The following is a 215,183-nucleotide window of genomic DNA, read 5'->3' as shown; positions in this document are numbered from 1 at the left end:
GTGTGCATTGCTGAGGTCCTGAGTGTCTCCTTGTGTGCTCTTTCCCTTCACCTGGTCACAAGTCTGTTTCCTTCATGAGCCCGGAGCCTTTTTTGGTAAAAACAGGTGGTATTTCCATCTCTGGGCCCTGTGCCAGGCTCAGGATCAGCCCCATAGTGCAAGCTTAGAGGATGTCACTGGATGGAGACAGACTAATGCTAATGACAACTCTGAACCAAGCATCAGGGGAAATGCCCAGGAACTCGTTCTACTGAGTTGTGTAAAGAGGTTGGATCTGGGGTGTGCAAAGGTTCGAACACTCGCCCAAGGCCACGCACAGCTCATGTGTCCACAGCAGGACTGAAGTAAACAAACCCACCAAGACCTGCACACTACACAGCACAGTTATCCAAGCCTACAGGAAAGAGATTATTCTATGGAGGGTCAGAAAAGGCCCCAAGGAGGCCTCAGAGGACAAGCAGGTATGAAGCAAGACAAGAGCTCAGCCTGAGGGAGCAGCATGAGCAGCAGTCCAGCACTGGGTGGCTCTGGGGGCTGTTTGGCTTCTCTGTCCTTCCATTGACAGGAAGTAATGACAATGTCCAGGGAGGTGGGAAGGACAGAAGAATGAAGACAAAGGTGTGTGTGTGCACAGATCAGAGATGTTGGGATGTAAAAATTTCTCCAAAAAAAGAGGGCTAGGGCTGAGGTTGTGGCTCAGTGGTAGAGCGCTCGCTTAGCACATGTGAGGCACTGGGTTCAATCCTCAGCACCACACAAAAATAAATTAATGAAATAAAGGTATCTACAACTAAAAAAATTTTTAAAAAGAGGGCTAGCCCAGCATGATGGCACACGCCTGTAATCGCAGCAGCTCAGGAGGCTGAGGCAGGAGGATTTTAAGATCAAAGCCAGCCTCAGCAAAAGCGAGGTGCTAAGCAACTCAGTGAGACCCTGTCTCTAAATAAAACACAAGGGGCTGGGGATGTGGCTCAAGTGATAGCACATTCGCCAGGCATGTGTGAGGCACTGGGTTCGATTCTCAGCACCACATAAAAATAAAATAAAGATTAAAAAAATAAATAAATAAAACACAAAATAGGGCTGGGGATGTGGCTCAGTGGTCAAGAGTGCCCCTAGGTTCAATCCAGTGCCAAAAAAAATTAAATTAAATTAAAATATAAAAGGGCTGTGGGTGTGGCTCAGTGATTAAGCATCCCTGGGTTCAATCCCCAGTACCCCAAAAATAAATAAATAAAGAGGGCTCCTCTGACCAAGCCCCGCAGCAGCTCCCTGTACATTCAGGATTGCTAAAGCAGGGTTCCTTTGGTCCCCCTGGCTGTGGCCAGACTGGGTGCTCATGAACAATCCCAAAGGTAACAGCCTGGCCTAGGGCAAATGCTGGCCATGGGCAGCTCAGGATCCATGGTGCTGGTGTGGATGCCAGAAAGGCCTGCTGCCTGCTCCTGTGCAGGGTCCACCCACAGGAAGCCCTTCTGATCTGAGCTTCCTGCTCCCTCTGCCCACTGGATCCCCCTTGCCTGCCAGCCCAGGCACGCAAGGCTACACTGAAGGCCCCCAATCCCAATTCCTCAAGCACTTCCTAGCCTGGTGGGGGCCTGGACAAGACTGGCCTCTACATCCCATGGCTATGTGGTCACACTGAGCAGCCCCTAGGCTGTGAGCTCCTTGCAGTAGTTTGTTCTTGCAGCATCCCCTGAGGTTAGTCTGCATACTGCACGTAGTAGGTCTGTAGGCAGCTTTGATGGGGACACAGTCTCACAGCTGTGCAGCTGCAGGGTGAAGCCAGGGCCTTGTCCCCAGCCTATGGAGCTGCATATCAGTGTGGGCAGGGGTGGCTCTTCCCAGGAAAGGTGTGAAATGGACCAAGGCTTCCAGGGACAGCATAGGCCCCTTGGGGGAGATGGCCCTGCCTTCAGCCTGGCCACTCCCAGCAGAGCAGACACTTTCACAGGGGTACCCAGGACACTCCCCACTGGCACACTCCTCCTTGAAGCCCCCAGCTGCCCAACAGAGGTCCCCAGATGAGGGGAAGAGGCCCCATCTGAAACAGGAGGATCCCAGAGCTTCTGGCACCCCGCCGAGAGCCTGAGATGACTAGGTCCAGGGTGCTGGTAGTGGCACCCCTCTGGGGGAGTATGAAAGAAACTCTCTCTCACCAGTTCCCTTTTTTGTTATCACAAATTGATATCTTGCCGACTAGATTTCCAAGGTCCTCAAAGCAAAAATTGTTATCAGCCACCAAGAAACTTCTCTCTGGTCCCTGGAATCCCCATTCTGCAAGCTATTTGATACCAGCAGCTTTGCAGCATGATAATGAGGCTTGATTTATCTTCAGTGGCTCAGATGCTTCCGGAAGCACAGGCAGCTCAGTCTGCAACACCCCCCCCCCTTCCTATGTACCTCCCGTGAGATGGGCTGGGAGTTGGCAGGATGCAGGCCTTATCATCAGAGTCCCTCTCTGAACAGCAGCTGCTGGAGGGACACCCACCTTACCAGGGAGGAAGATAGCTGGGCTGACCCACGGCTCCGGCCAGGTGGAGAAACCAAGGCTGTTGAGGGAGGAGAAGATGGAACTAGGGGGCAGGGAATGCCATGGACGTCTTCCTTTCAGGAAAGTGAGGTTTGCCCTGGGGCAGGAGAGCCAGGCTGGGTGCCAGAAGCAGAGAGCAAGGAAGGACCCGCTGATGTGCCTAGTACTGGAGGTGGTCCAGAATCCACGTGTGCATGAACAGAGTGGCCCTGGCACTGCTGGTGCAATCCACAGAGGTTTCCAGCACATGCCAACTCATGCCACAGGCTGAACTGTGTCCCCCAGAGATGTGCTGGAATTCTGACCTGTGGGTCTTTGCCGGTGACATCAAGCTAAGATGAAGACAAAGTAGATTGGGGTGGCCCTAATCCAGTATGATGATGTCCTCATAAACAAGGGGAAATTTGGAGACAGAAACAGGAAAGTACTATGTGAGACAGATACCAGTGATGGGTGTGTGAGCTGAGGCCACCCAAGATTGCCAGCAACCATCAGAAACCCAGCAAGGCTTGGAACAGACTTTCACACAGGCCCCAGAGGTGGCTCCCTACGGAAGCTTTGACCCCATCTCCAGCCCCTGAACTGAGATCCGTGTCTGCCACTGGAGCCCACCTTGATGCTTGCTGCAGCAGCTGAGCAGCCACAATTTGACCTTGACTTTTTTGCAGTTGCACAAAATAGATCCAGAAACCTGCAGCCAGATGGGGACCGAGCAGTGGGGCCGTTGGGCATCTATTGTACCCATGTTTTCTCATAGTCACCTGGGCCTGGCCTCACCCCCTTCTGGCCCCCCAGGTCTGGATTTTCCACAAATTCTGCTGGAGACATGGGGTCCAGGTGGTCTAAATCAATGTAATATGGGGGAAAAGAAGGCAGAGGGGGTCCAGCCACTCTGGAAAACTCACAACCCAGGTCAGGTGTCCTTCTCTTGAAGCCAGAGGAGCCCTGGACATGCACCTTGAAAAGCTGGACTAACTTTGAAAAGCTGTCCCTAACTTTCCTGCCACTATTCCAGCTCAGAGCACAGCCATTGCTACCCACTCCAGGGGTCTCACCTCTTGGGCTGGGGCCCAAGTGGCTGCAAGCAGGGGCAGAGCCTAGGGGAGATATCTGGGTGCAGGGAACGGACCATCATGGAGAGAGAGCAGATATAAGACACATCTCACCCAGTGCGGTGACGCATACTTGTAATCCCCGTGGCTCTAGAGGCTGAGGCAAGAGGATTGCTAGTTCAAAGCCAGCCTCAGCAATTTAGGGAGGCCCTCGGCAACTCAGCAAGACCCTGTCTCTAAATAAAATACAAAAAAAGGGCTGGGGATGTAGCTCTGTGGTTAAGAGGCCCTGAGTTCAATCCTCGGTACAAAAAAAAAAAAAAAGATATATCTCGAGGTGGAAGTGACCCTGGCTTTGTGGCATCTGCAGGGGAGAGATAGAGACCAGAGTAAGCCCCAGTGTTTCTGCTCAGGGATCCAAGGAGGTGTGGAGCCACCAGCATAGAGGAGGTCCAGGAAGGAGTCCTTTCGGGGGTTGAGGGTATGGGACAGAGATAACTGGAGTCAGCTGGCCAGCAGGAGCCATGTGGGTCCCCAGGAGAGGGCTGGGCAGGCCCAGGCTGTTGCAGGGAGGTCCCATGGCCTGGGGTGCACAGAGCCAGGAGCTGGCCGCCCCATCAGGTGAGGCCTCCCTGGCCTCTCCTGAGCGCTGCAGGGTAGCCATCTAAGGTCATAATCCTCACCACTGACTCCATGTCTCAGGGCAAATGATTTAAATTAGCCTCAACCCCATACCGGGAAGGGAAGAGAACAAGGTCCACCTCCTAAAACTAGATTTACCTTTGTCCCCCTTCCTTGCAGGGCGGGGTGGCTGTGGCCACAACCCTCTGCCTGGTCTGCTTCTAGACACACCCCAGAGAGGGGGTTCCCACAGGTCTTCCCAAAGGGAGGGAGCAGGGGTTTTGGAGCTAGCCTTCCATAGGTACCCCAGAGTTCCTGTTGGCAAGGCTCCCCCGGAGGAACAAGCAGAGCAAGGCTCCACTCCCAAGGGACCAGCTGCTCAGAAGGGTCAAACCCAAATGAAAAAAGCACAGAAATGCAAGACAGGGACATGCAATGAGCAACAGCTTCAGGGTGGGGCTGGGGGCATCAGGAAGAGTCCCTGCCTGCCACTGGCTCTCACCCAGCCAACTCCTCTGCCAACCCCCACAAAAAAAAAAGAAATTTTTTTTTCTACCAAGAAAAACAGAAAAATCAAAAGGGAAGATGCTCGGCAGCACAGGAGTGTTTCCAAGGAGCTTTGCTCAAGAGAGGCTTCGTGGAGACAGGCAAGTACATTCAGCAAGCGGATAGACTGGAACAGTGACCAGGGAGCCACCCCAGCACAGTCCCAAGACCGGAGCCAGCATACCCCACACTACAGTGTAGGGAGCAGGAGGGCAACACCTCTCCCAGGACCAAGATGGCTTCGGCACACCTTTCTGGGTGTGGTACTGGGCCCCAAAGCCCCCTGGAAGCAGGGAATCCTCTGGCATCTTCTCAAAGATGACAGCTAGGTCTCAGGCCTCTGGGGGGCTGTGGCTGCTAGGGTCTACTGGGTGCACTCAGGGCATTTAAAAATATTTTCTGGAGGTGGCAGCAGTGTGGTGGTGCACTCCTGTAATCCCAGCAACTCAGGAGACTGAGGCAGGGGATTGCAATTCGAGGCCAGCCCGGGCAACTCAGTGAGACCTTGTCTCTAAATAAAAAATAAAAAGGACTGGGGGGGTGTGGCACAGTGGTGAAGCACCCTGGATTCAATCCTTAGTACTGGGAAAAAAAAATTCTGCTTAGTTTTCCAATGGGCAGAGGCAAATGGTGTTGGGGGAGGGGTGTATCATGGAGATCAGCCCTAGGACCCACCAGAAGGTGGTGAAGCTAGCATTGCACCTGGGCCGGATAGGTGTTCTTGGACACACTGTCCTTCCTTCTCCAACCTGCCTCTAATGACAAGCTGCCTCTCTGGACACAGCCCAGGCCCCCCCACAGGGAAAGGTCATCTGGGGCTGCATCCATAAGCTGAACTTGGAACTTCTGGCTCAAAACACAGTGCTGGAAGCTCCCCTCCTTTTCCTGGACCCGGCTCCTTTTTTTTCTTTAATATTTATGTTTTAGTTGTAGTTGGACAAGATAACTTTATTTTTTTATTTATATGTGGTGCTGAGGATGGAACCCAGGGCCTCGCACATGCTAGGCGAGCGCTCTACTGCTGAGCCACAACCTCAGCCCCAACCCAGCTCCTTTTTAGTGGCCCCAATTGAGCAGTAGATTTTAAGGACACAAGAAATATTTACTTACAAAGGACTCTTACAACTCCATAATATAAAGAATCAGGTAACCCTTCCAGGGACTGCAGTACCAACATCATCCAGCAGGGGGCGACAGACCACAGTGTTTCCGATGCTCCAGGCGAGGACTTTCCTGCAGGTGAATGGGAGGCTGTCCTGAGTGGAGCTCCCTCCCTTCCTGCCAAAAATGGCCAGGCTTCTGTGAAGTCCTCAGGCAGGCACCCTGCAGACTCTGTGCCCCCAAAGTCATCAACCGCTCCCCAGCACCTTTCAGAGAGAATCGATTCCCTGCCAGCCATGCAATGAAGCCTGGAGAAGAGATGATGCCTGGTTCTTGTCCCTCCTCTGCCGGGAATGTCTCCTCCCCAGCACCTGCCCCCCTGCTCCCACCTAGGGAACCGTTGTCCACAGTCTAGGGGACTCTTGCTGCCACACACCTGGTTGGCTCCACCTCCACCCCTGGCCCGGTTGTGATGGAGACAAGCCATCAGAAAGAGCCCCTCCTGGGCTGGGGATATGGCTCAAGCGGTGGCGCGCTCGCCTCGCATGCGTGCGGCCCGGGTTCGATCCTCAGCACCACATACCAACAAAGATGTTGTGTCCGCCAAGAACTAGAAAATAAATATTAAAAATTCTAAAAAAAAAAAAAAAAAGAAAGAAAGAGCCCCTCCTGAGCAGGCATGTTTTCATTTGCTAACTTGGGTACACCCAAGATTGGGTGCTATTGGAAGTCAAGGTTCTCTTGCTGAGCCCTGAAGAGGGGCTGTGGGAAACGACAACAGGGCTGTGTTATCCTTGTCTCAAAATTGGCGTTTCCTCTCCGAGGATCTGGAATGAACACCTCTTGCCCCAGAAACACAGGGCCTGCCCTGTCTCTCACCCACACAGATGGCCAGTGAGAGCACCAGCCGGCGCATTTCTCTGCTCTCTGTCCCCAGCCTCCACTCTGTGCAGGTGCTGGAGATCCCTGGTAACTATTCTGGAGTGGCTCTTGATTGACCTGAGCTGAGAGGCTGGTGCTCCTGACTTAGCACTGTGAGTGCAGGCAGGTGGGTGTCACTGTGACTACAGGCTCCAGATGTGTGCTCAGTTCCTCCTGGCCAGAGCAGCCACTGTGCCCAGGCCAGGCCTGATGGTTTGCAGGCATGGAGTGCTCCAGCTCAGCCTTGGCTGATGCCCTGTGCCTGCCTGGTGGGTGGTCGAGGGCAGAGTGTGGACACTTCCTGCCTGAGCCTGGCCTCTGCAGTCGCTCCTGGGGTATTGCTACTTTCCAGTTTCACTCTTATCTCAGAGCCACCTTCGCCACACCACTCTGGTCTGCCAGATGGGCCCCTGCTCTTTCGTCCTTTGTACCAGGAGGTAGGCTCCCCTCTGCCCCAGAAGAGGGTGTGGTGCAGCACATAGAGGGAGAGGCACACGAGGCCTGTCGGCCGCCCAACAACAGGAAGGGTCACCATTCAGGGACTTGGAAAGAGGAACCTATTCTATAAAGTTGACCCTGGTGGGGTATAAAGAAAGAGCCCAGACAGCCTCCTCCCTGCCACCCATCTGGGAGAGGAGCACATGCCTCCCAGCTCAGGGATGGCCTCACAAAGAACAGGTGCACGGTGCCCAGGGCACAGTGGGAACCTCCTGCCCAGAGACAGTGATTTTTTCTCATTTTGGTGTCCCTGTCTCCCTTCCCTGAGTTCACAGGTTTTCTCCTAGGGGGTCTGAATTTTGCCTTGGCTCTTCGTGTGTTTGGGGTCTGAATGAACAGATGCCAGGCCTCCCTCAGCTGCTGAATCAGCCCAAGGAAACCTGCTGCTCTGACTCAGAAATCCTTAGGACTTTCTGGCAGTTTGAGACACATGCTGAACTCACCTGCGGGAGCCAGGGGTGAAGCATGTCCTCCGCACGGTGCTACTTTCCATTCCAAACTCTGCAGGTCCAGTCTCAGGGGCTGAGCCCTTGGAGGGCAGCCGTGATGACTGCCACCATGCTGCCTTGCACCTGAATAGCATAGGATCTTCTCCATCCACACGGGCCAGCAGGGGGCAGTCGAAAGCCAGATCAAGATGCAGGAGCACACACTGCCCTGGCCTCCAGCCCTCACCTCCCATCAGCTCCAGCAAGCAAGCTTCCCAGGCCCCCGGCATCCATCGGTACCCAGAACTCCCTCACAGAGGTGCCCACTTGGGTTTCTGAGCCCCTGGGCCCATCTCACAGGGCATCCTGGGTGCAGTTGTGGGATATATGTTTTCCCTAATGATATTAAAGTGGGGCTGATATTTGCTCTGGCTGCCAGCAGAACAGGAGCCTTCCTGACGCCTGCACCAGAGCCCAGCCCTTCCGCTCCGGGAGGCACCTCTCCGCACTCCAGCGCTCTCTTCACTTTACAGTGTGCAGTGAGCATGGACCCGAGATGTGATTTCACTCCTCCAGAAGGCTGGAGACTCGTGATCTTGTTCACAGTATTATGACAAAGTCACTTGTCTTGTGGCTCGATGGGAAGTTCTTCAGTGTTTCTGGCAGTAATAAAATCCCTGCTTTCTCACCCACAAAGATATTAAATTACTGAACAGTTTAATTTGAGCAAAAATTGGGTGCGATCATACACCAAAGGTGGGAGCATGGGCTCCCCAAGCAGACCGCATGAGGAGGCCATGCGCACAAAGGGGTCCGTGTGCGGGTTGTCGTCTGCAGGCTCCTGCGTTAGTGTGAAGGCCACGCACACCTGGGCTCCTCTGTGTCTCCCCCAGGGGAAACGAGCTGACAGACAGGATCCCACCCCACAGCACCCATGATGCCATCAGGGAGACAAGCTGGGCCCCTCCTGTCCCCACGCAGCAAAGAGCCTCCGGCCGGCTCCATGTGCCTCGTGGAAGAGCAGCAGGTACCAACTGCATCCCGACTCCTAAGCCAGCACAATGTCTGCCAGGAGAACCAGCCGACTGGCATACTCACAGGCGATGGGAAATTAACACAGGCATATAATTTATAGAGGATGTAGAATGATAACTCAACACAAGGGGTTTCTTTAAACTAATGATTTTATTGTTTCTATAAAAATGATACATGCTTGTTATAAAACATAGTCATAAAAATACAAGGAAGAAAAAGCCAACAACTGCATCCCGATATTGCCAATGTTCCCTGTGTGGTGTCCAGGCCCCTCCCTGCTGCACAGATTAGAACTAGTCTAACAGACAAATGCTTCCCCAGCGGGGCCCATGCCACATGCATGGGGGCTGCTTCCACTTCCCATTCCTGTCTGTTAAGTATATAACTGATCTTTGTGTCACTTGCCAGGAAGGAGTGCCAAAGGTCTCAGAAAAACATAGGATTTAAACTTAGTCCTGAGAAAACTCCATTATGATGTGACTGCTGCCAACAAATAAGAGAAACCAACTGCTTGCTGGGCACAGTGATGCACATGTCTCTAACCCCAGCTCGGGAGGCTGAAACAGGAGGATCGCAAGTTCAAGGCCAACCTAATCAACTTAGTGAGGCCCTGAGCAACTTGGCAAGACCCTGTCTCAAAACAAAAAATAAAAAGGACTGAGGAAGGGGTTGAGGATGTAGCTCAGTTGGTAGAGTGCTTGCCTCGAATGCACAAGGCTCTGGGTTCAAACCCCAGCACCACCAAAAAACAAACAACAACAACAACAAAAAAAAAACCCTGGGATGTGGCTCAGTGATTAAGCATCCCTGGGTTCAATTCCTGGTACTAAAAAAGAGAGAGGGAGAGAAAGAGAAACTAGTCACAGTTACTCAAGAGATCCAGGTTGTTCCTAGAAACAGCAGGATAGGACAGGGCTAGGGCCCCTTACACAGGGCTGCCTTTGGGACTCAGGTGAGAATCACTGCTGATGTTTTTCACATTTGGGGAAGTGTGATGGGCAGAATAATGTCCCCAAGACAGCAAGGTTCCAATCCTTGGAACCTGTGAACTTGGTACTTCTCATGGTGGAAGGGACTTACCAAAGCGATTTAATTAAGGGTATTGTGACGGGGAGATTACTGGGGCTACCTGTGGGGCACACAGGCACGAGGGTCAGAGTTAGAAATGTGAGCACAGAGGCAGGGTGAGATTGACGATTCAGGAAGGGCCACCACTGGGGAGTGTGTGGCTCCAGCATCTGGCACAGGCTGGGAAACAGACTTTCCCAGAGCTACCTGCAGGAGCACAGGCCTTAGACTGCTTTAGAGCCTGACTTCACAACGCAGTACTTTTGTTTTGCTTTAAGCCAGTGGGTCTGAGGAATTAGTGCAGCAATTAAAAATGAACATGGGAGACCCCCCACCCCCCACTGCCCCAGGAAGAATCTGACTTGCTCTTTAGGCAGGGTGGGTGGGGCCAGCAGAGGGGGTGCCAACAACCCAGGCTGCGGAGCCCTGAGGTATGTGCAGCACCCCCTCCTGGGGGTCATGAGCCAGACGAAGGAGGGGCCCTGCTGGCCTCTGGTCAGTCCTCATCCTTCTGGGAAGGAGATCATGGGCCCACATCTGAGACCAGGGCTGCCTCAAATTCACCCATTATGTCACATCGAAGGAGAGCTCTTGAAAGATTTTCCAAGCAATTGTTTGTTCTGCAGTGCTGGGGATGGCACCCAGGGCTTCTCACATGCTCGTCAGGTACCATGCCACCAAGCTGCACCTCTGGCTATCTGGGCATCTTTTAATGATGGTACAGGTGCACAGGATAAATAAAAAACACATTCTCTATATGGCAAAAGACTCTTGTCATATGACTACCAAAAATATTTTCTGGGAACCTTTGGTGGGAGACTGGCTGGGTTCCCCCTGAGCACCCCATGTTTGCAAACCAGACCTAGAAATTCAGGGTCAGGCAGCTCCTGCTTCTATGTAAGGAATGCGAGTCACCGTGCAATGGTGGCTATGTCAGGGTGCTCTGTTTTTTTTCCTATGATCCCCTGTTGCTGCATTATCTGTGACTGAAATTTATTTCAAAATGAGAATTGAATCGTATATACAGAAAGCTCAACTACAAAGACTTTCATACAAAAAAACTTAAACTTTATATTTCAAATTAATTTCAGACTTCCTAAGGTGGTACCAATAAGAAGGCCATACACCCAGCTCCCCCAAAACACTGAACAGCCTCAGTCCAGAATCAAAGCAGGAAATCCATGCTGGTACCACTCCACTGGCTTACCTGCTGCTAGGAGCCACAAGCAAAATATATGATGTATGGCACCTTTGGTTGTAAAGCCAGCTAGCCACTGAGGTATTATTATGCTAAGATTTACATTCATATGCAAATTGGGCTCCTGCTGTTCACCTTGGCCTACTACTGGACTCATGTTACGGGGACTCATGGAGAGTTCCCATTGGTTGGGGAAGGATAGTAGGAGGAAATTCCGGGGGAGGTCCGGGGGACCCCGGGTCCCGGGAGACGGCGGTTCCGGTTAGACGCCCGCGTGGGAGGACCGGTTTTTTTGCTTGCTGGCGCTGAGAGTGTTGGCGGCTTTTTCAAAATAAAGTTTTGTTCCTGCTTGAGTGGCTCGTGATTCTGTGCCCAGCCAAGACTGCGGCAACCTGCAAGTTCTCAGCACTTAAGAATGTCCCAATGTCCCTTCCCAGAAGCCAGGATCCACATGGCACCGAGTCCCCACATCTCTTTTTTTTTTTTTTTTCTATGAGCATTATTATTTATTGTCCTATTTATTTTTCATAAAACCATATGATACAGGTATTACAGATTAATTAGAATACAGTTGGATATAGGCAAGATAATTTCCACATGGGATGCAGAAGATGCAATCTAATATTACTATCCCCACATCTCTTGTGTGCTCAGCGTATGATAGTTACTGAGCTACATCCCCAGCCCTTTTTGAGACACAGCTTTGCTAAATTCCTGACGCTAGCTTAGAACTCACAATCTTCCTGCCACACCCTCCTGGGCCACTAGGATTACAAGCACATGCCACGGTGCCTGGCTCCATGACCTTGACAGTGTTGATGGGCAACTGTCTGGTGCAAGGTCCCAGGGTGGGTCTGCCTGTTTCTCATGATTAGGTTCAGACTGTGTATTGGGGGCAAGCCTCAGAAGCAAAGCTGTGTCCTCTGTGCATGATACGGGGCATGAGCTGAAGTCAGTCTCATTCCTGGCAATGACCACATGGCCAAGGGGATCACCCCTGTAATGTCACTGTCATTCCCTTTGTAATCACTAAGCATCTGGAGTGGAAGCGTCTCAAGACGTGTTTTGCCTCACATTTTGCTACTAACTTCACTGTCTACTGACGGTTCCTGTCTGCAGCCATTATCACTGTAGTGTTTGTCACACATGATACCTTGTCCCCATCAATTCTTCCATACTAGTCAGAATTCACAAGGAAGAGCTGTCCCTCCTACCACTGACATATTTATTCAATTATTTCCTCCGTTGTGGCTGTAGCCCAGCACCATCATTATTTATTTTCTTCCTCAGTTCATCTCAGGTTTGGCCAGTGGGAGCTCCATTACTGCCTCCTGCCTCCTCTCAGCAAGCTGGGCACTTGTTCAGTAATTCCTTACTTCCTGGCAGATACACTGGGCTCATCTTGACTTCCCCCGCCCTGGCCTTAGCCTCCACCAAGATCCTGGTTCCTCTTGTGAGAGAATGGTAGAACCCAGACCTGGGGCTGGGTGTCATGGCCCTAGGCCTTCCATATACAAGGGCTAGGACACTCGCTTGCTCACGCCGCCTGTGCACCACCCCCCCTCGATTTCTACATCTAGCTGTCCTTACATTAGAAAGCTAGGAGTTCAACAGAGCGGGCTCTCATAATCTACAGTGCTGTTCTAATTTTCCATCTTAGAATAAATGGGGGGCTGGGGATGTGGCTCAAGCGGTAGCGCATTCGCCTGGCATGCGTGCGGCCCGGGTTCAATCCTCAGCACCACATACAAAACAAAGATGTTGTGTCTGCCGAAAACTAAAAAATAAATATCAAGACTCTCTCTCTCTTTTAAAAAAAAAAAAGAATAAATGGGGCCAGAATCATGGTCCATGTGGAAAATGAGCTCACTACCTAAAGATCTTTCGTTAGTTAGCTTTGGTTAAAATGTCTTCCAAAGTAACCCAGCCTAGAGCCATCTCTGCCATCAGTGGCTCCCCACATCCTGGTTCGTGTGTTTTGAGCACAGTTCAGGCAGAACATAGGTGCTGAGAGGCCTCATTCCCAAGGCTTCTCTGCCTAGTGGGTGCCATTTAGTTTCTGGTTTATCCTTCTTGATTTTTTTTTTTTTTTTGTACAAATAAGTGAATAATCCTATGGCTTCCCGTGTCCCTTCTCTGTAATGTTCAACAGGTGCTCTTGTGGCTCTGCGTTTCCCTGTTTATTAGGATGTGGCGCCACTCATCACATCAGCTCAGCCTGTCCTCCGTTGCTGGTGCAGTGCTCTGCCGCATGGAGGTCGCAGTTCATACAGTATCTGGCACAGGAGGGAGTTTGGGTTGTTTAATGCTTTGCAATTGCAAAATGTGCTGCGATGTGCACACTGTACACATAGACTTAGAGCTGGGCATGGTGGTGCACTCCTGTAATCCCAGAGGATGAGGCAGGAGGCTTGCAAGTTCGAGGCCAGTTTAAGTACTTGATAAGGCCCTAAGCAACTTAATGAGACCCTCTCTCCGAATAAAAAATAAAAAGGGCTGGAGATGTGGCTCAGTGGTTAAGCACCCCTGGGTTCAATCCTCACTACCCCAAAAATTAATAATAATAATAATAATAAAATAAAATACTTAGGAATGGCTCAATTTGGCTTAAGACTTTTAAAATAAAATAATAAGCCCCAACTCTGCAGCACACTGAATATGACAGAGATCAAATGCTAAACAGGCTGCAGACAGGAGCAGTTGCACGTGATAACCATGCTCAGTGGGCATGTGGAAATGAACTCAGCCCAAGAAACATCTCCTCCCGCAGGGTTGTTTGGGATGTCTAACAGAGAAAGGGCTCACCATGGCACAGAAAACTCAAGGCCTTAAACGCAGAGAACTGGGGATGAGCTGAAAGCCTCCACCCCTCACAGACCCACGGTGCAGAGGGGCCCATTCTCAGGGCTTACAACTGGCAGGCTTGTCTGCCCTTCCTGGCAGGCCTGGGGAAGGTTTGCCACCAGAGGGTCATGCCCTGGTTCTCTTCCCCCCAAACCTCCTCTCACTGTCCTCCACACACTTCCCAGGAGCCAAGGAAGGTAGTCTGCAGGGCCAGCCCTTCCCAACCGTGCTGCGAAGAGGGGCAGGTCTGAGCGCAAACAGGCCCAGATGCACATGAGCATTTGTTGGTGGCCTTGAACCCTGGCATACAGCAGAATACCTGTGATGTTAAGCAACCCACAGGCAATTCTGAAAAAGACCCAAGCTCAGGGCGTGGTGGCACACACCTGTAATTTCAGGACTCAGGAGGCTGAGGCAGGACAATCATGAGTTCAAAGCCAGCTTCAGCAACTCAGCAAGGCCCTAAGGAACTCAGTAAGACCCCATCTCTAAATAAAATATAAAAAGGGGGCTGGGGATGTGGCTCAAGCGGTAGCGCGCTCGCCTGGAATGCGTGCGGCCCGGGTTTGATCCTCAGCACCACATACCAACAAAGATGTTGTGTCCGCCGAGAACTAAAAAATAAATATTAAAAATTCTCTCTCTCTCTCTCTCACTCTCTCTCCTCTCTCACTCTCTCTTTAAAAAAAAATTAAATAAATAAATAAAATATAAAAAGGGCTGGGGATGTGGCTCAGTGGTTAAGCACCAACAAGTTCAATACTCAGTACTAAAAAAAGAAAAAGAAAGACACCTGGGCCGAGAGCCACCATTGTAAGCACTACTTAAAGAACTCAGTTGACACCAGGGCACCACTACTGGGATGCACCCAGGGATTCTGAGCAAGCATTGGCAGTGAAAGAAGTGGGGTGTAATAATAGGATAAAAAAATAGAAAACAACCCAGTCTAACTACAAATGAAATGAGATATTTTATTATTTATAGTCTCACTACAAATGAATTGATATTTTATCCTTCAGCAGTACAATAAGTTACTGAAATTAAATGTCTAGTTTGTAATATACCCTAATACTAACTAGAAAACAAAACTTTGGTTATGAAGGTACTTGGTGCAAGGCATAAACAAAAAAATCAAGAAGCCAAATATGTCAAAAAGCCAAATTATTTCTCACTTCCTATTTTATATTCTAGTTTTATTGGGGGAAAAAAAGGAGATGCACTGGCATGCCTGTGCAGGAGCACAAAACAGGGCAATGCCTTGCCAAGGAAGTCATTTCCGGACAGAATGTGTGTGTCAGGGACTGGAATCTGCACACTTGGCGCATCAGTAAGGAGCGCTACCCAGAGCACTGCAGCGTGAGGGTGGCATTCCGCAGGTCGTCTCTACCAGGAGCCTCCTGGGACGCTGTGATGCACAAGATTTAAAGATAAAAGCATCTTATAAAAGGTAAATGAAGCTCTAAAAGAAACAGAAATTTTTGAACATGATTTGGGGTGCTCCAGGAGATAGGTGAGTCCTCCACAAGTCATCCCCACAAGCAAGGCACCTCCACCTGGCTGCAGGTGGTACGCTGCAAAGCATCCTGAAGGCCTGCTGCTGAGGACCACGCGGGCAGGTGAGGGCCGCGAGCAGAAGGGCCTGTGCTCACCTCAGAGCACCTCTTGGACGCAGCCCACTGGTCATCTTCTCATTAAGATTTATTTTTTGCCTCTGATTTTCCATCTATCAAGTCACCAAATCCCAGTTTTTCCAATGGTTCCTGTGCCATCAGCTGCCTAAAAGAAAAAACGGGAAGCAGTCAGGTGCAAGAGCAAGGTCCACCCAGGCCCACCACACACTTCTCTGTCACAACAGCCATTCCTGGGGGGTTCCTGGGACCTCATTCTATGTCTTAGAGACAGAGCAGTATTGTTTGATGGGCCCCCCTGCCTGTGCTCTCCCCAGAGGGTGGTGCCCACCCAAAGCCTCCATGTCTCCTTTCAGACACTTTGAGGGCCTCTGTGGCCTGCCTTCCTGGGGGAAGCATGCACCACCTCACAATTCAGAGGAGGAAGCTGTTGAGGGTGTGGACAGAGGTTGGCCATCAACAGGTGTCCACACAGGTGTGTGAAGCCCCCGAGGGAGGGGGTGAACCAGGGCTGAGGAGCCCAGCTCCAGAGCCACGGCACTCTGGGACAGACATGTGCAGGTGCAGGACCTCTTCACACCTGGCCTCCAGGTCACCATGAAGGCGTATCTGATGAGGCAGGAGGATGGAACACACTACTTAATAATTTATTAGCTTTAAAATATTTAATATGTGAAGTGTGGGCTCTATTTTGCTCCTCTCAGTCCTACACAGTCAGGGCCTGGCCCCACCAGCAAGAGACCAAGGCCAGCTACTAGACCCATCTGTCAGACCCCAGGCAGCCAGCATCCCCCCTATAACCACTGGGTGTCAGCCTCCTCCTGTGCTGGTAGAAGCCCAAACCATTAAAGTCAACGCCCAACACTGAGCACTGTGCAGCCCTTGCTGGGCCTCCCACCTCCCCTGCCTTGGGCAGGTTCAGAGGGCAGGGGAGAAGGGCTCAGAATCGGGTGGAGGGAGGGCTCAGAGAGCAGGGAGAAGGGAGGGGCTCAGAGCACAGGGGGAGAAAACACCTCAAGGACTGTGTAAGTCTCTCCTGGTGCCCCACCTGTGCTTTTCATGTTTGAAAAATCAAAGGTGTTTTTGCCCCTCAAAGGATTAAAGTGTTGAAACTTGCCCATTGAGCAGGACAGCAAGAAGTAAAGCCAGGTGTCTGTTCCCATCAGAGCCTCGCCCCATGAACCAGCAATGGCGCCAGGCCAACAAAACCTGGGCCCACCCCTTTCATTCAAGATGTCCTCAGAACTGCATGTTCCCATTTAGTACAATTCTATAACATGGAATCCACAAGCTATTTCTAGACTCCATGTTAGGCAAACAATAACAAAGTTTCACTACATCTTGGTAAAGAACACATCTGGCCAACAGCTCTTCACACCCACCTATTAGACTTTGCCTGGCCAATAGAATAATGACCCCCAAAGATGTGCACATGTCAATTATTGGAGCCTGGAGAATGCTATCTCACCTGGGGAAGGGGAATCCGGCTGCTAATCATCAGGTTTTGAGATGAGAGTATCTTGTGTTATGTAGGTGGATGCATCGAATCACCTGAATCCTTAGAACTGGAGAACCATTCCTGGCTTTGCCCAGAAAGGAAATGGCAAAAGGATCAGAGATGCACCACAGCTGGCTATGAGGATGGAGGAAGGGGCTCCAAGCCCAGGAATACAGGTGATTCTAGCAGCTGGACAGGGCAGGAGCCTCCAGCAGGAACCAGGCCTGCTGGCACCTTGACTCCAGAACCAGAGACTCACGCCAGACTTCAACCTATACTACTCGGGACCACAGGTGGTTCCGGCCGCCTGCCCATGGTGTCTGTTACAGGGACCACCCAAAGCAAGTGTAGCGGTGCTTGCCCTGTTGCTGCCACTGATGTTCAAGAGGAAGAAGGAGCAAGAAGGAAAGACCACGAGCCAGATGGGACGCAGTTCAAGAGATGCCCACAGTCCTCGTGGAAGCCAGCCCCATGGCTTTCAGCAAGTCCTATGGCTAGAAGAACGGTTTCAGAGCTCTCTTTAGCCTAAGTGAATCAGCCACAAATTTTTCCCATTTCCTAGTCATTGTTTAAGGACTGAGCCACTCAGATACCCGCCAAGAATCACTCTGGAATCTTCATAAAAAGCAAAATTAGTCCTGTTTATAACAGTGCCATCATTTCACAGGTATTTAACTTCATGCTTCAGTGCAGTGGGATATTTATAGATTTCTTGTTATTTTTAAAGCTGTTTTAGTTGTAGATGGACACATAACTTTATTTATTTAATTTTATGTAATGCTGAGGATCAAAACCAGTGCCTCACATGTGCAAGGCAAGCACTCCACCACTGAGCCACAACTACAGCCCCATACTTCTTGTTCTTGAGGGTAATAATGGCAGCAACGCTGATGGTCCCCAAGTCATACCAAGTGCTCCTTCACTTTCCAGGCCAGAGGCCCCATGGTCCCATCACAGGGTGGATGGTAAGAGCGAAGATGCTCCATCAGGTCATGTATATGACCCTGATGTCCCTAAGACAGGACCTGAACTTTTAAATTACTACAGAGGTTTGAGATCTTAGATTATTATGTATTAGTCTTCGCCAATGTAACCCCAATTTTGACTTTTTTTCTAGGAGAAAATATGGTCCTCCAAGACAGATACCTACTTTTCCCTCGTGCTGAAACAGCCCAAGCATGAGAACTTTAAAAACTCTACTGAGGACCATTTTCTGAAAAGATGCATGTGAAAGTAAGTAGAGATAAAAGAGGGTTTGGGATTTTAGCACAGAAAAAAGGAAGGAAGAAAATAAATGGTTAAAAGTGTGGGTGTGTATGTACGTGCACACAGGCATGCTCATGTTTTACATGAGCCAGCAGCAGGTGTGTGATATCCTGACCTGAGTCTGGGTAGGCCAACCTTGACTATCTTTTATGATGTTTGATGATTTTCATGAACAACCAACCAGCCACAATTATCCAGTCGAAATAACTCAGCAAAACAAAACATACACAGCTGCACACTTGCCTCAATGTCACCTGGCCAGTCAGTGAAACCACTGAACGATGTGGCACCATGTCCTTTCTCCTGCTATCCTCACTGGCTGCATCCAAGCAGCACTGAGTGCAGCACAGGTGCAGATGCGGGCAGCTGCCTGCAGCTCAGCCCAGGACACACAGGGAAAGTGAGACTTCCTCTTCCCAGACCTGCCTGGTAGCCTTCATCAGGGAGGCCAGACACCTTTCCGGCTCCCACATCCACCATATCCTCTGAAGAAACTCCAGGTAGGAGCAGCTGTGGCCTGGGCCCAGCTCTGTGGACAGCCCATGGAATGCTCATCTTATTTGCTAACTTTCTCCAGCATATCTAGACCTACTTATACCCCAGGCACAGGCAGAGATCACTCTTCTCGAAAGCTTGGCAGCACCAAGAAGAAATTCTCAGTTCTAGCCTCCTAAAGATCTATCAGCTTAAGATATTCAAAGATGTGGTTCCAACCCATGTGCAATTTAGAGGTGACAGGAGCTGGATTTAGTGTGGCCCTTGGACATTCAAGTCCCTGTGAGCCCAAGAAACACCTATGAAGGCAGGACAAGGGCCTCACAGGAGGTCCACACTGCCAAAGCCCATCACCCTTACAGTCCCAAAGGTCCACACTGAAGGCACACATCTGAACCTTGAGGAAGTGTTCAAAGTTTGTTGCTCAAACTGAAAAGAGGGCTTAAGTAGACCACTGATGTCAAACTGTGAAGCCAGAATTAGACAGCAGTCAGTATAGACAGGTAAATCAAGTCAGATCAAGGAAGACAATTTTAAGTGAAACTGGGAAGTAGGAGACTGTCCCCTAAGGGATTGAAATGTTAATTTCTTGACAGCCCTTTCTCCACCCTTATCAAGAACCTGCCCCTGCTCTAACCAAGGTAACCTGTCCCAGGAATTGCCCCTCCCTACAGAGAACTATAAGGTTATTAATTAATGTGTCCAGGGCTGCTCCATCCTGTCCTTCCCCCTTCAGTCCACCTGTTTCCCACCTTTGGGCCATCCCACCCAGCATTCCAGGGGCTAGTCACACATGCAGGAAGGAGAGATAAAGGAAAGAGCAGGAGAACAAAGGGAGCCTAAGACCTTAAAAAGGCAGAACACCCTCACTTCTGGGGATACCAGGATGCCAGCTGTGGCCCCCTTCTCTGTCCTGGGAGAAGTCTATGTTACCCCTTTTTAAATAAACTTTGCTTTATATGCTTGCCTCAGTGTGCTTCTCTAATGTTCAAACTTCAACATGTGAGGGAGCAGAACTCGTCACCCATAACTGGTGGTATCACCTGTCTGAACATTGAATTCCTTAGGGAGCTTACTGTGGCCTCAAAAAAGCAAAAATGAAAACTCCCACCATGATCATATAATTATATGTTACATGTTTTGTCACATTAAGGATTAAAATAGCTCTTATTTTAAGTAAAAGCTTCACAGGTCACAGTTAGAAATGTTTTGTTTTTGTTTAAAAGTGAACGCTGGTGAATTCTGGTTAAGATAGAAGAATCATCCATCTTTCATCGTTTTTTCAATAGTCTATTGTCTTCCTGTCACATTCCAAACAGCTTTAAGTGGAACAAAATGACACAGTGCATATTTTTATAGTCTGAGAATGTGAAAGAAATAAACTGTGTACCCGCACAATCTTCAAATCTTTTGACTCAGCATTTTATGATGTACGACTCTAAAACCTTAATGACAGGTCAGTAGCACCCAAGTTTGGAAAGAAAATGCTCTGAGGAATGCAATCATGGGTAATGCTGTCACTCAAGAAACGGTTCCCAGGATTGCCAAACAGCTTCTAGTACAATCTCATCTGATAAGCTTCAATTACACTAGCAAACGCCCTACAGTTCTGAAATACACAAGTTGAACTCCCGGGCTGAATAATGGCTTTTTAGGGAGGAAAACAGCTTTGGCTGGAGAAGTGGGAGTAGAAGTCATAATAGTGAGCTTGTACTTGCCTTTCCATCCTGCACTCTAAATATTCTTTTGATTCATTTCTGCACAAAGCATTTTCAAAATGATTGTCACGGAGACACTTCATGAATTTCTCTTTAAAGCTTTTACATTCACCTAGAAGGATAAGGAAAATGTCTTCTTTTCACAGTGAAAACATGAGTTGCCAACACAGCAGCCTTAGAGTGGCATCACTGTCCTTTTCAAAACTTGTTTCCCTCATAGGGACCAGCGGATGTGAGGCCCCAGGCTACATCCCCAGCACAGGGAAAACAAAAACAAACCTTGATTTCTTCAGAAACATGGAAAATGACACTCAAAAGACAAAACCAAGTGCAGTAAAATGTTAAGGGCAGAATCAAGATAGTAGGACAGGGGAGTTTATGGTAAGAGTTCTTTTAACTTCACTGTGTTTTGGAAAAATTCACAACAAAATATTTGGGAAGAAACAATAATCTAGGGCTGAGGCTACGGCTCAGTGGTAGCGCACTTGCCTGGCTTGTGGGAGGCACTGGGTTCGATTCGCAGTACTACATACAAATAAATAAAATAAAGGTCTATCAACAGCATATATATATATATATATATATATATATATATATATATATATATTTTTTTTTTTTTTTTAAAAAGAAAGAAACAAGAATCTAGGCTGGGCTTGGTGGCACACGCCTATAGTTCCAGTAGCTCTGGAGGCTAAGACAAAAGGATCACAACTTCAAAGCCAACTCAGCAAAAGTGAGGCACTAAGCAACTCAGTGAGACCTTGTCTCTAAATAAAATACAAAATAGGGCTGGGGATGTAGCTCAGTGGTTGGGTGCCCCTCAGTTCAAGCCCCAGTAACCCCCCCCCAAAAAAATAACTGGCACTTTTACCACTAATAACAATTGCTCATGTTCTGGCACCACACTTTTGAGTAAAAGCAAGAGGAAGATCAAAACTGAATCCTGTTTGGGGGCTGGGGCTGTAGCTCAGTGGCAGAGCACTTGCCTTGCAAGTGTGAGGCACTGGGTTCGATCCTCAGCACCACATAAAAATAAAGGCATTGTGTTGTGTCCATTTACACCAAAAAAAAATATTTAAAAAAGCTAAATATATATATATATATATATATATATATATGAAAGAACTGAATCCTGTTTCGCGGAGTCGGTGTACTATCCCTGTCACATTAGAGCCATAGTCCCAGTAAGCTCTCACCAGGAGAGTCCAGGCCCCCACGGGGACCTTCAGTTCACGGGGTCCCTCAGCCTGTTTCTCTGTCAGCCCCCAAAGAGGATCAGGGCAGGTCCAGTCCAGCAGCCTGGGACGGGCCTGGAGCACTGCTGGCTATGGGAATCATACCCAGGATCCCAGACACTGAAGCCCGGAACACAGCCCTGAGCTGACCAGCACTAGCTGACCAGGACTCCGGACCACCCTCTGGCCCAGCCTCTCCCCTCGACCTGCCCCTAGGACCCGCCCCTCCCTCAGGACCCGCCCCAAGACCCTCCCCTTCTAGTACCCGCCCCCTCCTCAGACCCTCCCCCTGGGACACCGGTCCCAGATAGGATCCTCCCAGGGTCCTCCCCTCGGACCCACCCCGCTCCTAGGACCTCCCCTTCCTCGGACCCTCCCCTCCCCTAGGCTCCGCCCCTACACTCTCGAGCCAGGGTGATGCCGCCCGCCGACTCCCACCCTCACCAAAGTGATCCAGAGGGAAGCTTCCCTTGTCCGGTGGCCGCGGCTGGAAGCTCTTGGCCCCGAAGTTCATGGCGGTCGACATGACGGCTGTGCCGGGTTTCAGCGAGCGGGATGGGCGGCGTGCGCAGGGCTGCCAGCCGAGGACCGAGCAAGCCTCTGGGAGCGCCGAGCGCATCGAGCCCCGGGTCTGCCCCGCCCCGCGGCAAGGCCCCGCCCCCACCACGCCCCGGGGCAAGGGCCCGCCCCGCGGCAAGGGCCTGGCCACGCCCCAGGGACAAGGCCCCAGGTCCAGCTTCTCGTTCCAGCCTCCTTCCCTCAACTCCGGAAGCTCCAGCCAACCCTGGGCGGCTGCCTGTCGCGTTCCAGTCCTTTTTCCCATCTGAGCAGAGGGCCTAATCATGGCAAGAAATGCATCACATGAGGGAGTGTGCACTAGCTTCCTGCCATAACACGGTACCACACACAGAGGCTTAAAAGTCAGAGAAGTCTTCTGTGGTTCAGGAGGCCAGAAGTCTGAGATCAAATGTGGGCTGGGCTGTCCTTTCTGCTGGCTCCAGGGAGACTCAGACCCAGGCACTGGGATGTGCTGCCAACTTTTGGTGTTCCTTGGCTGGTAGAAGTAGCACCCTCCCCTGCCCCCACTTCATTTGGCCTTCTCCCTGGGTGTCTCTGTGTCCAGATTGCCTCTTTATAAGGATACCTGCTAATGTTGAGTTAGGGATCATCCTAATGACTTCATCTTAACTGAATATATCTGCAACAACCCAATTTAAAAAAAAAAGAAAATTGACATTCTTAGGTATTGGGGGCTAGAAATATTGGGGGAATATTCTGTTGGAACAAAAGTGAAGCCTCTGGCATTTGCATAGAACTGTTGTTATAGAAACAATAACAAGAGGAAAAAGGGCTTTTGAGGCCTTGGTGCTCAACTGCAGAGCCTTTGCCCAGCTCTGAACCTGGGGACCACCTATCCTCTGCATGTCAACGTTCCTCAGCTGCATGATGAAGGAGATAGATTACTGGCCATTCCAGATTCTGCCTGAACTTCGATTTCCATCTCTTCTCCCATCCACCCATTAACAATGACTGCACACCAACCACATGCCAGGCCTGGCAGGAAGCAACACAGAGCTCACAGCTGGACCCTCTGGATGAGCTTTCTTACCCCAGTGCTCTGAAGGGACACAACATCACAGCTGCTTCTACTGTTGGATGGAGAAGCTGACTTCAGCAGCTTCCCAGAGGGGTTTCAGAGAGGTGCCCGGCCAGCAAACCCTGAGCTTGCCCCTCTTTTAGCTTGACTGGGGCACCTCTCTGGAGCCTTCCAGCATTCCGCTTGCTGTTCCCTGCACACCTGCCCCCAACACAACACACCACTGGACTCCTGTGTTCCAGTCTGGATTCACCTCTTTGCCCAGAGACAACCCTGAATGTTCGTGAACACCCAGCAGAGGAAACCTCATTGCAAGGACCCAGGGAAGTCCCACGCTTTAGGAAGCCCATTTCAGTTGCCAGAGGCTCTGGGGCTCTGGGCCCACTTAAAACTACAAAAGGAAAAATTGCACCTTGTTCTTGTCACATAAACAACCATTTTACATGGCTGAAACCAGGGACTGCACACTGGGTTATTCATTAATAAGGTTCCAGGGCTGCGAACAATAGAAGCTTTTATTACCCAGCAAATAGCCCTTTCCACTTGACTAGATCACACCACTTAGCAGTAAAGGACAGCCCCCTCCCCTGAGGTTGCCACAGCCTCTGTCTGGCAGCACTGAGGAACTAGGGACGTAGCAGAGGCCAGCTTTTAATTGACTGTCTCCTCGCAAATGATTATTGCTTTATATGAGATCTTTAACTGGTAGAGATTTTTATTTGCAGTTCACTGAGAGGAAAAGTGGGGAAAGAGCTAACCTTTCTGAACTCTATTGTGTTATTTTCACACAAGGCACTTTTCACACGAGATCCCCAGTAACTAGACCAATACCTGGCACAGATAGGTGCTCAATCGATCGTTTTGAGTGAATATAGTTAGGATGATGTTACCCTTGTCACCTCATACACAGAGAGAGAATGAACTCAAAGGGGTCAAATCCCTCCTTTAACATTATAGAGTCGAGGGAGGCTGAGGCAGGAGGATTGCAAGTTTGAGGCCAGACTGGGAACTTAGGGAGACTCTATCCCAAACTTAAATTTGGAAAAGGTCTGGGGGTGTAGCTTGGTGGTACAGTGCTCCTGGGTTCGACCCCCATCCCTGCAAAACAAACAAAAAGATTATGGAGCCAGCATGTGGGTTACTTACTTCTTTGTAACACGTGGCCCCAAATTTAATGATAGGAAATAGCAACGATTTGCTTTGCTCAGGAACTTGCAGTCTGGACAGGTCTTGGTGGAGACAGCACCACATGGTATCAGCTGGAATGGGCTACTGCAGAAGGTGCATTCTGGCTGCTGATGAGTGGGCACAGGTCATTGGGTGGGAGTGTGACCATGCAGGGACTGCATACTGGGTTATTCATTAATAAGGTTCCAGGGCTTTGAACAATAGAAGCTTTTATTACCCAGCAAATAGCCCTTTCCACTTGACTAAATCACACCAGTCGGCTGCCTCCACCTGAGCTACTCTGCTTGGGCCCCCTCACAGCATGGCGGCTGGGCCTGAGAGCAAGCAGTCCAGAGAAACAGGTGGAAACTGCATCTCTTTTGTGATCTAGCTTTGGCAGCCCTGCAGGTCTGCTTCCATCATGGTCAGGAGTGCCCTCCAGATTCAAGGGAAGGGAAACCCAGGCCCCTTCTCTTAATGGGAGGAAGGAAAACTTGTATTATATGGAGGCTGTGTGGTTGGGAGCACCTGTGTGGCTCTTTGGACGCTGCCGTCGCCATGGCTAGCAAGTGGAGGGAATGAGCTTGGAACCCATTCTGTCTGACTCCTGACCCCTGTGGTAAACCCACCAGCCCCACCTCTGGTGGCAGGGCCAGGTGTGGCCTGAGCCTTCATTCAACCAGGCCACGGCACAACTCAAGATTGGGATCTGATGGTCCTGATCAAGTCTGATCAGAACAATCCGCAGTCAGTGTGGGGAATGTCCACTGGAATCAAAAAGGAAAATCCCTCTGGCCCAGTGATGCCACTGCAAGCTGACACTGCAGCATCCTAGCAGGTGTACACAGAGGAGCTGCACCCATGTTCTACCAGGACGTTCTCTGATGGCCCAAGGCTGAACTTAGAATGCTGGCACCTGCCGTGCCCTGGACCAGGCAACTGTGAGAGGAAGCCCTGTCTTGTCAGGGTACACAGTCATGCTAAAAATACAAAATGGCAAGCAAGAAATGGAGGGAGGCAGGGGACACACACGGCTTGAAGGGTTTGGGGGATGATGGGATGTTCACTGTCTTGGCAGTGGTGATGGCTTCATGGGTGTGGACATGTGTCACTCAGACTGTATGCTTTAAACACACGGTCCTTGTTTGTTAATAAAGCTAATTTTTTTTTAAAAGAGAGAGTGAGAGAGGAGGGAGAGAGAGAATTTTTAATATTTATTTATTTTTTTTAGTTCTCGGCGGACACAACATCTTTGTTGGTATGTGGTGCTGAGGATCGAACCCGGGCCGCACGCACGCCAGGAGAGCGCGCTACCGCTTGAGCCACATCCTCAGCCCCCAATAAAGCTAATTTTTAAAAGAGGCACAAATGAGACCAGGTGCCACTGTGTCTCTGGAAGGGTACATGGGAGACGAGGTGCAAGTGGGGCAGAAGCAAGTGGCCCAGGGGGAGGGGCTTTCTTTCACGAAGTCCCTCCTATGATCCTGACTGCCTGGGGTGTGCGTACTGCAGATTAAATGGACAAGAGATACACGGATATGTGCATACCTAGGGGAGCCATGTTCCAGCAGGTTGAATTGTGGCCTCTCCCTACGAAACATGTTTCCCTTATCTGGAAACAGGGTCTTTGCAGAGGTAACTGAGGTGAGGATCCCTTGGTATTAGGGTGGACCCTAAACCCAAAGTGTCAGACAGAAAAAGAGAAGTCACAGGGAGGAGGCATGGGAGAGGAGGCGGAGCTGAGGGAGGCATGCGTGAGCCCGTCAACCACACCAGAAGCTGGGGACAAAGAACAGATTGTCGCCAGGCACAGTGGCACAAGCCTGAAATCCCAGTGGCTTGGGAGGCTGAGATAGGAGGATTGCAAGTTCAAAACCAGCCTCAGCAAAAGTGAGGTACTTAGCAATTCAGTGAGACTCTGTCTCTAAATAAAATATAAAATAGGGCTGGGGATGAGGCTCAGTGGTCGAGTGCCCCTGAGTTCAATCCCAAGTACCAAAACAACAACAACAACAACAACAACAACAAAAAAAAAAACAGGTTGTCCCTTAGAACCTCCACAAGGAGCCACCCTGCAGTTCCTGGCCCTGGAACTTCAGAGTAAACTGCTCTGATTCTTTGCTGCGGTGGCTACAGGAGGTTTCCCAGCCGTGAGTGTGGGGCTTGTGCTTTCCTGGGGGTCCCTGGCACTGAGCTCCCTGAAAGTCTTTTCCTGACCTGCTCTGGACCTTCCCAGCTCTCTTCACCCCACCTCAAGCTCAGGTCCGAGGTGTCTGCAAGTTGGGCCATCCCAGTTCGGCAGCTGCAGCCCAGACGCCACATCCTCTCCAAAGCATCCCCTGGCCTTCTTGCCTTCACGGTGTCCCCACCAGCCCTAGAGGCATTTTTGGCGGCAAACTCTTACATGACCATAGTCCACAGGGCTGTGAGAGCCTAGTGGAACTTTTGGGTCCCTATGCCAATTTCTGTAGCCCTAGCTCCTGGTAGAAACTGGCACATAACAGGCACTCAATAAGTATTTCTTAGCTTGGCTTGGTGGTGCATGCCTGTAATCCCAGCAGCTTGGGAGGCTGAGGCAGGAGGATTGCAAGTTCAAATTCAGCCTCAGCAACTTAGCAAGACCCTGTCTCAAAATAAAAAATAAAAAGTGCTGGGGATGTGGCTCAGTGTTTGAGGGCTCTGGGTTCCATTCCTGGTACCAAAAAAAAAGTGCTTCTTGAATTAAATGGACTTCCCTGGGCAGATAGGACTCCCCAGTCTGGACACCCTGTAGTGACCTTGGTACCAGGGGCTCAGCAGAATGCCCCAGAGCTCCAGAGGGTGGGACAAACATGCTTCCCTCCGTATCTCTCACTGTGCAGGGGATGGAGGTGGTGAGTGCCCCGTCTCAGGAGGTGTGCCACCAAGGCTGGGACTTTCCTTTCACAGCCTATCAAAGGGGGACAATACCTGAGAGGGTAAGGGCCTTGGCTGCCATGGCTCTGTGGTTTGTGCAGGGCGTGGATGACACTCTGGGAGATGGGCCTCATGGAGGGGCCCCTGCCTCGTGTCAGGGCAGGCGGTGTGAAGCAGGCCCAGCCACTTCTGGTGCCAAGAGCCACCCGCCCCTCACAGCTCATTCCCAAAGCAGCGCCTCCTCTCCAGGCTCTGCCATCAGGGTTTAGCGGAAAACATTGGGGCACCTATCACAGTGCTGCCTGCAGGGTGGCCCTCTGGGTGAACTGCATCCCCTGCCCCATCCCTCAGTGTCACCCCTGCAGAATCCCCACAGGAACAGGCTGCGGTGGGAGGAGCAGCCCCCGGCATGAATCTGAAGCTCCGAAGGCACTGGCATTTGAGGCCCCTCGTGGGTGGTCCCCAGGGGCTGCACACTGTCAGCCCTCCCTGGACATTGATAGGAGACAGATGGTGTCAGAAGACACCCAGGAACCTGCCTCTCCCCAGGGTCCTGCTGAGGGAAACTCAGAGCTGGGGGCAGTTGGGGGTGGATCCTCTCCTCAGAGGCAGGGCCCAGGCCCTGGAGCCCTGAGAGCCCCATTCTGATGGGGAGACCAAGGCAGGCTGGCAGCCCCAGAGGCAGGGATACAACAGCCCGAGTGCCTGGACCCTGGGGCAAGTTCTTGGGGTGTAGAGATCTTGGATGCCTGATCCCAGACAGTCCCATGGCCTCCTGGGCTCCCAGCCACCCCTGGGCCCCTGTCACACACTCAACTCGCATTCCACGCAGCTGTAGCTTTAAGCCTCCTGCTGGGGCTGTCCCCTGCAAACTGCTTGTTCCACATTCTCGGGGTGGTGGGGCGGGTGGGGTGCTGGCACGCCCTCTGGGAGGGAGGCTATAAGGCACGGGCAGATGGGGCCCAGAGGGGAACTGGGGCCCTGCCTCCCGCTGTCCGCATGGCCCTGCTGCTCTTGGGGCTCCTGGTCCTCCTGGGCCTCTGGGGGCTGCTCCGTGCCTCTGCCCGCAGCCCCTCCCCAGCCCTGCGATGGCCCCCCGGGCCTCGCCCGCTGCCGCTCCTGGGGAACCTGCACTTGCTGAGTGTTTCGCAACAGGACCGGTCACTGATGGAGGTAGGCCTGGGTAGCCCTGCTCAACTCCCTCGGCCAGATGGTGGCCGTGTCCCAGGCCTGTCCCTGAGGAAGCCAAACCCAGTTTACACCATCCATTCAGCATGGTGCTGGGCCCACTGGGAGGCAAACGGAGTGCCCCTACCCTGATCTTGGGAAGAGAGAGCCACCCACCCCACAGGGACGCTGCCCAGGGTTAGCGGGCAGGGAGAGCTCCTGCAGGAGGCAGCCTTTGGGAAGCACTTTCAGGAAGGTCAAGGTTGGTGCGGGTGGGATGCCCACTAGGTGTGGCTCCTCCTTGAAGAGCTAGCGATGGAAGTTTCTCAGCCAAGTTGAAGGCTGGCTGTCCTGCCTTGCAGCTGTGGGCAGGCTGACTCAGGGAGACACAGAGCCTGGATCTGCCCTGTGAGGGCTGACCAGCCCTGTCCCCTGCATGGGCTGGCACCTTGTCCCCACAACCCCAAAGCAGCCCCTTCCATTTAGTTCCCAAAGCCCTCACCAGAGACCAGCCCCCATCCCCTGCCCCATTGCAGTTCCTAAGAGTTCTCCTTACAAGGGGCTTCTGTCTCCAGAGTCCCCCAGATAGCCTCTCCAGGACTGCAGGTGGGCAGGCAGCAGAGGGCTGCAGCCCTGGGCTGAACTGGCCTTGTCACACCTTCCCTAGGGCAGGACACCAGGCTCAGGGGCTCAGGCCCTAGATTGGTGCTGGGCAGGACAGCAGGCTCAGCTCCATCCTCAGACATGAGTGGCCAAAGGCAGATCACCTCCTGCTCCTGAACCTCAGTGTTTTGTGCTTAAAAAGGGGAGATGACACCTTCCTGGGCAGATATGCCATAAGGACAGAGGGGAGGAGCATGACGGAAAAGGCTCGGGGGCAGCCCGGATGTGAGCTGTTCTCTGTCCTTGTTCAGCCTAGTGAAGGTCAGAGTCAGAACTGACCAGCCGTGGCCTGGATGCTGCTTCTGTCCCTCCTTTGGTGCAGGTTGGGGGATGCCACTGACCAAGCTAAAGTCCAAAGAGGGCCACAGCCTGGAGGGACTGTCCAGCCTGCTGCCTGTGCAGTCCCAGGCCACCTGCAGCCTGGTCGTGGGTCTTGAGGGCCTCTGGGATTCCTGCTGAAAAGAAAACCCATGAAAGTCATTCCCAGCACCAAAAGGCAGCACCCCAGTAGACTGGGGATGGTTCTATGGGTCCCCTGAAATGGCCCTGCATGCCCGCTACGCCCTGCAGAGTCTTCCCCAGTTCCTCCACCCAGCAGTGCTCTGCCCAAGTGGACCCCAGAGGGCCTGGTAGGTAGGGGCTGCCCACCTGACCCCTGCTGCCCCCACCAGCTCTCCAAGCGCTATGGGCCAATGTTCACCGTCCACCTGGGCTGCCAGAAGACTGTGGTGCTGTCCGGCTATGAGGCTGTGAGGGAGGCCCTGGTGGGCACAGGGCAGGAGCTGGCGGATCGGCCCCCCATCCCCATCTTTCAGCTCATCCAGCAAGGCGGGGGTAGGTGTGTGGTCCTCTGTCGTAGAAGGTGGGGACTGACCTTTGGGCTGGTGCTGGGCCAGGGGAACAGGAGCCCTTAGGGTCTTCCCATCACAAGCCAAGAGGGGGCCTGCTAACCCTGGCCAACCCCCAGAGAACAGGAGGGTGGAACCGAGACCCCTCTGCCAGACCCTGCTGACCCAGGTGGCCCCACCTGCTCCTGCCTGCCATGTAGGGCAGGGTGATGGCCACACAGCATCTCCGCGTCCGCCCACAGGCATCTTCTTCTCCTCTGGGGCGCGCTGGAGGGCTGCCCGCCAATTCACAGTGCGTGTGCTGCATAGCCTGGGCGTGGGGCAGGCGCCCATGGCCGACAAGGTGCTGCAGGAGCTGGCGTGTCTCATGGGACAGCTGGATAGCTATGGAGGTGAGCAGGGGCTGGGACACCTCTCCCTGGGGTCCCCTGCCTGTCTGAGGCCCGTCTCCCCTGCAGGCCGGCCTTTCCCTCTGGCCCTGCTGGGCTGGGCTCCCTCCAACATCACCTTCGCATTCCTCTTCGGCCAGCGGTTTGACTACCAGGACACCATGTTTGTGTCCCTGCTGGGTCTCATTGATGAGGTCATGGTTCTCCTGGGGTCCCCCAGCCTGCAGGTGAGAGGTCGCTGCCTTATGGGAGCTGAGCCCTTGGAGGAAGGGTAGACCCTGGGGAGAGTAGGACTGGGGGTGTCCAGCATCATCCTTCACCCCAACCGTCAGCGAAAGGAGCCTGGACTTGGGTCGAGAGCTTGAGTCTACACCCCCTTGGTGACCCCCCCTGGCTGCACGCCTGCCGACCAGCCTCTGTGCTCTGTGGGAAATAGTAGGTCTGGAGCAGGGGATCCTCATTTTCTCCCAGTGCCCCATCAGTCACAGTCACACCTGCTCCAAGGTGAGGAGTGGGGCCAGACACTCCTCCCTCAGGTGGGTAGGACCCAGAGACGTGGGTGCAGCCCAGGTCCTTCACCACATTACAGAAACCACAAAATCCGTTCTCTGACATCATGGGGATACGCGTCATTCTTTTCCAAAGTCTACAGATTCCACACGTCCTTCTTTGGCGTCTCTAACTGTGAGTTAGCTGAAGCCTAGACACCAGGTGTGCTGCTTGTGGGATTGACAGCAGGACTTGGCAGCAGGTGTGCTTTGTCACTCTGCTGTCCCTGGCATGAGGTCCCAGGAGGTGAGGTGGGACAGCACGGCAATGCCCAGGGCTGGTCCTCAAACTTTGCAGCCTGTGACCCACTGTAGTCAGAGTGAGGCTGTCCTGCTCTTAGGGGCACCAGGCCAACCCACCCAACTCCACAGCCCTCCCCTGGAGTCCCTCCCAATGGGGCTCTGTGGGGCAGTCCCATGGCCCTTCCTACCCGTGCCTGATTCTCACCTTGGAGCGCCTTGAGGAGTTTCTGCCCACGATTGCTGGTGTCCTGGGAAAGCAAGTGTCCGAGGGTAAGCTGGACGGCAGCTGGCATCCACCTGCTGGTGGGGGACACCCTGGCTCCTCAGATTCCACCTCTGTGCAACTCCCAGAGTGGGTGATAATCTGCAGCAGCAAATGCCCCCTCTTCCTTTCTCCTCACTTTAGCAGGTGGAAGGGGGCATGGTCACAGGCAGCCTGTTTGCATAAAGCCACCAGGTGTGTTACTATCAGATGGCTCCATGCTTGCGACTGAGGTTTCCTGAGTCCCCGGACCCCCAGTAGGGCGGCGGGCCTCCAGCCAGACGCCCTCTTGTGGCCATGGGCGGCACATACCCCAGCACCTTTGAAGCCCTGGATGGGGACACCCTTGCTGCTGGATGGACGGGCTCCCTCCGTGGGGACCAGGTGGCTGTGCCTGGCCCCACCCCACCACCCTGCCCTCTGTCCCAGTTGTTCAACATCTACCCCTGGTTGGGGACCCTGCTCCAGCTGCACCGGCCTGTCCTGCGCAAGATCGAGGAAGTGCGTGTCATCCTGAGGACTCTCCTGCAGGCACGGGCCTCCCCCACGCCCCAGGGTGGCCCTGTGCAGAGCTACATGGATGCTCTGATCCAGCAGGGCCAGGTAGGGGAAAACCAGGAGGCCTGTGGGGAGTCCCAGTGGACCCCAGGACTGGGGCTGGGGAGGTATGAAATGGGACATTCCTAGTGCCTGGTTTGGGGCACTGGAGGTGGTGAGTGGGCTTGGGGCTGGGGTGGACAGACCTCAAGACCTCAAGCTCTGCCCATACTGCCTCACAGGGGGATGACCAAGAGGGGCTCTTTGCAGAGGACAACGCTGTGGCCTGTGTGCTGGACATGGTCATGGCTGGCACAGAGACCACCTCCGCCACACTGCAGTGGGCCATCCTGCTGATGGCCAAATACCCAGGCGTGCAAGGTGAGGCCTCGCATGTGGCTGGGTACCCCCAGGGCAAGGTGATGGGGTCTTCCTCAGACATGGTACCACTTTCCGGTACAGGCCGTGTGCAGGAGGAGCTGGGCCATGTACTGGGCCCTGGGAGGCTGCCCCGGCCTGAGGACCAGAGGGTACTGCCCTACACCAATGCAGTGCTTCATGAGGTCCAGCGGTACATCACGCTCCTGCCCCACGTGCCTCGCTGCACAGCAGCTGACACTCAGCTGGGTGGCTACCTGCTCCCCAAGGTGGGGGCCCAGCTGGGCCTCATTCTCTCCTTCCCTCTTGCTCAGGATCGCTGGACTCTGAGATGCCAAGTCTTGGGGCTGGTGCCTGACAGCACAGGGATTCCCCCATTGAAACAAGGAAAGGGTCACCCCAACCACACAGCACCTCCTGCCTAAGACACCAGAGCCTGGGGATCAGGGTCCTCCTCTGTGTCCCGAGGGTCAGGCTAGGTGGGGTCAGTAGGAGCCTCATTCCTCAGGGAAACCTCCTCAGAGGCCCCTCATCCCATCTTCCTGCTTCTGGGGTCCTCCTCTTGGCCCCCACAGGGCACACCTGTGATTCCCTTGCTGACTTCAGTGCTCCTGGACAAGACACAGTGGGAGACCCCGGACCAGTTCAACCCGGGCCACTTCCTGGATGCGGATGGGCACTTCGTGAAGCGGGCCGCCTTCCTGCCCTTCTCTACAGGTACCAGGGCTGGGGCCAGAGGCCAACAGGCGACAAGCCCCTCTGAGATGCCTGGTCTCTGGCCCACAGGGCACGCTCCCCAGCACCCCCACAGGGACGCCCCCTCTGGGAGCAGGCCTGGCACCCACTTGGTGTCTCCCTTACCCTCACAGGCCGCCGAGTCTGCGTGGGGGAGAGCCTGGCTAGGATGGAGCTCTTCCTGTTGTTCGCTGGCCTCCTCCAACGCTACCGCCTGCTGCCTCCACCTGGCATCAGCCCCACTGCCCTGGACGCCACTCCTGCCCCAGCCTTCACCATGCGGCCCCGTGCCCACACCCTGCGGGCAGTGCCCTGGCCCTAGGAGCTTCCACTGGGAAACTCCCAGGGGCTGCCCCTCCCGGGCCTCTAATGTGGATGGCAGGGGTAGGGGGCAGCGTTTCTGAGGGTGAGTGGCAGGCACAGTGCCAAGCCCCACTCCCACTCCATGGTGGTCTCTGTGCCAGCCATGACAATGTCCAGCACACAGTGCCAGGCATCTCTCTGGGCCCCACCTTGACCGCAGCCACCACATGGCTTCCATGCCACAGACCTGTCCATGGTGGGTGGGGCTGTCCTGTCCAGTATGGGCTGGTAACAACCTCATCTGAATACCACGGGGACAGAAGCACCCCTCCATAGCCAAACAGCCTGACCCCGCCCGAGTCTGTGCCTCTGAGGCCCTGGGCTCCCTCCCAGGATTGCACACAAACATGGATCCCTCCTCCACTCTTGCTCCCAGGGCAGCAGGACACCCCTCCCTGCCTTTCTTCCTCATTCCTTACCTCCACTACCCGTAGGGGGCTCATGTCCTCTGGTGCCTTTTCTGCAGTCACCCCCAGCGTGTCCCTCTGATCTATTCCCTACCTATCCAGTTCTCTACCGGGACCAGTGTCCACCAGGCATGTACAGTTTTGGAGTACAGGGCAATACAGGGTGATGCCTAGGCTCAGGGGTGACGTCTACCCAGAGATTGGTCTTAGTCCAGGAGTCCCATGACCTACCTCATTCTTGGTGCACCTGAGACCCATGCCCAGAGTCCTCTGAATGTCACTAGTTGCTGCCTCTAGCCCCCAGCCCAAGCCAAGTGCATACTCCTTAGAGGCCAGCTCACACTTAGCCTGAGATGGGCACTGGGGCCAAGGCTTCATGTCTGTCCCAACGCCTGGGGTTCTGGAACAAATTCCTCCCACCCTGTGCCTGTTTACTCACTGGTGAAATGGGTCACCACAACTGCAGGACCATTGAGCTTTGAGGGAGGTGGGTGGAGATGCTGAGAGTCCAGGGGCCAACCCCAAACCAGGGTGTCCACAGGGAATGGAGAGGCTGCTGAGGAGGGGAGGCCCCTAACCCCAAGAGGGTCACTCTGCTGATCTCCCCCAGGGCTGGGCATAGGCAGCACGTGGAGGAATGGAGGTCCCAGGCAAGCCCTTGAGCACTCCCACAGCCATGCTCTGGACAGGGAGGGGCAGCCCTGAGACGCCTCAGGGGAGGTGGGCCACTCAGGGCAGCCACCATCCAGGTCAGGCTGTGTTGGCAGGTGTGGTTCAAGGCCGTTTCAGGAGGCTGCTGACCCTGACCTGCTGTCTGCCAACCTCACGGGATCCTGGTGCAGAAAGGGAGACCCACACCCTGACATGCCCGAAGCACAAGAAGCTTCCCTTCTCTCATGATGCACCCAGGTCACGGGGCAGGGCCTCAGGTTGGGTGTTACCACACTGCCCACGGGGCTACCTGTCTCTCAGGTCTCCAGGCTACATGGGCTGGACTGGAGGCTCCGGTGCTTCTGCCTGATTCTCAGCTCATTTGTGGGATCGTTGGGGGAGCCTCCCTTCACCATTGAAGCGGCCGGCTCGGGGGTACACAACTGGGGTGCAGGAAAGCCGAGATTGCCCCCCACCTGGCCTCGATGGCTCCCAGGCCTTCCAGAGGTGGGGCTTCTCCACAGAGGCCACTATGGACACTCGCATGTGGTGCACCGTCCTGGAGTCCAGCCTTAGCTGGGTCCTGCTTTGTACCTGGCAAGCCTTCTTCAAACCCACCTCGGTTCAGGCCATTGTCCTGGGAGCCTGGTGGGCTGCAGGTGGGGACACTCAAGGCTCGCTGTGACAAGAGGAAGGGGGTTAGTCTTCCTGTCAGCATGGTGGTTCCAGAGTCAGAGGGCTAGCAAGGGAAGGGGGGCAGCTCCCAAGCTAATTGCTACCTCCAGGAACCTTTCTTAGGGTCCTTCTGATCCCCACTCATCTGCCAAATCTCTCTGCCCCACGCCTTGACCATGACCTTGGTAGAGGACAGAGGAACCAGCTGCTGAGTGAGTGGAGGCCCAGTTGGGGATGTGGATGACACACAAATAGCAAAGGGGTACCTTCTGAGCAAGGGAGGCACCCAGCCACAAGGATTGGGGGAGCACTGCTTACTCAGGGTTGTGACAATGCGGGCCAGTCAGTTGAGTGGGATAGGGTCCCTGGTCCAGGGACTTCACATGCACGAGAGGTGGCCCCTCCTGGAGAAAGAAAAGGAACTGTAGCCTTCCTGCCGTGGAGCAGCGCCCCGAGATTGGGAGAGCGGCTGGCCCACACGAGCAGCATGACACATCTCCAGTCCCCAGAGTGGGCGCAGCAAGTTCCCAATAACTGTGGGAAGGTCACTGCAACAGAGGCTTGCAGGGACAAGGTGCGGACACTGTGGTCACATGAAGGAATGGGTCAAGGAGGTGAGGGGAGCTTGGCTGCATCCAGTCACGTGTTTCTGGGGAAGAGCTAGGCGATAGGCATATGAGTATCTGCTCCTCTGTTCTCACGTTTGGAACCTGTCATTTAAAGGTTGAGGGCAGAAAGAATGGCCATCGGGGTGGGCACCCCACCTGTCCCAGCACCAAGGGGGAGCTTTTCCACAGAGCAAACTAATCTCACCTGGCCTCAACTTCAGCTGGCGCAAGGACTATCTGGGGTAATGCTGGCCCCTTCTTCCCAGCATTGGGGAGATTCAGCCCACACTCAAGACACAGGTGATGGGGTCGTGAGATCATCACCCAGAGTCCGAGGGCCAGTTGCAGCCTGGAGAAGCCCATCTCCAGCGTGAGGCAAAATTACAGCATGTGCTGGATTCTGGGCAGGAGTGCTGTCCACTATTGCCCATTGCTGCACCCTGGGGTGATGCTGCTCACACCTGCCCCAGGAGGCCGGGAACTGGGCAAGTGGCTTGGAAGCAGGTGGGTGAATCCCTGCTCTGCTGGGCAAGACGCCATGTGGGAGCATTCCAGAGGAATCTAACCTTAATTACTACTCAGTGTGAAGGTTCTTTACTTTATCATCTGTGACCCCCCCCCCCACAAAAATGAGGAGGGTATGAGAGGTTATGAGGTCCCTGCAGACAGATACGGAAACCGAGGTTGGGGTGTGACTTGCGCTCAGCTGGGAGGCAGGGGATGGTGACCAGGCAATGCCTGTGCCCAGGAGCTGCCAGAAAACTTGTGCCACCAGGAGGAGGGTGTGGGGGCCAGCACCAGCGCAGAGCAGGAGGACAGCAGAAGCCCAGCCTGCCACATCAGACAAGTCAGAGAGGGACAATCAGGAAAAGAGAAAGACACAGCAGGCAACTGCTCCAGGAAGAAGAGCGCAAGACAGACCCAACACGGCCTCAGAACCGTGCCTAAACACAGATCCTTCAAGAAACAGCGGACAGAAGCTACCTCCTCAGGGGCTGGTCTCCAGGTGCCCCAGTGGATCCATGAAGGTCCCACCACCCCAGTCAGCGCCTGCCCCTCACCCAGAGTTCCTGTGCCAGCCCACCTGCGCGCCATGGCTCCCAACACCATTCTGACTTTTGAACAGTGGTTTCTGGTTGGTCAAGCCATGCACACACGGCTAAAGGATAAAGAGGAACCTTAGGAGGAAACAAACACTGTCACCTCATGCTGCCAGCAGGCTTTGTCCTGCAGATGTGTCTTTGTGACCTTTCTCCTCAAGGCGTGTCTGTCCTAGAGGTGTTCTGGGGAACACTAGTTTATTAAAATCAACTTTAGTGAGGAATTATGCATGTAAGGCGTAAGGTCTGCCCACAGGCATGTGAGGCCATCTCCGTCAGGACACAGTGCTCCACCTGGAGCCCCATCGGCCCGCTGGATCAGCTCCATCAGTACATTTTGCTCTGTTAGTGAGCAGCTCCTGGGACCTCATGAGTGGACTCTGGTGGCACTTCCTTGTTTGTGTCCACAGTTCTTCCTTTGTGATGTTAAGTGTCACTTTGTCCAGTTCCTGTGCAATGGACACTGGGAATACTTCCAGTTTGCAGGGGCAGAGGGGGAGATAGCTATCACTTGAGGTTTCCAGATGCAACTTATCCCCGTGAGCTGTAGGCAAGGCAAGGACTCACAGCCCATCTATTTTTTTTTAATATAAAAAAATATTTTTATGTGGTGCTGAGGATTGAACCCAGTGCCTCACATGTGCTCTACCACTGAGCTACAGCCCCAGCCCATCGCAGCTCAATCTTGACATTCTGGTCCCCCCCTGGGGTCTCATCAGAGAGTGGCACCTCTGAGTGGCATCAAGGGACCCCCCAAGGAGCTGCTTGGTCCTAGGTGATCTCTTGATCATCTCCTCTGCATATTCTGCCAGAGATGCTGTGGAGACAGGCACAGAGCCCTTCTCCAGCAGGTGACAGGGGAATGCTGGTGTTGAAGTCAAGTGGGCCCAGGTCTCCAACACCGGTTTCCACAGACAGTGAGTCTTCTTCACATTTCCCTTTCTAACTTGGCTTGCCAGAAAACCAAGAGCTGTTCTTGATCTATCAACCCTGATTTTTAAAACCACCTGTCCTTCTTTGTACCTTGTGGGTCTTTATTGCTGCCTACCTACTTCTTGGTGTACTAACCTAAGACGCCTCAAAGTTCGGCAACAGTAGAGCTGCACCCAACGGCACATGTGTCGTTACCCTGGGCTGCAGGCAGCTGCTCTGCAGGGCTGAGGTGCCAGCAGGCGGATCATAGATCCATGGGGGGTGGGGGTGGGGGAGGGAGAACGGTCCGTTTGTGACTCCATCCAATGGCATAAGGCCCAGGACTCCTCACATGCTCCCAAGGGCCACCGTGGGTCAGGATCTGTGGGCATGCTGTATGATGAGCATCTCCACTGTGGAGGAGCAGAGCCAGGGCCACACACTGCCTGGGGAGCAGCAAGGAGCCCCAGACTGCAAGCAGGTGAGACCCTGGGGTCTCTTCTAATCCAAGAGTCTAGGGGATCTGTGGTGACAGGTGTTTAAGAACACCCTCTTGGGTGGCAGCTAAGGCCTGAGAATCTTGCTTTGTAAAGGTGACTGAGGCAAGGGCTGTGCCACTCCCATTGGCTGAGGAGGCTGGGAACCACTGGGGCCACTCTTGGGCCCTGAGGTCTTCTGCAGGTAGCCTGGATTCAGCCCCAGCCCTCCTGGACCTGGCGGCTCTCCTCCCCAACAGCAGCTTCTCCCTGGCTGCCCAGCTCCTGCACATCCCATGTGACTAGACAGTCAGGGGTGGGAACCCCTGTTCTGCTGTGCAGGGGTATGTCCTGGCCAGGATGGTCACTACGATACTTGGAAAAGGCAACCTGAGAGCAGGGATGCTGTCCTGGGAGGCTCCTGCTGAAGACGGGAGTGGCGGCTGAAGCATGCCTACCCAGACAGCCCTCCACAACCTCCACCAGAGAGTGAGGACAGGCTGATTTTTATTGAAAATGGGGCAGCACAGGCATAGGCTCCGGACAGCTGCCCCCAAGGGTTTCCCTGAAGCCAGACTGGAGGCCACACAAGGAGGCGAGGCCCACGCTGGAAGGGCTGTCAGATGGAAGGTGCAGGGACCGACTTGGGGACCCATACCCCAAACACTGAGGAAGCACAGCTGGTGGGGAGGGCCAGTTCTTAAGATACCCCTGGTAGAAAAATAGATATCTGGGGTTTTGGGGCCACTTGGGGCTGGAGCTGGTGTCCCAGGGTTTTTTCAGGGAGATCATGCTGTTCTGAAGGTACATAGACCTGGTCACCCATGAAACCAGTCCTTGGTCAAGGCAGGTCAGGAGTTCAGAAGGAGGGTCCCGGGGTCCTTCCAAGGGTCTGGTGCCCAGAAGCCCAGCTCTAAGTGGCTTGACCTACTCATGACCCTCTTTTCTCCTTTTGGACCAATGAAGACCCTCAATGTGTCTTGAAGAGCCCAGGGCAGCCGAATGCCACTCCATCCCTGCACTAGGACAGCAGCTGCAGCACCTGTCGGAGGCGCTGGGCCTTCTCCAGCAGGGCGGCCTCCGAGCCCGCCTCCTCCAGCTCCTGAATCAGGGCTTCCGCCTTCTGGACCGTCAGCTCCCGGGCCCTGCCCTTCAGCCCCTCCAGGTAGGCCAGGAGGGTGGAGAAGTGCTCCTCGGGAACCTGGCGGGGGGAGAAGAGGAGAGGGTCAGGGCCAGAGCAAGGCGACACAGAGACCTGAGCAGCAGAAGATGGGCACACAGTGTTTTTCTACCTGGGCCCCCACAGGGCCATGTGAAGGGCCCTCAAGCTATGGTGTTCCTGCCCTGCCGGGGACAAGAGTCCAGGCACACAGGAAGAGAGGGTCACCTTCCCTGCCTCAGCCATTTCCTTCACCAGCCTCAGGTGCTCCTAGATTTAGAGGCTAGCACCACCATGCCCTCTTGAATGCCACCAAATCAGCAAGTTTTAAAGAAATAGATTTGCTAGGATAAAGAATGGGTGAGGCAGTGACATTCACAGTAGTCTGGGGGATGGAAGACAGGCCTGACAGAGCTCAGCAGACTCAAGAAGAAAAGCTCAAACAGTCTGGGGTCTGAGGACACAGAAGGCAGGGTGCACTGCAGGCCTGGCTGGGCCCTGGCTCCAGGGTACTGTGTTGTCATCTCTAAAGGAGCAGCTGTCACCAATATGCGTGGATTTCCGATCTTCCAGACAGCAAGGTACTAGCATAAGTACAGGCACATAGATCAACAGAATAGAACAGAGCACAGAAACCAACCTCCCACCAATTTATTTTCAACAGGTGCCAATTCATGGAGGGGAAATAGTCTTCCAGTGGTGGCAGAGGATGCTAGGCACCCACCCACAAGCAAAGGCACGAAGTTGGAGACCTTCTTTATGACAGACAGATGCAATCTAAGCAACTGGTGCTATAGCTGGAACTATAACACTCTTGGGAGAGAGCGTGGATATTTATCTCTGTGACCTGCCACTTTGTGGGGGAAATGAATGTCTTCTGAATTTGTTCCATTTCAAGATCAGTGAAACCAATGCACACCCACCATGGCAGCCACAGATCTGTGCCTGGATGTCCTGGCTGGGACGGGGACATAGGTGAAACAGGCATGGCCCTCACCTGGTCTGTCTGCAGACACAGGTGTCCCCTGCACCCTAACACATACAGCGCTCCTGAGATGCCTGGAACGGTGTACAGGAAACTCAAGGGTGCTGGTGTAGAAGGTACGCCTCTGGGTGCCTGCGGGAGTGTGGAGGCTACATGACTGTGGCCTGTAGGGGCTGGGCCGGGCTCAGACCCCTTCACGGCTCGGGGTTGTGTGTCTAGATCCCATCTCCCCCCAGGAAATCAAATCGGCTCTGAAAAGAAGTGTGCACTTATGCCCTGCACACACGGCAGGGGCCTCCACAGGGTGCAGGTTTGCCTGGGCCCTCAAAGCTGGAGCCAGGGTTCTGGCAGGGGCACGAGTCACTCTGCTTTAAATGTAGGTGGGGGGAAGGCTGGGCTCCCCATGGGACCATCAGGACAGTCTTGCAGCTTGTGACCTCTGCACAGGCCTGCCACCTGGGAGACCCTTCCCCTGGGGTGTGCACAGACCTTGTCGCTGTCGTACATGTGCAGCAGGAGCCACGTCTGCCTCGTCTTCTGGAATTTCCAATTCTTATGCTTTTGGGCCCACCTGAGGAAATTGAGACAAGCATCTCGGAGTACGGACTGGCCAAGCCCCTCCTGTGCTAAGGGCTGAAGCTGTGGTGTCCCGGGGCCTTGTACAGCCCCTCTCTGAGGTGAGGGGGGCAGCATGGTGGCGAGAGTCCTGGTCAGGAAGATGTGCCAGCTCAGCAGGCTGTGGGGCCCCTTGGAAAACCTGGGGTTCCCACACTGTAACAGGATATAAAGGCTGATGGCTTGCAGCCATTTCTTTCAGTCCCACTCATCTGTGACCTCTCAACCATAAAGTGAGCATTCTGAACTTCCTGAGCTCAGGCTTCTTCAAAAAGCTCCTCTTGCAGGCTGTGGCTGGGGCTCAGTGGCAGAGCACTTGCCTAGCATGTGTGAGGCACTGGGTTCGAGTCTCAACACCGTGTATCAATAAATAAAATAAAGGTCCATTGACAACTAAAAAAATATTTAGGAAAAAAGCTTCTCTTGCACGGGATTGCCAAGCCCTGGCGGCCCTTCCTCCTCTGATGAGTGGGACAGCTAGGTTTCCCTGTGTCTAGGCAGGTCAGTGGAGGCTGGGCCAGGACAGGTGGGGCTGGGAGAGTCCATGAGAAAGTGTGCCACTCTGCCTCCTGCTCATGGGGGCAGGGACAGCCTGTGGGCCTCACAATGTGCAGACAGCGAGGGAGAAGGAGGGCTGCCATGCCAGTCTGGCATGCTCAGTTGTCAGGACAGGCACAGAGATGTCCTATCCCAGGGCTTCGCAGTGCTTGGTCTTTGTGACAGCAGCTTGGTGGTGCCTGAACTGACCTGGCCCCTAAGTGCTGTCAGGGCTGTGGGGGCAGAAGAGGACAAAGAGCACTTGGGCCAGGACGGCAGGCCAGGCTCTCAGAAGTGAGACCCGCACGCTGGGAAGGGACTGCAGAGTGAATCCTGGGTAAGGCAAGGCAAAGCCACTGCCATGGACAGCAGTCTTCAGGCCTGAGGCCAAGACACAGGAATACAGGTGGCTGTGACAGAAAGATGGAGGGGAAGAAGACGACAGGACTGCAGTACTCCAGCTGGAGGGCACAGTGGGGAGGGCTTGGGCCTCGAGCCTCACTGGCCTGAAGGCTGGCAGATCCTGCCGGCTGCTGGGGCTCTGGGTGGGAACACCACAGCTCTGTCCTGCTTCACACATGGTCCCTGGGGCAAAGCTTGCCACATCAGCTTACCTTCTTGGAACCTAGGGACTCCGTGCAGAGTCAAGAGAAGGCTGGGTCTCGGATGCTACCTGCGTGGTGAAGGCCCCAGCTCGCATGTCCCCATAGGAAGCTGACTTGCCCTCTTGGAAAGGGGACATTTAAGAGTGAGGGTTGGAGACGGACCCCTCAGGCTCTGTGCCAGGCGCCTTTGCTGTCTATCAGCCCCAAGCCCCTCCCTCTACCACCTGCTCTGTGGAAACGGGGTGGGCCCTTTGGAAACATCTCCTTTGTCAGACACAGTAGGAAGTAGGAGGGGGAGAGACATCAGGGTGCATTTCTCTCTGGGTCCTCTGAGGGGGAGCTCAGGGTTCTCAGCACCATGTCCCCAGGGAGACCTCCCTGGAACAGCACCCATGAACCCCATCCCACGAGGTCTGGGCCTCAGCCCTGGGTCTGGTACCGGCTGTTCTGAGTTCTCTGGAGTCCTTGCTCGTCTCACCAGCCGAGGCCCATTGCAGGTGTCTTCCCATACAATAACCCCTTCCTGATTCAAGCCACTGTGTGGTGCTTTCAGTCCCTCGACTGCCCGCAGACCAGGGGTTGGTTCCCACGTAAGCCCCTCACACATACTCAGTCATTGAGCAGATTCCCAGAACACGTTACCACCTCCCCCGGTTTGTTCTAGCCTGGGACTTCCCTGTGGTGAAGGCCTGGATCCAAATGCAGCCAAAGCTCCTTGTGTCCTCTAGACCAGGAACCTAACCAGTGGCCCTAGGCCTGCCCCCCACCCCATGATGGCCTTTTGAGTGGCTGCTGACTGCTGGCAGGTATGGGGACATTGGGAGCAAAAAGACCAAGCAGCTGGAGGGCACAGTGGGCCCCACACCCACGCCCCAGAGTTGCAGATCCTGCATTCCTGAGGTCCCACCCCAACAGGGCAGCCGGATCCCACAAGAGGAGACCACAGGGGAGGGAACACTGCCTCTGTGGCCCTGCCAATGTTAGTGTGACTGCATCCATGCTCACAGGGAGATGGGGTCTGAGAGGGGCCCCTGGTTACCAGCACTCCACAGGTGCCACAGTGACTGCCATCTTACCCTGTCTCCTTTCTACCACCGAGACAGTGCAGTCAGGGACTGTCTTCCCACCCATTCAGGGACAGGTCCACCCCACAAGGTGCCCCCACCCACTCTGGGTGATGTTGTAGGAATCCAGGTCTGATCTGAGAGGATATGCTTGCATGGATGCCACTGGCACCCAACCCTGTCACTCTATATAGCACTAGCAATAGGGGAAGCTTGAAAAATGAAAAAGGACCCTGCTAGTGACCGTGGGGAAGCAGTTGCTCTTCACAGGATGGTGAGCAGCGCAGGCATCAGGACTGGGCACGTCCACCCCAGAAGTACGTGCTTAGATACCCACTCTGACTTCTGTCAGGCTGGCACCCGGCTACCTGTCACCTGGGTTTCCCCCATGTCAAACCAGCTGTGGGGTGACGCAGGGCATAGTTCAGAGGCACTAAGTACCTTTATACTGTTGTGCGGCCACCACTGTCCACCACCTACCGGCTTTCATCTTCCCAGCTGGCACCTGCACCCACCAAATGGTAGCATCCTTGCTCTCTGTCCCTGCTGCCACCGTCACACTCCTGTCTGTGCCTGGGTCTGCCCCGAATGCTCCACTGGGGAAGAACGGCAACCTGTGTCTGCACTGTGACGCAGCATCACCCACATCATATCACATGTCAGTGCTTCTTCCCCTACCGCCCAGAGCAGGAAGTAGGGGCACACGTGCACAGGTGGTTGCAGTAGGGTCAGGAGGAGCCCAGTTACTGGGGATGAGATGGAGGGACCATGGCCATGGGCAGCACCCCCAATGTGGACATGCAGGGATGCTCAGATGGGGTTATGTGATCAGGCTGCATATGGGAAAGCCCCCTCTGGCATGGGTAAAGGAGGGTTCATTTAAGGAACCAAAACTGTGGCCGGGGTGGGGATAGTTGGAAAGTCCACAGGAGAAACCATGAGGACCTGAGCCAAGGTCAGCCCTGTGCTGTGCCCCTGGCCAAGGGTGGGGCTGGGAGAGCACCATGACAGGGAGGTTCCCAGGGCCCTGACTCTTGGGTATGTGGCTGCCCCAGGCTTATGTGAAGCAGGCAGGGAAGGGCACGGGGGAGGCACCTGACTAGCATTCAGCAGAGGGCCACTTCTCTCCAGCCCAGCACTCTCACCAACGTGCTGTCTCTGAGCAAGGCCAGACCCCCTGGAGACAGGGCTTTTGAAGGAGGCCACCGTAGGCCTCAGGGAGACCTCCCATCCCGAGGTCCAGTCTGGGGTTGCAGAGGTTGAGGGTATTGTGTAAACGAAGGGGGACACAGAGATCTGTGACCGCGGTGCCAGCAGACCCTTGTGTGGGAGTGTGTGCAGCTCTTACCCGTGGAGGTAGTCCAGGGCCAGCTCTGCACCTGAGCGCCTGGCTGGTGGGGTCTGGGCTGCGGCAGCGCCCGCCTCCCTCAGTCGCTTCTTTTCTTCCTTTTTCCGTTCTTTCTTCAGCTTCCTTTCCAGGACCCTCCTTTCCTCTGGTGACAGCTCGGGGCCTGGGTCCTGTACCCTACTTGCTGCCTCTCCCTGAAAGTCAAAGACAGGCCTGTCAGAGCTGGTGTGTCAGAATGAAGTGACTACAGCACCTCCCTGATTGACCTGTTGCAGAGTCTTGTCTGCCCAGGCCCCCGCAGGGCAGGACCTGGCCCTCTCACTCCATGGCAGAGCTGGGCTTCTTGGGGAGAAGGCTTACATGTTGTCACCACAGGCAACCACTAGAGGGCAGCAGCCCTGATGACACCTGCAGCTGCCTGGCACCAGCCAGGTCCTCCCAGTGAAGATCCCACAGGGAGTCTCTGACCAGGCTCGGGCATTCTGCAGCAACGATTCCCGGCCATCTTGGGCCAAGAAGCAGCGAACAGAAAACAACGGGAAGTGAAGCACCAAGTGGCAGCTGAGCAACTCTGGCCAGGGCAGAGGGGCTAATAAAGCCAGCAGCTGTGACTCACTTTGTCCTTCATGAAAATCCAGGACACTGGTGTTTACTGACCTAGACCAGGAGACCAGAAAGGGCACAGGGTGCCCACCAGGATGCCTTCCAGAAGGGCGAACCCCCCATGCACACAGGTTCTCAGAGCCCCTGCCTCCAAGACAAAAAGAACAGGACCCAGAACAGAATAGGGGCTTCCTCCTCCTTGCCAGGTCCCCTCACAGACCAGGACACCCTGAATCTGCTAAAACAAGAACAGGTCTCTCTGTAGCTCCCTCTCTGTTCAAAGAGGGGCTGGGATTTGAAAGCCAGGACTCCAGAGGCTGTTCTGGCAACTCCCACACACAGCAGGCCCAGCTGAGAGGAGGGGCCTGTGGCCGAGGCTTCTCTGTCCTGCATGGGCTGGTCAGTGGACATGGGGTCTGAGGGCAGGGCACCTGAGGACAGGTTTCCGTGAGCTGAGGGGCAAGAAAAGGAGCCTACGGGGTAAGCTGGGCCCCTCAGAACCTGGCCTTTTGGCTCTCACAGGACAGCCTCTGACCAACTCTGAGATCAGAAACGATTTCTCAGGCCAGGAGGGCTGACTGGGCAGATGCCACAGAAAATCTGGCACCAAAAAGCAGCAAACAGTTGGTACCCAGTGCAGGCCCGGCCTTTGCCCCCATGGCCAAGCAGGCCACACCGCACCACTAGGGCAAAAGTCCATCCAGTTGAACCACAGGGCTGTTGTGGGGGAGGGGGTGGACAGCAGGCCTGGGGTCTATTAGCATTGACCCTGAGGGAGGCTGGCAGGCTGGGGAGGACTGTGAAGGGTGGGGAGAGGTGGAAGCAATTGCCGCTGCACATGACAGCTTCATCCCAAGCCCAGCGCCTTGGCCTCTGACCCTGGTTGGTGCAGAATGCAGACAAGAGGGTCAGAGGGGTCAGTCCTACAAGGGGATGTCTGTCTGCTCCCTGAGGACTTCCAGGGCTCTGCATGTGGGCAGTTTCCCTACTGCAAAGGCTGAGCGGAGACCAAGGCCAGGGGCCGTTCCACAGGACGGCGTGAGGGCCTGCAGGGTTCTAGCCGTTTATCCCTCAGTTTCCTGAATGTTCAGCACTCAGACCATGTTGTGTCTGAAGCCCACAATTCTGGAAGCTCCAATAACAGCTTCTTTAAAACCCATTGTACTTTTGGCTGCCAGCAACCCAATGCGCACAGTGCCCAGTACCCAGGTCCTGTCCTGAGAAAGCTAGGTGCCTCATGGAGAGAAGCTATTCCTTGGAGAGCCTCACTGAATGCAGCCACTGGGAGTGCCAAGGAGTGAGCCGGGTGCCCACGCTTGGATGCAGGCCCAGCTCATGGACTTCTGAGAAGCCGGAAACTTGAGATTTATATTTATAATCTCCTAAACTGTGAAGGCCGCCAATTGCCAATTCCAATTAAATAGGGCATATTATGACGCCAAAGACCCATCTGCATGTCAACTGTCTGAGGAGGCCAGCACAGATCTGAGACCCCGACCCCTGGGCCAGAGAGACGGCACACTCTACCTGCTGTCATGCAACGTTCCCAGGGTGGAGGCAGAGACGGGCCTGGCTTCAGCTGTGCTCCTCCACCAAAGGTCTGCCATTCTCAGCAGCTGGAGGCAGCAGACACACCCACCAGACTTGGGGGCCACTGTGCCCAGGGACAGGCACTTACACACCTCCCCAATCTGGAACGAGTTTTCTCCAGCTGCCGTGGTCTGACAACTTTCTAAAGGAGGTCCTCATTAGAAATAGCAGCGTTGGGCTGGGGATGTGGCTCAAGCGGTAGCGCGCTCGCCTGGCATGCGTGCGGCCCGGGTTCGATCGATCCTCAGCACCACATACCAACAAAGATGTTGTGTCCGCCGAGAACTAAAAAATAAATATTAAAATTCTCTCTCTCTCTCTCTCCCCTCTCTCTCTCTTTAAAAAAAAAAAAAAAAAAAGAAATAGCAGTGTTAACCTACCACTACCACATGCATCGACTTCACTTAAGGCAGTTCTAAGGTTTTAATTGGCTTAGGTTAATGCCAGTCAGTAAAGGGAAGGCAAGTATCCAATGAGGTCCTCGAGGGTCCCTTCTGGGGACTGGCCTCCTGGAGTAAAGAAAGGACCTAAGAAGGCCAAACCTGATCCTGTGACTCACTAGAGACTTCTTTAGGCGTCCTGCCTACCCCCAGGAGTGGGCTCAATGCTGCCTGAGTCCACCCCATAGGCCAGGATCTTCTCCATGGGGTGGGCAGTTCTGGGTTGAAGCCACAAGTGCACAATAGTGTCCTTAATGAAAGTAGGCACCCACTGCCTGAATCTGCACCTGGGCCTGTAACACCCCTTTGTCGGGACCACCTACCTTGATACTATTACACAGGTATCCTAGATATGATGAAACACAGAAATGAAGTAAAAATCAAAATCTCAGCAACAGTCTCCTACAGGTCTAGCAAATTCAGGATGTCTGGAGCAGGCGTTCTGTGAGGGGATCTGTTGGGGAGGAGTGAACCCCCCCAATGCCGTGGTCAGACAGGTGCCGAGTGTGCACACAGGCTGCACCACCCCAGCTGCATGACACTGCCAGCCCAGGGCTCTGCCCTTTGGGATTTGGGGGTACCAGGTTGTGCTCCTGGCCTGTCTCACCCTGATGTTGCCTAGCGGGGCATGTGGTGTGGCAGGAGGCCCTCCCCAGGTAGGCAGACTGCCAGGTGAACCAGGGCTATTGCTCTGAGCATGCCTGTGGTCCCAGCCCACTGTTCACTGTCCACTTTACATGTGGCACACTGGGGTCACCCCACAGCACTATGCCACCAGGTGTACTCAGGGGAATTCTCTTCCTCCTGGGGCTCCTGGGCCTCTTTTAGTCACAGCCAGGTGAGTGTTCTCAGGTCAGATGTACTAAAGGGCTGGTTCCCTCTGGTCCCTCTGCTGTGATGATACCTGTAGGTTCCAGAGAGAGTGAGAGTCACACACAGGCGTGTGGAAGTTGATCTTCCTAGAGATGAAGTTGGCAGGGTTGGGGCCAGAGACATCAGTGTTCTGAGAATTTGCTGCTCTGTGCTGAGTCATGATCCACATGCAGTTTAAGACCTCATAGGTGAGGTTGCCATGTCCACCTGTCGGCTGACAGAGGACCGGAAGATCCACACTCCTGTCTCAAACAGGGAGCCCAACTCTGATCTGGCTGCCCAGGTCCTCTGGCCAACCTCACCTCCTGCATGTTCTTGGGGGAACCAAGACTTGTGTCTGTTGTGGCCTATTCCAGGAGCCCCGGAAATGCAAGGGCCCAGGCTGGGTGGGGCTGGAACAGGCCCTGGGCCTTGCAGATTGTGGCCCCAGTGGCTTTGCTATCTGCTAAGGAGGCGAGGGCAGCTCCCTGGTCTCTGTAAAGGCTCAGCACTGAGCTGCAGCAAGCCTGCAGGGGTCAGGGTGCTTCTGCCTCAGCTTATTTTGTCAAAGCGTGCAACAGGTAGCCCAAAGGAAGACAGGTGAGCACCCAACAGATATGCCACTTCCCTTTCCCGGGCCCCCTTTGGGCCGTGGATTTGAGGACAGGCTCCAAGGATCCCATAGAACCTACCTCTATAGGAGGAACTCCATTCCTCCCCCTTCTGAACTGCGGGCTAGAAATGTGGGGTGATGGGAACAGCAGGCAGGATTGGCTCTAAGGGTGATAAAGAATCACGACTACCACTCCAGACCACCATGGCCATAGAAACCTGGTCTCCAAAGTTCAGTTCATACCCACTCAAGTAGGACACTGTGTTGTCTGCCTGTTCCACAAACATCTTAACTCCCTTCTCTGGAAACCTCGCTCTCTGGGAGCAGCAACTACAAGGATTGTTGCTGTGACAGGACTTCACCCGCCCAGCCCGGCTCCTAGGTGAGGGTGCCCTGGGGGCTGTCTTTGAGGTGGATGCCCCAGGGTTTGGGCTTTCAGCCACATGAAAGACACCAGGCAGCACTTTCTCCCTCTGGAGTTATGGTGTGGAATGTGGCAGCAAGCACCAGCATGACTCACAGCTGTGACATGGGTATTGTCCACCACAAAGGCGTGGCCTTGTTATTTGTTTGCACACTTAATCAATCGAGGGTGTCAGGAGCCCTGGATGAAATTTTTTTACTGACCACTCTGAAGCCTTAAGGTTGGGGTGGGGTAGGGGGTCACACACAGAGCCGGGTGCTCCAGGTCCAGCCTGTAGGCCAGCATGCCTTGGCCTTAGGTGTCCTGCCAGGGCCTCTGGCCCCACACTTGGGCTTCATGTGATCAACAGAAGCTTCCTGTGTCTGGAGGCAGAGTAACCTGGCAGGCAGAAAAAGGGCCCATTGTTTCCTGGAGCTCCCAAGAGTGAAGAAGAAGTCTTGCCTGCACAGTTGGAGGCTGGGAACCACCAGCCCCAGCCTGTGATGCTGCCTGTCTGCAAATGCAGGAGCTGTCCAGCCCAGCGCCACCAAGCAGGTGTGCAGGGAGATGGCTGCTGCCCTGGGCGTCAAGGCCTAGGGTTTCTGAGCGTCCACTGAGTGAAGCATTCTTGGAATTACGGAGGGCAGTGGAGAATGTGCCAACCACATGCCAGCTGCAGAGGGGGTCTGGGACAAGTGCCCTAACCTTGTATGATTCTCAATTCACTGGAAGCAGGGCTTACAGCATTTCTACTGCCAGGGAACACTCCCAGTGTGGAAACCAAGGGACTGAATGGATCAGAGCAGATCAGGAAGACTGACTCAGCAATCCAGGGATCCAGGGAGGCTGCTGGCATGAGCCCACCCCAGCCTGCTTCCTCCAGCTGCTGAGTGGTCATGTCCACTGCTCATGGGAGCACAGGGCCCAGCAGCCAAGCCAGAGAGCTGTGCCAGGATGTAGCAGAGCTGAGCCATGCCTTGCATCTAGGACCATCTCTCTCCAGTTGTGGTCTGTACCTTCTGCCTTTGCCAGATTTCCTTGGGCTTCACAAGTAAGGAAAAAGAAGAGCTGAGTGCAGGACAAAATGCAGCCCTGCTAGGAGGCATTCTGGGACAGGGGCACCTCCCTCAGGACCTCCCTGGGCCCTGACCTGGAGTCCAACAGACCCTCGCCTGCCTGCCACTCCACCACGAGCGTCCCTCCCGATCCACTGGAGTCCTGAACAACTGGGATCTGGCTGACACACAGAAGAGGAAGTTGCAAAGGGGCAGGCATCTCCTCCTGCCCAGTCTGCAGGGCTGTCAGGTCTGCAGGTCTCAGCTGGGCAGACAGTGGACTTGGGAAAAGCCCAGAGGCACATTAAACCAAAGACTTTTACTGCAACCACTTCTGTGCAGCCCCATGCTCCATGCAGGACACCACTGCTCCCTCCCCACTGGTCACCTCACTGCTGCCTGCCGACCACCTCCTGGAGATTATATGGGGAGAGACCTGGGGGCAGGCATGCATGGCCCTTGGGTGTCCCACTCCATGAGGTCCCCACACCTGTGAGGAAGGGAGAGAAGTCAGGGCTCTAGAACCTCTCAGGGAAAGTCAAACTTTCTGTAAGACCCTGATACGCAGAGCTGGGGACCAAGAGGCAGGTGACGCCCGCTCTTGAACAGACTAGGCTAAGGAAGAGCTCAGTGGCGAGAAGACCACACAGTGCCATAAGAGCCGTTCTTCTCCAGAAGCCTGTTCACCATGTGGTGTGACCGAGCCTCAGCAGTGCTGGCTTAAGGAACACTAAACCAAGAGTCAGAAAGTAGACCGGGTGTGGCGTGGACAGCCGTCTAGCTGCCCTTGTGTGGCTTTGACTAAGCCCTGTAGGGTATGACCCATCTCTCCAGCCCCACCTCACCACCAAGCTCATGCACCCAAGGGTGCACCTTTCCCTGGGACGAGGCTGGGTGTGCATATGGATTCTGGCCATGTGACCCTCCCCTTCCCTGCACCTGTGAGGAGCAGAGAGACAATGAGGACAAAGTCCCAGAGATACAGAGCTTCGGCCACATAGGACAGAGGCCAGGTACACAGGCCTTGCTCTCGCCTCTCATCTAGGACTTAGGCCCCTAGTCATTGTACCTGCTTAACAGCCACTGAGAACACTCAGCATTGTGAGGAGTGACCAAGTGACAGCAACTTTGGGAGGGAAGAACGTGAGCCCTGCACAGGCTGAGGCTGCTGGATATCCTCTTGATAAGCTGTCATCTGGCAACGGACTCAGGTCTACAAGAAAGAAGCTTGTCTCCTGCCCGCCTGCGTGCTTCCAGACCATGAAGCCTCTTCCTCCCACCTCCTCAGTCCCAGCCCAAGTCCACACTCAAGACGTTCTCATTTAACTGTCCGCACCCTTAACACTTTGAGAATGTGCCCAGTCTGTAGACCTTAATCAGATTTTTAAAAAAATATTTTTTAGTATCGGTGGACACAGTATCTTTATTTTCATGGGGTGGTGAGGATCAAACCCAGTGCCTCATGCATGGTAGGCAAGCTACCTCTGAGCCACAACCCCAGCCCCCTCAATCAGATTTTTTTTTTACTGCAAATGTTAAAATGTAAGAGGGTAATTCACAGCAGCATTTTTCTCCTTTCCTGAAAAACAAGGAGAACAAAAGAAGGAGCATTTAAGATTTGTCTTTATTGAGACAATTATAAAAAGCCAAGGCGGATGTGAGAGGTAATCCAGGGACATTGTGAGTGCCCCTGCCAGGGTAACATCCACAGATAAGTACAAGGCCACACCCAGGGTCCCACCAGAGACAGAGCGGGCAGCAGGTCTTTGTAGTGACGCACACAGGTGGTACAGCTGCAGTTATTACATGAATACAAAAATCACTAAATTCTTTGAGGCTAACTCTTTTTCTCCCCAACACAATACTTGACTAGCCCAGGACGTGATTAGCATTTGGTTCCTTCCTTGCTGTGGCACAAATGGGACAATAAACTTCCTCTCTTCTGAGACATCTTGTTTAAAACTGGAATAACACGAGAAGACCTGAGCGTCAACCATCCAGGAAGCTGCCATCTGACAGGCGGCGCAGGGTTCAGGACAAGCAGCCTCGAGTCTCGCAGGCACTGGCCATGCAGGTGCTGAGGCGGACGCCGGCTCTGTCGTCGAGGCGCTCACAGGCAGGCATACGTGAGCTCCTGGAGGACAGGGAAGGTGGCCACCCGGTCCAGCTCAGTGCTGAGGGGGCCAGGGAAGCTTTTGGGCTGAGATGGCTCTCTTGCCAGAGCTCAGCTGTGATCACAGGGTGACACTGACCTAGTGACCCCTTCTCAGAATGATGTTTCTAAATGCATAGAGTGGAATCTGCAGACGCACAGGGATACAAAATACAAACTGAACTCAGCAGCAGGATGTGAAAACAGATCAGAGCCCCAGTGATACATATCTTCACTAATGCATCAAGTGACAAGACCAAGCAGAGGAAAGTGGAGCTGAGGACAGTGAGATGTCCCTGGTTGCGACAAGAAATGAAAGCTCCTGTATTGCCACTTTCCAGGTCAGTCTTGCCCAGGTCACGGCTATCTACTTCAGCCACGGCAGGAGACATCGTGTCACCTGGAGGTTAGTAGAGACACACATTTATTCTATCCAGGCTAAAACCTCCTGACCTGACACTCTCACTAAAGGTTAGGACAGAGTCCCAGCTCTCCATACAATGGTCTTGGGAAGTCCCTCCAGACAGGGACTTCCGCGGGACCTCTTCCTAGGATGGCCTCTTGTGCACACTATACTTCACCCATCCTAATTTACCAGTCTTCAGCCTCACCCCAACTGGACCTCAGAGAATATGATGAAAGACTTCATACCATTTTCCCAGAAATTCAATGTCATGGTTTCAGATTCCAGAACCCTGGCAGGGCCCCACTCCTGGTTCTAGAGAAGGAAACAAGGTTTCAAGGGGTGAGGCCTCACCTACCATCACAGTGCAAGCCAGAGGCAGGGCGAGGACAGGGCCCCGGCAGACTTTCTTTTAGAATTCTGTGGCCTTGGTGGATTGTGGGACCTGTGTCCCAGCCAGAACTGAAAACCAACTCTTTGATTGTGTCCTGCAGAGGCGGCAGCCTCAGAACAAAGGCCCCACACACGGGAGTGGGCTCAGTCACGCAGAGCTCTCCCACGGCGTCTTAATCCATGTTCAGCTGCACACATCAGCAGCCCACGTTGGTTGGCAACCCCAGAATGCACCAGAAAACAACCCTGGGGTGAGACATGGCAGCTGCAAGGGCTTTCGCTGGTTGGTGCTGAGAGAACACTTAAATCTTTATTCTTGCTCTTCTTTTAACCCAGAATTAGAAATCTGTGGTGTGAGGCAAAGTTTGCTAGATGTTAGGAAAAGGGGCAAGAGGTACCGGCCATCTGATGCCATCGGCTCTGCACCCAGGTCTTTCAGTTTCCCAGTCTGAAGATAGAGGAACCTCCAACACGAGACATTGTTCCTGCTCAAGAAGGAAACCAAGGCTGACAGTCCTGGGTCCACACAGATCAGGCTTATAGACACAAGGTCCTCAGAGTTTGCAAATCGCTGTTCTTATTTAGTCCATGCTCTACCATTTCACAGGCTTTCATCCATCTGTCCAATGTCACGGCATACTCAGCTGTGCCTAGGAGCTCACTCCTCAGTGGAGGACAGACAGACATAAGCACAAAGGACAGGGAGACCCTGATGTGTAGGGAGTGGTGGGGGAAGGGGTGGAGGTACTGCTGGCAGGCACATGGGGTCAGTCCAAGAAGGCAAAGGGCCTTTGTTCCTTTGCCTCACAAGCCAAAGGATCAGTCCCAGTTGGCCTTCTGCTGCAGCTGATACCAGTGCCCTGGCCTGAAGCCAGAGAAGCCTGGGGCTCCCTATCTGAGCACCACAGGCTGCAGCCACCGGGGGAGGGAGGGCGGCTCAGGAGGGCCCATGTTGGGTGCTTCAGGAACAAATGAGAACCAACCCCTGCTGCCTAAAACCCCTGACAGGGAAGGAGAGACAAACATGAGGCTACTCCTGAGACCAGGAGGATGCAGTAGGTGTGGGAGTGGGAGGCCGAGGGGAAGGGTGTGGAGCCCCAGCTGACATAAGCCTAGGGGAGGAGACAGCACAGGTCAGAGGAGGTGAAGGGAGGCCTCTGCTGAGGGGCCACACGCCCCAGGAAGTGTCGACAGCTGCCAAGAGGCCTAGGGACACAGCTTTCTGCCTACACCGAGGTCACAGAACACAATGCAAGGCAGAGAGCAGGACGGGAAGATGCAGCCTGACCTCGCCACCACGTATTTAATTGGAAACATTTCCAGTACAGGAGGAACCAAGTTGGTGACAAGTCCACATGACTGCCTACATCTGGCAGAACTTCCATCTCTGCAGAGACTACACTGGCCCCCGGGGGAGCTAAGGGCGGGACTTCTCATTTGTTGGGTTTTAGCTAGTACCTGGCTCTCTGACTCCAGGTCCGAAGAAAGACTTTTTAGACCAGGAAGAGCCCTGAAAGAGCTGCTGGGGCCTCTCCCCCACAGCCTCCCACTGCCCATCGACCGGCACAAAACACCGTTGGGACCAGGGGCTCCTTCCTGACCTTGGCTGGGGGAACCCACAGCCCCTTCGGTCCACAGCACTCCACAACTTGCAATAGAGGCATCATGACCACCACTCAGGGAGGTGGCTAACAGTTCTGAAGCAGGAACCTGAACTGAGTCACTTGATGCCAGAAATACCTTCCTGTTTCTCCAGATCCCAAAGGCCTAGGCCCTTCATCTCTGCTGACAGTCCTCAGTGAAGCCTTCAGGAAGATGAACATGCCCCTTGGCTCAGGCTCCCCTTTGGTATAACAGCTGTGTTTACCCACATGCAGGGCTGCCTGGGGGCTCTAATTAGATTCTAGGCATAAGGATGCCATCTAATGGTGCATAAGACTGGACATTTGTTACTACTGAGCCCATGCAGCTTGGAACTCAGATGAACCCAGCATACAGACAGCCCATGTGGAATGTCACAGGTATGGCTTTTAGGGCAAATGATCACTGGGAATTAAGGCAAAGATAACACACACAGAAATGCTTCTGAGTGTTTGTTACTAGAAGGTTGTTTTACTCTGCAACTCCCTGGCCAAGCTTATTTCCATCCTAGCTATTAAAATCCTGATCTTCCTTCATTTTATCTGTGGAAAAATATGACTGACTAGGAATCCAAGGCTGCATTTTGTTTTTAAACTGGATTGCAATTCTGGCAGGATGATAGCTAGCAAAGGCAAAGCTGGGCAAAATGCTAAGCATGGGAGTGAGTTTCAAGTAACATTTAACACACAGAAAACATGTTTCTCAACAACTTGCAAGAAATTAGCTGACAGTTGTTTCTAATTTGTTGGTGCAGATCTTGCCATTTCAGTGCAACCCAGATTCTTAATATCTAAAAAACCTACTGCAAAAGTGCAGAGTCACCCAACTCACAGCTGCAGCTCTGGCTCCAGGGTGCAGTTGCAGAGAACACGAGGTCTCCATCTTATCTGAGGGAGAGAAGTGACTGAAAAGGGGGGGGGGGATCAACTTTGCACAAGATTTTCAATACGGTCTTCCTGTTTAAACCTCACAGTCTCTGGCTCTATTCTTCCCGTGATGTTAAAAAGAGTGACTGACTTTTGAGTACTAACTGAAAACACCAGAACTATGTTCTCACGAGGGGGGGCACTTTCCACCTTCAGCCCAAACTTTAAAAGGGGGAAGCTGGGGAGGGGGCCTCTTGCCCTGTGGGCTCTGCAGACACTGCACCCCAAGCTGTTCGAGGGCCTGCAAAAATGCTTGAGCTCCGGTAAAATAAAACAAAACATGCTACTGGCTCCAAAGTGAGTCACAGCAGAATCAAATAACTAAGTTCTTCGTTAAATGTCTGTAAAGTTCACCCTACAACAATTTCACTGTCAACTGCAATTTTCATTTAAAAGTTCTTTTTGGGTTAGTTTACTCCGCAAGAAATTCTAGGTGTACACGGTGAATTAGAAAAAGCACACTGCCAATTAAATAAGTTTTTCATGGCCAAATAATTTCAAAAGCAAACCAACGAATATACCGCGGGGTCGGTGAAAACTCGATTTGCCCGAGGCAGGGCCCAGCGAGGGTCGGCAGGGCTGGGCGCCCAGGGCACGGCTGCACCATCCTCGCCCTGCCCCGCGGACCTGCCCCTCCGAGGAGCTGGATCTTGCGCGCGGCTGGGCCCGCGCCGCTGCCCCGCCCCGGGGTCGCTGGGCACCTGTCGCCGCGGGGCGGGGCGGGAAACCAGGACAGGACCCGCCCGCTCCCTCCCCGGCCCGGCGCACTGACCTCCGGGTCCCAGGCCGGCGGGCGTCGTCAGCACGGACCGCCAGGACGGCCAGGACCGCGCCCGCCGCGCCTGCGGCCCGTCCCGCAGCCCGCCGCAGCGCCAGCACACTGCGCATGTCAGGCCGCCGGGCTCGGCTGGAACCAGATCCAGCCGGCTGGGCAGTGACGCAAGAGCGCGCTCCCTCGGCGTGAGGGTGGGCCCCCCGTGGGCGGGGCCGTGGCTGCTGCACGTGGAGCGCGGCTGCAGGCGAGGCTGGGGCGGGTCAGGCACCAAAGAGGTAGGGGAGCAGGTACTGTCATGGCTGCGGTCACTGCCATGGCCATCAGGCGCTGTTCTGTGTGGGAAACGGGGCGGCGGGCGAATGGCGTGCTCCTCCCACACACTCAAACTACATTTCCAGCTCTGCTCACCGGAGCACTGGGGCTCAGGGTCCCATGGCTCCCACTACAGGGCAGGAAGCCACCCATCGTGGTCCTCCCACCCCCCAGCACTGATTGACCATCATTTTGCAAGACCTCTCACCTCCCAGGCTCTCCTGCGCCTACGCTCCCCTTCCTGGAGCACTGCCAGCGGGGCCCACAGCCCCACCACTGCTCTTCTGCACCTTGGCCCCCAGGTGGGGCTGGGCTTCCTTATGAGGGCCCGCCCTCACAATACCAAAGAGCCTTTCAGAGGGTCTTGCACAGAAGCTCGCACTGCTGACATGTCTGGCAACGTGGCGTTCAATAAACACTCCTGGCACTGGGAGGCACGCTGCATTTTCTTCACCAGGCAAACAACAACCCCTAATATCAAGACAGCAGGTCAATTTTATGGTCCCAGGAAATCGCAGCCACACTTGGAGGACCAAGTGCCTGCCAGATCCACCCTGGGAGGACTTAATGATAAGTACTTGAGGAGGAGAGGGGAGAAGGGGGCCCAGACCCCTCTCCAGATGGAGGGGTGGCCTGTCACCCAACCCCTGCGGCAAAAAGCAGAAGCCAGGTGTTCTAGTACATGTTGTGCTTTGGCTGCTGATACCTGTTCTAGAAGGTTCTTTCCTGCACTCGTTGTGCAAAGCCAGGGGTATAAGTGTCCCAGCCCCCATACTTGATAAGGATCTCCATGGTGCCTGAGCCAATACTGCACTTTCTAGTTTTTTTTTCCCCCCTTGGCCATTTCACCAATACCTGAGGGCCGGTCCACACACAAAGGCTTGAGGCTTGCTCAGTCAGGCATACCTGCTGGACTACAAAGGCCCAGCCAGATCTGGATGGACAAAGGTAGAGGGAGGGTGAGGACTAAAACCTTGCTGTTGACATCAGTATTATTTTACAGATAAGGAAACTGATGTTTTAAAACATTAGTTTCAGGGAATGGATTCAATTCTGGGTCTTCTGGGTCCTAAAAGACCTAGTGCTGACCTGCTGGTGCATTTCCAATGTAAGCCCTCTGACCAAGGCAGCCACCTGCCAGCACAGGAGCTTCTGGCCAGGTTTCCTCTTCCCCGTGTGCCCTTCCTACTCGACAGGCTGCTTTGGGGACTCAACAAAGAGAGCAGGAGGGGGGAAGCTGGCTTAGCAGTAGGGTTTAGCCTCAGCAGCCTGGGGCAGGGGCACTGACTAGGGCACACGAGATGGGCATGCACATGCTCTCCACATATCTGTGAGGCAAGCTGTATATACCAGTATTCTCCGAAGTGCTGTATGCCAGGTACCGTAGGACAGTACACCCTACACATTGGGATACTGTCCTATGTGCTAACTACTGTGGGAAACAGATGAAAATACCTGCCCACCTAGATAGAAGATTGAGGCTATGATACCTAGAAAAATGAAGTGGGAAAGGAATAGAAGGAAGCATAGGCTTCTGTTCTGCAGTTCAAAAGGCTGGGAGGATGTAAATCTGAATTAGCACTGCAGGTTGCACTGAAAGAGACCCCAGCAGCACAGCCATGTGGACATCTGGAGACGGCAAGCACCAAAATGCTGAAGAGGAACACAGAGCACCAGGGGTGGGGTGTGGTGGTGCGGGAGGGTGTGCCAAGGGTGGTCGTAGCAGCTTGGCCACCAGGAAGTAAGAATGAGCCTTTACAACAATAAGTGTTGGCGAGAATGCGGTGAAAAAGGCACATTCCTATACTGCTGGTGGGACTGCAAATTGGTGCAACTACTATGGAAAGCAGTATGGAGATTCCTCCAAAAACCGGGAATGGACCCAAATGAACCATTTGACCCAGCTATCTCACTCCTTGGTTTATACCTACTATAGTGACACAGCCACATCAATGTTTATAGCAGCTCAATTCACAATAGCTAGACTATGGAACCAACCTAGGTGTCCCTCAATAGATGAATGGATAAAGAAAATGTGATATACATACTCAATGGACTATTACTCAGCATTAAAGAAGAGTGAAACTATATGGCATTTGCCCGTAAATGGTTGGAGTTGGAGAATATTATGCTAAGCGAAATAAGCCAATCCCACAAAACCAAAGGCCAGATGTTTTCTCTAATATGCAGATGCTAATTCACAATAAGGCAGGGGACACTAGGGAAGAATAGCATTACCTTAGATTAGGTAGAGGGAATTGATGGGAGGAAAGGGGAGGGGATGTGGGGATAGGAAAGATCGTAGAATGAAACAGACATTATTACTGTATGTATATGTATGTGACTAAATGACCAATATGATGCTGCAACATGTACACTCAGAAAAATGAGAAATCATATCCCATATACGTATGATATATTAAAGCACATAAATGCAAAAAAATGAGCCTTTAAAACCAGGGCCCAGGCACCCCTACCAAGACTATGCAGATTATCCAGCTATTCAGGAAGACCAACTCTGACACATTCTTTTGATTAACCAAACTGCCTGTCTGGGCAGCATGCCCCATTTCCCTGCCTGTCACCTCCCAGAGGAGCTTGTAAAACCCCGGGAACAAGCAGGGTTTGGTGGTGCGCCACAGCTGGACCTGTCGACCTGCTCATGCACGCAAGGCTGTGTCACTTCACTTCCCAACCACTCTGCATGCTTGGAAACGGTGTCCCTAGGATGAAGCCTGGGGGTGTGGTGGGAAACCCCCAGTGGGTGGTCTGCTGTCACCCCAGCAGGAGGAAGCAGAAAAGCGCAGCCTCGCCAGGCTCCTGTCATCAACGGCACCCCATTTGGCAGCATGGGGTATCCTCCACCTCACAAAAACTGAGGACCTCAGGCCCTAGAGCCTTGTGCCCCTGGCCCAGCAGCCCCCTCCTCCTCAGAGTGGGCGAGAAAGTCACACAGTAAGATGGTCCGTGACAAGGCACTTGTGGAGGTGGAGAGTGGCAAGAAACACTTTTAAGAAATCCAAGAGTGAGTCATTAACCAGACAAGGCAAGGATCCTGACACATGTGCAGCACCTCTTCAAAGGCCCCTTCAGTGTCACCTCAGTCTGTACACTCTTAAGACTCTGGGTGATACCCCTCAGAGAAACTGGTGGGCCCCCAGGAGCTGGTGACCTTGTCCTTCTCACAGGCTAGAAACGTCTTCGCCATTCTATTGAACACTTAAAAGGAGAATTAATATCAAGTCTACAAATCTTTTCTAGAAAAAGTGAAGGAAAAGCATCGCAAGCTATCTTGTACTGGAACAAGAACGATGGACGGAAGTCTGTATTTCCACATAGCAGCATCAAGCACCTGGAGGTTAATCACAACACTACTTGGTACCGCTCCACACAAATGAAACGCGTAGTTGTGGATTAACAAACACTTAAGAATGTTGGATGGAAAATCACAAGACATTGACGGAGATTTTTAAATATCTAATAAATGGAGAGACCATACTGTGTTTATGGAATACCAGATAACAGAGTAAAGATGCCGATTCTCCCTCATTTAATTATTGTTATTTTATTTATTTATATTTTTGGTACCAGGGATTGAACTCAGGGGCACTTGACCACTGAGCCACATCTCTAGCCATATTTTGTATTTTATGTTTAGAGACAGGGTCTCACTAAATTGCCCAGGTTGGCTTTGAACTTGCCTTACTCCTCCTGCCTCAGCCTCTGAAGTTGCCTGCTCCATAGTGTCTAGCAGAAATTTGATTTTTTGATAAAGGTTGTAAAAGCAACTAGTGGAAGAAGGGAGTGTTTTCAACAAATGATGCTAGAACAACAGGACATCCCAGGGCAAAGAAAGAAACCTTGAGCCAAAGAAGAGGAACAAATGGCAAATGAGCACATGAAAAGATGCTCAATGCCGTATGTCATTATGGAATTACAAACTGAAACAACGAGATGCTGCTTCACAACTTAAAAACTCTGATACTCCAAATGGTGGTGAGGATGTAGAATAACAGGAACTCTCATTCATTGCTGGTGGAATGCAAAATGGTGCAGAGGAGAGTTTGGCAGTTCCTTACAAACTAAACATTTTCTTACTGTGCAATCCCACAATTGTGTTCCTTGGTATTTACCCAAAGGAGATGAAAACTTTTGTCCACACAAAATCCTGCATATGCATGTTTATAACAGCCTTACTCATAATTACCCAAACTCAGAAGCAAACAAAGTCTCTCTTAATAGGTGAATAAATAAACAGCGGTATAACCATACAGTGTACCATTATTCAGCACTAAAAAGAAATGGGCTATCAAGCCATGGAAAGCCAGGCAAGATCTTACATGCATGTTGCCAAGTCAAAGAAGCCAATCTGAAACGACTGTATGACTTCAACAATATGACATTCGGGAAAAGGTAAGTTATCAACAATAAAAGGATCAGGGGTTGAGGGAGGGAGGGATGAATAGACAGGTAGAGGACTGAGTATTCTCAGGGCTGTGAAACCATTCTGTGTGACACTACCATGGCAGATACATGTTTTACATCCACAGAAGGCATGAAACCAAGTGAACCCCAATGCAAATGACAGATTCTGAGTGACAAGATGTGTCAGGGATGTCTTGCTGTCCAGAAGAGATATACCGCTGCTGCTGTAGGGGCACTGATAATGGGAAAGCCATGCGTGTGCAGGGACAGGAGGATATGGGAAACATGGTCCTTTCCACTGAGTTTTGTGCAAACCTACAAGTGTTCTGAAAAAAAGATATTTTGAATAAATCCTAAGCTTCACAAAATGACCTTGAATGGGTTATAAATTAAACTCAAATATTAAACTAAGACTTTTCTAAGAGAACATAGGGGGAAATCTTCAGGACTGGAGATTTAGCCAAGAGGTCTTCAAAGGACACCGAAAACAGATCCATAAAATTTAAAAGTCAAAACATCAGACCTCACCAAAATTGAAGAATCTTTTGCTCTGCAAAAGAACTCAAAAGGATGTCAAAGACAAGCTATGTAGGGGGACAGAATTTTTAGAAACTGTATCGTAGCAGGAGTCTCCTGTCTAGAATATGTAAACAAGTAGAAAATAAGAAAAAGACATTTCTCTGAAGAGGACATTCAGATGGCACATAAGCAGACAGAACGGAATTCAACATCACAGCCACGAGGGACAAGCAAAGACTGACCCCACAGAGATACTGCCGTAAACTTTCAGAACAACTACAACACTGACAACACGAAGATGTGGGAGACCAGACCTCACATCCACTGCTGGTAGAAATATAAAGGGACACAGCGACCAGCAAAACAGCTCAGCAATTATTAAAATCTAACATGAAATACCAGATCATGCAGCAATGAGGAAACGAAAACTTAATGTCCACACAAAATCCAGGACATAATTGCTTATGGCAGCTTTATTTGTAGCAACCAAAAAGGATACAACAAAAAAATGACCTTTAGTTGATGAGTGGTTAAAACATGGCACCTCCACACCAGGGGTTTTACTTGGCAACAGGAAGGAACAACTGCTGAGACCACAGCAGCTGGGCGACCTCAGGGCATTATATGTAAAGTCATAAGAAAGTCAGTCTCAAAGGCCACACTCTGATTCCATTCCTAAGGCGTAAGACATTCTCGAGGCGACACAATACAGAGATGGGGAACAGATGAGGGCTGCCAGGAGGCAGGTGGCCACAGCTGAACAGTGTGGTCGAGAAGATCTGTGGTGCTAGGTGGCCCTGCACCGGCACTCATGGAGCCAGTGGGAGCCTGCACAAGGATGAAGGGCCCAGAGTGCACACAGTGCAGTGACAAGATCCTGGTGTAGAAAATGAGCTAGAGCTGTGTTAAGACTGAGCCACTGGGAAGGTGGGTGAAGGGAACAGGGACGACTCTGCTATTTTTCTAACCTCCTGAGAATCTATAACTTTCAAAAATGATAAAAGAGCTGAGTACAGTGGCACATGACCGTAATCCCAGCAACTTGGGAGGCTGAGGCAAGAGGATCCCATGTTTGATACCAGCCTGGGCAACTTAGTGAGATTCTGTCTAAAATTAAAAGGGCTAGGGATGTGGCTCAGTGGTAGAGTGCCCTGAGTTCAACCCCCAGTACAAAAAGAAGAGGGAGTGGGAGGACAAAAACCTCACCATTCTATTTAAGTCCCAGTTGCAATGCCATCTGAAGGCCTCTCTGGACAAAGCACATGGCAGAAGCCCTCTTCTGCACCTGCTGGTCTAGGCCACCAGTGGAGACAGCTGCCCTTCTAGTATCAGAGGTCTGGGCTCCTGGGCCAGGGCCAGCAGCCCACGTCTTAATGGGCAGGGAGGGCAGGCTTGAAGATGAGCAGGTGCAGTACCAGGAACCAGGGGTGCTTGTAGCTCTCCCCTCGTGGACCCCCAGGAAGGAAGCACTTCAGGCATTCTGTTTTTAATTTTGACTAAAGGTCTGGAAGGAGAAAAGATACCCCTAGAATAAAAACTCTAGTTTCCCAGTAATCTTCTATCTTCCTCTTCAGGACTGGCTGTGCTGTGTCCGCTGAATCACGGGGTTGGGGGTGGTGGTGGTGGTGGTGTAAACTAGCCACCGAGGCACCGGCTTTGGAAGCACATAAGGACATTAAGTGCCAGGACAGCCCACAGGATGGCTCTGGCCACCTGTCCATCCGTTGGCTGGGCTTGGGGTTTACCCACATATCTGGAAGGGGAAGCAAGCTCCCTGCTGCCAGGTCAGGCATGGCAGCCCACCCTCAGCTCCTACCCAGTGGCTAGTTTTCAGGTTACAGAACCAAGAACTTGGGCATCCCAGGGCTATGCTGGGATCTGCATGGTGTCCTGTGGCACCAGGAAGCACATGCTCTCTTGCTCCTTCTTTGATCTTCATGCACAGAAGTAGAGTGTGTGGGCTTCTTTCCAAGCAGGTCCTAGCAGGAGCAAGGGGACCCTCCAAAGTCAGGGTTTCCCTTCCTGCCAAATAGAGCCGATAGAGCCTCCCCTGGTGGGTGCAAGATACCCTGGTGATGGGTCATACCAAAGCACCCTGACTCGGCCCTGAAGGGCATGCACTGTCTCCCTCTGCCTTGGTCCAGGAACTTGTGCATCTCTGGTGAGCCTGACCTCTCTGAGTGATTCCTGTAGCTACTGGGAATTCTACCTCAGTGTACAGAATCACACTACCATCTGCATGTGTGAGAGGAAGTGCAGTGGAGGGTGCCCAGGTTGTTTTAGGGAAAGCAGGGAAGCCTGAACCCTGAGCAATGTGTTCTCTGGGAAGCCTGACTCACCCTCCAACCTTGGAGAACAGCAAAGGGCAAGGGGCTAGGGAACTGTTGGTGCTGTCATCAATTCTATCTCTTAGATGCAAAAGGCAACGGGCTTTAACAGCTGGCGTCACAAGGAAGTTCAGTAACATCCTGGGGCTAACCCACGATTCAGTGAGATCATCCCCACCAAGAGATACAAATCTGTACAACGCCCCCATGCCACATACCTCTCACCCCAACTGACACTGCAGACAGGAGCAGTTTTCCAAGCAGCTGTTTTCCCCAGCACTGACGATGGCATCCAAGGCCCCAGCCTTCTCCTAGTACAAGATTCAGGCTGCACAATGGGCAGCCCCAGCCCTGGTGTTTCTCATTAGCACATGCAGTGTCCACTAACCTGTGCCTTTTCCCTTCTTAGCATGACTTTCGGCTAAACTGATTCCTACTACTTGCGGAAGTAGAGTGGCTATGAGGGACAGGGTGAGCTCATGTAGGTGAAGGTGACCCTTGTGGATCTGTTGGAACTAGTGCACAGGGAGCAGCTAGCAGGTGGGACCTAGAGAACCCCAGATGCCCTGGGCTGGAGACAGCTTCACTTCCCTTTGCCACCAAGCCTGGCCATCAATGAGAGTATTCCTTGGGGTCCTGGCCTGCTGGGAAGCAGAGGTCCTCTCTGGCTCACAGACCAAGGAGATGCTGGAGAGAGGAGGCCATAGGCAGGGTAGGATGCAGCAGGAACCAAGAGAAAGGTCCAGACACACTTCCTATACCCATCTCTGTCCTAGTCCCTCAGGACAAGTCTCCTGTGGAAACTGGCCTGCAGTGGGGGGCACTGCCAGCAGCACAGTGAAGGCTGCTGGCCTCTGGAATATTTCTGTCCTGGTTGGAAGGTGCTTTCCTGGGCTCAGCTGGAAGGGGCATACTTTGAAGATTTCCCTAGTCCACTGCTGACTTTCTGCTCCCATCCCTGGCTGGTTTGCCGGTGTCACAGACAAGGCAGCCTGTGGGAGGCTTGGCCCAAGTAACCTGCGGCACCCACCAGCTGCACACTTACCCAGCCACATCCTATGGCATTCCAGGGATGGGCAATACAGCCCGGTTTCTGACCAGGACTCCAAAGGCCTCAGGCTGTTTATACACTGGAAATAACAAGGCTACTCTTGGGCAGATTGCTAGAAGGACCCCAGGTCTCAAACCTAATCTTGAAAGCCAAAGACCACCTGGGCTCAAGCCTGGCTCCATTACCTGTTTTTTTTTTTTTTTTTTTTTTAATATTTATTTTTCAGTTCTTGGCGGACACAACATCTTTGTTGGTATGTGGTGCTGAGGATCGAACCTGGGCCGCACGCATGCCAGGCGAGCGCGCTACCCCTTGAGCCACATCCCCAGCCCCTCCATTACCTGTTGCATGAACTTGGGCAAGTTGTTTGAGTGTCCTCAATTAAATGTAAAATGAGGATGACAATAATACTGTATTCCATCAATGCTAAGGCACATTTTCTCTCTCAGCATCTCAAAAACCATGATGCTTCTTAAAATTGACAGTGTGTCAGAATTTAACTGGCAGGATCGGGATTTTTAAAAAAAGTAATCCATAAAATAACGGTGCATATAACATTAGTGGTATCTTAGATTTGATAAAATGTAGAACTATGTACCTCAAAAGGTTGTCTGAGGCCAAGAACAAAAGCTGACTCAAAACGAGCCTCAGGTGTCACTGATAGGTAATTTTAACTGATCTTGGCAAGAGCAGCACCTAGTGCTCTGGGGCAAATGTGGTTCCTGCTATAGAGCCCGGTATGGGGCTTATGTTTGGGAAATGCCTTTCTGCTCCTAAACCTCAAGCAGACCTCAGCCTGCCTTGCTGACCTTGGCCAAGTAAGGTGCTCAGGTTTAAATACTGGGCCAGCCTTGTGGCTGTTCCCATTATGTGTTCCATTCAACCCCTGGCGACATAGCAAGTCTACCTCAAAATCTTCAACTTGTAGGCTTCAATTTTTTTAAAAGAAATCCTTTTACATCCTAGACCAGAACATGCTGCTATGGTACAATTCATTACAAAAATTACAGCCAAGTAAATGAATGTGTATTTTTTTTTAAGGCTTGGAGATTGTTTTCATCTATTTTACTTTTAAAAATTCATACACAGTTATTTCTAGTGCATTATAGTTATGCATAACAGTGGTGTTCAGTTTCACATATTCGTAAATGCACTTAAAATTTTTCTCCATTTCATCATAATGTATTTTTTCAACTTTTCCAACATTTAACAGTAGCTCAGGCTTCAAAGGAGGTGCTGTCTCTTTAAAAGGCTTTCCAGTGACCAGCTCAGTGTATCAAGAAACTCCTAAACCCTGGAAGTAATGGATGAATTTGGAACTAGCAAACTCTGGGAAAGAGGGGCGTGTGTACCTGGAAGGGACAGATTGCAACTGACTCATTTCCTTCAGAGGGTGGCGGGGTCTGTTCCCTGCTGATTAGCGCATCTTATGACTCAGCAAATCTGGGCAAAAATACCTTTTAAAAGGAACTGAGTGGGCACCAAGAGAAGTCTCCAGGAATCTTTCAGAACAGGCCGTCAGTTTGCGTCTCTGGGCGAGTCTCGCGTGCACCGCCAACACGCGCGGATCACCCCCTACTTCACTAATGGGAGAACCGGACACGGCCAGGGCAGCTCTGCTGGGGGCGGGGCCTCGGCAGTGCCGGGGACGCGGGGGAGGGCAGGAGAGGGGCCCCCGGCGCAGCTACTGGGGGCCGGGAGGCGGGTTCGCTGCTGCGCTGCTAGGGGCCAGGAGGCAGGGCCGGGCTCGGGGCGGGGCTGACGGTCACGTGTGTACACAGGGCCGGGACGGCGTGCGCGCCGCGAGCCGCGCTGCTCTTCGGGTCGGAGCTGCCAGCCTGCCTGCGGCCAGTGCGCGGGCCATCGCCCAGCAAGCGGGTGAGTGGGGCGCGGGAGCGGGGCCTCGGTTCGGATCGGTCAGGCAGGCTCCGGGTCTCAGTCGCTGGGAGCGAACCCTGAACTGCGCCGGCTCCGCGGGCTGGTGCCCAGCTTGGACTCACGGCTTCTGCGTCCCGCTGCCGGGTCCGCGCGCCGTTCCAGAGGGGACCCTGTCCGCTTGCTGGGAGGGGACTGCCACTGAGCCGCGCTGAGCACTGGGGACGGACAGCCAGGGGCCGGGCACGAGGTCATTAACCTGCTGACCGGCGGCCAGAACTGCTGCCCACGTAGGCGCCTAGTACCGCCACTGGACCTTCACATGTCCGGCAGGGTACTTATCTGTTCTCATGGGGCACTGTGGTTATCGCTTTCGTCCCCTCTAATGTTTAAACTTTTTAGTACACTTTGGAACCATGTCTGCTTGGTGATAGGAGATGAAGTGTCAGTTGTCCCCGATAGTTGATAGGGCATAGAAGGGTTCTTCAGAGCCTCAATGGAAGGCAGTGCTCTCCAGCCGCCTTAATACTAGCGATCAGAAACGAACATTAAGTTACTTTTATAAACATGGTAAATCAGTTCTTTAACCCAGTCATTCCCCTGAATTTCCTAATGTGTGCAGTCGTCTTTACTATGCATGCTAACCTGAGGATAATTTTAAATTTGCTGTCTGCACCAACATTTATCACCTTTGGCCTTTTTTTCTATGGAAACATACTTATTCAAGATCTCCATCCCACTTTAAATAACCAGCTTCTATCCTGAGCAGCTTGACATGTACTTCCCACTTCCCTTCATATCTTCAGTATGTTCAAAGGCCCCTGCAAATTTGTGTGAATAAAATGGTTCTGACTATGTCACTAGGCTACTCAGGGGCTGGGGATGTGGCTCAAGCGGTAGTGCGCTCACCTGGCATGTATGCGGCCCGGGTTCGATCCTCAGCACCACATACAAAAACAAAAAACAAAAAACAAAGATGTTGTGTAGGCCGAAAACTAAAAAAAAAAAAAAAAAAAAAAAAAAAAAAAAAAAAAAAAAAATTCTCTCATCTCTCTTTAAAAAAAAAAAAAAAAATTTACACCCAGTAAACAGTTTCATTGTTCAGGGCCTGCTGTGTGGCTACTTACTACTGTAAGGTCCAGATCCTACCTCCAGTGTCTTCCTGAATGAAGATGGCCTCTAAAGACAAGTGGACTTAGGAGTAGTTCGTATGCACCTTTTCACAGGAAGCCCACTGCCTGGGCCACATATGCATCCAACTATAGTCCTGCTGCCCTCATAACTATAGGAACATCCCAAGGAGATAGGACCACAGATTCAGGGCAGAATATAAATGTCAAAGGTAACCTGGTGTCCCTGTAACTCATGACCACTAGCAGGTTGATGGGAAAAGGTAATAAACATTTCACCTACTGTGAATTTAGGTTTAGGTTAGGATGTCAAGACAGACATATCTATTTAACAGCGAACAAATGACATGCTTGCAAAATTTATCTGAGGAATATGCTTGTGTAATTTACAGGTAGGAAGAGGGACATGCTGGTCACCAGGCAGGGGGAGGAAATCTTTGGAGAAGATATCTCTGGAATCTTGAAACTGTAACCTCACCTGGCCTTTAATGACCCAACCACACTGTTGAATCATGTATATCAAGGCCGTGCTTTTGAATTGGGGTGTTACCACCCAGAGCCTCAGGTCCACTGTGTAAGTGCACATGACAATCAAAGGATACTGCTTTCTCTAAATAGTGTTTAGAGAAAAGTGTTTCCCAGTTATTTCCTGCTGCCTTCTCAACTCCCTAAGATGAAAGCTGAGTTTTCATAACCCACTGGTCTGGCTGGGCAGCCTGAAACTGTACCTGTCTATGGGTTCTCAAAGGGCCCATCATCCCAAAACACTGCCCACTATCAAAGAATGAGAGGGCTCAGTTTAGAGGGTAAAATGGTTTTTTCTTTTTTGGTACCAGGGATTGAAACCAGGAGCTTACCCACTGAGCCCCATCTCCAGCCCTTTTTTGTATTTTATTTAGAGACAGGGTCTTAAGGAGTTGCTTAGGGAAACTAAGTTTTTTCTTTAACATGAGATGCTAAAATAGATGCTGCCGAGGAGCAGAATTTAGTCACTCAGGAGCAAGTCCAGGAGCTTCCACATGCAAACAAAGCAGAGACAGAGTGACACACCAAAGGTCCAGCCTGGGTCTCTTCCATACAAGAGCATGGCCAAGAGTTTCCCCCAACTTAATTAGAACCAGAGCAAACTAAGCAAGCAGCTGTTACTTTTAGACCAAATGTGACAAGTAAAAATAACCACCAAGGCTGGATAAGATCTCTGGCTCCCAGTCCTTCCCTGCAGGTAGAACCACACCTTGCTAAAAGCTGGGGTGATCAGGGAGCCAGAAGGGGTGCCACACCTGCCCAGAGTCTGAAAGGGGAGACTTTATCTGTTCTCAAATTTCTGAGAAAGCCTTTTATGTTTGGTTGGTTTTCCCCTGGTCTGGTGTAGCTGGAGAGGGCATGGGCCTCAAACCAAGTTAGTTTGGGAACAGGAAAGTCCAAAGAACTAGTACTCCAATGACAAAGAACGTGTATCCCATCTTCCAGGGAACAAAGCCCCAGGTCCCTTGCATAGGCACCCAGCTTGCACCCAGCTTGCTCCCTGGCCAAGGATGCTTGGTCTCAGTCCCCCCAGAGCCTCCTGGAGCCAGCAGCGTGCTCATTGTTTCCCATGGAGAAGGAGAGCAAGCCCTTTTGTTTATGCCTCTAAGCCAGGTTGCTTGGTTCACTCTCACTACTCCACAGTCAGAACTATAAAGAGCAAAAGGCTACAAAAATAGAACACCCATCTATATAATGAAGCTTTCTTGTCACACCCCAGGAAGACACAGTGTGACAAGAATCAGTGAGTACAGCTCTCCACATTGGAAAAAAACCTAGGACAACATCAGCCTTCCCTGAGCGTCTGGCCTCTAGAGCTGCGTGTTCATTGTTGCCAGGGCCCCTGCCTATTATCACAAAAGGAAATCAACATCTAGGAGTCATTTTCAGAGCACACTGATTGCTCCAGAACATTCACTCAAAGTTGAGAGTCTTGTGCACAACAAGTCTCTTTCCCAACAGACACAACCAGAGCTGGGTGCCTACTGATTCCCGCTAACCCTCTCAGCATGCAATTCCCAGGCCTTGTAAATCTATTTGCAGGGAAATCTAACTCTCTGAGGAGTCAAAACAGACAAGACCACTGTCCTGTAACAGGGGCACTGCAACCCCACCTGGTTGCTATCCTTTCTAATCTGGACCTTGGGCCAGGCTGCTGGGGCAATACAGAGACACTTCCCCTACCTGCAAAGGCTCTGCATTGGTAGCAAAGAGAGATGGTTATGCAGACAGTCTTAATTCAGCATGAATGACTGAGGACAAGGGGAGATAGTGGCCAAGGAGGTGCTGGGATCCAGAATTAGGGTGGGGTGAACAGGGGAAGCAAGGAGGGCACCCTGGCATGGACCTCAAACAATGAAAAAGGATGTCCTGAGATTTAGTGGGACTTCATCAGTGTGGGAGTGGCAGGCTGTGGTTTTAATGAGTCCTTAACAAACAGAGAACAGAATTTCCTGATTAAAAGAAATGAAATGACAGGGTATTAGGGACACTAGTTCAGCTACCTAGAAGCAGGGAGGTTCCCCTGTGGGGTTTTGTTCTGCTAACTTGATGTCACCCACAGTTGGTCCCCTCCAGGGGCTCTTGCCTCAGAGCCACTCCTGGCCATTCATTGCCAGTGGGGATCACTATTTACTCAGTCCTGGTCATTCTGTTGCTCCAGTACATTCACTATTAAGCTGGTTTATACCATAGGGGCTCTTTTTAAACAAGCACAGGAAGAAAGATGTCAACATCTCACCTTACAGTGCTTCTCACAGCTAGCCTGAATGTGGCCTCATCCTTGTCACCTGTGAATGCAAGTGGAGTCACTGCAGTGCCTCCCTGTAGCCTCAGGGGAGCTAGGAATGTCTACTGTTTGGAGTGGCCCCACGTGGACCTCTGCAGCTCACCAAAGACATGTAGGGCTTTAAGATGTTTTAAGCTATGAGCAGAAAAGAACTGAGACCCTTGAATCCTGCTCTTCTCCCCAGATCCCCGTTCCTTGGAAAGCAGGTAAATACCACCAGAGAAACGAATATTTACACAGGAGTTTAATACCAGAGCAACATCAGGAAGCACACCATTTTTTGTCATTACCAAAGCCCAAACTCAGAGCACAGAGACTCCCATGTTTGCAAAGCCTCTGCCATGTGACAGTGTGCGCGGCTGTGGTGAGTCAGGTCCCCACAGTGTGAGTTCTGGATTCTTTCCTCTTGCATTCACCCTGGTGGCTCCACCCACCCCCTCATGGTGCTTACACATGGTTGTCACTTGGGCTCATGTTGTTGTCATTTCTACCTTCGCTATGGTTTCCTATTTCCATGTGTCAGTTATCAAAGATTCTAAGTGAAAGGTCACAGTACCACCAGGTCCAGCCTAGGGTCAGCAGATGCAGGACACCCTTCTGTGCTTTAAGAATGGGTGTATTTAATTCTCTTACAAACTCATGAGGATTTTTTCTAAATGTGAGAAAAATGAGGCATAGAGGTAGCCAAAGTTTCACAGCTTATAAGCAGAAAGACTGGTATGCAAATCCCGACAGCTCCATCCCCCAGCCTGAAATCCCAAGTACTTCCTTCACAGGGACACTTGGGGGGGTGGAGTTTCCCTTAAAATCCTCTGTGCCAGTTCATGCTGTCTCTAACTTGAGTCTCTCCGCACAGTCCCACCCTGCAGCAACTGTGCTGATTAGTGGGTCCATATGCTGGCTGCTGGTGGGTCTGGGGTCCTGAGCAATGTGGGTGCAGTTCCCCTTAACTACTGTGCCTATTAAGAGCAAGCAGGTCACTGCAGAGCTGTCTAATGGCCTCAGCAGAGATAAGAGTGCTGGGTAGAGAGGCCCCATATGGACCCTCTGCGGCCCACTCAGAGGCACGCACACCCTCGAGATGTTTAAAGAATGAAGGTACGCTCCCTTTAACTTTGTGCCTCAGTTTCCCATTTAGGGAAATCCCCATGATAATGTTAGGATTAAGTATATCTGTTCTTGTAGGCAACAGGGGTCCCTTGCTGGGTCTCAGGGGGGACCCAGTGACTCTCTGCACACTGCAGGGCAAAAGCTTTCACTCAACCAGCACCGTCTGTTAGAGTCCCTGTTTCATGCTCCCTCACAGAGCATGGGATGAGCAAGGACCAGCCAGTGTCTGCCACCAAGTTTTGGGCTGGTGGTACCTTGTTTTAAGGACTTTGCTCAGTAGCCAGCCCCAGCTGTCTGGGCAAGAAGCCCTAGCTGGGGATGGCAACTACTGTTCAAGGGTCCCTATCTCTGTCCCATTCCATCAGCCAGGTCTGGTGGCAGTGATCAACCACGTACTCACGTTGCCAGGGCCCCGGACCTTCCAGACCAGCCAGCATGTGGACTCGCTGGTCAGCACAGGTGCTGCAGGTGGTGCTATGCAGTGGACTTGGTGTTCTGCAGGCTGTTTTCCGCCAGGCCTGCCTGTGCCCATCTTTGATCAGGGACTTCTCACCTGGCAGACTTGGTGCTATGGAGTGCACCAGCCAGATGCCTCAAGGCTGCCCAACAGTGCCTTTTGGAGAGGTTGGCATGCTGGAGGGGCTGCAGTTAGAAATTCAGAAGAAACTAGAGTGAGCAGAAAGCCACCCACCCTGGGCAGGCATTAACACAGATTGAGGCCCACGAGGGAGCAGTTGGAAGGGTTGCTTCGGCCGGCTGGAGGGCTCTGCTCTCGCCATTGACACCACCCTGCCAGTCCCTACAGTCCCCGGAGTTAGACTTTCCTGGGTTTTCTTTTTCAAGAGCTTTACAGTAGCTCAGGAGGAGGGATGCCAAGGGGAAGGCCACGGGGAACCCACTGAGGCTGGAGGGTAGGTGGGGGCACCTTCCTGCAGTAACTGGAGCTAGCAGGCCCTGTGGGAAGGAGCTCCAGCTTTCCCCTCACCCAGGGCTCCAACAATCAGCTGTTGTCCAGCAGAAGACACCAGACCACAGCTGAGGGTCCAGAAAGAGAGGCTACAGAAACAGCCAAGTCCTCAGACTAGAAGGGACAAGGAGCCCCAAAGGGTGCATTCCCTGGAGACCCTAGTATACTCAGAGGGGAGCCACAACCTCTGTGCCCAATGGCCTGATCAGTCCACCACAGTGAATACTTAGGCCTGCCTCATTATCATGCCAGTCTGCCGGGCTCAGAAAGCACGATCAACAGGTCAGCCTGAGGTCACCCAGAAGCCAGCAGAGAGGCCTGGACAGGAATGCACAGAGCCACAAGTGGGTTGTGGACTTCTGCCTGGGTAACTTTTGCAACCCTGACCCTCTGGCTGTGCTACCCAATCAAGCTCTCCTCTATGGCGGCGGGGGGGATGGGGGGTGGTGTTGCTTTTGCAGGCCACTGGGATTCCCGCTGGGCTTTGCCCAGCACCCCACCCAGCGCATGGACAGAAGTCTCAGCACCTTTTCAACACATGTGTAAAGAAAAACAGCTTCCTGGCCAGGAAGTGCAGGGTGGCCTCCTGTAGGCACCTCAGTTCCAGTTGTCTCTTCTGACTGCAGCTCCCTATGATGCCCATGGAAGTGCATACTGTTGCTATGGAAGTAGTTTCTTGGGGACAAAGAGGAGAGGAGGTCACAGGCTGGATGGGCTGAAGTTTTAGGTGAGCCCAGGGCTCAGCTGCCTGTAAGTCAGCCTGTTCATATTTCATGGGCCAATTTGTTTGGGCTCTGTCCCCTCTGCTACAGTGAGGCTGGCCTCCCATTTCCCTCTCCTGTCCTCTCATAGGCCCACCAGCTGGAACCTTAGACCTCTGTATCCACTCATATGAGGCCTGGCCCTGGCCTCATGGTATACACACTTTCTTTTTTATGCATATAATTAAAAGGACAAAAAAGAAAGAGGGCATGTGTGTCACATTCATATGGTTAATGAATTCTCTTCAGGGAGACAGTAACATGACTGTAACTGGGACACTGAGGACAGCCCAAGGTCCACGCATGGGCCCTACATTCCCCCTGCTCCTAGTCGGGGGTGGGCTATTACTTGGTCCTTCCAGGGGCTCTGGGGGGTTCCAGGCGGAAGGACAGCTAGTTCATGAGTGGGAACTTGGCAATGCACCTGTCATGCCAGTGTGGCCTCCTTGAGCCAGCTTGACCTGCCACATCCTGGCTTGTGTCAGAGAAGGGAAGGGACCTTGGCACCATTTCAACCAGAACCCCAAAGGCTGGAGGGCTGTCCTCCCACAGAGAGCTGGGGGCAGGAAGCAGAGGGATCAGGCTTGCTGCATGTCCTCTAGGGCAGCCTTCTAAGGAAGTCGCACCTGGGGTCAGAGCATGACTGCGGACTGTTTACTCGTCACACGGGAGCTTCAAACCCTCAGAAAAGCCACCTGAGAGTCGCACAGGAGTGGGAGAACCAAGGTCCCGCTGAAGTGCGAGGGCTGGCGTCTGCAGTGGGGCTCAGCCACATGGGCCACGGTCGGCAGAGGCAAGCGGCTACCAGGCAGAGGCTAGGGGAGGGACACCAGGGGAGTTACAGGGGAAAGGGGATGGGAGACAGGGTTAGGGCCTGGCCCGGGGCCTAGCCTGAGAAGTGTAGGTCCCAGTGCTGATCTGAGAGGTGTGGGCACTGGTGTGGGACCTGGGTGGGAACAGGGAGTATGGCAGGTCCTGCAGGAAATGTGGGGGAGGGTTTCACGGGTGGGAGAGGCTGGTGACAGGAATGGAAGGAAGGTGGACAAACCAGCTGGTGACAGGAGCAGGGCCTGGTGGGAGGACAGCACGGGGAGGCAGCTGGACAGGGCGGGTGAGAGGGCTCCAGCAGGAGGCAGCACAGCCACTCCAAAGACTCCAGAAATGTGAGGCTATTAGCTGGGGCCTGCGGGAGCTGGGCGAGCAGCGCTTTGTGACTGGGGCCTCAGGGATGCGGGGACACACTCTTCTTCTGGTCTGAGAATGTCAGGCTTACTGGGGTCCTGCTGACCTGGGCCCTGTGGGCAAGGGAATGGCAGCAGGTGGCAGGGCCTGGAAGCTGATATTAATCCTGCCATCTGGCAGGCAGCTCTCCAAATGAAGATGGGCGGAATGTGAGCGAGTGCCAGGAGTGCTCTGCGCCTCGGGCCTCGGCCAGGCTAAGAGAAGGGCCCCAGCATGGGCTCAGGGACGAGCCTCTCTGCTCTCGCCCACATCTCTTTTCAGCCAGGGGCCTCACCAGAACCTCCTGTCACAGCAAACTCGGACTTCAGTCCCTCAGGGATGAGTCCACTTCTGAGGAGACCACTGGGGGGGATTTCTCCCCTGTCCCCGATCTCCCAGCACCTGGTTCTGGCTCCAGGTTCTCATGAAGTGAGTTCTTAGAGTCCTGGCTAAGCGAAGGGCAGCCCAGCCCAGGTCCTGAGGCCTGTGCTGCAGGGTGGAAACCTTCTCGTGTTCCCCAGCTGCAGGACATCCTTCCTCCCCAAACAGCCAGGGAATAGGAACCTCGAAAGGCCAATAAGTCCGATAGCTCTGCCCTTCAGGGCCAGTGTCCCTCCAGAGCCCCTCTGTGGCATGGTGGGCACATCCAGCCTGGACTACAGACCTCGCTGGAACACAGGCAGAGCATGGGCAGGGGAGATGGTGTGGCAACTGCCTGAATGGGACAGGCACCCTGGAGCCCTACGTGATAATGGGAGGAAGTATGTCACTCATCACCCTGTGATTAGGAGAGATGGGAACACTTCCTGACTTGTCTCCCCGAGCCCCAAGGGTCACAGCTCTTCTACCAAATGCAGAGGAAGTGGTGCTTCTGTCGATCGGCATCTCATCTTGTCCATCCCCCAGCTGCGGCCCACAGCCTGCCGGTGGAGAGCTCACACTAGCGCCACTGAGTTTCCAGAGACCCGTGTTCTGAATGCCACAGAGGAAATGGCAGAGTGTCACTCTCCATCTCTGACTGGGGGCTGGCCTCCATGGCTGTGGTAGTGCCCACCCACCCTCTCCAGCTGCCTCCTCTTTCCACATGTCCCTGTTGTAGACAGTGCCAGCCTGGGATGGAACTTGTCACTTTGCTCCCAGGATCTCCAAGTAATAGCCTGGTAGGGGGAGCTGCTTCTTGGGAGGTCATGTCAAAACAAAAAGAATGTCATTTTTAGATGGACTGAACATGGATAAAAATAGATACCTTTGGGCTTATAACCTTCATTTGAAGCAAAACATCCTTATAATTGACGTGGAAGAAAACTATACAGTTATAAATTCTTACACACTTAGAAGCTGCTCATACCTAACACGGAGAGGCCACTGTCTCCTCCTACATGTCCCAGCCGGTGCAAACACACACTCCACATGGTGCTGCTCTCTAACCAAGGGGCCAGGTCATGCCAGCACACGAATGCCCAAGAGATTCTAAACAGGCTTGTTCCATGCGACGGCCCGACAGGCTCCCGAGGATGGAGCCATCCTGGGCTGGGCACGGGCTTCCTTCTCCTCCTGCTCCACTAATCTCGTGGCAGGTATTAGGGCTCCAGGCAGCCCCTGTCCCCACTCAACTCCAGGGAGGGCACAGCAGGGAGCAGACCCACCAGGCACAGCCCGTGACAGGCGAACCTCAGGCGGCCTCCACCCCCTCTGGGCTGTTCCTCTTTAATTCCCCACTGATAACCACCCACGCAGGCTGGGGTGTCTGGGAGGGCGCGTGCTGCAGGCGCAGCCCCTCCACCCCATGCTTTAGATTCTGGGCCTGCCCTGGCCCTTCAAAGAGCTCTCTGTGTGCCTTGGTCTGAAATGAAAGCAGCCAAAGTCTCTCTATGGTAGAGTCTCAGTGAGGTCCAACTATTTTGTCCTTAGTTTCTACAGACAAATGTCTGTTCAGTTTATTTCCTCAAGGGAAGAGGGAACTCAGAACTGAGCTTCTCAACCATGCTGTGTAGCAGGACCCTGGACCCAGTTCTGCCAGCCCTGCTCTGGCCCCGGCACAGGACACTCTGCAGGGCTGGACGCAGGCAGGGGCACAGGGGAAGTGCCACCACAGCCTCCACACAAGCCCGGCCAGCCCCAGGAGCCTGGATGTCTACCAAGCCGGGTGAGAGGAGCTGAACGCTTGCTCCAGGAGTGCCGATCCATCCAAGGGCCACCTCTCATTTCTTAAACCCAGCTGTAAACAGAGATAGGGAGGGGCTGCTGCGGCTGCCAAGGGAGGCAGAAACTTTGTGAGTAATTTATTAGAAGAAAACAAGCAGTGGCCTCCACGGGCACGAGTGTGTGGCAGGTCCTCACACACACACCCCCAAGCCCACGCCGCCTGGCCACTAAGGAGGCGGCAGTGGGGCTTCCAGAGACACAACAGGTCCTTCTGGTTTGCAGAAGCTGCCTTGGCCTTGCCATGCTGCGTGCCGCTGGTGTCTGGAATCCACGCCACCAAGGAACGCGGGACACGAGATAAAGGTAAGAGCCGATGGTTGGCACTGCTGGGGGCCAAGAGCTGGACGGGGGCAAGGGAAGCTGTGGCACAGTGAGTAGCAAGGTAGGGAGCCTCCCAGATAGCCCAGGGACAGGGACGGGAAAGGGACCTGGGCACTTGACCAGGCCTATCAGATGAATATGGTGCGCAGCTCCAAGGCTCACTTGTAAATAAGCTGGGGGACACAGTGCCCAACATAGTGTGGAGGGCCCTTCCTTAGCAGAGAGACCTGCAGTCTATACAGCCTCTGATCAAAGGACATCTTGGGTTCTTGTATGCCACGTGAAGCCAGGCTGGTGGGGATGTGGCTATGGGCTGGTGACCAGGCAAGACCAGGATGCTAGTGGGTGGAGAAGCCGTCCACTGACACCCACTCGTAGTGGCCACTGAATGTGCATTTCATGGGGGATTCACAGCCATGGGCCAGAGGATATGGGCTGCTGCTTAGCCTCCAGCGACAGCCGGACGCAGTGCGCAGGAGCCTGGAAGAACCATACATACCTGAAGGCAGCATTTAATCATGGACACTGGCCATCAGGCATTCGGGGGGAAAGAGAAAAGGGGCAGCCGCTCAGTCAGACCAGATAGCAATATCCCACAAGTGGACCAGTCCCTGAGGTGCTGGCCAGGGTGGTTTGGTGAAGAGACTGCAGTCTGAGAGTGAGCAGCAATTGGTCCACATGGAGAATGGGAGCACACACTTGTCCTGGGGGGGGTGGGGGGGACAAGGCTGCCTTGCATGCACCCAGCCCTGGGCACCTGGCTCCATCCAGTGCTCACTGTCCCAGAGGCAGGGGGCACTGGTAGGACTGTGACCTGCCTACACACATCTGCACCTGAGGACTGTGGCCCTGCTTCTGAACAGGAACTCCTGCTCAGCCCAATTCTGATCACCTGACTCTGGGACAAGGACAGCTGAGGCCGGTGTGGGGGACAACCCAGGGAGCAGGAGAACCCATGCTAGGGGACTGCATGATGCCATCAGTGGTGGCTGCTGCTAGGCTCTTCCTTTCCCTCATTACCACCCCAGCCCTGCTGTGGCCCACCTGTCTGGTGTGAGCTTTGGGGTGGCGGGTCCCTCCCTGCTCACTACCATGACCCAGTGAAGCAGTGGAGAGCCAGGGACAATTGGTGCATGCCTGCAGGACTTGTGGGGCGAGTGGGGAACAGCTTGTCACGCGGTCACAGAGCTTCCTCCTGGCGGGGCCCACAGCGGGCGGGACCAGTGCCAACACCGGCAGCCTGGCTTCCTCGCTTTGTCCCTGCACTCTGGGAAACGGCGATGTTTGCTTTCTGTATCTGCCTGAGACGCTTTTCTATTCCCAGAACAGGAGTCTGGTTGGGCCAAACTACATTCCAAAGGTAAAGTTTCTCTCGAGGGCATCTGTCCTTAAGACAGCAGAGAGTTCTGTTTATATTATGCCTCTACTTGCCAGTTTCTTGTTCGATTACAAGACTTGCTATGTCCCCAGGCTCTGCATTGCTCCAAGGGGCCAGGCCCTAGGCTGGGGTGTCCTGATAGAGGGAATCCCCAGGTTGACTCCCATAGGCACCCCTCAAACCCGAGGATTGCAGTCCTGGACACCCAACAGAGAGTTCAGCTGTGCCTCATGATGGTGCAATGGGGAGGCTGTGAGCTCTGAGAAGCCGACCAGAGCTCCCTTGGGGCTCCAGGGTACACCATGCACTTTCTCCAGTAGTGACCCTTGTGGGGCTCTTGTTCCCCCCTCAGCTCCACTCACGTGGCACATTCCTGTCCTGCCTGCATGCACTGTCCTTCTACCCGTGTGCTTGTGCGCTTGCTAATGTGATGCTCCTGCTCAGCAGGTATACACAGGTGGGCGTGTGTGTTCACATCCTAGCAGGGGACAGACTATGTTTCCCACCCTAGCTCGTGGCAGATGCTCATCACACTCAGTTACACGAGGTGGGAAGCAGCCCTGTGAGGCAGCCTGTTGTGCAGGACTTGGCTGGGGTGCCCCAGCACTGCCAGGTGCCCAGAGTCCTGTGGATTCTAACCCTGAAGAGTCCCCCTACCCCCCGAGCCAGGAGGTGGTAGTAGCTCTCTGCAGGTGGAGAGGAACCCATGCTCAGCTGTGGCTTAGGACGCAGGAGAGTACGTGGAGCAGTTTCTGTCACATCATGTGTCACCCAGGATGCCATTTCCTTCAGAAAAGCAGGCTTCGGCAGCCTCACCGCACCCACTGGCATTGCTGTAGAGATGGGACACAGTAGCCCAGCTTGGGACCTGTTTTCATAGAACACACACAGAGGGCAGTTTCTTCCTGGCTCAGCAGTCTGGTGGTGCTGAACAAGGGGACAGGGAGTGACTGAGTGTCCTTTCTCTCCACAGAGACGCAGAGCCTGGTGAGGCTGCCATGTGGAGCTGCGGCCTGCTCAATGGCACGGGTCAGGGCGAGGAGCAGCTGTGCCAGGATCTGCGCCTAGGGCTGTGGGTCCTCTCGCTGCTCCATCTGGTGGCGGGTGTCCCCGTTGGCCTGGGCTACAATGCCCTGCTGGTGCTGGCCAACCTGAGCAACAAGAGCAGCATGACCATGCCGGACGTGTACTTCGTGAACATGGCTGTCGCGGGCCTGGTGCTCACGGCCCTGGCCCCCGTGCACCTGCTGGGTCCCCCCTACTCCAGGTGGGCACTGTGGAGCCTCAGCAGTGAGGCCCACGTGACTCTGCTGATCCTGTTCAATGTGGCCTCCCTGGTAACCATGTACTCCACTGCCCTGCTCAGCCTCGATTACTACATTGAGCGGGCCCTGCCGCGCACCTACATGGCCAGCGTCTACAACACGCGGCACGTGTGTGGCTTTGTCTGGGGTGGGGCACTGCTGACCAGCTTCTCCTCCCTGCTCTTCTACATCTGCAGCCATGTGTCCTCCCGGATCACGGAGTGTGCCAAGATGCAGAACACAGAGGCTGCAGATACCCTCCTGGTGCTCATTGGCTACATAGTGCCGGGCCTGGCTGTGCTGTATGCACTGGTGCTCATCTCACGGATCCGGAAGGAGGACACGCCTCTGGACCAGGAAGCAGGCAGGTTGGACCCCTCCGTGCACAGGCTTCTGGTAGCCACCGTGTGCACGCAGTTTGGGCTCTGGACGCCATACTATCTGAGCCTCCTGGGGCACATGGTACTGGTCTCACGAGGGAGGCCTGTGGATGGGCACTACCTGGGGATCCTGCACTTTGCTAAGGATTTATCCAAGTTCTTGGCCTTCGTGAGCAGCTCTGTGACACCACTTCTCTACCGCTACATCAACAAAAACTTTCCCAGCAAACTCCGGCGGCTGATAAAGAAAATGCACTGTGGGCAGCGGCGCTGCTCGCTGGACCCCGCAGGAGTACAGCAGGTGATGGCGCAGGCCTAGGGAAGAGGGTGCCCCAGGCCCAGTCCTGGGGCCCAGAGCCAGCCACGGACACTTGGGAGGCTCCACTTCCTCCCTCCCTGCTTTCTCAGCCTGGGAGATGAGCTTCTCAGAGGAAACTGAAGTTCAACTGAATGCACAGCACTTTGTTACCTGGAATGCCGGGCACTTTCTTCCCCAGAAAGAGATGCACTGACGCAGGAATGGCACAGGGGGTTTTTCTCAAAAAGACCAACCCTGGGCTAAGGCCATGCTGTGGAAAGCAACAGAGGCCCTGTGTGAAGAACAGGCGCCTCTCAGCTAACCTCTTGGCCTTCCGACCTTGTGCACCTGTCCTGAAGATGCAGGTCATGTCCTCACTCAGCTGACCTGCAGCCTTGACATCGGGCTTTTCTCAAACGTGATGAGAACCTGAAGGCAGGGTTCACACACCTCCCTTTTTATATAAAAAGATGTTTCACAGAAAATGCCAAGTTATCAAGATGAAGGAAACAATGCAAGGAAATGCAGACACCCGGCACAAGGACGGCACTCAGGACGCCTGCCAGGCACACTGAGGCTGCCCAGGAGTCACTGAAGGTGTCAGATGTGGCTGGTTTGAACAGGGACAAGTCAGGAGGGCTGGGCTGCCTGATGCTCCTGCCCCCACCGATAACAGCAGCTTAGTGTTTTCAGGATAGATCTGTCCTTCCAATCAACTCCCCAAAGTGTGCACAAAATGAAATATAAATAAACCGAAGGAAGAAAACACTATTAGGATTTCTCACAATAGCAAAGCTGATGGGCCTTCCTGAGGCAGAGATCTGGGCACCAGTAGAAGTGCCAGCAAGGCACAGAAGGGCATGAAGCTGGGCTCCCCACAGTGACCAGGGACTGTAAAGTGGCCCTGATTAGTCTGCTTTGGGCAGAGCTGCACAGGAATGTCAGCCGTGGGGCAATGCAGGTGAGGCGTCCGCCCCCCAGGCCAAGCCCAGAGGTGTCTGCAGCCCGGCCAGTCATGCGCCGTCAACCTCACGTGGACCTTTTGTCTTCACACTGACTAGACATCTACTTTAAAACGCAGGTGTGGGAAGAACCTCTGCTGCATCCTCCATGTGCCCCGATTCCAGTTCTCTAGGCTGCAATTACAGGCCCACGCCACCTAATCCCCAAACCTAAAACCCAGGAGGCTCTGCAAACAGGGCAGTTTCCCTCAGGTGATTCCTTGCAGAGGTGCAGGGTGGTAGGGCTGTCCTGACCACCCCTACTTCTGCAGAAACACTGGAATGATGTGGGGTGCTGCGCTAGCCCCTGCATTCTCTCTGACCACCCGGGAACACCTGCCCAAAGGCCATGGCGCCGGGCTGTACTGCATGGCCTTTGTGTGTGGGCCTCAAGCGCCTGCTCTGGTCTGTAGGGAAATTCAGCTGAGAGGTAGCTGCTTAGTTTTATTTATTACACACAAAGTACATCTCCTCAAATTGTGACCTGCTCGAGTTAGTTTGCCTTGTGAAGAATCATGGAAAGGGGCTGGGGTGGTGGCTCAGTGGTAGAGCACCCACCCAGCGTGTGTGAGGCCCTGGGTTCGATCCTCAGCACCCCATAAAATAAATAAATAAATGGCATTGTGTCCAATTACAACTAAAAACAAATATTAAAAAAAAAAAGAATCATGGAAATACACTGGATGCTCAGCTTTGTCTGCCCCCAGTGGCTGTGGGTGCTTGGTGAGCTCTGAGGGCCTAGTTCCTTATTCATAAACCTCAAGGCTGAAGTGGAGGACACTTGTCTGTGTTGCTTCTAACTGAAATTTTCATTTTAAGGTATGCTGGGGTCTCGGTCAAGCCTTCAAGGCCACAAGCCTAACTGTCCCTCCCTTCTTGGGCACAGCAGTTAGCACTCCATCCCTTCCCAGCCTGACTCACCACCCAGACCCAGCCCTCCACTGACCTTGACGTTTGCTGAAGAAATGACCCTAACCCAATAGACACTAGCGTGGCCTGGCCTGCAGGGGGGGCTCTGGCCATTGTGGAAATGTCTGACTTGGGATGAGTAGACTCAGGGCCCAAGGTCAAGCTAAGGACAGCCTGCTCCAGGTTAGCTGGAGAAACAGGATCCAGATGGAGAGGGCTCCTGGTGAGGTGGTGTCCTGGTGTAAGAGACCCTCTTCCTTGCTTATGCTTTCTACACCTGCCAAGGGGCAGACCCCCACTCAGCACAGACCTGGAGAGGCAGAGCCTCTGCCCACTTGGACTTCCTCCATCCAACTGCTCTTCCCCAAAGCAGGGAGGGACCCCAAATCACATTTTTTCTTTCCAATTTGTCAGTGGCTTTGGGTGCAAAGTGGCCAAGTTCTGGGGGTGTAGAGGACCCTGGGCCCCACGACTGGCATCAATTTCAGCCACACCCACCCTGCTGAGATGGATCCAGTGAACATCCAGCAGCCAAGTCAGATCTCTTGGCAGAGGTACACATAGGGCAAGGGACACCCACAGACTGAGCCCCTTCACGGGGTGATATATCTTCTACCCAACCCCCGCTCTGGCCTTAGCCCCTGCTCCTTTGCTGCCTCCTACTCTCCCGCCTGCCCCCAGCCTCCGTGGCTAATGCCAGAGTGCTGCTCGACCCACTTTTCCACAGGCACCTACTCATCTGTGCTCCTGTGCTAAAATTCATTCTGGAGGAGCCAGCGGGGCCTTAGGTCTCTCTGACTCCCAGCATGTTAGATTTCTAATTCCGCCATGTTGCCAAAAAAAAAAAAAAAAGGGAAGCGGAAGGAATTTGAGCTACTCAGAGGAGAATAAGGAGCTATGTGAAAAAAGCCAAGGTGGATTATGAGCTCAGTCCTCTATTTCCTCATGAATCTGAAGACACCAGGACACGGGGTTTTCAAAATTATATTTGAGGGCCATTAACTTGGCCATCAACATTTATTGACATTATAATTTAAAATTAATTATCTTAATTATTTAATTATTAATTTATCAAACCACAAGGCCTGCCATGTTTTATTACTTAGGGTACCAAAAAGTGAGTTTAATCTTGGATTTCCTTCGCAAAGGTTATGCAATGCATTACAGGAAACTGGACCTATTGCTAATTGTGGCAGATACATCAAGAAAACAACAAACACTTGTTCTTTCATAAAAAGCACTTGGTAAAAAATAAACCAGGAGTAAATTAAGAAGTTAAGCTGCATGTCAAATTCTTGAATTTAAAGCCAGCTGTAAGATTTGGGGGACTTCTCATTTCTAATTTGTTGCCTCCACTCTCAGGGCTGTACTCATTTGACTGGTGCTCTGTGAAGATGAAAAACTGGGCCAGGCATGGTGGCATACACCTGAAACCCTAGCTCCTCGGGAGGCTAAGGCAGGAGGATCACAAGTTCAAGGCCAATCTGGGAAACTTAGAGAGACCTTGTCTCAAAATGAAAGATAAAAAGGCTGGGGATGTGGCTCAGTGGTGAAGCATCCCTCGGTTCAATCCCTAGTACCTAATAAGTAAGTAAGTAAATAAATAAATAAAATAAAATTGGGGGGCTGGGGTTGTGGCTCAACTAGCACATGAGGGGCACTGGGTTTGAACTGCAGCACCACATAAAAATTAAAAAATAAAATAAAGGTATTGTGTTCATCTACAATAAAAAATTTGTTTTAAAAAAACTAAAATGTTCAAAAAAATATGGAAGAAGAGAACCCCATACATTTGAAGACCATTAACCACATAAACCTTATTAATAACCTAACTTCTGAATTTTTAAAATGTGAATTTCTAGGGATGTGTCCAGCTCTTTAAAAACTCACAGAAGTGGCCATGTGAATCCACCGTCACTGGGTACTTACTTCTGACCAAGTGCTATGTGACATGCACTTAGGGCTGAGGTAATCACCTAAGCACATGGAAGGTCATGTTCCTTTTTTTTTATAGTTGTAGATGGACATACACAATGCTTTTATTTATTTTTATGTGGTGCTGAGGATCGAATCCAGCGCCTCACTCATGCTGGGCATGCACTCTACCACTGAGCCACAACAGCAGCCCGAGGTCAGCAAACAGATCTAGACTACCTGGCCAGAGCAAGCTCCTCACCTGTCTGCCTCTGCCCCTCCTCAGAGCTTCTGACCCTGCATCTGACAATGACAACACACGAGTCCAGTCCCTGTAAGTCCGCTTGGTTAAGGACAAAGCCACATGGTGGCAGCCTGGGCTTCAATAAGGTGCTCTCCCCCAAACAGCCGAGCCATGGGGTACAGAAGGGCAGTACCTGAGAACCAGGCAAGGGCTGGGCTGCACTGCTCTTCTGGCCAGGGGACCTGGGTCTCAACTTTGATGCCAGTCCCTACTTTGGTCTTCTTCATCAGTCTGCTTCTATATTATGCGCCCCTGACTCTGCCTCTGGCCTTTCCACTCGTTTTCACTGCCACCCCAGGCTCCCACTTCAGCAGATCACAACTGATTCTTCCTCTCTGCTGTGGTGGACATTTGGCCATTTCCCACCTCAGCCAACTGTGGCGGAGCTGCCTCCAGGAGGGTGCTCTGTACGCGACTCCCAGGGCCCACAGCAAGCCCTCTGGGGCACATTCCTCAGGAACAGGCTGACTGCCAACTGGCACCGCACGTCACTCCAGAGCTCAGCCGCTGCACATTCTTGCTCCCTATAGTGCTCTTTATCCGTATTTTCTGTCCCCCAGAACAGTGTGTGCGCTACAGTGAGGTCGAGGCCATCTGCACCTTCTCTCTCATGCAGCAGCAGCACCTCTTTGAGGGGATCTGTCCATGTTTCTAACCCACTGGAACACATCCTTGATTTATCCTGGACATGAGCCCTGGTCACAGGCTCTTAGTGTGGCCTCTACTCAGTCTCCCTGTCAACACAGGACCAAGCCTCTGACATGATGTGATGTGAGGAAGACTTTTGCAGCATCCTATGAAGACCAGCACCGCAGAAAACCATCTGTTCTTTCCTCCAGAGATAGAGTGGTGGTGGGGGCAGTCAACCACACTAAAATAGCAGCACTTAAGGGGACAGAATCATCTCAACAATACCACAAACACTCCAAGACCTTCAGTCTAGGCAGCGGGTGCACACACACACACACACACACACACACACACCCCTCCTCACCAAGAATAAGGTTACTGGAAGAGATTAAAAAGGGCTGCTGCAAGGTAGGGAAGATACAGGGGTCACCAAAGTCTCCAGGGGGCACTGTGATATCAGGAAGCTCAGGAGGGTCATGGGAACCAAGCCCAGTGGCAGCTCACCCTTTCTGATTTTCGTAATATGAAGCAGGTGCCAGCCTTGATGCTCTGACTGTCCCAGGCACTGACGTCTACCATCTGGCAAAGTTCCCTGCATGATCTAACATGATGTGAAGACGCTGAAATTGCTGCTGCCTCCACAAGGGACACCTCTCCCGTGGGCCCCAGCAGCTCGTAGATGGCAGCTGCAGGCCTAGCCCAGCCCACAGCCTGGATCCCTATGTGCCTGAGGCAAGCTCTCGGCCCTGGGGTTGTTTCTCTGCTGTGAAGTGGGAGGTTAGAGCAGATAGGGACTTCCTAGACAGCACTTAGCAGCAGCCAGGTGCCTGGAAGCACTTGACGAACGTGGACAGGGAGCCATTTCTCAGGGAAACCCTCTCCTTTCTCCTTACACTTAAAAGGTTAACATAAAGTACCTTGTGGGGTGCTGTGAGAGCAAGGGCACCACAGCACCTGGTGGGGGACTGCTGGAGTGACTTCTGGGTCCTGAGGGCTGCTGTGTCAAGGGGAAGGGCTGAGTCTTCAAAAGTCACAGAACAGGTCTTCACAGAATGAACCAGGGGGTGGGGGTGGCTCAGAGTCCTTGCCTGGCATGCACAAGGACCGGGGTTTCATCCCCAGCACTGCAGGAACAAGCATAATGAGACCCCAGGGTGCACATGAGCAAGCCCCATTTGCTAAGGCAAACAGAACCACCAGCTCTGGGCAAGCCATGACTGTCCTGAGGGCTGTGGGGGGACCCTTGGCATGGTGAGAACTGCCCAGGCCAGTGCTGAGTGCAGAGAAGCTGGAGGTGCTGGAAGGAGGAAGGCGGGAAGGAGGAAGGCCAACCAGGGCCTGGCTGTCCCTCAAGCCTCTCCTGGCATCTGAAAACAGTGTCCTGTCCTGTCCTCATACAGAGGTGAGAGGAAGCCCAGAGCTAAGCAGACTTCCCGAAAGGACCAGCCAGCAGAGTCCAGGCCAGGCTATACCACAGCCCTGAAGATACCTTGGGCCCACCCGCACCAGGGCAGCTCAGGGACTCCTCCTGCTCTGGGCTTACGAGTAACTGAAAATCCCAGGGACCCCTGGGCCAAAAGCTGTTGGACCAGCAGAGACTCCAACAGATGCCCATCAACCTCCCCAGGGAGGCTGAAGTGGGTGAAGGACTCACCACGGGCTCCGCAGCAAGTGAAGAGCCCCTGCTGCTGTGCCGCTGGGGTGCAGAGCCCACGTGGATGCTGGGGGCGTCTGGGAAGGGGGCACAGAAACAGGGCACACGGGCTTCACTGGGTTCACTTCTGTAGAACAGGAATTCTTATCATGCACATTTAAAATTCCCAGAAGGAAGATGTTATTCATTCCCCAAACTTTTCCAATCACCGAGCCTTCTCTCTAGAGCACCTCAGGTCCCTGGGGTCCCTTCCCTTCTGACCTCAGTCTAAGAAACTTCACTGTCCCGCCTGGCCACTGCTCAGGCCTAGGGTTTCTTCCCAGATGAGGGCTGGGTTGGCCTGGCCACTTCCACCTCCTCCCATGTGACCTACACCAGGGCTTCGACTTAGAAAAGTGGGAGGGCTGTAAAATGACAGCCATTCAACAGTCACTTAGAGAACTAGGCTTGCAGTCACCGTTCCAGCTGCAAAAGCAGATGTCACACACACCTGTGCTTTCACAGCAGGTTTGTTTGTAAGAGCCTGACCTGGAGATGGCCCACCTGTCCATCAACAGGCAAGGAGACAGACAAGGCCTGTGCTGCTCGGAGACGAAAAGGAAGACTGCTGACGCCCAGAATCCCAACAGCCAGACACCCGTGCAAGGCAGCCCACCTCGTGGTTCCAGAGCAGAGGAGGTAGCCCCGGGAACTGTGAGGACCTCCTGGAATGACTGCACCTTAGTGGCCTGGATGGTGGAGACAGCCGAACTTGACCACGTGGGGACTGTACCTCAGTGTTTCACGAGGCCTCCGAGACTCCCCGGGGCCCTGAGACTGACATCACAAAAGCCCAGGGAACAGATGCCAAAGACAAAATGCTATGAAGTTCAAAGTGCTGTAGGCTTTAAGCTATGAGCAGAAGGATGCAATTCACAGCGCTTTTCCAGGATGAAATGGTTCCTGGGGCAGGCTTGCTTTCAGAGCTCCACCCAGTGGCCATTGGCGGACCTGCACTTGTCAGGGTCACCAGAGCCACAGGTGGGGGAGCCTGGCTAGCCCTGTAGGGAGGGCAAGAGGCAGCAGGACCAGAGTTAGCACTGACCAAGAGAAACCTGGCCACCCCAGAAAAGATGCTTTTGACAGTTTTGCAGCCAAAGAAATCAGGTGGACGAAGTAAAGTGACCCAATCCAATATTCCCCACAATACTTTTACGCCAACCCAGTCAACTAAGAATGAAGAGTGTGGTGTACCAGGTTAAGTATTTCCGAACAATCCAGCCAGGTGGTGAATACAGGCACCCAGCCCAGAAAACCTACCACGTCCATCAGAATCCACCCTGTCCAGGACACACACAGACATGGTTTCACGTGGCAAAATGTGAAACTTCTAAGTGATTTCATGAAAGTACAGAAATAATACCAACAGCCAGCTTGCAAAGTGTTAAACGGGGCTCCTACACAACACCATTCACACTTCTTCGCAGATTAGGCGTTAGGTGATCAGGGCTTGTCTTTGCCCAAAAATGCCACATCAAGGCTGTGCTGAGGGTCAAGGAGCCAGGATGCAACAGTGTTCTCAGGAGGGGTGCCGCCGGCCCAAGGGGCCCTTTCTTTCCCCAGAGTCCTGGCAGAAGGAACTCCATCACCAGCCATTACTTCTATAGGTGGTGAAGGCCACCTGTGTCCAGGGGACTGTCTCAGCAAGACTAGAGGAGGGAAGGGAGTGGGGGAGGGGCTGGCTCTCTGGCTACCCTCTTGCTTATAGCTTTCAGAGCTCCATCCAGTGGCCATCGGCGGACCTTCACTTCTCAGGGTCTGCTCAGAGCCTTCTAGACAATGGGCCTCAGGACTCTGGAGGCTAGTGCACCGTCCTGAGCCCCCATCTGTGCAGAGGCTGATGTGCATAGCATCGAGGGCTGTGGGATGCCCCAGGTGGCCAGGTTCCTTGCCCCTCACAGACAGAATGACCACTATGGTAAGCTATACCTGCCATGGTCCGGATACTGCAGCAGATACTGGGGACAAGGGTAAAGGCCCTGCCTCACAACACTTCCACCACAGTGTCTTAAGTGCCTGCTGCCCTTACCTTTATAGGTTCTATTCTCAAGGTTCCAATGGCTTCTTAGCATGAGAATGTCTAAGTGCAGTTGCCTGTTATATCCTCAGATTCCCCCTCACTATGCTTACACAGTGGCACTTGGCCCAGAATCAGCAAGTCTGGGGTGACCTGGCTCTGCTAAGTGACCATGGACAATCTAGCTCTTGGGCCTCAAGCCAGGTACATGAGCTACAGGGAGCTGGGGAGAGGAGAGACCTCCTCGGACTGCCAATCCCATGGGTCTAGGGCTCTCCTCTTGGACGACAGCATGTCTGTCTGATAGCTAAAGCAGAAGCTCCTCCTGCAGACACTTGGCCAGAAGGCACACAGCTCTCGCAAGACAGAAAATCCTGCTTTTACAAAAGCACAAATTTAGCAGCACAGGACAGCTCCATCCATAAGGAGCTATGACACACACGGAAGTGACCCAGGGTAGCTCTGGGTCACCAGCATCACAGAGCAAAGCATCTAGAAATAACCAGAGCCACACAGGAGCAGGGTACATGTGCCTTCACACTGAAATTTATGGTATCCAATTCAAATCAAACATTTAGCACAATAATACATCAGAGACATATTAGGCTATGATTAGAAAGGCAGATAAAAAGTTATAAAATAATACAGTTATTTTTGCAAAAACTTTTTACCAAAAAAGAGGCAAGAATGAATGGTAGGGTGTCAGAATGGGAGACACTCTGTCCTGGCCCTGTCCCATGACAGAATAGTCAGCTGGGCCACCCCAAGGGTCTTAGTACATCAACTTACACGTTTCCCAGAGAGAACCAGGGCTCTGTGGAGAAATGGCTTATCCACAGTGGGCTCGAAGTACCGTGTGAGGGAAGCAAGATAGAGCTAGAGGACCACCGGGGCTGTGTCTACAGGAGTCAGGAGCTGGCTGGAGGGGCTCCCACTGGGCACATCTGGGACATTTAAGAAGAGTGAAACAGGATAACAACCTGAACTAAAAGCAAAACCAACAAAAATTGCCAATGAATCTAGTGACATCCACCAAAGCAGGCAGAAGAGAGATGAATGACAATGACAGCAGGAAGCACACCATTTTTTTTGGTACCGGGTATTGAACCCAGGGGCACTTAACCACTGAGCCACACCCCCAGCCCTTTTTATATTTTATTTTGAGACAGGGTCTTGCTAAGTTGCTTAGGGCCTAACTAAATTGCTGAGGCTGGCTTTGAACTTGAGATTCTCTTGCCTTAGCCTTCCAAGCCACTGGGATTACAAGTGTGTGCCACCACACCTGGTCCAAATGAAAACTTTTGAGACTGGCCACCAGAGACAAAGGTAGCTTGGCAGCACCTGCCTAGTGAGCATGAGAGCCTGGGCTCAATCCCAGCACTAAAAAGACAGTAAAGAAAGGCTGAAGCCACCAGGTGAGAGGGTCAAGTGGGTGCTTTCTTGCAGGATTCTAATTATCAGGGAGGAAACTTCAGTGTATCGCACATCACCAGAGGTGATCCTGGCATCACCAGCAAAGATGAGCTGCCACCACGAACGAGCCTCCAGCCTGACACGATGCAGTGAAGGTGCCCCCCCCACCCCGGGGTCTATAGCTCTGTGGGACAGACCCAGCTCAGCCACCTGCACAGGTAGGGCCTGGCCATGGCAGGCCTGTATTATTTTACACCAAGTCGCAGCTTGGAAACAGGCTGCCAGAGCATAGTAACTGCCACCACTCAATCACAGTCCAGACGTGGGCGCTCCCGCCATCCCTTCACACCCTTGGGTCAAGCACTGCTCCTGGGCGCTCCAGCAGTCCAATCAAGGAAAGACTAGTGGGTCCCACCTCTGTGGTGATGCACGATTAGGAAGAAACCCTTGTTACTGCTCCCTAGACCCTGGGTTCACTACACCATGAAGCCAGAGCGCCTGGCCCTTCCTCGTAGAAGTGTGTTAATTACAAATTCTATCTCATGAGTTGTTATGGGACTTGTCAAGTTTTCTGTTTCTTCCTGGTACCTTTTGTCTTTCAAAAAGCACATCCAATGTGGGCATGCAGCTATCAGCATGTCTCCTTACAGTCTGTGCCAGGACCCACAAGAGTTCCCTGATTGCCCACCCTGCTCCTCCCAACCAGAATTGGGCAGGACAGGAAAGACCCGTCTGGTCATCATGAAGGACTAATTCCCTTTATAGGTTTTCTCAACACACACTGCCGTCCAAGAACAGAAACATCTTCAACTCCACTTTCTTTGACTTTCAGAATAAATTAAGTATAATGATGGACAGACTCACCCAAGGATGCTTTTGAACAGGACCTGCCCCCATTCCCTGTTACTCTTCTGCCCCGAGACAGGCAGCCGCATAGCTCCCAGATGCCCCTCGGAGCATGCCCCTCATGTGCCAGCCCCGATTCCACAGAGATGCAGTGCATGCCACACTCGGCCTGTCGTGGTAGCACTGGCACCCTTGCCATCCAGCATCTTAGGGTGTCCCTGGCCCACCTCTGTTCTGGGTCATTCCTACCCTGTAGGTATGCGGTTCTCTCCTAAGCAGCAGTCCCATTAAAAGAAAAAAGCAGTGCCCTTCAAAGTGGCCTGTCGAGGGCGTTTCCACTGTGCTATTCTCCTGAACCCAGCCCCTTCTCTAGGTTCCATGTCAACAAGCTTGTCACCTGCCCCCATGAGGACTTAGTCCCTCCTTCCTGCCCGGAAGCTGGCCCAGCCCGTCAGGTGGCTAGTTCAGCGTTCTCTGATGGGCTGCCCTGCCTTCAAACCTCGATTTCCCCATCTGCAACAAAGACCCTTCAAACAGGGTGGCATGCCACGCGAGTGGCTCTCGCGGTGCTGCCAACCTGAAGCACCACATGGGGGAGTAGCTACTGACTTTGAGCAAACAATAGAGGAGATAGGAGGACCCCAAAATATCCCCTCAGAAGAACATTTATCCAAGGACCCATCCATTCCTTGGGCATCTGAGCCTCAACAGGTGCCACATCAGAGGAAGCCATGTGGCAAGCTTGGCCCCAGGGCCATGGGCATAGGGGCCACAGGCTGCAGCTTTGCTTCCACCAGGATGAACTGTCCCACCCCAGGGTCCCAGGACCAGCATGTTAGGGATGATGGCCACACACCTGCAAAGCAAAACACCCTGGTGGCTGTCAGGGCTGGATCTAAGACTCAGTGCCCAGCAAAAGGACACTCCTCTTTTCTCCTAGCATTTCCTGTGGGTATGGCAATGACTGGAGTAAGGGCCAAAAGCCCTGGCGGTGGCCCAGAAGGGCTGTGGGACTGAGCAAGGCATCCCTGGACAACTTCGCCTCCTCCTGTCGTGCTGAAATCCTCAGAGGATTGTTGGGGTGACATCTAGAAAGGCTGAGCAAGGACAAGAGCAACCTGTCCAGGACTCTGAGGGGGACCCAGGCTGCACAGTCAGCAGAGCTGCATTTGTTCAGTGAGAATGGCAGCTGGGGTGGCAGCTGGGGCAGCCCGAGGCAGGTGAGCCTGGGGCTGCTGCCCATTGCCCCTGACACCCAGCACCATCGGCAGAGTCCCAGCTGACCACCAAGGACCAGAGCATGCACCTGATTCATGGTAGAGCTGGGAAGACCCGTGAGGGGGGCTCTGTCAAGGACATGGACATGGCAAACGCTGGAAGACAGCCAACACCGCAGCAGCTTTGGGGTGAAAAATGGTTGGGAGGAGCCTTGGATCAACTAGAAAAATCAAAAGAGAGGCCAAGAACAGGACTAGCATGTGGCTCTGACAGCGCATCAGAGGTGGCCAAAGGCTGGGTGGGGACAAGAGACAGCAATGGGCAGGAAGGGTCTTTTCAAAGGTGATAAAGGTGTTTCTATATTCTGGTGATGGCTGCAAATCCTATGAATTTGTTAAAAATAACTGAATTGTGTTTTAAAAAAATTCAAGGATGCCTATGACAAAAGTCAAGAGAAACCAAAAGACAATTATTGTTATTATACAAAATGATACAAAATGCAACTGGCCCCCAGCCCATGGTAGCCACTCCCGAGCTTTCTATCCCCATGATGTGCCTCTCCTGGGTTTCCGAGGAATTCTAATACAACACCTGGTTTTGTGTCTAGCTTCTCGCTGAGCACACAGCTCAAGGGTCGTGAATGTCATTCCTTTATGTGTGGATGGACTACACGGTTGACCCACTCCCTGGATGGGGCACGTGGTTGCACACTCTGTTTGGCTGTGGGAAAGGTACTGCTGTGGACACTCATGTGCAAGACCTTGGGTGGGAGGAGGGCCTTCCTGGCACTGCATGTGAAGATGGGACAGGTCAGGAACCAGTCTGTTCTTACAGAGTACCTGGAACATGGAAAGGAGCAAAAGAGGGGACGAAGTGTGCCTTGCCGGCTGAGTGTCCACCCAGATGACATAGGGTCGGTGCTCCTCGGGGTGCCAGGGAAGGAAGCCACACCCTCACTTACTGCCCTTCTGCTTATTTCCTGTATGCAGTGTTCTTTTACCCCCTCAAATGGTGTTCCCAAAGAACAATCTTTGCTTACCCTGATCCTGCACTTAGCTTCGAGGGCTCCTGTGTGGTGGGCACTAAGAGTAAAGGGCCACAAACACACGGTCCAGGGGCCCTGTCATCCTGAATTCCTAACTCCCAGTCAGAGCAACTGTTCAAGCCAGCGCCCCCACTGCTAACAGCCCCAGGCATGAACACAGGTGCCAGGCCACACCCAGTTTATTCAGCCCAATTACGCACCATGGGCCAGGTGAGGACAGTGCCCTGGGCCAGTGGTGTTCAGTCTTCCAGGAGCTCAGAGCCCTCCCACAGGCCAAGTGTCCCTGAGGAAAAGCCCATCTGCTCTGCCAGGCCTCGGTGAGGCCCCAGGGCCTAAGCTCCTGGAACTGGGAGACAGGATGTCCTTTCTAGGGAAGCCCACACTTCACAGAAGTCTGTGGACAACAAACACTGGGGCAAAGCTGGCCGTGCCTCCACAGGGGTGGCCACTACCTGGGGCGGGGCCTGTCCCTACAGGGCTCCTGCCCGGGGCCTGTTCATTGGTCCCTGGCAGTGGTGACACCAAGCACTGCCCATGACAGGCCAAAGGATGGGTTCCTGGAGGGGATGACAGCATAGATTTCATCCCTTCAGCCAGGGACAGGGTATGACATCCAGAGGACAAGCAGCAGGCTTCAGGACAGGAGTTTGTTCCCTTCTTTACAGAGGGGAAACCAAGGCCAGGAAGGTGTGGGGGCTGGTTTACCAAAGGGCATTGGCAAGCAGGTGACCAGGCCAGACCCCAGGGCTCCCCACCCCACTTCCATGCCCTGCTCAGCCCACTGTGGGGAAGCCCAGGCACCAGCAGGGTAAGGAGGAATGACTGGCCCCTGACTCCCAGCACTTGTTGTTTCTAGAGACCCCAGCCACCCTCATTTAGGGATCCTCACAGCAGTCCCACATTCCTGAGAGCCCTTCATGATGGGTGGGGCAGAGGCCCATTCCCCAAGGATCACTTACTCAGGGGCCGGAACACAGGCTGGGAGTCAGGGACCATTCTGCAGGCTGGGGTAGAATGTGGGTTTGTGGAACTATTGAAAGCCACCAAGAAAGCTAGAGCAGTGGCCACACAAACAGGCGTAGGGTCACATGCGAAACACCAGTCGTCACTCTCAGCTGAAACTGGGTGCTCAGTGGCTCTTGGTGGGTCTGCACCCCCCCTGTGCTTGGGGCCAGGTACATACCAGAGGCTGACATGCACTGTGACCCATTGGACAAGCTGCCTTCACCTCAGGGCTAACACACGGCAGGTGGGCAGTAGGTGCCAGAGGGCCTGGCGACAGCCCTGAAGGGCAGACAACCCCTGCAGCGACAGCAGGAGAACCACTGCAGAGGTCCCCCTCACAACATTCCAAACACTAGAGCTCCATAGCACCACATCTGCGTTCCTGGAAAAGACCCTTTGGTCCCTGGGGCAGCCAGTACTCATCACCCTCAGGACTGATAGCCAGGGACTACTCTGGCCACGGAGCGGCCTGGACCAAGGGTCCAGACAGGTTTCCTGTCAAATTCAGGAGGCTGAGGGAAGTGAGGGGCAGTGCCACAGTGAGCACACCAGGAGAGCTCGGGGCTTTGGGGCAGCACTGCCCTCTTGCAGATCCTGCAGGTTTCCTATGGATGTGGCCAGTGACCCCCAACAAGCTGGGTGCAGCCTAAATAGTCCCTGAGGGTCCCCTAAAATGGAACAACCTTCAAAGAGAAGTAGGAGCTGGGTGCAGTAATCCCAGTGGCTTGGGAGGCTGAGCAGGAGGGCCACATGTTCAGAGTCAGCCTCAGCAATTTAGTGAGGCCCCCCCCCCCAACTTGGTGAGACCTGTTTAAATAAAATACAAAAGGGGCGGGGCTGAGGATGTGGCTCTGCAGGTTAAGTGCCCCAGGTTCAATCTCTGATACAAAAACAAAAGGGGGGAGGGGCAGGAGCACCAAGGGGGAAGGACAGGAAGACTATGTGTACCTTAAATTCCCAACAGGGCGGCCTGAGGAAAAGCCAGAGGAGGAAGCTGGCTCTCCAAAGCATGCCCAAGCTCTTCACCTCTGTGTGATCAGGCCTCTCTCCCTTCAGATGTGGGGCCTCTGCCCAGGATTCCTCTCTGCCAGCTCCGCAGCCTCCTCAGCAAGGCCAGGCGGAGAGGGCGCTGGGGAATACCCCGTGACGTGCTTTCTGGTGCATGTCCTGGCACAGCCCACTTCCATGCGGCCCCTGAGTGAAGTTTTGGGTGCCAGTGGCCCCCCAACTCTGCAGTTAGGTCTTGGGTCACCTGGCATCCAGGATGAAGCATCCACTGTCCCAGGTCACCCAGCTGTCAGTAGAGATGGCGGGAGACCCTGATCTGGGTGGGGTCGAGGGAAGCTCTGCTGGCTCCCGGCTCTGAGCACTTTCTCCATCTGGGTGGGGTTTTAGCTCCTATTTAAAGTTATGAACGTTGCTACTCTTTGGGAGGGAGTGTCCCTGAGGGGCCAGAGTGTCTAGAGGAAGGCCCTGGAAGCTCTGAACAGCATAGTGCAACGTCACTTCTCCTGTCTCCACACTGAGCTGCTTCTGACATAGGTTGGTTTGAATTTTTTCTGGGTCACACGGCCAAACCATACGCTGCTTAAAATACAGTGTGTGTGGTTTTGGTGACTCGCAGCCAATTCCTCTTTTCCTAAGAAGCTGTGGGTTTCTGTGCCTGACTGTTCTCAGTGAGCACAGAGCAACTGAGGGAAAGCAAGACGGAGGGAGCCTCGCTCCTGAGGAGCTCCGATTCACATCCCCCCGAGGGGCGCCAGGAGCCTCGACCAGGTGAGCACTCTGTTCATTTCTCTGGGAAGCACAACACCGCCCACCGGCCCCCGCCTCTGACTTACCCGGAAGGTCATCGAGGCTGGCTGGGGGCCAGAGCCAGTTCACAGAGATGGGAAGTTTCTTTCTAAAAACCGAAGTGTCTTTATGCTACAGGTTGATTCCGTTAAAAAAAAAGAGAACACGACCATTTTCCTAGCCTTTGGCACTAGGAATGACTGAGCAGGCTGCCCACTTCTTTATTAAGAAAAAGGCAAGAGTGACTCTAGTCGCCTCCTGAAAAGGGAGGTGGGGAAAGGTTCACGGAGGGTCAGAAAGGGTTGATGAAGCTGCCAGATAATTACTACTGCTGGGTTTTCACTGGGAAGGGGCTGAACTGACGAAATTCAAAGTTGACAGGAGGCACATCTGGATCAAGTTTTCGTGGCACATGAAATCTGAAAATGGAGCATTCTTTTGGCTGTGGCACGGTGGGGGCAGGAGGCGAGCCGTCCATTTTTCCACCCAGAGGCAGGTGACAGACAGAGCTTGGGAGGGAACCCCGGGGGAGCCAGGAGGCAGGGTTCGCAGCCCCGCGGAGGGCTTGGTGCTCAGACAAGGGTTCAATGTGAGGTTCCTGCATATGTGCCTGCCCCCAGGGCTCAGTGCAGGTTCATCTCACTTCATAAGAGCTCCACAAGGGTGCTCTGGTGACACTTCATAATGCATTCCTGGGCTTGTCAACTGGCTAGGACCATGGCCGTGGCATTCAAACCCACTGGTCACCCCTGAGGCAACAAGCAATGGCACTGCTGGCTTTCTGGGACCCCGGCAGCGTCTGCTCTTTGAAAGGTAGCTGATGGGAAAGAGAGCCTCAGGCACTTCCGGGTAGGGTGCTGGGCTGGAGGGTGCTGGGCTGAGTGCACACTCATGCAGCTGCCCCTCCCGGGTCCCTCTGCTGGGGCTTACCTACAGGCTCTGGCTGGCCAGGTGCCTCCAGGTGCTCCCATCCCTGGCTCAGGCAGGCTCCACTGAAGCCTGCTGAGTGAATGGCCGGTCAGAGGAAGCCGGCAGATCTGCGGCGGAAGACCTGAGCAGCAGAGGGCAGGCTGCTGGGAGGGGTCCACAAATGGCCCTGTGAAAGCACTCAGGACACAGGAACTCGCATAAAGGGAGGGCTGCCCAGGCTCTTGTGAACACCGTCATGCCCTGCAATCCAGGCCAGGCTTCTGGGATGCCCTCCTTTGGAGTTCCTGTTAGGGCATGAGGACCTGCAGACGCCATGCTGTGCAGCAAGAGAAGGAAAGGGTCAGGGCAGCCAGGTCCTCAGGGCTGGATCAAGGTGCTCCGCTCAGCAGCGGGGCAGGATCCCACAAAGCCAACATGGGCCAGGGTCACAGAGGCCACCGGGAAGCCAACGACAGGCCATAATACCAAACACCTTCTCTCTGGCTAAAAGAGTGGCCCTCCTTCTTCACCAGTTACAGCCCTGCCCGCACTCCAGCCTGCCACCACACAGGCTGACTCCTACCCAAACCCCGAGCCCCGCATAGGTTCTAACACTCTAAGCGGGCAGCTTAAGCTGTCTGACCTCAGGGTTCCTGGTGGCCTTGCCACACACATCCACGATGACAGAAATGACATCAGCTCCAGCTTGCAGGGTCTGAGTAAATAGGAGCCCGGGAGCTCACATGCCTGCCCCCAGCCCACTTTTGGGGAGGAGTCGCGGCACACAGCATGCGGCACAGATGGGGCCCACGGGTCTTCAAAGAGGCACAAATGTTGCCTCTAGACCCAATTCTCCACCCTTTCCTGCTTGCTCATCTGTCTAATCTGTACCCCGGATGGTCAGGGTATAGGAATGCTTCTCGTGGAGGAAGGGTGTTTGGAAAAATAGGACTTGAATAAAGCAAAGAGCTCCCTGTAGCTTCATTCTTGAACATCCTCCTGCAGAGGAGGGATGTGTGTTAGGATTTCTTGAAGGAGGGGACTCAGGTGTCCAACAATGTGGTCTGTCCATGGTAATGCTGGGCCACACCCTGCAGGAGCACTGTGTGCCCTCAGGTCCTCTGTCCAGGAGACTGGATAGATCAGCCAGGGCACTGCTGACAGTCTGGATGCTCCATGGCACACAGGACCAGTTCCAAATCTCCTAGAAGCGTGTGAGCACCATGTGTAGGAGTCTGCATGTTGGTGTATGTTGTGTGTTTCGTGTGTGTGCATGTGTCTATGCGTGAGACACAGAAGGCACATATGTTTTCTTCGGAAGAGTCAAGAAAAGGAAAATGGAAACCTTTTATCCCTATCCTTCAATGAGGTCATTTTTCCCAATACCTAAAATAGAGGCTCAAATAGTTCCTGGAACTGCACAGCCACAGGACCATGAGGGTGGAGGAGGCAGGACAGAGGGGAGCCATCCGAGTTTCCTTCACCACTTGTCCAGACCTGGGGGCTGGGGATTAAGAACTGGCAGCCTTCAGCTGACCCTCCACAGGCCCCCAGATATTAGTTCAAGACCCTCTCTGAGACTGCACCTCTATTCAAAGCCAGCTAGAGGCTGGTTGTGCAGGACCTCAGGCCATGTATGCAACAGACACAGTGAGTCATCAGGGGTCAGTTCCAGGCTGGAGGACCAGAGACTGGAATGTTTGGACCAGAAGGCGCTAATATAGCCAAGCCCTGTGGAGGGAGGAGGTGCCGCAGGAGGAGGCTCGTGGGGCCCGCAGAGCGCAGGAGCAGAGTTTCACAAGAGGGGCCTCTCTGCAAAGGCAGTTCAAGCTTTTTCTGTGCTCTATCTCGGAACCTGGCCCCTGACCGACCTTCCACCATTCCGATAACAGAGACACACTTTCACAGGCCCTCAGTATCCTCAGCTGGTAGGAGGAAAAACAAGAAAACTACAATTCCCAAAAGATTCAAATCTGAGACCAATGGGACCATAGAGACAGACCTCATATGGCCCTGTACCCCGGCCAGGCAACACCAAGGCCATTTCATTGTGTGCTGCCTGTATACAGGGCCCACGAACCACACAGGAGACTACTGACTTCACTAGCTAATCCTGTTTTTGCACAGAAAAAAAACCTGTGAGCCTTTCCCAGCAATTTGTAAAAGCAAGTACAGGCTGGAATGGATCTGTAAGAGCAAAAGTTCAGAGAGAGCTTAATGTCCACAGAGCAGAAAGGCTTAGTAATTAATTGTCACAGCACAATTACAATTAGCCATTAATAATGACAATATAAACTAGGAAGCATGAAAACACTCAATAAACTGTGTGGAGATGGAACTGGCAGAACTCACAACAGATGTGAACTCTGGCACCTACAACAGATGCCATGGAGAGGCACGAGAAAACACAGTACCTGAGGCAGGCAAGGGACACCCTGATGTCCCCTGGAGGAGCACATGTGTAGAAGGAAAGAGTACCCTGCTTCCCTGCACGGGCCCTTTAGGAAACTCTAGTGCCCATTCCTGGGATGGGGGTGGCCTCACCTCCTACTTTCCAACCCTGGGGTGTACATGCTCACCTCCAGGAACACCCTGACGGCTGTGCAAGGAGCACAGCAGCCAAGCGCTGCTGGGAGCACGGCACGCCCACGGACAGGCCTGGGAGTGCGAGCAGCTCCCCAGGGACCCGGGGATGCCAAAGCCCTTCTGTAGGGGTGAGGGAGGGTTCCAGAGCCCCTGATTCTTGGCCTGAGACTTGATGCTGTGGAGTACAGGTCCCCCTTCTAGGGAATTTTGGGGCTCAATTAAAAACCTGTGCTTTTACTCAAGTTAAAAGTATAGATTCCAGCAGGAATGTGGGGTGATGTAGCCACCTCGGGAGACCCTGTAACCTCACACTGACCTGAGGATGCAGCAACGCTGCTCTTAGAGGTGGGCCCCAGAAGAAAGCAAGCGCATGCTCTCTTAAGAACCTATTTGTGGGGCTGGGGCTGGGGCTCAGGGGTAGAGTGCTCACCTAACACGTGCGAGGCGCTGGTCTGATCCTCAGCACCACATAAAATTAAATAAATAAAATAAAGGTTAAAAAAAAAAAGAACCTATTTGTGCACTTTTAATGCAGCTTTATGACAGCCACTGGTGACCCAGTCTAATTCTACTGAGGCTGCATAGCCACAGAAAGGAGTGACCACTGGCACCCAACATCATGGAGGCCCCTCATGTGCATCACACAAGGGAGAGGTGCCACACGATGCCATCATGTGTCAGTCTGGAAAGTGGAGGGACTCCAGCTGCACCTACCTTCTGTGGAAACTGAGGTCTAAGTGACAGCAGTCATGAAGCGCATCTCGCATGTGCTGGGAGGGCAGGGGCAGCTGGGCCTGCACTCCTGGAGCCTGAGCTGGCCGGGTGTGCAGGCACAGCCCCACTATCTCTTGCTCTCTCCCCATCTTGCTTGTCCCTTTTGGTGGGGGTGGGAAGGTGAGGGTGGAGTAGGGGAGCGAGACTGCCGAGGCCAAAGAGCAGCCCAGGACACAATGAAGCCAGGAGGTTGTATGGCAAGGATGGAATTGTGGATGCTTCAGGAAAAATGCCCCCATGTTTCTGTTTTACTGTCTTCAATCAAAAAGGAAAAGTCAAGGAGCAAGGTGGCCCCGCTGGGCAGACATGGGAGTCACCACATCTGGCAGGGCATGCCTCAGGCTGCCCGGGGGAGCTCAGCCCTGCCACCTTGGGGTACATGGTCCAGGGCCACCAGGATCCAAGGGAGTAAGCACCTAGGCAGGATACAGGGAGGAAGGCGTGGTGCTCACAGAACTGGGGACAGAGTTGAAGGCACCTGGTACTCCTCACCAGTCAGGCCTCAGTAGGACTGGACCCAGCGGAGCTTCAGCTATCACTGGGAGGACCCCATGCTACAGGGCCCGGGAAGGAGGATGGAGGTGGGCCCGCCTGGGTCTCCACGGCATGTGCACAAGCAAATTCCACCATGTCCTCAAGGAACTCTAAGCAAAAGCACAAGAACCAACACTGGTGGAAACACCACCGGAGCAGGACTTGGCAAACCCAGCTGTCAGCACCAGGCACTACCCCTGGAGGGCTCTCAAGTGGCCTTTCTTTCCTTCTATGTCCCAGCCCTGGAAGTGGGTGCTCCGGTGCCCGCTGCACAGACAAGACAGAGTCCCATGTATCAAGGTGACCCTCCACAATATGCTTCAGTGAAGCCAGAACACCGAGGTCCCACATGGGGAAGGCAGGAAGATACTGCTGCAGTGGCTCTCAGCTGCCTGAGCAAGCTCGCCCTGGGGAGAAGCTCATGTATGGCAAGAAGCTGCCTGACGCCCCTCCTAGGGGGCCAGAGCACCCTCCAGGAGGCTCAGGGCTAGTGCAGACACTACCCTTCCCTTGTTCAGCAGGCTGGGAACCGGGGCCTGGACAAATCAGAGCAGAGCTGACTGCCATGAACCAGGATGGCATGTGACAGTGACATCCACAGGCCACAATGCCGCCCACACGGCACTGTCCACAAGGCACTGACAAGATGCAGAGGTTGGACGTCTGGACTGCAAATCTGTCTCCTGGCCTGCGGTCAGTGTGCGGAAGCCTTCTTGCCATTTTGCCTGTTGAGATGATCATTGCAAATAGCTTCCTCCCAGTCTGGTCGTGAGTCTTAATTTGCACACCACTTGGGTCCTTAAGCACTGGCAGATGGAAAATATCACAATCCACTGCCAGCTTTCCATCTGAAGAGCCACACACACACACCCAGGGAATGGGTGACTCACGTGGCCCCTGCAGGCCTGTGGGATGAAAGCTGGCCAATGGAGGTGCCACCAGGGTGCCCAAACACCAAAGCACATCGAAGTCAAGCCCACACTGTACTGAGGAGCAGGGGTACTCCTGTGGCTAAAATGAACAAGGTAGCTGAGGTGGGAGAGTGGCAGAAAGAGGCAGGTCCCCGGCCCAGAAGCTCAGACCTGCAAGGTACATCAACAGAGCGAGGGGCCTTTCCCTGGGCTCCAGTTCTGGTGATGATGGGCTTTTTGCTACATACTGAAAGTCAGTTCAAAAAGAAAAAAGACTCTTGTGCACAGCCAGAGTAGATGGCCACACAGGGCCCAGCCAGTCCCTCTGTGCTCCCCAGCACTTGGGAGCCCCCAGGCATCTCACAGAAGCCAAAACAGATATGCTCCAGAGCAAGTCACTCTGATTTGCAAATTATTTCTAAATATAAGTGTTCAAGTATGACACCCAATGCTCCTGTTCAGAGATAATCAGAGATAGAAACTGAAAGATAAGTTTGAAAATACCTATAAGAAAGGGGTACTATAATGGGAACCATTTTAAAAATGTCACATTTTTTAAAAATCACAAAAGAACCTCTTCTAATAAGAAACACAAAAATTAAAATTTAAAACTAGGAGGATGGTTTTAGTAGCCAATTAGCCACAGATAGAGAGAAATACCATGGCCTGAAAGACAGGCCTGAGGAAAGTCCTTGGTCAAAGTCCAGCGCATTTGGTCCGAGTCGAGAAGGAAAGGGGAGAGGAAGGAAGAGGAGATATCTGAAGACATGACAAAGTCACTAGGCCACCAACATGAGAAGCCCAGTGAGTCCCTGGCAGGATAAACAGTCGTTCTAGAATTCTGACCCCAGAGGAGCCATCAAATGTTTAGACTGGCAACTCTACAAGGCTGTGGAGGTAGAAGGCACTCAGCCTGGACAGAGCCGAGCTGCAGGAGGAGGGACTACAGAGCAGGGGCAGTGGGGTGGGCGGTCCTGACACTGACCAGGAAACACAGGTGCACGGCGGGTTGAGAGGGGACTGGTTACAACTCAGGACACAGCACACTGTGGACCTCACACTTTCCCAGAGAGGGCAACACCGAGTACTGTCCGAGTTTGGTTCAAAGATCCTAAAGGCTCCTGTCCAATCAACTGGACATTATACAGCTGCCAGACCCATGAGACAGACAAGTGTGTGTGTACAGAAGGGTATCAGTGACAGTAGTGGGAAGCCAGTGACAGATCTATGTACGCAAAGATCCTCTGACTTGAGAACAGAATGTGTACGCAGTGAACACCTCCACGCACACAGCAAACTCTTCTGCTAGTTGGCCATAGGGGGGGAAAGAGGCCGTTCACATCCACTCAATCCGCGAGCCGTGTCTGAGATCTGTGCTGCAATGTGGGCACCTGCTAGCCCGGGCCCACAGCAGGACATGCTTGGACACACAGGAACGTACCCGCTTAAGTGTGGTCGAGTCCACCCAGACAAGCCGACCGTCCTCAGAGAAAACAAACCTGGCTGGGTCACGCTAGCCCATTATGCTTCCAATTTTATTGTTCTCAATTTCCTGTCAGTGAACAGGAATGCTATCTCCCAGCCTCATCTGTTATTTAGTTAAAATTTAAAAGGAGAGAGGGGACATATGTATGGAAACCAAATAATCTCAGTCACTAAAGATGGGCTCATAGAGGTTATTTAAAGCCCAAACCCCAGGAATTTACAGCTTGCTGTAATAAAGCCACTCCTGGTGAAAGGGCAGAGGCTGGCAATCCCCAGGTAGACAGCATCTAAAACATGCCACCCCTTGGGTCCCCAGTGTCTGTGTTGAGTGGTAAGAGGCCCCTAATGGGGGTAGGAATTGGCTAGGATTTCTCTGGATTTCTCAGAATTTCTCAGGGGCCCAAAGCCAGATTCTTAAGTGCCAAGGCCTGTCCTGCCTCTGGGCAACGCACATTCTGGGCCGTTCCCTGGACATGCGGAGCCAGGACCAAAATAAGCAGGAGCACTAGACCACTCAAAATTGGCACTCCTCAAACTCTACTCCCCAGAAGCCACTGACTGAGCGCCCCTCTGGGGAGACAGCCACTGCTGCCAAGAGTCGGCTCACAGGGGCACGTGCTGAGTCACACATCCCAGGAGAAGGCGATCGCATTCAAAGAAGCCTTTTAGCTTACAAGTGATGAGGTTCTCTGGGCAGGGGCGAGGGTGGCAGAAGGGGTGCTCAGAAAGATGGGGGCGGGGTCCTCGCTCCCCACCTTCACACCACAGCACTGGCCCTGGCTCTGTGGGCTCCATGAAGGACGCTTACTAGAGCCCCCAAGCCTGCACCCACTTACCCCAAACTCCTTCCTTGTGAGCAAGCTGGCCTCCCTGGCGGGCTGGAGGCAGGCACTCTCTGGGAACGCTGTCCCCTCAGAAAGTGCTCACCCCTCTCAGGCCAGCCCCATGACTCTCCGGCATGTGCTTCTATTACAGGTCCAACAGCTGCCCCCCAAATGGACTCCCACAACATGTCCTGGATTCGGTACCCAAGCCATGTGTCCCCAGCCGTGGAAGATGTCATTGCTGCACAAAGTGTCATCTCTAGGTGCATGCATGTGTATGTTGCTCTGCTTGTACCGCTGAGCTTGGTGATGGGGCTCTTCAACCTGATCACTTTCATTCGGAACCATGGCAAGCTGATGGCCCTGGACATGCTGCTCTCAGGCCTCACCGTCACAAGTATCCTGGTGACACTGCTGTCACTCAATGCTGCCAGCAGGCCTGACTACATACTCACAACCAACCTGCACTGTGGGGTCCTCTCCTTCTTCTCCAATATGTGCTATTTCAATGCCCAGTACCTGCAGGAGGCCATGCTTGTCCTGTTTCTATTGCCGGGTTCCTCGAGCTACCTGCTCACAGGGGCCCAGGGCACCTGGAGGCCTCTGGCAGGCCTGGCTGCCATTTGGGGCTGCGCTGTCTGCAGCTCTCTGGTTGTGGTATCCCTGCTGGGTACATCCAGAGAGCTGCACCAAACCACCCTGTGCCAGGCGGACCCCCTGACGGCCTGGCCTGAGTATGAAATTGTTAAGTTCAGCCTGGGCTTTGGGCTCGTCCTCGTTCTCAAGCTGGTTCTCCTCCTCCTGCTCTCTGCTAAACCGGCCTGGCGGACAGCTCTCACCCGGAGGGACACCGCCTCTGCACGCTGGGTGGTACTGGCCATCACTCTGAACATGTTTGCCTGCCGACTCTTCTCCAGCACAGTGCTCCTCCAACGGGCCAGGCGGAAGATGCAGAGGGACATAGGCTCCCCGCAGGATGAGCTGCTCATGAACCTGGCAGAACTGGTCCTGTCTGGTGAGAGCTGTGTGAACTCCCTGTTTACCCTAGTCTTCCACAAGCCCTGCAAGCTCATGCTGCTGGACGCCCTAGGGCGCCTCACACAGAGGTGCAGAAGAGGAGGCACCAACAACAGCATCTCCTAGAACAGGACAGGGGCTGGGTCTGATCCTGCCTTCTGGCATGAGCCACAGGGAAAGCAGCAGAGCCTTCTTGGTGTTTAAAATACCCGTTTGCTGAAACAGGCCCTCCTGGGAAGAGCCAGTGGGGATGACACAAGTGTTGCGAGAGTGCTTACTAAAAATGAGCATTCTGGCATTCAACTCCATCTATGCAGAGGCACCATGGTTTCTTGACCTGCGCCAACAATCACAACTCAAGGGACCCTGCACATCAAGGACACAGTGACGTGAGCGCGGAGACTGGCCACAGACGCATCTCCATCTGGCTGAAGTGCTCTGTGATGGGGACTAAGCATGTTTGTGTACTGGTTGGCATCTTTTTTTTTTAATCTTTATTTTTATTTTTTATATGGTTCTGAGGATGGAACCCAGTGCCTCATGCATGCTAGGTGAGCATCTACCACTGAGCCACCACCCCAACTGGTTGGCATCTTTCTCTACCCCAACCAAAAGACAAAATAGGAATCTTAAAAATAAAAGTATTTTTCAAATAACTTTACAGTCATATTATGATCTGGTCCAAACCATTGCTATGGTCAGCTTTCAACACTGCCAGGAAGTCTGAGCAACAGAAATCTTGCCAAGAACAAAAAAGGTTAGTTTTAAAACTGCCATCACCGCGGAAGCTCTGGGAGTATCCCCTCAAGCTGAAACACCAGGACAGCTGCTTTACATCATGATGTTGAGCTGTCCTGCTTCATGGAACCTAAGGGGACTGGCTGCCTAGGTCCAGTGGGTCTGGTAGGCTAGGGGAGAGCCCCAGGGGTTCCACCCGCTATCTGTACGGGGACTGGTAACCCACGAAATACAGAAACACAAGGCAGAGATGTTTGTCTTACTTCAGGTTGACATCCTTCATTCTCGCTGGAATTCTCTCTGGTTTTATGAAATTTATACCTTCGATTTTAATGAATAATTTAATGTTAGTCTGTGAACCAAAGAACAAAAGCGGGTCTGTGGTTTTTTTCTCAGTGTTTACATATCTGCATAATTTCTTTAGAAGAAAAAGGATTTGTATCTTATGCAGCTGAGTAGCTTCTGGGACACAATATTAAAATTTCTCAGTGCTTTAAGTCTTCCCTTCTATTTCTCCTCCTTTGTTCCCTTGTTTATACTCCTGATACCCTTAATGTGGCCTGGGTACCAGAGTGAGGTCAGCTTGCAGCCTGTTCCCGGGGGTTACAAGCAAAACTGGAAGCAGGAGGGAAGAGCATTCTTTCCCACCTTGGATGAAGAGGCAAGGAGAAAGGACCAGAGCTCAATGTACTCTTCCTGTAGTCCACTTCCTCCCTCCCCCCAGTACTGGGGATGGAACCCAGGAGCACTCTACCACTGAACCACATCCTCATTTTTTAGTTTGAGACAGGGTCTTACCAAGTTGCTGAGGCTGGCCTCCAACTTGTGATCCACCTGCCTCAGCCTCCCAAGTTACTGGGATTATAGGCATGTGCCACCATGCCTGGCTCTTTGTTTATTTGACGCTGGACATTGAGTTCTCCTTGTTGAATGTTTGAATCTTGTCTTTCTCTAAAGAGTACTGAAGTTTATTTTGGTACGCAGTTTATTACTGGCAGATGATCACGATTCTTTTGAGAGTTATTTCCTAGTTTTGTCAATCAGGACCACAGGAGTCTTCAGTGCAAATTTAGCCTGAATGCTAAGGTGTGCCTTCTTTGGGTCTCTACTGCTATGTTTAAGTGTGTCCCTGAGGGTGCATGTGTTGGAGACTCGGTCCCCAGGGTAGGATATTGGGGGGTGGGACCTTTGAGGGTTAGAAAGTTGTCTCAGCCCCTTACTGGTCTCTCTGGCTTCCTGACTTGCCATGTGATCTCCCCTCCCTTGCACACATTCCCACCATGATGCCATCCACTGTGATGTGACTGGTCGAGGGGAATCACCAGAGGCTTAGTCAATGGTGGGGTCTGACTTTGGAATTTCAGTCTCCAAAACTGAGCTAAATTAATCTCTTTTCTTCATAAAGTACTCAACATCAGGTGTTTCATTATAGTAATGGAAAATGGACTAGCACATAAATGGCCCTGTACTCTGGCTAGAGAAAATGAGAATATCAATCATCCCTCTGGAAGCTCTGGAGTTCTCTGGCTTGTTGCAGCTTCAGCTGTTAGACTGGCCTTCAGAGTCTACTCTATGCACACACGACTCAGCCATAGATTCCAGCAGACTGCATTCAGATTTGGGGGACCTTCTCTCCATGAGACACCCTCCTCTTCCAGTACTGTATCCTGCAATTCCTGCTCCATCAGCCTCCAAAAACTTAGTCTCTGTCCCCTCAACTTAGCCAGTTCATCCTGCTCTGCTTGGATCCCCAACCTGTGCCCCTGACCACAGGCTGCCTCAGATAGGAAGCCGGATAAGCATGGAGCCTGGCCTGGCCGGGGTCTAAGCTGCACTGCCTGCTGTCCCATGTCTGAAAAAGGCTGCTTCTATAATTTACCCAGTTGACAGTGGCTCATGCCAGGTTCCTTCACCTTACTCGTGATCAGAGTAGAAACTCTTAAGGTAATTTACAAATAAATGTCCTGCAAGAATAGATGGCAACGGCTTGTTGGTTTAGAACCAGTTGAGATGATTAAAAGCTCCCATGTGCTCAAGTGTCCTGGAGAAACAGCTGATCCCAGGAATAAGGCAGGAGAGACACAGGACAAGCCCGGAGCTCCCAGCAACACCAACTTCCTAAGCATTTCAGCCAAGGGAGTGATTTTAGAAACCCAACTGCAAAAATGTACATTGGTGGTTCTCAAACAGTAGAATCCTACTCTTTAAAAAAAAAAAAAAAAAAAAAGAAAGAAAGAAAAGAAAAAGAAACCCCTTATAAGGGGGCCAAACTTTGAAACATTTGAAGAGGTTCTGCTTTGATGGAGGGGCAGGGGGGCCAAGGATAGAAGCAGCAAGGGACCCTGGACCACACCAAGGGCCTATCCACAGGGAACCACAGGACCCAAGGACCTAGGTAAGCCCTAGAGAGACAGGTTGGTCTGCTGGGACTCTGGCCTTCTGCCACAGCACTGGGCCACTTGCCCCTCATCCCATAACTGTCTGGACATATTCTGAGAACAAAGAGCTTTCCATATCCAAGGCCAAGACAAAGACCTAGAGCCAACAGAAAATCAAGAAAGCATCTCAGAGTGTGATTCTAGCAGTGAAGGTACACTCTCATCCAAAGCAAGGCGCATGAAATCTTGATTGCATAGTAGAAAATCATGGGTTTTGGGAGAAGCTGCTGTGGCACCTGGGCTTCTCGGGGCTCTCTGACGAACACAGCTGAGTGGTTGCAGGAGGTGGAGGTGGAATAAGTACCCAGCTCACCACCCACTCTTTCTAGAATCTGCCCCATAAGCATGCTCCCTGCAGGTTGACAGCACTCTCGCAGTAGGACACAGGGGACGTCATCTGTCTGCACTTCTGTGAGCTACATGCAGTCCTGGTTGCCATAACTCTCAAAGAATTAGAGGAAGTGCCCAGAACACTCCCAGTAGCCATGCAGAGGAGCACAGCTGTCCAGAACGCCGGCACTGTGTCGCCGTCTGGACTGGCCCCTACTCCAGGGCTGAGGGCAGATGGCGTGTGCAGGGCTTGAGCCATGACAATTCTGAGCACTGTAAATCCCATCTCAAGCTGGGAAAGGCTGAAAGATAGACTGCCACTCTTGACTTTTTCTAGGAAACAGCCTTATGGTAAAAACAGTGTCTGTGCCACAGCGTGCATCCAGGATCTCACAGCCACATACACCAAACTGGGCCAGGACCAGGGCACCAAGACTGTCTAGGGGAAGGTGCACCCCCGAGCCTGTCTCAGTTTCTAGATTCCACAGACCATGCCACAGGACATTGACCTGGGTGATTCTGAAGAAAGGAGGGTAATTTAAGGGTTTGTGATGCCTCTTGCCAACACCGTCTTCCTGGGATGAGGATGAAGCAGGATGTCGTGGGCAGTCTGAATTTCCTGATAGGGAGTAAATGGCACAGGGTGCCGAAAACTGAACTAGGAGAGCCTACATCCTGTCTGCCACTCACTGCATCATGGCCTATGTAAACCCTTGACCCCTGGTCTCTTTCTTTCTTTTTTTTTAAAGAGAGAGTGAGAGAGAATTTTTTTCTAATATTTATTTTTTAGTTCTCGGCGGACACAACATCTTTGTTTGTATGTGGTGCTGAGGATCGAACCTGGGCCGCACGCATGCCAGGCGAGCGCGCTACCGCTTGAGCCACATCCCCAGCCCTCTCTTTCTTGGTAAATGGGGGCCACTAGCACTGGTTCACTGCTTCCGAATGTCATGAGTATTAAACTTCAGAAGTACTTGTGTCCCCCCTGAGGTGGGAAGAGTCATCAGTACCCTGCAAGGGTCTTCCTGCTGCCCCTGTTTGGGTCCTTAGAGAAAATGCACGGATATTCTTCATGAGGTATCTACCTAGCAGGAATGGAAACACCCTGGGGTGAATTTCTCTGAGCTCTGTGCTGTTTTCCAGCATGGATTAAAATTCCTCATTCAAGTGGCTTGATGTCTCGCAGGAAACAGATTCAAGCAAGCAAACCCACAGACCTTTCTGAATAAGGTGCTATCTCCCCAGTTAGTGCTCAAAGAATAGAAAAGCTGAGCCAGGCTCAGTGGCAAAGGCCTGTAATCCCAGCAATTCAGGAGGCTGAAGCAGGAGGATTGCAAATTCAAGGCCAACCTGGTCCATTTAGGGAGATCCTGTCTTAAAATATAATCAAAAGCTCTGAGGACATAATTCAGTGGTAGAAAGCTTGCCGAACATGCAGGGGGCCCTGGGCTGTGTCCCCGCACTGCACAACAGAACAAAAAGAATAGCAAAGCAATCTTGGGAGGATTCACCTCAGTCAAATGACTTCCCACACCTGGGGTTCTGTTTGTGTGTTTTACAGGACTGGAGACTGAACCTAGGGGCACTCTGCTGCTGAACTACATCCCCAGCCCTTTTTTATTTTATTTAGAGACAGGGTGTAAGTTTCCTAGGCACGTCTTGAATTTGTGATCCCCCATCTCAGCCTCTCACAGGCACGGCCACTGTGCCTGGGGCACACCTGGGTTCCTAATGAGGTCACTATCTCTGAAAGACAGCGGCTGGGAAGGCTGGGAGGTGAATAACTGCTGAGGGTGTTTTGAAGAGGCACCCAGATCCATAAATAACCCCACACGCCCCCTCCTTATGAATGACCCCCGAGGCTTAGGTCACCCAGCAGCCTAGCACCACAAAGGCCCAAGCACTGCCAGAGAGGAGAACCAGGAGTGGGGGGCCGGCAACGCTGAACGTGGGCTTGCTCGAACTGTGCCACTAAGTCTTGCCCAAGGGATATCCATTGTCACAGGAAGGAGCAGGACCCTGGTCACCACGAAGTGTCCAGACTATTCCACACCTGTTCCCTGTCCAGGCTCCTACGAGGGCTTCTGAAGTGAGAAACTATCTTATTTGACTGGCGTTTGTTCTCTATGCATTAGCCAGTATTAGCTGCTCCCAAATTTAACTAGATGCCATCTGACCTTATTGGATTCCTTGTTAAGTTCCCTCCATTCACACTATCCTATCCCAGATGAACAGAAACCGAAAAACCCACAAGAACGTCAACTCCACAAGGCAAGAAGGAGGCGGACATGGCACCCTGGCCTGTCCTCCCTGCGAGGCCACTCACACTGCTTCTCTGAGCTCTATCCACCAGTAAATGGAGGCCAGAGTCAGCCCCAGATACAAAGGAGGACTCCCTAAACAGCACACGCAAAACACCATGTGCAGACAGCACCAGGAAGCCTCGTCTAATGTCAGACTTTTTTTTGACAGCAGCTCTTCAGACTTTCCAGAAACTTCCACAGCTCCCACCCACCCCTCTCCATGCAAATGTCAAGTAGGAGCCCTGGGACTGAAATGCCTGCCCTCTGGGCCCTGTCCCTGCACTAGTTAGTTGGGTGACTGTGCCAGTACTTTAATGGAGAGGCTGGGCTTCAAGCAAGATGGCTACGTCACAATTCAGCTGCCCATTCTCCACCTCAAGCATGAGCTCAGAGCCAGGCCCTTGACCACCTGCAGCAAACCCACCAGGACTTGCAAAGTGGCAGCCTCAGGACTACAAGGAGCCAAAAGCCTCTTACAACTCCAGCAAATGGCCAAGCCCTGAGCCCTGAGCCATGGGTTTGCAAGAGCAGGGAGTGGCTATTTTTAAGTGGCATGCCTCAGCTATTTAGAGGTTTAGGTTTTATTTAATTTATTTAATTCAAGAGGAAGCTGCACTTTCTCATGACTTGTTTCTTTCAAAATGGTGTCGTGGGCATTCTTAATGTTGAAATCATCTTGACTTTGCAGCTGGTCAAAAGATGGAGAGCCAATCAGCTCTTTATTTTATCATGCCATTCAAATTTTTAAAAGTTAACATATTAAGAGTCCGAATTTCTACAGTTCTTCACCAGAGGATTAGTATTTTTCCATAAAAATTTTAAGACGGTCCTCTGTTTTAAAATATGCATACATTTCCCAAGATATCTGCAAGATTTTAAGTCAGCATCATACGGAACACCTTGAAGTGCATTTTCAACAGGCTCTATAGAGAAGAGAAAGCTCACGGGGCAGCAAGTGGCCGGGACCACATTCACGGAGGTGCATGGCATTGTCAGGGTCCCACCTGCAAGGGTGCCTGCCTCTCCAAGCCTGTGGCAGCACTGTGGAAGGAGGATGCACTGGCTCCCACTTATCCTCAACCACAGCCACCTTGTTGATCAGTGCATAAAAGGTCACTCAGTGTTCAAGTTCACAGCTCCAAAAAAAATCAAAAGATAAAAAGACACCAAGAAGGAAGCATAAATAAGATCACCTAAAATGTAATTTATGAGCCAGGGCAGTTCAGGCCTGTGGTACCCAAGAGCCTTGGACAGTGCCTGGCACTGGTCTCTGCTCTGGAGCTGCATGGCCAATCTTCCTCCAAAACTGAGGACAAACTCCAACAACAGGAGGTGGGAAGTCAGAGATGGCAGCCAGACACACAGCCATTCGGTCACTAGGACTTTGGGAGCGGGAATGATGGTAGGGAAGACCTGATCAGCTATCCATGCCCCAGACGGCTCCCAAGCAGCAGAGGAGAGAAGGGTGGTCAATGATTAGAGCAGAAAGCCACCTGTTTTACCGATTTCTTACCAAATACCTGCTACTTCTTGTGTTTAAATTTCTTTCCACAAATGTCTTGGTGAAGTCATAAATTCTCTATGTATTATTCACATGCTTATTACTATGTTAACTTTTGAAATTCAGTGTTTAGTTTTAAAGCCAGTAAGCTGCTAAAAGAAGAAAGAATACTGTTGCTTGTTTCAACAAATGATCATAATATCTATTATAATCCCTTCAAACTAAAAAAAAAGAGAAAGAAAAAAAGGTGTCACTGGGTGAAGAAAACCAGTCACACTGGAAACTTCCATAAAACCATGCTTAGTGGGGCTGTGCTCATTGTTAAAGTGTGGGGGGAAAAGGCCAGCAAAAAAAGGGTTAATGCTGGCCTTCAAGGGAGCGGCCAGAGCCCAGTGAGCAGCCCTGGGAAGCCTATAAAGCCGGCCCAGTGCCAAGGGGACCAGACTGCGCCTCAGACAGCCACAGGAGCTGGTTCAAGCGCTTCCTGGGGAACCTTCCCGCCAGGCCTCCCTGGAGGGGTCTTCTCTTTTTCTCTCCCACTGATTCCTTGCAAGTCCAGGATCCCACCACTGCAGGCAAGTGCCAAGTGTGCCTCCAGCAAACCCCTGAGGAGTGCAAGAGAACCCAAGCAGCTCAGGTAAGACTTGCACCCCCGCCTGTGGGTTTTGGGATCTGGGTGGTACTGCACACTAGCTGCTAGGGTCAAACGAGGTCACAGTCCTGGGAGGGAAACCCTAGTCCTGTGAGGGGACAGCAGGAGGCATGTCCATACCACTGTACCTTCCAAGGAGTAGCACCAGCTTCCACCCTCCAGAGGAGACACCTGGGCGTGACCACACACAGCGAGCCCTGGGTCCAAGCCAGATGTGCCTTGTTTCGAGGCTCTCCTGGTAACTTGGTACTATGGTCACTACTGTCAACTCAGAAAGTCATGGTAGGCCGATGCCCCCATGTAAAGATAAGGGTAACAGAGCTGAAGAAGTGTAGTGTCGTTTTCCAAGATCTGGACAAGCAGGAGAAACTTGAAACAAAACGATACAGAACTATTTAGCACCCACTTTTAGATTTTCAGTTCATAGCCAACTTTAATAAGGATGCTGTAAATTTCATAGCAAGTTCCCGTATCTTCTCTGTAGACCATTATACAATAGCAGTGTTGGTCAAGGATGAAAGACTCCATTTACATGGAAAAGAAACAAAGGGCTTATTTTAACCTGTTCCCTAGAGTTTACTCAGTAGTGTAGGGAAGAGAAGGCACCTGTGTCAAGGGTCTGCTCACCTTTAAACTGCTCTCTCCAACTGCAGTCTGATACCTGCCAGAATTTCCACATTCAAAGAACAGAACTAGTGCCCTGGGCAGTTTTTAAAAAGAAATTAAATCCAGAGGCTTTCAATATTACAGATGGAATCTCAGAACAGTGACATTTACACTGCTCAAATTGGTACTACTTATTAAAGATGAATAAAGAATTTTAAATAACCAATACAAGCAAATCCATCAACCCTCGCTCGGCAACGGTTATTGAACACCCTCAGAATCATATCTGCGCCAAGGCAGAGATCTGTTCTTCCTTATTTTCCTTTTTTCTTAGCAGTATTTTCACGAGATAGGTCAGTAAATCTCTAGTCTGGTCTTGCAACACTTCAAAATGATGCCCAATGACCTCAAAGAATGAAACAAAACTCCAAAAGAAAAACAACCCAAACCATCTTCCTGAGGCAGGTCAGTTGACTCCAGGCTTCTCACCCTCAGACACTGATGCTCAGGCCAGAAATCTTTTGCTGGGGAGGGGGCTGTCCTGTGCACTGTTGGATGCTCAGCAGCATCCCTGGCCTCCAACGGCTAGATGCTCCCCCGCCCCAGCTGGGACACCCCCACATTTCCAGGCGTCTCCAGACATTGCCAATGTGCCAGCTGAAAACCCTGGTTGCTCCAGAGAACTTCAGGGGCACAGGAGTCAAGTAAGCCACAGGAAACCCTGTGGCACCTCCACGTCCCCGTCTTTACCCAGTTTCTATGCTAAAACAGCATTACAAAAATAAACTGGGCTTTACATAATTGGTTAAATAACATTTTACAAATAACTGAATAACATTTTCATCCTTCCTCCTTCCCTCCCTCCCTCCCTGGGGACAGGGTGTCCTGTGTCACAGTCTGGCCTCAAACTCCTGGGCTCAAGCAATTCTCCTTCCTCAGTCTGAGTAGCTGGGACTACACCCAGCTAACATTATTTCTTAAACAATGACCATTTTTATTCCTTATTCTCTTTCATTCTACATTACAGAAAATAGTTTCATTTCTGGCACTCAAGTTAGTAGTAGTATTACCAAAAAAAAAAAAAAAAAAAAAAGCTGGATTTCTTTTGCCTATTTTATTGCAAGAAAAAAGACTTTGCTCAGATTCCACTAGGTTTTCTGGGTCCATTACCTTTCAGGGGGAAAAAAGAAAAAGAAAAAAAAAAAAAAAAAAGCTGGGTTTTTCCCGTCCCATGTTATTTCTCTTTCCAACAGCTGCTGAAATAAATTTTATTTCCTGTCCCAACAAACGGTAGTTTTCCTAAGATTCCCATACTCAATACCCACACTACTTCATGAGCCTGCTATCTGCCTGTGACCCACTCACTGCATCTGGGGATGACTCATGGCCCGTCTCCAATTTAAACCAGGCAAGCATGGGAACCCCTGGGGAAGAGATAGGACGTTTTCCACATTTATTTCTTCTCCTTCAGCTCAGGGACAACCATCTCCCCAAGACAACGAAACCTAGAGTTCTGGCCTCTCTCTACTGCTCTGTGACCTACGACACCTCAGCTCTGTCCTGTCCTGTCTGCCTCTCCTTGGTGTCCAGATGGTAAGTGTGTACGGCGTCTTCCAGACATGAGCCAGCTCCGCCGACCAGAGTGCTAAGCGCCCCACTAGCCATGAGCCGGCTTCTGCTGCAGACCAACTGCACCTGTGCATTCAATTTTCTACAGCTGTCAAACCCAAATGTCCAGCTCTCTGCAGAGAGAATCACCTCTCTCTCTAAAGATGGAGCCACCGCTGCAAACTGATTTCTGTGACCCTTCTGGCAAATGCTGAAGACAGCACAGTGGCAACATGGATGTGACCTCTCCAGCCCACACTTTTGACATGGAGATTTACCCAGGTACCACACAGCTGGCAGACTCCAACAGCACCTCCCCAGAACTCAACCTGTCTCTTCCGCTACAAGGCACTGCCCTGGTGAACCAGACGGGGGACCTCTCTGAGCACCAGCAGTATGTCATTGGCCTCTTTCTCTCCTGTCTTTACACCATCTTCCTGTTTCCCATTGGTTTTGTGGGGAACATTCTGATCCTGGTGGTGAACATCAGTTTCCGTGAGAAGATGACGATCCCCGACCTGTACTTCATCAACCTGGCGGCCGCAGACCTCATCCTGGTGGCCGACTCCCTGATCGAGGTATTCAACCTGGACGAGCAGTACTATGACATTGCCGTGCTCTGCACCTTCATGTCTCTCTTCCTGCAGATCAACATGTACAGCAGTGTCTTCTTCCTCACCTGGATGAGCTTTGACAGGTACATCGCACTGGCAAAAGCCATGCGCTCCAGTCTCTTCCGAACAAAGCACCACGCCAGGCTGAGCTGCGGTCTCATCTGGATGGCCTCGGTCTCGGCCACCCTGGTGCCCTTCACGGCCGTCCACCTGCAGCACACAGAGGAGGTCTGCTTCTGCTTTGCGGACGTCAGGGAGGTGCAGTGGCTGGAGGTCACCCTGGGGTTCATCATTCCCTTCGCCATCATTGGGCTCTGCTACTCCCTCATCGTCCGTGTCCTTGTCAAAGCCCACAAGCACCGAGGCCTGCGCCCCCGGAGGCAGAAAGCACTCCGCATGATCTTCGCCGTGGTCCTGGTCTTCTTCATCTGCTGGCTGCCGGAAAACGTCTTCATCAGCGTCCACCTCCTGCAGCGCACCCAGCCGGGGGCTGCTCCCTGCAAACAGTCCTTCCGCCATGCCTACCCCCTGACCGGCCACATCGTCAACCTCGCAGCTTTCTCCAACAGCTGTCTGAACCCCCTCATCTACAGTTTCCTCGGGGAGACCTTCAGGGACAAACTGAGGCTGTACGTGGAGCAGAAGACAAACCTGCCAGCTCTGAACCGCTTCTGCCATGCCGCCTTGAAGGCAGTCATTCCGGACAGCACCGAGCAGTCGGATGTCAAGTTCAGCAGTGCTGTGTGACAGGCCTCCCCGGCAGGCACCCAGCTGTGGCGCTAGTCACAGGGACTGCACACACCCAGGGCAAGGTGGGCCGGAGGCATAGGTCAAGTCACGCTCCCAAACTTCAGTGCCTCACGAGGGTTGCCCCGTCTGGGTTGCTGGGGAACCTCGCTCCAGCCCTTCCTGATTTCATCCTGCTCACAGACTTGCACCCATCCCAGTGCTCACGACCACAGGTCATGTGACTCTGACCTCCAAGGGCACCAGAACCAGCTTGTCACTCAGCTCTCTCTATCATACTATTTCCCCAGTGGAAACTGATTCTGCCATTGACCAAAAGCCAAAAGGAGGGAGGCCTTCTGGGTGAAGCATCCTAGTTACAGATAAATCCGCAGCACACCTGAAACCCGGGGGAGGGGGGGAGGAAGTCTGGAGACAGAATCTGTTCAACAGACCTAAACTAGATCTGATGTCTGAGATGTGCAACTCACTATGCACATGCAAACTAGTCCACCCCGAGTCGAAGGGGAAAAGAAAAAAGTGTCCTGCACACACCTGAGCATCCTTCGTCTCTAGGAATGCTGCACTCCTGCCCGCCCCCAGCTCCCGCTCCTAACACCCGAGAGACCTGCATGGAGCTAGAAAGGGTCTCATTTAATGAAAAACCTGCTCGGAGATGTGTTTAGACGTGCATTTGTTTACAACAGACTTGGCAATTAGGTGAATGTGGGATGAGACCACGAGAACTGCGTGCAGTTAATGGGATACACGGAGAAATACTCTGGCGTGTGTGGTTAAAGAATCTGCCGCTACAAAATAATAGTGGGAACAATGATGATGGCAAATTTAGCAGTTCCCAATAAAATATATTTAAAAACAAATCTAACTATTGCTGATAACGTTCAGTGTATGTCAATAAAATGTTATGTGTTGATTCTCTGAAATGCTCTAAGCAGTTCCCTAAGTAGTGTGAGATGGGGCTGGGGGAGGGGGCTCTCAGAAAGAGCCACAGCCCCACAAAGAAAAGCAAGCCCACAGTTTTGCAAATTCAGGTCCCACCTGAAGAACTCTCCCACAAGGCCAACGTCCAGACCCTGCCAGCTGGACACCTCCTGGCCTTCTCGGGATGTCCAGATGCTGTAGTCTGACATGCACGCTGCATCGTCTCCGGGCAACAAGTGCATCTAATTACCAACACAGAAGGCAGAGCTCAGCCTTGTCCAGGCAGCTGCATAAGCAGACTTGTCCAATGTTGAGAAGGCTCTCGGTTGTGAGATGCACCCTGGGTTGGCAGGCACTCAGAGCACTCGCGGGGCCAACTGGGAGGACTCCCTGTCTTGTTCTGTCACCAGATAAAGCTGTGCCAGGTTCTCTTCCATTCTCTGCCCACATCCAGAGGCCCCTCAGGAGCTCAGGCCTCCCAAACAACACAGGGTAATATGGTTAACAAAGAAAAAGACCACTTTGTCTCAATAATTTGCATGTTATTTTCCATTTAAACTATGGTACTACTTTTTATTTCTGATAATATATATTTAAGGTGACCCAGTTAAAAAAAAAAAAAATCACACAGAGCACCCAAGAGAACTCCCCTTGGCACCCTGTGGGACACAATCTGTGCATGGATGGGTGCGGCAGGCCTGGCTCCAACAGCCTGCAGGGCCTGGATTCTCTGTGCTCGTGACCAGGGAGTAACACTCCTCCAAAGAGGAGACTATTTGTCCCAGACTGAGACCCCAAGCAGTGGCATCTCCAGCACTCCAAATCCCACATGAGCAGGACACAGCAGACCTCTTCTAGGACTGTCCCCATAAATCAAGGGGTCTAACAATAGGCAGACAACCTCTACAGGAGGCCAAGCCGTCCCTCGAGCTGGCACCTGCAGAGGGTGCAAACTCCACAAGTGAGGTCCCTGTGCTAGAGGAACAAGGTCCTGAGATGCTTTTCATACCACATGCTTTGAGCCCACATGGTGTGGTGCCCAAGAACCAGCACTACAAACTCTGACAGGATATTGCTTTTATAAGGTGAGTGTGTGATCTGAGTTCCCCGGCTCCACTCAGTGTTGGTAACAATCCAAACCCAATCCAGACTGCAAGAAGGAGACAGAGCTGGTGCCTACCACTGAGCAAGGCACCCACAGCCATTCACCCCTCATCCCAGCTTGAAAATTGGTGCACAGAAGCCCCAAACACAGTCACAGAGACCCAACACTCAGTCTTAGCGCTGATGGGTGGGGTGGGAAGACTCAAGGAATAAGAGTGAGAATCTATGACCCTCAAATCCTTAGATAGGAAATGGTGCAGCCAGGAACCGAACCTCGTCTCTCCAAAGCCATGATTCTTTCTCTGCAGCAAGCGGCAACCCTGATGCTAAAAGCAAAAGTACTCAGTGTGGCAAGTGCAGAGCCGGAGAGCCCTGGGCACCCTGGCGTCACCTAAGGCTGAGCCCTCTCCTTTGCAGCTACATCTCCAGCAAGTTCAGGGAAGGCAGGAGGGAGACCTCCCGGGGGGACTCTAAATGCAGCTGCATCTGCCCAAAGTCCCGAAATATCCACAGTAGGAGGGGAGCCATCCTTCCAAGGCACCCATCCTGGGGCCAGAACTCTAGAGCGCTTCTCTGGGCTGCAGCAGAAGCCACCTGCAGACTGGCCATGCAGAACAGGTCCACCCCTTCCTGCACGCGGCTGTCCCCACTCACTCCTCTGCAGCCTTCTGCCTGAGGCTCCTGATGACCAGGTCTCCTCAAGCAGGTCTGCCATGGGCAAGGACCACATGAGGCTATAGCGCAGTTCCTGCGCCAACACTCGAAGCACACTTCCCCAGCTGAGAAACTAGCAGAACTGCTGAGAGTCAGTGGGATAGATAGCTACAAGGGTGAGCACAAGGCAGAGGGCTTCCCTAATGAAATGGGACCCTCCAGAGCCAGAGGCTGGGCCTGGTGCCCCTGAAGTCTCTTCTGCGTCTGTGTGATGGGCAGAGCAGAGGTCGGAAGCCCCGCAGGGTTCTGCACACCCCGCCCAGCCCTTCTCAAGTCATCTGTCTGAGAGCTGAGGCTAACTTGATTATTTGGGGCAGGAACACCACAAGATAAAATCAAGGCGTTTTAATTGCTTTGTTGCTTCCTGGTAACCCAACTCTCCCGCACAATAATGTAGTTTAAACCCTGCGACGGGCTGCAGAGTCCACAGCTGTAAGCATGTGGAAAACACCTGATGAGCACTGACCAGGAGTCCATCACTTTCTTTGTGTGCAACAATTAACTCTTGACCATGACCTTGTCCTTCCCGGCTCTCAGGCCTGGTGAGGAATGGTGGCATGCCATCTATTACACCTCCCTGGCACACACACCTTCAGTCCTGGAGGAAGGATGGGGAGGAGGGCTGAGGGAACCTCTCAATAGGCTCTTCTCTGCAGCGTGGCACACAGCGTGGAGCCGCTTTGTGAGTGAGCACAAGGGGAAATGTGCTGATGCTCCTGAAGACAGAGTTCTCGCAGGACAAGGGAGGCAGAAGCACACAGGAAGCAGAGGAGGACTTAAGAACCCCATGGGAATGCAGCAAAGCAGGTGGATCTCCATTTGTGAGACTCTCCAGGTGCGAGAGTGTCAAAATCATAACCAGAGGACATAGGAGATGGCCCAAAGGATTCCCACTGGCCAAATCCGGAAAAATCTGAGCTAGGAGGATTAAGAAGACTTAATAAAAGTTGAGCACAGTGGTGCATGCCTGTAATCCCAGCGACTTGGGAGGCTAAGACAGAAGGGTTGTGAGTTCAAAGCCAGCCTCAGCAACTTAGCAAGGCCCTAAGAAACTCAGCAAGTCCTTGTCTCTAAAAAAAAATATAAAAAAGGGTTGTGGCTGTGGCTCAGTGGTGAAGCATCCCTAGGTTCAATCTCCAGTACCCCCCAAAAAAGTTAATAATAATTAGAAACTACTAAAAAGAATCCTGAGCCCATTCTAATAATAAACAGGCAAACAAACAATTTAAATAAGCAACATATAAAAAATAATAATAAATAGTTTGTGAAAAATGTGGGAATTTTTGGTTATGGAAAAAAAAATGGCCTATAACTGAGGAGTGACTGCTGGGGGGCAGGGGCAGAGGAGGGGCGGGGGGACGGACTCCTCCCTTTGCAGCTTTTACTGTGAGACTGGAACAGGCCAAGAACCCCCAAAGGAGGCACTCCAGGAGCAGTGGGGTATTTGCAGAGCTCCCACAGACTGCTCGTTAAAGCAAGGGAAAGTCACTACACAGCAGAGATGGGACAGCACTTCACTGAGTGGTAACATGAACATCATCAAGAGGAAAAAGCCCAGCTGTAACACCCTGAGAAGGACAAAATGTCTCTGATGTCCTAATCTAAGGGTACATACTGAGTCTAATCAGGAGCAAATACTAGAAAAACCCAAAATGATGAAAAGAAGCCAATTCACAAAAAATGAAAATGTCATAAGAGATAAGCTTGGAGGGGCTGGGACGGTGGCTCTGCGGTAGAACGCTCGCCTGGCATGCATGGGGGCCCTGGGTTCGATCCTCAGCACCACATAAAAATAAAATGAATGGAATAAAGGTATGGTGTCCAACTACAAAAATAAATATTAAAAAAAAAGATTTAAAAAAGAGATAAGTGTGAACAATTCTTCTAAAGTCAGGAGAAGAGAGAGGGGACAATTACATTCGATGAAGACTCTAGATGAGATGATCCACCACAAGGAGGGGAAAGCATTCTAGGGATATCACGGGGTCAGGGGACAAAACAATGCGGGCAAACCTAGAAAACCTACTGCGAAAGAAGCCAGACACAGAAGCCGACATTTGCGTAATTCCTCTTATACAAAGTATCCAGAGCGGGCAAATCCAGGGGCAGGAAGGGGCTGCCAGGGCTACAGAGGGGAAAGGAGATTGCAAGGGAGCCCAGAGCTGCCCCTGAAGACGGAGAAGGTGCTCCAACACGGCTGTGGAGGTGGATGTCCATTTTAGCTGTGACCCTTTAGAGGGTGAGTTCATGGCGTGAAGGTACGTCCCAAAAGTCAATGTTCCCTAATTGCTTCTCATTCTCATTCATACCCCACACAGGGAGATAGATGCCCAGCACCCCTCTGGAGTCCCAGGAGCTGCCTGCTAGCATTTACTGTAAAACTCCTAGTTTTCTCTCCTCACTTACTGCTAGTGATTCAAGCTTTATGTTCTTTTCCACAGTGGCAAGCTAATTATCTGGGGTCTATTTTGATAATTAAAAATAGAGAAAAAGAACTTTGGTAAAATTTAAAGCTGAATGTAGTTAATCATTCTCCAGAATCTCAGACAATGGCTATGCCCAGTTCTCCCTCCTGCTGGGCACTGTCCTAGGGGACCTGCACAGACTGGCCCCGCAGCCCCCGTAGGTGCACACTTCAGGAGTGACCAAGGACAGAAAGGAGTCAACAATATCATTTCAATTACTTAGACACTTTCACCAGTGATGTGCTCAGAAATCTAAAAACAAGGCTTATCACTGAACCATCCCACAGCACTGCCACCCTGTAGATCACAGTTGTGACCTGCATCCCTGGGAACAGTAGAGACCCAAGGCGAACAGACACATGGACACACACAAGTGCTTGCTCCCTGGTCAGATCACAGAAGAAGCTGGGACCTTGGGGGTTTCCGGCTCCATCTTCCTGCAAATGATCAACAGAGGCTTGGGGAAGTTCCGCCTGTTACAGATTTAATATGCTTTGCCTTCCGGACTATTGGGAGGGTGGGGAGCCAGCGAGTCCGCCTTGCACGGGAACTAAGGGAGGGGAGAGAGAGGGAGGGAGAGGGTCATCATGAACAGCCATTACGTCCCAGGACGCTCACTCTCCACAGTGTCCTCAGACTCCTGGGGTCTACTTGGAGTTGTCACAGAAAAATATGTTTTCCAAGTTCGTCTCCCTCATAGGCAAAGACCATGGCCCCTAAAAGGAAAGCTGCCGGCCTACAATCAATCAGCAAGTCCTCCAGGAATGAGCTCTGGGCAGAAGGCTAGGTAGCACAGAGAAGTGAGGGCAAAGGTCCCGGCACAGCTGGATGGGCCCCAGGCCCAGTGGGTTCTAGGCAGGCCCCTCCACAGCTGAGGGATGGCCACCAAGGCTGCTCGAGGGCTGCCCAGCCAGCCATGGTACCACTTCTGAGCAGCACAAGCTGAGCAGTCTACCAGGATTCCCAGGATAGCCCGGAGCTGACACTCAAACAGGCGCATATGTCTGCTCACAACCACAGCCTCGCCTTCCTCGTGCACCCAGGCTGTGTGTAGGAAGACGTCAGTGTTGAGCTCATCTGACTGCTGCCCTGCTTAAGTGGGTGGGGTCCCATCTGCCAATAAGGGTTTTAAGAGTCAAAGGGACACAGAACACAAAAGTGCACCAAGCCTGCCTGTGTTTCTAAGCCTTCACACTGGGGTGGAGTTAATCTAAAACTTATCGCAAAAAATCAGCTGTTGGGTCCTGGAGCTCCAGGCCCAGCTCCAGGTCCAGCGGCTGGCTCTGCTGAGCACACGGGCTGATACGCAGCCTCTCCAGGGAGAAAATACAACTGAGTGGGTGGCTTCATAGCAAAGTTGCTGTTCCTTCCTCCTCCCCTGCAGGATGTTGCCTAACATTCTGGCTACCTCCAGCCTCCTGCGCCGATTCCCACCTGAGCTCCCACCTGAGCGTCTGCCTTCCCCACTGCAACCTCAGCGCCCTGAGGAAGGAGAGTGCAAGCTCCTGTGAAATCCCCAACACAACCTGCACTGGGGCCTTCGGCAAGCACCTGCTCAATGGATACATGGCAGCCACAGCTGGTCCTCTGGGCCACACACCTCCTCATAGCATTAACCAAGCAGAGGTAAGGGCCATATCCCCAGGGGGCATCACATTACCTCAGGGAAGTGACAGCAAAAGAAGGAGGTGGATCTCACTCACATGGGACATTCTTGGGAATGAACACAGTGTCCTTCTTTGTTGATTCAAAAGCAGTCATTTTCCAGGAATGAGGAGAACCAACACAGCCCGCTTCTCCTCCCCTTCCTGAGCTACCCTCAGGAGCTCAAGCTGCACTGGCTAAAACAAACCCCCAAGGCCAGACACCTCCCAGAGAGTTCCACAGACTAGCCTCTGGCTGGGCAGGCCAGCTATCACCTGCTGGGTGGGCAACACACACTGATCAACATCTTAAAGGCATGTCAAGCTGAAAGGACCTCTGGAACTCAGGACAACCTCCAGAAGCGAGCTGGACAGTGGAGGGGAGTATCTAGGGACCCGGAGTATGTGCTTACAACAGCACCCTCACTGTGGCGCCCAGAACACACTGCATTCGCAAGAACACCAGCTCAGATACAGATGACACTAGGCCCTATCAACTTTTCTCAGTCAGCATACATGTACACACACATGCATGCACTCAGACACACAAAGGCGCACACACACACACACACACACACACAGAAAAACGCATGCACACATGCCCACAGAGACAAGCACAAATGCAGACAGGTGTGCACACAACATGCACATGCAGAGATATGTACAGGCACAGACGCTCACTCACACAGTCGCACAAACCCGCCCATGATGACTGCTACTCGCACGCATAAGATTATAAAAGCCTGGCCATCCCATGTTGCCAAGGCAACAGCAAGGCATGCACTTTCATCTGTTGCTGCTGAGGTGTTAACGGGCATGACCAGCTTCAGGGAACACAGGGATGTGTGCTGACTGCTTCAGCGAGGCTCCCAATGACCTGCCTCTTGGCAGTCACACCCCGGACGATCCCCTCCCCAGGAGTGAACTGCACCTGGCAAAATGCCACTAGAAAACAATTCGGCAAGGGGGATAGGACATCACTTCTGAGATTGGGACTTTTATCTTTGCATTCTCCCCTCTCCCCCTCTGATGAAGTCAGTTGCCAACTGGGAGCTCCCTAAGGAGAGGTCCATGTGGAAGAACTGAGGGCAGCCCTGGCCAAGGGCCAGCAAGGATCTGCAGCCCTCAGTATAATAACCTTGTAGGAATCAGATCCTACCAGTTCCCATAAAGAGGCTGAAAGCAGACCAACCCCAATTGAGCGCTCCAACCAGCTCAGCCCTGGACAACCCTTGACTTCCTTTGTGAGTTGAAAGGCCTGGCTGAGACACATCCAGATTTCCATCTACACATTTGTTCTTCTAGCCATTATATTCTTCGTTAGATAACTCAGTTGTTTTATGTAGTAGAGATGAAGATTCACAGCCCTAACACTATGATCCCACCCTAGGTATGTCCCTGAGAGGAGCCCATACACCTGTCTGATAGGATATACATGATCATTCTTCGCAGCATTGTTTATAACTGCCAAAGATTAAAAATATTAAGATGAATAGAAAAACAGATAAACTATGGTATACTCACATACCAATAAAAATGAGCAATTCAGAGCTAGACACAACAGCATGCCTAATACAAAATGTAGCCAAAGCAGTAAAATACAAAAGAAAAAAATGCATAATACATCTACATTGCCAGGCAGGGTGGCACACACCTATAATCCCAGCAGCTCGGGAGGCTGAGGCAGGAGGATCGAGAGTTCAAAGCCAGCCTCAGCAAAAGCGAGATGCTAAGCAATTCAGTGAGACCCTGTCTCTAAATAAAATACAAAATAGAGCAGGGGATGTGGCTCAGTGGTCATGTGTCCCTGAGTTCAATTTCCGGTACCAAAAAACAAAACAAAACATCTCCATCCACATAAAGCTCAAATACAAGCAAAGCCAAATGTATTTCTGGGATGCACGCGTTGGAAATAAACCCTGGGGAAAGCAAGGACATGGCCGGGAAGAGACAGCACAGCCTCCCGTCTCAGCCTGGGGGGCACTTCGTGGAAGCGGTACACACTCTTATATTTGTGCATTTTACAGTAAAGCAGGGGGAGAAGGAAAGCCTATGTTATATCATGCCCGTCTGCAGCATAAATAAAGCCCTGCTGAATCACAATTGCTAAGTCAGAGCCATCAGGAGAAGAAAACCTCCCTGAAGCAGGTGAACTTGTCTGAGGAAAGAGAGGCATGTGTAAACCAGTGAACGGCAAAAGTCATTTGCCAACAAAGGAAAAGGGGAAGAGACCAGGCTCCTGGTGACCTCCCTTAACTCCACACCAGCTCATGCCTAGGGATATCAGGAGCCCTCAGCAACTTAGAGAGTGTGGCTGGCCTTGTGGCCAGTTCCTCCTCTCGTGTTACTCATACTCTACAGCCCCCCCACAGTCCCCTAGGAAGCCTCTACCACAGTGGCACCCAGGGACTGAGCCTTCCTACCAACATCCCTCCAAGACAGCTTAGCCCCCCAAATGTCGTGGGCTTCCCCCTCACCCTCCACTCCAAGGTAAATAATCTTCCCTTAAAACCCTTGAAGTTTAATCTACCTGTAATGGGTAACTCACAGCTGTAAAAGCAAATCAAGACTGAGTTTTCTACAACTAGTTTATCCCAAGGAGACCACCTGCCGCCCCCTGCAGACCATTACAGGGCAAGCTGTGCCGGCTACGGGGCTCCCAGCAGGAGGAGGTGCCCTGTGCCAGGGAAGGCAATTTCCCTGGTCTGCCATCTTGAACACAGTTCTATCTTCCTAGAAACACAGTTCCACAAGGCTGTGCAAGTCTCGGCACAGCTCCTTTTCAAACTGCTTGTCTGGATAAACTGACAGTGTGGGACTTGTGGCTGCACTTGTCTGGAGGAAGTGTTCAGGGACAGGAAGAAAGAAAATGCCACATATTAGATCTCTTAACCAAATACGCACTGCAGGGAAACTCAATTTAGAGATGCACGGAAACATCTCTAACCTCCCTCCCTAGTCACAAACCCACAGTCCCTCTTCAGACATGCTGGCGACATGGCACCAGAGGGAACCTGGACAGGAGCTGCCACATCCGGACCCAACAAGCAGCTCGAGGATGCAGAAGCACTCAAGGACAGCAGTGCTGGGCTTCAGAGGCAGGGACCTCACAGAGCAGGACACAGCCCGTTCAGGCCGGAAGAGCGCACAGCCATGACCAGGCAGAATCAGAGTACTGTGCAGGAGGACCAAGAGTACTGGACGTCTGCAGGGTCCACACAGGCACATACATCTGCACGCACACCCAACATGTGTCACCCACAGGCCTGTCCTGGTCAACTTGGGACCTCCTTTCTGGGGGCTGGATGACACATCTTCCCAGGCAAAAAGGTATGAATGCTACAGGCCACCGGAACAATGCTTCCATGGCTGCCAATGAGACTCATTCTAGAACTCCTTCCTAGTCCACAGGCACGGTGCTCTGTGAACCTAGCCCACTTAAGTTCACCATCACATAGCCGAGCCTCCACGAATCAGTCACTTAGGATGAAGAGAACCACACTGAACTGCAGGCAAAGGAAAGGGGTCACATTGGACCCGCCTGGGAACTTTATCCCTGTGCTAAAGACTTCTGTCAGGTGCAGTTACGAAAAGAGCCACACACAGAAGGCACAACTCACCGTACTGATTTAAAGAATCAGGCGCCATCAGTGCAGTGGAGGCTGGAACGGCACACTGTAGTCTAGGGTCTCTGTGGTGAACAGGCTGTCATCACAAACACTCCTTTACTTCCACTCCAACTACCAAAGGTCACTGTGTAGCTAGACAGCTGCAGGTAGGACAGCTGACAAAGCCTGGCTTCCTGGTACGGAACCCAAGAGGCAAGAAATTCAGACCACATCTTCACCTGGGACCCACCGTATGCAAGTGCTGTGTTTTGCCTCCCACACGCTCTGCCTCATGGGATCTGCCTGATACTGACACGGGCCTGCAGCTGTCCCTTGACAGGAGGGACACAGGAGTGAAGGGGATTGCCCCCACCTGCAAACAGCATGAGAGTGGGCTCCGATGGGCTCTAGGTGGTGGCAGAACAGTCCGAGGGAAGGAGCAGGCCCCTGCATAGCCATGGCGCAGGGAAGCCCCGACCCTGAACTTTAAGTTAAACTTCTGCCCTACTGAAAGCACTGTGTTTTGAGTATCAGTGTCACCTGATGACCAACCCCACCTAGCATCTGCCCTGACTATGGATACAGCACCCAAAGGTTGGCGGAACAGCCTCCGCTCACACACTCGGGCCGATTATACTCACACCCTTCTAGGTGGGCCACAGGGCCTAACTCAGGGGACTGCTATACTGACCTGAGCATGGGCAGGGCTGTTAGGCCCACAACAGGCCTGGGGAGGCAGGTACAGCACTACTGGGCCAAACCTGACTGTCAGCACCAAGGCCAGGCCTCAGCTTCGAACCTCATTTACCAACCTTTAAAAATACTGATGCACACAAAAGAAAGCTCATTGGCCAGAGAAGCTGATGGCCTCCAAGGGCTCACATATATTCTGATACTGCATCTCCCCAATGGCATTCAGATGGCACTGGGGCAAAGGGAAGCACCATCCTTCTCCCAGTCGGTACAAGTGTGCTCCTGCAGACACTGTGAAGCTGCCCTGCCCAGTGCAAGGTTCCGAGAGCAGCCAGTCAATCCAGACCCTGCCCATGCTCCTAACAGCAGGAGATGCAAGCTCTGTGCCTGGGAAAATGTCTTCAAAGCGACAACTGTTTTCCCAGCTGCAAACACTCCACCCTGGGAAATCTTTCCATGCCATTACAAGAATAATTTTGAAATGATTGTGCAAATATGCAGCCTAATCCATCCATTCTGGTATTTTAGATCCAAACTTAAGAATGTCCTTGAGCACACTGTCTAATCAGCCAGTGGCTAATACAACTCCTATCATGAAGTGAGCTTCCCTGAACAAATGTGGCGTCAGCGCACCTCACCAAGACCAGCAAACTCAGGCTTCCCCTGAGCAGTCAGGAAATGAAAACAATGTCTGTCAGCAAAGACAAGACCAAAACGGGAAGCTCACCCGTGTGCGTTTTCCATTTTATTAATATGTATAATCTATGGAAGAAAAATGTTCAACAGTCATAATAAAGGGAAAAAGAATCACAGCACTTTTTCCCAGGGCAAAATTACTTGGGAAGGAACATGTACACATCACAAATGAGCTCTCGAATCCCAGGAACAAAATGCTGCTTAAGTTAAAATATCAAATTTATACCATGATCTCCAATTTCAAGGCTATGACTACATGGCATGCCCCATCAAGAGCCAAAAAGATGAGTTGGGGTGGTGGCTCAGTGGTAGAGTGCCTGCCTAGCATGTGTGAGGCACTGGGTTCAATTCTCAGTACCATATAAATCAGTAAATAGATAAATAAATGTGTCCATCTATGTCTAAAAATATTTTATAAAAAGGAGCCAAAAAGAGAAAAAGCAGACCATGGAAATGGATAGTGGTCAGGAGACCCTGGTGAGGTCCATTCTGCCAGATGTGGTCAGGCTTCCAAACACCCAGGCTGAGGACCCCAGCCCTGGCCACCAAAGTGGCCACAGGATCAGGAAACCACAAGCCTGGGACATCATAGGACAGAGTGTTAGCCCACGTGGCCTGATGGCACTTTGGCCATTCAAATCATGGATCAGCCTTAGATATAGAAAGGTAAAACCGCAAGAATCTGTTCGCCAGTCACTAGCATGACACGTGACATGGCCCTGTGTAGAACCTGAAGGCCAGACACACTATAAAAATGCGAAGGAAAAAGTTACAAACATGCTAACATGTACCAAACATTTTTTTTCTCTAAGCTTATTCATGTTTTTTTAATTTCTACAAAGAGTATTTTTTTAAGCGGGGGCGGCTTTGTTTAAAAAAATTACATTAAAAATGAGGTTAAGCAGGTTACAATGCCTTGCACGTTCTGCGTTACTCCAGAGGCAAAGATGGAAGCATCACTTGAGTCAAATTCAAGGTCAGCCTGGGCAACACAAAGAAACCCGACCTCAAGAAAAGAAAGACATTAAAAACAAACACCTATAAAATGAATCCATGTTGAGTTTAAGTGTGTCAGGAAGATGTATCTACATAAAAGGAAAAGGGGGAAGGAGCCGAGCATTGAGAGGCAGACTGGGGATATGCTGTCCTTTCTAACTCTTTCTTTAAAAATTACTTTGATGTTGTTTATTCAGTAAACAGGAGGAGCAAAGCACTTCCAGGCATGTGCAATGTGTACTTTATTTGAAACAGTTGTTCCACCATCCCTAGATGTGACTGACGCTGCCACCTCCAGTCAGAGTGGCTGAGACCCTCATTCCTGCTTCAAAGGTGTGCCTGCTCCAGGGGGCCATCCAGACCACGGGCCAGAACAAAACCCCCAAAATGAGTCTGTCCAGAACTATTCTGGAATGTTCACTGTGCTCCAGGAACCACACAGGGGTTGGGACTGAGCGGTGGTCAGTGAGAATAACGTGGCAGGAAGTGAAGGAGAGCAGGTGTGGGGGAATCGGGCAGGGCCGACCCAGGGCTGTGTGGGTGCAGCAGAGAGTGGCGGTGAGATTCCCAGCTCCTAGTGCGCGGTCTGCGGCTCTCTGCGGCTCGCAGAAGGGCGCTCAGCCACTGTAAGCAACACCGGAAGAAGGCTGGGGGAACAAGTACGGTAAGGGAGCTGATGTGGTCAGGTTTAGGATGAGGCAGGAAAGACAAGGCTTATGAGGCATAGGTACAGTGAGAACAGGAATTAGAGTGGACTCCTCTCCTGGGAGGGACCCAAGATTCTGTCCCCAGCTCCACATGGTCAACTGATGCAGGATCCAAATTAGCAGTAATCCCTCCCTTCATCCAGCTTCTCCAGCAGGGAAGGGTGGCTGTCCCAAGGGAGCAAATAATAAAGAGAAAGCCAACCATCACGTGTGCCTGGGAGAGCAGACGGAGGAAAAGCAGATGCCTGCCACCTGGGAGGGTGAATCTGAGTTGGAACTGAACTGAGTGAGAAGTGCACCCCACTGCCCACTCCGGGCCAGTCCCCCACCTGTGCATGTGAGCTCTGCCCAGAAGGGAGCTGGGAGGTTCTGGGCAGTTCTGGGGAGGGAGCTCCAACCACTCTCCATCCCTGGGCTTTGAAGAGACTAGCTGGGGAAAGAGCCAAGGACAGAGCAGAGAAGGCCCATGTCCCTTGAGAATAGGGTACATCCACCCAGAAAAAGGACAGTTTACTCTGGTTCTGCAACTTCATTTCTTCTACCATCATTCTGGTGGCAACTCAGCAGCCTGCTAGGAAAGGGAAGGAGCCCAGCAGTGGTCTCTCACAGGCACATGGCATTTCATGGGTCATGAAACACAGTGCCATCCACAGAGAGCAAAGAAAATGACAGTTCTCCAAGAGCCGAACACAAGGCACCAGGGACTTTGCAGAGCTCTACTCCCTCAGTCCAGCCCAGGGAAGCTGGGGGCTGCACCCAGCTCAGCCGTTCTCCCTGACGCTGCAACTGCCCATAAACCAGAAGGCACTTGGAAAACTCAGAATGAAGGGGATGGAGCCCCTGGAAGGGCCTTTAAGCTCTTAAACAATCTGATGAAAACTAGGTGCTCTCCCCACAAATGCACTAATATGATACTTTGTTGGCAGCTTCTTCCTTGGACTCCAGGAGTGGCAAAAAGGGAAGACCTTTCTTCTGCCAAAGCCTGTGTGTCCTTGCATCAGGCCCTGGGGGCTGAGGTGAGCAGCTGCCCTGCAGGAGGCTCCCCGCCAACTCACCACTGGTAAAAGACCCAGATGCCAGGTGTAAGGAACATGCTCAATTCCTGGCCTTCTGTATTTCCATAATGGGCTCTATATAATTCTCAGGGGGAAAAAAAGCAGAGATTTTATTTTGTTTTTTAAATCTTCTTTTACCTTGGTTCAGTTTTCCACTAAGAAAAAGAACATGAGAAACACAGCCGTAGTTCAAAACTTCCAGACACCGGGAAAGGTCTGGAAACTGCTCTCATCATTGAAATGGTCTTTCTCCCACCACACCCATTTCCACGGGGGTCAGATAAGCACCACCTCACCTTTCATGACTGGTGGAAATGCCTCATAGAAGCCAATGCGCCCCCACACTGGGCATCCCCTTTCTAAGGAAGCGGGCCTCCTTCCCTGCCCCTGCCACCCCTTTTATTTGGAAGCAGCATCCTGCTCCAGAGCACGGTGGCCCAGGTGGGTCCACAAGACCCATCACTGCTGAGCCGCGCGTAGCTGGCCCCCTCACATGTCCTCCCAGCTGGTCAGTCTCTCCTTCTTGGCAGCTCCTAGAAGTTTCACTCTTTCTTTTTGATGCTCTGCTCCTTCATTCTATGTGTCTATGTGTGACTTTGTTTTATTTATTCTGTCTGGAACTGGATCTTTCTTTGACAGTCTTTCATCAACTTCCCACATCTCAGGAAGGAAGTTTTTCTTGAGATGCCTTCCAACTTCTGATGCTCTCTTTAGCCATGTCTAGTCTGCTATACTCTACTTGGTTTCCGTAACTGCACGTTACTTTCAGGATTTCACTTTAAGTCCTTTTCAATTCTACCTAAGCACTGCTCATTGAGGGCTTTCCTTTAGTTCTCCCAGTATTTTAAACATATTTAAAGTTTTTCGGATGCTCTAACTTGCAGCCCTTGTGAACTCTGTCATCCACTTTACCTGCGGGCTTTCATGACTGCTCTCTTCCTGCCATGGACTGTGCTTTGCTGCAGTGGAAAATTCTTGAAGTGCGACTCTCCAAGTGATCCTGGTCCCAGCAGGCTGGCCATCATGAGCCTAAACATCCCTGGAAATCCAGCCTACACATATGGCTCTGCGGCCTGGCCTGTTGGTTTCCACAAAGGATGTTTCTAGCTCATCTCTTACACATTACAGCAGAACACACTGGACCCCCAGTTCAGGACCAATCCTATGACAACCTCGCCTAGAATGAGCATGGTTTCCAGGTGTAAGAACTGAGAGGTATGAGCGACTGCCATAGTCACCATGCTGCAATCTCCACAGCCTTAGTAGAGTCAAGTAGAGGCTGCTGGCCTCTCTTAGACCAGGCTCTAAATCAGAATCGGCTTCTTGATCCCATTCAAGTTGCACATTTGCACTGAGTTCCGACTTTTGGTGGAGATGCTAGCAAAGTCACCTCTGTCTTCCAGGCAGCTGCTTGCCCCTGTGGCTTCCTGTGAGGGAACTCCCAAGTGCCTGAGGATGTGCCTCAGCACACATGGCTCCACAGCATGACGGGGCAAAGCAAGTCACAGGAAAGCAACACAACAGGGCAAGTGCCCGACACCCCTCTCGGCTCCTCTGTCCACAGTGAAATGAACCCGCCACGAGGCCAAGGGGGCAGGCAAAAATCCTAGGAAACAAAGAAAGCTCAAGCACTGAGCCAAACACTCTGCCTGTGAAGGACTTCCGCTGAGAAGCAGCACTGGATGGACTTCCCACACAGGAGTGCCTGCCCTCCAGCTCCAACACCTTCAAAGACACTAGAAATTTAAGAACCCACAGCACCATGAAGAGTGAGCCAGAGCTGTCCCCACCAGGAGGAGGACAGCAACCTGGCCCAGGGGTGAGTGCTTGCCTGGCCGGCAAGGAGAAGCTTCCCACTACAAGGGATGGAACAGGACTCTGGTATTCAGGGTGTGAGCTTATAAAGGACAGATGGGACTTAAAGCAGCAGGAAGGGTCCCTCGCCTGTGTGCCTTGCAAGGCTAACAGCCAGAGGCGGCCCTTCACAGGGAAGGTGTGGTTTCCTAGGCAGCCAAGAATTCTCTGAGTCCCCCAACTGACTCCCAAAAGGGAAAGAGGGACAGGCCTAGCATCTCCACCAGGCGTGGGACAGGCCTGCAGTGGGCTACTCCTGGGAGGGGGCAGTCTCTGCACATCGACCAGGAGCAGGCACAGGGCGCTGTGGGCAGGGCAAAAGCCATGAATAAAAGTAACTCAACTGGACAAACATGTGAAATGCACCAGACGACTAGATCCCTGAGCATAAAAAGGATGTTTTCAAACATGGAAGGAATGAGCTTTACAATAGAACTTAAAAAAAAAAAAAAAAAAAAACTATAGGCAACTCACAAAAGAAAAACAAATGACCAATATGAATATGGAAAATGTCCACTCATGGAAGTAATCAAAGAAACCCAAATGAAAACAATCGCTTTCCTGCTGTCACTCTGGGAAACAAGAAAAACCTCTCTCTATGCTGCCTGGGGTTGGACTGGGGTGGGGGGGTGCCTAATGAGCACTCTCATACGTCCACTGAAACAGTGCTGAGCAGGACACGCTCCAGACACTCACCACGGCACTACCTGGGCCAGAAGCTGGGCACTCACATGCCCACTGTAAAAATTCTGAGAAGGACACGCTCCAGAATGTTCATCACAGCACTACCTCAGGGCGGAACCAGTCTTTCTGGTTTCTCCTGCACACTTTTATTTTCTAATTTTTTTAACATTGATCATGTATAACTCAGGAAAAACAACAACCATTACTTTCTAAAATTACATTTTGCTGAGTTATTTTCTGTTGTCCAAAAGGAAGCAAAGCTCACAAGCATCTCCTCAGCTGACCGCAGCAGCAGTTCAAGAGCAGATATCACCGTGGCACAGCTGGACTCTGTGGGTGAGGGAAGTGGATCCTGTTTTCTTTGGCCCAGAAGGAGAACCGCCAGATTTCCATGGCAGCAAGGAAAGCTGTCCGGCCTCCAGGTCTTCTGCAGTTCTTCAGACCTGACCAACAGACTGAGGAAACACATCTCAGAGACTGAGAGGTGCACCTGAGTGTGCAGAAGTCAAAGCACGCGGGACAGCTGGCCTAACAGACCCCAGGGCCACCTCCACCAGACACTCTGAATGGTGCCTCATGCACGGGAGAGCCACCGCTGAAAAGCTTCTAGAGAGAAGCAGGATGTCACATGTAGGCAGGGTGGACAGGCCACCCACGAACAAAGCAGGAGGCCTCAACATGAAGCCAGGAAAATCCTCCCTACCAGGCCATCAGCAGTTTCTAGAATTGATAAAGCCAATAGCATGTGTCACCAAACCCGAGAAAAGCAAAGAGTCCTCATTCTGCCTCCACTGACTCCCTGGACAGTCAGCTGTCCTCTCACAAATGCAAGCACCATGGCGAGGATGGCTAAAACCCAAACACGGAGACACACACAAGGGCAGAGAAACTCCTCTCTGTTCAGACGGGGGTTGCAAAACAGAATAGCTGCTCTAGAACAGAGATTGGCAGTTTCTTAAAAAATTAAACAGGCCTGTACAATATGATCCAGCAATTACAGCCTTGGGCTTGTGCCCCAGAGAATTTAAAACATGATCGTGAATATTTATAGCAGCTCTATTCTCAAAAGCAAAAATCTAGACTAACCCAAATGTCCTTCCCTCAGTGGGTGAGTAAAGGGCTTTCGAGGGATCTAGTTCTGTATCTTGACTGTAGTAGTCATAGAAATTCACACCTGTGATACCACTGCGCAATCGCACACGCGCACACACAGATGTCAGAGTAAGCTCTGCAGGCTGTACGGCTGTGTCCTGACTTTGACACCATGGTGGATGACACGAGGAATTAATTATCACTGGAGGAACCTCAAGTGCAGGAAGGACCTTCCGATGCGTTGTTTTGCAACTTACTACGAATCTACAAGTATTTTAAAAATGCATTTCTTTCAGGGAAGATAAAGGTGAACCCCAGTAGCACGATCCTGACGCTCCCACATTGATTGTGCACAGGCTGCTGTTCCTGCTCCACTAGGCAGGAGCTTCCAGGGGGTGTGGTGTCCCCTCCTTCTGCAGGCATAGGTGTCTGGAAGGTGTTTGGGACAAGGAGCTGGTGAGCCAGCCACTTCTATCGTGCTGGAGATTCTATTTGTGCCGACAGAGTGCCACACCCCTGAGGGCGCAGGATAGATGGAATGAAAGCAGGAAGGAGCCCAGAGGCTGCCTCCTTCACCTCCACGGCCACAGGAACCTTCCCCGCATCCCTAGAAACAGCCCTCCTGTCCACACACGGGGGAGTGCATTACTCCTGAGCTAGGTTGGGCTGTCCCAGAGATGCCTCATCTCAAGTCCTGTCGCTTCTGCTCCCAAGTGCCAGTCCTGACTCATCCTGAGAAGGGACAGTCCTCCAAGATGGCTGTAGGACACACGGCACAGCCACCACTATCCGCTAGTCTGCTCTTCTCTTGGTGGCTCAGGGACATGGAGGCTGAGTTGCCAGGGCAAACCAGCACGAGTTCTCATCCTCCAGTGCCAGCAGCCTTTAGACCTCAACGAGGTTCCTCTGGGACCTGGGCAGGGTTCCTTTTTTTCCCAGGTAAGTGTCTGCTTAACCCAGTGAACTGCCACCACATCAGTCAGCAGCCTCCCCAAGAGAACAGAAAAGGGGAGGCTGAGAGGGTAGGGACATCTGACCCTGGCCCATCTCCTGGGAGAGAATGGAGGGGTGTCCAATCTCGGGAGTAGGGGGAACACACAGTGGCACCAAGTTCTTGGTGCTCAACCTCCCATCCTTGTGCATGTGATGCTGTTGAAAGCAGATGTCTCTGCTGCCCACAGATGCCATGTTTGAGCCCACTCGGCCCTCCCTGGGGTGGTACCCATGGCAACCTTTCCTGCTACAGCCATGACACACAGCCCTCATTACTTCCCATAACAAGCCCAGAGTTCTGTCAACCTTCCCAGGGAGCACAGCCAGATTGTCAGAGCCACCAGCCCACATTAGGGCCTTGCCCCCTTTCCTCAAAGTGCAGCCTCTGGCTTTCCACACTGGAGAGACTCAGAACTCTAAAAGATCCGGCACCTGGACAGCTAGAGCCCTCGGGGAGAGCCCCTGCACACGGGCAGGAACCCAGGCTGAGGGTGGAGGCTGGGTAAGGCTGGACACCAAAGTCTTCGTTTCTGGCTTTGGTAGGCCAGAAGACTGGACAAGGTAACGGCAAGTCCCACCTGACAGCCTACTGTGGCAGACACACTCCCAAATGGTCACGGCCACCCAATCGTTTGCACATTTAGGTTGCTTTTGAGCACCGTGGCAGAGCTAAGGGCCTAAAAGATTTCCTAGATGGCCCTGTATAGAAATAAGAGATCCCAATTGGACTTCACTCTCAATGGGCAGGACTAGTCACTAAAAATGTGACCAAGACAGAAAAGCCGATCACTTCACAAAGCATCAGAGCTGACAAAGAATGAGGACTGCCAGGCCCTGCTAGGGGCAGGCTGGACTCAGAAATATGGGCAAGGGGACCCAAGCCCAAGGTCCCCACGTGGAATGTCTGCCAGGAGTGCTGCCCCTCCAAGCAGGGCCCACCATGTCCCTGCAGCCCCCAGCAACCCCAGCAACCAGGCCAGCACCACCCCCAGTGCAAGGCTCTCCCTGCATGGAACACCTAGAGTGTCTCTGTTTTCACACACACTGCATGTAGTACACAAAAGCATACCAAGAAGAGTTAAAAGCTGAGGCTTTGGAAGAAATAGTTTAAAGTCTCTTGTTTCTTCAAAAACTCTCATCCTCTGAGGCACAGATCCAAAAAAATGTGTCTGACTTTACCATAAATGTCTGCTGGGTTCTCAGGAAGAGCACTTGGGGGTGTGTTTTGGGGGGGCGGGGCACATAGTTTATTTTTAATCACGTTTGGATGTTGATTTACACCAAGTGCTTTCCAGTCACACACTGAGAAGGGGAACTGCCCCGGATGCAGTCACCCTGAGCCTTACAGGAACCTAAAATCCATCAATATCCATCAAGCGTTAGCTCACCTTCATGTGGCAATCCAAGCTGTCGGCTGTTGAATGCATCAAGAAGAAACTGGGGAAACCCACTAATGACCTTCCAGGTCAGAACAAACCCATGGCCGGGTTTTCTCATACTTCGTGAGACTATCCCTCTCCAGTGACTGACGGGGCTGCAGACCCAGACAATGAGTGACACCAAAAGTAGCACAACTCTGCTTGGCATCAGCAGAACCTCACAGAGCTTCAGTTTTGCTAAAAGTTTTGTTACCAGAGCCAGTGTCACTATAAACAGTCATCCTAAAGCTCCCTAATGCCAACCCAACACCCCACAATAACAAGCTTGCTGTATTTACCATCCTTCAAAACAAAAGAACTCTTTAAGCAAGTAATTGAAAGCCATTGGGGGGGGAAAAGCAATTAACAGTTGCATAACTGATTACATATAAAAACATAAGTTAATGCAATATCAAATAATTACGCCATTTCTAGCAGCATAAAAGCCCAATTTTTAACACACTTTTGCTGAACAAGCTAAAATGTCCTAACTTGATCCGGGTGAACTACTGCTAAGTGTTGCCACTGGAGAAGAGTCAGGCTACGGGGCCAACATGGAGAATGTGAAAAAATAGGAAGAAGAGAAATGAAAAGGTTGCTCAGGCCACAAAGAGGGTTTCAGAAAGGTGTTGGTCAGAAAGACTCTGCCCCAGAGGGGGACATACAGTGTGCGCTGTGCTGGAACTGGCAGGAAGGATGGGACTCGAAGCCAAACCCCCAGAGTCCTCTGCTGTGGGCAACAGCAGCACTGCAGCTCCTTACAGAGCAGGCTTTACCATCACGGGTCTTTGATCTCGATGTACAAAAAGCAGACAAAAGAAACCTGTGCTGTGCTCCCTATAGATACTGTCAATGTCATCTTTCTCCCTTCTATCCTGTCATCAAGAGCCAGAGGACAACATAAATGCTTCTTTCAGAATGCAACTAAACCAAAACAAGAAATCCAGCATACGATCTGGCTTGTCCAGCATTAGTTGCAACCCCAGGTCAAGGACACCCAGAAATAGCCAAGGAGCTCAGCTTAGGAAAGGGAGTCACACCAGCAAGTCAGGGATTTGCGGCTCCACTCTGCAACATTGGCCCCCTGGCAATGGTTTTGTAGATGTGTTATCAAAGTACAGGCAACAAAAGAAAAAAATAGACTACATGCCATGAAAATCAAAAACTTTGGTGCTTGAAACAGTATCAGCAAGAAAGTAAAAAGACAACCCACAGAACAGGAGAAAACGTTTACAGGACTTCTATCTGCAAAAGGATCTTGTTTATTTAGGTACTGGAGCTGTAACCCAGTGGCACTTCTATTTTGAGACAGGGTCCCACTAAGTTGCTGAGGCAGGCCTCAAATCTCTGATCTTCCTGCCTCAGCCTCCCAAGTTGCTGGAGTTACAGGAGTGTGCCCTTGTGCCAGGCTGAATCTCTAGAATTTATAAAGAACCCTCACAACTCCATAATAGAGACAGATCAAAACATTAAAATGGGCAAAGAAAATATTCATTTCTTCAAACGACCAAAGAGCACATGAAAATAATGCTCAACACATTGGCCACTGGAGAAATGTGAATCAGAGCCACGTGAGACCCACCACATACCTTCTAGGAAGGCTAGGATGAGGCTGGGCAACAGCACTGCTGCTGAGGACCAGAGAAGTGTGACCCAGCGTCCTCAGTGGTGCGGGGAGTGTGAAATCAGGCAGCTGCCTGGAAAACACTTTGGCAATTCCTCAAAAAGTTAAATGTAGAACTTGCATATGATCTGGCAGATTATACTCCTAGGAATACAGCCAGAGGAACCAAAGCAGGAATCTAAGGGAAAACTGAAACCCAAATGTTCTTAGGAACACTATTTATAAAAACCTAGAGGTAGGAACCCCCCAAAGACCCACCAGATAGAAGGTGGATACTCAAAGAAAGAGATCAATACAATAAGGGGGAGAGCCAGAGCCCAGGGCAGGGGCTCACACACTTGACCACCACAGCCTCCCTGCTAAATCAGACCCTTTCCGATTCTAGGGACTTAGTCCATTTCAACAGCCCCTGACGAGTTAAACCATCAATAATCTCCATCCTAATTTTTAGAAATATAAACCAATTCTCAGCCAGGCACAATGGTGCATGCCTATAATCCCAGCAGCTCAACAGGCTGAGGCAGGAGGATCGTGAGTCCAAAGCCAGCCTCAGGAACTTAGCGAGGTCCTAAGCAACTCAGTGAGACCCTGTCTCTAAATAAAATACAAAATAAGCTCAGTGATCATGTGCCCCTGAGTTCAATCCTGGGTACTCCTCGCCCCTACCACCGCTGCACACACAAAAAGAACTATAAACCAAATCTCTTGGTGACCAGAACTTTAAAAAATGGAATTACCACAAAAAGGATACATGACTACTTCCTTTAGAAAACATCTCGTTAAGTAAACAGTATGGATGAAAGATTCACAACATATATATAAGCAGAAAGAGAAAAAGGCTCACAACAAAGAGAAGCTTTAAGAAAGATCTTCCAAATGAACAATAAAAAGACAAAGAACCCAGGGAGCAAATGGGCAAATATCTGAATAGATATTCCTCCAAAAAAAATACACAAATGGCCAAGAAGCACATTAAAAGATATTCAACATCATAAATTAACAAGGAAATGAAAATCAAAACCACAAAGAGACATCACTCACATCCACCAGAGGGGCTGATAACCAAAAAAAATGGACAGAAGCCCAAAGGTCTACCCATGGATGCCTAGATGATCAAATGTGGCACACTCACACAGTGGAACAGTGTGCAACGTTAGGTGTGAGCAGGACCAAGTAGGCAGATGTACACACACTGACTTGGAAACATCTCCAGGGCGTGCCCAACCAAAATAGTGTGCTGACCAAAGTATGAATCACAAAAGAAAAATTAACAAGCTGGACTTTTCCAAAATTTAAAATGTCTGCTCTTCATAAGCCACTGTTGAGAAAAATGAAAACTCCAGCTACAGAGGGAGAAAAAAATGTATTTACAAAACAAAAATTCTGATAGAGGCCTTGTATACAGAATATACAACAAACTCCCTAAACTCAATAATGAGAAAACCAACAAAAATGGCCAAGACAACTAAACAGACACTTCACCAAAGATAATTTATAAATGGTAGAAACAAGTGAAGATGTTCATCGACGATCATGGTTGGTCAGGTAAAATGGAGCAGGAGCACAGGTTCAGTTTAAGTCGGTGACTACTGAAAGAAAAGGACCTCCTGCTCTAAGCCTGGGGTGAATGGCAGAGGACATTCCCAGACTAGTCCATCCTCTAAGGCATCAAAGTGGCAAGGAGATGTGACCACAACCTCTCACTAACCAACACACTCATTTAAATACATTTACATGCTCAAACAGATGCCCAGGCGGGGAGACCTAACAAAATTTTAGACATATTTCCGGGCACAGGCACAATGAGAGACTGCAACATAGCAGGTGAAGATGTCAATTTCTAGCCCCCAAAGCATGTGTGTGTGTGTGTGTGTGTGTGTGTGTGTGTGTATATATTGTTCAAGCTTTGACCTCCTTGCCATTCTGCCTATGGGGCAGCCACCTTGCTCTGTGAATCAGTGTAATAAGTAACTCCTAGTAACCCTTTCTTTGCTAGCCGTGTTTGATTTGTACCCTGAATGATCTAAAAGACCCACTGAGCCTGGGACAAGTTAAAACCACAAAGAGAAACTGTACACTTAAAGTAAGTGCAGTTTACTATGTCAATTGTACCTCACAAAGCTGCTTTTAAAAAACACACACAGGCCGGGTGCAGTGGCACCCACCTGTAATCAGAGAGGTTCAGGAAACTGCTTCAGGAGGATCACAAGTTCAAGGTCAGTCTGGGCAAGTCAGCAGACTTCTTCTCAAAATAAAAGAATAAAAAGGGCTGGAGATGTAGCTCAGTGGTTCAATCCCCAGGACTAGGGGGAAAAAAATAAGAAGAATCAATCTGTCTGTGTCTGTCTGTCTGTCTGTCTGTCTCTCTCTCTCTCTCTCTCCCCATGACTACATCCAATGGCCAAAATTTAAAATACTGACAATAACAAGTGCTGATAAACATGCAGAGCCCTAGGCACCTGCACAAGCTGCTGGGGGAAGTAGAGCACAGGAGCTCTGGAGACCAGCTTAGTAGTGCACCATCCTTAAAGACAGTGACAAGAAAAGAATGCTACGCTCCTGAAGTGCCTCTTGGTGCCTGGAGCTGCACCAAGTCAAAGGAACAAGGAGGGCAGGGTAGGCCAGGGTTCCTGGATAAGGCAGAACCCTGTCTTTTCTCCAGAAGTCTGAGAACTAAGACAGTCTGACGGCACCGTCTGCAGGAGCACTTGCCTGCGCGCGCACCACAGCAGTGGCTCCTTGGCTCACTGTCCATACATGGAACTAAGCAAATTAAGCTTCTGCCAATCAACCTTTAAAGTCCTGTGGAAAGGGTGTGTGTCCTCCCACAGCACTGGGAGGGATGGAGGGGCTCTTTTTCCTGGAGCAAAGTCATGGGACAGAGTGCTACTGGCTCAGCCTGTCACCACTGAACTCTTCTTGGAGTAGTTACTCATCTCTTGTAAGCTTTCCCATGTCTTGCACACTGGGTTCGGGCACTTTGGCCTCTCAGCAACCTATCTCCTTGCCCTGGCCCAAGTGGGCTGTGGACCGGACAAGCAGTGATTCAGAAAATCACACACATGCTTATCACACGGTATGGCAACTGCAGTCCTGGGATTCATGGGAGAAATGAACACACAGGAGGACTTACAGAGATAGCCACAGTGTGTTCAGAACAGCTAGGACTGGAAATGACTCACGGTCCAAAGTCTGGTCAAGAGGTAAACAAATCTGCAACTCCATGCAGTGCAGTGGTACTCAGCCAGAAAAATGCAAGACCCAGGAGGCACTGTCATGAGGTGACTGAGCAGAGAGATCTGACCTCCTCCTGGCCTAATGGCCTCCAGAAACCACTAAGGCTCTCAGGGTCGCTGTGTTCTCTGGGTCTCAGTTCCCCAGGTGAGATGACTAATCCATCTGTAAGTCACTTTAGCCTACAAGTCTACCAACCTGTAATTCCAACCTAGGATCCAGTAGTCACAAAGTAATGGGGGCAGGACGGAATTCCAAAAGAAAGCAACTCAGGCTCCAGGAAGCTGTCTGTAAAGACTCCAACTACTGGCCCCAAGGGGGCAATGACATACCCGGGGGAACACTAACAATCCTTGAGGCCAAATGCCATTGGTGTGAAGGATTTTGGCTCTGAGCAAATTCTCTAGGCCATGGAGTTCACTACCACATCTTGATGGTTCTATAAAAACCTGCAGGCTTACTGCCTGGGTGACTCTATCTGACTTATGTTCAAGATTACAAAAGAGCCACAGAGCAGTCCCAACTGAGCAGCTCTTTCCTTCTAAACGCAGCCAGCCTCAATCCAGAGTCTACTGGGCAGGTTCCAGTGGAGACCCTGGAAACACACGGGACCTGGACGCCAACTGGCTTCCAACTGCACACACATCCTGAAAGAAGAACACAACTGACCCCTTCCAGGAGTAACCCTACTGTGCACTCCTGCCTGCTGTTCCCGATGTGGACGTACGCACCCCACATCTGAGCTGCTCTCCCATTCAGGTCTCCAATACTCAGTATGAAGGCAGATGCCAGGAAGCATTGGTGACATTCATGGAGTTTCACCAGTTAGCACCCTGAACCACCATGACTGAGGACAATCAGTGGTGGGAACGAGATGGGAAAAAGGCAGAAAGGAAGCTCAACGGTGTGTCTCCTCTGTCACCAGCTAGCAGGTAGACTCTGCAGGTGGCCCACTCTGCCGTGTCTGCAAAACCAGCACAACTCCCCCACCTTGGCCCTGGTCACCTCAGAGCTGCTGAGAAGCCAACACTGCAAGGCCTCTGCACATGCTCACACCAACTGGGTGTGGTGGCACATCTGTAATCCCAGTTACACAGCAGGCTAAGGGGCCAGGGTGTTCTCAAGTTCAAGGCCAGACTGGGCAGCACAGTGAGACTCTATCTCCAAAGAAAAGTACTTGGCAAACACAAGGATACCTATCAATGACAGGCCTCAGCTAGAGCCCTCCTCCCAGCTCGCCCACAACATGTCGGCAGCCAGAGGTGTATTTACAGCAGCCGCGGCACCACCCTCTAAACCTGCAGACGCGTGGTTGGCTTTGGCACGACAGTCCTGTTTACACTGTCTCCCCTTCAGATGTCTCAGTGTCTAGGACAGAAACAGAATGCCCAGCTTCTCTCCTGGAGGGATCAGAAAGGAGGTGAGGGAAGGGGGTGAGGAAAGGAAGGATGAAAGGATGCGGGCAGGAGAAAAGGCAAGAAAGGAGGGGAACAAGGAGAGGAAGGAGGAGGAGAAGAGGGAGGGAGACAGGAGGGCAAGGATCTGCCAAATCACGCCACGGCTCCTTCCAGTTCAGCCAGTTCAAGTGCACAGAGCAGGCTTGCCCCCAAGCCTGGTACCTGGAGCCATCCTTCCGAAGACCTAAGTCATCTAAAACTCAACCCCCACACACCGGCCGATTGCAGCAGAAAACCAGATCTGGAAGGGTTAAGGTAACTGCAGGAGAACTCCAGGGGTCAGGCGTAGTGGAAGGGCTCTCCACGGCAGACAGGTAAACTGAGACTCCACTGCCCCAGGACACCCTCCAGGAAGAGCAGAGTCCTGTACGCCAGCCCCAGCCCCGTGAATCCACTGCCCAGCAGAATTGAGGAAGAGGGAAGCTGCAGGCACCCAGTCCATGGGAACCCAGCCACCAAGACGAGGGGCAAGGTGTTTTGGAGCATCTGTGCTCTTGACCAGGGACATCACAAACCACCCGCTTCTCCAGTGCTGCAGGCCTGCCAGGGCCTCTAGATAGTGAGCTGAGCAAGGAAGCCTGGGGCTGAGGAGCCTGACGCCAAACCAAGGGCCAGCAGAGCTGCAGCCCCAGGCGGCCCTCGAGCTGAGCCCACAGGCCTGAATCGGAACTCAAGCTCCATGGAAACCATTCCCCAAGGGGCGATGAAGTTTCTAGCACTTGGGGACACTTCAACTGTCCTGGCGCAAGCACGGAGTGCTCATACTGTGGGAAATGGCTGCGCAGGGCCCAGGGAGCTCCCCAGATGGACATCTCTGGGAGACAACACAGCAGCTCAAGGATGACAGAGGCCTCTCCCTTCTCCACCGCAGATCCCAGAGGCTCTCTTGGAAGTACTGGGGGACAGGGAGGCGGCCAGTGCAGTACTTTTCCACCAGCTCCCCAGTAATGCACAATGTCGCTTTCCAGGCCTCACAATCTGCCATTCTTCAACAGTTAGGTTCAGCTTTCCATATTTTTTTTCTCTAAAATATACGTCTGATGCCTTTTAATAATTTCCCAGGAGAACAAGAAGAGTGAGTAAAGAAATATTTTTATCAACAGAGACCAATGTGGATTTTTAAGGAGAGTCCCCATTTTGTTGGGATACTGACTTCTGGAAATACAAGAAGAGGATCTCAGGGTGTAAGCCTCCAAGCCCCTACACAGAATCACAAAGACCAAACTGAGAAGCCACCCGCAGCATAGGAACTAGCCGTTGGGCTCGCAGGCATCCTTGGGGAGTGTGGCTGTCGACCTCTGCTGGTCAGTGACTGCCTCTCCCAGGCCGGCAGCCCCCCAACAAAGGCCAGCAGGACAACCCGCTGCTCCTGGTGAGCCTGAAACTAACTCAAAACCTGTGAACACAGCACACAAATTTATCAGTAACTCCATGTTATAAAACAAACCAGACTAGCAAGAAACACACCCCAGGGCTGGGGATGTGGCTCAAGCGGTAGCACGCTCGCCTGGCATGCGTGCGGCCTGGGTTCGATCCTCAGCACCACATACAAACAAAGATGTTGTGTCCACCGAAAACTAAAAATAGATATTAAATTTCTCTCTGTCTCTCCCTCTCTCACTCTCTCTTAAAAAAAAAAAAAAAAAAAGAAACACACCCCAAATGCTTTCTTCTTTCTTGTTTTCCAAATTTCTTTTAATCAACATATATTTTATAATGATAAAAAACAATAACGGGGGCTGGGGATGTGGCTCAAGTGGTAGCGCGCTCGCCTGGCATGCGTGCGGCCCGGGTTCGATCCTCAGCATCACATACAAACAAAGATGTTGTGTTCGCCCGCCGAGAACTAAAATAAATAAATATTTTTTAAAAAAAAAGATAGTAAAAAAAAAAAAAAAAAAAAAAAAACAATAACGGCTGGGGATGTAGCTCAGTGTAGAGCCATTGTCTGGCATGTGCAAGGCCCTGAGTCATTCCTGGCACCACAAAGAAAAGAAATCATTCTTTAAAATATTATTTGGACTTAAACAAAAAGATGTCTATCACTCCCCGATAACGCAGGAATTTTAACCTTAAGCTGAGCTACTATGGGTCTGCCAGTGGCCAGTAGCCTGCATACAGGCTCATTAACAAAGGACAGCCAGAAGTTCTACAACACAAAACCTCTAAGGTGATGGCCTGGAGCTCATTTTAAGAAAACAGAAGGAGCCTCAAAAGAGCAGAGCAGTGTCATCAGGAAGGACCAAGGCTCTGTAGCAGGTAGGACCCCAAGTGAGCTCCAGGAAACCTGTTTCCACCTGGAACCTGGAAACCACAAAGAACCAACCTCAGCAGGAGACAGGAAGCCAGAGGAACAGGAATTAAATCACCTGCTGTAGAGGAGCCCAGTCAGTAAAACACAGCCAAAGAGAACCCAGGTCAAGACAGGGGTCCTGGATCTGGAGTGTCCCCACCACTCAGGTTGTGGTGACCTACTCCTGGCACACTGTGCCTGTCCCATCCATCCTGCCCTACAGAGTCCGTGCTGCTACCAGACACGTTGTGCATGTTATTTACACATCTCTCAAAAGCTCGGAACTGCCTGAATGCATGTTGCAGCCCAACCCTGAGGACATCAAGACCCCTGCCCCCCCCCAGCCCGGCCAGGTGTCCATGAAGGCTTGCTGAAGACTGCAGAATGTCTAGACCAGGTGTAAGTTAAGGAGTCAGGTGGGCTCTGCCTTCCTACTATCCTTCTCTCATTTCATAAAGGAAAGGATACCTGCCACCCGGAATCATATCTTGGCGCACCACCCCAGGAAATAGGAGTCTCTGGGGCACCTCACAAAGACAAACTGATATATGGCGCCATGCTGCAAAAGGGAACAAATCCTTGTACTAGTCAGGCAGGTCCAAGTCTTCCTTCCAAAAACTGAAGAGCCTAATCAAGTTGTCATGTAATGGTTGATATTTAAAATATATTTTGTGGACTGGGGGTGTAGCTTAGTGGTGGAGTGTGTGCCCAGTATGCATGAGGCCCCAGTTCAATCCCCAGCACCAAAATATAAATACACACACACATGCACAGACATAAAACATGCTCCTAAAAAATCATTCAATGAGGCCAGGGTGCAGTGGCGCACACCTGTAATGCCAGCATCTCAGGAGGTTGAGGTAGGAGAATAGTGAGTTCAAAGCCAGCCTCAGCAACTTAGCAAGGCCCAAAGCAACTTGGTGATACTCTGTCTCTAAATAAAATATAAAAAAGGGCTGTGGATATGGCTCATTGGTTAAGTACCCCTGGGTTCAATCCCTGATACCAAAAAAAAAAAAGGGCTGGGATTGTGGCTCAGCAGTAGAGCGCTTGCCTAGCGCGGGCGGGACCTGGGTTCGATCCTCAGCACCACATAAAAAAAATAAGGGCATTGTGTTGTGTTCATCTACACCTAAAAAATAAATAAATAAATAAATAAATAAAATCGCTTAATGGTCTCAGTTCAATGAATTAAGCAACACTGCTAGAACAAACTTCTATTCCCATTTAATTATTTATATCCAGAAACGAGAAAGGGGGGGGGGGGGGACGGGAGACGGGACGACACACACAATATTAAACTCAAACATGAAATTCACCAAGATACATGAACCAAGGGCAAAACTCTGAAAAGTCCCGCCATGTGATTATGTGATGCGTGCCTAACCAATCTATATTTTACGCTGACTGACTTGACAAAATTTGTGATGTTATGCTATTTTGATCAATGCATACTACTAATTATAAAGAGAGCCCAATGTAGAAGGAAAATTTCAATACTCAGAACTTAGCAGTAACAAAAAATTTTAGATTTTTCAAAATTTAAAGGTATAAGCATATTTTTGTGGTAGACTAAGATTTTGGGATGAAGAATAGAAATGCATTAGGAGATTGTTCCTGCCTGGTCTTGGGTGGTATTTAAAACCCCAGTTATTTAGAATCTGTGGCATGCAATTCAAACAGTGATGTTAATAGCTGATTTTCAAACTCTCTGCTGGTATTAGTGCCAGGTAAGAACATTTTTAGTGTATGTTTTTAAACAGAGCTCCCCAGGTCCCGCCACCTATTGTCAAGGTGAGGAGCAATCGCCCTTTCTGCAGGGGAAGCCCCATTCTCTGAGCGCACATCCCCAGCCCAGCTGCAGGTCCCCAGTTACAATCCCAGCCCCATATTCCATTTTTCTGACTTCACATGAATGTAAAGCTCTTAAAATTAGGAGAATTACCATTTTTTAGTGATAAGCTCACAATGTTCCAATGGTGAAAATTTGCTTCCCTTAAAAATTTGGATTATTTTTATTTTCTACAATTCTGGACTAACTCGTATTCCTACACAGGCTATGGACTAGTCATCCACCCTACCCCAGGCACCTGACTACCCACAGGGGGAAGGACTCAAGGATCGCTCCCTAGGCCCTCTGTGGCCAATCTAGTCTACCACAGTTGCTGTAAACAGGGGCCTCACACAGGGGCCAGCAGAGAAGGCGGCCCAAGAGAGGCAGGAACAGTGCTCCAACCTAACACTGTACTTGCTCTCAGCAGGCACTGGGTGTGTCCATATGTAGCCTGTGTGTCTGTCCTCTGCTCCACAGAGGTCGGGTGGCCTTACCTTGGAGCTGGCTTCTTCGTTGTCTGCTGTGGTTTCAAGTGCCTGAGGTCTCTCTTCTGCAGACGCCTTCTTTACTTTTTTGCTCTTTTTCGCTGTCACTTCGGGACCTTTTCTTTTCTGTTTTGCCATCCTGCTATGGAGAAAGCACACTGCTAAATCCATAGGGAAAAAGGGGCTTCCACCATATAATATTTTTAAACAAAGGGGGAGCACTTTCCTACTAAGAGACTACAAAGGTATTTCATGAAATATAGTATACAAAAGTTAAAAAAAAAAAAAGTCAAACTCCTAGTTCATCACCAATTTAACATTTTGGCACATTTCCTTTCTATTTTCTGGGTGTTTTTACTTAGAGTAGCTGCATCATGCACACATTACATATTCTATTTTTTTAATGGCAATCTTTTATTTATTTATTTATTTGTTTGTTTGTTTGTTTGTTATGTGGTGCTGAGGATGAAACCCAGTGCCTCACACATGCTTGGCAAGCTCTCTACCACTGAGTTACAGTCCAAGCCCCATCATATTCCATATTTCTCACATGAATATAAAGCTCTTAAAATTATGAGAAATACCATTTTTTAGTAACAAGATCACAATTTTCCAATGGTGAAAATTTGCTTCCCTTAAAAATTTGGATTATTTTTATTTTCTACAATTCTGGACTAACTCATATTCCTACACAGGCCATGGATGAGTCATCCACCCTTACCCCAGGCACCTGACTACCCACAGGGGGAAGGACTCAAGGATCACCAGGAGCCTGGGACATCTCCTCCAACCAGGCCAGTCATAAGGACTTACGCAAGAAATATGGGATGTGGGAGGAGAGATGTGCCTTCATGGGCTATTTCCTCAGGCACAGCAGCTAGTTACTCCTGTACAAGAACAGGAGTCCATGAACTGTAAAACCAATTTCCTCCGTGGGAGTATGTGATGAGAGAACCAAGAGCAATGGCTGAGGTTGCCGGAGCCTGAAAGCTTCGGAGGGGAAGGAGGAAGGAACCCTGGACCTTGCAGGAAGACGATGGCTGCTACTGGGACCTGAAGTGGGAACCAGACTACCTCCAGGAGGGAGAAGTAGAAACTAGCAGCCCAAAACACCTACCCACATGGAACTCCCATTCTTATGGGGGAGCCAAATACATACTATGTTAAAAGCTGAGAACCAGCCAGGCACTAGTGCACGCTTGTAATCCCAGAGGCTTAAGAGGCTGAGACAGGAGGATCACGAGTTCAAAGCCAGCCTCAGCAAAAGCAAGGTGCTAAGCAACTCAGTGAGACCCTGTCTCTAAATAAAAAATATGAAATATGGCTGGGGATGTGGCTCAGTGGTCAAGTGACTCTGGGTTCAATCTCCAATACCCGCCCTCCCCCGAAAAAAAAATTGAGAACTGGTATGCAAAAGGGGTGGGTGTCATGGGAAGGTGGCCATGTAAACAGGATGATGGGCCTGGAAGCACAGCTCCGTGTAGAGAACTGGCCTTGCTGTGCAAGGCCCTGGGCTCAATCCCCAGATCCACAAAAGAAAGAGGATGATCATAATGAAAAGGACCAGAAGTAGCGAGCGTCCCCAGAGACCAAGACCAGTTTGGGGGCCAAATACCACTCTATGTGAGAGTAAGCCAGGGGAGCATAAGGTGGAGCTGGGACACAAGGGGAGCCAGCACCAAGGATCTCCGCTCCCATTTGGGTCTGTCACTGATGACAGCACACTGAAAGAATATTACTATTCTGGAGTCAGAAAATTCCAGGCTCCATATTCCTTAATTAAGCCTTATCTTTAAAAAGTATTTGAAGCCAGAGGCTACAAATTTCAATTAACTGTGTAATAAGATATCTTGAAAGAATGAGAGACTGTTGACATAGGGACACTGAAAACACAAAGGATGGCGCCAGCCCATTACCTTGTTAGAGAAAGAAGTTCAGCAAATATTTATACACCAGTTACTATAAAAGTTAAATCTATATTCATTCCGTAAGTTATCATTAAAAACTTTAATCACTAAGTCTATTTGCTAAAAAGAAGAAAAAGATTTTTCCATATTATAGAGTGATCTCTTTAACAGTTCTAAGAGATAACTCATAACTCTGAGACACTGAATGTTTCTTCTAGAAAATATTTTTCATTTTTGGGCAACTGATTTTCAACAAGGGTGGCCAGGCAATTCAACGAACGATCTCTTCAACAAATAGGGCTGTGACAACTGGACAGCCACAAAGGAAACATGAATCTGAAGCCCTACCTCACACCACGCACAAAAATAAACTCAAAATGGACCAAAAACATAAATGTAAGAACTAAAACAAAATTCTTGGAAGAAAACATAGAAATACATCTTTAGGACTTAGATGAGGCAATAGTCTCTCTGTAACATAAGTAGCAAAAAGAAAAAAGTACATAAATTGGACTACAACAAAATTTACAACTTTTGTGCTGCAAAAATGTGCCAACAAGAAAGTAACAAAGACAACTTGCAGTCGGAGAGAGAGCATTTGTAAATCACACATCTCACAAGACACCTGAATCCAGAATATACGAAGAACTCTTACAACTCAATAATAAAAGGCAAATAAGCTGGGCACAGTGGCTCATACCTGTAATCCCAGCGGCTCAGGAGGCTGAGGCAGGAGGATTGTAAATTCAAAGCCAGTCTCAACAAAAGCGAGGCACTAAGCAACTCAATAAGACCCTGCCCTAAATAAAAACACAAAATAGGGCTGCGTATGTGGCTCAGTGGCCAAGTGCCCCTGAGTTCAATCCCTGATAGCCCCCTCCAAAGGTTTTTTTTTAGTACACATTGAAGACCTGAAAAGATGCTTCACTTCATTAGTCACTTAGGAAATGCAAATAAGATTATGCTCAGTGGCAGAGCACCTGCCTAGCAAAATATAAATAATAAATAGATAGATAGATAAATAAATAAAGGTACATCAACAACTAAAAAATATTTTTTTAAAAAAAGAGATACCAGGGCTGGGGATGTGGCTCAAGCGGTAGCGCGCTCGCCTGGCATGCGTGCGGCCCGGGTTCGATCCTCAGCACCACATACCAACAAAAGATGTTGTGTCCGCCGAGAACTAAAAAATAAATATTAAAAATTCAAAAAAAAAAAAAAAAAAAAAAAAAAAAGAGATACCACTTCACATTCATTAGGATGCCTATAGTAAAAAAAAAAAAAAAAAAAGAGATTGCGATGGCTCAATGTAGAGTGGTTCCCTAGCAGGTGAAAGGTGCTGGGTTCCACCCCAGCACCATAAAATAATGAGTGAGAAAAAGAAAAGACATAATAGTAAATATTGGTAAGAATGTAGAAAAACCAAAGCTCTCATTCACTGCTTGTGTAAGTGGCGGAGTCACTTTGGAAAACAGTCTGGCAGTTCCTCAAAAAGTTAAAAACATGCAATTACCATATGACTCAGCAATTCCAGTCATAGGTGCATATCCAAAAGAAATAAACAACTCCACGTTAAAGTTTGTATTCTAACATTCCCAGCAATATTACTCATAACAGCCAAAGGTGGGAACAACCTAAATGCCCATCAATGGATGAGTAGATAAACTATAGGTATTCAGGGTGGAATATTATTCAGCCATAAAAAAGTGAATACTGATACACCTACAAAATGTGTCACCTTGAAACCTGATGCTAAGCGAAAGGAGCCAGATACGAAAGACCACGTATTGCACGATTCAACGCGCATGAAGGACTCAGGATAAGCAAATCGGAGACAGAAAAGGCTAGTGGCTACTCCGGCTATGAAAGAAGTGGCAGTGACTGCTAGTGGGGACAGGGTGTCTTCTGGGAGGAGGAAAATGTTCTAAAGTTAGATTTTGGCAATGGTTTCACAACCCCATGAATACACTACAAAAACAAAAACAAACTATATTCTCTCTCAAATTACCATAAACTTAAAAATACAATGTTCAAGGGGCTAGCATTGTGGCTCAGCAGTAGAACGCTCACCTAGCACATGCGAGGCACTGGGTTCGATCCTCAGCACCACATAAAAATAAATAAATAAAATAAAGGTATTATGTCCAACTACAACTAAATTATAATGTTCAAGTACTGTTTAAAAAATAAGAAAGATATAAATGGGGGAAAATGCATGTAGAAGCCTCCTTGTGTCTTTTTTTTTAATTTACTTATTTATTTATTTTTAGTTTTTGGCAGACACAACATCTTTGTTTTGTATGTGGTGCTGAGGATCCAACATGGGCCACACGCATGCCAGACGAGCGCACTACCACTTGAGCCACATCCCCAGCCCTCCTTGTGTCTTTTAAGTGGGCTGTTAGTGGCCAAGGCTGAGCTCACGGCTACAGGACAGCAGAGTAGCCTGCCACCATGGCCCTTGATCATTGCCATTCCCAGTGACTGAATTAATTTCTGTAGAGCAATGAAAACCCAAGACTTCCCTTCTGGTGGTTGGGAGGATTCTGAGGGGTCAAGGATGTTAAGGAAGCTAACCCTAACTACCACTTTATGGAGTTAGCATTGAGAGGCCTCACCAAGGCCAGGCCCTGCCCCAACATGCTCTACACACACCAGCCCACTCACCCTTGTGACCCATGCAGCTGGCATGCAATGCGGAAACAGGCACATCTGCCCATCAGAGTAGAAAATCAATAGAGAATGTCTGAAATTGGCCAATAACCACATCACAAGCATATTATTTAGAAACATGGAAGTAGAAACAGTAGAAACAGCTGCAAGATTAAACTGTTCTTGCCTTTAAGGAGCATGAATGGGGGGAGACAAATGATTTTGGTCTACAAGTCATCTATCACCATGTCAGTTTTCAGTTACAAGCATATGTGACAGCTAATTTGAAGGTTAAAAAATATTGATTTTAGCTGGGTGAGGTGGCATATGCCTGTAATCCCAGTGACTCGGGAGGCTGAGGCAATATTGCAAGTTTCAGGCCAGCATCAGCAACTTAGCGAGCCCTAAGCAAGTTAGCAAGACCCTGTCTCAAAATAAAAAATAAAATGGGCTGGGGATGTGGCTCAGTGGTTGAGTGTCCATGGGTTTAATCCATAGTACCAAAAAAATAAAATAAAAAGGGCTGGGGCTGTAGTCCAGTGGTAGAGAGTCTCTGAGTTCAACCCCCAGTACCAAATACAAACAAACAAAAATCAATTATTTTCAAAAAAGATTTTTTAAAAAATTATACTGTACAGTATTGGTCAGAGAATAGGAAAAAGGACATTATCATGCCCTGCTAATAGGAGGACAAATGAGTACATCCTTTCTAAAACGTAATTTTATAACATTTATCAAGTGCTTTGGCCCAGTAATTCCACTGCTAGGAATTCATCCTAATGAAATAATCATGGACAGAGATTTATATGTACATAGACGATAATGGCAACACTATCTCTAATATTAAAAAATTGAAAACACCATAATTGTCCAACAGTAGCAGGCCGGGGAAATGAATGACTCCTCCGTGCAAAGGAATATTCCAAAGAAACCATTAACAACTGTGATCTCAAGGAACATCTGTCACGTGGGTAAGTGCTCATAATACAATAAACTGAAAATCAGATATAAATCTATGGAAGACAATATGACTCGTTTTGTAAGAAAAATTATAGACAAATGTGCACAAAGGAAAAAAACTAAAAGGAAATATACTAAAATAGATTCAGATTATAAGAATGTTTATTGTTTTCATATGCTCTTCTGTAATTTCTACAATAAAAGCAAAAGAAAAGAAATTGTTTTAAGACACAGCCCAAAAGCTTCAATTAAGCAATTGAAGGATTCCACCAGTACAAAGCAGATGGGCCAGATTGAACAAGCACAGGACGACCAGACCTGCCTGCCAAGGCATACTGCCAGTGATCAAGACGGCTCAAGCAGGCAAAGCTACAGTCCCCAGGTGGAAAAGCATCTCACACGACCCTGATGAGATACATCAGCCTATAGGCAAACACCAGGCATACTTTTATTAAACCTAAAAATACCACCCACAGACCCAGATGACACGGGGGACATCTCAGTTGGTGATGATCTGATGTGGTCGGGACAGGTTCTAGAGGGGACCTCCAAACTCACCAGGCAAAGGCCCACCCTGAGCCCACAGAAGGGCGGCCCCCCACCCCTGGACTGTGGCTCTGCTCTGACCCATGCCTAGGCCATGCTCTGAACTGCCTGCTTAGATTAGTGGCCTCCTGGCCTCTGCTATTCTGCCCACGAACACTGCTCTGATGCCTCCCTATCTGAACACTACTATACTACTGCAGTCACTACAAGCCCACCACCATCCTAATGCCAAGCATCCATGACCAATTCCACCTCCTATCTTTCCAGCTGGCACCCTGGAATCCAATAATCTTTCAACCTCACCAAGATCTGCAATCCACCAACCCTACTACATTTCAATGTCCTTCACCCGTCTGTCTCGCCTCCACAATGTAATTTCCATGGTCTCTCAGTAAATCACTCCCATACACTCCCTTGTGGCTCTCTCCCTTCATGCAAAACCCCACCTCTGGGACCTACTCTGCCTGCCAGTGTACTCTAAGCCTGCAACTCCACACAGCTGGAGAGCCCACAGACTCAGGCTGACCAGTCTCAGTTTAAATTCAGAAGCTCTAAGCTCAAGGGGATGGTCAGTGCTGCACAGTGACTGAACACCTCCCTACTCCACCGACCTCTCTCCAGACTGACTCCTTCCTTCGCCTCTCCTAATCTCACACCTCCAACATCTTCTCTATTCTCAGTGTAGACCTAGTTTCTGATCACTGAGAACACAGAAAAAATCTTAGGGAACTTCCACAAGCTCCCACCACATCACCCATCCAGCCAGCATGCCCATGTTCTTATTAGGCCAACCCTTTAGGTGAGTTGAGTCCTCTCCCCCTTGCCTGTCAAGGCAGCACTTTAAGCAACTGTCCCCTCTCCTGCATCATTAGCTCTTCCCTTCTACACCACTTACAACCTCCCCTCTCCTCTCCACTGGCCCTTCAATGCACACTGCATTTCCCAGGAACTCTGGTCCTCTCTTGAACCCTCTCCCCAGCTCCTTTACCACAATGACACCCATGTGGCTCAGGCTCATTGCTGATATTCAGCAGCATGTGTCAGTTGCTCCCTGCCCTCTCTTGGCATGCATGTTCTACTTTTCTAGCAGAGACAGCACACTTTGCTGTTTCTTGATGGCCCTGATCTTGAACTCTGAAGGTTCTGGGCTCTGGGCTTCCTTACTTTCTCTGCTATCTCACTCAGCCATGTGACTCTAAATACCCGTTAGATGATGATGGCTTCAAGCCTTGTCCAACTGGAGGCTTCTTCTGGGCTCTCTCCCTGTATTACACTGCCGACTCACTCATATAACTACACATACACTTCGACATCTCCCCTGCACACTCAAGACTCACCCATCCATGATACTCAAAGTTCCTGATATCCTCCACAAACCGATCTTCCCAAGGTGTGTGTCCTCTTGATAAACACCATCTAATGAAATCCAGATTTTAGCTGAAGCTACAACCTCGGTGCCACCTACAACTCCTCTTGCTTCCTCACACACTCATCCAACCACCACTAAGCCCTATTGGCTCAAAAGTATCCAGAATTTTACTCTCTCATGGCCTACTACAATTCTCAGTTCTGCCCTCGCCCCTCCAGCTGGTTTCCCATCCAGAACGATTTTAAACACCTGAGATTATATCTCACCTCTGACTGAAAACTTCCCACTACAAGCCAAAGTCCTCCCTGAGGCCACAGGGTCCCACATGATCAAACTGCCTCCACCACAACTCCTTCTTTCTCTTTTCTTCACTTGGCCCTGGGCACACAGGGCTCCTTGCTGGTCCCCCTGCACCTGACGTTTCCACTACCTGGACGTTCTTCAAGCTACCAAGGTGTCTCACTCCTTAACCTGCTTCGCCCCTCCACTCTCCATCTCCCTGTCGTAACTTTTCTCCGTGGTTACATATCACCACCTGGTACGTGATCTTCCTCATCTCTCTCTTCTCCCTAGAACTTAGTTCACCAGATCGAGGTTGGTCTGGTTTGTTAACTGCTGTTTCAGCAGTTTCGACACACACGAACAACACGGTACGTTTTTTAAAATGAATGGATGGATGACGGAAGGAAATGCAACGCATGCTTATGATAGAAGCGCCGAAGAGCCTCAACAGGGGTTCTTAAAGCTCCAATCCGCAAACACTGGGCAAGAAAGGCTGGAGCCCAGACCCAGCGCATCCTCCGCTCGCCCGCGCCCGCCCGCCAAGCCTTCCGCAAACCCACGTGGAGAGGCCAGCGCACGGGGAGAGGATCTCCAGCGCGGCCCAGATCACAGGCACCCAGAAGCAGCCCCGCGCGTTTACCAGTGCCCACCTGCGCCCACCTGCGCCCACCTGCACGCGCCCTGCTGCACCGCCAATGCCAGCTTCCGGCCGGCCCCGCGCCTCAAGTACACGCCTGTCCCGCCTTCAGCGACTCGGCGCTCCCCATTGGGTAAAGCCTGCCTCGGTCTTCTAGCCGGCCAATGACAAGCGGCGGCCTCACGGGGGCGGTGCCTCTCCCGGGCGCGGAATGGTAGCGTCATCTCGCTGAGCCCTAGTTGCTGCGGGACCGCGAGTTGCCATGGCAACTCGCACTCCCCAACACGTGCAGGCTCGCGGGTGCCGCTCTCTGTTCAGAGTTGGAGCTGGTGAGCTAACTGTGGGCATCCAGATTTTTGTTGAGTTCTTAAATCTCGGGTGCAGAAGTACATGTGTTAAAAAGTAAAAACAAAGAATAGGGAATGCTGCCATGATACCGTGTACCATCTTCAAACGCAACAAGTTAGGCATTGCGCACAGATGGAGTGCGTTCCACTCCACTGCGTGCAGGTAGACGCAGACCTACAGGGAGTAGATACAAAATAGGTTAGAACAAATAAAAGGAATAGGTCAGTAATCCCAGCGATTTAGGAGGCGGAGGCAGCAATATGCCAAGTTCCAGGCCAGCTGCAGTCATTTATCAACACTTTGTCTCAAAATAAAGCGGGCTGGGAGTATAGCTCAGTGGTAGAGCACCCTGGGTTCAATCCTCAGTATGCCCACCCTCCACTAAAAAAAAAAGAAGAAGAAGAAGAAGAAGTGAAAGGAAGGACACGGAAATATAATTTTAATCTTAAATTCCAAGTACTTTTTCAGTCCCGTCACTCCCCAAATTACTTCTTCTTCTAGATCTGTCACTCCCAAATTTTGGGGAAATCTGTAAATTTTAAAAGAGTTACTGGAAATTCACCCAGTTGTGAAAATTACCTTGGACACTGTTCATTAGTTCACATAATGACTAGAATAAGCAAAGAAGAGATACAACATTTTAAGAAACCTATAATTTAGGGGATTATCAACATTATCTACTGATCGGATAATGAGACCATGTGAACCACCAGACACCATAAACCACCTTGTGATCATCAGAATGATGTCATCCTTACCTTCCCACCCCCACCCCTCACCAAGTTTCTTTGAACCCCAAAAGTGTCTCTGTCTCTTGAGAGGGTCCACATTCTCCCTTGAATGCATCTTTACTTTTTAAAATAAATCTCAGTTGGGAAGTAGCTATAGCAATGAGCAGTGAAATGCAGAGAAAGAGAAGAGAGGGGTGGGGAGAGAGAGAGAGAGCTCTCTGGCTTAAGCCTCGTTTTGCTTTTACTTTCACTTATAATAATAATATAATCTTGCATGACTTTTGGTGTCTGATTTTAAATTTTCTTTTATAGAAAAACAAGAACCAGGATTTAGAGTTTCAGCTCCTTGCTTTCCTGTGATATCTGTGTCTTTGATGCATGCTGAAATTCTTTCCTATCACCTATGTCAAGAACTCCACTCGTGGGGCTGGGGCTGTAGCTCAGTAGTAAAGCGCTTGCCTTGCATATGTGAGGCACTGGGTTGGATCCTCAGCACCACATAAAAATAAGTAAAGATACTGTGTGTTTATCTACAACTAAATAAATATTTTTTTGAGAGAGAGAATTTTTTAATATTTATTTTTTAGTTTTGGGTGGACACAACATCTTTATTTTATTTTTATGTGGTGCTGAGGATCAAACCCAGCACCCCACACATGCCAGGCAAGCGGCTACTGCTTGAGCCATACCCCCAGCCCTAAATATTAAAAAAAAAAAAAAAAAACTCCACTCATCCTAAGTTTAGGACCCCCTCTGGGAATTCCTGGGACCTCTTCTGGTGACAGACACCTGGTGTACCAAGTTTCAGCTTTTAGAAATAATAAGCTAGATGCTTTTGCCATGGGAGGAGAGGGTGATAGCTTGTCAGCCAACTTTTAAGATGAGCTTAGAGGGATGTAATATGTACCAGAAGAAAGGTGGAATCCAGGGGACTTGGGGTGCTAGCACAAGTTAGTGCTCTCTGGTGTCACTTGCTTTGCTGATTAGCTTATGAGTAAATTATAATAAATACCTGGTTTGTCTCCCTTGTGTGTATATAGGAGAGTGTCTACAAGGCACATAGTCAGACTTGCCGAACCACAGGAATCAGCAGGTTGGAGATTCAGTTTTCAAACAGCTCCAACTGGCTCCCAAGAGTGATTGCACTACTCCAGCGAAAGAAAACACTCACCCATACAAGTAATATGTAATAAAATATGAATATATGAAAACACAGTTGGTTTTGCTTATTTAGCTCTGGGAATGTATGGGTAGGCAATGCATTTCAGCTTTTCACTGAGCACAGTTAAAAACTGATCCAAATATAGCCATTTTTTAAAAAAGATTCTGGGACAGGGATATAGCTTAGTGGAACAGCACAGAAAAAAAAGATTCTGGTTTCATTCCCATATGGGACATCAATAAAAAAAAAAAAGAAATTCTGTTTTATAGCATTTGAGCGCTAATTGAGCACTAAAATATTATGAGGCTAATAAACAAAAGAAAAAAGAATCCCAAAGCAGTTGGCCTGACATTTAGGGCAATTTTCACTTAGGGTACAGCCGGTTCTGGAAACGACAGCAGAAAGCCTGGATATCTGAGCAGGAATTCTGACAGTTTTGTGGGCTGCGGGCCCAGAGTTCAATGCCCTATCTTCAGATTGAGAGCCAGGAAAGCTACACGGTGAGAGTGACTGTGAACTAGAAGTAAACCGACCTCACGAGTCCTCCAGAAATCCACTTCAAATTCACCTCAGTGTTGAAACTGCATTGGAAGGATTCAGGAATCATTGCCACTAGACAGTTGAGGGAAGAAATGGTGAATTCTAGAAGACAGTCTCTTGGGCCCCAAATTATATTTGCTTATATACTCTGTCCAGCTCCATAGAAAATAACTATCTGTGCAAGAAGACATCACGATAGAAAGCCAAGAAAAACTATGTACAGTAGATTGCTGACCTACTCATCTGGCAGTATAATGTCATAGATCATGATAGCTCCAGTCATGTGTTAAGGTGACGTCCAGTGGTCAGTATTGTAGGGGGGCACATGGAGCATCCTCAGTGGTTTGGGATCTTCTGCAGGAGAAGGTTTGGCTTTACTCCAGAACTCAGGGGACTGTTCTGTGACTCTTATTGGGGTTTGCCAAGGATTCCACAGTCTTATCCCCCACATACCTCTCTGGCATCTTGGATCTTCCAAGTTATACAGTCCAAGTGCGAGATAGTTGATACTATAAACCCCACCTGCTACAGAGCCTTCTCTTACCAGGAGACCCAGTCAAAACTCAAAATCAGACTTCCAATTACTCAATACATGGGTTGTGGCCATATTAAATATGATATAAGCAGCCTCCAAAATCTAAAGGGTCCGGGCTGGGACTGTGGCTCAGTAGAGTGGTTGCCTAGCATGAGCGAGGCACTGGGTTCAATTCTCAGCACCACATAAAAATAAATAAATAACTAAACGTACTGTGTCCATATACATCTAAAAAACTTTCAAAAAAATCCAAAGGGTCCAAGGAAAGGCAGGACTCTTAGTGTTGGAAGATCATATTTATATTCTATTTCTACATAACAAATGAACCCAAAATTTAGCAGCTTAAAAGAACACTCATTTTTCTCAGTCTCTTAGGTCAGGAGCATGGGCATGGCTTAGCTGTGTGCTTCTGCCTCTTGGTTTGTGGTACCCCGAACTGAATAGGGTATCTGTCAGGCTGTGCTTTCATCTGAAGGACTGTCTGGGACCATCCCCTCCAAATTCACTCAAGTGAATACTGGAAAGAGTCATTCCTCAAAGGTCACACCCCTGTGGCAGTTGGCCTCCCTCAGTTCCTTGCTATGTGGCTTCTTCACCAGGCAGTTGATGACATGACGGTTGGCTTCGTCCAGAGACAGTAAGAAAGAGGGACACAAAGATGCGTGGACTGCCTCTTGGAAAACTAATCTCAGAAGTGACTTCCCATGGCTTCTGCCATATTCTGTCCATGACATCTTACACTCAGAGAGGGGATTCCCTAGGAGCAGGAAAACCAGGAGGTGGGCATCACCAGGGGCCATATGAGAGCCTGCTGGATCCTGGCGGAAGTGTGATCGCTTGGTCCTGGGACATATGGGGGATATTCCAGATCTCTGAAACTTCACTCCTACATCCAACCCCTGGAGCTCAGGACTTCATATTTTCCTCCCCTGGACATGAGTGTCCTACCTATGCACCCAGAGTACTTGCCACCTGCTCATCACCAGGTCTGTTGAGCACGATGTCATCTATACTGTGGATCATTTAAATCTGTGATGGGGAGCAGGAGAGTTGACACAGCCCCTAGACATGGCAGCAGACGCGATCCCCTGTGCCTCCCACTTGGGTGCAAATGGTTTTTTGTTCTATCTTGATAGGAACAGATCAATAATCACAAAGCTGTGCTGATCTGTTGGAGCAGATGTCACCAGCACCACAGCTGCAATGAGAGGACTTGAAACAACAGCACTCACCTCAGCCACGTGATCCTCAGGGGCATCCCCTCTGCACCTGCTTCAGCCCATGATTCAGAGGGCACATCCCCAGCACGTGCCTTGGCCACGAGGAGCCACGTGATCCTTTGGGCACCTCCAATTGGTGATTTAGATAATGTTGGAGAGTTTGGAAGAGAATATGTTGTGAATGTAAAACAACAAAGCAAAACAGAAATAAAAAGGTATTTGTTCTGGGCTGGGGTTGTGGCTCAGTGGTAGAGCGCTTGCCTAGCAAGGCCCTGGGTTCCATCCTCAGCACCACCTAAAAATAAATAAATGGAATAAAGGTATTATGTCCAACTACAACTAAAAAATCAAAAATATTTTAAAAAGGTATTTGTTCTAAGGAAAACAAAAATGTTGTAAAGGAAAAGGAAACATGGTATTGCTACAATTGCTCAATTCTATGGCCAAAATAATGTGAATACAGCTTATTTCCCTTTGGGAAAATGGAGCGGGTGCGGGGAAAAGGGAGAGTTTCCAAGAGAGATGCAAGGAAGAGATCAAGTTCCCATTTCCTTTGCAGAAAATTAATAGACATGCCTAAAACTGTAATTTGTGAAGTAGCTAATAATTGTGCTATTTAGAGATACAAACTGCCTCCAAGGAAAGGAAATGGGTGAAAGGACAAAGGTGGGGTGATTTTTTTTTTTTTTTTGGTAATAAAACTTGCAGGGCTATTTGAATGTTTCAGGGTATGTACAAGTATACCAAAGATCAAAATTAAAATATGTAATAAAGAAAAAAAAGATGGTTAAAATGTTGAGCAGCTTGGGAGGCTGAGGCGGGAGGATGGTGAATCAAAGCCAGCCTCAGCAATTTAGCAAGGCCCTGAACAACTCAGTGAGACCCTGACTCTAAATAAAATATTAAAAAGGGCTAGGATGTGGCTCAGTGGTTAAGGCCCCTGGGTTCAATCCCCAGTACCAAAAATAAATAAATAAATATTAAAAGCTGGTGAATTTGGACTGAGGCTATAGTTTAGGGGCAGAGCACTTGCCTAGCACATGTGAGGCACTGGTTCAATCCTTAGCACCACATTAAAAACAAATGAACAAATAAAAGTTTTGAAACATTTTTCTAAAGTAGTGAATTTTTAATTTTTTTTAGTTATAGTTGGACACAATACCTTTATTTTATTGATTTATTTTTATGTGATGCTGAGGATCGAACCCAGCGCCTCGCACATGCTAGACAACTGCTCTACCGTTGAGCCACCACCCCAGCCCCCAAACTGGCACATTTTATGTCATGTATTTACTGTAATAAAAGTCTGGGTTGGGGGTTAGCACCGTGGTACAACAGTTCCCAGCATGCACAGGCCCTGGGTTTGATCCCCAACACCAGAGACAGGAAAAAGTCTGTCTCTCCCCCTTTAATGTGGTTATGTTTGCCAGGGAGAACTAGTCTGGCCAGGTGTGGTGGCACATGCCTATAATCCCAGTGGTTCAGGAGGCTGAGGCAGGAGAATCATAGGTTCAAAGCCAGCCTCAGCAACTTAGCTAGGTCCTGAGCAGCTTGGCAAGACCCTGTCTCTAAATAAAATATAAAAAGTGCTAGGGATGTGGCTCAGGGCTTAAGCACCACTGGGTTCAATACCTGATACCAAAGGGGGGGGGGGGAAGAACCAGTCTGTTCATTTCTGTCTTCAATTTAGAGTTCCTTCCGCCCCACCATCCTTGTTGATTCACTTTTATTGAATCTATAAAATAACAGGACTCCAAAAGTTACAACTGTCTAAAAAGTTAGACTCAGAGAAGTGTCATTTCCTCCCCATCCGGGTGTCTCAGTCCCACCCACCCCAATCCAAAGGTAACCAATTTCACTTGTTTGTCTTGTGCTTTCTAACAATGATAAACAGGTAAATGAATATTTACATCCCCTTTTTTTTTCTCACATAAAAGGCAACATCCTACACATTTTCTGCACCAAGCTCCTTTCCTTGTTCTGGAAGTCCCCCCCTCACACAGACTCTTCATTCTTTCTGACAGCTTATGGTACTCCGTGTGGCTTTGACATGGTACACATCATCACGCTCTGTTCTGTGAGCATTTAGCTCCTCTCCAATTCTGCAGCTAAAATAATTGTATACTGAATAATCCTGCTCATGCATTTTCATATTGATGGCATGGCTTCAGGGTAGATTGCTAGAACTGGGGTCACTACCTACATCCTAGTTCCCCAAGTTCTCGCCAGGTTCCTCCAGCAATGTGTGGAGGACGGTTGCCCCTCAGCCTTCACCAAAGAGAACATTGTCCAAATTGGGATTTTTTGCTAATCTGAGAAATGGCATCTCCGTGTGGCATTGATTTATATCTCTCCTATGATGAGAGGAGGTGACCATCCCTTTACAGACACAAAAGCACCGTTGAAACTCTTCCATTCCTAGCTGTCATTCCCCTTCCTCTCAGGTTTCTGATCTTCCCCTGCAGTACTAGAGTTCTTCACACATGAGAATTATGTGTGTATGCTGCGACACATCCTGGTTTGTCACTGTCCCCCGACTTTGTGTGTGATGTTCTCTGCCTTACAAGTGTCCTTTGTCACCTATGCAGTTTAACTTACCAAACTTCTCTTGTTGCAAGAACATCCCCAAACCCAGGTCATGGAGAGACTCATGCCTAACACTTGTTGAGATTCACCGTTCACATTCAGGTCTCTGATCTGAGTCCTTCCCTGGGTGTGAGATAAGGCCCAGATCCAATTTTTTAAAATTCTTATTTGTTATGTGTGACAGCAAAATGCGTTACGATTCATATTACACATATAGAGCACAAATTTTCATATCTCTGGTTGTACACATCATTTGTGACTTCATACATGTACTTAGGGTAATGATGTCCATTTCATTTCACTGTCTTTGCTACCATGCCGCTTCCATTCCCCTCCCTCCCCTTTGCTCTATCTAGAATTCATCTAATCCACCCGTGTTCCTCTCCAACCCCACTATGAATCAGCCTCCTTATATCAGAGAAAACATTTGGCATTTGTTTTTTGGGGATTTGCTAACTTCCCTTAGCATTATATTCTCCAACTCCATCCATTTACCTGCAAATGCCATGATTTTATTCTCTTTTAATGCTGAGTAATATTCCATTGTGTGTGTGTGTGTATATATATATATATCACATTTTCATTATTCATTCATCAATTGAAGGGCATCTAGTTTGGCTCCACAGTTTAGCTATTGTGAATTGTGCTGCTATAAACATTGATGTGGCTGTGTCCCTGTAGTATGCTGTTTTTAAGTCCTTTGGGTAAAGACCAAGGAGAGGGATAGCTGGGTCAAATGGTGGTTCCATTCCCAGATTTCCAAAGAATCTCCATACTGCTTTCTATATTGGCTGCACAAATTTGCAGTCCCACCAGCAATATATGAGTGTGCCTTTTCCTCCACATCCTCACTAACACTTATTGTTGTTTGTATTCTTTTTTTTAATATTTATTTTTTAGTTTTCAGTGGACACAATATCTTTATTTTTTATGTGGTGTTGAGGATCGAATCCAGTGCCCCACGCATGCCAGGCAAGCACGTTACCGCTTGAGCCACCTCCTCAGCCTTGTTGTTTGTATTCTTACTAGCTGCCATTCTGGGGCTGAGGACATAGCTCAGTTGGTAGAGTGCTTACCTCACATGCACAAGGCCCTGGGTTCAATCCCCAGAGCCACCAAAAAAACAACAACAACAAAAAAAAAAAAAAACCCTGCCATTCTGACTGGAGTGAGATAAAATCTTAGAGCAGTTTTGATTTGCATTTCTCTAATTGTTAGAGATGATGAACATTTTTCCATATATTTGTTGATTGATTGTATATCATCTTCTGAAAAATGTCTGTTAAGTTTCTTGGCCCATTTATTGATTGGGTTATTTTGGGGGTTTTTTTGGTGTTAAAATTTTTAAGTCCTTTATATATCCTAGAGATTAGTGTTCTGTCTGATGTGCATGTGGCAAAAATTTGCTCCCTAAGTGTGGACTCTATATTCACCTCACTGATTGTTTCTTTTGCTGAGAAGAAGCCTCTTGTATTTGGTTTTCCAATTCGTTCTTCATGCTTGGGAAATTTTCTGATATTATCTCATTGAAAGATTGTGCATTCCTTTGGTTTGAAAACCTTTGCCTTCCTCTATCCCAAGAACTCTTAGATTTGTTTTTTTGATGCTGTCCCATAAGTCTTGGATGTTCTGTTCATGGTTTCTTACTATCTTCACTGTGTGGTCAACTTTATTTTCCAGATTGTATACTTTATTATCTGACATTTTTTTCTTCCAAGTGATCTAGTCTGTTGGTGATGCTTTCTATTGAGTTTTTTATTTGGTTTATTGTTTCCTTAATTTCAAGGATTTCTGATTGGCTTTGTTTTTTTTTTCAGTCTCTATCTCTCTCTTAAAGTAATCTTTTGCTACTGTATTTGCTCTCTTATCTCTTTGTTGGCGTGATCAATTTTTGCATATATTTGCTCATTTAGGTCATTCTTTAATTCACAGATCATTTTATTTTTATTTAAAAATTTTTTTTAAATGTTGTTGGATACAATACCTTTATTTTATCTATTTTTTTAATGTGGTGCTGAGGATCGAACCCAGCACCTCACATGTGCTAGGCAAGCGCTCTACCCCTCCTGAGCCTTAGCCGAAGCCCCTCACAGATCTTTTTAATTATGAACCTTCTGAACTCCTTCTCTGGTATTTCATCAACTTCGCTGTCCATGGGTTCTGTTATTGCAGTATCCTGGTTTGTTTGAGGTAATTTCCTCCCTGGTTTTTTCATGTTGTCTATGTGTCTTCCTTTCTTGCAGTGTGGATCTGAGATATTACAGTTTCTACCCTATAATCTTGTAGTATCTGTGCAGATTACCTGTACCTCACCTTGATGTTGTGCTTCCAGACCCTGCAGATGTCCCTGGATATATGCTACTGCAACTAAAGATGGTAGCGGCAATAGTGGAGGTATTTCAAGAGAGCAGTGCCCCAAGATGTATGCAATGTCTTTCAGAGATGAGGCTGAAAGGGTGGGCCTTACACTGTCTTTGGGATGCCTGCTCCAAGATGCAGCTGCATCTAGGCCCTGTCTGTTGTCAAAAGGTAGAGGCTACTGCGTGGGGGAGGCTATGGCGATGCCTACAGTGTCCCAAGACGAAAGTGGGTTAGACCTGGGCTCCTAGGTGTTGAGGAGAGGGGGTGGCAGACTCAGACCTACCCTGGGCCTGGGTCCCACACAGGTCCATGTAGGTGGATCTGCAGCCCAGATCCAATTTCATTTTTCTAATTGGCTGTCCAGTTATCCCAAAACCAATTTTAAAAAAAATTCATCTTTGTCCAGTGATTTGGATACAACTCTTATCACATTCTGTTTCTATACGTGCTTGAGTCAGTTTTTTGAATTTTCTATTCTATTCTCTTCTGTCTATTCATGGGCCAACAAGATACCATTTCAGTTAAACCTTGTCATGTGCTGGGATACCGAAGAGGGCTAATTCCCTGTAGAGCTTCTCTCAGTATTCCTCTGCATTCTTTCATGTTTAGTTTTCCAAATGCACTTAAGTATTAAGTTACCAGGAAAAAGCTTGCTGGTATGCTTACCAGGATCGTTTACCTACATTAATTTAGAGAAAACAGATGCCTTCATGATGCTGACTCTTCCAAGAACAGGCCCATCTTCCCATTGGTTGGCATCTGCATCCACATTTCAGTCTTTGGAGTGTGTCAAAGTTTTTATCCAGGATAGGTCTGCCCTTGTTTATCCCCAAGTACTTAATTGGCGCTGTAAATGGGATTTTCTCTTCCATTATATCCTCTGGTTGATGATGGGAATGAAGGCTATTGATTTCAGTGTGGATTTTATGCCCTATCACCTCACCACATCCTTGATTATTTGGGGAGGTACATACATGTAATGATCTTAAGGAAGTATTGCTCGCTTTTACTTCATTGAACACCGTCACCGGCATCTGGGATGCTAAGCTCTCCTTTTCCCTTTCTCTCGATGCTAATATTCCCTAGAGCTCCATCTTGGGTCCAGTACTACTGTTTCCTTCTCTGGCCACCTGTCTGCCCCTTCCTCTCACCTCTCTCCTTGATTTCATGTTTCTGTGGCTTCTGATCTCAGTGCTAATGACTTCTGAGTTCTACCTCCAACCTAGATTCTTCCCCTCAGTTCATGACTTATAAGTCCACCTGCCACTGGGCTCCTCTATACAGTCATCCAACAAACGCTCCAACTCAACATCCCAGCACGTGGCTGCAGGAGGAGCTGGGCACTGTCCTCACCCCTCCCCTCTGCACGTCCTGTTGAAGTAACACTGGAAGATCTCAAATGAGTTTGCTCATCTCCACCTCTCCTACTACCTGCCTCCTCCAGGCCCCCTAACCTAACCTCTCCTATGCCCCCCACAGCAGACAGAACAATCATCTTAAGATGAGATCATTTTGTAATGCTCATTTTGCTTTTGATTTTCAAGAGGGTAAAATGCTCACAAGTATAAAATTTCCTCCCAGGTTCCCACAATCACCCTGAGGGCTTGTAGCCCTCCTTCAGACTTACCCAGGGGAAGCTGGCAGCTGTTTCCATTATTGTAAACCATACAACATGGCTATGGATGTAGTTATGATGTTCAAAATGAGAGTTTGTGAAATTTTTGACTTGTTACTATTCAATCACAAAATCATTTCTTCAGCCATGGAAGATGCAGTTTTATATATAATGGTATCATTCTGGGAGGAATGTGTTAAGCCAAGGCAGCTCAGGGCCAGGTAAGGAAGCAAGCTGTTGCCCCATGACAGGAAAATAGCCAAACACAGGTGATTCCACAAGGCAGCCCCGCATGAGCACCAGCACCCAGTAACCATGGAAAACTGTCTTATTTTTTCCTTAGACTCCCACAAGCATCCCACCAGACTGCTACAGTAACCTTTCAGTTCTCTTTTCCTTGGTCCTGGGCATTGAGCCCAGGGTGCTTTACCCCTGAGTTTCCCAGGCTTGCAATCCTCCTGCCTCGGCCTCCCAAGTGGCTGGGATTACAGGTGTGCACCACAGTGCCTGAAAGTCTTAAGTTGTTTTTGTTTTGTTTTGTTTTGTTGGTTGATTGGTACTGGGGATTAAGCCCAGGGGTGCTCAACCACTGAGCCACATCCCCAGCCCTTTTTATTTTTTAGTCCTTCTCTCTAAATTGCTCAGGACCTCACTGAGTTACTGAGGCTGGCCTTGAACTTGTGATCCTCCTGCTTTAGCCTCCTGGTTCACTGGGATTACAGGTGTGCACTACTACACTTGGCAATCTTAGCTTTTAATACATTGAGAAAACACTCCATTGTAGGTCAGGCATGTGTGTGGAGCCCTCTACAAGTAGATGTTAGCAGAGCCCTTCCCCCACCCCCTGTATTCTGACAATAGGCAGGAAAAATTAAAAGAACAAGAACACAGAAGTGAAAAGTAAACAGTAAATGAGCTCTTTAACCAACATCTAACTAATGCCAGGGCCTAAGCTCTCTCTCACTCATTTTATTCCCTTGTGTAAGAAACTATGGTTATAAGTTTCAGGAAATGGTGACCATGCCTGTAATCTCAGCAACTCAGGAGGCTGAGGCAGGAGGATTATAAATTCAAGGACAGCCTCAGCAAATTAGTGAGGTCCTGTCTCAAAAAATAAAAGTAAAAAGAACTGAGGATATAGCTCAGTGGTAAAGTGCCCCTGAGTTCAAACCCTACTACCAAAAACAAAAAGCAAAAAAAATGAAAATAAAATATTTACCCAGGAAAAGTGCACAGGGGCCAAGCTGAGTCAGGCTAGCTTCCCTCTCACTTGCTACTCTCGAGACATTTGCAAAACTGAACATCAAAGATCCTGACTCTCAAGCTTGAAAACAAAGAATATTTCAGTCACTGACCCATTTCAGAACCAAGTTGGGTCTTGGGCTTATTGCAAAGAACAGATTCAGAAAGTTAATTTAAAATGCCCCTTCCACACTGCCAACCCACAGCGCTAAGCCGGGACTGTTGGGCTGTGAGGCTGTTCTTCCTGTGACATTGTTCACAATTCCTCACAGGGCCTTTTGGTGACATCTGGTGAAAAGGTTTGATACTGCAGCGGTATACCAGCATGTTGGCTGTCCCCTAGACCCTGGATACCAGGCAACGTGGCCTTGATTCCTACCTAGGGATAGACTAGATATGCCAGCCAAGGCTCAGCTCCAGAGAAAGAGGAAAGAGCTGAGGCAGAGAGAGATGTCACTTCCCACGCTTGCTTTCTGCTTGCTGTAGGTAGATGGTTAAGATTTAAGATGCGAAGCACTTGAAAACATGTGTCCCACCAACAAGAGAAAGCATTCAGCTTATGCGCCTGCTTACTGCGCACCTGCCTTTATTTTAGATCCAAAATTGTCCCTGCAAAAGGAGGTTGACAGCTCAAAGGTCATCTTTACAGGAGGGCTGCAGCTGATGGGCATATGGCAATGACTCTGGCCAAGCCACATGAACTGATGGACTGTGTCACTAGTGCAGCTTTGGTTCAGTTGGATATCCCAACTGTGCTCCTCAACGGGCTCTGTGGGTGCCCAGGCCACTCTGGAGAAGCTCATTAAATGACACACACAGGTCATTCAGTGGCATCTGACCAACCTAGTGCCATTCATGAGCCGAACCACTGGCTACCATGTGCAGGTACACAATCGGGTCCACGATGTGGCTTAACCCCAAGTTTTGCAATTCCACCTTCCATCACCCAGGGGTCCTCAAGCACTTCCACTGAAGCACCCCTGACCCTAAGGAAAGTGGATCCCTCCTACCCCAGGCTGGGACCTAGCACCGAGCTGCTGAGGATTAACTCGGAAGTGCATGAAAACCTTTAACACTAAAGAACAGTTCTCCACACTCTACTATTGATCTGAGCATTTTCTATCAAAAGTAAACCCACCTGGGCCTCCTCTTCCTGGGCACATGCTGTAGGCCCCTCCTTCTCCAAAAAAAAATATCTTAACTAAGCTTCTCCAGAAATCTTTGCCATAATTGATCTTAAGACTATAAGCAAAAGAGTCTCTACAAAAGAGTTCAATGTAGATAAGCTTCCTATTTTCATGTTGCCCTATTTTACTTGGCCACGAGCCTGGAAGAAATCAGCACTCCAGGTGCTGGACACCCTCTTACTAGTTTTTCACAAACATTTATCCAGTAGAGTAGTTTGTAGAAATGTGTAAATAAGGCCTCTGGCCTTGAGCTGGGCTTCACAGAGATGTCTACATTTCTAAGAGAGGTTCCCAATTGGGCTCCATGGTAACAGCTGGCAGGGGGAAGAAAGAAAGGGGAGAAGAAGCTCTCCTCTTCTCAGGTGTTATCTTTGAAGGGTTAACTTGCTCAAAATAGTGAAAGGAAAAAGCTGCTTTATGTGAACTTGTGCAGACTATGAACTTCTGAGCTCCTCCCCTTACATACTGGGTATAAAATTCTGAAACTACCTGAACTTGGGGCTCAGGGGATTGATTGATTACAGCCAAAGCTGTGTCCTCTGAGCCTGGCTACAGCCAAATAAAACTGTTTCCTGCTGTTTTCAGTGCCTTACCTCGTATGTCCCTACAACAGTGCCAACCAACACTTGCTATGCTGCCAAAGGGCAACCACTAGGAAGATGCCTGGCTCCCTTTACCAAAAATGCACTTATTAAAATTATGCTACTGCCATGTTTTAACCCGAGTGGGAAAAACTAAACCAGTAACCACACAGTTGATGAGGGTGTGGGAAAATTGACAGAGGGGAAGTGTGACCTTTTGCACAGCAACTTGACAGTTGCATCAAAATTTAAAATGGTCATCCCCTTCAGCCCAGCAGTAGCAACTAGAAGACCACAGTGCACCTCGCAGTAATGGGCAGAGAGATGGAAACACAGCCAATGCCCTGGAGTACTGTACACAGCTTGGGTGAGACCTACTAGTGCAGCAGGGTGACGCCATGCTGGAGTCAGAGGAGAAAGTGGGCCGCACTTCAGGCAGGCCACGACCTTGATGTTTACAGACGTGTTCTTGCAAATGCACAGAAACCTCTGGATTAACAAGACATGAAGGGGCTGGAGTTGTGGCTGAGTGGCAGAGCGCTTGCCTGGCATGTGTGAGGCACTGAGTTCAATCCTCAGCACCACATAAAAATAAATAAAAAATAAACGTACATCAACAACTAAAAAATATTAAAACAAAACAAAATAAGACATGAAGACTTAGGTCCAGGGTGTGTGACTGAGGAGCAGGAAACTTTCATGTTCCTAACTGAAGCCCTTTTGAGCTGAGTTATCTATGAATAGTAGTCAAGGAAAAATATGAAGTAGTCTGAGCTTCTCAGCAGAAAGCTCAAAGTCCCACTAGAATGTTCCAACCAAACCTGAAGATGAAAAACCCCACAGATTACTAAATTCACAGTCTCTCCTGATAAAACACGGGCACAGGTTAAGTGTCCCGTATTTGAAACTCACAGGGCCAGAAATGTTTTGGGCTCTTTTGATATTTGCATATACATAAATCAGGTAGTTTGGGGAGGGGACCCAAGTCTAAACACAAAAATCCATTCACATTTCATATACACTTTATACACAGGACTAAACTAAATTTTTAAAACTTTTCTCTGAGGTGTTGGGGATTAAGTGCAGGACCTCACATGCTAGACAAGTGCTCTACCACTGAGCTACACCCAGCCTGAAGGTAATTTTATACAATATTTTTGATGCCTGTTTCAATTGCAACCTGTCATATGAGGTCACATGTAGAGCATTCCTTTTGCAGTGTCATGTCGGCCTTCAAAAAGCTCTGGATTTATGCTGGGAGCAGTGGCACACACCTGTAATTCCAGGAGCTTGGGAGGCTGAGAGAGGAGTATCTTGAGTTCAAAGCCAGCCCCAGCAATGGCAAATTGCTAAGCAACTCAGTGAGACCCTGTCTCTAAATAAAATACAAAATAGGGTTTGGGGATATGGCTCAGTGGTCGAGTTCCCCGGAGTTCAACCTCCAAAACACTCTGAATTTTGGAGCACTTCAGATTTTAGAATAGGATGCTGTACCTGTAACGTTTTTTAATTTTTAAAATTTGTTTTAATTAGTTATACATGACAGTAGAATGCATTTATGCACTTTGATATATCATACATAGATGGGCTATAATTTCCCATTTTTCCTGAGTGTACATGTTGCAGAATCATATTGGTCATGTAGTCACATATATACATACAGTAATAATGTCTGTTTCATTCTACTGTCTTTCCTATCCCCACATCCCCTCCTCTCCCATCACTTCCCTCTACCTAATCTAAGGTAACACTATTCTTCTCTAGTGACCCCCGCCTTATTGTGAATTAGCATCCACATATTAGAGAAAACATTTGGCCTTTGGTTTTGTGGGATTTGGCTTATTTTGCTTAGCATGATATTCTCCAACTCCCAACTACTTACTGGCAAATGCCATAATTTTATTCTTATTTAAAGCTGAGTAATATTCCATTGAGCATATATACCACATTTTCTTTATCCATTCATCTATTGAGGGACACCTAGTTTGGTTCCATAGTCTAGCTATTGTGAATTGAGCTGCTATAAACATTGATGTGGCTGTGTCACTATAGTATGCTGATTTTAAGTCCTTTAGGTATAAACCAAGGAGTGGGATAGCTGGGTCAAATGGTGGTTCCATTCCCAATTTTCTGAGGAATCTCTATTCTGCTTTCCATAGTGGTTACACCAACTTGCAGTCCCACCAGCAGTGTATGACCTTTTTCACCACATCCTCGCCAACATTTCTCATTGCCTATATTCTTGATGATTGCCATTCTGGCAGGAGGGAAATGAAATCTTAGTTTTGATTTGCATTTCTCTAATTGCTAGAGTGTTGAACAATTTTTCATGTATTTGTTGATTAATCATATTTCTTCTGTGAAGTGTCTGCTCAGTACCTTAGCCCATTTAACCTTGTTGTTTTTTTTTTTTAAAGAGAGAGTGAGAGAGGGGAGGGGGAGAGAGAGAGAGAGAGAGAGAGAGAGAGAGAGAGAGAGAGAGAGATTTTTAATATTTATTTTTTAGTTCTTGGCGGACACAACATCTTTGTTGGTATGTGGTGCTGAGGATCGAACCCGGGCCGCACGCATGCGAGGCGAGCGCGCTACCGCTTGAGCCACATCCCCAGCCCCTTTTTTTTTTTTTTTGGTTTTTTTGGGTGTTAAGTTTTTTGAGTTCTTTATATAAGCTAGAGATTAATGCTTTATCGGAGGTGCATGTGGTAAAGATTTTCTCCCAATCTGTAGGCTCTCTCTCCTCACTTTGTTTTCCTTACTGAGAAGTGGCATTTTAATTTGAATCCATCCCATTTATTAATTCTTGATTTTACTTGTGCACTTTAGGAGTCTTATTAAGGAAGTCAGATCCTAGGCTGACATGGTGAAGATTCAGGCCTACTTTTTCTTCTATTAGGCACAGGGTCTCTGTTCTAGTGCCTGAGTCTTTGATCCACTTTGAATTGATTTTTGTGAGGGTGAGAGAGAGAGGTTTACTTTCATCTTACTACATATGGATTTCCAGTTTTGCCAGCACCATTTGTTGGACAGGCTATCTTTTCTCCAGTGAATGTTTCTGGCACCTTTGTCTAGTATGACATAACCGTATTTATGTGGGTTTGTCTCTGTGTCCTCCGTTCTTGTACCTGTAATGTTTTGTCCTTTAGTTTGGATGCTCAGGAATAGCACTGTCCAATGACAGTGTAACACAAGCCACCTACCTAAGTTTTTAAATTTAAAGTAGCCTCAAACAAATCAGAAACAGATGAAATTAATCTTCATGTTTTATTAATCAATCATACCTAAGACATCATTTCAACATGTAAACAATGTTTTTAAAATTACAGTTACATTTTAATATTGTCTTCAAATCCTGGTGTGCTTTGGTTCTCAATCTGGATACACCTTAATGTGAACATTGAGTTTTCAACAGTGATTTGTATTTAGATTTCATAAGACTTAATTCTACAGCACATGCTTAGCATGTGCAAGACTGTGCATTAAACCCCTACCCTGCACCCCCAGCCAAATCTGCAGTTACAAAATTGGTTCACATATGCAACATACATCAAGGTTTTCTAACAACTGAACTGGGCGGTTCTTAAACTTAAAAGTTTTAGCTCCTTCTGCCTCAAAATCATAAAACTAGCCCCTATAACCTCCAGTACTCAAAGAAGCCCTCTGCCTGCTATCATGGTTTTAAATTGCTTCTGGAAGTTTCTATCACTTCAACACCAGATACTGCTAGCATTTTATGACTTTCTTCTTGCAGTTGACAGCAAACCCAGGTACAAATAAGCCGTCTCACAGGCTAGCTGTCATCTGGTTTAAGAAGTCAGCTGTGGCAGACAGCATGCCCTCCCTCAAGACCAGTCCGGCCCTGATACATTCTCTCATGGACTGAGGGCCAGCCTGGACAAGGACCCTTAATAATGCATCCTGCTTCCTAGGTTCAGACAGACACCACTTTACAGAAGCCACACCGGCAAGACCCAGAACTATGGTCAACTGTCTGTTGTTTACATGCTGGAAACTTTCCAAAGACTGGATCTTGAACCAGTTCACTGCCCATACAACACTGCTTACTCAGATCTTGCTTTTGAAGTCACCAAATTTTGTTGCTGTGGTGACATAACCTGCCTTGGAGCATCAATCTCTCTGATTGTTTATTTTGTCAAACAATTTGAATGCTTTATTGGAAATGTTTAATAAAGTTTGACTGCTTGTCCTGGGAAGTAAAAAGATACTAGTACATTAGTCATCTGCAAAGTTAACTGTACATGGAATGATTTCAGGTGCAGCGCCAATACCAGATACTGTCGTGTTGTCATTTTGTTTTCCACCTAGAAGAGAACAGAAAGAACCGACTATTTTAGGTGCCTCCTAATTACCTCAAAGTGGCTGATCTTTCAAAAGAGTCTTGGATCCCAAGTAAGATGTCCCAGAAGCAGTTATGCTATGGCCTGCTGTGACCTAGAAGGGACTGTGCTTATAACTTAGGACTCAAGTTCACCTTCCTGGGGAAGCATGCCAGGTCACAGGGTTGGCTGTAGTTGTACTACAACTATTCGACATAGAACCACACCCAAGATAAACATACTGACCTGAGTCGCTGGGCCAGCCAACTAGAGGACGGCTTAGACTCAGAAGCGCTGATTGCTGAGCACCTAGGGAGAGGTGAGACACGTGTTCAGCCCTTCTCATTCACCAGGCTCAGGCATGGACAACACAGGGAGCACTGGAGCGCAACGGAAAGCAACAACACTCCCCTTTCATTCAACAGCAAGTGTGGCCCAAGGCTGCTGTGGAGAAAGGTGCTAGCACTATGGGGTGAACAGTGTCCCCCAAACACCTGCTGAAGCCCTAATCCCTGGGGCCTCAGAATGTGACCTCATTCAGAGACAGGGTCTTCACAAAGTGAGCAAGTTCAGGAGAGGCTGAAAGAGTGGGTCCACATGACTTCCTCACAAAAAGTGGAAGACGGGACCCAGTTGCTCACAGGGGAACACCCCGGGAAGACAGAGATCTCAGTGATGCATCCCCATATCTAGGCTCACCAGAGACTGCGGCAAATCAAGAGAAGCTGGGGGAGGCCTGGAACAGATCAGCCCTCTGCCCTCAGCCAGAGCCTGCCTGCCCATCTCTATTTTGGCCTTCCAGCCTCCAGACAGGTGAAAAGAATAAACTCCTATTGTTGAGGCCATGGGGTATTCGTACTTTGTTACAAAAGTCACAAGAAACTAATGTAGCTAGCTTCCTACTTTAACTCAGATCCAATTTTATCACAGCCCCCAAGTGTACAATGGATGCTTCAGCTCAGCAACTTGTCCCCCACTTCACCCCAGGGTTCAAGCTGGTTTTCCTCCTGCCATGCCCAGGTGCCTCTCCTCACCTGGCTTTGCAGCTGTGGTCCAGCGGGTGTCTGTGCTGGATGCAGAAGCTGCCTTGGCACTGCGCACAAGCCAGCGGCAACATCTCCTTCTTTTTACATCCTTCTTTTGAGCATCGGTACGTGAAGACCTGGGAGAGAAAAGCACATCCATGAGCAGGGCTTCAACAGCCCCCAGCAGCACCACACACTCAACTAGAAACAGGTCTCGGCCTCGTGGATGAAGACATCCAGGTCCTAGGGAGACACCTTAGTGTCAAGTGGAAAGACAAACATAGATTAAGGAATTGGCAAAATTGGGGATCAGGTGAAGATGGCCAGAAGCTGTTCCCAGAAGACTAGGAAGAAAAGACCAAAGGAGGAAAGGAGGCCAAGCAACTGCTCTTGGAAGCACTGGGTCAGCAGAGGCTGTCCCCACAAGGGGCCAGGGTGGAATGCCTATATCTTCCACACCTACTGATCACTGTGTTTATTTTTAAAGGAGGGACAAGTGTTGATACTTTTGACTGTGAATTAAGAAGGTAACTGAAGGGGAGGATTCCAGCAGCCTGAGAGCAGCCTCTGGTAAAGAGGGGCAGGCAGGCAGCTTGAGGGCCATGCAGCAAGCACCTGTAAAAGCCCCATCTGCAAAGGCAGGCACAGCCGTGCCAGTACAGGATGGGCAGGGGAGACTGGGGGGAGGGGGGGTAATTCTGAGCTGAGCCCGGAATGAGAGGAGCTCCTCTCCCGATTTGGGAGACGTCGGTGGGGTGGAGATGAGGCCTGCAGTGGGTGCACAGCCACAGGGGAGTGACCAGGCGAGGAACGGGGCCGCAACATGCTTCTGCTTCCATACACAGGGTTTTGTGTGAAGACAAAGGAATGCAAATTCAATTTCTTTGTGTTAAAAATTGAAAACAGTAAGCAAGAGCTAAAGGACTTTACATTTACTTATGATAGTGTAATTGTGAGGTATTTAGTGAAATGTACCGTTTTACACAGTTGTTAACTACAAATCAGGGTCTATACCTAGAAATCGATTAAAGTGAGACAAATGCCAATTCCCTAGAAGACACACCTAGAAGAAAATACTTATTTGGAGAACAGCAAAACAGGGTGGGGCCATGCACCCAAGAAAGCAGGTGCATGAAAACCACCTGAATGAGCCTCCCAGGGAGGAAAGGTACACAGCCAGCCAGCCCAGACTGGGGAGTGGCCTGCAGTCCAGGGGTCAGGCAGCCTGGAGAAGGCTTGATGAAGCCAGCCTGTTCACCCCCTCCCTGGCGAAGGAGCGGATCCCTACAGAGGTTGGTTCTGCCCTTCCTGAAATTACTAGAGAATTGACAGAGAGGTTTTCGGAAAGGGATAAACCCACAAGAGCAAAGAAGAAAAAGAAAACAGCTGTAAGATTTTAGAAGCTAAAGCACACACAGAAGAGTAGTGACAGACTTGGCAGGAAGAAAAGATCAGCTGTCAGCTAGGAGGAGACCACGGAGAAACTTACTCATGGGACAAAACCCCAGGAACTGGGGCAGTGGGACCACAACATAGTGGCTGCGGGCCTGTTTAGAAGCAGACCCATGACCTCTCCCACAGACGAGGGTTGAGGGGGGCTGGGGGCCTGGGGAGTGAAGCATGGGGAGGAGGACAGGGAAGGAGGGGAGAGCAATAGTAGGTTGAGGTGCCACTCAGACCCCTGGGCTGCTCTTTCCAGTTGGCTCCTAGGACTCTGGAGGCCATGAGCACATCCTCCAGGCAACTCGAGGGACACCGCTGGGGAATCCCATTAGCCCAAAGAAAAACTGAAAGACTTGGACCTCAGGGGCTTCCTGAGGGAGTGGACCAGGAAGATGACCCAAGGTGAAGGCTGAGTCCATTCTGCACTTTCTGAGCAGCCTGCTCCAGAGCACACACTTGAGAACACTTACTGTGACACGCAGAAAGGGCAGGTAAGGAACCACAGTCTAAGGACAGATCCAACAGGAGGAACCTATCAGGGCTCCTGCGCTAAAGTACCAGGAATCCAGACAGAAGAAAGGAGAGAATGGAAACCAGAGACCAAAAGAACATTCCAGAACCATGGGGATGGAGTTTCCAGTGGGAGGGTCCACTCTGTACCCAGCATAGAGAAGATCCTTCAAGATGCTGGGGAAAAACTGGGTCAGGGTGGAAACTGGCCCCCAGAGGGTCAGGGAGGGGAAAAGCTCAGCACATGGGCTCTCAGGGCTGTTGTCGTCCAATTAACAGAGGCCTAGATGCCACCCAAGCATCCCCAACTGTACTGGGAGGACAGAGCCAGAAGAAAATGTGTGCACAAATGACAGAAGAGCAGATAAGGGCTACATCCTCAGTACACAATGCAGTACACAGATAACAGATAAAACGAAGAGCAAGCAAGACAGGTCCAGGTGGAATAGTCATGAGCAGAAAAAGCAGTTAGCACAAATAAGCAAGCAGGACCTGCTAAGCGTGAACACCTGCCCGGGGAACAAGGCTGCTGTCATTCCCACACACTTCCCCTAGGGAGCAGATAAACAGCTTCAATAAAATACTGATGCTACCAAACCAAGAACACAATGTCTAGAGCTGGGGACATGACTCAGTGTGTAAAGCTTGCCTAGCAGGTGCAAAGTCCTAGGTTTCATCCCCAACACTGTAAACAATTAAAACACTGCATGTCTGAATTTTATAATCTTTTACCTGCTCCTAGGAGCTTAGAAAATAAATGTGCATTAATTGCATTAACTGAGTGGTTCTACTCATTAATTCCTCATCAGAAACTCTAGTTTATTCCTGTAAGTGAAGAAGGCTCTAACCTAGAAGCTCTTGTGTTTAGGAACTATTTCCATAACTCAAAACTCAGGGCATTCACAACACAAGAAAACAATCATTTATCACTAAGGGATTTATTTTGCACATAAATCATGAGGACTAATTTTTCACAGTTGGAAAACTGATCTTCCCCCTAAGGAAAAATCAACATTCTCAGGTCACAGACTGACCCAGAACTTGTCCTTACCTTCTCTTTCTTCTTCCCAGGATGATAGGCACAGTCTTTGTCAATGTGCTCTCCCACCACCACATCTGGTATCTCTCCCCTTTTTACAGGGATGGGGACATTGCAAAGTGGACATACAGGGACCTTGACATCCTAAAGATAAAGAATGTGAGATGACATCTGAGATCCACACAAGGAAAAGGTGAAGCACAAGCAGAGCACACAAACTGGCATCCTGACCACTCCTGAAAACCGGGCACTGCTGGACAGCAGGTTAACAGGCAGCCCTGGAGCCAGAGGGCCAGCTGCCTCCTGGGGAGACAAGTAGAATCCAAACAAAGGACTATCAACCAACTGGGGAAAGAATCCTCCCTGAGTAAGAGGATCAGGGAAGGAAGCTGGGGAGATCAAATGAGGTCTCAGGACAGCAAGGCTGTGTGTCTAGCACGTCCTGGTGAGAGGACCTGCCCTACATCTTCAGAGCAGAGATGATAGGAGAAAACACTAAGCAAAAGGTCCTCCAGCTCACTTCAAGTGCACACCCCTTCTGTGATCCTTTGTAAAGTCATCCCACTTGGCTTTACATGTCCTCATCAGTGAACAGAGGACACAAACTGAGGCAGGATGCTCGACCCATAATCACCACAAGCCCAAGGCACCAAGAGCTCTGGAGGGATGCATTCAGAAGTTGATTGCCCAGGATGGTTAAAACCCTAAGCTAGGTCAGGCATAGTGGTACACGTCTGTAATCCCAGTGACTCAGGAGACCAAGGCAGGAGGATCCCAAGTTGGAGGCCAGCCTCAGCAATTTAGCACAGCCCTAAGCAACTTAGTGAGAACCCGTCTAAAAATAAATAAAAAGAGCAATTGGGTGTGGTGACACACTTGTATCCCAGCGCCTAGGAGGCTGAAACAGGAGGATCACAAGTTCAAAGCCAGTCTCACCAACTTAGCAAGGCTCTGAGCAACTTCGGGCTGGGGAAGTGACTCCTTGGTTAAGCAGCCCTGGGTTCAAACCCTAGTACCAAAAAAATTAACAAATAAATAAAAAGGGCTGAGGATGTGTGGCTCAATGGTAAAGCACTCGTGTGTTAAATCCCCAATACCAAAAAAAACAAAAAACCCTGACCCAGGACAGGAGTTGAGGGAATGGATCATAAGAAAAATGAGGTGGCCGTTACATCAGACAGGTGGCAGTAATCAAAACTGCGGAGCTTGCAGTCTGTGGGTGGAGCTGAAAGTCTCAGGTGTTCCTCAGTTGGCAAGTCTGCTGGCATTACCAGGTGACTGTCAGCCAGACTCCTCCCACAGGGGGACCTGGGAAGACCCAGTTGACACATGAACAGGATAGCTGGTCTAGTCATCAGGGCCTGGTAAACACAGGAGGTGAGTCACTCTCCCACCTGCCTTGATGACCCAGAGAGGGCGGAGGGGCCAATCCTGTTCAAAGCATGTGATTCCAAGTTACCCACACTCCATCTGCCACCAGGGTGAAGTGGCAGAGTTCACTGAAACCAACTGTTAACCACCCAGAAACAAAGTGACCACAGGCTGGAAACCACCTGAAAAGCCAAACTCAGAAGTCCGAAGCCCACAGATGACTGTGAGTTTCTATCATGTACTATTTGAAACACCTAAAAATATAAAAAGGCTACAGGAGCCCAGATGAATAAGCACCTTTCACACCTTCCTGATTAGACTGCACGTCAAGCTCTGAAACAGCCCCTATGCCCATAAAGACACAGCTGTGTTCTCTTGGTGCAATGGATCAAAGGAACCACGTACTTTAAGGTGAAAAGTGAGCTTTGAAAGTGAGGTTGTGTGTATAAAAGTTATGGCAGCTGCAGCTGGGCCAAGAGGGAGGAAATTTCCCTGCAGCCTCCAAGATCAGACAGAACACTGCAGTCTGCCTCCCAGGCACAACAAAAGACACCTTATGGGAAGAACGTGCTTTCAAGACAGATGTGATGGCTTCCAACCACAGGGCTCCTACTGACATTCCAACTATCCCAAAAGACTTATCACCTACTAATGACCCGCTTGCAACCAATCTAGTAAAACTTTATGCACAAAAAGATTCAGCATCCATCTAAATCTATCCCAAACATCTTGTGTAGCCAGTAGGGCTAAATGGAAATTATTCACAACAGGTTATTTCACCTCATCTCACTCTCCCTCTTCCTCCTTTAAAAGCCGAGTCCTCCTACCTCGAGGGGGCACTGGGTTGGTTGCTAATCAATTTATCTCCTGATTTGCAAACCTACCCTATGCCTAGACAAACACTATTCTTACATTTATTTTAACCTTGTTTATGGTCTGTGGTTCACAGCCACAACAATTTGATTCCAAAAGTCCTAAAAAATAAAATCTCAGAAACTTTAGAGCTGTACTGTCCAGCAGAACTTTCTGTCATAGTGGAAACACTCCTTACCTGTGCTGTTCAATACAGAGGTCACAGGCCACATGTGGTCACTGAACACTTGAAATATGGCTGGTGCAGTTGACTGATTTTAAACTTTATTTAATTTTCCTTAAGTGGCCACCTGTAGCTGGTGTCTGCTATAATGGACAGTGAAGCTTTAGACAGTATAGATTAGAACCTTCTGAACAGAGTGTGATGAATTACCTTCTTGAATGCAAAAGGACACTTATGGCCAGCATAGGTAAAATGATCTTTACAGAAATCTTGGTTACATGCATCACACTTTAGTGGAAGAAAATCTAAAAAATATAAACAAAACGGTAAAGACTTCTAAGGATTAGAACAAAATAATTAAAGCTCATACTAAGCAGATACTTACCTACACTAAGTGTTTCGTGCCTATGAGATAAATATATCTATAAGCTATCACATGTGAGAAAACAACTTTAGGGTTTTGCATTTAACAACATCAAATGACATTTAAGGATCTATCAGGCTCTTTTAAGAGAGATCCCATTTCAAGCGGCATCACAATTATTTTATTTTTTGGTACCAGGGATTAAACCCAGGGGTACTTAACCACTGAGCCACATCCCTAGTCCTTTTTTGGGTTTTATTTTAAGTCGGGGTCTCACTAAGTTGCTGAGGCTGGCTTTGAACTTGTGACTTTCCTGCTTCAACCTCCTGAGCCACTGAAATTGCAGGCATGCGCAGCCTCATCCAGGGCATCACAGTTATTTTAGCAGCAAACTTATATCCGCTTGATGCTGGCATATGAAGGTACTCAGTAATAATGTTGAATAGAACCTACACCTTGCTAGAGTCCCAATACTGATAGGCCATAAAGAATTATCAGGTAATCAAGAGGGGCCATGGGGCACACCTGTAATTCCAGCTATTTGCAAGACTGAGGCAGAGGATGGCAAGTATGAGGCCAGTCTGGGCAACAAAGCAAGACCCCCATCTCATGAAACAAAACAAGACACACAAAACAGCCAACAAAATACCATTTTCTATTAAAAAATAAGCTCTTAAAAGTGCTTACCTAGTTGCTTGCAAGTCTTTTCTGAACAATGCTTCCCCAAATCAGGAAACTCCATTATGAAAAGTGTTAAAAATGCAGTCAATCACCTAGGAGAATCAGAAAATAGGAGAGAAATGAAGGCTTTGAGTTAATCTCCAGGATTTATAACGTCAGCTACTAAAAGCAAACAGATATCCTCTTAGGGAGCACTAAATGTCCAAGTCATCCTGGGCCCTTGTGCAAGACTGAAGTATTACAAATTCTTGTTGACTTTCAGCCAAAAGAAAAACTGGAGTTTTAGCACCAATACCAGCCTCAGAACCAACTCCATGAGCAGAGATAGGGTGCTTTTTAGTCCTTTTAATCCCTAGTTTATAAAGCTCATCAGACTTTGGGTTTTCACTAAACCACCTTTCAATTCATGCTGAAAGGAGCTTCTCATGTTCAATTCGCACAGCTTCGGGGAAAATTACAGTCCTGGTAGACTTTAAGTCACAATTTCACTTACTGAATATACTTGTTGACATAAACAAAACTGTTACCAGGTGCTAAATCACATTAGCTGACTACCCTTTCCAGAGAAGATTTAACTCTGTCCCTTGTCTCCCTCTCTCTCCCTGATGCATTGAGTTTTACTTTAAGCTTATTCCTTAATGACATAACTAGCCCAGAGTTGATTAGGGAGAGGTGCCAGCGCTTAACTCACCATGAAAAACGGGTAGATAACCAATGAAGTTGCTGCACTGGAGAGAGGACTTAAGTCTACATAGGGGTCCACAGGATGTTTTCATGACCTACATCCACCCAACTTCTCACAGCTCTTGTCCCTCCCAGAAAAATTACCAGGATATTCTTCCAGATTTTACCATCAGCTCTCTCCACTCCTCTGGAGTCCCCTCTTAAGCTGTCCTGTGCCTGGAAGGTTCTTGTCCCTGCTCAGCCCTTTGGGACCTCTGTTTAAAATGCCATATCCTCTAAAGGGTTATCTTTAACACTCTTGCCAGCTCCTGTCTAGGTGAAACGCCCTCTACTCTCCCTTTCCCAAACCACTACAGGTCCCAAGGGCAGATTCGTGTTGATTATGCTCATCTTTTAAGGATGGGCTTGACACAGTGAACACAGACCAGGTGTCCCAGGATTTTTTTGTTGCCGTTATTCAGACTCGTGACCAGAACCCGATCTGGTTTCCAAAATGATTTATTTTTGACCACTGCACTGGTCTGAGGATGCCTGGACGGGGGAGGAGGGGATCACTGTGCTTCGACAGAGAAGCCTTGTTCCTACTGGCTGGGGCTGACAACAAGGAAACGCAAGCATCGCTGGAGGGTTGGTTTACGAACCCCACTCGGGCTCCGGCCCAGCCCCCCTTGTACCCCGGGCAGGCCCCGGCCCCTCACTGGCCCATCCCGGTACCTGGATCTCGTCGGGGACCAAGGCAGTTGAGGCCAGTAGGTGATGGCGGAGACAGAAAAACGGTGACGTTGTCCGTGGCCAGCCAGGAGTATCAAGGTAGCAAGAAGGATGACACCGGGAAACACTCCAGGGTGCCCAAGGCCCATCGGCTTCCACCCGGAGAACAACATCGCCGCGACCCACAATCAGGTCCATTTATCCACAGCTGCCGCGTCCGTGAGCCGCCCAGCTCGGGCGTTCCCGGCGCGCCCCGACGACGTCACTCGCAGGCCAGCCAATCCCGCTGCGCTACGACGACGTCGGCGGCCATCGGGGAAACCCCATTGGCCCGCGCACTCCCCGCCCTCCGCCTTCCTTCTCGAACAGCCTCGCAGCGTCTAGCGGTGCCGCGGCTGAGTCACCGTGAGGCGGCGGGCGCTGCTGGGTCTGGGGCCTAGTTGCGGGTGGTGGCCAGGACGGCCTCGGGGAGCTGGGTTCAGGCCGCTGGACCCCAGCGTCAGGTCGTCGGGGGGCCTAAGCCTCCGTTTCCAGCAGGCATGCGCTTGGCAGTGACACCGAATTCTGGGGAAGCAAGCTGGTAACGTCGCACCTGGAGTCCGGATTTCAGCATGTCCCCGCGCTTCCTACATTGTACCCTGTCCCCTCTACAAATACATATATATATATATATATACACACACACACATATATATAGGTATATAGATATGTATATACATAGATCTGTGTGTTTGTATAGATGTATAGATATGGTTCCTTCTTAGAAGTTGCATTCTGTAAAGACCCAGCAAACAGAAGAGCTGAGGAATGATTGAGCAATATTCCAAGGAAATACAGAGTCCTGTCTCCCTGAGCCCATTGTTAACACTGTGTGTGTGTGTGTGTGTGTGTGTGTGTGTGTGTGTGTTGAAGGACACCTCATTTAACATATATGGTTGATTGATTAGCAGTGGGCTCATGACCAGCATCCTGGGAACATGTGGTCCTGTCTTTGTGGCAGGAGGCTTCTGGAAAGAGATTTCCTTCTTAAAAATAATACCCATCAGGACATGGCCCTCTTCTATACCACTTGAAAATTTTAGCTCTTGTAATGCCAGATTCATGGGACTCCAATAGACCTCCAGGAGCCCAATCCGATGTAAGCACACAAGAGTCTTTATTGCAAGCTGGAGCCTGGACTCACAACCGTTCCAACTCAGCAGTTCCAGGGAGTGAGTCCTGGTCCTTTGTTCAGTGAGATTTTATAAGTTTTGGGGGGATACTCTATGGGTCACAACATCACACAGCAAATCATTCCATACCGCGGGAAAATTAAACAACTCAACATTGATTAGCACATTCATTGGCGGGAACAAGTTGGGGAGCAGTGATTGGTTAGTACAAGAGGGGGATTCCTTTGAACTGATTGGTTTAGGCCATGAGGGGTGTACTTGCTAAACTACATGGTTTCCCAACATGTTATCAACCACCATAGACTATTGGGGGTCATCTGGCATCCCAGATATTTTCCCTGTCTCATGCTGATTGGTGGTTGCTAGGGGGTTGCTATGGGTCTTCACCTAGCCTAACTGAGTCAGGGACACCTGGCACCACAGATCTCCTCTGTCATTTGCAGATAAACAACTCAGCAGGATGGGTATGTGTTAGGAATGCTCTGTGGGTTTTTCCCAGGACAAGGGTCATGCACCTTTCCTTAGGACAGGCCTTGAGGTATAAGCTGGTTCTTACATCAGTTTCTCACTCTCTTGCTGATCTGAGGCTGACTAAGCTAGAGCCAAATCAAGTTGCTAATGTGGCAGAGCAGGAAGGAAGGACCTAGGTTGCTGATGACATTGTTGAGTGCTAAACAACGGTGGTTGCCTCTTTAACAGGAGATAAACATGTTCATGTTGTCCAAGGCATTCAGGGTGGTGTTTTCTAGTATTTGCAGTCAGTCATTCTTAATGTGTAGTGAAGAAAGGTTATTTCAGCTTAGTACATACCAGCTATGAGACAGATGTGGAAAATTAGCCAACAATTGGATACATGAGTGTGTAACTAGGATGAGAGGTCTAGCTTCAGGAAATAGTAAAAAATCATCAACATAAATATGTGACTGTGTGCTTAAGTGTTGATGAGATTTCTTAGGGAAAGGGGTGCTTGTGGAGAACAGTCCAAGCACAAAGCCATGGGAAAAACAATATTCAAAGATCAAAGGAAGATGAACCAGCCTGGCAATGGAGAATGATCCACCAAAGAACTTAGGAGGGAAATAAGAAGGGAGTGAAAGTCAAGGAAAAGTGCTTTCTAGAAGGAAAATCAATGAACTGCCCAGAGTGAGATGAGGATGGATAGGGTCTGTTGGATTTAGGCAGGGAGGTGACCAGTACCTGGAGAATAATCTTATAGGTGGAAGCAGGAGTCAGACTGAAATGAGGTGGAGTGTGAGGATGGGAACACAGCTGGGTGTCAGGCATAGCTGCACACCTAAGGAAAGTTGGATGTTTGTCCCCATGCAGCTTGGATAAACAGGAGAGACTGCCCCCTGCCACTTTTCTGTTTTGGATGCATGGTCAATATTGCTTTTACATTTATAATTATATCCTTCACAAATATTTTATTGGGCACTTGCTGTGCACACCCCATTAGGCCTCAAGAAACAAGATAATGCTGGATCCCTGTCTCTTCCTAGGAGCTTACAGTCTTGGACAGTAAGTATGTTGTAGGGACAGACGAGACACGGCACTGAAGACAGCAGGAAACAGTTTTATTTGGCTGCAGCCAGGCTCAGAGGGCACAGCTTTTGCTGTAATCAATCAATCCCCTGAACCCCAAGTTTAGGTAGTTTTAGAATTTTATACCCAGCATGTAAGAGAAGGGGCTCAGAAGTTCACAGTCTGCACAAGTTCACATAAAAGCAGTTGTTTCTTTCACTGTTCTGGGCAAGTTAACTCTTCAAGGACAACACCTGAGAAGGGGAGAGCTTCTTCTCCTCCTTTTTTCCTCCCCCTGCCAGCTGTTATTCTGGAGCCCAATTGATAACTTCTCTTATCTTAAAAATGTAGACATCTCTGTGAAGCCCAGCTCAAGGCCAGAGCCCTTGTTTGCACATTTCTACAAACTACTCTGCTGGATAAATGTTTGTGAAAAACTAGCAAGGGGATGTCCAGAACCTGGAGTGCCAATTTCTTGCAGGCGAGTAGCCAAGTAAAATGGGCAACATGAAAATAGGAAGCTTATCTACATTGAACTCTTTTGTAGAGACTCTTTTGCTGACAGTCCTAAAATCAGCCATGGTGAAGATTTCTGGAGAAGCCCAGTTCAGATTTTTTTGTGGAGGAGAGGGTGCCACTATAAGTAAACACTGTGCTTATCAGGTCGCAGGGCAGAGACTGTCATCATGAATTCAGAGAGTAACTTCCCAGAGAAGGCCTGGTAATGTTGGACAGAGTGTCTAAGGTTTCACAAAGGTGGATGATCTGGTGGGCTTCAAAGATGGAAATTGGATTAGGTGAGGGAACTGGGGGAGACTGCTGAAGCCAAGGTTATATCGGCCTGGACTCCTGATGACAAGTGACAAGAACCCAACTCAAAATAGAATTTTCCGAAAGGGGAATACTGGCTCCTAAATTTCAGAGGCACCTGGATCCAAGAACTTCAGTGAGGTCCTTTGGTATTCTCGCCTCTGAGCATCTCCCCCAAAGTCTGTGTCAAGTCCACAAGGGACTCTTTTATGGTTTTCTTGAGTCATGTGTGGGGTGACTACTCAGGAGCCTATCTCAGACACTTCAAGAATGAAAATTGGATGCCATTGATGCTTTGGGTGGAACAATAGACATAAACTGGGACTCTCCTGAGAAAGGATGTAATGTCACAGTACTCTTCAGTCCATTTGATGTGGACACTGATGTTGGCCCTGCCAGAATCACATAATATAGCAGGGAGGTAGTGCTTCTGAAGTATAGTGCCACTGACAGATGAAGGAGGGACCTGCGGATGGGGGAAGTGAGGAAGAGGGACAGGAATGCTGGAATAGCAAAATATAGTTGTCTATATCAGTAGTGAGTTGGCAGTTCAGGGATGGAGAGTTTAAAAGATTAAAAAATAAAGTGCAAATTTTGAGATCAAGATACCTAGATAAAGTTGAGACCTAGAATGTGAAGCAGAGAAGTCTGAGCTCATTTGATTGATTGGTTTTGGAGACAGATTGTTGTTCAATAACTTGGTCTGTAAGACTGATGTTTGGGGAGAGAAATCAGAGTGAATTGCAGGATGTTTGGGGCAGGTTCGGAGGAGCTGACTGTTAATGTAGTCCATGTTGCTGAGGAAACCAGTGAGGTGGAGGTGGAAGGTGGGGCAGGGGTTCAGGGAGCAGTTAGGAAACAAGTCAGCAGAACTTCTGTGGGGCATGAGGGACAGAAAGCGGGGGAAACCTAGCTTCAAGCTTGGAGAACAGAACTGGCAAGGCTAGGGGGGTGATTGCGAGCCATGTTAACAAGATGATGTAGGTCTGTCTAAGGCCATGTTGGATTTAAGTTGTAAGAATAGGAAAGACACAGAACTAGAATTGGAATAATCTTTAAAACCAAAACAACAGATGAAGTCTCCAGAAAGAGATTAAGACAGTCAGAACTGAGCCTGAGGACGCCTGCAGGGGAGGGTGGGAGGAAGAGGAGACAGAAGAGAATCCTAAGAGACAGGAAAGGAGGCGGGTGACTGTCCAGGGGGGGACCAGCAGGTAAGTGACCAAAGTGGACAATACTCTGCTAATCATGAGAGAGGAGAACTGAAAACCCTTTAAGACATTTGGCCAGAAGGTTTTTATGACTTCAGGGAAAGTCATTTCCTTAGTGCTGTAGTGCCCAGGACGGGCTGGGTTACTCTGTGTGATCCCAGCATCAAAGATTCTGTGGCTGGAAATGCCCACGCTCTGTTCTTGCTCAACTCTGCTCGTGCCTCCCTCCAGTGCCTAGGATGGTGGAAACGCTGCTCGGGGAGCTTCTACTCACAGCTCAATGGCCACTGGCACATGGTCCTGGTCCTAGTGTGTGCCCAGAAGAGGAGGACTGGCAATACTTGTTGAACACGAAAAATGATTAACCACATAGTGTAGCAGTCAAGGTCAGATTAGGGCTGAAGGAGGGGTAAATGGTGGAATGTGTTCCTTTCATTCTGGGTCATGGCATCTGCTCTGTCTTGGTGACACTTTCTTGGAATTAGACTATAAGGCCCCTGAGGACAATAAGGACAATAAGTGTACATGATGCTGATGTACTTTAAGTGGCAAAAATAGGTGGCATCAGGGCTTTACCACAAGGACTCGGGGGAGAACAATAAGACCAGAAGTGTCCCAGGCAGCCTCAAAATGAAGCAGTATGTCATTTTAAATTCTGAGTGGCTGCCTATGTGCTTGCAGATTATAGCTGATAATGAAGGTAGGGAGACCATAAACTGCTCAGCTCCATGTTCCTCCTGGAATCCTTCCTGAAGCACTTGCTTCCTAATGAACGGAGTCTTGCTTCCTGCTGGGCGAGTGGGCTGTAGAAGTCTTTGGTTTTCTGCTGGATGCGTTCCTCAGCTACAGTCCTGGGCTCCAGCGCAGTGAATCTGACAGTCACTAAGGGAGACGTGATACTTGGAGTAAAAACTGCCAACAGAAATCAAACTCTGGATTGCCCCGGACATGTGATGCAGAGCATAAATATTTCATAAACACAAAGACAGCTAGAGTTTTTAATTCCAGAAAGTAATTATAAGATAAACTACAGGAGATGCAGAGTATGATTTGCCTCATGATATGTTTGTAAGTAAGCCCCGTGGAATAAAAAATAAACTGCCCAGGTTCCCAAGTGAGTGGGAAGCAGCTGAACAGAACAGAGATGACCTAACATACTCTTCTTCCATCTCTTAATTTTGTGCTGTGATGTTATCCAGCATATGGGACCCCTTTTATGGCAGGATCTGGGTCACGTGACACGCGCTCACTCCATCTTTTGATAATAAGCCAGTGCAAGGACTTCTACTTCAATATCTTTCTAAATATTGTCAGAAAAGACCTGTCTTGGAAAACCCTTTGTTTAATGGCTCTCAGGTTCCCAGCAATGCAGGACCTGTGTCTGTCTGTTGCGAATGATTGTCTGTACAGATTTCTGCTTGTAACTTGAAATGCAAACACAGAATGAGAAAAGAGAAAAATGATCCGGCATTGAGAATGTGGTAAAGACACTAACCTTCACAAGGAGTTTTTTAACCTCCCTTGGAAGAATTCCTTTATTGACGCCAAGCAGTCGAGACTGTGTGTGGATTTCCTTTACCCTCAGGTATCACACGCTTTCCATGTGCACCTGGCTCCCTGATCTATGAGACAGATCCAAACGCTCTCTGCCCAAGAGAACCTCTGGCCCCATAGGTGGTCAGAGTCAGAGGCCTCCAGAAAAGACACTTGGTCCCTTGCAGACTGAGCTGTGGCTGGTATATCTCAGGGGGTCAGTGACAATTGAGGACAAGCAGGGGACATGTAGGGCTATCTAGGAGCTTGACAGTAAATGCACTTGAGTGGAAAAACTAGAAAATCCAAAAAATCCAGTCTAGTTAGCAGTGTGGCACCTCTGTTGGATTCTTAACTTTCAAAGATACTGTCATCAGAAGAAGTGAGGTCTCGCCTTCTGTCAATCTCAGATGATTTTGATGTGAACAGGTGAACAGTGCAGTGGCCTTTGTCTGTGAGAAAACATCATTTTCACTTATTTTTAAGGCCTGTGGTTGAAAACACACCCAGCTGTTGTCTTAGAGTAGAGCAGCCAGGGCGACAAATGGCATAATGGGCATGAGATTGGATTCTTCCTGATTTTCTTCCATACTTTTCCAAGTAGACATGAAAGCACGCTGTGAGCTGTCAGCATTCACCTGAAACTTTAAACCCCAGTGAGGCAGCTGCAAACCTCTTGGTTCACAGAACTGTTGACATGCAGAGTGTGATCCGTGTGGTTGATGTGTGGATGATTATTTGAAATGGGAAGGTAGGAAATGGCACTTTGTTTTAAATTTAAATCTCTGTGCTGCATTTATTGGGAGAAATAAGAAAATCATTTTGGACCAACTTGGGATATTTGTGGCCACCCCTTTTGCCTTTGTAAGTGACAGGCAGATACTCTTGCCATGGCTTGGGAAGCGATTAGCCCTTTTCCACCAAGTGATTATACTCACACTATATGATTTACAACATTGACACATCAAAAATATCATTCTTAGCTGGGCATGGGGGTGCAAGCCTGAAATCCCAGCTGCTTGGAGGAGAAGGATCACAAGTTCAAAGCCAGCTTCGAAATTTAGTGAGACCTTGTCTTAAAACAAAGATTTTAAAAGGGCTGGGGTGTAGCTCAGTGGTCCAGTGCTTGCCTAGTATGTGCAAGTCCCTGGGTTGCATCCCCAGCCCTGAACCCAAACAAAACAAAACAAAAAATGTCATTCTTGGTTTCCAATGCGTTTATCTTCTGAGCTCTGCTGGTCCCTGCTTCAGGATTCCAGGCGCCCCTCCCTGAGGACATGGGATAAAGAATCACAATGTGAAGTCCTCAGTTTGTTCCCAACTTTGTTTTGGATCCCGGGTGGGTTCTGAATAAGTAATATTCATCCCATTTCCCAGTGACTCCATATGTGTTCCCGGCCAGGCCCCTCTGCTACCCTTCCAATGTCTACATTAAATATTGAAGCCCTGGGCCTTGGTAGCTCCATTCTGATGCAGCAGCAGAGTTTTCGTGGAATAACTCCCACTGGTTGGCTGCTAGGAGTGTTCATTATTTTAATCTATGCATATTGGCTAGGATTGCAACATCGTTTCTTTTCTCCACCAATATTAGTTTGAAATTGAGAGAGAATCGATTCTCATGCCTCCCGCCCAGAGGAGAAGGACTTATTACCTATGGCTGCCACACCTAATGGTGGCGCTCACTCCACAGTCTTCAGGTGCACCTTGCCCTCTGGGCCCTGGGAGGCGGTTCCATGTGGTTTGCAAGGCTTGGGGAATACCTGCTTCAAGCAAGGCGCTTTGTTGAATGCTGGGCTGAGTGGGGGGAGCAAAGGATCATAGCTTCTAAGAGGCCTGGAGAATGAGAACATGTATGTTGAAGAAAAATAAATAAGGCAGCTTAGATCAAAGCAGTGCCTAGCTCAGGTGGGAGGGTTTGGGAGACAGCTGACAGAAGAGATCTGCAGGAAGGAAGACATGTTTCTGGCGTAGCTGGGGAAGCTGCTCCCAGGAAGTGTGTGGGGCAGGATGGGTAGTCAGCAGCATGGAGAGGATGGGGGTCCTCCAAAGATTTCCAGGCTCTGCAGTGAGCCGGCCAAGGTTGGCTGGTCAGCACCCCTGCTGTGAGCGCTAGCATTAGTCTTTGAGGGAAATGAAATGCCCAACAGTTTTTTCTAGAGTCTGACTTTCAAATGAAGGGTCCCATCCTCGGGTTTCTCTGAGTGACTCAGTTCATCTCAGGATTGCTTACACACACCGTGTTCTCTCTGGCCCACAAATCATCTTTCCGCTGCTGAGAGTCAAACCCCAGGCCAGCCAGAGCCAGGTTGGTTTGGCTGTTCCAAAAGCACTATGGTTAGATCTAGAGAGTTCTCCTGGAAGGGGAGGAGTGAGCTTGTGCCCAAAAGGGAGGGCAGCAGGAGGCAGGTGCAGACCTCCTAGGCAGCAGCCCCTGCCAGCCCTCATCCCACAGCGTGGTGGCTCCCTTGACTGGGCTTTGGAAAGGACTCCCGTGTCCTCTCTGCCAATGACTGTAACTACAAAAGCAGACGCTAATTGTGGCAATAAATTAGCAGGCCCTGGCCAGTGGGTGTCTGGGTCACAGGCAGAAAGGAGCAACAGACTCCTTTCAGTTGCTCTGCTCTCCTCCCCCAGCTCCTCCCCCCTCCTCAGCTGGCCACTGCTGGCTGGCCGAGCAGAGGCAAAGCCCAGTGCTTGACAGCAGCTTCTCTAATTCCTCCGCAGCTCTTGGCAAGCGCTCAGCCGGCCAGCACTTGGACTGTCAGGCAGAAGACAACCTTGCTTAGGGAGGCCAGTGCTATGTCTTCCACGAGCCAGGGTCCACCTGGATGTCCAGCAGATCTGTGAAAAGACTCTGTCCTGTGAGCACAGTGGCACTCACAGGACACTGGTCCACTTTTAGCAGCTGCTGGCAATCTTGATGCTGAAGCATGAGATCAAACCAACTGTGGTGGGGAGGGGTGTCACAAAGAGGTGCTTTTCCGTCTCCCTAGGATTCAGTTAGGAATTTGGTCCTAAGGGCTCTGAGTTTAGCTGAAGAATAACAGAATCTGTCATCCTGTACTACTTTTTTTTTGTTTTGTTTTTGAGATGGGTCTCTCTGTGCTGCCTAGGGGCACTTGAACTCTTGGGCTCAAGCGATCCTCCTGCCTCAGCCTCCTGAGTAGCCAGCAGGGACCGCAGGCATGCATCACCATGCCCAGCACCTGTGCCACTTCCTTTAGATGAGCAAGTGGACCAAGGGCCTGGAAACCATGTGGGCTGTGCCCAGTCCTTCCTGGGCTTCCATGAGAGCCAAGCCCTTCCCGTCCAATATCTCTAGGCCTTTTATGCTCCTCCAGAGAGGGCAGCACAGGATCTGCTGAAAACCTTTGCCCACCGGCTGTGAGTGTGAAGTGACAGAGCACCACAAGCATGGAGTTTGACAGGGTGACATGACTGCTGCCCTCTGTGTGCAGCCACCCCTGGAGAGGCCTGAAACATATGAGGGCTGTCACTGTCAGCAATGGAGAGTTGGACTGCATCTGGTTTTTCGTCCTGTTCTCCATCCAGAGTTCCTCTGTCTAAGGGCCTGTTAGCAGATCCAGGTCACGAGGTCAGGTGATGAGGCCACTTGGATTCATGTGGCTCAACACACTCCCCATCCTGCTCAGCAGCCGTCCTGTCAGACCTCTTGCCTGTCCTGGGCCCTCCCTCGCCATGCTTCACTCCCATCTTCTCTCTGGGAACCCAGAGAACTCAATAGCGGCGCAGTGCTGCCTGGGTATCACATCCTTTGTGGTTGGCACGGCATGCCAAGCGCCTCCCATCAGTTGGCTCAGCACAGTCATTAGAACCCCTGGGATGGAGATCCATTCCTATTAAGTCCAAGGAGGGATGAGGACAGAGGATGGCAGGACGACTAAGTAGGTGCGGAAAGAACCCAGCAATGTAGCTTTTACAAGATGTAAACAGATCCAGGAACGAGGAGAATGGAGCTCAATAAAAACAGGCACGAACAAGGTAAATGAGTAATTATGCCTCCGTCGCTTTGGGAGCAGAGCCCTGTGACAGCACTGCGCCTTCCTAACCCTGTGAATCCAGGGACCGGCTTTGGCGGGATTCAGCCTTCGTGAGCTGGGTACACAACACATTGAGATTGAACGTCCTGCTCACCGGGGCCCATCCCTTCCCATTTGCCTGATGTCCTCCTTCAGGGTAAAGGCATAAAACACGCTTAAGTTCTTTACCTTCTCCCCTTCAGTAATAATTGGCGGTTACTCAGCTCCCGCGGGTGGCATAAATAAGCCCTGGAGACCAGGCTACTGTCATTAGAAAGTACTGGTTTTAGCTGGATTGAGCTAATGCAAACTTGTAGACATGGTGAAGAATGTCACGGTGTGCCCTCAGCACAGTCACCGTACTCTGCCCTAACTTGTCACCCAGTGGAAAGGCCAATTTGGGGGCTGGGGATGTGGCTCAAGCGGTAGCGCGCTCGCCTGGCATGCGTGCGGCCCGGGTTCGATCCTCAGCACCACATACCAACAAAGATGTTGTGTCCGCCGAGAACTAAAAAACAAATATTAAAAAAAAAAATTCTCTCTCTCTCTCTCTCTCCTCTCTCACTCTCTCTTAAAAAAAAAAAAAAGGAAAGGCCAATTTGTTCTATGACTGAGCACATGGAGATCAGGAGTCCCCTTACCCTTAGGGATATGTTCCAGGACCCCCAGCGGATGCCTGAAACCAGGGGTAGTGCCAACCCTAAACATGTTTCCTCCCCATGTATGTGATAAAGCTTAATTCATAAATGAGGCACCAGAAGAGATACCAGTAATAGCAAATAATAAGATAGAACAATTATAACAATATGCTGCAATAACAGGCAAATGTGCTCACCATCTCTCAATAGCTTATATTGAAACATGGCTGTCCACAATAAATTTGTTGGCCAATATGTCCTTTCTGTACTTAGAAAAGATGTGACCAATGTTTGCTTCTCAGAAAAATATATATTCATCTTCTTTTCTTTCTTCTTCTTCTTCTGATCCTGGGGATTGAACCCAGGGATGCTCTACCACTGAGATACCTTCCCAGCCCCCAGCCCCTTTTTTTGAGACAGGATTTCGCTAAATTGCCCAGGATGGCCTTGAACTTGTGATGCTCCTACCTCAGCCTCTGGAGTCTCTGGGATTACACGTGTGTGCCACAGTGCCCAGCTCACCATTTCTCTTTGACTTAACTGAATTACCAGCATCACGACTGTTAGGTTTTAATAAGTAAAATTAGGGTAATTTCCAACACAAGCATCATAATATACCATGCAGTAAACTAAGATGGCTACGCAGCGACTGCTGGGGCGGGGTGGTGTATAGATGTGCTAGACAAAGGCATGAGTCATGTCCTCGGCAGGATGGAGTGGACAGGAAGAGAATTCACCATGCTACTCCAAACATGATGCCATTTTGTTTTTGTTCTTGTTTTTTATTTATTTATTTTTATTTGCTGGGGAGTCAGTATGCAACTCTTAACACTTGTGAATTTTTTTTATTTCTGGAATTTTCCATTCAATATTTTTGGACTTCTGTGGACCTCAAGTGAGTAGAACTTTGGAAATGGAAAGAGGCCATATGTGTGTTTATATGTGTGTTTATGTGTGGTGCCCAGGACCAAGTCATGAGACTGATTAGCTGGAGGTGGAAGGAGTGAAACTCTCTGACTCCTAGAGCATTATTGAGAATGTAAAAAAAAAAAAAAATACCATGACAGGAAAGCAACTCCGTGTACAACTGTTGGTCACTTGATAAGCCATGAAATTTATATAGGCTCATGCCTGTGATCCCAGTGACTCAGGAGGCTGAGGTAGGAAGATTGCAAGTTCAAAGCCAGCCTCAGCAACTTAGTGAGGCCTTAAGCAACTTAGTGATACCCTGTCTCAAAATAAAAAATAAAAAGGGCTGGTGATGTGGCTTAGTTATAAAAGCTTATCGGGGTTTAATTCCCAGTGCCAAGAAAACAAAAAACAAAAAAAATTTTAAAAACAACAGCTCAAGGTGTTAATGATGTGTTGGACAACAGGATTCTTTGACCTTTTTAATCTTGCAAAACTAAAACTCTGGCTCCATTAAGTGACTCCACATTGCCCCTCCCGCCAGCCCCTGATAAAGACCAATCTGCTCTGTTTCTCAAAGTTGTGACACCTCACATGAGTGAAATCATGCTGCGTTTGTTTCTTTGTGACTTGTTTATTTCACTTAGCATAATGTCTTTGAGGTTTTCATTCATATTTTATGATGTGACAAGATTTCCTTCCTTTTTTTTTTTATTTTTCTTTTCTTTAGTTTTTGGTAACAGGGATTGAACTCGGGGGCGCTTTACCACTGAGCCACATCCCCAGCTCTTTGTTATATTTTATTTTGATACAGGGTCTAACTGAGTTGCTTAGGGCCTTACTAAATTGCTGAGGCTGCCTTTAAATTCACGATCCTCCTGCCTCAGTCTCCTGAGTCCCTGGGATTACAGGCGTGCACCACTGCACCCATAGATTTCCTTCTTTTTGAAGGCTGAGGAATACTCCATTGTACATAGGTCATATTTTGTTTATTCATTCATCCTTGGTGGATACATGGTTGCTTGCATGTCTAGGCTGCTGTGGATGCTGTCGTGAACATGAGGGTATGAGATCATAATTGCTTGTTTTTGTACAGAAATGCCCCGACCTTCCAAATAAGAACTTTCTTAAGCACTAATGTTCTATTACTAGATTTTGTGCCACTAATATTTTAAGCATCCTTTTGGAGGCAGTGTGTTGCTCCTTTTAGATGAACAGGAGACTTTCCTCTGTGAGGTTCAGGAATGGAACACGCCATTCAAAGCTACCACCTTTTAAATTCTCAATTGCTGTGAAAAAGGAAATGAATTCTGGTGCAAACAGAAAAATAAGCTTTGAAGTCAGGAGAGGTGATGGAAAGAAAAGCGAGGTTTGCCTGGTGTTGCACCTGCTCCTGTCCCTGAGGTGATCATCCTCAGGGAGGATGACAGCAACAAAGGCTGGGAGAGGTCACATCAGAATCAGGCCTGGAGACTGGCCCCTGCTCAGTGGCCAGACCCAGTGGCCTAGAGGGGCCCTGCACTCAGCTTACAATTCCCCCTCTAGGTAGACAGTTGCAGGCCATCTTGGTCGGAGAGTAAATGGAAGCTCCATTTGCCCCAGTGAGGGCTCGGAGGATGTGCTGGGCAGCATGATCCACGAACTCCCCTCTCAGATTTTCCTGACCCCACAGCCTGAGTCTCCTGCCTCACTTCCAGGCTCCAGCCAGAAATTAGTGCCTGAACAGCCTTGGTTGGCAAGCAGCTTGTTCACACACAACAGGGTGAGTTTGAATCTGATGGATAGAGACATTCTGCCCCAGAACTAGAGCCAACAGCCCAGACCATGTCAGCCTGCCCTAGGAAACTGACTGATCTGCACTCAACATACCACCCACAGCTACGCAGGAAAGCAAAAAAGAGTCGGGAGCAGTGGGTTCATCTGTAATCCCAGGTGCTCAGGAGGCAGGGCAGGAGGATCACAGGTTAAAGGCCAGCCTGGGCAACTTAGGAAAACCCTGCCTTAATAAAAAATAAAAAGGACTGGGGATGTAACTCAGTGGTAGAGTGCTCCTGGATGGATGGATGGATAGATAGATAGATAGATAGATAGATAGATAGAGTAAAAGAGAAATGGATGCATGTGAATCCGAGCCCAAGTCCTCCCTGATTGCTCTCTCCTGTTTTCCCTTCTGTCCCCTGTGCTTCCTGAAAACTGAACTACAACGAAATGCAGCATTTCTGGACACCTCAGCAGGCATGCCGCTCTCCCACACACTAGCATGGGGCAGGCTGGAGTTCTGATTACAGACTCACTAGTGCTTTAAGGAAGAGTTCCCTGATGCAGAGCAGGAAGGACCCAAGTGGTTCTGGGAGGTCACAACTACCCCCATTGACTCTAGTTAGCCACCCTGAACTTCCAGCATCCCTTGACACCCACGTGTAGTCCTGCTGCATCTAGAAGATCACCACTTCTTCTATTTAGCAAAACTCTTCCTAAAACAGCCTCACTTCCATTACTGTGCTTGGTTAGTCTTGGATATTCCAGGACTTATGGGCCGCTGACCAGTCTAGTGATATGGTGTCCTTTTGCCCCGAGAGTTTGAACAGAGTTATTCAATAATATCTACCACTCAGTCGTCACTGACTCAAGCCTAGGGCATGCCAAATTCCCTCAGTTTCCCAGAGTACCAGCTACAAGCTTGTTTCTTTATGTCCCATGGTCAGATGGTCCTATGTCCCATCTCTCTCTCTGCCAGGGCCAAGACAAGCTTGTGTCTCTAAGGAGCTAGTCCCCTGTTCCTGCAGGCCAGTGCCTTCCATAACATGTCCCCGGCCCACTGCCACCCCTCGGCCGTAAAGAAAGCTTCTCCTCTAAAGAGGGGTCACACAGGACTCTGTGTCTAAGGCTCAAAGCTGCTGCCATGTCCCTCCAACAGAGGTGCCAGCTTCTTTTCCAGCAGGAAAGCAGAGTCACTCCTAGTACATGTTGACTCCATCAGGAGGATCTCTCCAGAGGTCCTTCAGCCACTGGTCCTTCCGAGAGGGATGCTGAGCTGGGGACTCGGCGCTGGTCTTGCTGCAGGAGGCTGGACCTGGGGCAGCAGTGGTGGCTTGCTTAGCTCTGGCTCTTGGTCCCGCACAGCCTCGCTCTTGCTCCACGTCAGTGCTGCTCATTGTGCCAGCTCTAGGGTGGGCAGCATCCCAGCTTCCTGGTCACTTTGGGTGTCCTCTGTGGTAGGCACTATCAGGCAGTGACACATGATGGTAACGTGACTGGGAGAGGTGCTGGTGTCCCCAGGTAGCAGGTACCCACCACGACAGCCTGCTGGAGGCTGACCCAGATGCAGCCCCTCCACCTTGGGATGGGTGACTGTGGGGCCACCTTACCCATGACCTGCTGGAATGGGTCCAGCAGGAATCCACTCGTGAAGGAAACTGTAAGCTGCATGGTCACTTCGTGTCCTGTGGCCAGACGCTCCTCTGTCTTGTCTTTGCCAGGGCCAATTAGCATTCCCAGAGCTGTTGGGAGGTTCTCTGCTGGGATGTCCAGGGGGTGGAGCCAGACGGATCTCGTTCTAGAATCCTGGGCATCTACAATGATTCTTCCAAGGGGGCTGTCGTGAATATAAGGGGCTGTTGTCTATAGAAGGTCTTTTCCCTGAAGACCAGTTCTGAAGGCCTGCCACTCAACTGCGATGGCTGCATGCACCAAAACCTGCATCTGTGCAGACCGTCCTGCCATGGCCCCACTCAAAGATGGCAGCCTTTGGTGTCACTAAGTACATGGAAATAAGCATTGCTCCCAAGAACAATATATGCTGCCTCTGGACCCTGAGGTGCCCAAAACCAAACAATCCCCAAAAGTCTCTCCAGCATAGTGGGTCTCTGAATCTTCACAGGGTTCCTCTCCCACCCTCTGGAGAGCATGTATTTCAGCAAAGCCTTCAATGTACTTGCCACATCTTGCTTTTCTGTTCCTAGCAACAGTGTGTCTTCGATACAGTGGACCAGTGTGATGTTCTGCAACAATGTCCAGATGTTCCTGGTCCCTCTCTATTTTACAAGTGGGGAAGTGGGGGGCTGGGCTTGTGGCTCAGTGGTAGAGTGCTCACCTAGCATGCACGAGGCCCTGGGTTCAATCTTCAGCACCACATAAAAATAAAATAAAGGTTATTGTGTCCACCCACAATTAAAAATATAAATATTTTGTTTAAAAACTGGGGAAGTAAACACCACATTGCAGTAAAACTCTGAATGCACCTGTCTTCCTCCCCTGTGACTGTGAACAGCTCTGAGCACCTTGCAGAAAGGGGTGGAGAGGAACGTTCTGGCAACTTGATGGCCAGCACTGTGTACCTGAGCTGCAAGAATCTGCTCTAGAGAAGAGCATCTGCGTCAGAGCTTCTATCTGGCTAGGTCTGCCCTGTTCACTATCATATTTCCAATTGGTCTTGCTTCTGTGGAGCCAGAACAAATTATTTCAATAAGGGTACGATGGGGACCACCCCTACGTCCTTGTTCTTAAGATCCTTAAGGGTAGCAGCAATCGCCGCTGATCTCCCAGGGAAGGGCTTGTTGTTCTCTTGGAACCAGGATGGTGGAGGCAGGTGCTGCAGTTTCAAAGGCTACTTCATGGCCTTTTCCACCATGATAGTACCCTACACAGCAAGGAACCAGCATCAAGCTTCTCCCAGGCACCAAACCTGTCCCCGATTACATATTTAAGAAAATGGCCACTGGTTGGGACCACACAATCCACTGGACAGGGTGAGGCTTTGATGAGGCTTTTGATCCCCAGATATGAGCGCAGACCTGGACTCTGTGTCCAACAGTGCTTGAAATGTCTGGGAAAATCTCCTTTCCTTGATGCAGGGTGGCCTGAGGGGGAGCATTTTGCTGTAGGAAAGGTTCAGGAACCATGGGTTCTCGTGACAGTTATCTTTATTTTATTTTTGTACGAGGAATTGAACCCAGGAGTGCTTTACCACTGAACTACATCCTCAGCCCTTTTAATTGTAAGATAGGGTTTTGATAAGTTGCTTAGGGCTTCCCTGAGTTGCTGAGGCTGGTCTCCAATTTTCAATCCTCCTCAGCCTCCCAAACTCCTGGGATTACAGGGCTGAGCCACCATGCCCGGCTCGTTTGCTATTCTGCTTTTAGTGCAGCGTGCTCTGGGCCCCAGATCCTGGTGCCATAACTTGGCTAGGTCTCCCAGCTCCCTTGGGGGATGATCTTTCTCTTCCCTAGCCAGCCCAGCCCTTCCTTGACTGGGGTTAGGTTGTGATTTGAGCCTAGTTATTGACCAGATATCGAGGAGGGAGGAGCAGATTGCTTCTGGATTCCCAGAGTATCCAGGGGCCTGGGGTCCAAAGATTTTTTTGTGTGCATTAACCTAGCTGTCTCCAACTCAAGTTTTAAAGTCCCACTTCTTCCCAGTCAGGGCCCTGACCTTGGCACAGGAGACCAGCCGAGGCTGAGAATTCAACCTTTTCTGGGCTCCTCTGTCTTTATCATTAAGTCCTGGGCCTGACCCTGTGCTCTTGCTGCCCTTCAGTCACAAGAAATTTGGTCTCTTCCTGGGCAGCCAGAGAAATTCTATGGTGTTTGCGCCTCCTCTTAAATTGATCGTTGGTTGACCTTCATTATCTTCTTCCCATGCACCCACAGAGCCCAGCAACAGCCACCCCCAGTTCCAGAGTCTTTTTTTTTTAAATTTTTTATTGGTTGTTCACAACATTACAAAGCTCTTGACATATCATATTTCATACATTAGATTGAAGTGGGTTATGAACCCCCAATTTTACCCCAAATGCAGATTGCAGAATCACATCGGTTACACATCCACAATTTTACATAATGCCCTATTAGTAATTGTTGTATTCTGCTACCTTTCCTATCCCCTACTATCCCCCCTCCCCTCCCCTCCCAACTTCTCTCTCTACCCCATCTACTGTAGTTCATTTCTCTCCTTGTTTATTTTCCCATTCCCCTCACAACCTCTTATATGTAATTTTGTATAGCAATGAGGGTCTCCCTCCATTTCCATGCAATTTCCCTTTTCTCTCCCTTTCCCTCCCATCTCATGTCTCTGTTTAAAGTTAATCTTTTCTTCCTGCTCTCCCTCCCTACTCTGTTCATAGTTGCTCTCATTATATCAAAGAAGACATTTGGTATTTGTTTTTTAGGGATTGGCTAGCTTCACTAAGCATAATCTGCTCTAGTGCCATCCATTTCCCTGAAAATTCTATGATTTTGTCATTTTTTATTGCTGCATAGTACTCCATTGTGTATAGATGCCACATTTTTTTTATCCATTCATCTATTGAAGGGCATCTGGGTTGGTTCCACAGTCTAGCTATTGTGAATTGTGCTGCTATGAACATCGATGTGGCAGTATCCCTGTAGCATGCTTTTTTAAGGTCTTCAGGGAATAGTCCGAGAAGGGCAATAGCTGGGTCAAATGGTGGTTCCATTCCCAGCTTTCCCAGGAATCTCCAAACTGCTTTCCAAATTGGCCGCACCAATTTGCAGTCCCACCAGCAATGTACAAGTGTACCCTTTTCTCCACATCCTCGCCAGCACTTGTTGTTGTTTGACTTCATAGTGCCTGCCAATCTTACTGGAGTGAGATGGTATCTTAGGGTGGTTTTGATTTGCATTTCTCTGACTGCTAGAGATGGTGAGCATTTTTTCATGTACTTGTTGATTGATTGTATATCCTCCTCTGAGAAGTGTCTGTTCAGGTCCTTGGCCCATTTGTTGATTGGGTTATTTGTTATCTCATTGTCTAATTTTTTGAGTTCTTTGTATACTCTGGATATTAGGGCTCTATCTGAGGTGTGAGGAGTAAAAATTTGTTCCCAGGATGTAGGCTCCCTATTTACCTCTCTTATTGTTTCTTTTGCTAAGAAAAAACTTTTAAGTTTAATTAAGTCCCATTTGTTGATTCTAGTTGTTAACTCTTGTGCTATGGGTGTCCTATTAAGGAATTTGGAGCCCGACTGCACAATCTGTAGATCGGAGCCAACTTTTTCTTCTATCAGACGCAGAGTCTCTGATTTGATATCAAGCTCCTTGATCCATTTTGAGTTAACTTTTGTGCATGGCGAGAGAAAGGGATTCAGTTTCATTTTGTTGCATATGGATTTCCAGTTTTCCCAACACCATTTGTTGAAGATGCTATCCTTCCTCCATTGCATGCTTATAGCCCCTTTATCAAATATAAGATAGTTGTAGCTTTGTGGATTAGTCTCTGTGTCCTCTATTTTATACCATTGGTCCACCCGTCTGTTTTGGTACCAGTACCATGCTGTTTTTGTCACTATTGCTCTGTAATATAGTTTGAAATCTGGTATTGCTATACCGCCTGATTCACACTTTCTGCTTAGAATTGCTTTTGCTATTCTGGGTCTTTTATTTTTCCATATGAATTTCATGATTGCTTTATCTATTTCTACAAGAAATGCCATTGGGATTTTGATTGGCATTGCATTAAATCTATAGAGAACTTTTGGTAATATCGCCATTTTGATGATGTTAGTTCTGCCTATCCATGAACAGGGTATATTTTTCCATCTTCTAAGATCTTCTTCTACTTCTCTCTTTAGGGTTCTGTAGTTTTCATTGTATAAATCTTTCACCTCTTTTGTTAGGTTGATTCCCAAGTATTTTATTTTTTTTGAGGATATTGTGAATGGAGTGTTTTTCCTCATTTCCATTTTTTTTTTTAAAGAGAGAGTGAGAGAGGAGAGAGAGAGAGAATTTTTTTTTTAATATTTATTTTTTAGTTCTCGGCAGACACAACATCTTTGTTGGTATGTGGTGCTGAGGATCGAACCCAGGCCGCACGCATGCCAGGCGAGCGCGCTACCGCTTGAGCCACATCCCCAGCCCAGTTCCAGAGTCTTTGAGACTAGGATTTCCCCCGGCTCTCTAGAGCTGGAGACAGTGTGTCAGCTGATAGGATTCCTTCTACTAGAACCCCGCCCCGGCCCTGTTTGCCATCATTAAAGATGCTTTTAAAAATGAATAGATTTTATTTTCCAGAACAATTTAGGGTTTACTGAAGGCTTAAGCAGATAACACAGAGCGGTTCCCCCCTCCTCTTGTTCCATCCTGTCTGGGGGGGTATGTGTGGTTACAGTGGTGATACAGTAGTCCTGCCTTCCACTGTTCATGTTGAGGCTGACTCTCGTCCCTTTAAGTGGGCTGTGACATGTGTGTGACGTCACCTATCCAGCACTGCAGTATCGCCCGAATGATCTCACTTCCCTCAAAATCCTTTGCACTTCAGCTTTCATCCCTCTGCCCACCCCTCAACTGTCAGGAGCTGTCTGTGGGCTGCCTGGGGGTCACCGCCCATGGAAGCCTCGTGGATAGAGACATCTGGTGCCTGGGAATGGCCAGTGGACATTTCCTCTGGTCAATTGCCCAAGGACAACGTGAATCTCTATCCGGCTCTGTCGTGGTCCAAAGAGCACCTGAGATGGGTGTGACCTGCCAACATGTCAATCAACCTGCTGACTCGCAAAGCAAGATTCTGCCTTTGAAACCTTATCCCTGCCTTCGATGTACCCCCTTAAATAAACCCCCAGAGCCATTTTGTCTTTGTCAAGTTCCAGAATCCATGTGAACTAGAGCTATCAGGAGCTTCGCTTTCTGTAAATATATTTCTGAGTATTTGTGCTTTGTTATTTACTAATTATTTGAGATTGTAAGTTTTAGGGTGGTTTGGATGATCCTGGGCAGGAAGAAGGACCCCTTAATGGGACGCTGGCCGTCATCTCCCCAGGATCCCCAACCACTGATCTTTCCATCTTCTCCATAGTTTTACCTTTTCCTATGTCATGTGGTTGGAATCATCCGTCCTATGTACCATTTTCAGATTTGCTTCTTGCACTGAGAAATGTGCATTGAGGATTTCTCTTTCTTCTTTTCTGTTTGTGGATTTGTTTTTGAGATGGAGTCTGGCCACATTGCCCAGACTGGCCTCAAACTCCTGGGTTCAAGCAATGCTCCTGCCTCAGCCACCTGAGGAGCTAGGACTACAGGCATACACTACATCACCCAGTTGCACATAAGATTTCTACACGTCTTTTCATGGCTGGATAGCTCATTTATTTTTAAATTTTTGTTTTGTAGTTGTAGATGGACAGATGCCTTTATTTTATTTGTTTCATTTTTATGTGGTGCTAAGGATCAAACCTAGTGCCTCACACATGCTAGGCAAGTGCTCTGCCACTGAGCCCCAGCCCCAGCCCCTAAAGGTAGGTTGTTTTGATAGTGCTGGGGATTGAACCCAGGGTCTTGTGCACGTGAGGCAAGCACTCTAACAACTGAGCTATATATCCCCAGCCCCTGCTCATTTATTTAAATTTTGGATAATATTACATTGTATGAATGTGGCACAGTGTGCTTCCATTCATCATGCTACTGAAGAATGTCCTAGTTAATTCCATGTTTTGTCAACTGATTTCTTCTCTCTCTCTCTCTCTCTCTCTCTCTCTCTCTCTCTCTCTCTCTCATTCTTCTTTTCTCCTCCTCCTCCTCTTCCTCCTCCCTCTCCTTCTCTTCCACCCCCTCCTTTTCCTCCTTCTCTGCTGGGGATTGAACTCAGGGCCTCACACATGATAGGCAACACTTTACCACTGAGCTGCAGGCCCAGCCTCCTATGTTTTCAACTCATTCTGAGTAAGTGCCTAGGGGTTCCACTGCCAGATCCCACCGTGAGCCTGTGCTTAGTTCTATAAGAAACCACCAAACCATTCTCCAGAGTGGCTGCACAGCCTGCATCTCCACCAGCACCAGAGTCCCGTGGAAACACATCCTCGCCAGTTTCTGGCATTGTTCAGGATTCTGGTCATTCTTATGTGTGTGTGTGGTGGGGGGGGGGCGTTTACTGGGGATCGAACCCAGGGGCACTCTACCACTGAGTCACATCCTCAGACCTTTTTATTTTATATTTTGAAACAAGGTCTCTCTGAGTTGCCTCGGGCTCACTCGGCTGGTCTCCAGCTTGCTATCCTCCCGCATCAGCCTCCCGGGTTGCTGGGATTACAGGCCTGTGCCACCGTGCCCGGCTGGATTCCATTCATTCTAATAATCACCCCGTAGCATCTCTGTGTTCTGACTTGCAATGCCTTAGTGACACATGGTGCCAAGCTTCTTTTCCTCTGCTATTTGCCATCTGTGTATCCTCTCTGGTGTCTGAGATCCTTTGAAAGTACCCATCTTTTCTCTCATAGGTCCCATTTCTTGTGCAAGGTGGAAGGTTTGTGTTTAGATTTATTCCTTGCCTATGTGCATCATTTGTTGTAAAGACGGTTCTCCACCCCTGCCTTAAATTGCCTTTGCTCCTTTGTCAAAGATCAGTTGATTGCATTTGTGCGGGTCTATTCTGGGCTCTCGCTTTTGTTCCACTGACCTATTTGTCTATAGGTTGACCATACTGATGACCGTAGGTCCATGCTCAGCACTGAAGCAGGGAGCATTAGAAGCTTTAACAATTGTTTCATACACGTGCTGGGGTCATTGGAGCTCAGTCTATGATCATGGCCAGATGGCATTCAGGAGTTCACTTCCTGGGGCCATGCTTGGTACCAACTGTTGTCACTGGTTCCCTGAGATGGAGAGTTGCAGGCACGGGGCTTTTTGAGGTGTGTGTTTGTGACAAGGCCTTGTGGGAAGCAGGTTTGGGCAGTGGGGACAGTGGAGTGCAATCTGATTGCATCAGCATGCAGACCAGGAGCCCCGGGGACAGTATGTCCCTTTGCGAAAGTTAGGCCAAGGGGCTGGGTGTTGCATCCTGACAGGCTTCTGGGAGAAAGGGTGTAACCTCAGGTGATGAGGTACCCTGTGACCAAGGCAGAGGGACGCATCAGGAAGCAAGGTGAGTGCCTCTATCTTGCGGGGGTTCTGAGCACTGTACCAGCGTGTCCACTTCCTCAGCCAGTCGCAAAATTGGGAGGCCCAACTTTGTACCACACCATGCACTGATTGATGGAGAATTTAATAATATTCTATATTTTACTTTTTGTTGGTTTCTTTGCAAAGAGAGAACAAGAGAGGGTTGGAAAATGCAGAGATACCTCAGGGCTTTTGATGGCTGGGCTGGTCTCCGGCCTGTTAGGCAAGAATTCCTTTTGGCCTGGAGTTCCAGCCAGACACAGCAACAGCCAAATTGTCAGGAAAAGATAATAATTGCTTAATCAGGCAAGGACAAAGGCTAAGAGATGAACTGCCCATCTGTCAATAGTAACAGAGGCAAAGGATTAGAAATTAGTTGGTGGCTTAACTGATATTTTTAGAACTCCAGTAGAAGAGGATAAGGATTCTAAAAACAGGAAAGTGATAAATGCTGCATAATTCCGTAAAGATCAGTTAGCTTAATGTCTTTGTGAAGCAACTATCACAAATGATGTGGGAGGATTTAGCTGTAAAATTGCTTGAAAAGCAGAATGTGATCTGAGACAGGCAGCCTAGATTTATGAGAAGAAACAGGCCCGTAAGTCGTGCTGGGTGGAGATTTCCAAAGATATTATATCTATGACGGACAACGAGCATGCTTTGTGTGGCCGACATCGGTGAAGAATTCCAGAATGTTCTCTGGAGAGATTTATCCTGAAGGTAAGAAGTGGAGAAAGATGTGGGAAGAAATGTCTATTCCCAGAGCACTGTGTCTTCTCACAGCACCCTCCGCAAAACACTGGTACCAAAGTGAGGATGATTCACTGGTCACCCCCATGCCACGCTCTCTCTTGCACAGGGAGAGGTGTGGCCACAGGTTAGCATGTGCCAAGTGAATACTGAGTCAAACAGGAACTCTGGGCAGTGTCAGAGGCTCCTACATGGATAAAATGACCCTCTCTGGCCTTTCCTTTAACTGGAGAGTAAGGGCTTCCATCCATGAAGGACGGCCAGTTTTGCAGATCCCTTATAAACCATAAGCCCTCAGGAGCATCTGGTCTAGGGAGGTCCTTGGGTGGGACGACTGGTGAGTGTCACTACATGGACCAGGCCATGTGTGCATGATGGGAGCCTCTGTGGAGAGTTCATGAAGATCCCCCACAGGCAGGGGTGAGGTGGAAGGAGGCAGGATTGTGGGCCTGGGGTGAGTGGGGATAGTCGATAAGGCTCTGGGTTGGAGGAATCAAACACTCAGCAGGTGGTCACGTCCCTTGGTCAGAGAGTCAGGGCAGAGTCAGCAAGTATCTCCCTACTCCATCCAACAGGAGTCACAGTCTCCAGTGAGCATCAGTCAGCTTCCAGCTGTTAGGATTGGAGGGCTGGGGCACCGTGATCAGGAACAAGAAGAGGATGGGCCGCTTATCACTCCTAGGCCAATGCAATAAGATAAGAAAAGGGAAAAAAATGTACTCAGATTAGGAAACAAAATCTCAAAGAATTCACAACCCCCACCCTGGGGGGAGAAAAACCTCTTGGAACTAAAAAGAGCTTTCAGCAAGGTTGCAGGACCCAAGGTCACCATGCAAGCCAGGTGCCTTTCCTACACGATTGCACACTGGAGCCGGTGGGTTGCCTTTCTGTACACCAGCAAGGCACAGCTAGAGTCAGAGATGACACCACTTTCAAGGCGGACCGTGCTCCTCGACTGAGCACCCGCCTCAACCTTTGTGTGTGTCATTGCCTCCACCTGGAAGCCTGTCCCTGCAGGGGTCCTCCGCCTGGCCACCCCTCCCAGTCTCCTCAGGGAGGCCAGCCCTCCTCAGACGGCCAGCCTGGAATCAATAATCTTCGTCTCTGTTTTTATCTCCAATAGTTCTCACAGTTGAATGCTCTACCTCTTTCCCTTACATCTCTTTACTGAATCTGGGTCCCACTAGACTGTGGGACTAGGATTATTGTCTTGCTTACAGCTAAATCCACTGCCTATGAACACACACGTGGAGATGCCAATAGATATTTGTTCATAACAGCTTTATTGATAGGTAGTTCACATACAGCAAGTGTATAGTTCAGTGGTTTTTAGCCCACTCACAAGTCATGTGACTGTCACCACTATCTGATTCTACAACATTTTTATTACTGCAAAAAGAAACACCATGGCCAGGTGTGGTGGTGCACACCTGAGCACCTTCTGCTCAGAAGGCCAAGGCAGGAGGATAACGAGTTCAAAGCCAGCCTCAGCAACTTAGCAAAGCCCTAAGCAACTCAGTGAGACCCTGTCTCTAAAAACAAAAATACAAAAAATGGCTGGGAGCCAGGCACAGTGGTGCATGCCCATAGTCCCAGTGGCTCAGGAGGCTGAGATGGGAGGATGGCAAATTCAAAGCCAGCCTCAGCCTCAGCGGGGCACTAAGCAACTCAGTGAGACCCTTTCTCTAAATAAAATAAGAAATAGGGCTGGGGATGTGGCTCAGTGGTTATGCACCCCTGGGTTCAATCCCCAGTACTAAAACAAAATAAAAAAACACCCTATCCATTAGCAGTCATCCCACCTGAGTGTCCTCACCCTAGATAAGCACTAATCTGCTTTTGTCTCTACAGATTCATACATGTACGTGATCTTTTATGACTGGCTTCTTTTACTTGGTGACATTTTCAAGGTTCTTTTGTGTGCACCTGTGGTGCTCCATTTCTTTTTCCTGCTGAATAGTATTCCTTGATGTGTGTGTGACACATTTTATTTATCCCTTCATCCATGATGGACATTGGGTTGTGTGTGTGTGTGTGTGTGTGTGTGTGTGTGTGTGTGTGTTTTGGCTGATATGAAAAATGCTACTATGAATCATAAGTATCTCCAGAATGAATGAATGCATTTGACTAAAGTGTGAAACTGCACTCAGAGAGTCTGGTCAGAGCGGGAGAAAGAAAGCCCAGTGATCCATTTTTAGAATATAGTATCTAGCCTTCAAGGTATAATTACTTGGGAAAAGCAGCAGGAAGAGAGAGCAGAGTAGAACATTCCAAGCAGGTAATACCAGAGTGGGAAAAATTCACAACCCCTTGACAAACAGGTCAAGATGAATCTTGCAAGATGAATGGGTGAGTGAACATGGTAAAGATCTTTATAAAACAGATGGTGGGGGGACGGGTGGCCTGACCAACAGAGATCAACTTCACGTGTGCAAAGTGCACTCAGTCCCAGAGAGACCCTCCCAGCCCAAGAGAACAAAGGGAGGTGGGGCAACTAAAGGCATATTTCTTTCAATAACCCAATAGGAGACAGTAAAACCAAGGCAACATTGGAAGATTGTGCACTCCATGAGAAACTGGGGAGGGACCTTGTACTCCAGGGGATAAAATGCTGATGGATATCCACTCCCCCAGATGCATAAATCTTGTGAGATGGTCAGCAAAGCCTCATTTTTTGCTCTACCTTACGTAGTCTCTCTTAGTCCATTCTTTAAGTTTGGACAGTTGAGCGTGTTTCTTATAAGAATTTGAGACTGTGGGGCACTGTGGTGCAAGCCTGTAATCCCCAGCGCTCAGGAGGCTGAGGCAGGAGGATCCTGAGTTCAAAAGCCAGCTCCAGCAACTTAGTGAGGCCCAAAGGAACTCAGCGAGACCCTGTCTCTAAATAAAATATTTAAAAGGGTTGGGGATGTGGCTCATGGTTAAGCACCCCTAGTTCAATCCCCAGCACCAAAAAAAAAAAAAAAAGAATTTGAGACGGGTCTCCTACCAACCTGAGCAAGTTTGCTTAAGTTGGGAAATAAATCACTTTCCTGCCTGTCACAACACAACTGTGCAGGCCAGGCCCGGGGAGCAGCTCTCCCCTTTGGTCCTGCACACCATCCTGTCCATCTCTGCTCAGGCTCCGCCTCCTGTATGAACTTGTCCTGGAATCTCGCGAATCTCCAGAATCCAAGGCTCCCGGTACACGAACTGTTTCAGAAATGTTCCTGGCACACGGGGGGTGGGGGGGGCGGCGCCAGACTTCCTGAATGAATCCTAGGGACTAAACTGCAAATTCCCCCCAGAGACTTCATCAGTCCTTTTCTCTTTCTAAGGTTGGATTTTCCATCTGCATCTGCCCTGGAAGCACAGGAAAATGGAGCGAATTCTCTATTGGTCCACGCAACGGCAAGTCAAACCCATTTTACTCCTGCCACCTAGTGGCCAGAGGCCAACAATACACCAATTTAAATGGACAGACCAGAGCTCAGGTGGGCAGGGAAACCAAATTGTGCTCTTGCGTTTCCCACCCAGAAAGTTCAGGGACTTGTCTTCATCTGCAAGTCTCTGATGAGCTTGAGGTTGGCTCGAACACTTACTCAAGGGCTGGTCCTAGCTGGTCACCAGAATGACCTGTGAGTGTTTTAAAGATCCAGACGCTGAGCCCATCTCAGCCTCCTGGCTCAGATCCCTGCACAGGGACCTAAGCATCTATATTAGAGACCTGGACCCATTGAGACCCCCATGCTGAATGTAGACTCTTCCAGAACACGAACCACATGGCTCTCGATTCCTCTGTGGATCAGTTCCTGACATGTGCCTGGCACTGAAAGCTAAGCCTTGATGGAAGGATGAGTGAATTCAGGACATCATGAATGGATGAGTGAACACGGTAAAGATCTTTATAAAACAGATTTTTCAATGGAGACAGAATTCACATAACATAAAATTCACCATTGGAAGGTCCACTGTTCAATTGAGTGCAGTGGTGCACACCTGTAATCCCAGTGGATGGAGAGGCTGAGGCAGGAGGATCACAAGTTCGAGACCAGCCTCAACAATTTAGGAAGGCCTTAAACAACTTACCAAGACTCTGTCTCAAAATAAAAAAAATAAAAAGTGCTGGGCATGTGGCTTGGTGGTTATGTGTCCCTAGGTTCAATCCTGAGTACCAACAAAATAAAACCATCTTGTGGTATTTAGTTCATTCACAATGCTATTCAACTCTTACCTCTACCTGGTTTCAAACATTTTCATCTCCCTAGAAGGAGACCCTGCACCCAGTCAGCAACTATGCCCCTCACCCTCTGCCACTCCGGCAACTACTTTCTGTCTCCATTTTTTTTTCTTTTTTATAATTCTGCACATACTATACATGGCCTTCATACTATACATGGCCTCCTGTGACCTTCCACTTTTGCAAAATATGATGTTTCCAAGGTCAGTCCATGTTGCAGCATATGCCAGTGCTTTGTTGCTTTTTATGGCTGAACAATATTCCTTTGTGTGGATGGACCATGTTTGCTATCCATGCAACAGTCAAGGGACTAGAAGTAGCTTTAATACAGACTACTTCAGTAAAGCCAGCAAACATAGGGTGTGATGCCTGTGAAGCTCAATCTCTCTCTGATCAATGCATGTTCTGCTCAACCTCTGGCTCTTTGATCTAGCCCATATGTAGCATTGTGACATAGAGTGTGATTCACTGTGCCCGCTGCTTATGGAAATAAGGAAGTTCCCTGGGCATGCTGCCATTCTCTTTTCAGGAAGCTCTATTTGTGTGCAGTTTTTCCAATTGCCTTCCTTTTAGCCTCAAAAGTACTTCTCCAGCGTGGGTTCTCCCTGGGGGTGCTGAGCATCGGCTTCTGCCTGGCATGCCCTGTGAGCCAGGCTACCCCATGGGCCACCACTGCCCCTGCACATCAGCAGGGGTCTGGGCACTGAGTCAGGTCCTCTGGGACAGCCCTGCAGGAGCCTACGGTGCCTGGTGCCCACTGCCCACCTGTGAAGGAGCAGATAAGGAATGGTCCGGTCACTGCTCACAGGCTGTGAGCCGACACTCAGGCCCACACCCCAAGACCCCATCAAACAAGAACGTCTAAGGAAATGCTAAGGAAGAGTTTTGGGAGGTTCCTAATTCTTTTGTAGGATAAAGAAAATGTTTACTGCAAGGACCAGTGGTGCACACCTGCAATCCCAGCTGCTGGGGAGGCTGAGGCAGAAGGATCACAAGTTTGAGGCCAGACTGGGTAATTTAGCAAGACTCTGTCTCAAAATGAAATTTTAAAGAGTCAGGGCTATAGCTCAGTGGTGGAGTGTTTACTTAACATGTGCAAGGCCCTGGGTTCAATCCCTGGAGCTCGTGTGCTCCCGCACACACACCCACACACACACACCCACACACAGAGAAAAGTATATCTTCATGGCTCTAGAAATTACCCTGTGTTAGGCCCCTAAAACACAGGACTTTTTGAAATTTAGGCTTATTATATACAGTGAAGTACACAAATCCTACACATACAGCTTAGGGAATTTTGATGCATGTGTGTACCTGTGAGGTCCCACCCCGTCACGTGGAGCATTTGCAGGACCCCAGCAGGCTTTTCCAGGTCCCAGTCTAGTGATGTCACTTACCATGAGAACCACACTCCTGGCTTCTGTCACCATAAATTTGCACAGCCTGCCCTGGGCTTCTGAACTTCTCCGGTGTGAACTTTGGTGTGTCTGAGTCCCTCTGCTCAATGTCTTGCTTTCTTGCTTTGAGGGTCACCTTGTGGCTGTGCCACACACTTACTTTTTCATCCTGAAGCAGTATTTCACGTGTGTACTCTTCACAGATCACCTGTCCCTGATGTTGATGGCACCAGGTTACTTCCACTTGTGACTATTTGGAAAACCATGCTCTGAGCACTCCTGTCTGTTTGGAATACTATGCTCTGAGCACTTTTGTCTGGAACACCAGGCTCTGAGCACTTCTGTCTGTTTAGAGTACTGTGCTCTGAGCACTCCTGTCTGTTTAGAGTACTGTGCTCTGAGCACTCTTGACTATTTGGAATACTGTGCTCTGAGTACTCCCATCTGTTAGGAATACCAGGCTCTGAAAACCCCCGTCTGGTGGACCTTTGTGCACACTTCTCTCAAGCATATACCCAGAGTGCTGTTTCGGGGTTGCATGGTACTATTCCATGCAACACTATCCACTCAGTCAGCAGTGCGTATGGAGAATGCATGACAGAGAAGGCCTGTCCTAGGGTCCAGTAGTGAGCCACAGACCTCCTGCTCTCCGGACCTTGCATTCTGGTTGTTGAACAGCAGTCAAGGGACATGGGCCTCAGGAGCTGTCATTTACGGTGTGTAGCTCTCTTCCGACTCAGTGTCCCTGCCTGCTAGGCACCTGAGATGACCAACCCTCTCACTGTGGTGATGTTTACAGGTGACCTGCCGTGGCATGGACCCTTCAGCCTGACCAAAGGGAATTTGCTGCATGGACCCCCTATGGCCTTGACTCTCCCCATCCTCCCCTAACCCCTGGCACAGTGACCAGCTTGAGTCACCCGCCAGCCTGTGAGCTGGAGGCCATGGGCAGGGGCCCCACAGATGGGGAAGAGACTGAGCCTTGTCCTGCATCCAGAGTGGGGCAGAGCTGGTCAGCAGAATCTGAACTCACGTCCCCAGGCGGGGGTGGGGGCAGCATCAAGATAGGAGTGAATCTGCCTAGAGCATGACACAGACTGGACAGCTGGCCATGGGGGTACCCGCCCCTCCAGAGTGTCCCTACAGCGATAGCCCCTCCCTGGGTCTCTGCCCCTGGCAACTATGTCTCATGAAAAGTGTCTTCTTGTGTCCTTAACTTTCACAGAAAAAAAGGGTGTCCCCAGGACATATGTGAGCACCCTCACAAACAGCTGTATTTCTCTGACACCGTACTTTCAGATTGATTTCCTTCTTGAGAATCAAGCTTCCAAAATTAAGTCTCTCAAATTCCCAAGTAAGCTGAAAAGCTATTTTTCTTGCAAGTCTTATATGAACATAATTTAATACAAGGTGTAAACTCATAAAATAAAGACCATATATTATAGTGGTAGCACAATAAAAAAACAAGCCAATATAAGAGACGAACGGGCAGCCTTTTAGCCAAGGGGAAAAGAAAATAAAATAGAAATAAGATGTAAGTTACATCCTGCGCATAAATAACTTTAAAGAGAAATAATAAAGACGACTTCTATAACTTTTAGTGTATTGGGGGAGATTATTTAATTGCAATAAAATAAAAGG

At 50.1% G+C, this 215,183-nt stretch overlaps 7 protein-coding genes and 1 long non-coding RNA gene across 19 annotated transcripts; 4 read left to right on the top strand and 4 right to left on the bottom strand.

Moving 5' to 3' along the window:
• Positions 1-14,792: 14,792 nt before the first annotated feature.
• Positions 14,793-22,283, bottom strand: COX19 (cytochrome c oxidase assembly factor COX19). The gene is made up of 4 exons (XM_081297704.1): positions 22,130-22,283; positions 20,447-20,562; positions 15,495-15,617; positions 14,793-15,250 (listed from the first exon to the last, which is right to left on the bottom strand). The coding sequence occupies exons 1-3, from the start codon at positions 22,209-22,211 to the stop codon at positions 15,537-15,539; spliced, it is 279 nt and encodes a 92-aa protein (XP_081153830.1). The 5' UTR covers positions 22,212-22,283; the 3' UTR covers positions 14,793-15,250; positions 15,495-15,536.
• Positions 22,284-25,692: 3,409 nt separating this feature from the next.
• Positions 25,693-33,939, top strand: CYP2W1 (cytochrome P450 family 2 subfamily W member 1). 4 transcript variants are annotated; one of them, XM_081299399.1, is made up of 8 exons: positions 25,693-28,517; positions 29,846-30,008; positions 30,265-30,638; positions 31,894-32,067; positions 32,244-32,382; positions 32,464-32,648; positions 32,955-33,096; positions 33,249-33,547. In XM_081299399.1, exons 1-8 carry the CDS (start codon positions 28,344-28,346, stop codon positions 33,434-33,436), a joined length of 1,539 nt encoding a protein of 512 aa, XP_081155525.1. In that variant the 5' UTR covers positions 25,693-28,343; the 3' UTR covers positions 33,437-33,547. The 4 variants fall into 4 exon arrangements, with proteins under 4 accessions (XP_081155525.1, XP_081155523.1, XP_081155524.1 ...); XM_081299397.1 differs by having other exon boundaries at positions 32,955-33,939; XM_081299398.1 differs by having other exon boundaries at positions 32,244-32,648.
• LOC308651847 lies at positions 28,672-37,009 on the bottom strand. Of its 2 annotated transcripts, XR_014022675.1 has the most exons (5): positions 36,903-37,009; positions 35,529-35,614; positions 35,130-35,214; positions 31,408-31,638; positions 28,672-29,629 (listed from the first exon to the last, which is right to left on the bottom strand). It is a non-coding gene; the product is annotated as an uncharacterized lncRNA (long non-coding RNA). The 2 variants fall into 2 exon arrangements; XR_014022676.1 differs by lacking the exon at positions 36,903-37,009 and having other exon boundaries at positions 35,529-36,892.
• A 1,787-nt stretch (positions 37,010-38,796) lies between these two features.
• Positions 38,797-157,253, bottom strand: CHLSN (cholesin). 6 transcript variants are annotated; one of them, XM_081299407.1, is made up of 5 exons: positions 157,174-157,253; positions 148,807-148,936; positions 44,620-44,813; positions 40,940-41,021; positions 38,797-39,507 (listed from the first exon to the last, which is right to left on the bottom strand). In XM_081299407.1, exons 2-5 carry the CDS (start codon positions 148,933-148,935, stop codon positions 39,328-39,330), a joined length of 585 nt encoding a protein of 194 aa, XP_081155533.1. In that variant the 5' UTR covers position 148,936; positions 157,174-157,253; the 3' UTR covers positions 38,797-39,327. The 6 variants fall into 6 exon arrangements, with proteins under 6 accessions (XP_081155533.1, XP_081155534.1, XP_081155535.1 ...); XM_081299408.1 differs by having other exon boundaries at positions 157,184-157,250; XM_081299409.1 differs by having other exon boundaries at positions 148,807-148,939; positions 157,184-157,201.
• On the top strand, positions 66,829-82,479 carry GPR146 (G protein-coupled receptor 146). 3 transcript variants are annotated; one of them, XM_081299401.1, is made up of 3 exons: positions 66,829-66,977; positions 77,403-77,483; positions 79,853-82,479. In XM_081299401.1, exon 3 carries the CDS (start codon positions 79,878-79,880, stop codon positions 80,880-80,882), a length of 1,005 nt encoding a protein of 334 aa, XP_081155527.1. In that variant the 5' UTR covers positions 66,829-66,977; positions 77,403-77,483; positions 79,853-79,877; the 3' UTR covers positions 80,883-82,479. The 3 variants fall into 3 exon arrangements, with proteins under 3 accessions (XP_081155527.1, XP_081155529.1, XP_081155528.1); XM_081299402.1 differs by having other exon boundaries at positions 66,833-66,977; positions 77,406-77,483; XM_081299403.1 differs by lacking the exon at positions 77,403-77,483 and having other exon boundaries at positions 66,830-66,977.
• On the top strand, positions 96,134-106,903 carry LOC308651844 (uncharacterized protein). Its single transcript, XM_081299404.1, has 2 exons — positions 96,134-96,632; positions 104,825-106,903. The coding sequence occupies exon 2, from the start codon at positions 104,845-104,847 to the stop codon at positions 105,814-105,816; it is 972 nt and encodes a 323-aa protein (XP_081155530.1). The 5' UTR covers positions 96,134-96,632; positions 104,825-104,844; the 3' UTR covers positions 105,817-106,903.
• Positions 113,448-118,133, top strand: GPER1 (G protein-coupled estrogen receptor 1). The gene is made up of 3 exons (XM_081299400.1): positions 113,448-113,637; positions 115,730-115,851; positions 115,976-118,133. The coding sequence occupies exon 3, from the start codon at positions 116,100-116,102 to the stop codon at positions 117,225-117,227; it is 1,128 nt and encodes a 375-aa protein (XP_081155526.1). The 5' UTR covers positions 113,448-113,637; positions 115,730-115,851; positions 115,976-116,099; the 3' UTR covers positions 117,228-118,133.
• A 17,258-nt stretch (positions 157,254-174,511) lies between the features above and the next one.
• Positions 174,512-184,718, bottom strand: ZFAND2A (zinc finger AN1-type containing 2A). Its single transcript, XM_081299057.1, has 7 exons — positions 184,460-184,718; positions 183,068-183,153; positions 182,227-182,321; positions 179,622-179,753; positions 176,627-176,754; positions 175,839-175,901; positions 174,512-175,577 (listed from the first exon to the last, which is right to left on the bottom strand). The coding sequence occupies exons 2-7, from the start codon at positions 183,120-183,122 to the stop codon at positions 175,562-175,564; spliced, it is 489 nt and encodes a 162-aa protein (XP_081155183.1). The 5' UTR covers positions 183,123-183,153; positions 184,460-184,718; the 3' UTR covers positions 174,512-175,561.
• Between the last annotated feature and the right edge of the window lie 30,465 nt (positions 184,719-215,183).

The sequence above is a fragment of the Spermophilus citellus genome, assembly GCF_964194105.1.
Source record: "Spermophilus citellus genome assembly, chromosome: 6".
Taxonomy (NCBI): domain Eukaryota; kingdom Metazoa; phylum Chordata; class Mammalia; order Rodentia; family Sciuridae; genus Spermophilus; species Spermophilus citellus.
This window is presented reverse-complemented; position numbering and strand designations above follow the sequence as displayed.

Bases quoted from the DNA above. Each gene is read 5' to 3' on its own strand.
- LOC308651844 (XM_081299404.1), top strand. From the start codon at position 104,845: ATGGACTCCCACAACATGTCCTGGATTCGGTACCCAAGCCATGTGTCC.
- CYP2W1 (XM_081299396.1), top strand. From the start codon at position 28,344: ATGGCCCTGCTGCTCTTGGGGCTCCTGGTCCTCCTGGGCCTCTGGGGG. The intron at 28,518-29,845 runs GTAGGCCTGGGT...TGCCCCCACCAG, and splicing joins AGGACCGGTCACTGATGGAG to CTCTCCAAGCGCTATGGGCC. The intron at 30,639-31,893 runs GTGAGAGGTCGC...CCTCTGTCCCAG, and splicing joins TGGGGTCCCCCAGCCTGCAG to TTGTTCAACATCTACCCCTG.
- CHLSN (XM_081299405.1), bottom strand. The intron at 44,814-148,806 runs GTAAGGCCACCC...TTTGACTTTCAG, and splicing joins ACGAAGAAGCCAGCTCCAAG to GGAGAGGCAGCAAGTAGGGT. The intron at 39,508-40,939 runs GTCTGTGCACAC...TCCCCCCGCCAG, and splicing joins ACATGTACGACAGCGACAAG to GTTCCCGAGGAGCACTTCTC.
- GPR146 (XM_081299401.1), top strand. From the start codon at position 79,878: ATGTGGAGCTGCGGCCTGCTCAATGGCACGGGTCAGGGCGAGGAGCAG.
- COX19 (XM_081297704.1), bottom strand. From the start codon at position 22,211: ATGTCGACCGCCATGAACTTCGGGGCCAAGAGCTTCCAGCCGCGGCCA. The intron at 20,563-22,129 runs GTGAGGGTGGGA...TTATCCTTCTAG, and splicing joins CTTCCCTCTGGATCACTTTG to GTGAATGTAAAAGCTTTAAA. The intron at 15,618-20,446 runs GTACAAGCTCAC...TCTTTTAGGCAG, and splicing joins AGTGCAGGATGGAAAGGCAA to CTGATGGCACAGGAACCATT.
- GPER1 (XM_081299400.1), top strand. From the start codon at position 116,100: ATGGATGTGACCTCTCCAGCCCACACTTTTGACATGGAGATTTACCCA.
- ZFAND2A (XM_081299057.1), bottom strand. From the start codon at position 183,122: ATGGAGTTTCCTGATTTGGGGAAGCATTGTTCAGAAAAGACTTGCAAG. The intron at 179,754-182,226 runs GTAATTCATCAC...CTTTATCTTTAG, and splicing joins GTCCTTTTGCATTCAAGAAG to GATGTCAAGGTCCCTGTATG. The intron at 175,902-176,626 runs GTGAGGAGAGGC...ACCTCTCCCTAG, and splicing joins GACCACAGCTGCAAAGCCAG to GTGCTCAGCAATCAGCGCTT.